We start from the raw sequence: 286,583 nt of genomic DNA, 5'->3' as shown, positions 1-286,583 counted from the left end.
ACCCTCTTCATAATCTTGGGGATTCTTCAGAGACTAGAAAAGAAAGAATTGGCAAGATAAAGAGCATGTTTTTAGTTATTTGCTTGATTTAGTCCAAGAAAACAATAAAAGGAATAAACTCCATAATTTCCATCTACAATTAGTGGTTGGCTTAGTTGCCTGACAGCAGATGAGAAGCTGAGTGATGGAATCTACACCATTGCACAACTTGTATCAGGTGTCCTTACATAAGAATATCAGGAAACTCCAGCTCCTTGAGGAGCTCCCTCCCCTGTCCTTCATTATCTCTTCTAGTCCAGGAAGGGGTGATGTGATCATGATGAGGAGAGAAAAGACTGAAAGGAAGAAATTAAAGGGGCAGGAAGGCTGGAGAGAAATAGGGAGTAGGACTGTGATAGATCAGGGTGGTAGAGAATTCTGTGAAATCTGTATTCAGGAAGGAAAAGGGCAGTAAAGCCACCCTTTATGGGGACCACCTAGTACCCTTGGGCTAGGACCACCCAGTACCCCTCAGCTATGAAGGATGCACAGACTAAAGGCAAGTTCGCTCCTCATTCTTTTCAGCTGAGTCACAAAGGCATCTCAGGCAAAAATTATTTTCCTCTTTGCTTTTTAAGAGGGAAACTAGCTGAATCATGAGTGAGTGACAGGGGTTAGCAGCAAGCGCATCAAGAGTCTTGAATACCCTGCTGTCTGGGCTTATTTCTCTCTAACCTTTTAGGACACCTGGATTTAAAAGGAGAAGCAGTGAGACTTGCTGAGCAGCAAGCAGCTGGGAATTTGGAATGCATCTCTGGAGATCCACACTGAGCCTGGCTCAGAACTTCCAAGAAAACTCAGTGGGAGGGGAGGAAAAACAGTGCAATGACATGACGCCTTGTAGGGCCCGCCTCGGCCTTGCTGAACTGCCCAGAGATTACATTCCAGCTGCACTGCAGTGACCCAATGTTCCAGTAAACAAGGAGGGGATGGGGTGGACAGACTTCAGATCAGGCTACCCTGGGGCTTTTAAAATAGAACACAAGAGGCCAGCTGGGCGGGGCTAGAGTTGGAGGAGTTGCCTTTTTATATTTCCTGGATCAGAGAGGCACACCCACACCTCCCACTGGACACACAATAGATACATCCTCACTTCCAGCAGAGCTTGGACAGATTCCAAAACCTCAAATGGTATCTTCTACAATGGTTAGAAACTGATAACCTCCTTTAGGACATTTCCCAAGGGAGGGAGTGCAAAGGAGACACTAAGCAATACTCCTGCCTTCCAGAAAGACAAACCCAGCTGCGGCAGACTAGCACAGTCATTCGGTCCATTTCCCCATTTGACTTTATGGAATCAGACAACTAACTAAGGATCCTGTGATTCCTTGGGCTTATCCTACGCCCTGCCTTACGCCACGCCCTCCTATGTTCTCATGTCTCCATTTCCACTTCACCAGCCAGAAGATGGGTCTACGTAACAGTCAGAGAGTCTTCGTGGAAATGCGAGGAAGAGTGCCTCCAACTCAGAGATCAAAGTTCTGGAAGTTCCTTTTCTGAGTGTCCATCTACCTGGGCTAAGTTGGGTTTTCTAAGTCAAATTGCATATATAGTTTCCCCTCCCCACCATATAAGTAAGTGAGTGACCATCTGACTAGGTGACCAAAGAATTTATCATCCACACTGGGACATCTCCGAGAATGAACGGGAGTACTATTGATAACAAGTCTGGGACAAGACAAAACACTCAGCAGGGCATGTCACCTGCTGCCTAGTGGTTCCGTTTTCCACCCTACATGGTGCTCCCACCTTTCACAGTCCTGCTCTGCTTAGCTTTTTTTTTTTTTTTTTTGCCATGATTGATTTGTCCTTTCCCTTTACTAGTTTTGGCCTATTTCTTTATTTTCTTGTAGAACAGTGATCCTTGGCAATAAATGCATCTCCATTCTGAAGTGGGGAAATTCCCCGTGTAATAAGCTGTATGACTCCTTCACTTATGTTCTGAGTGGTGTGTTCCAGAATTCTCCAGGAGCTAGTTTTCAATTTCAGGCACAAGCTCCATTCTGAATTTTAGTGCCCAGTGAGCATTGCCAGCTTTCACTCACCAAATTGTTACACCTCAATTTTTGGACAAGCAAAACAGCATGAAAAATGGTGACAACTGCTTGAGTACTCATGGTAGGAAAAAAAGCCTTCCTCACACCATTTCCTTAGTAATAATGAGAACAGGTCCTGCTTCCTTCCTATTTCTCCAGTGTGCTAAATGCATCATGTATATTTCTAACATTTACAGCCACCTTGCAGTTTCAGTCAACCTCACTTTATCGACTGGGGCTTTTAAGTCGAGGTCAGAAAGGAGAAGTACTAAGTATTACCCAAACCCAGTCTACCTGGGCCCAGAGCCCACGCGTGTGCTCCACCAGTCCCTGCACATGCCTTTGCAAAAGCGATTTGACCTCCTTCCCCAGGGGCTGTGGGACACTACACTCTATAAATGTCAGCCTTTATACCAAGCCGAGGCCCTCCCTCATGACTGGCCAGTCCTTCTCAGTCAGCTGGCCAGCTTAGAAAACCCTTAATGGGCCCTTGGTTAGTCTTCAGAGACCCATTTTTCTTTCCCACGATCTATGCTTTCTCATCATGGCCGGTGATGACTTCATGCTGCTGCAAGCCCTACCCACTACACACCAAGGGTCAGGCAGCCCCAGAAAAGTACTGGGCATCACAGGTCTTGAGCTGGGGGTCTGGCAGTTTAGGCTGAAGTTCGGAGAGTACAGAGAAGCATGGACCCAGTAAAAAGATGAGATAAAAAAAGCAATGAGACAAAAGGTCTAGTGACTCAGAGTCTAACTGGGTACCAAACCAGGCTTTCCCAGGCCAACCTCATGCCAGGGTGGCACTCCTGTGGAAGTAAAGACACATCTACCTAGAGTTGGGAGCAAAGTGGGGAGACTAGAACAAGGTTTTAGTTACCTGGCCTTCCAAGCACCCTTTCTTATCTCAACTGACTTACTTCTGATCTTTCTACCAGTTGTATACATTTCTCTAGCCTTAACTGATCACTTCTCATAGTGCCCGCCCTCCTTCCTTCTCCTTCCTTCCCCCAAAACATAGCGTGATGGACACATGAGCATGGGCATAGAAGTCAGATATCCCTGGGTTCGCTTCTTATTGGCCATGTGTCTTAGGGACATTTCTGAACTTCTCTGATCCTGTCTCTTCACCTATAAAATAGGGATAAGAAGAACATCATAGACTTGTTAGAAGGATGAAAATAAGTAAAATTATAATTTACCTCGTATCGTGTAGGCACTAAGTAAATATTACTGTTGTTGCTACTGTTTCAAGTTAGTGTAAGTTCTTCCTCCAGAATAAGCTAGTCCAAGAGCAATAGGAACAGAGAGAATACTAGAGATAAAGGGACCTTAGCAGTCATCTAGTCCACCGTCTTCATTTGTAAAGGTACCTGAGCTTCAGAGGAAGTTAATTGGCATGTCCAAGGTTATATGCCTGACTAGATCCAAACTTCAAATAAGGAAATTAATTAGATTGTGCAGTACAAAGAGTTTTGGCTTTGGAGTCAGATAAATGTATATTTGAATTCCACTTGCCAACTTGGAAGGCTTAGCTGAATTACTCGACCTGGTTCTGCCTCACATCCTCATCTGTGGCGTTGGGATGATACAGCCGGTCTCCCAGGAGAGCGAAGAGGACTAAGCAGGACAATGTACATAAGGTACTCAGTGGGCACCAGCTGCTTGGTTTCCCCTCACAACATTAGAATGTTCCAGGGCCTGTTAGAACAGGGCCCGCCCAGTAGAAGAAACTGAGGGCTGAGCGGAGCTTAAAAACACAAAGGGCTTATGCCTAAATGTGGAAATAGGGACATGTAGAAATAATTTATGCTTATTGTTCCTTAATTGCTAACTTTACAGCAGAGCCTGACACATCAATCAGGCAAAGATTCCTTCTGCCGAGGCTGAGAAGAGGGGGAAGAGTGGGAAGATTACCCATGGGCAGACCTAGAACCCTAAAGTGAGGGAGAGTGAAGAGAGCTGGGGGTAGGGTGGGGAGAGTAGTCAGGGAAGACGATCCTGAGGGTTTTAAACTGACCTTCTAGAATATCTTTCAAAACAATTTTGAAAGTACTCTGTTTTTTTAGATGCAATTCTACTTTGAATTGGCAACACAAAGTAGGAGGTGGCTTTGAGAGAATGCCATTTTTCAGATGCAGTGGTTTTGAAATAAGAAGCATAGGCAAGTTTTGCAATGAAAAGGGAGGCCTGGTGTGGGCTTGTTCCAAGATGAATGTGGACAAGGACACTGAGACACTTGACAGTGTGTTCAGCCCCTGAATGATCTAATTACAGGTTTCGAAATGGACCCAGGGGCAGAATTTAGACCCCTAAAATGGAAAGGCCGGGGAGAAGAAATTTGGCAACTCGACAAATGACTGACTCCAAAACATCCTCTGGGGAGAAGGGGGTTTGGAAAATGCTACGTGTGCAATTTGTAAACACCCCATGGGAGTTAGAATGAACTTTTCTAGGAATGATTAGAGTGAAGGGGGTTGGAGTCCAAGAGAGGACTATGGTATTGTGCTTGCGATTTACCTGGATAACTGAGTGACCTGACCTATGGAGTAGAAAGTACTGACAAGTACCAACAATAGAAGCAAAGTACGTGGCTCTATTTAACGAGCAAAACAGCCGAGAAATTTCTTCTGAACTATGAAATTCTTAAGTACTTGGCCTAGGTTTTGGTCACATCGTATTCTTAGTGCCAGACAGAGCAATGCATTAAAAAATATTTAATTGATGAATTAATGCCTTGGGTTGCCTTTTCAGGTAGGGAGTTGCTCAGTTTAGGAGGTACTCAAGCAGTAGATCTTCCCATCCATTCATCCTATTTCCAAAATATTTGCATTCTGTTAATTAGTAGGAAAGAATACCTTACTAAAAGTCTAACCTCAAACATCAACTACTATCAAAAACCTAGCCGAGAGTTATCACATTTATTAAACATTTGGTTAAGAGAGTCTGAGACGCATGAGATCTACCCGCACCTCTAAATATTCTTAACATCCCACAAAACTGCTTTTACTATATTTATGCTTATGGTTTGCTTTTGGTTTTTTAACAAAAATTGTTATGAGAACCATAAATTCCACTTCATTCATTGTGAAGTCAATAATGAGAACCTTGTATTATTTAATACCTACTCTTAAAAAAAGAATGATCACATTTTATTCATCACCTCCCCCATTTTTTCTTTCTTACTTTTTATTGATTTTTATCTTTCTTTTCTTTGCCTTTCACTATGGCTTCCAGAAAGTCTTGGTCCAGTTTTCTATTTAAACTCAGCCACTGCCTTATCTTTTCTAGTGTTTGGAAATTGAGCTCCTGTTTCTTAATTCTTCATCTCCATTTAATCTCCTTATTTTGGTAATCTGAATGTTTCTGTTTCACAAAAAATATATATATCTCATTTTTTTTTAAAAAAAGGAAGATATACATAAATCAATGAGGTATATTTTTCTTATCTTCCCAAGTACTTATCTGCTTTGGATGGTAAGCTAGGAGGACAGATCAGCCAATGGAAAGTTAGGATGGAGGACTTATTGGTGATTCAGAGTCACTTCTTATGAACCTACTCTGAATAAAGCAAGCAGTGTTTTCTCTTCTAACCAGATTTATCCTTAGGACAGGCAATGCTAAGAGCACAACAGAAAGAGTCAGTTTTCATGAATTCTGGTGTCTTGTGGTCTTTAACTAGCTATTAACCTTGTATAGGTCCCTATGCCTTCCTAGAACTCAGTTTTTTCATCTGTAGAAAAAGGCTGAACTAAAGAAACACCGAGTATACTTTCAGCTCTAATACCCTATGGCTCTCTAGCTTCTTCTATTAAAGGTATAGAAGAGCAGTTCCTGCCCTCAAGAAGTTTAGATTCTTTGAAGAAGGTAAAATACAAACCATATTGCATTTGTGAAGAATCACATATGTACAAATAGATCTGTACATTAGAAGTCTAAGTTTGCCAATATGACATCTGGTTGAGAGAGAAATATTTTGTCTTTTGTTTTCTTTCTTTAGGATAATAACCTAATATAATTTGAATAAAATTAGAATTTCATAATTAACCACCCTCAGCATTTTTACTTTCAGTTTAAAACAAACGAAAGAACCTCTATTGTTGTGTGTGAACATTCTTGTTAGGAGAAATATGTCCTATATATAGGATGAGAAAGGTCGGGACTTGGACAAATATTAATCTGAGTTCTAGTTGAGATATCTGTAAAAAAAGGAATGACTTAGAATGGAAATATGCAGATCAAAAAGTGTCTGGGAAAACATATTCTCCTATACTGATCATAGAAGCATAAATTTGTATGAACATTTTAAAGGAAAGATAAACAGTAAACAGCAAAAGCTTTAAAAATGTACAATACTTATGCTTTAGCAAGTTTACTTCTGGGAATTACGATGATCTTACAGAGCATCATAACTGTGGACAAAGATGGCGCATAAGGTTGTTTCTCACAACTTTATAAACATTTTCAAAAGTTTAAACCTAAAAGTTCTGGAAGAGGAGATGAGATCATTTTAAGTAGCAAAGGGGATAACTTTTTAATAGTTAAATACTTATTTTAACATGAATTTAAAAAACTAGTTTTCCATTTATGATAGTAATATAAAAATTTATTTTAAAATAAATTTAAGAAAAGTCATCTAGGTAGAACTTAAATGAATAAACTTTGGGAAAATCCTGTGGACCTGATCTTTAAGATCTCTAAAGTTCTTTAAACTTTAAAATGCTCTGATTCCATGACAATGGTTCTATATCAATGGTATTGGTTCCCTGCCCTCTAGAAATTAACCATGCGCATGGGAGACAGGAAATGCATCTGCAAAGATGCCCAGAGATGTAAGGTGGCATGCATTAATAGTTCCCTTGCTATTCCTGGCCCACCAAAGATCTTCCCTGTCTCAGAGACTTACAAGTTTGGTCCTTTGGTAAGGAAGGTTCTTCCCCCATATACTTGCATAGTACCTCCTCAGAAGGGTCTTCTCTGGCCCTCTAAAATAGCCCCTTCGCCACTCCTCTCTCTTACCCTACTTTATTGTTCATTTCTCATTTGTTTCTCTCCTCATAGAATGTAAGCTCCATTGGAAATAAAATTCGGTCTTATCTATCTCTGGACTCCTTGGGGATATCTGGAAGATATCTGATGCAAATAGCCCAAGGCAGAACTATGCTTAGTGTATTTAAGAAAAAGCAAAGAGGCCTGTGTGGCTAAAATAGATTTAAGCAAGGAGAACCTAGCAGGAAACCCAGAGGTTTGTTGTTTTGACACAGTTGCCTAAAACATAAGAGACCCTGCCAAGAGTTGTCAAGCCTGCTGACCCCTATCTGCTTCCACAGATCTTTAAGGAAAGGGAAAACGCAACACAAAGAAATCTGAGAGTGCATTTCGGATGACTGTGAAACCATGAACAGGAAATGGGCATGGGAAGCAGGGCACTGAGGATCATTTAGTCTCATATGCCAGTTGAAAGTAATGACCTCGGATGAGAACAAGAGATATTGGAAGGGAACTGCTAGCTTCATAAACAAGTTGAAAAACAGGTTTTATTTTCCTGGACCATGGCTTATAATAATACAGCAATGGACTCTTGGCAAGGAATAGAACAGGAAGAGAGAGTTTGGCAGGAAGTTCATAAATGGATGAAGAGAACTTTACCTTAACATTTAATGCAGAAAGAGAAAAAGATGTAGCTAAAAACTGATAACTAGATATGAAGGGAAGCTCAGGTGTTAAACAGAAAGAACAATAGTGGTAAAAGATCCTCAGCTGATTTCAGGAGAAAGCCAGAGGGGAAAAGTTTGGTGGCAAAATATATGGTCTCAGATGTGGGCTAAGCACAGATAATAAAAGTGAATGTGATCATTCATATAAAAAGGAAATCATATGTAAATATTTTTAAGGGCTTTTTAGAATGTGATTCAAGGCTGGAATGTATTCTGTGCCATTGTGTAGGGTGTGCATCACCTGATAAGAGCATCTACTGCCCCAAAGAAGCACAGTTAATTGAAGGTTGGAAAAATTGCAACATGCGATAGAATTATCTATATCTCTAGAGACTTTTGTAAAGCAGAGAATGGACACTTCGAGGTAAAGATTTTAAAATAGAGAAATGGAATGATAAAACTGTGGAAGCATTTAAGGATATGGAAGACATTTTGCAAATATAGATTAGAAAATTAACATAACTAGATACTTAATAGCAGTGAAGAAAGGAATCTGTCTAAATACCAGGAAAATAACACTCCAAAAGCAAAGAGCCTGTCCTCTTAACCACTTTTATACTAGTCTCCGTATCTTGCATGCCTAACCCAGCATGTGGCCACATCTATTCAATGAATGTTAGAGGAGTTTATTCATCATGGGTTTAAACAGAAAATTAAACCTAGAAAAACGGTCACTTTTTGGGTCTGACTCAAGTCAGGAAGGCAGAAGACCTCTGATGAAGAACATGGAGGAGGTGTGCCCACTTGTGTGGGATGAGGCAGAGCTGTGTGTGCAAGCCCAGCAGGGAACTGGGGCCAGAATACAGGGGGAAATGCCATCTGGTAGATTTGGGTGCGTGTCACCTTTTCCTGCTTCTGCAAGAGGATAGGAGGCTGCTGATATGGATGGGCCTAATGAGAAAGACTGACTGATTCACCCAAGAGATGTTTTCTATCTCTTTTTCCCCCCTTCTTTTTAAAATAGAAAATGAAATATGATCTAAGAGAACAAGCATACCCCTATGAATTCAAGCACTCTGGTGCCTGTGATAATGGCTTCCTAAGTATCCTGTCTCTGCTGATAACCACAGAGACTTGCCCTCTGCAGACACAGTTGGCATGCCACACATAACCAGGCAAACAGTGACTGTGCTGGTTTTTAAACACCTGCCATGAGAAGTGCTTTGCCCACTCTCTCTAGACAGTAAGTGCAGTCTTCATGGGTACCTGGTAAGTTTCGTCTCCTCACATAGATGCTGAGGGCAGAGGGAGGAGCCCAGGATCTAGACCTGCAAAGACGCAGTCATCACACAGGAGTGAACACACACACACACACACACACACACACTACACACCACAAATACACACACACATACAGGTGCACACAAACCACATACACATGCTTGTGCATGTGCACTACTCAAAAAGTGCTTCACCGTGGTATAACTATATTATAAAGGTTTAAAAATAATGGTTATATGGACTATGAAGAAGAAGGCATGTATACAGAACAGTAAAAGAAATGGGAAAAAGCAGAAAAAATGGTATATACAGAAAATAAAATATCTGAAGTACGTGCATGATATTTATAGGGACAGGAAGACAACGTAAGCGGCACAAAAACTGACATCTAATAATCTATGTCTTGTCCTGCATGCATGTACTTAGTGGGATGGTAAATGTTTTCTAGTGATTGCTCGTTAGCCCCAACACACTCCACTGGCTGACTTCCACAGGCAGCATCTGCTAGGCCTCCAGCTTGCCCACCCATTCTGTACCTATTGCAGGGAACAGCCTCACAGAGGCCCTGTGGCATCTGTTTGATGACAGAGCTTGCCACCCATTTGCTCTTATTCTTCCAAGATCCCTCCCTGCCCAACAGGAAAGCCCCACGTTCTCGCCTCAGAGCACACACAGAAAAGTTGAGGGATTTCACCCAGACCTTAGAGGGAGACCAGCTTCTCAGAGGCCTGGTTTCTTCCAGAGCTATAGTGGTTTACCTACGTGTGTCTAGAGGGCGCTCAGGCCCAGGAATTGAAAATGTCAGCATTTCCCACAGTATCCTAAGACCCAGAAAGGAAGAGCTGGAAATTGAAGTTAGGGAATCACAGGTGAGAATGATGGCTGGGGACTTTTCAAGAGAAGGAGAAGGGAGGGCATTGGGAATATATCTCCAAGACTCATTTCATTGAAGTTCAAAGCTAAAAGGGATCCTAATGCAGTATCCAAGGCCAAGAGAGTAGAGTGATATGTTTAAAGTTAAAACTAACTAGAAACAACCCTCTAATAACAAACAGAATTCATCGTTGATAGAGCAGTTTACCATTTCCTAGCTTCTTGTCTTTGACTCAATGTCTTTAGGAAATTATTCTGGACATGAGATAGTATCAGAGAACCTAATTAATTAAACATATTTTATTTAAGACTTTCCTTTTTATTAGATGAATATAAAAGAATACTATATAAAAAGTACAAATCAGTTGTTTAATAGGAGCATGACTTGCTTCAATAGAGTTCAAAATACAAAAACCCAAATTCAAAAATAAACTAACATGTGATTACTTTATTACAAAATGTATTATTCAATGGTTTTTGTTTTTTAATAGGAAGTTTCCACTATGTTTTTCAACAATGAAGTTTTCAGGAGAAAAAAAGGAGTAACTCAAGAAAAATAATAATGACTTTATGTGTAGTTTGGCACCCCGATCGTTCACCAATGTGGGTTTTTACTACATTTATAAAACAGTAAGAAGCAGGGAAGATGTATTAATTAGCAGTGGAAGACCAGAGGTCTGGTCTTACATTAGCAACTAATCCCAAGCCTTCCACTAGATGCTTAATCTCCGTGAGCTCCATGTCCTCTTTACAGAATAACGGAGTGAGACCAAATGACTCTATGGGATCTTCTAAGGTTGCAAAGCATTGTGGGAGTGTTGTCAGACATAAGTCAGACAAACTTAAGCTAGTTCATCTCCACCTTTAACTCTTTGAGGAAGTCACTTACATTCTCCAGGCTGAAGTTTCTCTTTAGATTAAAATGTATCCTATCCATCAAGCAGGGCTGTTTGAGTGATGAATCAACACACAAAGTGACTAGGCATTTCCCGCCAGACCAGGGATAATTTTAATTTTATCCCCACCTCCAACTTAGCTATTTTGTCATTTGATAATGTCATCTGTCATTCTTTACAATTTTATAAAGAATTCATGGCATCCATCTGGCTCAGGGTAACAACTTGGGGATGCTTCCACAAAATGCCTTTTGCTATCAGTGTGGGAGGGATGGAAGCCAGGTTGGATAGGAAGATGCTGCATCCATGCCCCTGCCACAGTTGGCAGCTTTTTGGAGCAGATTTTGGCCCCACTGTGGTTTGTCTTTATTTTGTTTTGCCTTCTCTTCATTGAATTTTGCCCATTTGCCCTTTAAAGATGGCTTCATTTTTTTTTTTTTTTTGAGATTCACTTTTTCACCTGCCTCTCCCTTCACTCATGCTATTATTTCCTGCTTAGATCATTTCCCCAACACCCCTCCTCTTCAACTAGCTAATCCTTCAGGGCTCAGTTTTCCTCCTGGAAATTTTTCTGACCCATCATTACCCCGGGTATTTGATTTCATAGCGTCCTGTGATTCTCCTTCCTAACTCTTATTGGAATTACAGTTACATAATTTATTTGTGTTATATTAGTCTATCTCCCTTACCAAGATACAAACTCCAAGAAGGCAGCATCATTTTCTATTTTGTTGACTCAACTATCCCTAACACGATAGTGCTTAGCCCATAGTAGGGGTTCCATGAATAGGTGTCGAGTGAGTGGATGGATAAATGAATGACAAGTGAATGAATCTCTGAAGCCAGCTGTTATCTGTAGGAACTGACTAGCTCATTAATAGAAGTTCTGCCCCTTTTCTCATTTGGTATTTAGTTTTATCTTCACTGCCTTTACAAGATTTCTCTGCAACTTCTTCTAAACGCTTAAAAACGAAATTGATTTACGAATACCACCAACACGCTCTTAAAAGATTATGACTCTAAGGAAATTTTAATCTTGCTCAACCTGTGGCTCAAACACTCATACACAATACCCTCCATGTCCTGTAGTAGGACATTTAAACCTACTTTGGGATATATATGTGGTTATCAAGAGACGCAGAATGGCTAAAGGATCTTACTGATGACAAAGCCCATTTTAGATTGCACTTTGTTCTTCCAGCCCAGCAATTCACTTCTGAAGACCCTGGATTCACCATCTTGGGCCCCTTTTTGCCTTTGGGGTTCCTTACCTTTGCTTGAAAGAAGGTGCATGTTTAAATCAAATCAACATTTTCTACTGATGACGAAGGCCTAGAAAGCTAAAAAGTGCTTGAGTCCTGGAGAGAGCGAGGGTTGTGCAGTGCATTTTTCCCTGAAGCATGGCTCACTCCACTGTTTCTGTTTTTCATTTTATTTCTCTCCTTAATGGAATAGCAACACACAGGCTTCTCTGGCCAGTGATAAGTAGTTTTCCTCTCCCAGTTTAGTCTGACTAAAGACTGGGTTGAATGACCACAGGTTGCTATGGATGAAACATTTTCCACAATAATTTTCTGGAGGTCTGCTGTGTTTGGGTCAGCCTTCAGGCTTCCTGACAATATAGCTTTGTTCTCATTTCCTCCTGGTACCTAATAGAGCCTTATGACAATTGTGCTGTGCAGTAGTCAGTGGCCTCTTCTCCAACTCCCAGAAGGATACTGTGATTGTGAAGGAAACAATAGGCCAAGCTTAGATGTGGAGGTTATGTATTCAAGGATGCTGTGTTTAATTTCCTCGCTTCCATGAATAGTCTTTAAGATGAATAGCTCCGAGATTCCTATAACTTCTGTATCTTTTTTTTTCTCTAAAGAGAATATCAGGGTCCCTCGGTTCAGCCTAAAGAGTGCCCATTTCAAGAATACAGGCCTATCTGGGGGTGTGTGACAGAAAGGTAGGCAAGAGTCCTTCTGGAAGAGTTATGTGGCAGGAATGGGACTGGGGGGTCTCAGAAATCAGCAGATCCCTGCCTTGGCCTTAAGGAAAAAGAAGCTGCCAACTGAAGCTACGGAAGTTTTCAAAGTTGAAAGAGATGCATAGACACAAATCTGATGCCAGGGTAACAAAGGATAACTGAAAATGGGAAGGAGGAACATTCCCTCTGCTTCTGTGCTAATGCTGTGGTGTTTTGGGTGTACTGAGGTCTTCTGAGACTGTAACAGTTCATTGGTCTATAGACCTTTGGGGACACTGAGTGGACAGCAGCATGGGCCTAGACATCAGCACAGTCACGGAGGTCGCTGGTAGCTGTGGAGGTGAGGGGTCCTCAAGTAGCTTCTCAGACAGTACATGGCAGAAGAGGAAACATATGGCAGGTGCCATGTGGAAGCATGTGAGTATATGCAAGAGACCCTTGGGGGTCCCAGGAAGTAAACTGGGGGGAAGGATCTCACAGAGGGGATGGAAGGAGGAGCCAATGAAATAGCAATTTCTACAGTAGTCTCCCTTATCCATGGCTTTGCTTTTCCATGGTTTTAGTTAACCCACAGTCAACCATGGTCCGAAAATATTAAAATAAAAATTCCAGAAACAAACGACTCATAAGCTTTAAATTATTTACCATTCTGAGTAGCGTGATGAAATCTTGCGCCAAGCCACTCCGTCCCTCCTGGACTGTGAATTATCCTCTCATCTAGTGTGTCCATCGCCCCTGCCCAGCCCATTAATCACTTAGCATCCATCTCAGTCATCACATCGACTCTCCTGTCATCACAGTCCTTGTGTTCAGATAACCCTATTTTACTTAATAATGGCCTCAAAATGCAAAACTAGTGACACTGGCAATTCAGATATGCCAAAGAGAAGCCCTAAAGTGCTTCCCACTAAGGGAAAAGTATAGGAAGAAAACAGTATACATAGGGTTCAGTACTATCTGTGGTTTCAGATGTCCACTGGAGGTTCCCCACAGATAAAAGGGGACTACATATTGTTGATATGACCCACAGTTGGGTGTAGCATGGGGAAAGCACAGGTTACGATAGAATTACAAGTGTCAGTGCTGGGAGGGATCTTAGAGGTCATCTAGTCAAAAATCCCTCTAACACAGGTGATAAAAGTGAGGCCCAGAGAGGTTAAACTACCCGCCTTCATTTCACAGCCAGTTAACAACAAAGCCAGGGTAGGGTATAGAACTCCTGAGAGCCAGTTCATGATACTTGGATTCCTGACATTTTCGAAATGTTCTTAGGGTACCGAGGATTTCTGCTGTCCACAGGAAAAATAGATCTTGGTGCCTATTACTTTGAGAAAAGTCCAGGAGGCCTTATGTCAAACATAACTTGTACTAGGGGAAACTGTGTAAGAGTACGCCTTTGAGAAGGGCCTGTCAGATGGCGATCCACTGGTATTTACTCCACAAAGGCACTGCCTCAACCATGGCTTGGTAAGGAAAAGGAAAAGCATAGCCTGACAGGAACAGAACATTAGCTGGATCTCAAGGCATTCAGTCTAGTCACCTAGTTATACCCATACCTTCGTTAACAGATGCTTTTCCTATTCAATACTAGATCTACTCGCAGAGTCTAGGTCCACTCACTAGGGCAATAAGACACAATTTTTTTCCATCAGTGAATTGTATCTTTTTAATCAAAATTCTCTCTGCTGCTATTTCAGTTCATTACTCTTGATTTGTCCTGAGTAAATCTGAAGCAATGTGTTATTATTATTTTATATTTCATAATATCTGGTCAGCCTTCAGTCTGCCCAAGGTGAAACACCCCCAACTTCTTTATCCACTGGCTCTCAAGGTTGTATCTTGTTATGGAATGTTCCAGAAGCTCAGGAGAGGACCCAACTTTACACACATCATAGCATTCATTTTCAGTTATTTACCTTTATTATAATATTAATAATGTCTGCTAAATTTAGTCTACTCTGGAACATTCAAGAGGTATCTTCTGACTTAGCAAAGGTGCATATTACTTTGCCGGGTAACTTAAACTTAATTTTAAAAACATATGCATGCATTTTTAACTTAAAAAGACACATACATTAAAAAATACACATAATGAAAGTGTAGCTCTCTCCTATGGAGGGTCACTGTATGTACAGGAAAATTTTGGTGTGGAACAAACCAATGGCTATCAGAGCCCATTTCGGGATCATGCAGACACCCCCATTTCTCTGCACCTTGCAGCATTCTTGTGAATGAGCCCAAATGCCCCCAGATATCTTGTCTATTCTTTTCCTTTCCCTCCCTCTTTGCAACCCCACCCATACTCCCTTTATCCCCTCATTTCCCTTCTCAGTGCCCCCAGGAGAATGAGCGCTTGTTTCTGGTGACTCCCTCAGTCCTGGCCTCGCGTGAAGACCCGCACGTGCCAAGCCACAGCAGTCTGCCATAAGAGGCCATATTGACCATACGTGAGACAGACTCTATGGAACCATCATTTTATTCTGCAGCGAGACAGGGGCTTTTGGGACAAGCTTTCACCCAGTTTCCGGCTGAGCTCCATCCCCCACCCAATGCAATCCATGACACTCTGGGGTCTGCCCACACACAAAGCATTCTCTTAGGCCTGTCCATTTACATTCCCAGACTCCTGCTTAATCTCCTATAAAAAGAGTCAATATGAAGAACTTCTACTTCTCCCAAAACTCTCATGAGAAAGTTTGCTAAAAAGAAGTACAAGACACTAATGGCTAGAACACACAGGGTGAGATGAAGCCAGCAAGATGAAATGTAATAGAGTTTGGGAGAGTTTCCAGAGATTAAATATGAAACATTTTTGATAAAGTCATCATCAAAAGATCAAAGTTCAAGTTGTCACAAAGACAAATGGGGTATCATCTGCCCGGTGGTCCCACAGCAAGTTTTAAGAGTTCTCACAACCATCCCATGTCCTTCTAAAGAGAGGCAGCAGAGCCTCGCATGGTCAAGTTCCATGAGGCTGAGATGACCCAAGGGACATGCCTCCTTACATATTTGCTAATTCAGGGAGATAGTGCATAACCTGGGGGAGAAACAGATTTATGGATCTTTTACCTTTGACCTTCCACTCAGATCCTAAAGAACAGATTTTGTCCTATAAGCAGTCATTTTGGTCAAAGATGTATTAATCAGTAAGAAGCTGATGAAATGGCTCTGTGCAGCTGGGGTCCCCAACCACCAGGCCACAGACAGATACTGGTCCGTGGCCTATTAGGAACCAGACTGCACAGCAGGAGGTAAGCGGCAGGCAAGTGAATGAAGCTACATCTGTATTTGCAGCTGCTCCCCAGAGCTAGCATCCCTGCCTCAGCTGCACCTGAGATCATCATGCATCAGATTCTTATAGGCGCTCCGGCCCCTGGTGCTTAAAAGGTTGAAGACCACTGCTCTGGAGGAAGAATGCCCAACTGTTAGAGGAGGAAGTTTCCAACTGCCAGAATAAGGGATACAAAATAAGTATAAGAAGCACCAAGATAAGAATAATGATATTTTTCTTACGCTTAGAAAAAAGAAAAAGTGAACTTCTTTGGAAAATTAATAAATCTCTCACATTTGTTTAATTTTTATTCAAAATTTTTTCACTTTGTCCTCACTCTTATTCTTCCATAAAGTTTTTTTTTTTTTTTTTTATCTTCCAGCCAAAATGGAATTGTAGCTGCCTGCTCTGAGAACATAGGGTACCATGTATAATGCTTTACTATGTCTGCCTTCTCCTCCAAAGTGAAAACTTCTATGTAACTGTCATGTGAGACTTTAGCCATTAGAAGGTGAGCAGTTAGTGGGCTGTAAGGACAAATAATTGAAGAAACTTTCCTGGGAATCGTCAGATAGGCCTTCTTCACCGTCATGCTCCTTCCTTTCTGTGCTCCACCCTTTGACTAATGTTGACACCCATGGTCAATGTTGACATCTATGGTCCCTGGAGTGTTTCAGGCCTAAAGTCTGAAGTCTGGCTCATATCTAAGAGCTGTGCAAGGGATGATGATACTATTGGGATGAGCACTCCCCTCTCATACATACTTCATCTCCCAGTAATCCATCGGTCATTTTTTTCCTGTTGATTCAAGCTGAGTAATAACCCTAATCAGCCTCACACCTACTTTCTCCTAGGAACCCCATGTTCTGTTAACTGTTCCCAAAAATCTCAATGGATCAGGTCTCCTTGGTTGTCACTCTGACCTCACCAGTCTTTTCAGTAATTACAGCCTTTTGACTTGGGCAGTGAAGGACTACCTCCTGGCCTTTAGTATTTCAGGGTCCTATCACCCCTATTTCTATAAGCAGGTCAGTTCTGTAATAGTTTCTGCTACTGTTCTTTGGGCATTCCTTTGAAATACAATGTTCAGTGGGTCATCCAGCCAGGCCTAGTATCTTCACTGCTGCATAATCATTCCCATAGCTTTTTGACCCCTCCCTCCACTCTCTACCACTGTAATTCTGCCATTTCGACTTCTCTCAGTGTGAACCATCACCTTTTTTATGCTTCTGGGAGCCATCCTAGAAGCAAGTTCACACTCTCTTCTGGGATCTTTGTCAGTGTGTTTCCAGGGTATTAAGTCTTCTACCTTAGGAGACTTCCCCTAATTCCATAAACTATTCCATATTCATGTATTTGTTTCAGATCTGTTGATCAAACACCCTCAGAATTTAATTATATGTGTGATCCATTTAAAAGTAACCTCTGCCACAAGGTCAGGGGTCTTATCAGCATGCCCAGTGGGAGAGTCAGGTGATAATCTTCAACCGACCACATGATAGGACCCCAGTCCTAGTCTCCTGACTGGCAGGCCTCATTCCAGGCTGTCATCCATTCAGATTCTGACACTATGCAGCTCTGCTCTTTATGTTCGGCCTGGGGAGGGGTCCCCTTCAGATAAGAGAAGTAGCAGAAGGAGTTTTTGAAATACTAGGCTCAATGGGTGATGGTAGTAGGTCTAGGGCCCACCTCTGGTCTCTGACCACATTTCGATCTGCTTCCCATCCTTCCTCCAATTAGGTTGATCTGCCAGTCTTGCTCAAAAAAGTCATCTGCTGAGTTCATTAGATACTTTCTCAAAGGTAGGGGCTATGCCTGGACTGGTGGTTTTTAGTGTTTGTGAGATAGAGCCAAACTCAGAATTTCCAGCTCTCGAGATGTGCACAAGAGGATGAGATGCAGCCCAAAATGAAAGGTGCTATAGTTGAGCACGAGCCTGGTTTAATTAAATTCGGTCAGGACATTCAGCCTTGGGGCCAGTCTTTCTGTATTGGACATTCAGCAAGCTCTGGCAGGGAAGCCCAGCCATTTGTAAGAATGGAGCTTGCTATATCAGAAAACAACACTTACCAAAGATTTCTTCCTTCCTTCCTTCCTTCCTTCCTTCCTTCCTTCCTTCCTTCCTTCCTTCCTTCCTTCCTTCCTTCCTTCTTTCCTTCCTCCCTTCCTCCCTCCCTCTCTCCCTCCCTTCCTCCCTACCCGCTGACCCTCCTTGCTCTCTCTGATGAAACTTTCAGAAGTCTGCTGGCTTGGGACAAGCTTCTTTATCATAGAGTTCACATTTATGTGTTCAGTTAGCTAAATTGTCCAGATGTGGACTAGAGTGATCATAAGGCCCCATCCTGAGACTCCCAGAGAAGCCAGCTCTAATCTATGACCCAGATGATCTTCTGTTCCTCCTAGAAGCAGCTACCTCATTGCCTCACAAAAACAGGCCATCATCCCTCCCCCACAGAACTCCACAGCACCGTCTTACTAGAAGCCAGCACATTATAGTGTTTGTAGACAAAGTCCTGCTTAAGGTCTTTTATGGCCAGTACTAACTGCCGCGCTCTCTGGGTGCTAAGAACTGTTGGAATCTCAATTTATAGCACCAGGGCCCCAGGCTGGAGTCTAACAGCTGCGCCCTGCGGTCATTTTGCCGGTTATGGGCGAACCTCAGACAGTTGAGAATTGGGACCCAGTTACCTCCCTAGCAACTTGGACGCTTCTCTTTACCTCAAGAGACTGCAGAGGCAGGCTGGCAAGCGTTCAAGAACAGACCGTCTCATGAGATTTCCTGTGCTTCCTGCTGTTGCTGTTGCTGCCGCAGCCCAGGCCACATGTCCCCCAGACGGCCTTTTTCATGACAGGTCAGCACTTCTGCTGCCAGTTGTGGCAGAAGCCACGCATGAGGAGGAACGCAAAAAGGCAAAATAATGAAGAAGAAATGTACCCTCTACTTTTTTTTGGGCGGGGGGGAGGGTATAGAAGAAAGATACGACTTATAAAATTTACATGTGGGTTCATATAAAGTTTGCAAAGAGAGTTTGCAGTGGATCGGAAGTGGCTCAAGTCATTGTAGAATTAGCCACGTACAGCTCACGCAATCATACATTTAAATGGCAGACTGTTGTACAGGTCAAGAACTAATATCCAAGTTCATTCCCAGCTTTCACTCAGCCTCTCCTTCATTAAGTCCTTTTACAATTTACTAAGAATGACTACCTTATATTCAAGAGGGAATCACCAAGTTCAGGGCAGTAGGAAACCTTGACAGGCTTGCAGTTACCACAGGCAGATGGCTCAGATCATCTTGGAGAGATAAGATGCTTATAATGTCAGCAGTGTATCTCTATGCCCAGAAAGGTGCCTGTACCTAACTGACACTCAAATATTTACAAGTAAGTGAATGAAGGCGTTTTGGCTCAGGTTACCATTATAATTAGAGAAATATAGTATTTTAAAGTAAAACAGATATGCTACTTTATGCTACTTTATTGCCTGGAGACCAATCTCTGGCTTTTATCTTTGTCCACTTTTCTGAAGAGAAACCATAATCAGAGAGAATCCCTGCCCCACCCCTAATCACACACCTACTCCAAGTGCTCACTTGTTTGTTCGTTTGTTTGTTTTAAAGATGATAGTATAGGCAGGGAGGGAGGAACAGAGTAGTCGCCACAATATGACAGGGTCCCTGGCCTGTGTATCTGCTCCTCAAAGCCTCCAGTCTGATTCAGCCAATGACTAGAGATGGCCAGGGGACTGTGGTCAGCCCGGGGTGGTTTTGCCACATTTGAAATCACAGCAGTTCAGAATAACTTTTGAGAGAAATTCCTGAGATCTCCAAGTTCTTTTTGCCACTACGCTCCAGAGAGCTTGTGGAATTAATTTACATTCCTCTACAATTCTTAAGACTCATCTGTGTCATCTTAGATATCTGGGATCCGGAGTACATTTCCCGTTTTTATTTGGACCAGTTTTATAACTCTCAAGGTGGCAGCAGGTACAAACTCCTGGTAGCAGTGCCCCAACCTTTTTCTTTTCCTTCCTAGAGAGGTGAATCACCATAGAATAGTTAACAACATCCTTTAGGTTCCATAAATATTTATTGAGCACTTATTCTGTGCAAAGTCTCCTTTAAGAATTATGAAGAGGATATTTTATGTCCCTTATAATGAGAACTAATGGTTAAAAAGTGTGTGTGTGTGTGTGTGTGTGTGTGTGTGTGTGTGTGTGTGTACTGAAAGAGAGAGAGAGAGAAATAATTAAGGTAAAACGAGCCATGTAAAGTTCCATTAGATGCAAAAGTAAAGTGCTGTTGGGGGTGGCAGGCAGAAAACTGCATCTATTTGGGGAGAATTAGAAAATGACATTAATTCTATTTTTAGTTTTCAATAATAAAGATAAAAAGAAGTTATATCTGGTAAGAACAAGATGAGTAATGGTGTGAGGTTGAAAATTTAGTTATGTTTTGAAAATAACAAGAAAGACAGTTCACCTAGAGTATATGAACACATATAAAAGAGATAGGATTGATAAGACTAGAGAAAGCATCTGACATCACTTTGGGGAGAACTATGAATGAATGTAGATAAGTTTGACGTCAAATGAGTTTTCGTTTAAATCAGTAGCTACAGAGAGTCACAGAAGGTTTTCGAGTAAGGGGTTATTTTAGGAAGAATTTGGCTTGAAGGGAATTGAGGCTATAGGTAGAGAAAAACATTAAGCATCTTTGCCTGTGCAAACTATGGCAATGGGTTTGGAGAGTATTAATAAAGGCATGGGGTAAGACAGTGTTCGTGGGCATAGAGCTGAGGTGCTATATGGCGTTCCCAAGCACAACAAGGCTGTCATGTGCCTTACAGAGAAAATACGTGTGTTAGACAAGCTTGGTTCAGGCATGAGTCATGGTGCCGTTGGGTGTGAGTTCGATGTTAATGAATCAACAGTATATACTAAATAAGGTGTCTTTAAGCAGAAACACACATAAAACAAGAGTACGTATTGATCGATTGACAAAAAAAGTTGTGAGCAGAGGTTCCAATCACCTAACCCTGTATCGTGGAACAATGGTTTCATATTCCTTGACTCCATGTTCATGACTTTATACGACATAACTACGGCAAATAATGAGAGTCAACTGTAGGCCTTTCCAACCCAATAGCCACATACTAAAGCCCAAGGAGCAGAAAGTCAGAGACAGAGGAGCCAGTCTCTGAGCTCAGCTGGACAGATAAAACTCTATCCTGCTCTGAAGACTCCATGAGGGAGATATCACTACCCCCATCCTTCCACCATTGTTTACGTGTTATGTGCCCACCTTCATTTGAAAAAAAAAAAAGATTTGAAGTGACTTATCTGAAAGATAACATGAATCAGAACTAGGTATGGTAAGAGGTGTTAAGAGAGAAAGAAAAAGAACATACAGAGTTGGGCACAAGATGGTACCAGGGATGAAGTTAATACAAAATGCAGGATCTTAGGCATTTACCAAAGGTCACAATGTGGCCATAAACTTTTGAGCAGTGGATGAGAAAGGGAAATAGGTTAAGATATCCAGTTCATGGGGTCAGTAAGATAAATATGACAGAGCAGCCCTGGCACATTTCTAAGCTCTAGCAGCTTTCCCCTCCACCTAGAAAACTTGCCGCAAAGGTCCTTCCATGCCCTTCAATCTCAGCGGCTAGCACCTCCCTGCTTCCTTGCCAAACTTCAGCACATGGGTCTCCTTCTTGTTCCTTGAACACAGCAAGGTCATTCCTGACTCGAGACCTTTGTACCATGAATTTCCTCTTCCCAGAATGCTTTTTCCTCAGGTCTTCACATGTCTAACTCATTCTCATTTTTCAGGTCTCAGCTCAAAGTCCCATACTCAGAGAAGCAGTTTCAGACTGCCTAATCGAAAATGCGCTCCCTTCCCCCAGTCCCAGTGTGGTAGTGCTTCGTCCTGCTTGTTTGTTTACAGCATTTAATCGCTATGAGGAAAAAAATTTAATTTATTTATTTGGTAATTTGTTTGTTGTGTATTTTTTCTCTCGTTATAGGAGGTCCATGAGTGCAAACCTGGTCTATACTTCTGGGGACAGAGTCTGGTGCTTAGAAGGAGCCTCAGTGAATATTTGTTGAATAACTGAAGAAAAACTGATCCTAAAACTAGGAAAAGCTTTTTCTGAAGGATCCACATCCAAGGGACATTGAATAATGTAATGAGTGTATCCTTATCAGCATCCTTACAGCAGACATGGCAAGAAGTCTCCAAAGACCCTTAAGCAGTGTCAGGTCAGCTCAGAGCAGGCACAAGGGGAGCCCACCATGAGTAGCTCTCTCTGTACTTTTATCCAGTCCACCTTTCTCTCTGACTATAATCTCTCTTGCTATAACCAAAGACCATTATACCATCCTTGACAGATTCAAATAATAGCTGGCTGCCATCATGTGACACCCCTCCCCCAAAAGATCATTTTGTAGGTGCGAAAAATTCCATCAATTTCTATTATTTGAAATAAGGTGTCATGGATTAATAAAAAGGTGGCATTTTTGAAAAAAACTATTTATTATTATTATTGAATAGACACATTGACACAATGGCTAATACAAGTGGATATCATCTAAATATATTCAAGTTATTCAAAATAAAACATAAAGAATTTACTCATAGACTATTATGTATAAATTTGCATTTGCTACAGCCTCTGACTATGGTGTACTCCAGCAAGTATTAATACCTATTCCATCAAGTCTAAGATAGCATTAATTGTCTCTAAGAAGGAAAAAAAAAGCCCGCTATTATCATTGTAAAACTTAGTTTCAGGATGTATCTTAGAATTTACAGAAAAAAGTGGTAAGAGCTAACATTTATTAAAGGTAAACTACAATTTAGGCTCTGCGATAAGCATTTTGATAAATGTTCTTTCTCTTTTATGTCCTACAAAATACAAGAGGGTAGATGCCTTTATGATCTTCATTTTCCAGATGATGAAGCTGAGACTAACTACCCCAATTTGCAAAGCTGGTACATGGCAGACAGCCAGAGTAATCCCTAGTCTGGCAAGTTTTAGCCCTTGTTTATTTTTTTTTCAGCTTCATTCTAGCTATAAGCCCCCTAGATATTTGCACCTCCCCACCACCACCACCACCACCACCACCACACACACTCACACACACACACACATACACACACAGACACATACACACAAACACACTCACATACACAACTTCTAGTGAAATTCTATCACTCATTTAACATAAAAACAAGTCCTTACTGTGACCTATATGACCAACTCCCCCTCCTGCTATCTTCCTGATTTCATCTCCTACCGATTTCTTTCTCCCTTTCTTGGCTCCAGCCACACTGGTTGCTTTGCTTTTTCTAGATCATGACAGGCTTACTCTTGCCTCAGGACTTTTGCACTTGCTGTTCTGTTAGCAATGCTCTTCTTTCCCAGACAACACATATCTCCGTCTCTCACTTCCTTCATCATTTTACTCAAAGTCTCCTCAGTGGGCACCCCCGCCCCCGGCCAAGTTATCTAAAATGTCAACCCCTACCTTGGCCTTTCACATACTTTTTTAACCTCCATCTTTTCTCTTTAGCCCTTATTCCTATCACCCTTCCAAGTCCATCTCAGAATATAGAAAGAGCAAAGATGCCTAAGACAACACTAAAAATAAAAACACAACAAAACATCCCATAGGATTTAGCATTCTGATCTATAACTAATAAGAGAGAATGGAATTTTGGGCAAAGTTATAGTAAATCTACCAAGAATGAGGAAGGAGGTGACAGAAAGGATATTCATTTAGGTAACGAGGGGTTTTCTACTACTATTTGAAGAATGAGGAGACAATCCTAGATAAAAGTACAAAACTGGATTCTGTGAAGGCTATTAGGAGTAGCAAAGAATGACCATAGAGCAGTGGTCTTCAATCTTTTTGGCACCAGGGAGCAGTGCTCCTATGAGAATCTAAAGCCTGATGATCTGAAATGGATCTGAGGCAGTGATGCTAGCGCTGAGGAGCAGCTGCAAATTCTGATGAAGCTTCGCTCACACACCCACCGCTCACCACCTGCTGTATGGCCTGGTTCCTAACAAGCCACAGGCAGTATCAGTCCATGGCCCCAGGTGCTGGGGAACTCTGTCATAGAGGAAAATGGCTAAGAAGAGGGCATAAATAATAGAGTTCAGTAGTAATATCAGAGTTTAAGTAACAAAATAAACTGGAAATCCCCATATAAGAATGCAAATACAATCTTAAAGATTTTCTAGAGACTTGGTGGACAGTGTCTGATGACTGCAACATGGCCGTAGAAGGATGTGCTTTTGAAGGTTTGCTAGAGATAGTGGACATGGTGAGTCTTAGATACCCATGAACTCAAGGACAGAAGCCCGAAGGAGACCATTGAGGGGAATTCTGAAGAACAGAAAAATCAATATGGGCAACATGACTAGACTAGGAATGATGCTATCCTAACACAGCATAGAAAATATGAATATGATGAAAAATTGTTTTCAGTTATCTGGAAATCTATTGCAACTCTCATTTTTTTCTAAAACCAGAACTTCTCTAAATTCCTTTTTTTGCACACAAAATTGAGGAAGCAATAAAGGAACTGCTATTCTAGACTTAATTTTGATCAACAAGTTAGAAGTCACTAGGAAAAAAAAAAATGACCATAGAGCAGCGGTCCCCAATCATAACAATAAAGAATATTTTTTTGGGGGGGGGGGGGGAATAAAACCATTATAGCCAAAACTCTCAACAGCCACACAAGTAAATGGTGAGTTGTGTACTCTCAACGTCTTGAGGGCAAATTAAAGTTCAGAGAAAAAAGACAAACTGGTCCCATGGTCAGAAGCTGATTCAACAATATGGACTGAGCACACACTATATGCTAGGCACTATTCTATGGCAATGAATACAGCACTGAATAAAGAAAAGTTCTTGTCCTTTTGGGACTTACGGTTTAGTTGGGGGAGAGAATAACAAAAAGCAAATATACAATTAAAGATATAAGTCAAATACTGGTAAGTGTTATTTAACAATAGAGCAAGCTCTTGAGAAGAGGCTTATTCTAGGACTAGGGCAGGAAACATACGAGATAAGCTTAAAATATCTCATGGTAACAAAAAGTAAGGAAGTGCTTGAAAACAAAACAATAACAAATAATCCGCACTAATGGGAGTCAAAGGGACACAGGGCCAAACTGAAAGAGTGCTCAATGACCAAAACTGGAATAATTTGAGCAAAAAAAAAGTAAAGTAGTATTAAATTGTAACCCAAGGTATAAAATAAGTATCTATGAATTTGTACTAACATAAATAAATGACTGAATAAATAAATGGAGAAGAGACAAGTATCCCAAGAAGATTCCAAATAATTGATATAGCTAATTCACCCTTTCAAGGAGGTGGAACCTAATTCCCATCCCTTTCAGTGTGGGCACAAAGCAGAATGGCACAGTGTGTTCTCTTGAGGTGGCCTGACCATGGCCTCACCCTGGCTCTTTCACATACTAGTCGTGTGACCTTGGGAAAGTCATTTAATTTCTCTCTTTCAGGAGTTTTTTATCTATAAGATACAGACCATACTAGAATCTGCCTCAGAGGGGTTTCGTGAGGATTAGATGAGTTAATACAGGCAAAGCACTAACCTTACTTGGTACATAATAAGTGCTGTGTAAGTATTTAGTTCTTATTATATGGAGAGCCACTGGAAGTGTTAAGCAGGAGAGTGCTAGTGGCTTTGATTATTTATTTAAGGCTCTCTCTATATTCTCTTGAGGGTGGCAAGAGTAGGACTGAGAGGTCAGTTAGGAGACCAGACATCTGTGGTTGAGGCCAGAGTGATGGTGGCTTAGACCAAGGTGATCTGAGTGGGAGTGATAAAAAAAAAATAGCTTCGGGATAAATTCGAAAGTAAAATCAACAGGATTTGCTAATGAATTAAATATAAGGGGCAGTAATGTCTCTAAGAATTTTAGATTCAGTGAGTGAATAATTTTACTGACATGAGGAACATTGAGGTGGGAAGGTTGGTTTTTTGTTGTTGTTTGTTTGTTTGTTTTTTATCAAAGGAGGTATTAAGAAATCTTAAGAGAGGAAGGTTCAAGTGAAATGAGAAGCTCTTAAAGATTCAACTCTGACAATATAATTATAAATGGCTCCAATATGGGGAAAAGGATGAATTGAAAGAAACTTATGTAGTTACAGGGTTTGTTTATTAAGTATGAACTCAATTTTTTTTTAAGTCAAAAAATAGATAGAATGACATGAAACTATACTCACAGATTGTACCATTGTCTGTTTTCTGGTTTTGCTATTATATTGTACTTAAATAAGATGTAACCATTGGGAGGAACTGGGGAAAGGGTATTTGAGAACTCTCCATACTAACTCTGCAGCATTCCAACAATCTACCATTATTTCCAAACAAAAAGTTTTAAAAATTATTTTTATTCAGGAGAGGGAAATAGCAGATAGTTTAGAGTTTTTAGCTGACTACAGTACTGTGATGTGGTTGACAAACTAATGCTGATGTGGCTAGGATTAATGAAAGTATAAAGTATCAAAGAAAGACTGCAGAAGTACCATTTTATTTTGCTTACATGAATTCATGTCTGAAGCAGTAAGTTCAACTTCCAGAGTGATAAACATACAGAATGACAACTAGACAAAACACGTAGAATTGGGCAACCCTGTCATATAGGAAATAGTCAAAGGAGGTGAAAGTACTTAGCCAAGAAAACTGCAGACTTCCAAGAGACATAACTGCTATCTTCTAAAACTGGATAGATTTTAATTTGGTAATCAAATTTAGGTGAGTCTTTGATATCCCTTTAGCTGCAAAAACTTAACTTTCTGTAAAATGCCAGAAGCGTTTTTAAAGAACACCGAGAAATCATTTTAGCTGCATTAAAATTTCTGATTACTAAAACAACTGAAGCAGAATAAACCTGGAACATCAAAATGTTCTTTCAACTGAAGCTTAACTGTCATTTCATTTGGTTTGAAACTGAGTCACTAATTTTAAGGTGTCTCCACTATATTACCACCATCTTCAATCATCTTTTCCTGCAACTATCTCATGAGCTATTAAGATATAAGATCTATGGCTACTTAGGGATTAAATGTCTGTCAGTCTTTCGGATGGAACCAATAAGTTTTACATTGAATATTTGTCTTAACTGGAAAGGAGAGGAGTACAACACCTTTCTTATTTTTCTACTCTCTGTGTGGATGGAATGAAAGATGTATTTAGTGCTGCAAGATTAATGCCGCTGTCTCTTAATATTAATTTACATTATACACTGCAGTGAAGGTTAGACAAAAATTTTGAAAAGAAAGAAATTATTTGGCACTTTGCTATAATAAAAGGTTATAAAAAGTGTGATTTAAAAAAAAAAACAATGAAAAGGATCTTGCAGATACTGATTTCCATATCCTGATTATAATGGAGGCCTTAATTGAGCAGTCTTCTTATTGTGAGCCTATTCAGTCAGCTGATGAATCTTTCTATTTATGTCCCAGCAAAGAACATGAGACGAAAGTACTTCTTTGGCCAAAAAAGGCAAACAAAATGTTGAACATCATCATGAATCAGAAATAAAACAGCATTATTCTTCCTTCAAATACAACCAAATTCTTACTGCACCTGGAATGAAAGTACATGTGTATTCTAGATGCTACCTGTCTGAAAAGACACACACAGGGAAGATGACACAAAAAAAGAAGGAAGCCAAGAAGTGGCTTTGTGCAACCAGGATGTGCAAGGCTTTATACTAAAGGGGACTCTGTTAAAGAGACTTCTTATGCATTATTTCACATAAGGCTCACAGCCACCTTACAAAGCAAAGTAACACTATTATTCTCATTTTACAGTTGAAGAAACTGGGGCTTAAAGAGATTAAGTAACTTGCCCAAGGATACCCAATTAGAAAGTGACAGAAGTGGATTCACCCACATCTGTTTTGATTCCAAAGACTATATCCTTTTAACCACCTCTTAATGATCACTGAACATGAAGTGTTAGCACTGTGTCCATTCTCCCCACCTTCATGTGGAGAATCAGAGGTTCAGAAAGTTGAGGAGCTTGCCCACAGCTGGTTTCCCACACCTGGCTTGAACCAAAGTCTCCTGACTCCCTGGCCAGGTCTTCCTGCCGTGCTATGGGACCACTTAGTCTGGAAAGCTAAAAGCTGAGAGGGGATCTCGCCAAACTCAGGAAAATCTCAAAGGATATGGAGAGAGTAAACTTAGAATCTTCCAAAACTCAATAGTGTAAAAACGCTAGAATTAGAAATCTTTCTGGAAGCTTGAGAGAGATCTGTATAGAACAAGAGAAGGAAGTGTAATTGTACACACATGGCAATGAATTTACAGAACTCGATGCCCCTAAAAAGTCGAGGTGGAGAATGGGGATCCAAACAAGACGTTAGAATTTATTTATTTATTTTACACACTTAAACACTGTTCTAGGTACTTGTGATGGGCTGAATTGTGCCTTCCCTCTCCCCACCCACCAAATTTACTTGTTGAAGCCCTAACCCCATAACCTCAGAATGTGACTGCATTTGGAGATAAGGCCTTTAAAGGAGTGGTTAATTTCGAATGGAACCTTTAGGGTGAGCCCTAATCCAGTCTGACTGGAGTCCTCATCAAAAGAGATTAAGACATAGAGAAAGACACCAGGGTGTGTGAATGTACAAAGGAAAGACCATGTGAAGACGAAACAACATAGTGGCCATCCACAAACCAAGGAAGAGGCCTGAAAAGAAACCAATTCTGCTGATACCTTGATCCTGGACTTCTACCCTCCAGAATGGTGAGAAATAAATTTCTGTTGTTTAAGCTACCCAGTCTGTGGTACTTTGTTATGATAGCCTTAGCAAAACAATATAGTACTTTACCAATATACATTCATTAATTCCTAATAGCAACCTCTTGATGTAGGAGCTATTATTATCTTCGTACTACAAATGAAGAATCTGAGGCTTAGAGAGGTTAAATAACTTTATCAGTGTCACTCACTAGTAAGTGGCACAGCTGGGTTGAATTCATGAGTGCCTTTTTGGATTATCAAAGAACCTGGGTCCTGCCTCCAACCTGAACAGGCAGACTTAAAGAAAGCCAAACTCAGTTTACAAGCTATTTTGCTTTTGCTTCTAGATAGAGGCCACAAGCTAGTGTGACAATTTGGGTGGGCTTATGAAATGTTGAGGAAGGCACCTTTGAATAACACATGGTGTAAAGGTCAGAGCACTGAATCAGGCACCACAACTCTTGGGCGCAAGTCCAATCCCCAGGGTTCTTCTAATCCCCATATTCTTGAGCAACTTAATCTCTAAATCTGTTCTCTAATCTGTGAAAAGAGAATAATATCTGCCTACTAGACTTTGTCAGTGCTTTAATTACATTAACATTTCATAGCACTCATCATGCTGTGTTAGAGCCATCTTAAATATCACTAACGCTTAGCAGTCTCCTTGCATATGATTGGCTCTCAAACAACGTATAAGGAAGTTCTCAGCACAACGTGCAAATGAAAGGTGCTCTGGTTAACATGGGGAACAACCACTCTAATGAGTCAAGAGGCAAAACCATGGGCGCAGGTGGCCCAAAGGAAGATTGCAGAGGAGAGAGCTGTGGTCTGCTCCTGAGGGATAGAGTTTAGGCCCTGACCTGACTGACAGCTTGCATCCTTCACCTTCTTTCTTCTGTCTCTTGAGTGACAGTTGTCTCATGTCACCTTCATCTATCATCTACTAACTTTGCCCAGTAGTCCTTAATGTCAATCAACTTATAAAAATAAGTGGGGTAAGAAGAGCTCTGTAAACTGGAACAGAAGCCTTTGGTCATGTCCTTCACTAGAGGCAGCCCCAAATCCCTTTCCCAAGAGCCATAAAGGGTCCCCAGGAGTAAAGAGTCAAGTACCTTGTCATCCTGACCCACCATTTTATCAAGGGAGGAGAGATGTGACACCCCACTCAACAAGCACTGCCTCATTGATTCAGAGGGTGTGTGATGAGCCTCTAGAAGCCTAGCCATTCTCCCATAAACAATAGCAGAGTCCATGCACCCACTTATTTGCTTACTCATCAATTTATTTATTCATCAAATATTTACTGAGTGCCTTCTAAGTACTAAACACTGTTCCAGGTGCCGGGGTACAGCAGAGTATAAAACAGACAAAATTCCCAGCCTTCGTGAAGCTTAACTCATCACTGGGAGGAGGCAATGAGTAAAATAAAGAGGTAGAAGATATAACTTGCTAGGTGGGATGCGTTATGGAGAAAAATAAACTAAGAAAGGAGATTATGAAATGCTGAGTTTATTAAAGACCTTAAACATGAAAGAGTAAGAGAAACAAAAAGCAGAGAGAAGAGCAATTCAAGAAAAGGCCTGGGAGTGTGCCTGGCACATTCTAAAAAGAGAAGCCAGTAACGCTGAAGAAGAGTTAACAGTGTGAGAAGTCAGAGAGCTAATAGGAAGGAGGCCATATTGCAAACAACCTAGTAAGCTGCTGTAAGAACTTCAGTTTCTACCCTAAGTGAGAAAGGAAGTGAGTCATTGGGGGTTTTGTGAGAGGCTAATCTACATTACAATTATACAGAATCCCTGCTGTCTCTGAGAATCTTCTGGGTGCAGGAGGGATAGAGAGGCATACAAGTGGAAGTAGAGCAGTCAGGAGGCTGCTTGCAATAATCTAGGTAAGAACTAATGATGGCTTAGAGTGGGAAGAAGTGATTGGGTTATGGGGTACATTTGGAAGTTAAGGTCAACAGGAGGTGTCAACAGTTTTGTTGTGAAGTGTGAATAAGAGATGAGTCAAAGAAGGATGAAGTTGTCATTAACTGAAATAAGGAAGATAGATAATGGAAGAGTAAGTTCAGAGGATGGAAGACATCAGATTCTCATTTTGGGATGCTTGGCCGGATTTGCCTTAAGATACCTGATTGGAGATGATAAGCGAGCAGTTGGATATATGAAGCTGGAACTCAAGGAGTTGGTCCATGCTAGAGATATAAATTGGGAATGGTCCTTATAGAAAGATCCTTAAATTAGATGGTAATTATAGTCATTAGATTAGATGAAAACACCAAGAGCGGCTGCAGGTAGATGAGAGACGAGGCCCACCGACTGGGTCCTGGAGTGTGCCAATCTGCGACATCAGAGAAAGAAAGAACAGGAGGAAGGTGAGAGGAAAACCAGGAGGATGTGGGTCCATCTTTCCCCTCACTGCTCTCTCTCTAACTTATTTTATTTTTTTCTCTAGCTCTAATTTTACCTCTCTTGGTGTCATTATTGGGTAAATAAAGAAGTTTTCTATCAAAGTGCATGAGCCAAAATAGATATTTACCAGGTAAACACTATTCTTTTAATTGGGTGATTCTTTTAAAAAGGCACACAGATCACTGTTCAGTGCATTAGTTACAATATGTGGATCAGCCAGAACATCCAGTTACCCGGCACCGTGGGCAGCCTGGGTCCGCCTGCCAAGTGGTGTTGGAGACATTTTCATTATTGTTGCTATTGCTATTGTTTGGGGAGGCTTCAGCCCCAGTCGCACCACTCCCTCCTTCCTTCCCCCACTCCCCACTCTCTGATTCAGAGGGCAATGAATGCTCACATCATTTCACTTTGGTCCAGCTGCCAGGCTGGGGAACAGATGTTGTATTGTTAACACAAAGAAGAAAACAAACAGCCCCCTCCTCTGTGTTCTCCCAACTCCCCTCCATCCCCCATTTTAGCCCCCTGGTGAAATGGGCAAACAACTTTGGGGAGAGGAGAGGATGGGGCTCCAGTGAGTAATGCCGTCCACCCCAGCCAAGGCCAAGTTCTGACCAGAGGCACACAGAACGTTCTCCCAGGTCCTGTTTACAGCAGACACGAGTTCTGTCAGCTGAGAAGCTGGCTCATGGGTGGTGACGTGAAGATGCTCACACTGAGTGGAGCATTGAGAGAAAGAAAATAATGACCCTCTTGTGCATGAGGCCCCGTTAACGAATCTACCTACATTTTGGGGGGCAAAAGCCATGACCAAAAGAAAACCCAGAGGCACAGGTAAATTTCTTGGCTGAGGTCTATCCCTGCATGTTTGATTATTTCTCCTTTGGAAGCTTTTAGGAGACAGGCTAGGGGGTTAATTTCTTTTCTGGAGACCATGGGTTTAGATTCTTTTGCCTTTTCTTTCACTTCTCTGGCAGACCCCTTCCTCAGGTGGAAGGATGTGGGACTGACAAGGGGTGGAGTAAGTCTGGGAAATCTAGAGTGAAGGCTAGAAGAGAAGTAATGCATGGAGAAGAGGAGGCCAAGTGAGAACAAGCGGGGCCTGCAGGGCCTTGTCAGCCAAGCTAAATTGCTGAAACTTCCCTTGAATTTACTAAATTGCAACTGAAAGATTTTAGGAAAGAGAATGACCTACAGGAAGCAGCTACACAGCTCTGTGAAGAATGCATGCGGAGAGCTAGTTGAGAGGCTGCACAGCAATCCTGGCAGCAGGCAGCAAAAGCCCTAAGATAGCATCAGAGTTGACTAAGTTGTTGTCAAAAAGGCAAAATCAACAGGCCTTAGGAACCAATTGGAGGTGGAGAGGGGTGGCTGAGGATGACCATGGCTGTAGTAAGAACTTACTTAGTTGTTCTAAGCCCTGAAAAAGGTAATGCCCACTCACATCTTGTATGCATCATTCAAAATAAAGGTAATATCTAGCTATGAAATAAATGTAAGAAATTGCGAAAGGGTTTGTTTTGTTTTTTTCTAGCATGGCTATTTTGATACATTTTTTTTCAGCTCTAAACTCTCTCAAAATGATTTTTTGACACCCCAGTTTTGTTTTTGTTTTGTTTTGTTTTGGTGTTTCGAGCAGTTGCCATTTTGTTCTTATTGGATAATCCTATACTGGAAGTGGCAAAATTCATGTGTGGGCCACTAGGTAATAGCATGCCTCTCACAAAGAACAGAGATGCAGGAAGAGGAGCAGCAGGAGACAGAGTGGGAATGATGAGCTCACACTTGGATGTGTGAGTTTGAAGTATCAATGGAGACAGACACTGCCAGAAGGCAGCTGATGAGACGAGTCTGGAACAGAGAGGGCAGAACCGAGAGCATCGTCAGCACTCATGGGGTGGAAGGGTGGGGTAGAGTCACGGGAGAAGATAAGGTCATCCCGCATGAATGTGGGGAGGGAGAGGGGAGAGGACCTGGAATGACACCTGCAGAAAATTGCCATATTTAGAGATTGGGCAGGAAAAGATGCCTAATGAAGAGTATCCAGGAAGACTGAAGAAAATGCAGGAGAGAACAGAGTCCCGAAGACTAAGGAACAAAGGAGTTTTAAGAAGGAGGGAATACCCAATAGCATCAAATGCTACAGAGAGATTCAAGTCAGATTAAGAGGAGGTGCAGGGTTGGTTAGCGTCACTGCACGTAACATTGAAGAGGTCACTGGTGGCCTTACTATTGACAGTGGTTTCTGAGGAGTCATATATGTGGAAGGATGAATAAGAAATAAATGAGATGATAGAAAAGAGGTAGCATATTTATTAGTGGCAGCTCTAGAGGAATAGAAGGTTAAGGGGAAATTTTATGTATAGAGAACACATTAATACCTCATTTACACCTGCTAGGTAAATGCATCAAGACCCACCAGATTTGGGGGCAAGGAGGAGGCATTATACATAAGTGAGTTTTAGTTTTAGGGGGAGGTTTCCCTTTGCACCACCTACAGAGAGTCCCCTGAAACAGTGATTTTGGTTGGCTTGGATGTCATGTTCCGGAAAGCTGGCCAAGTGTTTGTGAGGCATCTACTATGCATGCAGGTTAGTTCATGAGCTGCTGTGGGGAATTTGGAACAAAGAGCTCAAGAAGCTCATTACTTTATGGAAAGAGAAAACTGATGTCAGAGGCTGCCAACCTACAGTATGAAACATTTACTGTGTTTTCCCTACACTGCATTTTTGTAAAATTGAACCACCATTTTTTTTTTAATCACATAACAACCTAGATATCTGGCTTCTCTTGAAAACCTAGGAGATATATGACCCTTGACCTGCATTCCTGCCAGATAGCAGTGGATGAAGCAAAGGCGAGGCCGCCCATTACTGAAAGTGCCCACTCTCCAGTTCACTCCAGTCCCCAGAACTCTCAGTTAGCTGACTCACAGAGGAGACTTCATTTCATTATCTGCCTAGCCACTGGGAGGCATTTGTGTTTATGACTAAACCTGAGGAATCGAAGTCGCGAATTAACTACATGCTGGAATGTGTGATGCCAACAGCTATGCTGCAGGTATTCGGGGAAAGGAGAAACCAGTAGAATTAAGTAGTTGAGCAAAGCTTCTTAGACTTGGTCTTGACAAGTAGGTAGGATAAAGATAGGTGGCTGGATGAACAAATGAATGGATAGAAGAAAGAGAAAAACATTGCCTTTGGGTTCAGGGTATGAAATTGATGCATTTGCATAACAGGCCAGGGATGAAATTGAGGGAGCAGAAATCTGACACCTATCATTTAAAATTTGAAAACTCCTTGTTTTCAGAGCAAGGAGAAGACATTTTTACCTTATTTGCAAACATTGTTATCTATAATTTCTGTCTTCCCACATGACTGTCCTATTGCAGAGAGGTTCCTAATAACAGCAGTAATCATATAGTGATATTACAAGAAACTGCTCCCTTGAAAGCCAAAGATCACAGAGCTCAATTAGGATTTTATATCTGTATAGTAGTTTTCTTCTTGCTTGGCACAATTGTATCAATCATAATTCTATGAGTAGTCATATTATCCATATAATCTTTTTTAAATCTGTTTTTAACTGGTTATATCCATTCCCAAAGAGGTGGTCTTCAGGCTCAATGAGTCGAAGTTCCAACCTTGCAGCCAGTTTCAGACAGCATCTAAAATGACCTCAAAGGGGTAATTACTTATTAACCCCTTTGATGATTTCTAAAGTTCAAGAATGAAACAAACAAAAAATAAGTCACCCTAAATGAAAGAGGAAAAAGCATTGATCTTTTAGCATACTAATTCATTGACCCCTATTTCAATGACCTGGCCTTTACACTATATTTCCTATTTCCCCAATATGGCAAGCTGTGTGTAAAAAAACCCATTTGCCACCTGATGACCCTAAAATGTAGCTCACCAGTTGATAAAACTCCACTTTAAATAACAACAACTAGAAAGCATCAGATACTTAAGAAAACCCTCCAACATGAATGATTAAGATAATAACAGTGATAAAATGATCTGGAGGAAGTAGAGGCAATTCAGAAATCAGAGAACTACCATGATTATATAATTAGTATCATTACCATCTTCAGAGAGATAGGAGAAAGATTATATCCATGAAATAGAAATAGAATGCAAAAAGAACAGCAAAAGGAACTATGAGAATAAGAAAAAGTGCTTCATTATAAACATTAATTGAAAAACATCCAATAAACTCAGTGGAAGATGTAAAAAAATAAATATATTTGAGTATAAAACACGTGCAAAGTGATGGATAAGAATATTTAGAAAATCAGAGAATCAATCTAGAGAGTCATTTTTCTGACCAATAATAGTTTCAGAAAGAAAATAAATGATAGAGAGGGCATTATCAAAAAATAACAACAGCAACAACGAAAGCAATGACAAAAAACAAAAACAAGAAACTGAAGAACCCTGAAAGGGCCCATCAAGTGTACAACATAATGAATTTTAAAAGACTCACACAAAAGTACATAAACTAGGGATAAACAAAAGCGTCTAGGGATAAAAATAGATTCTGGACAAAGAAACAGGGAATAAGAAGAGCAGTAGACTTCTCAACATCACTAGAAGCCAGTAGGCAAAAAAAAAAAATTTTTTTTGAAGGAAAATAATTTTCATCTATTCCCAACTAGAAGGAAATTCCAATTAAATATGAGCATAGAATACAGACATTTTCATACAAGCAAGATTTCAAAATACTTACTGCCTATGTACCCTTTCTCAGGAATTCCTACAGAATGTACCTAACAAAATGATGTTTAAACCAAGAAAGGAGAAGGCATGAGATCCAGGAAATAGGACATGCACCATAAGAGAAAGATGTGGGAAATTCTCAGATAACTGTGTGGGGTGGTCCCATCTGGACAGCCTTGCAATGAACGAATCAGGAGAGCGAGCCAAAGAGTTGCTGGGGGACAGAGGCTTCTGGGGGAAGGTCTCTAGAATGAAATGGTGTTGAACACATAGCAGGCTTCAAGATGAATGCAAAGTTATCTCCATTCCCCACAGACACCTGGTTTGACAACATGGAAATTTGTATAGAGAAGATATTAAACAGTGTAGAGGAATTTAGCCATAGCTACAAAGGAGGAAGAAGAGGAGGAAGCAGGCAATCATGAACTACCTAAAAAAAAACCCAACAGGTTGAAATTATAGTCCACCACTTGGTTTAGGATGAACAATCTTTCAGTGGTCACAATAACCTAAACATTGAATATTGTTTTTAATTCTCCTTTGGAGGAGCTAAATGCATAAGAGAAAGAAAAGAGTATAAGAGATCTCAAATTTCATCCATGGTAAAATAAAAATAATGGCAAATTATTAATAAAGTAACAGAAGTATGAGAATATTATTTTAAAATATGGAAGTACATATCACAAGAAAGAGCTGAAAGACTTAAATGCAATTACCTCTGGGGAGCAGGATGCGGGGGAGGTGGTCAGGAGGCTACTGGATTGCTGTGTTGAGAAGTGTTTTTAGCACATTTGACTTGTTTCAACAGGGCTTATATCATTGTGATTAAAATTTTAATTAATTTGATATCAGAAATAAACAATATAGCCCCCAAACAGTTTTAGAATAACTATGCATCTACCAAGGTAAATACTTGGAAAAACAACAACTAACTTAGAGGCATCATTTGTGCATCTGACATCTTGTCAAGTAGTTACCAATACAGCTCCCTTATGCACAGTCACCCATGCAGACAAGCACTTGCCCTGTGCGCTCAGACAACAGCTGCTTCTGCCATTCTATGTTTCAGGAAGAAGGACAGAGGATGAATTAGACAAAAATAGGTGTCTGTTTGGGATGGAGATATTTTTACTTTCATCTCTAAGCCTGCTATGTATACATCTATTATGACAGAAATCTGAAGTTTGGACAGTGTTGAAACCAACAACTAGTTTTCAGCCTCATTCAGAGAGGCCTAGACAAAGCTATAGAAAAACAGAATAAAATTTGCCAAGTTGTTGAGATTTATGGTATTTCTCCCAGTAAAAAGTATCAGCTAGTTAGACTGAAAAAAACCCTCCTACCCAGAGGCACTAGAATGCTTCCGCCCAAAAAGTGTTAGAAAGAACCTCAGAAGTCATCCAATTCAACTATCACATGAAATCCAGAGAGGCAAAGGGACTTGCCTAAATTTACCCAACTGACTTGCATCAGAACCAGATCTAGAATCTCGGATGGGATGCCATACTGTCTACCTCAGAGTTGGACCTGTAGCTTTCAAATAGATAGATATAAATATTAGAACAAGGTTTAAATGCAGATGTATTCTGAAACTTAAGAGCTTTCCACCACTCCAAACTACCTCACAAAGCAACAACAATAAAAGACACCTGTAAAATCCAATCTCTGCCTGAGCTGCCAACCTTTAAGGTTTAGATAGTCCATGCATTCAACAGTGACTAACTAGCAGTCACTGTACCTTGAGGGACTTCCAAGTAGAGGTGTCTAGTGGACAGGTGGATACTGGATTCTGAGAAGAGAGTTTCAGAATCATCGACATATAGGTAGTGATCATTGTCATACTGAAGAATGAGATCACCTAGGGAGAATGAATACAATGAGATAAGAAGATACCCAAGACAAAATCCTAAGAAGCACCAGCCTTAAGACAAGAAGAGGAAAGAAGACGACAAGGAGCTCCTGGAAGCTATACCTGTCTCTGAAAAATTGTCTTGCACTCAGGTATGAGATCCCCATTGTTTGTTTTCCTCTTGAGTGTTAAACATGTGTTACAGGCATGTGCAGCCAATGCTTGAAGTGAGAGAAGAAAGAAACTAGGAGGATTTAAGGGTGAGCAAAGGCATTTGCGGCTCATCCTGGAGAAGTTGGTGGGACCATTTCTGGAACTTCCTGTGAAAAACTAGGTTGCTGCCCACTCTTCCCCCATCCTGGCACTTTGCCACTAGCACAGGCACCAGGGGAACCTTGGGAAGACAGGTGTTCCTGGAAGGGTCAGTAAAAGGCCACCCACCCCTCCACTAAGTGGACTTAGTCCAGATCAGAGCCTGTGCTGCTCAGAGCAATGTGGTATAAAGGTTGGGCAAACATGTACTTTCTCTGCACCTAGGGCAAAGAACAACGAGACTGGGACATAACCAGAAAGATTATCATATGCTGAAAGCGAAGAGAGAAAAAAAGGCAATGGCGCCCACATTTCACCCAGTTAAATGTACTTCTCAGAGAAATGTCATTTTGAAAAAAATTAAAATTCCAAGTAGGAAAGCATTGTGTTGGCTTAGAAGGGTGTTGGTCGATTGTTAGCTTTTGATTGGCCCAAGATCCAGGAGGTTTTATGAGCAAGAAGCTCTCAATTCTGCCCCCCTCCCCCAATGTCCTAATTACACTAAGCTCTCTCCCTGTCTGGGATTTCATACCCAAAAGGAGTAGAGAGAGCAGATAACACTAAAGTGGAGAAGAAAGAGCTCAAGCTTTGGAGCTAGGCAGCCTAAGTTCGACTGCTGGCTTTAGTAGTTATTATCAATATGACCTTGTAAGAGTATGTAAAGTCCACAAGTCTCGGTTCATCTATCTATATAATGAGGATGATACATATCCCAAAGGATTAAATGTAATAGTATTTACAAAGATACTGATGGATATCAATATGTGTCACTTCTTCCCGCTCTTCTTACCTGTGAGAGCCACCCATGAGGGACAAAATAACGCTTCATCTTGGCTTCCTCAAGCTCCTTGCAAGTTAAATAATATATTGTCTAGATTGACGATGATCTCAGCATTTTCTCTGTGGACCATCAGTAGTTGGGATTCTGCCATTATGTTCCCAAGCTATTGTACCTTTAATGATTGCATGCTCCAATCATTAAAAATGAGCTGATATAAACCAGCTGTTTATCTGGTTCTTTAAGAAAACATTACATTTCTAGAAGCCATTAGAGGTAGTGGAAGCTTGATGTGGTTCCTGGTCTTCTGTCATTCCTAAATCCCCAGGATGATTCTAGTGCCACAGTTAAAGACAACCTTTCCCTCTCCCCACCCCTATCCCACCCATACTGATATGGCTAAGCAGCTGCTACTGTCAGCTTTTGTGAGATTTCCCTTTTTGGTCATTGTGATTCAGCAGCCGTGGGTACTGTCTTTTCTGGTCTCTCTCCCTGGCATATAAGTAGTTCCTTATTGGCCTTTTTTTCCCTTAAGTTCATGCCCTCAAGCACCTCAGGCAACCTAGATATATTTAGCTCTTCTCAGAAATCTTTGCTGGCTTTGTTCCATGACTGTTAAAGGTTTGGCTGCTCCTCAGAAAGAGTTTGGGGCTGGCTCCCCTCCATTGGAGGTCTCATCTTGTTCAGGTGACTGCTGTGCCACTTGCATAATTGGGTATTTGAGTCACCTCATGCCAAGCTATTTGCTTTCAGAATCAATAAGTTTGTGCTCTCGAAAGCTGCAATCCTTCATTCCAGGTTCTGACCCCTTGAAACTCCTTTCCTATTTTTTTCTTGCCCTGAACAGCCTATGGCTGCTCTTAGCAATCATGGTCACTTCCCATTATGGCTAAGGAGAAAATAAGTGACCAATGACTGATAAAATGTTCTCAATTCTCCAGGAGCAGGGCCTTAGATCCAGTTAACAGGATCCAGCACAGTGAATTGCACTTAGCAGATGTGCATTTAATGTTTACTAATTTGAATTATTCTAACTCAACATAAGAAAGGCTAGAGTAAGACCCACTTGGTCAGCAACTAAATGAAAGAGAAATGCACACAAAGTTCATTATGTGTTTAGATGTGCTCTTTTCAAGCATCCAAAATAAAACTCGTACATCATGCTGAGACTTTTATCATTTTAGTGATTATTTACTTCTCTTTAATATAGACTACAGATAAATTAACCAATCAGCAAGTACTAATATCGATCCCCAGCTTTGTGCAATCAGCTATGGACATTTCAGAAGTGAATGACAAAAGGGAGATAGATTTCAGGAATAAGAGTTATTTTAGGTAATGTGGGCAAAACATGAAAAGAATTCAACTTGCCTCTGCCCTCCTGAAGGTCACAGACTCTACAGGGATACAAAACTGACCCAACAACATAAGGAGACAGGAACCAGGGCTAAATTGTGGGAAAGACAAGGGAACACTCTGGGGAAGCTGTATGGAGGACGACTTTGTGCTGGACCTTGAAGTATAGGAAGGATTGAATAGATACAGAGGAAAGGGAAGGACTCGTCAGGAGGAAAGGAGAACATGAACACAGGGCACAAAGACAGGCAAGAGCTGGCACAAGTGCGTATGTGTATGTGGCTTGGGCGGTGTGTGTGAAGAGCTAGTCTTACTCCAATGAAAGTAAGTATAAGGAAAGGAGGAAATAAGCTGAGGATGGTCAACATCTGATGGGCCTTGCGGGCGAGGCTCAACCCAGGAACCAGCTACAGATACCCCTGACCCCCAATAGCATGAGCAAGCACAGTTGGGAGGGGAAGATTTTGCCCTTGTTCTTTATAACTGCTAGGTATGGCCTCGTTCTAGTCCCATATTCGCCCCACCCCAATTTAGCTTCCCTTGCTTTATGGAAAACCAGGTTAAAGAGTGTCTGTAGAACCAAATTAATCTACTCTATGTCTACTCACGCCCCTCCAAAAGGGTCACTAGCAGTGTCTGCAGTGTGAGGACTCTACCACATGGTGGTGGTCAGGGCCACCAAAGGCTATGGCTCAAAGAGGCAGTGAGATGAATGAACAGCTGTGCCCTGGGTAGATGAGAGGCCCATACACTATTTGCCATTGTCCTGGCATGTGCGTGGGACCAATGGCCCAGGTGTCACTGTTACCATCCTAACTGATCTACGGAGAAAAGACTCAGGCCTATTTTAAGACTCTGACCGGTCGCAGGGAGAAATTGCTACACACGAAAAAAGCTATTTACCAAGAAAGTAAAGCTCCCTGTAAAACAAAAGGTTAGTAGACTCTTTAAACCAAAGCAAACATCCAGCAGGCTGTGTTTACTCTGCACAGTTCTTGCTTTCTGCCCTCGGTCACCTGATTCCCAAGGTTCCTGGTTGGTTTCTTCCCTAGGATAAAGCTGAGAAAGGGAGGCAAGTAACATCAAAGGATAAGGTTCTTTAGAAGGGAAGAGAATTAGGGGCACAAAACAGATTTCTGGGTAAACGATGAGACCTTTTTGTTGTTTGTTATCTCCTCTACTCGTATTCGAGGATTTTATATTAACAGATGGGAAGTACATCAAATATCGTCTATAGAGAAACTGCTCAAACTAGAGTTCCAAACTATCAAGGCAACTCCAACAGTATTAAAATCAACATTGGAGAGATTTCGAATGTGCTGATTATGGTCTCTGTGTGGTGGTGGCACTTACTACAAGATGTCACAACAGTACGATCCCAGCTTCTCCATAGGTCTCCCCAAGCTTTCTTTTTCTCTTAATGTCTAAGATATGCTACCACACTGAGCAATATCAAGTTAGGAAATCTTTATGTGACCTGTCCTATGAAATTTATGATCTTGCTGAGGGCACAGTGTGACACATGTACTCAACATATAAAATAATACAAGGCAATATATAAACACTAGAAAATAAGTGCCATTAAAAAATGCAGGGCGAGGGTAGGGACAGATCGGTGTGGATGTAGGGGACAGATCAGTGTGACTTAGAGCACACAATGGAAAAGACATTGCCTATAACAGAAATTGAAGCCCTAGCCTGTCTTCCAGTGGTTCCCATAATCAGCCTTCAACCTGCCTTACCTCCCAGGACCCCTCCTCCACAATCAAACCATTCTGCACCCTAAGCTCACCTTGCTCCAAGTGGTTTTTTACCACTTTTCATCTTTATCAATCTGCTTCTCCAAAAGCTAACCAGATTCAAGGTCTGGTTCACATTTCTCCTGTTTCTTGACAGCTTTCTAGCCCTGCCCCTGGCCCTCGGTGACCTCACCCTGCCCTGAGTTCACTAACACTTCACACGCAGTACTCATCGTCTGGATGCTCCTTTATTCATCAATTGTGGACAGCCTGTGATGGCTCCAGAACTGTTATCTTGGACTATGACCTTACCTGTGAATTATCTATTTTCCCTTGAAGTCCCAGACTCCTATGTCCATCTTCTTAGTCAAAAATGGCATATTAGCCTCAACTACCCTATTTGTCCTTGGGTCCCCTGTTATTATGGAGCCTCTGTATATACATGCATAATAAATTTGGCTATTGTCTCCTGTTAATCTGTCTCATGTCAATTTGATTAGACTAGCCAAAAGAACGTAAAAAAGTAAAAGGAAATATTTTCCCTCCCCTTCAGTGGTTCCCTTGTTTTCTGGATATGAAAGCATGATAATCAGCTTTTGGGGCAATCAAGCCCTGCTACTATTCATTCACCTTTACATTCGGTTTTCTTCTCACTTCTTTCCTACTCCCAGAGGTCTCAGTCCCTGAATAGTCTAGCCGCTAACCCTTGAAGCTGAGAAAATTTGCCCTCAGAGCCTTTCTTTGGGAACACTCTCTTGCAGTTTGTGTCAAGTTTCTTTGAGGTAGGGGTCACAGCTGCTACTGGCTGTCCTTTCCACCTACACTCCAATCTCCTTTCTTATACAAGCCCCAAAGAACCCCAAATATTCCCAAAAACTGTGCTAGGGGACTGGACACATAGGCTATGACAGTGGCCTTTGGGGCTGTGCTGGCTACCATCTCCACAGAAAGGGAGCATCAATCTGTTCTAGAGTATGTGCCAGATTAAAGGAAATTCAGGGAACCAGAAGAATAAGCCACGATGTGGGAGAATCATGCTGGCACTTCCAGGGAAACAGAAAAAAACTCCCTTGTCTGATCCTTTTTATTTTGGCAGAACTTGTTGAATCATTTTGCATGCTTGAGCATCAAAACATACACCCACGTAGTTTTGAGCCCTGAGTTCAACTGTCAAGTAACTGTTCACACTCTGTCCCTGAGGAGGAAGTTCTCTGGTCAAGGGGTGAGGGCTTCAAGAGGGGGAATGAGCAACTGTAAACAATTCCCCTATGCCCACCTCCTACCACCAGCCTTCCACCCCAGCCCAAGCTCACAAATCCCCACCTGGAGAGCCTAAGTGAGGGGTGTCTGACCTACCTGCCTTCCTGACAAACTTTCAGATAGGAGAAGTGGGTAGGGGGGAGGTAGTGTTAGTGGGGTTGTTAATGTCATCAATACTAATTTAAAACTAATTCCTGGATAAGAACACTGTCTTAGTTTTGGAAGGCATATATCTATTCCTTAAATGTTGATTATTGCTTTGGAAGAATTTTTAATGAGGGGAAATACTCAAAAATGAATGCCAATGGGAAAACAAAAGCAGGCTATCAAACGGTAGACAGCATGTGTTACTGGCAGAAACAGAGACAAAGATAGGAACTGAACAAAGAGAAAAAGGGAATATATAAAAATGCCAGGGGAAATTTTCTCTAGGTTGCAGAATTATAGGTGATCTTCACTTTCTTTTTTCCTGTTGGTTTCTGTGCCATCCAAGTTTATACCATGAGCAAATGTGACTCCAATAATGGTAGAGGGAAGGAAGAAATTTTTAAATTTGTTTTTCAGTTGTAGAACTCCTTGCCCCAACTCAGCCTCATCAAGAAACCTGATGAAAGCCAAGTGACCTGAGTACAAAAGCCTGTAGATCTTCCTACCCTGGGGTCTGGCCCTCATTCCTGTTGTCCAGCACAGTGTCCTGTAAAGGCCATTACCCTTATCTGAGGGCAGACGGTGAGTTGAAAGCCACAGCAAGAGGTAGGCCTAAAGGCCACCAATAGCTCCACAGCTGCACCCCCAGCCCACCCCCAGAGCTTACTCCAAAAAGATTCATTAGCAAAAAGGGAAAGGGAGGAGGTCATGAGCAGAAGAATGAAGTAAATGAGCCAAAAAAGGGATTTCTAAAACAGAACTGAAACTGCCCTGTTCAGGAGCTGGTAGATTTCCCAGGACCTCAGAGGGTGGGAAGAGAAGGGCTGGGAGAAAACCGAGGAGAAGAGGTGAGGCCAAGTCGGCTCAGGGACACCCTACCTCCCCTTCTGGCTCCAACCTAGTCTGCTCATTGTCAGATCTTTTAAATTCCCTCTTGTGTTTCTCTTATCTCCTTCACCCATACTTTAGCTCCCACCACCACCCCCAACTTGATTATATCACCCTTGAACAATCTGAGCTTGTTTCTCCAGGGCCTGTAGCTCCTACTGTAGAGGGTGACAGTCACACCACAGTTCTTGCGCAGGGAACTAGCTTGTAAGTCAGGGAGGAAGTAGAGGGTAGGACTGGGTGGGGGTGGAGGAGAAGAGCTTAGAGGAGACTTCACTTGGAGGAGACACTCAGAAGTGTAGAGAGTGCATCTGAGAGGGCCCAGCCCCATTATACTATCTCCGTTCTACTATTATTGTGGTCTGACCCTTGAGACCACAGAGTTGGGTCGAGAGTGCATGGGTGTCCAAGGAGGAGAAACTATGGAAGCAGAGGGGAGGAAAGAACAGGCACAGAAGTGCGGTGGGTGATTCCTAGAGAGGGAGCTGCCCTGTTATGCATTCACCTGGCAGGGTCCTCTGGAAGCAGCAACAAGTTGACATCCGTTCTCTAGATATTAATGCCACATAGATTGCTTGATATTGTTTAACATGAACACCTAAGAAGTATATGTGCACGTGTTTCACTGGATTGAATTGTGATCTGGGCTGCCCAGGATTAATCAGATAAACCCTGCGAATGAGTTCACTACCAGTTTTCACTCCTCCCTAACTTGAAGTTTGAGTCCTTTTCCATTTCCAGAAGCCCTTAAAAGGAGAGCTGGAAAAAAGTCACTAGGGCTTTTCCAACCCCCAGCTCTTTCCCTCCCTCCAATCTAATTTGACCCTCAAAATTCTGAATTCCCACCCCACATACAAGGAGAAGGATGTGTTTTTCAAACAGGCCAGTGAATGAGAATTCCCTCCCACCCCCACCCCAGCCTCTTGGCCTGCATGATAAGGGAGAATTGCACAAGGACTGGCTGAGACCAGGTTCCAGAGACCTTCTGCCTTGTTTATTTGATTTATTGCTTGTGTCAATATGGTTCTGGGAAAATTGCTTATGTCACCTCGTAGGCCTAAGGGAAGATCTCTAGTGGCTGAAACTGTCACTATCTCAGGTTACCTTCTGGCTCCCTAATCCCAGTTTGCCTACTGGGAGCTAGATAGCTCAGGGAACTTCTATTGATGTTATTGTTGTTTGTATTTAGTTTTGCTTTGTCTTTCTCCTAATTCAGAACAGATGAAACAAGGAAATGAAGAACAGTTGACAATTCTAGAAGCCACTTATCTTTGGGAAGTTTCAAAGGGAAAGTGAAAATAAACAATGGTTCAGTAAACAAGTATTTAATGCACATCGAGGAGAGTTCTGGCGGTCCAGATTAGTCCTGGCCAGTAGAAATATAATGTGGGCAATCTAAAATTTCTAGTAGCCACATTTTAAAAGTTGGTTTAAAAAACATAATACTAATTGTTATATTTTATTTAACCTAATATATCTGAAACATTATCATTTCAACATGTGATCAGTATAAGTTTATGAATATGATATATTCATCCCAAATTTTCAAAATCATGTGTGTATTTTACACTTAAAGCACATCTCAATTCAGATTAGCTACATTTAAAGTTCTCAATAGTCACATGTGGATCTAGTGGCTAGCAACCAAATAGCAGAGATCTAGACAGAAATGACTCTTGCCATCATATTAGTGGGAGAGTTAGAAAATAAATAAGAGATCAATAAAGAAGATGATTTTAGATGACGATAAATGCTAGAAGTGAAATAATGGTGATGAGATAGGAGCTGAGGGGTAGAGATGGGGAGTGTTACTGCTTTAGACAAGGAAGTCACCTGAGGCCTCTCATGGGAGGGAGCATTTGAGCGGTTACCTCCAACATGAAGGTGGATCCAGGTGAAGAAGTGAGATAGAGAATTCATGGCAGAGACAACTGTAAGAGCAAAGGCCCTGAGGCATCAAAATATTTGGCTTGGAATGTTCTCCTGTGTGGCTGGAGAACGATGACCATGGAGGGGAGGGGAGTGAGAAGACTTAGAAGAAGAGCAGGAACCACAGTAAGTGGGCTTATAAGACTTAGAAGAGAACTAGAATTAATTCTAGGAACAAGAAAAAACTGATAAAGGGATTTAAGCACAGATGAGATGTGATCTAATTTGTAATTGTAAAAGATTTCTCTATCTTCGAGCGAATTAGAAAGCAGGTAGAGAAAATGAAGAAAACCTAGTTGTAGGGCATCTGGTTTACTAGGTAAGAGGGGCAGAGGCTTGGCTAAGGTGATAGTAAAGGTAAGATGATAGTGAAGGTAAACAGATATGATTTCAGGACATGCTTTGGTGGGACTGACAGACTTGCTAATAGATTGGCTATGAGGGATAAGACAGAAAAATCAAGAATGTCACTTACAATTTTGACTTGCGCATGTGGCTTTCTTCACCTTTTTCCATCCCCAGCCCTGGCTTTGATATCCTCACATCCCAAGAATTTCCAGTCTCCCTGAAACTTTAGCCAGAAAACTAGCCTTCCTGGAGGAATTTATCTCCTGAGTTTCAAGCCAGCAGATACATCCTTTCTTTCTGTTTGCATGTAGTTATGCACTCCCGGAGAGGCTCTTTGGGGATGGGCTTCAAGTCATGGTATTCTGGCCTTAAATATGAGTTAGCTTTTGGAATTTCCTTTAGACAACATTGTCCTCCTCGCCCCCCAGTGAAGGCATGGAAAAGTGTCAGAAAAGGAAAAGAACCTGAACTGGAGAAAAAGGATTTCTTCCTTCCCAGAAAGTACTGCCTATTTCTGGAAAGCCAGGCCCTGGATCTACGCCCACTGCTGAGGTGCCCTGGCACAGACTGAAATACAATAGGTACTGTGTCCTCCCATCTCTCAAGTCCATTCAGCATTGGTCCCTGGGCTGGAGGGCAGTGGGGAGGGGGCTACCTTATATTAGGAGAGATTAAAAGCCAAACTGAATAGAGGACTCTTCCTTCACAGTTATTGTGACTCAGGCAATTTCAGGATTTCAGCTCAGACCTGTTAGGCCCAAGATTCGGTTCTCCTGGGAAATACCATCTGTTAGGAATACTTATTTCTTAACATTTCTTAATTCAAAAATGCTATTAGTTCTATTTTGGTGTCGTCGCTATGTGGCATGCCTCCTACCAAACTTGGCCCAGACATCAAGAGGAAGGGTAGGGGTCAGGCATTTGTCATCCTCCAATTTACCCTCTTTTTATATGTTCTGCCGGTTACCTGAGCTCACTGTCACACCCCTCACTCCCTTGACCCCACACATACACAACCAAAACCTCTCTTAGTTTTCAAGCCATGACACAATTTAAATGTTAATGTGAATTTTCATATACAGTCTAGTCTTTGATTCAGGTGTGCTATGGCTCAGCATTTACCTAGAGTAAACAAGGAAGTGCTATTAGGAAATTCATTCCTTAGAATCTTGATTGTGTCTTAAACTAGACCAGCACCCTTTGTTATTAGTTGTTTTTAGTGTGGTGCACATAGGCTTGCCTTTCTGACTTCTTATATTGAATGCATTGTTGGTTGACTCTCACCCCTAGGATAAATTTTTATTCTTTCTCCAATCAGTGGGACAAATTCACATGCCCTTTTAAGCTGGCTCATCTATTCAGTGCTGTGAGTGATTTGAATAGGGCCATCTTCTCAACACTTCTTTGGCCCCAATGCATAGGCACACTCTACTCAGGAATGGAGTCTCGGCTTAAAGCTCACAAATTCCTTACAGATTTTGGGGGATGTCACCTTTCCACCAGATCCAAGATATGAATGGCTGTTGGGGAGAAAAAGGAGGGGAAGATGTAGGTGGGAAGAAAAGTAATAGAAAGAGAAGCCATCTGCTGAATTCAAACTAATTTAGACTCCCTTTGAATAACCAGTAGGCCTTCAGATACTGGCCCAGTAAACTTAATTGTATCATCATCATTAACCTTTCATTTTTCACCCTCCAGGTGATATCCATGACCTTCCCCAATATCTTTTCTTTGTTTTACTTTCATTTACTTGTGTTTGTGTTGGCAATTCAAAGTGTTTCAACCATACATTCATGATTAATTGACAGTCTGGTTTTCTCTAAACCAGAATTGGCCTTTCTGTGGATGATGTGACACTTTCCCTAGAATTAGTAAGGACTGAAAATTTTAATTAACTGACCCCACAGCATTCTGATAACATTGTGTGTGCATGCATATGTAATCCAAACAAGCCCATTGGATCTAATCTAGTGCCTGGAGAACAGAGTTCCAGAAATCAGGTGTCCTAGATTCCAATTTCGACTTTGGCATTGAGTAGTAAGACTTTCAACAGGTCACCCCTTCTTTCTACTACCCACCCCTACAAGTAAATATAGAACAACACCAATTCAAAAATAGTAATAATTCTAGTTTGTCAAGGATTGGAAATGGAGAAGGGGGTGTAAATCACTTACATTTTTAAACAATAGGTATGCACATATGAAAAATCCACTTTTCAAGGAACAAAAACCTGATCTGAGATAAAATTCTGAACAATGTCCTCTTTACGAGAATCCACAGTTTTAAAAAATTCACCAGCCTTTCTTGGTGGTTTGTCTCTCTGTGGTTTTCATCATTTAGTCTTACACAAGTAGCAGCTGTAATCAACAGTGAGATTCTGCAAGAGGGAAAGTACATTGCTGATCCTGGACAAACAGACTTGCCTTTATTTCTAGAGATCAAGAATTATCCTGCCTGCTGGCAGTCAAGGAGGAAGGAAGGCTGTGAAAAATAACCCTATTAAAGTGAAGGAGGGTCAGAGGACTTAGGGACTTAACTACATACTTTCGAATTAGAACTGAAAAGTTAAACTGAGTCTCTTTCTAGAGGGGTTTAACTTTCTCAGGAGAAGAAAGCTCAGATAAAAAGTCCACAGAGAAATGCAAAGTTTAGTTAGATCAGTAGTTTTTTAACCTGTTTTTTTTTCTTTCAGGGTGTCATAAGGTGTTATTTCACGTGTCATTATTTGTTTGTCATTTGCTTCTCTCACTACTTTGTAAGTGCTATGAGGGCAGGGATCACATCTATTTTATTTTTACTATATCCTCTGGGCCTAGTAGAGTACCTAACATCCAGTAAGCACTTGAAAAATACTTGCTTAATGAATGAATTTCTTAGGCTTTTTTTTTAGGCCCTGGACTCTCTTTTAAAAATTGAATGAAAGTTATGACAACTCTCTCCATTAAAAAAACAAACAAACAAAAACCCAAAAAACAAAAAATCAAACAACAACAACAACAACAACAACAACAACAAATATCCAAAGGATATTCCTGCTTCACCTGTGACACTTGGTATCCCGCAAAAGCACATAAACAAAATTCCTACGCTCGTTGCATTCTCCAGAGGAGCAGTTCTGAAGAAGACCAAGATTGGGACTAGGATCTTCCAACTCCTGGGCTAAAATGTTTGAAATTGGCCCTTGGGGATGTCTGAAGGATTTTAGGTCACCTATGGACACAAGCCCAGTAAAAGGAGCTCCTCAGTAAAAGGGAACAGGAAAAAAAATCTAAATCTGTGACTCAGAAAACTTGAGTTGAAATCAGCCTTTGCCCCTTCCTAGCTGTGGCATTATAGCCAGGTAATGGGCCTCTCTGGGCCTCAGTTTTCTCATGCAAACCAAGAGGTCTGGCCTAGGCCCAATGTTCTATAAGATGACAACTTGACCAGGCCAGAGAAGCAGCTGGCATAACTTTAAATGCAACAAGATGTTGCTATGTAGTTCATGTATGCAGTCTGTCTCATACGGCTCCCTCACGGCTTATGCTGAAGCAAGAGAGATTTGAAGTAAGACATCAGGAAGAACTCTGAACTATGAAAGGATTATGAAACATGAGTAAGGAATCACGGCAGTGGTGGAATCTTCCCCTGAAGGTATATCAGGGTGATGGCTGATACTCAGTTTGCAGGTGATCTATTCATAGTATTATCTGGAAAGGAGTCATCAAGTCAGATCGCCTCCAAAATTCACTCACTCTCTCATTCATTCTTTTCATTCTAAGAAAAACTCTAGCTTTACCTTAGCCACAAATAAGATATTAAGTACAAAATTCCTGACAATTTATTCTAATGCTTTTAAACAGAATATTGGTTTCCTTAAAGTGTTTTATTCCTGGTCAGTTCTTTTAAGAAGTCTGGAAGAAAGCAACATTAATTGAGCACCTACCTGGCAGACCTTTCAATTTGCTATCTTGTATAATACTAGAGCAACACTGCAAGGCATGTTTTTTCATACCAATTGAATATTATAAAAACTGAGTCTTAGAGAAACAAAGTAACTTGCTACCACATAACTAGAAAATACTGTAGACTCTAAACCCAGGTCTATTTTACTTGAAAATTATTTCTCATAATATCTGGCTGCCAGTGGGAGGAACTAAGTGGTGGTTGGGGAACTGAGGGTTTTCTGGGTAGTGCTGTATACAAAGGACGGTTTACTTATTCTGCTAATGTACACTCGTATCTGGAGAGTTTTCTGCTTAATCTTTTCCCAAGTTACTATCTCTGAGTTGCTTTCTTAAAACAGTGGACTTTTATACCCCAGCACTACTTGGAATTCAAACAAACATCTGAAAAAACAAAGAGATAACAAATTTGGGAAGGGGTGCTTAACTTCATTAGATATCAGGGAAACACAAATTTAAATCCCAGTGAAAAAGCACTGTATGCCCACTACAAAGGCAAAATTTAAAATGTCTAATATCTATGCAAGGTGAGAATATTGAACAAAGGGAATTTGTGTACGCCAGTGGAAGAATAATATTCGTACCATCATTTTGGAAAATAATTGGCCTTATCTTGTAATGCTGAACGTGTTATAAACTCTGACTCAGCATCTGATAAATATAATATGTTATATGTATTATTCTGTATGTATCAATCATTTAATAATAAAAATATTTTAAGATAAATTAGAATATACTGTAGTCTATGACCTACATAGACACTGAGATTGTGGAACCGAGGGGATTCCCAGAAGCCTTAGATAAAGAGGTTCCAGTAGACAGGGGTTTGTCATAGAAAAAAGTATCACTAAATAGCCTGCAGAGAAACTAAAATCACCAAGTTGGTTTTGTTCACGATCAATGTGAATGCTAGCTAAGATATAAATGTCCGGTAAATCAGAATTTCAGATGAAACAAATAATGGATTTCTATTTAAGTTGATTCCATGCAATATTTGAGACATGTTTATACTATAAGTAGTTAAACTCAAAAATTATTTGTTATCTTTCTGGAATTCAAAAATGCTTGACACTCTCATTTTTTATTTGCTAAATCTAGCAACCTCAATAATGAACCTCTTATTACTTGTAAAGTAAATGTCTCTTGACACTTAAATCAAAACCATTTATCCATTATATAAAAGAGAATGATTTCATAATAGTAGGACTTTCTTGCCAGTGGGGAACAGAATAGTGCTGTTAAGAGTTTGACATGTGAAATCAGGCACACTTGAGTCTGAGCCCTAGCTCCGCCATTGGTTAACTGGTCTAGAATAAGTTATTCACTCTTTCTGTGTGTTGGTCTCCTGATCTATAAAATTAAGTGCCTACTTCATTAGGGATCTTGTGAGTGTTAAATGAGGTAAGGTACACTGCATGTTCCCAGCACCGTGTCTGACAATATCATATGTCATCAATAATGGGAATCATTCTTATCCATAAAATGGGGTTCCTTTAAAACTAAACACTGGAATAGATTTATAGCACCTTGGTGGCCAGGACATCATCATCACTTCAGGATATTTAGGAAAAAGCAGAGGCAGGAGCACCCTCCCTCCCAATTCACTCATTGCCTAAGAGCTAGAAGGCAGAATATAGGACTAAATGACCTCCGGAGTCCTCCCAACCCCAGCATTTGATAGTCTTTTTTGTCCTTAGCAATCTTACGGTCCTGATGACCGCTTCTCTTTGTGGCTGTAACTGAAGAATGTATCAAGTTGTGTTCTTTCCAGTCTGAGTCAGCAGAGTCATTGGGATTTACTTTAAGACTACAAACCGCAAATTCATACCCCTACTCTGGAAAATGCATTTTCCCATGCTTTCTAACTCTTACTCAGGTTATTACTTTGGACCCAGAGAAAACGATATACACGTTTAGATGCGGACTTGGCCAAGATTTTAGAAACCCCAACAGCAACACATTCTGTCCCCTGCAGAATTCTCCATCTCTACGTCCCTTTCCCTTCTCTTGCTTTTATCCTCCCTGCTCTATCATTCTATCTCTATATTCTACATTAAAGATTATGTTTAATTAGTGTAGTCACAGGTATAATTCACAATTCCTATCCTTACATATTAACTTTAAGAATGTGGTTAACAAATAATTGATACTTGATAATATTGTCCATCATTAAAAGTCCTTATAATAGAATGTCACGAGGATAAGGAATACGTTGTCTAGAATAGACATTGCCATGCACTTCATCGGTGGCTCCATAGCATCAAATGATATGACTACAAACAGGGAAATACCCCTTCAGGAAAAATGAGCTGAGTAGTTTTTGGTCCAGCTATGGGCCCTGAATTACATGGTGGCCACCTTTTGAAGGAAGCAACTTTTCGCAGCATGGCTGAGGCCCAGAATTTGAACTTGGCTGTCACCTCATGAAAGATTGAGTTACACAGTGCCTTTGAGTGATGTCAGGTTCCTGGTGGGTTTCCCTGAGCCTGGCATATTCCACACCTTGCTCAGTTTCCCTCTTTCTCCTTCATAGAAGCCTCAGATATTCTAATTTTGGCAAACTAATTTTGACTGAGTGTTCAGAAGGCATCCAACATGTTTTCAATACCTTCAGTTTTAGGTTAAGCAGCCAGCCTTTCTTTGCAGGCTGGTGGTCTCATCCCTTCTTCGACCCAGTCAGCCCCGGATATGACCAAGCAGGCAAACCAAGTCCTCAGCACCATCCAGAGGCTCCTCCAGTTGAAAGGTACCAGAAAGTATCATGTCACATCATGCTTCAGAAAGAGCTCCAGTGGAATTCGTGAAGTTACATCACAAATATTGCTTCTGCTTCCAGCCTGGAGTAGTAGAAAGAGGCAGTACTGTGATTAAGAATCCTGTGCAAAGGCTTAGCCTTTGGCCTTTCATCTTTTTTGAATGGGCGGGTCAGAACAATCCCTAAGGTCCCTTCTTATTTTGACATTCTATGATGCGTACTGTGTCATAGAAACAGAAGCTCTCCTCTTGCTCCCAGATGCAGATTCTGATGTCTTTCTAGTGTTACCTCTCTCGAAAATATAATGTTTTATTATCCTTTTTCACTGAAAAAAAAAAGGAAATGAGGAAGGAAAGAAGGGAGGGAGGGAGGAAGGAGAGAGGAAAAGCTTTTGGAAACAATAGAAAACCAAAGCCATGCTTTTCAGAGTTGGTCGGTTGCTGGGGGTAGGGAGTGAGATGGTTCTCTATGAGCTGTGACTATATAAACAGCATTCCTTCTTAGGGCCATGATGACCCTTTAACCTCACCTGGTTATCAGATCCAACTTATTTATTCAAAGTAAAATGTGGGACCCAGACAACTTGTTAGGTGGCACCAGAAGTCTTCAATAGGTTAGGAGACAAGATACCACATTCTTCCCTACTCCTCCCCCCCCGCCCCAAATTTGGGTCTCCTGGCCTCTGCTTCCTCATCTAAAAACACTACCTATAAAGTTACACTAGAATGACTAATGAAGACATCATTTGTTAATTCAAAATGGGATTTTTGTTAAAAGAATATAATAAGACCCTGAGAAGTGTTCGAAGGCAAAACGATCCTTTCAAATCCAGGAATGTTTTAGCATCCTTCTTCTTTCACCAACAGTCAGAAGTGGAAAGCAGGTTTCACTAAAGGGCTCAGGGAGGGACTTCCTCTTTGTTTCCACCACCCCACTTAGACAAACTGTCCCCGAACTGCAGTGACTACAGCAATGTTAATCATTACTGGAAAATGAAGATTAAGTCACTTAGCCATGGGATCTAGGCAACCAGAGGTGCAACATTCAAATCCACTTAGTTCAAAAGGACTTCCAGAGGAAAATTCCACTTGATGTTCCCTAGGCCAGCACTTTCCTGGCTGCCTATCACCTACTCCCAGAGCTTCCTCCTCCTCTCCCATCCACCCTAACTGCCCCATTGAAGTACAGTCCCCATACCCCACCCAGGCAGCAGCTAAGGTCATACCTCCTGGCAGTTTCACACCTGGAAGGGAAGAGAACTGGAGTGGTTTGGATACTTCCTCTCCTGCCTGTTTAGGATTGAGGCTGGAGGCTGCCTAGAGTGTGTGTGTGTGTGAATCAGATTGCTCTTATATGCCTGTATGAAGTTTCCACTCCAAAAAAAAAAAAAAAAAAAAAAAAAAAAATCCTCCCTTTGAAGAGAGAAGGTATCCAAAGGCAGTGAATCTCTAAATACATGCCGTAGAATCATGTTTTATAAGCAAAAATACTCTTTAGGCCTATTTACAAAGACTGAGTTTAGTCTTAAACTGATTTCTTGACTATAAGACTATACAGATGTGTTTTGTGAGTCTCCAGAAATGGGATATGGCTTTCAGGATCCTTTTATTTCATTTGACTACGGAACTCTTTTGTCATGGTGTGACTCTAATATTCTTCAGGATACACTTTGGGAAAAAACTGTGTTTGAAAGAATATAAGAATTTCTCTTTTTCTCACTTTTTAACCTCTGGTTTAGATTTTTAGGGATTGTTAAAGCCAGAATTGATTTAGACCATAGTTCGCCACTGCAGCACGTAAAGATGATGCATGTCCAGTTTGTGGGGTTCAGTTTAGCTCTGCTTATTCTGGCAGCCAAGGAGGGAAGATCTGTTTGTCCACCATGGCTTCCTCATCGGAAAAGCAGTCTTTTATCTCACCAAGCCCAAGATTTCTAAGTAGAAAGAGACCTTTGTTCTGGAGCCCTACCTTTTCCACAGTGCCATCGAGGTCTTGACTTCTCTTTCTAAACTTGATTCCTCCCATAAAGCTCCTCCCTGTGACTGGCCAACAGATGTACTTTAATGGGGTACAGATAAGGCTTAATCTTAAACAGTGTCCCTCAAACTATGGCCCCTGGACCAGCAGTATTAGCAGCACCTGGGCACTTGTTATTGATGTCCCTAAACACACATTCAGAATCAGGGATTCTGGGGGTGAAGATCAAACAATCTGAATGAAAAAGCCTTCCAGCCAATTCCCTTACATGCTGAAGTTAGAGAACTCCTCTCTTGAGGAATCCTCTTTTAAATTTTCATTCATTCATTCTACAAATATTTGCTGAAAGATGCGGCTAAAGTAGTATTCAACATAGACAAGGTCCTTACCTAGAAGGAACTTACGTTAATGCAGGAGCCAGCAATAAAAAAAATAAAAATAAACAAGACAATGAAAGATTATTTAAGTGTAGTGAAGGCAATAAATAGGGGGATAGGCAAACTAAATGAGGAGGATGCCTCAAAGAGGTCAGCAAGGGCTTCTCTGCGTTGGTGACATCTGAGCTGAGACCTGAAGAATGAGAACAAACCATGATTTCAAAGAGCCGGAAGAAGACTATCAGACACCAAGGACAGCAATGTCAAAGCCTTTGAGGAAAGAAAGAGGCTGAAGTGTCAGAGGACAAAAAAGAGGTTGGGAGGTAACTCTATGAGGTGGTTGGCTCCATCAGCAGCAGTTGGATTGTAGTGAGATTTACTCTGACAGCAATGGGAGTTCATGTAGCACCACTAGTTTCTCTGTGGGGTGCATTCAGCTATAAGTTTTGTTCCTAGCTCTGACTCTTAAAATGGACAAAATGCCCAAAATATAGCATGTAATTTCAGATTGGTTTCTTCTGGGGACAAAGTATTTCCCTTTGTGCTTGCTATGGTATGCCGATGGTAAACACACCTGTTTTAATACTCACTCAAGTCAAACATGCAATTTGATCATGAAGAAGGTAAATCTGTATGATGTGTTCTAAAGCCACATGAGAAAATTCACATGACACCCCACCCCGAACTTTCACCTCCAACACACACACACAAACACACATACCTTTTGCTCATGGCACCTGGCTTGCCTTTGAACTTATGTCTTCTAAACTTTTCTTTCAGGTAAAGAGCCTTAGACTCCTCCTTCACTCCTCTGGTTATCAGTTACAAACCCTCCCCCTGCCATGTAAGTCAGGTGTACACCTGTACTGTTCTCTGGGTGTGAGCACATGAAAATGGTTAAGAGGCCTAGGAGACACCCTCACCCTAAAGGAGATTTAGAAGTCCTAGATGCCATGTGACCAGAACCAGGCCACTTACACTCAATCTCAGAACTTTTGCAAAATGCTTGCAATGTATGGATTCATTCATTTACTTGACCAACCTTCATTAAGTGCCTCTTATGTTCCATGGACTATGATAGTCATTGGGAGACAAAACAAATAAGGCATGTCCCTACCATAGGCGAATTACATTTCAGTTAAGAGACATGCAATGCAATGTGCTGGAGCTGACCTGTACAGACAAAAGCTGTTCAAATATTGTTGTAAGAGCCCGTTGTTAAACACAGCCATTCATTTTAAAATTATGTAAACTTACAATTAAGTAAATCATATTACAAACAAAAGTAACACTTATTGTTTCCTAATTACTTATCACTTCATTTTACTATTCTACTATTTACTACATTTTACTATTATTTGTGCTCTTGTGATTACTTATATGTATTGTGTCTAAATGGTACAAAAACTATATACTACTAAGCTACTGTGTATTTTTTTTCGAACTCTTCATTCAGTGACTTCATGTTAAAACTGAATTTTCCATGATACAAGAATTTACACCATGGAAATCAGCAAACACTACCGATCAGTGCCCAATTTGCTGTTTTGTTGACTGTCAGGCTTAAATGATGGAAAATATGCTAATAATGCAGATAAAAAAACCTCAATGTGTCCTATTTGTAGCTACTGCATTGTAGATGGCACAGAAAATTGAGAAAATATTCTTCCATTACTCAAAAGCTGTTATCCATTTCAGCAAAGTCATGGCAAACAAATGAAGTTCCAATACGTCTTTACCATTTTACTTTTTCTTATTTATTAAGAAAGACTGGCTATGAATTCAAAATTTTGCAGAAAAAAATCAATGAAAACATTTCATGAGAATCATTTTAGCTATATAGAATAAGAGATTGTGTGTTTTATTATTATTTATAAATTATGTGCTATACATCCTTCATATCAGTAAAATTTATAATAAACTTAGATGAGATAGATAAATAGATGATAGATAGATCAATCGATCGATTGATCGATCTCTATCCTTTTCTTTCCCATCGAGAGCCGGTTAGTAACCATGTACCAGCATACCAATGGCTTAGACACACTGCCAATATCTGCAATATGGTGTGACAAGTGCTGTGATAGTCGGCCTGCAAAGGAAAGATATGTCGGGAATTGGGGAAGCAGTAACTTTACCTCGAGCCATTGGAGAAGACACGAAATAGGAAGTGGCTTAAGTTTTATCTTGAGAGAAAAATGGAAGTTCTTAAGTTAGGGAAAGAATCCACAAAGATTATAAAACAAAGTTTTCCAAATTTTACCCCCTGCTATTTGTTCTGTTTTGACCTTTAAATATATAAGGGGAATCATAACATACATGTTTTTCTAATTTTTTTCAATCAATATTGTATTATTGAGTTTCATCTATGTCGATGTGCAACTATAGTTCATTCATTCCCACTGCTATATAGTTTGACATTGTACCCGCTTAGTGATTTATTTATTCTTTTACCACTGACGCACATTTGGGTGGCTTGTTTCAGGTTTTTGTCTTATAAAATAATGCTGCCATGAACATTTTTATATATGTCTCTCGTTGTACATTTGCAAGAATTTTGATTAGCTCTCTAGAAGTGGAATTGCTGAGTCATAAAGCACACAGGCACATTTGCAACTTTGCTTGAGTATGCCCACTCTTTTTCCAAAGTGGTTGAACCACTAGCATTCTAATAGAGTTTTTATCATATCATATCCTTGCCAAGACTTGCTATTGTCAGACATTTTAATTTTTTCCCATCTGGTAGGTGTAAAATGGTTTTCCATTATCAACTTAATTTACTATTTCTTTGTTTTTTAATGAGATTTGTTATTTTGAAATTTTTCCAAATGGCCCAGCTATTCTGGCCCTAGTGTTTAAGGGAAAGAAAGGAAAATAAATTATCCCATCCTTTCCCACTACAATAGAAATTGTATGACTCACTTTATTATGCCCAGTTGTGTCACTGGATATTAAAAATACCTTGATGTCCTAAGCTAATTTGGTTTTCATACAATGCTGTTTCTATAAGAGGCAGTTTGAATCTGATATTTGGAGAAACATGGAATTCTTTCAGATATTGTCAGTCTACCTCAATGGGCTTTCAGACCTTCTCTCACCCAAGGGAGACAGAGAAGTAGGTGGTGTTATTACTTCGTTCGGCATTTTCAGTATGTATCAGGCCCTGCAAATAATTAGGAATACGACCCCTACTTTTCTGGAATTTGTATTCTAGTGACACAAACTAGTCAGTAACAGTTTACCCCAACTGCCCTCCCCATCTTTCCAAGTCACTAGGCAATTCATTCATTCAACTAGCATTAGTGAGCATGCTCTCTGGGCCCTGGCACTCCATGAAGTGTTGGAGCAACTGCTGAGGAGTGCTATCTCCAGAGCTCTGTTTGGCAGCCTGGCTACAAGGCTCAATGAAGAATCGATAGTCTTTTAAGGGAGAAATTAATTGAATCACCCTTTGGTAGTAACCAGTTTAAACAGCCATGTTTTCCAAACTGCAGTTTAAATACAATCAGAACCACTTTACAAAGCCCGTTAAAAATGCAGAGTCCTGCCCCTCTAACTCAATGAACTACTGATTCAGTGGGTCGGAGAATCTTTTCTTAGAGAATTCTTATGCTCACTGAAGCTTGAAAATCACTGTCACCCAAAAGTCACCCAGCTAGAGGGTGTGAGAGCCAAAAGAGCATAACTAATAGTTGCAAAACTGCAGATCAGACGCCACCCTTAAGGGCAGAAACACTAATGCTGTGGCTCTCTGTCCAGTGTTTATTGGCTCCAAGGAAACGTGCCCAGAGGGGATCTGAAGCAGTGAGCCCCCACTCTGCCCATCGCACTGAGTTTTACACAGTTTGTCAGTTGACGAACCATGCTGCTAGGGTCCCTTGAGAAAAATGGGCTGTGTTACCCCTCCCCCTGCCTCCGGATGTTTGTCCAGAGATAGAACACACCTACTGAAACATTCCAGCCCCTAGAGGGTCCCCTGGGTGATAAATCGCATCAATTTACAAACACAGCATGCTTGGAGCCCCACTGACTCCCCAAAGAGATCTAGCTGTAGAGCAAAATGATGACAAGCAAAATGCACTGTTGCCAACACAGACCCAAACATGGACAATCTGGGAAAGGTGGCCTTCGTGAGGCCTAAGACAAGAGGAAGGGATGTTACTTCCTGAGTTCCTGAGGGGAGGATCCCTGTCTCTTAGCAAGTGTTCCATAAATGCGAGATGAATGTTGAAAGTGTGGTAACAAAAAACTGAAGCATTTGGGGACACAGGCTGTGGAGGAGAAAGGTTGCTCTGTACAGATTGGACCTTCGTGTCCTCAAAGACAGCAGAACTTAGCCCATTCACCTTCTCACAACACCCTCCCACCAGAAGCCCCGGCGTTAGATTCGTATGTGACTTAAATTGTCCTGATGCTTTCCAGACACTAGCCCCTTGTGCCAACTCTAGGCTCTGATCAATGAATGTGGGGCCAAGCTGCAGGGAATAAAGGTGCTTTAACATATGTTAAATTTAATGCCTGTGTTGCACTTCATATTTTAAAAAGCATTTTTACTTTTGTTAGCCTATAACTCTGCCTAGAAAAACTCTTCTCTGGTTGACAGGGTTGGTTTCTTCTTAGCTTATAGGTGGAGGCTTTTAAATAAATATCATCTCCTCCAAGTTACTCTCTATTTCATCATTTTGCTTATCTCCTTCAGAGCACTTGTCAAATCAATATTATCTTATTTACCTGTTTCCATCTTCATTATCTCCTCACTCTAGAATGTAGGCTCCATTATTAGGGCAAGGATCGGAGCTGTCTTGTTTAGCACCATATTCCAACACTGGAAAGAGCCATACGGTTTTTATTAACGATCAGCAATTCTAAGGCAGGTGTCACTTAGATGAGTCCCTGGGTCACAGAAGGAAAAAGTGGCCTACTTAACCCTGGTTACTGACAAAACCTGTACTAGAATATAAGGCCTCTGGCTTTTAGTCTAATGGTTAGCAAGATGCCAACACCTGTCCCAGTCCTGGAAAGAAAACTCAATGACATGCCTACATGGAAGGAAAATGTGAGAGAGCCAGACACAAGACGAAAATCAGCCAAAGTCTGTCCTTTCTATAACCAGTGTTCCCAAACTGATTTCCTACCCCATGCTCGCTTGGGACCTGTCACAGAGGACAGAGAGTTTGGGTCCAGGTTGAGCCGCACCCGGAGTGCATCCTCCTGCACCAGCATCACTTCTTGCCTGAGTCTTGCTGCAACCCAGAGGTGAAGACTCAGGTCAGTGGAACTGACTTAGTCAGCTTGGGCTCCTATAACAAAACACCATAGACTTTGTGGCTTAAACAACAGAAATTAATTTTCTCATAGTTCTGGCGGCTAGAAGTCTGAGATCAGGGTGCCAGTATGGTAGGGTTCTGGTGAAAAACCTTTTCCTGGCTTGCAGATGGCTGCCTACTTGCTGTATCCCACACAGCAGAGAGAAAGAGGAGACTATAGACACTTCCTCTTCTTATAAGAGCACTCATCCCACCACAGAAGCTCTACTTTCTTGACCTCATCTAAACCTCACAAGGGCCCAACCTTCTAACACCATCACATTCAGGATTGAGGGATTAGAGCTTCACCAATTTAACTGGCAGGGAGGGGTGCTGGTACAGTGCCTGGCAAACATTCATGGCCCCAGGGCAAAGGAGGACCAAATGTAAACGTGTAATCCTCAGCCAAAGAGAAGAAGAGGAGGTAACAGAAAGTGAGAAGGGTGATGAATTCCACCCATGGGTTAGTTCACAACAGCCTTGGGTGGTTCTCATGGGCTTCCTGGCCTTAGCAGACACCATGGAGAACAAAGGCTGCTCAGCTGGACCCCATTAGCAGGCTTTGTTTTCCATTCCAGTTTGCCACTGACCTGGAGCTGGCTAGCATGCTGCCCCAAGCTGGGAAAGAGCAGGGCACTACCTCATGCTGGATCACCCAGCTCAGGGGCCAGGAAAATTACATAACAAGACAGATTCTGTATGTTTGTACAATGGGATCAAGCTCCAGGGACAGGAAAGAAAGAGGAGACGCCAAGGCAGGGGAGACTTTGGCAGATTTTCATCTGTGTCTGGCTCTCCCACATTTCCCTCCCATGTAGTCCTGGGGACCCTGGGTCTATCTGCGCCTGGAAGTCACTGTGGCCCTGGGAGACCATAAGAGGGCATACAATGTGGCAGAATTCCTACATACAATGTGTCAGGGTTACAGATCTAGATTAAAGAGAACAACAGCATGGAAGTCTAGCTTTCAATCAGCATGGCAGTTCTGCTGCAGCCTGTTCTCCACGACCGGAAATGTTGAGCCAGTCCAAAAAGAACACAGGTGGCAAATGAGGAACTTAATAAAAATGTGAACTCCTGAACCGTCCTCAGGGTATTGTTACAGCCACAAAAGAGAGCGCTGCCATGGCACAGGATGATGTTTGTTGGGTAGAGAAACAGCCTGTGGGCTAGAAAAATGCGAGTGGGCAGCTGTTTGAACTTCACTGCAAAGCTCCTTTTAATCACAACTCTTTACAGATGAAAATTAGAAGACCAGCTATGGTTGGGACATTCCTGAGAACTGGTGGAAAGAGGCCCTGGAAGACAGTAACCAGACTCCTCAGATATCAGAACACAAAATTGTGAACCTCTATCCAGAAAAATCCTTCAGAAGTGGGACTCGGTGTCCCTTTCTTCATCACTCTGTGTGCTTTCTCCACGCTCAGTGGCTCCACAAGAAAATAACAGCTCAATCTAGTAAGGCTAAGAGAAACAGAAGGCGTCTGGCTAAGGGTCTATGGGAGCAAATACTTCTGCTGCCTGTACGGCATTCATCATGAGGTTTTTCTTCAGGGAAGACTCAAGAGAGGCCTTTGTTGGCAAAGAACTGAGCTTCCTGCACTGACAAAGTGGTTCAACTGCTTCTGCTGAGAGCCAAATGTTTCCGTCATGATTTACTTTTCTAAGTCATGGCTTAAAAAGCATTTTGAAAATGTATGTGTTCTCATGTCTAAACAGCCCCTTAAACCATTACCTGACTCTCTGGGCCTCAGTTTCCTCCTCTGTAAGATGTGGTGGTCACTGTACTTAACCTCATGTGCTTTGCCAACATTATTGATTCAATTTCACCTATCAGATAAACTAGCAGGAAACAGGGGCTTAAGAAAATGGAACACAGAATAGGTATAAACTGGAAACAAACAAGCCATGGAATGCTATCCAGCAGGGATAATCTGGGTCAGGCTCTAGAGAGGTCTGGGGGTTTGAGTTGCAGATCTTGTGGCTTTTGATGATTTGTTTCTGTCCACTTTTATTTGGGGGTCTATAAGGATACCTTCTCATCTAGTTTCAAGCTAAATGTTTTTCAACAGTTTTTAGTTTTTATTCTAGTTTCTCTGCTTTCATGCGGAGATTCAGAGCTATCCAGAAACTACCACTGTCACTGCCACTGCCATTGTTCCAGAATAATTTTTTTGAACGATGTCAGATCATGCTACTTCTCAAAAATCCTGAAATGACTTTCCATTTTGCTCAAAGTAAAAGTCAAGGTTTTTACAGTGGCTCATGAGGATCAGTGTCTCCGCTCACACTCACGTCTCTGATCCCGTCTAACATTCTCCTCTTTGTTCCCTCGGCTCTAGCTACACTGACTTCCTTGCTGTCGCTGGAGCATGCCAGGCATCTTCCCATCTTTACACCTTTGCTCTAGCAGTTTCTTCTACTTTGATCACTCTTCCTTCAGGGACGAGCTAAGTTAACCTTTTCCTTCAAGTATGTGAATTTCTTTCTCAATGACATCTAATCTGACCACCTTGTCTAATAGTGCAACCTCCCCACCAGCACCCCTGATTCCCTTTACTCTGCTCTGCTGTTTCTTTTTTCCATAGCATTTAACATTTTCTAACATCAAACATTTTACATATTTATTATGCTTATTATTATCTACCTTCCCGTTGCTAGGCTATAAAGTTCATAAAAGCAGGAATGTTAAGTCTGTTTTGTTCTCTTAAATATATCAAGTGCCTGGAACAATGTCTGACAGATGTATCTGCTTAATAAAATGTATGAATGAATACATCAAGGGTGCAGTTTGCTCTGAGCCAGCCACTGGGGCGCACCTTGGTGCCAGGTCACCAACTGCATCACCCTCCTACCCTGGCCCCTCTGGATACCCTGGTCTGCAAGCCTCTTGTGTAAATGAGGACTGAGCACAGCCAGGCAGAGTTTGCCCCTAAGCCTCGTGGATTCTCAGAAGACAAGCATGTCTGAAACAGTCTTTCTAGGACTTCTGAGTTCAGCCCAAGCCAGAAATAGCACCCCAGCCATGTGCTTTCTAGCAGTTCAGTATATTTGCCCCTCGTCCCACTGGAAGAGCAGAGGAGCCTAGAGTGCTGAAAACAGAGAGACAACTCCAGGCCTTGAGAAGGGGCTCAAAGGTAGGGAAGAAGAGGACAGTGTGTAACAATCTCCGTGCCCCTGGGCACCAGCCCAGGCCCAGCTGTGTGCCAGGCTATTCCAAAAGCTTAAAACCTGAGTCAGCTGAGTCCTTGTCCTTTGGATGAAATTCATGACTATAATTTACTTGATGTTCTCAGCTTAGTCTCAGGGAACAGAAGTCACACTGCCTATCTTCTAGCTGTTCCGGCATAACTAACGAAGGCAGGACTGACCAAGCAAGCATAGGCTCAACAGTCTTACGAAGCAAGCTTGTAGGTCTCAGGTAAACAGGGCTCCCTCACTCCTTCCCTCAGGATGAGGAAGCCTAAGGTGGAGGCCATTTTAACAGGGAACCCTGAACCAAACAGTCTCTCCTAAACTCAAATTAATTTTTGAAAATGCTCCCTGAGCTTGGATGCCTAAAGGATCATTATCTAATCAGGAGATTACAAGTCTATTGCCAGAGATAATAAAGCAAGTAAAAGTTAAAAATTGAGGATTTATTTTTTCAGACGTAAGTTTAGGATCTCAGCTCCTTCCTTCAAATCTTTATGATTCTGGTGGAAACTGTAAACACAGCAACCGAGATTAGTTCTCATACTATCTCACATTGTCAAGGGGTAAGATGGTCTCAGTGCCTCCCCTCCAAGCTTTCACTGCCCCATCTCCAGGGCAGTGTAAGAAGCTGTTTCGAAGTCCTTTCTTCTCTTCTTTTTTCCCCTCCTCATTCCCAGCCAGTGGATGGATATTCCTTAATTAATAAAAATGAGTAGTCTTCATTTCCATCAACTAAGTGTGGGCCAAGACTCCTCAAGTCACAGGAACCTGAAACTCGGATCATCTCTCAGAGTCTCCAGCATTTCCCTGAACTTGGACCAAATTTCTAGTGGTACCCACAATCCCTACCAGCCAGCAGGGCTCCCAACCCAGCTTAGAAAGGGATTACTAGGCACCAGGCATAGCACACATACTATCTTATTTATTCTGCATAAGCGCATTGAGGTAAACACCATTGTGTCCACATGAGAAAGCTGAGTTCAGTGAACTTGAGTGGCTGAATCAAGGTCATGGCAACTTGGAAAAAGTCCATCAATTTTTACCGCCTTTTGAGGTTTCCCAGCCAGCCCATGCAGATGTGTTCACTGTCTTTACCAGGGTCAGGGACATTCACCTCTGGGTTTCTGAAATGTTATGGAAAGAGAACTTCCAAAACAGGAGACCATGCATTCTAATTTTTCCAGAAGAGTTCTGATATCCCATTGTAATTATTAAGTGTCCTCTTCTCAAAACTGTCTTAGTTTGAACAATTTACATAGTTGCCCTAGTCAAGAAAGGCCAGGAGCAAAAGAGTGAAAAAAAAAAAATACAAAAATACTTGCTTAAGGCCTTGTTAGGACTTTGATGTTTACAGGATTTGCCCCACCCCAACTACTCCTGCCGGGCTTTGCCTTAGACGCTCCCTTCCAAACTGCTCCTTGCACAATGCCAGAACTATGACCCACAGGACAGGAAGAATGAGGATGGAACATGCCAGAGGGTTCTTACTACAACAGATGACCTTTCAGTGGATCCCTGGATTACTATGAACAAAATTCTCCAGGCAGGAGACCCATGTCCTTCCAATCCTAACAAATAACAAACTCTCTCCTGTGGAGGAGAAATCTAAGAGACCACAAAGACTTTGAATGTCTTGTGAGAGAGGAAAATAAGAACATCTTTGGCAAAGCTTTTACTCCACATTTCAGTTTCCTCCAGAAACTCTTCTCCATTGTATAGTGGAATAACACAGTGGAACGAGCAGGTATTTAGAAATCAGAGATTTGAGTTTGTATTCTAGCTTGCCCATTCATTAGCTGAGTGACGTTTCTCAACTTCTCTGAGCTTCAGCTTTCTAACTCATCTGAAAAATGGGTATAAGAATGCCTACTTTGTAATGTTATTGCAAACCAGCAGATGAAATTATGTGTAAAATGTTTGGCACATGAAAGGCATTTATTAAGAGTGATAATGATGATGGAAATGAAAGTCATCTTTCACTGAATGTAACACAGTGGTGTTGCTCTCTGGGCACAGAAGAATATTCCAAAGTTATAAACTCCAAAAGCAGAAAGCAAAAAATATTCTTCAAGAAGACAGAAGGTTTGAGAAAAAAATAGTTCAAGTATAAGACCAATTCAAACTAAAATGAGATATATTTGGCAACTAGTATGAGCCAAGTAAGATATTGAATACCAGGGATTATTGCGACGTATAAATGAGTCCATACCCTTAAGGGTCTCACAGCCAAATGGAGGGACCAGGTTAAAGGAAGACATGTGTCCCTACTTCACCACGGTGTCAGGTAGACTTTTTAAATACTGTTGGAGCAGAAGATGAACAGACCAGTTTTGCTTAGCAAGTAAGTGCAGGAACTTCTTACAAGAGCAGGCAAATGAGCTGATCCTTGATAACTAGGCAGGATTTCTAGGCATCTGACAGCATGTTTAGATTATACTCTAGGCTGAAAGACTTAGTTCCATTCTTCTCTTCAGAGAAGACAAGCTGTTTCTCAAAAAGGAAGTAAAGGAGACTCCTTCAGGCACTCTTCCTCTCTCTTCTGAAGTCAGTGGCCAAATTCCAAAGTCAAACGTACATACTGAGAGCCACAGAGACTGAAACATAGAACTTTTGATGCAGAAATTAACCAAAATTTGGATAAAAATTCAAGTTACATAAAAAATGTTTCAATCTCATAGAGTTCACTTTGAGACATTTAGTGGAAAACAAGGCATTGTATCACAAAATAAATATATAAAATATGACTTATCAGAGGTGTAATAGTACTTGAGATATGTCACTGCTGAGAAATATCAACCAAGAAATACTGGCTAGACGGATGAATCAGCAAATTCATTCATTAGCCTTCTGCTTCTACTTCTATTCTCAAACCTTATTTGAACTAGTGAATTAAAGCTTCGTGGTTAAATAAACAAGTAATTGGCTCTGGATGGAAAATGAAACAGAAGCATAATTCAGTCTAATAGTTCTTCATGTTTGGATATGTTAGTAGACCACGTCTCTGCATCTGCTACTTGTCATCTTGTCCACTTCTCCTCCTTTTGCTATAAGTCAGAAGTAATAGTTATCAAGGTGGGGAGATTCCTCCCCAGGAAACATTTGGCAATTCCAGGAGATCTGATTGTCAAAATGAAGGTGGGAGTAGAGAAGGCTACTGCATCTAGTGGGTAGTGACCAGGAATGATGCTAAATGTCCTAGAATGCAAAGGACAACCCCCCAAAGCAAAAAAGTGTCCAGCCCAATATGGCAATAGAGTTGAGATTGAGAAACTCTAGAAGTCTGGGTAAGTTGAGAAAGGCCTTGCAAAAAAAGAGAAAGAAAAAACAGATTTCAGGAACTCTGTTGCTTTCTTAACCACCAACATGTGAGAAGAGTATTAATATAGGCAGGCTCTTAAAATCATATCTCCTAGATCAACTTGAGAAGAGAAAGAGAAAGAGGCTGTCCCTTGCTTCCCAGAGTGTAGCCTCCACAGTTACTGCTCAGGTCTTGCAGTGGTTGTATTTTATTAATCTCAAATTGAAACCATGGTCTGATAAAGGATTTCCTATTTTGATTAGTGAATTTCTTTTTATGAAGTTTTTAAATAGTAAAAAAATTACACCACTTATATGTGTAAATATGTGCATATATATGTATGTGTATATTTACATCTATAGATGCACATATAAAGCAATTCTCTTTTTGTGAAAAATAATTATGCTATGGAAATAATTTGAATATCCACCAATGGAAGACTTAAAATAAATTATGGTACATATCTTTATATCAGAGTGCCTGTATATTCATTAAAAATAATAAAAGAAAAATGTGTATGGAAACTTTGTGGCAGGGATTTGCTTTAAAATACTATGACAAAAATTTAAAACTTGAAAAATAAAGTGAAATTGGCAAATTATCAATAATGTTGAAGCTGGGTAGAGGTATGAGAAGTTAAATTTTCTATATACTAAGTTTTAAATTTTCCATAATAAGAAGAGTAAAAGTAATCATTGGGAAGCACTCTATGTTCTCATATGGAAATACTGTCAAGCTATAATGTAAATTAAAAGAAGTGAGGAACAGTGGAGATTGGGGGGCACATAGTGGAAAACATAAGAATTTTTACATATGTAAGTACTTTAATAATGAAATCATTGAATAATACCCAATAAATTAATTGAAGTGGTTCTCTGGAAGCATGGATAAAGGAGTCAGAAACTGAAAGGATGAGGGATAAGGGTGGGAGCAAGACATTTCAGTGTGTTTCTTTATGTACCTTTGAAGTTTTAAGTCATGTGAATGTATTACATATTCAAAAATGTGAATAATAAGACACAAGAGTTTATCAGATAGAAACTAATCTGTCCTAAAAAAATTTGGGACATATTGTTGCCATACTTACATTATAGCCTTGAAAAGAACTCATACTACTTTCCCAAGGATTATCTCATTTATCGTCACAAAAACCCTGAAAAATTAAAAATGGGTATGGTGTGGGAGGAAGCAGAAATTCCAGTCTGATACAAGCTGGGCACATCACATGAAACAGGAATTAAATTTTTTCTCCTAGTTCTAAGGGATATAAAAGGACCAAAGTGTAACAATAGAGAGAGACCTACTTAGACTTAGCAGAAAGAATTTCTTGACACAGAAAACAATCTAGGGAGTCCTCAGGATGTAGTAAACTCCCTGTGTAATCTCCATACAAAATCTTGGCGGGGAGAGGGACATGTAATTTAACATTCATCTAGCTTCAACTATGCTAAGCCCAAAGTAGACCTGAGTTAAAGATTAAAACAAACAAACAAACAACAACAACAACAAAACACCACATTTTTAGATATAGCTATCTGCAATTTTAAACACTCCTATAATAAAATCCAGAAATTGCACTTTATGGTAACTAAATGTGCAAAACAGGCATACATGTAAGAATAATCTTTACATGATCGTTTTGCAGTAGCCTAAGTTGAAAATGATCTATATGTCAATGAATAGAAATTAGCTAAGTAGATACATTATATAACCATATTAGGAAGTATTTGGAAGCAATTTGGGAAAAGACAAGACGACTTGGGAAAACTACATCTAATAAAAGAATAGATTGCCAAAATGTATAGTTGCATTGGGGAAAAAAAAAGAAAAGAAAAGAAAGTTGAAGGATGATCCATACAATATGATTCAAGTGAAAAAATTTTTTTAAACTTTCTATTTTCCATGAGCACATATACAAATTTGAAATGTGTGGGGAAAGATCAAAAGGAAAAACAAAAAATGATAACAATGTTCAGTTCCAGGGTCTGGGAAAAACGATGGTGATGAGGTGCAGTTGTCAAAGGGGCCTTTGGTAATGTTTTAAATTTTTACATGGCAAGTAAATTTATGGTTCATTTGTTTAGTTACAATAGTTGCTTTCATACCTAAAAGCAGTAGAAAAGTAGAAAAGTAAAAGCAGCATCTTTGCTCAACAGACTCACAATCTTTTAAGTGATGGGTTACAATATAATTCAGAATTGAACCATCATTCTGACTCCAGAGTCTAGATTCCTAACTCCTCTGCTATACTGTCCAAGTACAGAGTGAGCACAGATCACCTACAGTGGTAGAGCTGGAACTTGGAAATGTTTGTGAACTTGGTCGGGGTGCTGTGGGAGGAGTCCCACTTATAGCAGGCAGGGCTACCTACTTACAACATATCCATGTTCCCTTTTTTTCTCACTAAGAGAACCCAGACTTGGTGTTAAGTGTCAAAATCCCTCAGTTAAAACCCTCCTTTGCACATAGGGGTAGCCAAGTGACATGGTGCTGGCCGATGAGATGCAAGGAGAGGTTCTTTGCAAGAGACTTTGTAAAAGGGCACAGGCAGCTGGTAAGTGCCACTTTGGCCCTTTGCCCTTCACCATTCATCCCTTTTTCTTGCCTAGAATACAAAATAATGCTGGGAGATGCAAAATTCATCTTTAGAACATGAGAGGAGCCACTGACTAAGCATGGTAAAGCAAAAACATTTAAGGAGTTTGGTACATTATGCCCTGTAGCTACCTCTGACTTCTTGTTGTATGAGAAAAATAAACCGCTTTTGGGTTAAGCCCACAGTTGGGTCCCATGCTGACAAATGCAAACTAACAAACACAGGGGGCTCTAGAGAGGCTCATCTTTGGGAAAGAACAGAGATGCCCAAAGGCCTTAGCCTAGCCTGGCTTTGAAAACATAAAAGAATTATTACTCTACTCTAAGTTCCCCTGGGACCACCTGGCCCAGAGCATGTGCCAGCCAGAGTTGGCCGTCAGACAGAGCTCTCAAAGACACAAGAAAGATGGAATGGAATCAGAGGGTCCATAGAGCTTCAGATGCCCCTTAAGCAAAAAGTACAGGGCAGGACAGTCAGCCAGAGTTAAGTATCTGGAATTTGACTCCAGCGCTTGGGGATATAGATCCCATTCTACTTATAGCAGCAGCAAGTGTGGCCAGGGAGGGGTGGGGCTTTGGCAGCTGTTTGTTTTGAACCTGCCTTGGCAGCTCCCTAGACATTTGTTTCAAAAGCAGGCAAGGGAAGGGGACAGTTTGAGGATGGAAGAAGTAGTTTCAGAGAAAGTAAAAGAGTGGTATACTCCCTTGAAATGGAGTATTGATGTCTAAACTCTCTGAGGGTTATATTCCTCAAGGCATCTTGGTCTTTTCAAATGGACCCAAATCTCCACTGATGATATTTCCTGAGCCTGACCACCTCTTAGGCGTAGGCTTGGCCAAAAGGGTCAGCTAGACTAGAATTAGAGGCTACTTGGAAGTCGAAAGGAGACTGAAGAAGAGACAAAAGTGTCAGGCATTGACACTAATGGGAAGGAACATTTTGAGAAGGAGTCAACTGGGTCAGCTTCTCAGAGAGGCCAGGGAGAATGGGGATGAGGCCAGGTAGTACAGGTAGCTGGGATGGGCTGTTTTCCTAAACTGTGGCCACGAAAGGAAGGAACAAATAAAGTAATAACAACGTGGTGGAGTTGAGGAAAGGATGAAGGTAGGCCTATCTTTGCAAAAGAAGTAGCCGATGGGACTAAAGGGGCAAAATGAGTGGGAATTTTAAACTGTGGCAGGTTGCCGGCTTTCCCCTCCGCCACCGCACCTTCCTGCTGTTGCTTTTGTGTTGTCAGGATCCTTCGATCTTTTTTGCTTTTAGGATTTTCCAGAGAATTTGAACTTCAACTAGACGATCTTAAAATTCAAAACATTAGTAAGGTACAAAAAGTTATAACGGTAGACGCCGAGTGACAAAAGTTTTGTGATCATTTAAATGACACTCCATAGAGCCAGCCCTTGAGAGTAGTACTTCAGAGTATTTTACAATGATTAAAGAGGTCAAAAGCCTAGCAGTTGGAAGTCAAACCCCCTTACTTTATAAATGATAAAACTGGAAGTCAAAGAGAAGTGAGTTGCCCAAGTCACACAGTTAGCTTGGGGATTATAAAAGGAAACATAGAGTGTGTTTAGCAAGTTTATGTTTCACGTACATTAATTCTTTAAATTTTTACATCAATTCTACAAGGTAGATATTCTGACAGGCAAAGCAATTCACCTAAGCTCACACAGAAACAATAAAGGGCAGAGCTTGGATTTGAACCCACATCATCTAGCTCCAGAGAGTCTGTGCTCTTAACTACTATTTTTTATTTTTTTATTTTTGATTCCCTCAGCAGCTTTCTCTCTACTCTCCCAAGCTACCTTCTCCACCATTCCCAACCCCGCCCCCCCCCCCCCACAGTCTGCCACCTCTTTCAACATCAACAGGATGTTCTCACCTCACTCCCTGCTCTGATGGAGGTGGGCAAGAAGGATGGTCCCCTGGAGTGAAAAGAATGGCAGAGGAAGAATAAAGGGGAGATGCCCACCCTGGTGGCCAGAAAGAGGCAGAGGCATGAGCCAAAGAAAGTCAGGGCCTTCTGCCTCTGCTGAGTTCAAAGGGGGAACTGGTCTCTTCTTCCTGTTTCTTTGTTTGAAGTAGGAAGTTGTAATGTGGAATTCACGGAAACCTGGTGAGGTGGGGATGATGAGCCCCAGAAAATGGTATGAAAAATTTTTATCATAGGCATTTTTTTACATCCCAACCCCTCTACATAAAAGCTGATATAAAAGCTGATCTAGAATGAACCAAACTCAGTGTTGCCCAATCCAACATCTCCCAGGATTCCGAGACAGACGTGATGTAGAAGCAAGAACACTGGTGCTGCAGTTAGAAGACTAGGGTTCAAATCCTGGCTCTGCCTCTTAACTAGCTGTGTGTTCTTAAGCAAAAACACTAATTGCCTTCCTCTTCTTCTCATCAGAAGCAGGAGACATAGGTGCATGTATTATAAACACAATGGAGTGCAAAAACACAAACACAATATCCAAACCACACTGGCGACACAGCACACTGTAGAATTTGGTTATTTACCATTGCAATCGCATGGCTGACTGAGAGCAGCAGCACACTGCCGCTGTCCAGCATCACAAGCATTGAATCTCTTACTGAATAACTTTGCACCATTGTAAAATCAAAAAATTGTAAGTCAGCAACCATTTGTACATTACCTCTTGAAGACTCAGTATCTTCATTTGTTAAATGAGAGTAACCTACCTCCCATGCAGAGGAGTTGCAGGAATCGAATGAAAACTAGCTGCAAGCGAGCCCACCCAGCTCAAGCTCACATGTGGCTGGCCCTCAGACTGTTGGTCACATTTGGATCTGGGGTGACACACAACCCTCCTCTCAAAGAATACCCGAGCAACAGCAAGACTCCTAGATAGAGGGTCTTAGCGGCAGCACTTGGTTGAAAGAGAGTCCTGAGCTATCTGAGTTGAAGGTATATTTCCACAGCAAGCATACTTGTTTTTTGGCTTTCACTTTGAAATTTTATTTTGCTTAAAAATTATTTTTTATCATAACACAAACCTCCTCGTTAAGAAATTTATTTTAAATGTTGTTTATAAAATCTATTATCATTATTAAACATTTAGAAATGTTAGAAAAATCAACTATAGTTTCATCATTTAACTTTAACATTTAATGTATTTTTCCACTTTTTTCCAATGCATGCTTTTCTTTGTTTTGACTTTGGTAAAATATTGATAAAAAATTTATCAGGTTTTGCTCACTCATAGTACAAAATTATAAATACAAATTATACATATATGTATATATATGAACATATATGTACACACATATAAATGGGAGCAGGGGGGAGAGAGAGAGAGAGAGAGAGAGAGAGAGAGAGAGAGAGAGAGAGAGATTGATCGATTTTAAGGAATCGACTCACGTGATCGTAGAAGCTTGCTGAGTCTCAAATCTGATGCGGTATGTGGTAGGCTGGCAGACTGGAGACTGAGGGAGGAGTTGCACTTCGAGCCATAGCAGAATTCCTTCTTGCTCAGGGGAAGTCAATCTTTTAAGACCTTCAACAGATTGAATAAGGCCAACCTACATTATTAAGGGAAAAATGCTTTACTCAAAGTCCACCAATTTAAATATTAATCTCGTCCAAAAACACCTTCGCAAAAACATCCAGAATAATGTTTGACCAAATAACTGGGCACCATGGCCCAATCTAGCTGATACATAAAATTAACACTTTGTCAAAGTTTTTTTATAAATGAAAGCTATGAAGATCAGTTGGAGCTCTGTATGAGTTCCTTCTCATATATTAGCAGCATTTGTATAAAGCTTTTTGGAAACCATTTCAGGTGTTCATCCTTGAGCAAGTTTAGCTTAACTCCAGAAGGAGTTTTCTAGTAGTGTGTGTGGAGTGGGTTTACTCTCTGGGGTTAGAAAGCACATTGCTTTTGTTTAGATTATATGATGGGGATGGGGACAAGTAGAGCTGATGGAGATTATGGAATGGGGGTAAATCACATGACTTCCTTTGCTGGGGTCACTTGGCTTGACAAAACCAGGTGGAACAATGACATCCTGACTGTGTCTCTTAAGGAAATAATGAAATGTTGTATGTGTTTCTCTAGATCATGTCCTCTGAAAAGCCTGCCAGCCCAACTCTGATGCTCTGACAAAGTTCTATCTCCCTCAAGAGAGGGCTTGAAGGGGCCAAGGCAATGAAGGAAATTAGAAATCTGTTAACAGTAGAGAAAAACTTCAGGCCAAGGAGAGGATGGGAGTTGGAGCCATGAGCCCTGCTATTTCTGTCTTCTCAAAGATTAACAGTCTGGCTATCAGGCATCTCTATCAAGAGAAATTTGTAGAGCCTGAGAGCCAGTAGGTCATAAGGGTCTGACGAAGGCATGGCCCCACCCCTGCTCCACCTCCCAACACATGTCATCAGCAACCATAGTCATTCCCAGCCTAAGATAGAGGTGTCCTGGAGCCTTAGCAGGAAAGGTCAGTTGATTTAAATAGCTCTGGCATCTACAGCAACTTTCCTGGCCTAAGAAAGGAAACCCAAGCCATGAAGGGTGACGTGTTGATGGCACTACCTATGGTGGAGGGGACAGAAAGGGAGACTAACAAGCTTTTGTTAGACATCAACTGTGTTCCCTACTCATGTGCTTTGGCACGTCCACATAGTGGCCTTAGTTAGTCCTGAGGGCTGTACATCATTATAATCATGTTATAGGTGATGAAAAATCTCAAAAAGAGTAAGTGATTTGCCCCAAGGTAATAGGATTAGGCATCTCTCCTTCATAGACTCAGTGCTGTCATAGACGTAGTGCCATGGTGGAAAAAGTATGGGCCTTTTTTTTTTTCCTGAAAGGATCATAAATGCATGATTTTTTAAAAACACCAAACCATAGAGAAAAACAATCAAATAATTTTCTCCTACCCCTGTCTCCAGTAAGTCATTACCATCAGTACTTGTAAATATTTCCAGGAATAGTCTATGAAAATAATCGTGTACTTGAATCTGTGAGTGTGGGTGTGTGTGTGTGTGTATACATGTCTATATACACAAATGCAAATGGTAAAATATAATATGCTCTTTTGCACCTAAATAATATAGCTCTAATTTCCCTATCACTAGACATAGACCTCCTTCGTTATTCCTAACAGCTGCATAATGCATGTGGCTGGGCCATATTTATCTAACCAATTGGCTCCAAGAGTTTGCTAATATAAACAATGGGGCAATGATATTTCCCGTACATGTCTTTATGCAAATGTGTGATCATACACATTCCTAGAAGAACACTTACCAAGTCCAAAGGATTTGTGCATTGGAAATAGTGCTTTGTCAAATTGCCCTCCCTAAAGGATTCCCAATTTACACTTCCAATAACATTGTCTGAGAGGCTGCCAGTGATTCCAAACTGCCAGAAAGTTTCAGAATCTCTTTCTGTGCTATATCTGATAGAACCAGTGCCCAGACCCAGGACTTCTGTTTAAGTCCAGACTTTCTTTATTTTTCCTTTTATGCAAAAGTCACCCTCTACATAGATGTGGTCTAAAGGAGGTCAGACAAAGAATTTAAATAAAATAGAAAGGATACTGTCTCTACTTTTAGAACTTAGCTCCTAGGAATAAAGAAAGCAAAAGAAACTTTTGAACAAGCGACTAAACAACCAAAGCTCCAATGACCAACCTCGTTTCTAAGCCTCAAGTCCAGTGCTTGCACGGAGCTACTTTAAAATGCTACCTTTCTCCATCAGAAAATAATAGGGAGGGGGGCTTGATGGAATTCATGCTGGGTAATCAATCAATTCTAAATATGGTGCAGAATAGTCTGAATGCCTGAAGGAGACTAGGCTTTATAGAAACGAGCTCCTTTGCACAGCTCGAGGTATTATAATCCCCATTCTCCAAGTATAGAAAATTACTCTTGGTAAAAGTTTAAGTAAGTTGATGCCGGATGGGGAGTGAACCCAGGTCCTTAGAGAGCAACATCAGGGCTTTGCCCAGTACTCTGAAACCAATAGATATTTCCTGAACTTGGTTGAAAAAGAGTCATTTGAGATAGTTCTTAAAAACACATACTCCTCCTCTCCCTCCTCTGGAGATTATTATGTAGTTAGGTCTGGCTCTGAAAGTTTACAGTTTTCCTCCTTATTGCAGTTGTGGAAAGCTAGTGGTGCTAGGAACACAGAACCCTTTGCTTAGTTTGGAAATTTAGAGCACCCATCTTTTATATGGTTGCGATACTGGAGGAAATGGTGGAGGGGAGGTGAAAGGTTACTTCTAGCTTAGTCTAATATCTCCACCAATTAAAATCAAACGGCATACGACTAAGCCCTTTGCCTTTTGAAAATCAAGACTTACATGGCCAAGGAATACACTAGCTGACCCTCTGCTCTACCTGCCTTTTAGAGGTAACTTAAAGATGCAGGAGGTGGCCTTCCAGCTCCTGGTACTTAGATGTGAGAGGCCCAGGAAACAGAATCATAACGGAAACTGCAAGCTGTTTTTTCCCTTCTGAATTCAGCCCCCATTGCAGCACTTTCAGCATACTTTAGTCATCGTCCTTACACTAAAGTCTTTTCAGATCACAAAGGGAAGCTATATAGATATGACGTTGTCCCTTCAGGATCTTCCTCTCTCCTCCCCCACTCTCCACCCCTGCATAAAGGCACTTCCCAATCAGTTTTAATTAAAAATATAAACCGGGAGATTCCACTTTGTAAGGGAGAAGACTGAGGTGCCAAGAAGTCAAACAGCTGCCCTGATGAGGTAGAAAGAAGCTTCTTCCCAGGGATAGAAACACCTTCCCTGAGTGAGGCAGAAGAAACGGCTTCCCCGAGTGAAAACTTTCCCTCAGGGAGGTAGAAGAAATGGCTTCCCTGAGTGAGAAACACTTTCTATGAGGGAGGTAGAAGAAATGGCTTCCCTGAGTGAGAAATACTTTCGCTGAGAGAAAACACTTTCTCTGAGGTAAAAGAAATGGCTTTCCTGAGTGAGAGAAACACCTTCCCTGAGGGAGGGAGAAGAAATGGCTTCCCCGAGTGAGAAACACCTTCCCTGCCTGAGGCAGAAACAAACACTTTCATAAGGTACAAATCTGAGATGAAGACGAAGGAGCAGGCGGCAAAAACACAGGTTCTAGAATAAACCTGATGCCCTGTCGTAAAACAGTTAAAAGAAAGAGCTCTGTTCCACTTCTAACAAGTGTAGGAAAAGAAGAGACCCTATCACGTGAAAGTTTGCGAACCAGGCAAACGCAACCTCCCCCAAATTCTCCGAGCGCGCTCTACTGAGACAAATGGAGAGACTGCCTGTTACAAACTCCCTTCCCGCCCACGGTCCTAGTTGGTCCAATTTTATGCAAATACAGTTTCCAAATACAGTTCTGATTGGTCCGAATCAGCAGTTCTGATTGGTCGTTAAGGAGCAGTTAGCTCTGATTGGTTAGTATATATGCAAATGAGCATACAGTTATGCAGTTCTGATTGGACGGAGCCGGCAGCTGCCTGCAGCCATTCCCCCAGGGCCCATTGGTGTCCCTGTTGGAGGCTGATGGAAAAGACAAAACCAGGGCTTCCCCTTAATGTTTGACTCCGAGTAAACAGACAGGGCATAGTGTGGGGACCCCGATTTCAGTCTGAGGTTCTTCCCAGAAGTCCCTGTCAGCAAATGACACCCCCCCCCTTCCCAGACTCTTATTATTTATAAAATTTGGGCCCTTGGTTGACCCTGATGTTCATCTCAGCAGATAAATTCCTACACAGGATTCACGTCAAAAGAATCTTTCTTCTCTGGGTCCATACTTTTTGTAGGAGGAGGAACTCAGGAGAGTCAGTGTCCAACCAAGAGCCGATTTCCAGCTGCGAGCGCAAAAGTAAAAATCCTCTGTTGCTAGAACCCGTCGCTAGGGAACAAAGATGCCAGTGTTGCTTTGATGTAAGTGTGAAGTAAGTTGTGCCAGGATGTCATTATCCCACATCGCTGTTATGTAAGAATGGAGCAAGTCATGTCAGGACGTCATCATTCTACATCTGGTGTCAGTGATAAGCAGTCAGCAGCCCAGCTGCTGAGGGGGCCGCTGGGAACTTATCTATAAGAACAGATGGAGGAGAAGCAACTATGGCAAAGGGACATTTAGGCTATAAACACTGAAAATTTGTGAGGACTATTTGAGACTTTCACTTTGGGCGAGGCGACTCTTTCCTAACCTAAAAACTCTCCAAAAATCCTTGGGGCATACTCTCTTGTCTTGGTAAGACATTCTTCCTGGATAGTGGTGATAAATCACAGGTGAAACTCGTGAAAGAGATCAGCCCGCCGACCAACACTGGCATCTTTATTCCCTAGCAACGCTCTCTAACAACAGAGGACTTTTACTTTTGTGCTGGCAGCTGGAAATCAGCTCTTAGTTGGACACTGACTCTCCCGAGTGCCATCTTGCATAAAAAGGTACACATCGTATTAAATTTGGACTCTATTTCTTCACCTCCCCTTGCCTACAACAATAGTGTGATTAATCTGTCATTTGTTTGGAGTATGTTATTTCTTTATTTTGCTTATTAAGAAATATCATCCTGTGTCTAATTGGCTTGTAAAATCCCCACAGCAAACTCATGCTAAATAAATTACTGATGTCTATCCAACCTCCTGGAAGAGGGCTGCAGTGCGCTAACGTTTTCTGAAACACAAAAGAAGCAAACGGTGTCAGGGCTTTAGGATCCTTTTGGGTTTCCTCACTCACTAGCCCCCTGACTAATGTAGTCAGTGTGGCACTGTGATGGAGGCCTGATGAATGGAGACAATGTCATGCTTGTTTGTTTTCCACCAGGAACCCTTAGTGCTGTAAAATGCTAGGCTGCTGCAGCCTCCAACAGGGACACCAATAGGCCCTGGGGGAATGGCTGCAGGCAGCTGGTGCTCAGCAAGCTGCTCCACAGACTGTGAACTAAATGAGGCTTCCTGTTTAGGTAAAATAAGGGGAAGAAGGACTTTTCAGGTAGAATATTGTCACTGGAGACGAGAACACAGGCAATATAAATTAAATGGTCTCATTCTGTTTCTACTCTCCCCTCCATTTTTTCTCTCTTCTCCCTTCTTGACTTCTATCCTTTTTCTCTCTCCATTTCTTTAATTGTTCTTCCTCTCCCCTTCTGTTGTGACCTCTAAGTTGGCCCAGCATCACTGTTCAAGATCTTAGTTACATAATATGGCTTATGAAAGCAAAATAACTCTGCTGCCTGCCATGCCAGGCTGGGCGACACCCAGAGTGAAAAGAAAACACCTTGGTGCTTGGTGCTTCTTAGCTTTCTTGAACTTTGAAAGGCGAATCAGCAGGAGGTGGCTTACATATTCTGAGTGCACCAAACGTATCTTAGGTTCTCTTGAGACTAACTCAATCAGGTCTTGGAACTTTCCAGTGTGTTAAAAGGCACAGCAAGAATCAGGAACATGTCAGAGACAAGGGAGGGAGTGGTTGTTGGTAAAGAGAGACTCAGTGATTATGTAATAGAAGGACTGGAACAAGAATCTTCCATTCTTTCCACCCTCTGTTGTTACCTCTGGAATTTTCAGTCAGCATCTCTCCTAAAAACTTTGCACAGTTTCCATTGATTTAGTAGCCCCTGGAAGTGTTTATTGGTTTTTCAATAGTCGTGTAGACAAAAGGGTGGGCCATACCAATATTTTCAAGCTTCTAGAAATGACTTTTTTGTAACTTTGTCCCCCTAGTGATATCCCTGGCTCCCCAATCCTGATTATTTGGCCAGAAATATAAATTTGGCCTTCTTAGGGTCCCTCCTGGGAATGGTGAGGCAAGAACAGAGAAGTCTTTGGAGGTTTCTGAGTTTATGCTATGTCTGCTGAGGGATTACCTATCTTTCTTAAGTATCAGAAGAAGGAAGGATCCATAAAGCTTTTTTTTTTTCTTTAGAATTAGAGAACATTTAGCCTAGGATGAAGAGGGAATCATTTAGAATGCATAAATAGTCTTCTCCAAACATTGTCATACAGGTGAAGTGGTTACAAAGACTGTCAAGGGCATTTTGTTAAGAAGGAGATGTCTCTGATGGAAGGCCTGTAGGAGTCCAGTCTAGGAATTAACTTCATATGCATAAACACACATTTCGGGGCTTTCTTGGTTCCTGTAGACATCGTCTCTTCTTGCCTACTCTAGGCTCCATGGATGGATCCTAGAGCACACTCCTGCTTTGGGAGCTGGAGAAAGGGAAAGAAATAACCAACATTAATCATTAATATTCCTATTACTACTCATACTAAAATGTTGCCTCATAAATTTTTCACCCTCAAAGAAATGCTGCTTTAAGATATGACTTGTTCATTTCTTTCAGATTTCTCCAACATACCTGACTTTCTGAATTTAGCTGTGAATCTGAATGACAAATACGTAGTCATAAATTAGAACAGAACACTTATCTTCCCATAAAGCAAATTCAGCCCCGAACTACTTCCTTTCTGGTTCGCAGCACAGAATTCTAAATCTGGAAGGAGTGTCAAGGATGTCCATAGCTTATCTCAGGCAGATTCTGTAAGGGTGGTGTAAATTTCTGTAGAAATAAAAATCATTTAATGACAGCTAGTCTATGTATGTTCCCAACTGTTCCTCGCCCCTCCCCAACCCCCAAGGGAAAGGAGGAACCTGGAAGATCCAGCTGCTTCCAGGTTATAGCAATTGGGATGATCACATCCAAAAGCCCTGCATTTGGGATCTGGGAGAGGAGGCAGTTTTAGAACAGGGAATTTTAGATTAACTGCAGGTTTAGGGCAGCTCATACACTAACCGTTATTACCTATAATTAATGCTTGTGAATAAACTGCCTCCCACCCTAGAATTCTATCCATTCCCATTAGCTGTGATACTGGTAGTGACCTTTCTGTGACAATTAATTCAACAAACATTTACTGAAGCCTTACTTGGCTAATGCCTTAAGTGAGCGAGGCTATAATGTGTTTATATAAAAATGTTTATAGGCTGGCAGTTTCTGGATCCTAAGCCTACATAAAAATGAGTCTGGTGGTAGATTGTTTGAGAAGGAGAAACCTAGTATATTCATTTTATGATCCTCTCTCATAAAAGAAGCCCTGAGGAACTGGACTGTCTCTCAATTTAACTCTTGATGTACAGCAAATTCCTTCCCAGAGAAAGACCAAACAAGGGTTCACTTTTTCAAAAAAAAAAAAAAAAAATCTTCCCCCCTTCCTTCTACCAATACAGTATTATACTATTGCACTATTTGAGTAGAGTTACCAAAACGGCTCATAACATAATTTGAGGATAAGCTAGTACACATAGCAATAGGACTGGAAGTCCCATACTGACAAGTGATGCCAATGACACTCTTTCTGCTGTAGGGGGAGAGGCATGAAGAAAAAGAGAAGAATTTCCATTCACTTGTTCCCCTCATTCACATGCTTGCACCAAAACACCAAAATAGTACCTAGTTGGCACCTGTTTTATTTATTAAATTCTGGAGATATCTTGAATGCCTCTTTCATCTAATGTCAATAGAGAAGTATAATAATCACAAGGGAGCAGTTATTCTGAACCTTTACTAAAAGGCAAATGCAAAAAGGCTTCCACGGAGTTTAGATATAGTGAATGTGTACCCACTGGAGGTAAGTGAACAGATCTGCTGAGTATGCCCTATGGTGGAGGAGTTGAGAAAGCTGAGATGTTGCAACCTCAAGGCAATGCAAGTAACTCAAACTGAAATCTATAAGAGGACAATTTGCTGAGGTCTAAGGTCCTCAAAAAGCAACTCATCAAATGACAATATAGGAACTGCGTGGACACTTCCTCTGGAACATGGGACTAGGACACTACCCACCCCCTTATATCAGAAGTCCTCTGGGCAGTGAATCATAGACAAATAGTTGACAGTGCCCGAGAACCTTCTATTTATAAAGCACAGGAGAGGGCAGAATTAGAAAGAATTGGCAATAGAACAATGCTTTAAGAATAATAATAGATTTTATGCCCTGCCTCTCTGGTTACAGCGTCTCAGTCGAGTGAATTCTCTGAGTATTTACTGCCTTTAGAAGAGATATTCATAAGGTCCTCTCTTCTTTGTAAGATACTATGTCTTTGGCGAAAGGTTCAAGTAGGATACCTATATTGCATACCGAAAGTAAACAGATATGCACATGCTCAAATATAGTATATGTCTATATTGTGCATATGTGTATATATCTGGATATTGGAAAATCAAGTATGACATTTTTAAAAATGAGTGGTTGGTGACTGAGTTAAAAGCTATAAAGTGGCAGGGCTCTAATCAGGCCAGACCGTTTATAGTAGTAATTTACCTGAAGCCTCTGGAATTACATGATGAATTGCCACTTTCTATTAGTTATAACTCACAAAGCAACACAAGGCTCTTGGAAGCCTGACTGCAGCCAGAATTAACCAAGCCAGCAGAGTTGTCAAAAACTGAGTGAAACAGAGCTTCGCTTTAGTGCCACGACCAACCAGGGTTTAAACACAGCCAAACCACCAAGATTTCATGGCTTTGACATGACCCTATAAAGTTGTACTTTTAGAGCTCACAAAACTGATACTTTGAAGTAATTCATTCAGTACTTGTAGGCGCCATGACAGGCTTGGGGATATAGTCCCAAGAAAGAAAAACAAGATCCCTGCCTTCATGAAGCAGACAATCAGAAAGTTCTGTTGAGTGACAGGCTCTCTTTGTGATAGTTACTTTCCACCTTATTGGTATAAGAGCAGAGCAGTAGCTGGACTTATCTAAGCACACGCTTGGTGAGATAGTTGGAGTCCTAGCACCAAGTTTACTTAGAAAGTTCATTTATCTACTGGTGTCCCATCCCACCCAGCAGCACAAATCTGGCTTGTTAAATGGCCTCTGCAGTAAGCAACCAAGGAACTCCTTGGAATCCTTTTAACTCCCTGACTAGCTTGTGCTGTCATTTAGCTCTTATCCGGTAACTGGCAGGATGAAATTAAGAGACTTCCCTCATGTTTAAAATGGAGAACTCCCTTTGACTACTGGCCTCTGTCTCTTTAAGGCTCAAGGCTTGGCTGTCATTCTGTTTAATCTCTCATTGATAAAGTTCTCACGTAACCCAGTATCTGTTAAATGAGCTATAAAAAACACCTTAGAAATCCAAGGGGATTGCACTGTGACCTGTAGGTCAAAACTAATCCTAGGTAAGAGGGTAGAGGAGGAAATACAGTGGTTGTTTCCACCTAGATACTGATCGTATTTAGAATTCCTTTTCATGTAATCTTTGTCAGGGAATTGGTTATAATGAGCAAAAAGTGCTCAAGTTGCTGCCTCAATCTAGTGCTTGTGTTATGCAGAATACGCTCCACCATGAAACCGTAGGGCTGACCCAGGGAGAGTGAAGTGTTTCCATTGAAATAAGAACCATATAATTTATCAGCAAAACAAGGAAAATACTGATAGGAGGCACAATTAATAATCATGTTAAAACAACAGGTGCAAACCCATAGTTAAGATTATCCTACTCTGAAAATCAAATTTTCAGGAGCCAATTGACCAGAGCAAACTATGCACTTGCCCAAAGTAAACTATCACCTGTATGTTTGCTGTAATGGGCACAAACTACCTCCAAACCGATAGAGGACACTACCTTTCAATAACAGTATTACTATTGCCCACAATACCTGGCACCTTAGGTTAAAATGTTGGATGAGTGTTTTTGCTAGGTTATGTGCACAGCACCACAGAGCAGGAAGAAGATCCAGATTGGTATGGAAATGAACTAAAGTAGGAACAAGCCAGGATAGGGTGGACGAATTTTCAGGTAAAGGGACCAAGAGCCAGGGCACAGAGATGTCAACATGGAGCTCTTAGGGGAATCATGGTCTAGTGCAAGCAAGGGCATGTCCAGGGCACATCTGGGCCTCCTAGCCCCGGGCACATCCAGCCTTGGAGGACTTCAAACAGGGTAGCAACGTGATCAATGTTTGCTATTTAGATGAATCACGGGCAGCTGGGCAGAGAATTAAATTGAGACCAGTAGGGATTAGTGAGACCAGTTAATAACACAAATACTTCAGGCTGCTATAAAATTAAGCCAGAGGGGTGTTCAAAACAATATTATAGCATGGTAGGTCGAAACCAATTCCTGGAGCTCAGGAGTGGTGGGGTTTCTACCTTATTACAAAACTCTAGGGCAGGGATGCATCTTAATCCAGAGATCCCAAACACCCAAAGTACAGAGAAGAGATGGTCGGCAACATGACTCAAAATTTTTTTTTTTAATTCCAAGAACAGGTAAATCTGAGCTAACTTTGCCTCTTAAAAACAAAACAAAACAAAAAAACAAAAACAAAACAAAAACCTGTTTTGGGTAGGAAAGAAGGCAATGAAAGGGTACATAGGGATTAAAAAGAATCACAAAGAATCAAGTCAGAAGAGATCTTGTAAATGGTTGATTTAGAGCTGCTCTGGGCAGTTAACAGTTTGTTTACAATGAGGAGTTATCTAGCTGAACATACTGTACATGGCAATTAGAAGTCGTCATGGCAAAAACAGAAAAAACAAAAAAACCACCCCACAGCTGGCCTGCCACAGCCAACACAGAAACAGCCAAAAGCAGTAGGGAAAACGTCGGGATAAAGGTGGAGTTTGGTTTTTATCATAAAAGAAAAAAAAAAAAACAACAAAACTCCTGGGGAAACTTGAAAGGAACATTTCACTCAGAACAGACACCAGGATACAAAATTACAAGTGTTTTGACTCCATTCCTGTCCCCATCTCCTCAAAGAGCAGATGTGGGAGTGACAGTTGAAGCAAACAAGCAATTCTGTAAAAGACTACAAATATGATCAAAATCTAAACTTGTTTTAAAAAATTTTTAATATATCAAAAGGCCTGCTTTAGTAACATGCTAGTCTCACCAGAAAATAACCCCAATACCCCCTTGTCAGTAACATGCTCAAGTTGACCAGCCAACTCATATTTCTAAACCCGTGTGTACATGTGTACTTCTTAACCCAAAGCCACAGGGCTCAGATGACTGATTGCTGCTCCTCTAATGTGCTTTCACCGGTTAACTGACCAATGTCCATCCCCTCCAGAAGCGTGGGCAGGCAACAGGGAAACCTCTAAGTGGTAGTGAGGGAATCACATGCCACACGGCCAACTTTTCAAGCACCGCCACCCTCACCTCCACTGAGAAGGAGACATTTATTTCTAATCAGACTATGCCCCTCAAATTTGGCTCCAGGTGACCAGGATGGTTTTTATCCTTTAGAGAAAGCACACATATCTGTACTCCCATATATATAATTTTTTTGTTTTTGCATTTAAATATAAAAATACTACTCTGTGTTATAAATGGAGGATCAAGCAATGAGAACTTTTTCTTCTAAGGTAGGGCTACCCATCCCATCCCTTTATGCTGAGCTTGTCGAGCGAGGGCATTTAGTCCCAGACAAGGGAAGCACTGCCCCAGAGCAAGAGGCCATTTTCCTGCCCGATTTCTACCCTTTCCTCTCCCCTACTTCTCACTTTTATTAGAAAGTTGGTTATATAACCTTTTAAGAAATGGAACTTCCCATCACAAGGGGGAAATCTACCTTAACCACGGGATAAGCCCAGCTCCCCCACTCCTTCAGCTACCTCGGAGAAAAAGTCCTTCCCCTCCCTTCACAAACACTATGCGCACAGTCCAGATAGCTATGCCTATTGGACAAACACACCTGATTAAATGGAAGCAGTGGTTATGTATCCCCGCCCCATTCCCCAGTAATGCACTAGAAAGCTTCAGTGATAGGGGGGAAAAAAAGGGTGTGTGTGTGAAGAGATTAAGAACTTGACCTTGCCAGAGAAAAGCAAGAGATATTAACTGGGAATGAGGAATAAAAAAAGACCTTGATATTCCGCCCTTTGAGTTATATAGCTATTATGACAATTGAGAGGGGGGCGAGAGCGGGGGCAGGATGAAGAATTAGAAGGGGTTCCACGGCTGCAAGTCTAGTCCACTTAGTTTTTGTACTGGAAGGGCTCGTCGCCAGTTTCGTTGAGAAGACATGTGCGGATGAGGGCTTCTGTCACCGCAAAGGGGTCACAGTTGGCAGAGGGGCGACGGTCTTCGAAGTAGCCCTTCTTCTCCTGGCCGACAGTTCGGGGAATGCGGATGCTGGCGCTACGGTTGGCGACGCCAGCAGAAAAGTCGTTGATGTTGGAGGTTTCGTGGAATCCAGTTAGGCGCCGGGCATTGTCCAGGCCCCCCTTGGGATCGTAGGCTCGGATGTGATACTGGTGGCGCTTGCTCAGCTTCTCGATGGACTCCTCGATGTACCTAGACAAAACAGAAAAGACAACGGTCTGACCTGTCACCAGGAAATCTGCCCTTCGAGGGCAGAGGTGCAGGTATGGATGCAACAGAGTGACTTATCAGGCTTCCTCCAGTTTCCAATTCACCTCGACATGGCCCTGCTGAACAACGTTCCTTGTTACCTGGTGTCCCACTGCTCAGAATAGTGCCGGACATGCAAGAGATGACACTTAAATGAAAAAGACTTTCTAATCAAAGACTTTCTCCCACCCATAAGCATTAAATTCATTCACATGCTTGCATTGTTACTAGTTTAGTTCTTATTAAAGACTTTCGAATGCCATTAACCTATATCAATTCTTCCCCATCACCACCCTTTAATTCTATTCCTAAGGTATTTTTTGGCACTTTTCAAACAGGAACAAAACGATAGGATTAGAAGACAATTTTGGAAGCCAAGTAGCAAGAGCTAAGGTACAAATAGAGAAGTCTGGCTCCCTTCTCCCCAAAACATCAAATCCTTGGCAAGTATTCTCGCACAGAGCATAGGATGGCCCCAGCGGGAGAAGGCACTCACTTCAGACCATTTTCCTCTCGCATGGCCTTGGTGCTGAAGTTGGTGTGGCAGCCAGCACCATTCCAATTCCCAGGAATGGGCTTGGGATCAAAGGTTGCTATCACTCCAAAGTCTTCACACACTCGGTGCAAGATGAAACGGGCCACCCAGAGATGATCTCCCATGTCGATTCCTTCACAGGGTCCTATCTGGAATTCCCACTAGAGAGAACGAGAAGGTTGGCCTTTAAAATAAAGCCAACATGCTCGGAAGTTCCGAAACTGCTCCCTTCTCACAGCTTAGGTTTGGGGTTAAGGAGCAGAGCATCTGCAGCCCTTGAAAGCGTAAGTACCCTGCTTGCCTAGAGGTGGGGAAAGCAGTGGACTAGAGCCATTTACCTGGGCGGGCATGACCTCGGCATTTGTCCCCGCAATCTTGATGCCGGCGTACAGGCAGGCCCGGTAGTGAGCCTCCACGACATCCCTGCCATAGGCTCTGTCCGCTCCCACGCCACAGTAGTAGGGACCTGCAGAAGGATCAAGACGAAATGTCATGAGAGGAAATCCAGAACATCCCTTTCCACCTAAGATGCACGGCCCAACATCGGCAATCAGAAAGCTCCCAACACTGGCTCTCTGGAATCCACTGTCCCTGCCTTCACCTTGAGGAAGGGAGGTGGGGCCGGTGGCTCCTCTGAGCTCTAACTTCGGTGAAGCCAAAGGCTTCCCCTCAATGTCAGTGTCTACACATCCATGTCTGGATTTGGGTAATGGTGAGGGCCAGCATGATACCAGCCAGTCTCAGGGATATTCCTTTAGCTTTCTGATACACGAGGAGCCACTGCCATCTCTGGGGAGAGACTTTCCTTGCCACTTAAGCAGCTGGGGAGGAAGAACAGGTTCACCTCTCCCCAAGGGAACTTACCTTGAGGCCCAGGAAAGCCATTGGAAGGCCAACCAAAAGGGTGCCCATCTGTGCCCATGAGAGTGTATTCCTGCTCCATTCCAAACCAGGGGTGCTGATTGCTCACCATGTCCATTATCCGTTTACAGGTATGCCTTAAATTGGTCTCTAGAAAAAAAGAGTCAACATACCTTTTGAGATATGTGGACAAATATACTGACTCCCAGTACTGATGGGTGTTAAAGGTCTTCAGAGTCTATGCAGGCTAAGTGTTGATTATAAGCTGAACTGACCCAAGTATAAACCTTTCTGTGTCCCATCAGCATAAGAGGGGAAAATGGGAGAAGCTGTAATTAAACATATGCAGGGAGATTATTCAAAGACTAGAACTACAACCAAGTCACATGACAGTGGATCCAAAACAGACAAGCTTTCACCTTATCTGCATCCTGGACACGTCCCAAGTACCAAGTGTCAGACACTTAAACTCTCTATTCACAAGGCGCTTGCTTCTAGTTTTCAAGACTTATGCCTAGTTTCTTGGCCATTTTGAGGCAAAAATCTGTAATTTTTATTGAGAGAACTATGCGTGTATTAGGAGCCTTACATTCCAGGTGAGAAGATTAAGTGCTGAGTTATACAGTATTGGCTAGTGGAAAATAAAAATATTAAAATGAGATGAGCTCAACTGGAAACAATTTCTAAGCTAGAAGGGAACATTAAAATAAGTGCGGACTTACTGATGGTTTAGCTATATCCCAGGAACCATTTTAAGACTTTTATATTAAAGAAAACCCACAGCTGAGTCTTCGTAACCACCCTAAGGTGGGTACTATGAGTCTCCAGTTTTACTTGTGAGCAAATGAGGCTCATAGATGTTAGGTGGCCCACCCGGGTCACAGGGCAGGCAGCAGAGCAGCCAGCAAACCCGTGACTATCTTTGGCTTCGCAGCTCATGCTCTTTACTACAATATGATACTGCCTCTCAAAGCAAAGACAATTAAGGTCTAGAGTCACTAAGAGACTTGCCAAAAAGTCTCACTGGCAAAGTATAGCAAGAGACTTTCCAGAAGTGAGACCTCAGCTTTAAAAAGATGAATGGCTGAGAATTGGGAGCAACGGGCATGCCTGATATAACCCAAAGATGCAGGTCCAGCAAACCCTGAGACAAATACATGTTCCTGGTGAACCAAGGTGCTCATATTTTAGTCAATGGACGAACAGTGAAGGAAACAAGCTCTCTGGAATGAATTAGCAACCAGTGTTTTATGTAATATTACTCACTTATTTGCCCATATTAATTCCTTTAACTCTCTAAACAGCTTTATGAAATGGATTATTATATTCCTCATTTTAAAATCGGGGAAATGAGAGTACAGGGGATAAATAACTGGCCCAAGCTCACAGCCAGTAAGTGGCAGATCCAGAATTCAAACCCAACATTCTAACTTCAGAATCTATGTTCTTAAAATCTACAGGCAGGCAGGAGAGCTATGTCACAGGGGGCTCCACCAGCAGATAGATTTAGAATCCAATGTCATTTCATATAACCACTAGGAGACCATGGGAGAATGGCCCACATTACCTCTTTGAATGAGGAAGTTCAAGGTAGAGAGATGCACATCCAATTCCCCAGACTCCTGAAACAGTTCTAGTCTTCCCATTGCTGATTTGGGCACATCTTTTCCCTCTCCTTTACAGTGTTCATGGATTGGGGTGGGGCACCCATAGCTATCCCATACACACCTGCGGGCTTTCGGTTGTACTTGAAGACTTCGCAGAACACCAGCTTGTTGGGGTCCTTGCGGAAAGGGTCCCGAAACATGGCGGCAGGGATGAGATACATGTCACTGTTGGAGCCTTCGGACTGAAAAGTACTAGAGCCATCGAAATTCCACTCGGGCAACTCTGGGATAAAAAGAAGGGGGAAAATTAAGTTTCAATGCATAGGAGCTTTCCAGGCAAGCACACAGCCCCTCGCTCACCTTTCTATCTCTAAAGAGCTACACTTTCTTTTCCGGAAAGTCCGTGATACGTGACTGCCACTATTACTGAGCATACCCTGACATCTGCATGGAGCCCTAGAGTCCTTCCTGAATTTAATAAGACTGCCACTTTCTTCAAAGAAATAACAAGAACAACCGAAAAGTGATGTTACCTCCCTTAAAAAGTCTACTGGACACCAAGGAGACAAACAGAAATGTTCTGACATCAGCAGAGAGTCGGTCATCATTTAATATAGTGAAACAGGGGAAACGAAGAGTCTTGATTCCCCCACTAGGCCATCCGTGATGCGTCTTTCTCCAATTCGAGCTCCCACCATGTCTATGGACTGTCCTAGTTGAAGCTATGTCCTTATCTTACGAATGAGGAAACAGACAACTAGCAGGATGAATTATTCTAAGATGCTCCCAGATCATTTATCCACTTTCCTGCTATGTTTTAAAGGCCAGTTTCTTCCTCTCTTCAACTGACCACAAGTTCTTTGAAGGCAGAGACCAAACCCTTACTTTGTACCCCCAACGCCTGTCCGATTCCTGCCACGTAGCAATATATGCTTTGTATCATGGACATTCATTCATTCATTCAAATGTGAACATTTATCAGAGGAGGAAGCTATCCTAAAAGTAGGTATGAGGTGATAGTGTCATTGACTAAAAAAGCGAATGGCTAGTCCTATTTAGAAACCACTTTAGGATATGTGCTTCGCATCTAGAACCCCAGTGATACACGAGTATTCAAAGAGACTGTGAAGTGGGTGGTGCGGCCAACTCAGAGCAGTGGTTTTTCAAACTGACTTCCTGGGGGTGCCTTAGAGCCAAATAAGTAGGGATACTCAAGTCAGAAAAGTCTCCAGCTCCCCTCACCCTCCGAACCAGACTTTTAATCTTTTAATCTTTTGTCTTCTAAATACTGGCTTACACGCAAGATTCCATTTAGATAAAGGGGTCCATTGTTGCCATGCTCTGGGGCAGAGTAGGAGCTTAATGTTGACTGAATGAAGTCTGAAAAGCCCTGCCTTAGGAAAGCTTTACACACAGAAGAGACCTAATCTAGTGGCCTGCTCTCAGGCCGCTGCCCACCCCACACGGCTCCCACCCAGCCCGTACTCCCCGCTCTGCTCAATCTCACCTTCTACGCACTTGGGCTCACAGTCCAGGGTCCGGGTCTTACAGCGCAGCCCTTCTCCAGTACCATCAATCCAAATATACATAGCCTGGACTTTATCACCCTGAGGCAGGGACATGTACACCTGCTTGATGCCTTTGTTCAAGTGAGAACTCGCCGAGGTGGCCATGGTGGAAGATGTTCTGGAGAGAGAAAATAAAATTTTTTTCAAGAACATCAACCAGTTCCAAATTGATCGTCTGCAGGAATGACTCAATAAGGACAATGAAATTAAGAAGTCACACAGTGCAGGGGAGTGGTGACCCCTTCTTTTAGAAGTCACAGACTCAAAGCTGTATTTATTTGCTCTGCTTCCAAGAAGATTAGTTTTACATCAGACAAAAATCTCATTATAAGCTTCTTCAAGCTGGAGACTATGCCTGTGAGTACAAAGCTCTATTTTCTTAGTGTAGCAGAGGTAGGGGAATGGTTTTATTTTTTTATACTAAGATCGGTGGTAGTGGGGGGCGGGGGACAACAAAAAAGAAGATACAAAAGTTCAGAAAACACAAGTTTACAAAACAGATACAAGTAAAACCCAGCCACTGAAAGGCTTGGCTGCTGTGGTTTCTGGGCGAGTCTTCCCTTTGCCTTGCGGCTTAGCAGACATCTCAATAAAAAACTTTTTGAAGATTTCTTCACCCCTCTGAAAAAATCCACACACTTAGATGGCAGGCCGAAACAAGAGGGCTTGCTAAAAGACTGGAAAGGCTGGCGGCTTCCTAAAAACTGCAGTCATAATCACCAAGATGTAAAAGTGGCTGATCCGGGTTGTTTTCTAAGGTGCACACTGCCCTAACTTCCATCTGTCTGAGGCAAAGTTCTCACTTTGGAAGGTAAGTTTGAGAATGATATTCTGAGATTCCACTGGAGAACTTTCAAGGATTTAGGAAATTCCCACTTCTAAATCACATAGGGCTGGAGTTTCAAAAGCTGAGGCATGCTAGAAGCTGCAAGCCACCACCACAAAACCTCCGAAAGAACAGCAACTCTGAAGCCGCAAAACCAGCCTCAACCCAAGAGGAAACGGTTCTGCCCTTCCCTCCCATCTCAGTGGCCCAGGATGGCAGGAAAGGGAACACATTGTTCCCCTCCAGTGACTTGGGCAACTCTCTGAAGTACAGTGACAAAGTTTCTATGGGCAACCATCCATGTTTGCCCAGCTGAAAACATAGCTGCTTCTCCTTCCAACGGCCTCACCCTTCTCATGGGTGGGGGTGGCAGGGGCTAGGGGTGGCTTTTTCTGCCTGGTTATCTCATCAGAGGAGAACCAACACCTTTGCCTACAGCGACTAGAAGCCTCGGTGGGGTCAAATGCCACCCCCGCCCCTGCAGATTAAGGCCAGAAGGAACAATCCTTTAATCTCTCCAGCTCCTACTTAAAACCCACAACCCTGTCTCCGGCTTGAGTCCCCAACGTATTACACCTCCAACATCGGTTCCGGATCTTCAGCTCTTTTCTGTGTTACCTGGTCTCCAAAAGCCTGTTTACAGTATCAACTGGTGCCACCACTTGCCTAGTTGACACGACGGGAGAAAAATGGGATTCTGCAGTTTTGAGCTGTTTCTGCAGTTGCTGCCGGCTTGGGGTCCTCCCTGCCTCCTCACTCACCCTAGCCACATAAGGTCATTCGTATCGTTGGGGTTGCCCTCTTTGGCCCTTCTCTTTTTGGAGTGGCGTTCGAGCCTTTCATCCTTGTCCGGTTCTCGCTGGTCCACGCCCCGGGGCTTTCGGGGAGAGGGAGGTGGACATGGAGAGGGAGGTGGGCACGGAGAGGGAGGTGGGCACGGAGAGGGAATCGGAGAGCGATCGGGGTCGCAGCGGGGCATGCAGGAATACGCAGGCTGGTTGCTGAAGTTCTTAGTCTTGAGTCGATACTTCTCTCCCGCGTTCACGGAGTACGCAACGAAGCCATAGCAGTCGGAGGGGTCGGAGGACCGTGACTCCGGGTCGTCTTCACGTTCGTTTGTTGTCTTCTTCGAGTACTTGCGGCCGGGGGAGCATCCCCCCGAGCCGCCCCCGGGGTAGTTGGGATAATCCACTTTGAGAGCAGCCCTTTCCCACTAAAACGTCCCGAAAGTCGGTGCCCCTCCCCTCGGGCCCCCGTCCGGATCTTAGAGCCTGGCCAAGGGGGCCATACCCCTCCGAGGGCCGAGGCTGGGGGGCGGGGGGAGGGAGGGGGCGACACGGGGCGTCGGCCGGAGGGACTGCGCGCCGCCGCTGCCGCCGCCGCCTCTACCCAGCCCAGCCAGGCCTCTCCACGGGCCGCGCCCGCCGCCACGCCGCAGCCCCGGGTCCCCATTGTTCAGTCACAGTGGCAGGCCCCCGGGACGGCGGCCCGAGGAGATCGCACTAACACAGCCACTCGCCTCAACGGAGGTGTCTAAAAAGCCATCAAGAAGACCGCGACGATCGCCAAGGCCCGCCTGCCACGGCGGAGGCAGAGAGCGCTCTCCCAAAGGGGCCGCCAGCCACTCGGGGCACCACGCACGCCACACAGCCGAGCGACCTCCAGGGGCGGCGCTCGCAGCCGCCAGCAGCCAGCGGGAGAGCAAAACAAGTCCCCGCCCTCCGCCAAGCCTGGCGACCGGCGCGCCCCACCATCGCCAGCTCGGATCCGCCAGGAGCCCGGGCTTTGCAACCCCGCGGGGCGGCCCGCAGGCTGAGGCGCAGGCCAGGGACGGGGAGGTGGGAAGGGGCGGGACGCCGAGGCCGCGCGGCGCCGGGCGCGGCGCGCGTCACCTCGGAGCCCCCCCGGGCCGGCGGGTCGCTTACCTGCGGGCCGAGCAGGCGGCAGGGAAGGCAGGCCGCGAGAGCGAGGCGCGGAGAGGAGAGGAGGCCGGGGATTCTGCTCAGGCGCTCCACGCTTCTCCCATCCTCGACTCTGCAGGGTCGCCTGCCGCCCAGCACTCTTTATCCGCGGCCGGGGCCGCCCCCGGCGCCCTGATTGGCTCCCAGCGGCCGGGAGCCGGGGCGGATCGGCTGATGCGCGTCCGGGCACCGAGGCCATTGGGCGAGCCGCCGAGCGGGCGCCGCCGGGGAGGGGGCGAGCGGGCCGGGAAAGAAAGAAAGGGAAAGGGCCGGGCTGTGGGGGAGGGGCGCGGGGCGCGGGGAGGGGGCGCCGGGGGCGGGGTGGGGGGGAGAGCCCCCTGCGTGCGAAGGGCCGAGCTCCTGCCGGGAAAGACCCCGCCTGCCCGGGCTGCCTCTCGCTACCGCGGGGCGTCCCCGCAGCCCCCACCCGGCTCTGGAAGCTCCCAACAAACCGCCCTCGGCCCCCGCCCCTGCGGCCTTCAGGTTGGATCGTTTTGCCAAAATTCTTTTTTAGGAGGCCCTACTTGCAGACCCCAGAGCTCCCTGAGGAAATTCTGACCCACGGCAACATAAATTTTCCTTTTCTTGTTGGTGAACCCCTGTCCCCGACTCCCTCCTGCGCGTTCGTGTCAAGTTGAGAGGGGCGCGGGGCGCAGGGGCCGGGAAGCCCTGGGCCGGCCTGGGCGCTGGCGGGCCGCGGGTCCGCGAGGGGGGCAGCGCAGACGGGTGGGTGGGGTGGGGGGCTTCCCGGGTAGGCCTGGAAGAGCGCTTACGGTGCTTTTCGGGAAGTGACCAGACGTCTAAGTCTGCGACCTCACATTCATAATTAATGTGATGTGTTTATAGTGTCATCCGTAGAAAGGGTCCTGAGGGTGGTGTGAACAAAGTCAGAAGACCTGTCTGATTCCCACTCTGCCACACTTTCGACAAATCTCTCAGCCTCTGTGGGCCCCAATTTTTCTCGTCTACAAATAAAGGTCTTCAAGAGAGGAGGACCTTTAGAGTCCCGCAGGAGACTTGAAATTCTGTGTGCAAACTTCCCCAAGTGCAACTGAAAGGAAAAGGAGGTCTTTGCGTGTTCCGTTGGCAGCCCAGGGTACATTTAATTTAGAATTCCTTAAATCTCCCCAGCTTTGCTTCTCACGTAATTTATTATGCCTTCTTTTAATCTGGAAAATGAGAATCAGTACCCTTTCCTCTTTTCAGCCTTGCTGTGTTGGTTGTGAAATGTGTAAGCGAACATAATCTTGAAATGCATGCTTGTCAACAGATGTACAATAATTATATGTGTGTATGTATATATACATGCACACAAAACATTTTCATTATTATACCAGTTCGATAATTCTATTTTCATTTCCTGAAATCCACCTGATGGTGTCTAGCCTTTATTGCATCTTTCAGGGGCCCTCATATTTGAGACTTTGAGATTTTTCTATTTGAAGACCAGGAAGTCATGCTTCCAGTGCATTTGGAAGAGGAAGGGTGGGAGTTTGTTCCTCTGGTTATTTTGTGTACCACAAATATGGAAAAGAAATGTTGCCTGTGGCCACATACACATACTTGGCTTCTTTGGTCAACATCCCATTACGAGTGTGTCTAACACTCTAGTGCTTTAAAATGACAGATGCAGCGTTCATCTCAAGTGGGCTTTTGGTATGTTTCAGATAGGTGACATTCTGCACTGGATAAGGCACCTTGCAAGTGTAAGGGATTCCACATTTCGTTTCGGTGCTACATGTTGGACTGTGATGATTGGTTGTTAAAAGCTGGGTTTCAAATCTGGGCTTTACCTCTTTTCAGCTTTGTCTTGGCTTAGTTACTTAGCCACCTGAAACCTCAGTTTTCTTGCCTACAAAATATTGCGGGGATTAATTGCGACAGCATATACAAATGAGGTGAGGATGATACCTGGAACATAGTTAATGTCTAGAAAACAGTAATACGATTATTACAGGCTAAAATAATCTGAAGAGATTGGATTCTTTCTTTCCCCTTAACAACCAGTTATGTACAACTTTTTAACTCAGTGTAATGCTTCACAGTTAGTTTTATGACAGTGGGCTCAGGCCTGGTAACAGGGCTTAGACCTGGTAACGGGGTGGCCTGTATTCCATTTCTTTCTGTGAAGTCTTGAGGTTCAGAGGTTGAGGAGGGGGACTGGAGGAGGGGACGGGTGATGTTCTTGTTTAAAATGTTGGTGATTTCCAGATGCCAAACTGCCTAAGCATAAACCAGAGCCTCCTATTGCACTCATTGCCTCCAGCACCTGGGGGGGGGGGGGCGTGGCAAACATAAAAGAAATGGTACAGTAGACGCAAGAGCAGTTTTTTAAGCTTCCGGTGTCATAGTTCGCCCTGTGAGTTGCCTGCTTCCCTTGCTAGGTATCTTATCCTCTTTGGGCAGCTTCTTCATCTCGCATCTCCCAGTGGCATCCAGGGTAAATGTTCAGTTAGTGATGTTTGTTGACCACACCGAAATGACAGTGGCACCATCAAGAGAACGTGTGCTTTAAGCTGCTTTTCCAGGAATGGAAATGGATTTGCTTTGATCCGTTCATGTGACCGAGACATACTTTGTGAGAGTTAACAACGTCATACATGACTACGGAGTCTTGCAGGAGGAAACAAGAGGCCTTGTCCTACACTTACTTAAACCAATAGAAATAGGGCCCAGAAGAGGCCAAGGACTTGATCAGAGAAGCTTAAAATTATATAAGGGAAATAAAAAAGCAGGGAAAAAAAAAAAAATCCTGTAACTAACTGATTCGCCCCCAGAAACCCAGTCTGTACTTTTGGAGAAGTTAAAAGTTGAACAGCCTGTTTCATCCAGTTTGACTTTGCTGTGTCTGCTGCCCTTTGTTCTCCTTCCCTTTCTTCCCTAAATTGCCACCCACCCCCATTCCCCACCCCCTCCATGAAAAGAGCATTACAATGCTTGAACCCATGAACTCTTCTATCTCTTGGTACACTCTGATCTAAGCCATCAGGGATTCTATTACAGATACTTTGAAGTCAGGTTTTCTCTCTTAGGGTAGAGTAGCTGTGCCCAAGGGGTGGGTGGGGTGGGGGAGCAATATTACAGGTAAAGATTTTGTTCCAAAGCTAGGAAATGGCCAGGGACTAAAAGCATTTCTTCATTGTTGTTCTGTTGCCTAAAATAAAGGCCTTGTTTGGGGTGGGCTTCACTTTGAGTTTATCTCTGGATTTCTCTCTTTTTCGAAGGACCCATTCTCATTCTGCAGGTTGGAAGCCCTTAACCTGGCCATATGAGGTGCATTCCCAGGGCCTTTGTGGTTGCCTTGCACTCCTTCGAGACAAGATTTGGGGTTGGGCTCAAAAAGACCCAAACCTTCAGCTATAACATGCAGTTTGGGAAACTGCATGTTATATCCGAATGATTTCAGTAGGTGTTCAACAAAACCCTTTAATTGAGCTAAAGAGACGTAGCTGAGAACCAGGCTTGAGAAACACCCTGGAAACCCAAACCCAAATTGTAAACTATTTTTATTTTTAAATAAATCAACACCAGTTCTTTTCAAAAGAATAGACCATTGTATAATCTTAAAAACAAAATAAAAGTAAAAGAAGGAAAGAAACAGCCTTAAAGTTAATATCATTACTCTTATACCAGGTTTAGAGAAGAAGCTGCAGTTTGGCCAAGCTTTCAAATTTCACTACACAATTAAAGAGAAAAGAGCAGGTTTTACCTCAATTCAGTGCCTAACACTGAACACAGAAATTGTTCTTTATATGCTTTCTAATTGTTTGATATTCTTAAACTCAGGAAATTAGACTTTCAAGTCTCAGCTGTGTTTCATTAGCCCGATTTAAATTTTGTTGCAGTCCCCTCGAAATCATTCGAATACAAGGAATATTCCATTTCCCAAATTGCATGTTATGGCTGAAAATTTGGTTCTATTTGAGCCCTGCCCAAAATCTTGTCTCCGATCAGAAACTGCTTGAGGAGTAGGGAAGAATTAAGTTCATCTTCGCTAACAACATGGGAAAATAATAAGTCCTAGGAGAAAATTAAAGCCATACACTTCTAGAAGTAGATTTTCTCACCATTCTATCTATCTCAAAGACGAGGAAACCGAGGGTCAGATAACTTGTCGGAGCTTGCTGAAGTCGCCTCAGTGTAGCTGTTTCACAACCTAGTGAGCTTCTAAGGTGTAACTCCGGTGACAGCCTTATTTTCTTTCCCTTCCTTAGTGTCAGGCTGTGGATGAGGCTTTCCTGGGCCACCACCTCGAAAACCCTGAGATCCCTACGGTACCCACTGAGGAAAATACTGAGTGCAGGGATCGACCAGTTTATCTCTGAACCCTGTGTTGTAGCCTTACATAGAGTGGACATTCAGTATATTCTTTGTGAGCAACCAGGTTACCAGAAACAAAAATGCTGCATGGCAGGTTCTGTTTAAAGGAATCTTTGGAGATCATTTTTTGCATATTTAATAATCTGCCTGTAGTTTCATTGTTTTGTGAATCTGGGACTTTCATAAATTTTGTTCCTTCTTCTCAATGTATGTATGGATCTAGCTTTGTTCTCCAGATTGAGGGGAACATTGTTGATACTTACGAAAAAGTTTAGGAGATTTAGCATTGCGCTCAAAAAAGTGCTTGGATCGGTGTGTGTCCTTCAGTTCGTACTTTTCCCAAAGATACCCTCCGCTGGGTCCACAGCCTTTCTCTCTCACTCCCATCCCATTAGCTGATTTTAATCTGTGTATTTCACGTTCACATGCCAAATTATAACGGGAAACAAACAGCCCCGGGGTATGTTTTCTGGATGCTTGGGCAATACTTATTCTGCTTCTGTATTTTTCCTGACCTCCTTTCCCCTCCCCCCACCTTTAAACCGGTTCTTGAGAGAGTTGTTTACCGTTGGGAGAGCTCGAGGCTTGGCTACGGGTGGTGTAGACGTAGCGCCCTCTGGTGGCGTTCTTCGAGAATCACGTAATTCTCTCAAGTAAAAGTGGGAAGCTGTTTCTTGACCGGCCTTCAAAGGGAGGGCCTCTTTGTGCTATCTCCAATATAGTGAATGAACTACTAACATGCAAGTTTGTTACTTGTGCTGGCTATTTAAGAGGTGTTACGTAAGGGGCGCCAGTTGATTACCAGAGGCTTATCATTATGAAATTAGGCCTGTGATAACACAAGCGGATGGCTAGCCCCGTCTGTACTTTTCTGTCTTCCATCAGGACGCAGGAGAGGGGAAGAGAAAGGAAGTCACCCAAGAAAGGGAGTTGAAAAGTGTTTAGGACTCAAGAGTTAGGAGGAAATGGCAAGGGTCAGAAAACTTCGTCACAAACAAGTATTCTCCTCAGCCCTCACTCGGATCTGAGCCCAGAAATTTAAGACCCAGCCAGAAGTTGAGAGTCTGCCAAACTCTCACTCGCAAGGGAGTCTGGGGGGAGGGCTGGGTAGTGGGCAGAAAGTGTGACTAGGACACACTTTAGGGGGATCTAGAGTATTTACACTGTGCTGCTTGCTTTGGTCGAGACTTCTGGCCGACCCGTGTTTTTCCTTTTCTCTCTTTTTAATAATTTCATTTCGAGGATCACTCCCTTCTCCATTGCCATTAGAAAAATCACTGTGACCCAAAGGACATCGTCACTGGCTTGAGTCAGAACACCTGCACTTGAATTCCGATCTTGCCTGTCAGAGCTGTAAGCCTTAGGCAAATCAACCTGCTGAGTCTCAGTTTCCTGGAGGTTCCTTTAGAAATGCTCGTGAGGATTAAGAAACAGTTAGCAGAGTAAGCAGTTCAGAAACAGAGTAGTAGATTTTGTTATCCCAAGAATGAGAAAGGGAGCGGTGGCCCATGACTAACATGACTTTGGCTTCGGGATGGTTGGCGTCTTTCAGTTTCACAGAACCTTGGACCTGTCCAGCAACATATTTAGAAGCAGTAGGGGTAGGTGGAGATTGTGGAAGCAAATGAGTCTTTATTAAGCATCACCTACGCTGCATAGTTGGCACATACGTAGGAAATCATGTCACGTGGGTATGGCGAAGTCCTTCCCCTTTAGGAGCTGAGGCGAAGTCCTTCCCCTTTAGGAGGCGAGGTAGGGCCTCCGCAAGGGACATGATTTCAGAAGCAGAACAGAGCGAAGTGTGTCAGCTGTATGAGCAAATTAGCAAGATGGGTTTAGTTTAAGTGCCTCATTGTTCTAGAAGAAAGGCGTCAGTAAGAATTCTTGGACGAGGCTGCCTTGGGGGTGCTTGGTGGGGTGGGGGTAGAGGTGGGTTTTATGCTAGGTACCAAATAACATGATAAAATGTGATTTGGGACGTCTTCCTGTGAGATACAAGGAAGTGAAATGTACGCAGACTCATGGGTAGGATCTAGTAAGTGGCACGTGCCAAAGCCTGGGGGGGGGAGGGGAGTAATGAAGTACGAAGCTGGGGGAAGTCTTGAACATTGGGATTCCAGTCACAATTTCAGTTTTGCACATTTGACACGTGTTACCGTATTAAAGCACTAAGAAAGTCTCGCTTTATTATTTTGAATTTGAAACTGAGCCGATCCTTAAAAGTTGGGGGAGGAGAAAGAGCATCATTTCAACCTGTATAAATCAGAGATAAATTCTGTTTACGCTACTTCCACATGGTGGCACCACTTTGGTGAGCAAACAGAAGCACCCAATTTCCTTTATCAGCATGAGACTTGCATGATTCTAGTTTTGAATTGCGAGAGAGGTCATTATTCCTTCAGGTAAAAGGCAAACATTTGTGCCTAGAGAAGCAGCTGGTGACAGCATGGCTGGTGGACTCTGCTCCCCTCCCTTCACAGGCCTCCCCCGGATCGCAGTCTCTACCCCCCATGGCTTCCCTCGCACACTTAGCTATTCCGCTGCCTCTTCCCCTGCCACGCTAAGCCTCAGTGTCCCTTTCTCAGGCCCCCTCTCCTCTGTCCTCAGCGATCAGAAGCTCAGGGATGGGAGATGGACCAGCAGATGGACCAACTGTTCTCCTTCATGGCCATTACCTTTACTGGAAACCAAAGATGGCACAATGCACGTGTCTGAGAGGACCTACAGAGAGGAAGAAGGGGTGGACCATGCGCCAGGCATCTTAGGCTCTGTCTGAGAGTGAGCTCTCTGAAAGGAGAAGAGCCTGGTCACCTTTCTCTGACTCTTCCACTTCTGGCAGCAATTTGTAGACGGGTCCTTCAGTGTGCGTGTAATATGGATTTTCTTTGAACCTTGTCAGCTTCAAGCCAGGTCTATACCAACGATGCCAAATGGAAGAGACGCTGTAGATTCCCAACAGGCACAAAGCGTTGATCATCACGTGCCAGCAGAAGAAGGTGGTGATAAACATGATGTCGCTGATGTCATCGTCCTGCCACGGGTAGCCGGTGACTGGTCTGTAGAGAATAAAGCCTGCCTGCACCAGCCAGGAGCCCATCATCAGAAACAGAAAGTTCTCAATCAGTGAGAGGTGAAATGTGTCGGGAGCCCAGAGCTCTATGGTCAACACCAGCATGAGCAGGAACACCACCAGGATGAGCAGAGAGTGAATCTGCAGCTCGATGCCTGCCGAACCCTGAACATGTGACAGCAGCAGCATCAGGAGCACGTAGAAAGCCAGGACCAGAGTCCCTTTTTCTAGGAGCACACACCGCCGGGGCAGCAAGTTCTTGCTCGTGACATCTACGCAGCCGCTGAGGGTGAGGAGGATGAACATGGTGAGGTGCTGCCACTCTTTGGGGTGCATAAATCTTGGAGGCAGCTCCTTGTTCATCAGTCTCAACCCTCCTTTAATGCAGCTGATCTCATAAGCTATCAACGTGGAGCCAGTCACCATCTTCAATAAACCTCTGTAGGATATTTCCCAAAGCCTGGCCCATCTTCCCTTATTTTTGGGAGAGCATGAAGGATCCAAGAGGTTTTCATTGACTATCACAGCTTTGGAGACCACTATTGCCTGATACAGTCCATACGAGAGTAGAAAGAGCCCTGGGTACACATGGCCGATAAAGGTTCCCATTGAACTACAGAGCTGCCTAACGATGGAGACAACAGCAAAACTGGGGCACGTCCACACCTTCTGGGGCCACCTCAAGGTCTGGGCTTTAGAAAGATTTGCCTTCCACCAACTTTTATCATCTTACCCCACCCACTGCTCCCCCACAAAGAGGAAATGTCTCTCGAATCAAGCCTACACCTGGGATGGTGTAAAGTCTCACTGTTCCATTCCATTGTGGTACATTGGGAACTGGCTCCTGTCAAAGAAGAAACCGATGAATGTGCTTCTAGGGGCCACCCCTCAATGGCCCTTGAGGTGCTTCCGGTCATACTTTTCACTTGATCCCGAGGCTTCCTTCCCCTTGTACTGCCCAGCACTCAGAGAAGGAGAGAGGGGCATGGGACGGGGGCAGGGGTTGCCATGATCTCCAGGGGAAGCCTGGGCACTCACAAACCCTCAAGTACCCTCCAGTACCTCTCAGACATAACCTAGGTCCAATTGTAAAGCTTTCATTCTGGACACATATATTTACAAACATTTGGATATGTAACCATGTAATACACACATATTGTCTATTTGGCTTTTCTGTTTTATAGACATGTTGTGAAGATAACCAAGAAAGCTCCCTTCGCCTTCTCCCCTTACCTCTTCACGTCCTTGCCCCACCCCCTACCCCCACTTCAACACCTCTCCTGGCCAGTAAACGCATCCGAAAGCTACCTTTTGATATGATTTTAGGGACAGTGGCGGTTTTTTAGTATGTAAACCCGAGCTCGAGTCATGCTTCCCAGAATTCCCTTCCTTATATGGCTCCAGGCTGAATTGGCCGCATGAGAAATTTACCTGAGAATCTGAAGGTGGAGTGAGGCGCAACCTCAGCACACTCAGCAGGTGTAGGTGCCAGGCGCCGCTGTAGCTCACGTATTCTGTTACTGATCTGCCGGCTCACCTGGGCAGGGCCGGCAGCCACCAGGCCTACAGCTCTCTTAGCTGCTCTTCTTGTGAAGGGACAAACTTCTTTTGCAGGTCACCTGCCACTGAAGTATGAGGTGGTGAGAGGCAGACATGAGCTCTCTTTGGTCCTCAGAGGTTTCAGCTGGTCCTTGCTCTTCCCTACCTTAATGTCATATACTTCTGCCTGCCTGCCAACAGACTGATCTGAAATGACCTCAGGCCCAAAACAGCCTTCCCTAGGCTTCTTCACTACAAATCTATAAGGTGTAATATCCATATTCCGTATAACTCTGCTCCCATGATCCATCCCTAACTGATACAAGGGATTAAGATATGATCCTTAAAATGCAGATACTGTTGAGAGGAGTGACTCCAGGAGCTGGTTTGGGCCATTTGTGTTTTAATGTGAATTACCCATCGGCTGCATTTATCTACTAGTGTCTAATGTCCCTTGGAAGACAGAGTCTTAGGTAGAAGGGGTGACAGCCACCCATCATAAGGCAGAGGATGATGGGAAACAAAGTGCAAGGAACGTGAGGCATGCCCTGGGCCCACACATCGTTCTGGGTGTCTTACAGGAGGTACGTGGAAGAGGAGTTTTTCTGAGAGCGCTGAGGGAGGAGCAGTTCTACTCAACATGAGCTGTGCTAACGCCATAGTCTTTTGCAAAATCGTCTGCCCTCACAGCACAGGCAACGCCCTTGGGCAGGGAGGCAGGGCCAGCGTGCCGACAGCGCCCCTAGTGGAGAGGAGGATTCACACCCAGGGGACGGCACTGCCTCTGAGCCCTCGCTCCCATTCAGATACAAGCTCTTTTTTCAAGCCCACTTATTTCTGGAAAAAATAAATCTCTCTCTGTCCTTGAGGATGGCAACAATTCAGAGTGTGTCTTGCTATTGAGAGATTTGGTGGGGCAAGGGATTTGAGTACGAAGTTGAAACAACAAAGCTTAATTATGGCATCCTGAAGGAATTTGTATTGCTTATTTTAAATTTTAGTTCTAGGTGTTTTCAATTAATGTAGTCATTGTAGAAAAATCAAGCAAAATGTATAAGCAAAAAGAACATTACAAATCACCCGTAATCCCACAATGTGGAGGCGACCACTGTCGCCATTGAGGTATGGAAACACAGTTGAGGAAGGCAGCGTGAGCAGGTGGCAAATGCATTGAGTGGAAGTTGGAAATCTGGATTCTATTTACATTTTCCCCTGATTTGCTGGACTGCATACCCCTTATCTGAAAACAGTTGAGCGTTCAACTTTCTATTATGGTGAAAATAAAAGGGCATGAATATTGTTGCACGAAAGTGAGCATCTTTATCTCCTGTCTGTATTTCTCTTTCGGTGTATTTCTAAAACACTTGGAGAGCACGGTAGAGCTCAATGCTAAGAGGAAGGAGATTCAAAGTGACAGATTTTGTGCCAGAGAGAAGAGAACCCCAGGGATTCTCTTTGGTTCTAAAATTTGCTCTGGGAGAAGCACAGGATCCAGCAGTGCTGAGCCAGAGAGTAGTGGCCTGCAGGCCTCCAGAGGGGCTGCATTTGGTCTCCCTTAATGTTGCCTCTAGCACTTCAAGGCTGTGGTCCAGGTGAGGTGGGGGCAGCAGAGCTGACTCTGCTCCCACACTCATCTCCCAGTTGTCCCTGGCAGCCAGGGGAGGGGAGAGAACAGCAGCACTGATCCAAGAGCAGGGCCAGGTTGAAAGCGGCATGGATGAAGACAGGTAGCCAACTACGGTCCCCTGTGGGATGCTCAGACCCCCGCCTTGGCCAGGCACCAACGCTACATGTTGTTCATTGAAACATGAACATCCTGATCTTAACTTTGAAGATAGGGATCACGCATCCCAAACCAGACACTGCCCACGAGTAGCCGAGAAGGAAGCCAAGGGGGGTGAATGATTAGCAGAACTGGCAGGCGGCTCCTGTGTCTGTGGATACCGAGTGGACACCTGGAAAGCTGTTTCATGAGGAAAACTTGGCTTGACCCTAGGAGGCTTTGGAGGTCATTGCTCCACAGCCAAAGCCCCCTCGCCCCCAGATCTGCCTCCCCCATCTGCCACCCCACACTCCGGAGGGGCTTCACACACAGCTGCTGCCACTTGTCTGGCATGAAATTCCAGAATGAACGAGAAGGTCTTCAGGAATTCAGGAAATATGCATTTAGTAACTGCTGTGAATTCTACTGAGTGCCACAGGGCATGTAAAAAGTATACGATATAGTTCATGTCCTCAAAGAGCTTACAATTTAGTTGAAGGCACACAGCAGACATTAGAGAACTATGTAGACTATCTCTGTTCCACAGAGATAAAAAATGTCACATATGTAATTTCAAATTTTCAAATAGCAGCATTAAAAAATCTTAAAAGGGTGAAATTAATTTAAGTGAGATATATTTAATGTTTAATATATCCAACCTGTTATTTCAACATGATATTAATATGAAAATTATAAATGAAATATTTTAGATCTCTTATTTCATACTAAGTATTCAAACTCTCGCATGTATTTTACATTTAACAGCACCTCTCAGTTCAGACAAGCCACATCACAACTGCTCCATAGCTTCGCGTGGTTAGTGGCTGCTATGCTGGGCTATGCAGATTTAAACAGTATAGAATGACATGTCAATGGAGTTTTAAAGTTTTAGGGGAAAAGAACGGTTCATGGAGGAAGTAAAAGTTTGGTCAGAGATGGCATCCAGAGAGCCACACTATAAACTTCTCAGTGGCTGTGGGATTTTATATGGTACTGTCCAAAAGCATCTTTCAATTTCCCTCCTTTCTCTTTAGGAAGGCCATTGTCATTGTCATCATGATCACTTTCATCATCTCATCAACATCATTGTCATAAAAAAATGATTGCAACTCACCTTGCTGCAAGGCAGAAAAACACTACAGGAAGAGAGAAAGCCAGAGGCTGGAACCGCACAAGTGGCGTGTCCGTGGAAATCTGCACAAGGTCAGAGACGACCCATGTCCATGCGCCAACGTTCATCTTATTTCAAGTACGGGTTACTAAGCCTCGAGCTTGGTCACTGACTTACCAAAACCAGGCTCACAGGGGTTGGAAAACAACATTCTAATCTCTTAGTTTGAAAGGACATATGTGCTTTATTTTTTCTACTATACCAGCTCGTAATGTTCTCCTGAAATTTTCTGTAATGTGAACTTCATACTTCACTGCATAAGCATGGCTTAAATTTCACAGTTTCTGTAACTAATTTCAAGTACTTTTCAACGTTCACATTTCAATGGCTGCAAATTTCTTTTTCTTCTGGAAACTTTTGGTAAGGTGGAAGCACATACCTTACCTCTGTTATACCTATATCTTCTTTTATGACTGTGTTATTAAGTCATACTAATGGCTGAGGACAGAACGCAGAGACCATGGGTCTGCTTTTCCATAGATCATTTTGCTTCCAAACCAAAATATGCATGCCCAAATTAGGAGTTAAGTTTCACTGCCTCTTGTTTAGGACTCTTAATTCTGCAATTTGGGAACTCCACTATAAATTTCAAAATTCCTTGTAGGAGATACACCTGTCTGATCACATAATAATCTTTCTCCCTGTTTTAAATTGGTTAATTAACATATGTTGTCTACCAAGCCTCCAAGAGGCCTACTGGAAGCTCATGTAAATTTAAGTCCTGGCCCTCTGTTTGATATGACAGACTACCTGAAGGATTAAGTTGATTACTCTCGCCCAACTCTCTCTTCTGCCTTCAATGTCTCAAAGTCTGGAATTCTCTTGTGCCCTGTCCGAGCCACTGTTTATGGGGCCCAGGAAACTAGATTCACAAAAGCTGCCTTATGATTATAGACACAGAGCATAAGAACTTGATGGTCTTGAAGCTTCTCATTCTCATTAGGATGTCCGCTTCATTGGGGTACAATCTTCTAGTAAGAGGGCCACACACCTTAAAGAGCTACAGTGTTTCTCATCACTAACCAGCTCTGGATAAACCTTTACCCTAAACTAATAACGACCTCTATTGGTTTTATATTACTGCATAACAATTAACATAAATTTAAGAGCTTAAGCAACACAAATTTATTATCTCACAGTTTCTATGGGTCAGGAATCTAATATGAGTTAGCTGAGTCCTCTGCTCAGGATCTCACCAAGCTGAAATCAAGGTGTTGGCTGGGGCTTTGATTCTCATCTGAGGATCAGGATCCTCTTGCAAGCTCACTGCGTGCTGGCAGAATTCAGCTCCTTGCAGTTCTAGAACTGAAGCTCCTGTTTTCTTGCTGCCTGTGAGTCAGGGCCTGCTGTCAGCAACTAGAGGTTTCTTGCCATGTGCCCGCCCCCCTCCCCCCATAGGAAGTTCATAACATGGTCGGTTGCTTTCCTCCAGGTCATCAAGAGTACATCTCCTTAATGATTCACCTTCTTAGAAGGACCTCACCTTACTAGGCCAGACTCAGCCAGAATGATCTCCCTTTTCACTAATTCAAACTTAACTAATTAGTAACTAATTATACTCACTGGTTCCACTCACACTCAAGAGGAGGAGATTATACAGATCACACACCAGAGGCAGGAATCTTGGGGCTCACTTTATAATTCTGCTTACCACACCGTCCAGTTCTTTTTTCCATTCATTATTGTAAATTGCAGTATAATTGTGTATGTCTTTGTACCTCTCTCCTTTTTGCCTGCACAGTACCTGGAAAACAGTAGCTGTTTACAATTTTTGCATGAACTAATTAATCCTCTGGTCATCTTGATTTAATTGGGAAGATCGCCTTAATTTATTACCCACATGCTTACAAATTAGTCTTCTTTATCTTATGTGTACTTTTGTGAAATTCAGTCATAAAAGTTTTCCCCTTGTCGTTGTTCAAAATATCTGGGCGTGAATTCTGTTTAAAGCTTCTGGCCTCCTATATAATTACTAGTGTTTCAGAGACGATCCCAACAGGAAATAGATGGCAACCTAAGTTGGGATAGTTCGAGGAGGGATTAATAAAGGTCCTTCTTACACAGATGTGGGCAGAGCGTAAGGAGACCACAAGGATAGCTGAGTAATGGTTGGAGCTGTTGCCACCTCTTGGCCCCACAGGACGTGGAACAGAAGTTCCTGGTATGGCAAGGACAGTGTAGTGGGTTGAATGGCAGCCAGTGAAAAGATACCTCCAAGTCCAAACCCCCAGAAGCTGCGAATGTGCCTTTATTTGGCAGAAGGGTTGTAGGAGATATAATTAAGTTAAGGATCTCGAGATGGGATCATCTTGGATTTAGGGTGGCCTCTAAAGCTAATGACAGGTGACCCTGTAAGAGAAAGGCTGAGAGAGATCTGAGACAGAGAGGCACACAGAGGAGAAGACAAGGTGAAGATGGAGGCAGAGACTGGAGCGATGCATCTACTATCCTAGGAATGCCAAGGATTGTCAGCAGCCATCAGAAGCTGGGGAGGGGAAACATAGGGCAGGTTCTTCCTGAGAACCTCTAGAAGGAGCTAATACAGTCCACTGGCCTCCAGACCTGTGAGAATAAATTTCTGTTGTTTAAGGCACCGAGTTTGTAGTAACTTGTTATGGCAGCCTGGGAGGCTGATATTGATGGTGTCATGGTGCTGGGGTACTGCCAGCATGAGGTGGCCCTGGAGACAGGAGTTAAGAGAATAAAACCCCTAATCTCACTTTCTTCTCCATCCTCCTGCCGAGCCTCATCATTGGCTGAGCATTGTCTCGAAGCCAGAGGATAAGAGAACACGCTGATGTGCTACAGACCGGGGACAGTCTCCTGGGACCAAGAGCAGGAGGGAGACGAAAGATGGATTTTGGAGGCAAACTGAAGATATACAGCATGTCTCTTTAGGCTGTAGTTAGGGCAACCATAAGTCCCTATTTGTCTGGAGCTGTTTGGCTTTTACCTGTTGTCAAGGTGCAAGAATTAACTTTGCCTCTTTTCCCTTTCAAGTGTCCAGGTTTGAAAGATTAATTATATGATCACATTAGTTATAGGTTAAAGTCCAGCTGGATCATTATTCAGATGGAGATAGAGTTTGCCGTAGGGTGTGTTGAGTGAAGCAAGTCATCACGCTCATCAAGGTGACCTCTCTCCTGATTGTCCTATGGTCCTAACCATCCTTGGCAGGTGTAAGGAGAAAACTTAAGACCCTACGAAGTTAACAAGAACACACCTACCTCCCAAACCTGAATTGTATGCCCCATATTTTCTTACTTCATCTTGGAGATCTTTTCATGTCAGGACAGACATATCTCCCCTGTTCCTTTTAACTCTTGCATAGTATTCCATAATTTATTTAACCATTTCTCTGTTAGTAAACATTTATTATTTAAAGTTCTTTACGGAAACAACCCTTCAGTGACCATTATTATACATGTTCTTTGTCTAGATATGTGAGTATTTCTGGAATAGATGCCATATTAAGAGTTCTTAGCTACAGACAATAAGAATCCATTCTGACTAGTTTAAGAGAAAGGCCTTTATTAAAATATGTGGGTTATCTCACAAAATCATTAGAAGGGTTGGAGAAAGAGATTCCAGTTAAGTTTAAAGGACCAATGCCCAGAACTTCACTGTCAGAAGGGCTTAGGTCGCTGCTTCTGGCAGTGACCCCAGAACTGAAGGGCAAAGCAGCTCAGCGCTGATAAGCAAAGGCTGCCGTCTTTGCCGGCACTCCTGCTACAGACTAGGACCCCGGGCAGAGCCACTGTCTTTACTCTGCTCACTGCTGAGTCCAAGTCTGAAGTGGGTGTGTCTAATTGGTAACATGCCTGCCCCCTCGCCAGTTACAGGGAGGCCAGAGATTAAGAACAAAAATCTACCAGGAAGGCAGGCCTGACCATGTGGAAACTGATCAAAGTGTTGGGAGGCTGTTTCAAAGGTGTCCTTAGGCTCACGTGACAGCTGCCCACTGCAGGTAGCAAGCAGTGCAATTATTGGCTTGAAGGCTACCTGCATTTAAATTATGGCAGACTCAGCCCAACCGACTTCAAGAAAGTGTAGACCTATTTACATCGCCACTTACAGTGAGTGTATGATAATTCCCTTTTCCCTACATCTTCTCTGGTAATGGATAATATCATTTCTTTAATACTTTTAGCAATTTTTGACAACCTTGCAGTGAAAAAAAAAATCCTATTTAAGTCTGCTTTTTTCTCAAAATTGGTTAGGTTAGCATTTTTTTGTGTGTATTTATTAAATATTTGTTCTTATGAGACATTATATCTTCTGGCCATTTTTTAAATATTAGGTCACTTTTTTGTTTGTTCATCTGTTAACGTTTGAACATTTCTATATATTCTGGGTACTGATTTCTTTTTTTTTTTCTGTTACATATGTCAAAAATATTCTTCACAGTGTCCCTTTCATTTCTTTTTCTTCTGTCTTTTACTTATGGGAAATGTGAATAAAACGAGTAATCTTTTCAGAATTTTTTTCTTGCTCAAGAAGGTTTTTCATGTCTTTTATTAGAAAATATCTTCCTTTATTTCCTTCAAAACATTTTTAGTCTCGTTGCTCGTGTTTCACTTTTCTGTCCATCTGTAATCCTTTCCTTGTGTGTTGTATGAGGTGGAAACTAAGAGTCCCCGCCCCCCAAATGGAAAGTCCGTTATTTCTCATATTAATTGAGGACCCTTTCCTTAACATGTATTTAATTCATGCACTATATTTCTGTTTCTGGAGTCTCTATTGCATTACACTTTATTAACTTATGGATCAATGGTGCTTGCTTGCCCCTACACTATGATTTTAATTACTGACTATTTATAATATATTATGAAAGCTCGTTGATCAATTTATTCTTCATGCGCAGAGGACAACATTATATTCCTCTGGAACGTGCAGAGCAAATTAAATTAGGTGACTAAAATATGACAAGGGGATCACCTTTTAGTTGGCGAGACAAAACCTCCTCCATGAGAAACGATATGAGAAAAAGGACAAAGGATGAATCAGCAGCATGAGCAAAATAAGACAGCAGATGTAGATGAGATGCCGAGTCCCAGATTAAAAGAGTAAAAAGAGTATGTGAGAATGTTCTGGAGAAAGAATTGTTGATGATAGTAGTGTACGGAAATTTGATGTCAGGCATAAAATAACACAGTGTAGTAGACACGTGACTGATGATGGCTTTTTCCAAATTGTGCAGAGTGTCATTTGGCAAAGGCACAAGTGTAGGACAGAGTAAGTGAAGATCTAGTAAATTGCTTGTTGGTAGTTAAACAAGTAGCCGAGTCTTGCTTTGACTGGATTAGAAGTCAAGAATAAGAAATATGGCAGCATTTCATGAAAATTTTGTTTATAGGATCTTGTAAAACTGTGATATGAAAGTATTCTCACTTTATATACAAAATTTGAAGAATATCAATCTACCTAAATTAAAAAAATATATTTGAGATTCTTATTACTTCATCTGAGGTAAGTGAATTGTACTATGTCTGTTACCACATGGTGGTGTCAATTTAGTTGGCAAACAAACACCTTACCATTGCAGTTTTGAATTGTGAGAAAGAAGTCTTTATTCCTCAAGTAAAAGCCTGGAGAAGGAGCCGGTGACAGCATGGCTGGTGGACTCTGCTCCCCTCCCTTCACAGGCCTCCCCTGGATCGCAGTCTCTACCCCCCATGGCTTCCCTCACACACTTAGCTATTCCCCTGGTCCTCTTCCCCTGCCACGCTAAGCCTCAGTGTCCCTTTCTGAGGCCCTCTCTCCTCTGTCCTCAGCGATCAGAGGTTCAGGGATAGGAGATGGACCAATGGGTGGAGACAAACTGTTCTCCTTTGTGGCCATTACCTTTACTGAAAACCAAAGGTACATATGTCTGAGGGGACCCACAGGGAGGAAGAAGGGGTGGACCATGTGCCAGGCATCTTAGGCCCTGCCTGAGAGTGAGCTCTCTGAAGGGAGAAGAGCCTGGTCACCTTTCTCTGACTCTTCCACTTCCGGCAGCGATTTGTAGATGGGTCCTACAGCATCCATGTGATATGGAGCCTCTTCAGACCCTGTCAGCTTCAAACTGGGATTGTAACAATGATGCCAAATGGAGGAGATGCCATAGAGTCCCAACAGGCACAAAGCGTTGATCATCACGTGCCAGCAGAAGAAGGTGGTGACAAACATGATGTCGCTGATGTCATCGTCCTGCCACGGGTAGCCGGTGACTGGTCTGTAGAGAATAAAGCCTGCCTGCATCAGCCAGGAGCCCATCATCAGAAACAGAAAGTTCTCAATCAGTGAGAGGTGAAACGTGTCGGGAGCCCAGAGCTCTATGGTCAACACCAGCATTAGCAGGAACACCACCAGGATGAGCAGAGAGTGAGTCTGCAGCTCGATGCCTGCCGAACCCTGAACATGTGACACAAAGAGCATCAGGAGCACGTAGAAGATCAGGACCAGGGTCCCTTTTTCTAGGAGCACACACCGCCGGGGCAGCAAGTTCTTGCTCGTGACATCTACACAGCCATTGAGGGCGAGGAGGATGAACATGGTGAGGTGCTGCCACTCTTTGGGGTACATGAACCTCGGCGGCACCTTTTTGTTCATCAGCACCATCCCATCATCAAGACAGAAGACCACGTAAATTGTTAAAGTGGAGCCAGTCACCATCTTCATCAAACCTCCGTAGGCTATTGTCCATAGCCTGGCCCATCTTCCCTTATTCCTAGGAGAACATGGAGCATATAGGAGAGAGTCGCTGACTAGCATGGCCTTAAAGAGCACTGTTGCCTGGTACAGTCCATAAGAGAAAAGATACAGCCCTGGGTATAAATGACCATTGAACTTTCCCATGAAGGTCTTTATGACTCAGAACCTCTCTGCCCTCCTGTCTATCGAGGACCCCTTAAGTTTTGGGCTGCTTTGACAGTACTAACTTCTGCCTACTTTTATCATCTCCCTCTGCCCACTGCTCTGAGACAGAATGGAAAGTTCTGGACAGGAGCCTACACTACTAGGGTGGTGGGTCTCATTGTTACATTCCATTCTAGTACACTGGGAACTGACTGACTTCTGCCAAAGAAGGGAGATGAGTATTTCCTGGTATGTACCTGTGAGAATGTGTGCTCTCATGAGCTGTGTGTTTGGGTCTTTGAGATGTCTCTGGGCACACTTGTCCCTCTCTCGCATGGCTTGGTTTCTTATTCTCCAGCCCAGCACTTAGAGGATCAGTGGAGATATCTTACTCATATTTTTGGTCATATGGTGAAAGCAAATATATTCTTCCTGAACATAAAAGTTTATCAACATTTGGGTCAGGGAGCTTATATACATACTGACCCCTATCTGGCCTCTTTGTTTTTCCGTGACAGATTTCGGGGACCGCCAAGAAAGCCTCTCACCTGCCCCTAAATCTCTCTCTGCTGGACTGTAGATAAATCTGAAAATCCACCTTTTGAGATCAATTTTGAGATGTTAAGGTGCAATTTATTAAAATGCAGATAAGTTGAGACAAGTAGATTCAGTGAGCCACTTATATTTAATGTGAATTAGCTCAACTTGATTCGCTCCTTAATTATCTTTTGCTACGTAGGCAGAAAGTGTTCTAGGCACTAGGGGACAGCCAGTTGCATCTGAGGGGCTGTATCCAAGGCGACAGTTTTCAGTTAGAATGGATGGTAAAGAACAAGGTACAGGGAGGGCCAGGCAGGCTCTGGGCACACAAATGGTTCTGGGTGCATTCCAGGAGGCACAGGGAATAGGAGTTTCTCTGGAAGCGATAATCGTGCCGAGCGCAGAGGAGTCCATCGCTCAACACAAACCATACTGACATCACAGCCTTCAGCATAATCATCTGTCCTCAGGATACGAGCAGTGCTGTGGGGCAGAGAGACAGCCCCCATGTGGCGACAATGCCCCCGCTAGACTGGGGGAGATTTTACACCCGGGTCTCAGCACTGCCTCAGAGCCCTCAGACTCGTACACGCATCTCCCTTTCATACACCCATTTATGTCAGAAAAACCCAATCTGTTCATACGCTTGAATATGAAGGCCAGTTCTTACCAGTGGGAAAGTAGGAACTTGAGTGTGAAAATCAGTAAGAGAAAGAGCTTAAGATTGCTTTACAGAGGGACTTGCCTCATTTCATTTTAACTTCAACTTTCTTTTCTTTTTCATACACGAGTGTGGTATAGATTGGCTAGGAAGTCTCTGTATTCATTTCGTTTTCTTCCTCTGTATGCCGATAAACTACATTTCCCATCATGCCTTGCAGTTAGATACAGCGGGGCAACTGCATTCTAGCCAATGGAGTGTGAATGGAAGTGATATATAGTACTTTTTAGCTTCCCCCATAAAATTGTCCCTCACATACTATTTTCCTTTTTCCTGGTTTTATACAGAATATCACAGCTTATTTGAAAATCATATGTTGTTGAGGACAGAGGCACCCCAAGATGGAAGGAACAGGTTTCCTGGATTACCCCCTTTCAGGAGGCCTATATACTGTTCAGGAACACTCATTTTGGACTATATGTGGCCAAGAAATACACTTTTTTTTTTTTTGATTAGGAAATGGATATTTTTATATATGCTTATTATATCAGATAGTTTACCCAAGCTGATGCCAAATTAATACATGGCCTTTGGCAAAATTTTAAGGAAAATCCATAAGCAAAAAATGAGAGAAAAATAAGCGCCTGCAGTTCCAAACCTGACGATAACCATTATTGACGTTCTGTTGTAGAACCTCAGATTTATGAAGGCAGGTTATGAAATGGAAAAAAAAGATGAATGGTAATTGAAAAACCAGGATTCCAGTCTGAATTTCCTCCTAAGTAGCAGAGCTTCGATCCCTATTATAGAAAAGAAAGAGCTTTGACATCTACGTTCTCTAAAGAGAGAGGTGGGGGGCAGGAGAAAGGAGAAGGAGAAGGAGGAGAAGGAGAAGGAGAAAGAGGAGGGGAGGGGAAAAGGAGAAGGAGGAGGAGGAGGAAGAATGGGAAGAGGAAGGGAGGAAAACATGGGGGGTATTGCATAGAAGGGAGTGATTTTGTTTACCCTACAAATTTTTTTTTTTTAGCTAGTGGTCAAAACACCCAGAAAACTTCAAAGAGCTGAATGCTCAGGAGAAAGAGGTACAAAGGGAGGCTGTGATTACGACACCGTGATGGAGTGAACCATGGAGGAGAAATCTCTGGTACTCTCTTTGGTTCTTGCCTTTGTTCTGGGAAATCGCTGACCTGCTTAGACGGGAAGTGGCCCTCTATGCATTAAAGTCCATGTTTAGCTAAGTATTTACCATCACAAAGAACCAGTGCATGTTTCTGAGTAACCCGGTTCTACCCAGAATGGACTGCAGGTTCCAGAAGTGGCTATTTTGGATCACTAGTAACATTATCTCCAGCATATCAGCGCTATGGGTCTAAGGGACATAATGGACATTGATAGATAAACAGATACTATTTATCTCTTGACCACCACATTCTTCTCCACCTCTTGGCCATTCCTGGCGACTGTGAGTCAGTGTCCAGAAGAGGGAACAGCAGCACGTGGCACGGATGAGGACAAACAGCCCCACCCGAGCTCCCACGTGGGATGCTCAGACCCCGCCTCGGCCAGGCGCCAACGCTACATGTTGTTCATTGAAACATGAACATCCTGATCTCAACTTTGAAGATAGGGATCACGCATCCCAAACCAGACACTGCCCACGAGTAGCCGAGAAGGAAGCCAAGGGGGGTGAATGATTAGCAGAACTGGCAGGCGGCTCCTGCGTCTGTGGACACCGAGTGCCTGAAAAGCTGTTTTATGAGGAAAACTCAGCTTGACCTCGGCCTGGCTGCTCCACGGCGAGACCTCCCTCTCACCCTCCTCCCCCAGTTGCCACCTCACACTCTAGAGGGGCCCCAGGCCCAGCCACTGCCACTTGCCTAGCTCCATATGCCAGAGTGAGCAAGAAGGTCCTTAAGAATTTGATAAACATGAGTGCTATATGAGATAATCCTGCCCTCACAAAGCTAATAATGTAGTTAAAAGTGAGAGACACACACTCGTGAAATAGACACATACCCGGTGATTAGAGAATTATTTGGAATTAGAGGATGTCATTTTGAGTGATGTGTAGAGTGCATTTTAGAAGATTTCAGTGACCAGTTGTTCAGGGGGGAAGTTCAAGGTTAGTCAGAATCATCCCCACATATGTCCCAGAAAACTTCTAGTCACTCAGAAGTTTTAGTGATTGGTCCTTTCAAAAGCCTTTACACCAACCGTAAAGGAATTCTTCATTTCTTCTTGTTGTGGGACAGGCAGACATGGCTAAGAATTCAGAGCAGTATTGTACAGCTTATAATGTTATGGGCCAATTAAATGCTTGCCCCACCAGTCTCTAATGCTAAGACAAGGGTACTTGGGGGAGGTGTGGAACCCTGACAGGGATGCAGGTGGGGCTGAGAACTCCGAACTCTCTAATTCCATGGGACCACCCTTTCTGGTAGACAAAATGCCTCTTCCCACCTGGGAGAAAACGTCTTCCTCTGCAGAGACGCCTTTCAATGACTGCACCTGGAGTAATTCTGTCACCAGGGGATGCCAGTCTTTGTAGGACCCAGTCCCACCTCCCTTATTACCTCCATGTCCATAACAAGAGTAGATCCCAGTGTAGCCCAGACAAGGATGTATGAGACCTAGTCTGAGGCGAGAGAGGAAATCGAAGCATCAATAGAATGGCAAGACCTCACCAATCAGTATTGGCAAGAGTGTGGGGAGTGTAGATGTGAGTGAATTCTAAAGGTGTTTGACCGTGTAAAGTGAAATGGAAGGGTTGACCGAGCCACATTTATCAATATGAGTTTACTTTCCTGAGATTGTATGTTTAATATGTGGCTTGAACATCTGGGAATGGTGTGAATAGTCTGCTACGTTGGCCAGTTGAAACCTGGACTCGCTGGCAGCTTACAGTCAGTGAAGCCGACATATTGGAATTGCCCTAGCAAACTCTGGAGAAGCACTGCCAAAGAGAACTTTCTGCAAAGATGGGAATTTTCTGTAACCTGTGCTACTCAATAAAATAACTAACTTCTAGCCACCTGTGGCTTCTGAGCACTTCAGATGTGGCCAGTGCAAGTAGGGAACTGAAGTCTTTATTTTAATGAATTTTAAATTTAACTAGCTATGTAGATAGTAGACATGGTATTGAATTGTGCAGCTCTAGGGTAAGGAGACCGAAGGCTCATAAAATGATAAGAAGTCTTTTTCTTTCTGAGTTCGCTCTGGCTGCCTCCTGCTTTTGATACATGGAGTGCTCTCATTATCATTCACTTTGGAATAATTTTTCCATTTCTCTTTTTATTTTTTCTTTATCCCAGAAACTTTCTCTTTATCTAGAAGAACATCTTCTAATTTCCAAATAAATTGTCTCTTTTTTCTTTTATTATCTATTTTATGTTGACAATTTTTTTCTGCTTTTTAAAAATATGTTGTTTTTCTTCATAAATGTTTCATGAGACATATTCAAATATTCCATGTTCCTATGAATTTTGTATGATATGATTTCTGAGATGGGTGAGTTATGTTCTTTTAATATGATTCCGATTTGTTCATTTCTCTTTTTATTTCTATTAGTTTTTCTTCTAGGCATATAGATGCCACAATGTTGATGCATTAAAATTCACAATTATTATTTCTTCCTGGTAAATTGAATATAATAGAAAGAAGAAAATAAATGTGTCCCTGGCAATTGTTAATAATTCTCATCTTTAGTTTTCTTTCATCTGATATTAGCACTATAATATCTGTTTTCTTATATTCTGTTTCTATTACACTTTTACGCCTGCATTTTCATCCTTCTGTGTGCAGTCATTTGAGCATATGTCTTGTGATCAGCATACAGCTCGGCTTTGCTTTTTAACCTGTTTGTTCTGATTTGGCAGGGGAATTTAAGATGCTTAAATTTATTGGTATTGTTATATAGTTGGACTGCTTTTTAACATTTTATTTTATGCATCCATGTTCCTTTTTTTGTTCCTGACTCCAGTTCCTTCTTTAAGAATATTTCCATAGGAATGAGTAACGTACATTTGTGAGAATGAACGTTTCCCCTGGAACAAAGGAATGTCTGTTAGAATGGAAGGTTATGGGAACCTGAGGCTGCCGACACATTACTGTGTTTCTATGTTGCCCAACTCTCCTCACTTCTTGGCTTCAGCTTTATAAAACTTTACAAAAAATCCCGCTGAATCTTGGAACCTTGACACGTCATATAGGCACGCTAGGCCTTGGGTTCTCATAGCACCAAAGGTTTATGTGATAACCTATGCTCTTTTGTTCCTCAGATAAATGAATTTTTATATGTGGAATTGAACAAAAATTAAGGCCTTACCTCACTGATACCTCGTTCAGAGCAGCTCCATCTAATGCAGCAGTTAGTGGTCAGTGTGTTTTTTGCCTGCTAAGAAAGACTGGAACATTTTGAGATACCCTAAGAAACAACAGGGTGAGCTGGCTAAGGATTCCAGTCTCTAGGAATCCTCGACCATGGTTGGAATCAGCTTCGCACCTTCTCTCCCATTCAATAGTTATAAGATCTTGGTCCGGTAAGTTAACTTCTCTAAGCCCCATTTTCCTCATAGGTAATATACGGTCAATAATAATATCACCTCAGAGGGTGACTGTGAGGATTAGAAGAGATAACCCATGTGAAAACACTCGGTGCAGTCGTTGGCACACAGTGAGAACTCAGAAAATGGTAGCTGATATATATCGTTAGTGATTATCTTAGCCCACACCTAGGACCCCAGACAAGACTATTTTCACACAAACTGTTGTTTCCTGAATTCCCCTGGAGGGAGCATCGCGGAGCTCCCTGAAGACTCGTGATATCTCCAAGAAGAGGCACAACCTACTTCTTGATATTCTTGCCATGCCCAAGGCTGACTGCAGATATCAGTTCATGATCAGAGGGTCAAGGCCCGTGCTCTGTGTACTGGCCTTGTCCTGGCAACCCCTGCCCTATTTTTGTCTGCAGTTGCCGAATTAAGAAGGCCTGGCCTTACTGGAATATTCAGTCATGGACCTTTTCATGTTTCAAATTAACTTTAATGAGCAAACAAGGAAAGATCAAGAGGCCTGCGGCTGGGACTTAGGGGGAACTTTGAAGCCGAAGCCAGGATGGGGTAGATGCCCTCTGGTGACAGGCCGGCATTTGCTTTTGATGACAGTAACCCTTAGATCTTGTTCGTTTGAGCTGCAAACAGGGGCTCTGGTACCAGAATACCTGAGATGTCATCTTTTGCAATGTCTCTGTGTTCTGCATTCCACAAGCAGGTTGAATATCTACTGTGAGCAAGAAACCTGCTCTAATGCTTTTGTTGTATGCTTTGAGTAATACCACGGTGATTAAGGCATGTCAGGGCCCTCCAGGACTTTCCGTTTTGGTAGAGGAAATGAGATGTACACAAACAGCCAAATCAGGAGAGAGACTGAGACATGTTGTAAGAGAAGTACAAATTTCCTTCAGATCGAGGAGGAAGCAGTTGCTTCCACCTTGGAGAAAACCAAGATTGCTGTATGCAGGAAGTTAGATGGGAGCTGCCCTTTTAAAAATAGTCAGATTCGACAGGTAGAGGTGAGCAGTGATCTTTCAAGTGGAGTACACGGTATGAGCCCTGGCAGGGAAATCTGGGGCATGTTCTGGAAATAGCAAGTTGCACCTATCCTGTGTCTTCTACCTGTGTTTTCATGGGAAAATCTCTTAATTCGAGCTCAGTTTCCTCATGGGGCTGGTTCTATCGACTCCTTGGAATAATTGCAGATTCAATGATTTATATTGTAGTAGGCAAGTGTGTAGATTGTCGTATGTGCTTGAAGAATGGTCCTTGGTGACTGTCATGCCTGTTTCTGTTTCTTCCCTTTATTCCCATCCCTAAGCCGGCGAGAAGCAGATCTCTAGGAACTTCTACTGGAATCTGGGGTTCAAGGACAAAATAAAGGGAGCGACAGGTCAATACCGATATCTCAGTAAGGGAGTTGAGGGTTGCCGCAGGCAGGTCCCAGGGGTGGCGGTTCTCCCCCGTCACAGGGGCGCCCTCGTCCCGGATGGAACCAGTCCCGACTGGCTGTCCCACTGTTCCCGTCCTTGTTACAAGCTCCGGACGGCACGGTCGTCTTTTCCGAGTGTCCCGTCACATCCACGTCACCGGAGGTCTCTTCTTTCGAAGGCATTTCCTTCACTGCTTCCCCGGCCTTCTGGTTGATGACTCGGACCCAGCTGCCCCCTGAGTGCACTGATAGGATCTGTGAGAGTCACGGCGGTGAACTCAGCCCGACACCTGCAACCTAGGAGCTGCTAATGAACAATAACACCTTTAATAAAAGGCATACTCCGAAAAGCCTGAGAGTAGCATTCCAATGGCAGAGAAATGGGAAAGAAATTCCATTTTAGGACCCGAGGGCCTTTGTAGAGGGGCTCTGAGCTGGGGCAAATGGCATGGGTGGGGGAAAGGCATTTCATACAGGCAGAACTGCTAGAGGCGAGACAGGTATACAAGAATGCTTGGAGATCAAGATCACGTTGGCTGTGACTATGGCGGTGGGAATAAAAAACACAGTGTGTGTTAAAGTGGAGAAATGGGGGCAAGAGTCTGTTCCAAGTTGGCTCAAAAGAGCAGGCGAGGACAGGAACTGAGACAGGAGTATAAACATTTTTGAGAAGGTTTTCCATAAAGGGGAACAGAGCAATAGGGCGACATACAAAGCGCTTAGCACAGTGCCAAGCACATAGAAAGGGCTTGATAAATGTTGGCCAAAAGTTGGTCGAAGAAGGGCTCGACAGCTCACGGGGCTGCTCAGTAAATGTGGGTCTACGGAATGTGTGCCAATGAAAAGAAGTGTAGGCGTAGGGGCCCGTCAGGAATAGCTTCTTGGAGTCTTTTCCTTTGAGTGTGAAAAGAAATGGCGGAGTTGGAGGAGGGGCATTTGGCGGGAGGGTGTTCCAGGCATGAACCAAGGCACTAAGCTGGGGAGGACTGGGGAGGGGCAGCCGGGCTCGAACAGAGAGACCTGGAGACGAGGCCGATAGAAGACCTTGAGTGCCAGGCTGCGACATTTGTTTCGGGTCTGACGAATCAGTAGAGGTTGAGCCGTCGGGGACATAATGGGAATGTAGCGTTAATTGTGTTTTTCAGTCCATGTGCTGTGCTTCTATGCCAAGTGCCGAAGTTGGGCAGGTTTCAACTCCTGCTCCAGACGATCTAATGAGAAGCACGTGTTTTTATGCTAACTCCAGCCTTCAGTTTCTTCCCTGAGTTTGGACAATCCTGGGAATAAAATTTGGGGGATAAAGGTTCATGGGGAACCAGATTCACGTTAGGTTTTTAAGGAGGGGTAGGGAGAAGGGGGTCCTCCTGAATGTGTACATAGGATGCTCGCTTGAAAACGGACTGTTTTTGCTGAAAGCCGGGCACCAGTCAGCCGGCTGTTAGCAGCGGGCTCTGGCTTCTGAGGCAGGGGCCTTTAAGCCTTAACGATGCCTCTCCCATTTCCACAAGTCAGGGTGACAGAACAATGACCTGGCTGGGTATTTTAGAGCTCAGGTGATTCATCTTATCCCACAATGTTCTGACCGGGCATGGTCAGCCCAGTCTGGTTCCCCTGGGGAATGAGTGGCGAGGGTGGGTGGAGAGGGCCGGCCCCAGGCTTAGGCCCAGCTGGACCTGTGTTTGAATGTCAATCTTTCACCTTCTGGCTATGTGACCTTTGACAAGTCCCTGAACCTCCATTACTTATCTGTCACTAGGGATGAGGCTTATTGTGAGGAATCACCAGCCACAGAGTTTGTTGCACAGGAAGAATGTTTATTATTGTTTATTAGATTTTTTTTAAGTGCCATCTAGTTCTGGCTAGTCAGTAAACAATGGTGTGAATGGAGAACTACGGGAGAGAAGCAGCGGCCCTTCTTGGCCGGAATGTGACAGTTCTGCTAGTCACACTTAGCCCCGGATTGTAGTCCACCCCTCGGCTCGCCTGTTCTGGTCACATGGTCCAGGTTAGAAGGAAAGCCCTCACAGGAGATTTCAGTCATTTCCGAATTCTTTACGTTATTAGGTTATGACTCGTTATCCTTCTTAATCCTGAGGCTTTTCACACAGAGAGATCGGGCGGGTGCGCTGCTAGAGGTTATGAGCAGCAAAGATGTTTGTTAACTGGTGACTTTAGGCCCTGTCTGCACTCAGAGCTGTAGCTTTCTATTAGGTCATCAGCTGTGGGCCAGGATGATGGAGACACCAGATAGGTCTCCACGGGTGTTAGGGCCTTGCTTGCCCCACTCCACCGTGGGAAGTGTAGAGTGCCAGCCACAGACAGGCGGCCACCGCAATTCAGCGTGGCCCCAGGGGCGGAGGTGGGTCTGACCAGGAACGAAAGGTGTTGTCCTGACTGCACTGCCAGGCTGGCAAGTAGGCCTTTTGTTCCTGAAGGGTGGATCCTCCTCATCGTTCTGTCCTCTCTCTGTCCTAAAAACGCAGACCCTTCTGGGTGGTGCCCAAATTACTGAGGCAGCAGAGCTCAGGATGGATCCTTTCTTTAGGAAGTTAAGAAACTAGCACAGCCTGGCCTCGGAGGAACCCCGGGGATTGGGACGAGCAGGAAACATGGAGTTTGGCTGGGAGTAGGTGCAGTCACTCCCGAGCAGGACCCTGGCGGGGGGGGGGGGGGGGGGGGGCGGCAGGGACTGATAGGATTGAATAGGTGAGACAAGGTCCTGGGGCCCGGACAAGGAGCGCTGGTGCCTGGGGTTGCACAATGGACTGCGGCGGCTTGGAGTAGCCCTCCTCCTCGAGCCGCTGCTGGCTCCATCAGGGCCTGAGCGGGCTTGGCAGCCTCTTTACCTCACTGAGCTGCAGTGCCGGAGTCGGGAGCATTGTTTTCCCTGGAAGCTGGAGGGGAGGGACGTTGTTGCTGTATCCATGGCAAGAACTTTGTGTCCTGTCTCTCTCCTTTCTGGGAAAGGCTGTTTGACAGATCTTCCAGGGCTGTTATCCATGGGGTTCTTGGAGAAGAGGGGAGATGGCTCACGGTGGGTGGCGAAGAATCCATTTCCTGACAGTCTAGCTGATTGGGGCTGGAGTGAGTGACATTACTTCTGTCCAGAGAGTGTCAAACTGTCTACGTATAATTTTTTACATCTGCAGAAAACCAGGAAAAAGGGCTATGACCTCTCTTGTCTGATGTTCGCACCACCAAACCCATTGATTATTATGGCTATTCGAAGGAGATGAGTAATTTTGATGCCCCCGGGTCAGCGTTCGGAATGACCTGAAAAACTACAAATCGCTCTGAGATACACGGAAGCTCTCTCTTCTCTTGGCGGAGAATTCCGGGCCCAGATCTGATTTTCAGCGTGCTGCGGTAGAGCTTAGGCTAAGTAGCTGGCCGAAGCGTCAGGCGCCAAATCTCTTTGCTGCAGATGGGATTGCTAAAACCGCTTGGGGGAACGTCGGGATCTCAGCCAGCCTTAAAGCGACAGACCCTCTGCTGCTTCCCTCACAGAGAAACTGGGCTGCCTCTTAGGGGCGTTTGTATTTTTAGCTCATGATGGAAATGATGCTAATGAGAGTGGGCAGGTCCTCTTAATTAATTATGATCAATTAACACAGATTATGGGTCGAGTGGGATATTTCTGGTGGCTCTAACCCTGACTTAAGTAGTCAGGATTTTCTGTACTTGGCTGCCTTCTGCCTGGCCTCCCAAGGGGAGAAATTGAAATCCTTTTCAGGTGGTTTGGGACTCAGTGTCAGTCCAGCAGTGGAGACGAGGGTTACAGGTCTGTCGGAGCAACCTCGGCCCCGGGAGGAGGAGGCTCTTTCCACACTGTGGGACACCCTCCCCACCCACAGGCACACGACGGCTTGGCTGGCCCAGCGCCACCATGCCATGGGAAAAAAAAGCAGAGTACCTACCTAGATGTGGGACTGCTCCAACTCAAACACCCTGGCCCCCCTTTAGAAAACGAGTGTCCCTTTGATAACTGTTCCAAGGACTTCCATTTCTGGCAGCATAACAGGCTGATCGAATCTCCCCATCCCACCCCTCACAGGAAAAGATATGCTGGATAAAATAAATAAGATGGAGCAGAACAACATTATTGATTTTTAGCCAGGCTCTAAAGTAGAAAACCAAAAGCTAGCCGACACTTGGGTGACAAAATATGAACTGCAATTCAGCCACTGGCTGACAAGTTCATGAGTTGGTCCTGTGGCAGGCAGAGGCGGACGGGACCCAGAGAGAAGCCTACTTGTTGGGACAGGAGGAGCAGGCTTGGGCTCAGACATTGGGGGAACTGAAGCACAGATTTCAGTATAAGAGCTGGGTTTGCACGTGTGGTCCCCTTCCGTGAAAGGGAGATCAACTCCTCCCACAGCTCGGGCAGTAAGGAAGCTGCTCTCTGCAAAGAGCCCAGGGTAGAAAACAAAACAAGACACAAATGAGAATCTGTAGGCTCTCCACATTCACAATACTCAAGTTTAGGGGGTGCAAGAATGTGGAGCTGTGAAATTAATGTAAAATGTTTTTTAATGTAAAATGTTTTTAGTGCTGAACTATGGAAACTTGGCGGCGGGGGGGTGGGGGGGGGGTGAGCAGGTGCCAGAAGAAACAAATGAGAATCCCAAGGGAAAAAGAACCCCCACCGAAGTGCGTTCATAATCAGGTGTATAGCCCCTGCCCAAGGCGAGTGTATGAGTTTGCCAGAGCTGCTGTAACGAGGTACCCCAGAGCGGCTGGAACAGCGCTTGGTTGTCTCACAGATCTGAAGGTGGGGAGTCCAAGGTCGAGGGTCCGTAGAGTTGGTTCCTTCTGAGTCTGTAAAGGGCGTCTGTTCCACGTCTCTCCTCTCGTTGCCGACGGTTCGCTGGCAATCTTTGGCGTTGCGAGGCTTGCGGAAGCATCGCCCCAATCTCTGCCTCCATGAACACATGGCCTTCTCCCAGGGTGTCTGTGTCCAGAGTTCCTCTTTTTTTTTTTAATAAGGACATCAGTCATATTGGGTCAGGAACCCACCCTACTCCAGTGTGACCCCATCTCAGATAATTACATCTGCAATGCCTTATTTCAAATAAGGTCACCTTCTGAGGTCCTGGAGGTTAGGACTTTGGTGTATGATTGGGGTGGGGGGGGCAGTTCTACCCATAACGGAGATGATCCACAAGAAGGAAGGTCAGCTGACACACGTGGTGAGAGAACAGCACCCCAGGAATGTACCACAGAACGTACCAGAAGAATCCAAAAGAGACACGGCTCCTTTCCGCCCTCATTCTCAGTGTCCTCAGCTGTCACAGGGAGGAAACATCTTCCAGCCAACACGACTGTCATGCGGGTCAGACGAGGTACTATAGGGAAAGCTCTGCAATCTGTGAGCGCGTGAGTTTTCCTTTTTATTACGTTAATTAAGAACAGTAACTCCCATTCATCGAGGGTTCTACTGAAGTCTGTCTCATTCAATCTTACCGCAACCCTGTGTGGTGAATATCCTCATTTTATGAGCGAGGAGACTAAGGCTTAGTTAGATAGGTTCAGTCATGTGCCCAAAGTCACATGTCTCGTAAGTGGCGAAGCTCGACCTGACACACGTTGGCCTGTCAGGGTCCAAAGTCTGAGCCTTTACTTATTCTGAATAGTTCTCGGTGTTAGGGCTGAGTTCTGGGCAGTGGCGAGGCTGGGAAAGTGGCAAAAGAAAGGGGACCATGCTTTATACTGAGCGGGAAACGGCGGTCTGATGGGGACAGTAAGTAGCTGGAGATTCACGCTGAAAGCGAGTGAGCATGGTGTTGGAGGGTGGGGGGAGAAAGAGAAATGAAAAAAATGAATGAGACCTAGTCTGGGCCCTGGGGGCGTGGGAGACTGGGAGAGCAGAAGGAGCCTCTGACCCCAGCAAGAAGCTGCTGGGAGGGGGCGGTCAGGAAGGCAGGGAGGGCCGCAGGGGCGGGCGACTTCGACCTGACCTCGGCGGAGTGTGCCTGAGGGTTCGGGCTCTGTCTTGAATCCCAGCTCTGCTGCTTACACGTTGTGTGACCTGGTATATTCTTGAAACCTCCATTTCTGAAACTATAAAATGGAAATAATTATTCATTTGCCATCTTACCAGTCACCTGCCTCTTCTTTCTCTCTAAAGAACCCCAGTTTTTTTTTGTTTGTTTGTTTGTTTTGCTAGCTCCCCTCCGTCTCCTGTGTATCAGACGAGGTGAAACTGGGCTTCAGCCACGGCAGCAGAGACTTGAGAAGGCTGAGCCCATAGGGGATTCCCTTGCTGGTGATGGATGTAGTAGATGTGGGCTTGAAATCCAGGTCGTTGGGAAGATGTGAGGGACGCCCACTCCAGGGTTACCAGAAGGCCCTCCCCCATCCTAAAGAAATGTATATTTATAAAACAAAGCTCTTTCTGCCTCTGGACATTCTGCGAGGATGTGATATCTGGAAACATGGCAGCATCTTGAAACTCTGATGGTTGCTAATCTGAGGACATGACTGACGGGAAGGGCAGAGAGAAAAATCTAGAAATAACCTGGAGAAATAACCTGGATCCTTGGTGACTTCGGCCACTGTACTAACCAGCTCTGGGGCTGCAGGGCCTCGGAGGTTCCTGTTAAGTGAGAGAATAAATTTCTTTTTGCTTAAGCCAGTGGAATCAGTTTTCTCTGTGCAGCCAAAAACATCCTAAATGATTTACTACCTGATAGATTTGTGTGGAATAAATGAGGCAATTCCTATAATGTGTTTAGCACTGTGAAATGCTCATAATTATCATTTAATAAGATACTTTATTATGGAATTATACCTCTTTCTTCCTTACTGATATGTGTCATATTTCTCCAAATATATATGAGAACATTTTCGACCAGAGCGCAAACCTTCTGCTTCCTGGGTGCCCAACTCAGTTGTGAAGCAAATTGCATAGTAGATATTGAATATTTCATAATATATATGTTTTGTATAAAATTCCCTAAATGTAACCCTGATGGACAGTCTAACCAGATGCCCTTGTGAGTTGGGTGGAGACTCTGTCCCCAAGAAAAATCTTTTATTTTGCTACCGGAAAGTGAATTTCACGAGAATCTAATCTAAGGAGTTTGAAAAGAGGGGAAAATGGCAGACTTCTCTAAAACAGGAAGGTGCTGGAATCCTAGGCTATAGGGGCTGGAAACCGTCTGGTCCATCTTCTTTATTTCACGGCTGAGGCCTAGAGAGCCGTCAGAGTCACACGGCTAGAGGCCAGGCCAAGGACTAGAACGCAGCCTCCAGACTCCTGCCCGAGCCCTTTCCTTTATTTGCCATTACTTTCTTGACTTTCTCCAGAGTCCACTTCCCTTAAAACCTAAGGCTTCCCTTAAAGTCCTCTCTCCGGAGGCTGTGGGGGATCCATGAGAATCCATGGGAATCTGTGCACCCTCTCCCTACCAAGGTCGTCCTGCTGAGTCGCTGCCAGGGACCAGGTGGCCTGGCATGAGATCTGAGACTCGGCATCCTTTGTTGAATGAACGGGTCACTCAGGGCCAGGAGTTGGGAAGAGGCGTCTCCCTGCCCATGCGCCGATCAGCTCCTAGCGTGGAGGGCACATGACGGGGAATGGGAGACTCCCCGTTCAGGCCAGTACAAAGGACGGCGTGGCCCCTATGGGCTGCGTGGCTACGTCCATCCCAAGGTGAGATTTGGAAACTCTCGAAAGACTTTCGTTCCACTCTGCCCTCGTCTGGCCCTACACGTGGCCCACCCTCACCCGCCCCCTGCCCCCCACACCACGCACGGTCACGGCTTCGTTCATGCCGTTTCCCGCACCTGGATGCTCTTACCTGCCGTCTTCTGCTCCTCAGGCCCAAGGTGTTGGCCGGTGCGATTTAAACGTCAGTGCGAATGTGCACGCCTCCTTCGGAGCGAATCACACCCTCCTCTGTATTTCCACTGTGCTTGGTTTAGTCCATCATCATAAACTTTAATTCGGGATAGCATTAGTAGGGTCTTTTCTACCAGATCATAGTTCTCAAACTAAAATGCAGTCACTTCACCTGGAGATCTTGGTAAAACCAGACTCAGATTTGGTTGGTCTGACATGTGGCCCCGGAGTCTGCATTTCCAACAAGCTCCCGGATACTGGTGGCCTCAGGGCCATCCTTTGACTGGCAAGGTACTACGTTTGACAAGGTAGTTGCCATGTCTAATTCATCTTTTTAGTACCAGCTTTTAGCATAGTGTCAGGCTGATCATAGGTGGTGAATACACATTTGTTGAATTGAAAGGAAGTGGGTTGAGAGCCTGGTGTTTCTGGGGCGTCTCCTTTAAATGTAATTATGTATCTGGGCAGGATTAGAAAACCGTTGTGGCTGGAATGGCAGAAAGTAGGGTGGGGCACGACTTGGGGCTCACAGGGAGCTGAGTGGGACCGAGACTTAAGCTTTAGAGATCACAAAACCCAATGTTATCTGTCTGTTTAGGTTCTGAAGGACCAATTGACAATAATATATTAATATAATATAATTATGTATTGATATAACGTATTAATATAATAAGGCCAGTTTATTCCTTAACATGAGAGGATGCGTCTGTCTTTCCGGTGACTGACTTACTCGTGCCTGCTAATGAGGTCCCCCCACCAGCCACCCCTGCCCTCCGCACCAGGCTCCCCGCCATCCACCCTGGGGATGTACCTAGGGACAACTTAGCTCAGAACATGGACTCAGAACACATACAACTAAATGAACTTGTGGCAGAAATACAGCAGGCGAAGGAAAAGCTTGGCAAATTGTCCCTTTTCCAAACAAATTTCACTTCTATGGTAGACTGCTTACTTTCTCCCAAGTGTGGTCTCTCTCCGTGGGTGGCACCAGATAAGGACGGAAAACGTCTTGCTTCTGAGTGTCCGTGTTTCTGGGTTTCGTGTCGAACGGCCACTCCTCCTTCAGCCAACACATCCTTCTACCAGGAGGCCCAGCTTCGAAATAACTGATTCTCTCACAGCTCTGTCCAGCTGCACCTAGTCTTGCTCCTTCCAGGTGGGCGTTTTAATGGCGGGAGGGTGAGCGGCATCAGGTATTTCAAGGTGTGAGGCTTCTGCAGAGACGACTGAGTTTATTTGGTGCTGACTCCCTTTGTTTCCCAATTCTGGGGCCCTCACATTTGGCCTTTTTTCTTTACAATAGCACTGAGGGGGACAGATCAAGGTCCAGCCAGTGGGCCAGCTGGAGAGCTGGACCCCACTGTGGCCTGGGGGCCCCGTCAGCTGGGGAGCTGGCTGGGAAGGGGGGCTCACAGCCTTGACCCACTTACACATTCGCCTCATGCTGTGCTGGAGTTTTCTTGAACTTCTTGTGGACAGTCAGCTTGTGACTGAGTCTCTCAGCATGTACTTTACCAACTAAGCCACTAAGCATGTGACATCCCGTGAAGTCTCTTCTCTCCGGATTTCAGTTTCATCCTCTGAGAAAGGAAAGCTTTGGAAGAAATAGGCTCTAGGGTTTCATATAGCCCTAAGATTATCACCTTAAAGTAATTTATATTTATAGCCTGCTTTAAAATACAACATTTTACTGACTCCTCACAATTCCACATTTACCTAAGAGGTGAACGAGTCTTAGAGAAGATAAATACTTTGTCTTAAAACATCTACCTAGCAAACGGCCATACTAGGTCTCAAACACAGGTCATTTCCTTAATCACTGACTGATAGCGTCTGTTGGGGCCAGACAAGGAGGGTTTTCTACTTATCTGGCTCCTTGGCTTCCCCCTTTCCCTGCCTCTTCCTTTTCTGGGTCTGGGCTGCTTTTACCTTGTCATTTCTGCTGTGTTTTCCATGTTCTCTCTCAGCCTCTCGATCTCTTTCTCCTTCGCCTTTCCTTCCTTCACCCTCCCCTACCTTCTCTCCTCCCGCTGCGTGCCTACCCCTCTTGGTAAACATTTCCGGGCTCTGCTTTTGTAAAGATGCTGCTCCACTCCTGGGTGAATCTGTGGGTTGGCGAGGGAGATGGTGTCCCAGTGTGGCCCAATGATCAGGGTGGTGGTTCCTAGGCTAGTGAAGTGGTTTCCAATTATCAGGTGAAGGATGGCCTGCGTCGGAATCACAAGTGGTAGGGAACAGGTTTGAATCCAAATGCAGATTCCTGGGCCCCAACCCAGAGACTTTATTCAGTCGGGTCAAGGCAAAAACTTAATACTCTGTATTTTTGAAAAGCTCTCCTGAGATAATTACTACAAGTAGAAAGGTTCATACCTTGCTTTTGGGACCTGTGCCCACCAGGTCCTGTCCCTGGGGGTAAGCCAGGGAGTGGCCAAGTGTCCGCAGTGGTGACAGGAGGGTCGCCTCGGGTGGAGGCCTTGCTCGTAGGTCATGGGACATCGGTTAGTGAGTTTGGCGCCGGCTCCTTCCCCATCCTAGGTGGACGTCCCGTAGGTGGTATGTCTGGATCAACAGGGGATGCTCCTTGCTTCCACCACATTTGGGCAAGTGGTCTTCTGATGTGCAGTCCACCTATTATTTGCTATAAGTCCCCAAACCGGAAATAAGTTCATTCCTTTCATCCTTTTTGATGACACTTCCTTCTCTTATACAGTTGTCACTCAATTGCCTCTAATAGAACATGAGTTTCCTAATTAGTTTAATTAGTTTGCTAATCGAATACCAGGACTTTCCCCCCATGAGCTCTCTGGGTTCTGATGGCTACACATGAAGAATTGGGTAGAATCTTTGAGGCCATCTAATCTCTGCCACACCAATGAATCCTCCCAGCCTGTTGCTAAAAGGCACACGTGCCCTATCACCAAACTCTTTGTGGGGATCACTGTCTGCCCTTGGTTTATACCATGTGCCCTCAGTGGGGACAATATCGCCCCCAAGAGGGCAACGAATTATAATTTTAGATACTACAATGGTTTGTGACCCTCCGAAGGGCCACAGGACATAAAATATATAGAATATCTAGTATTAAATTTTCATAGGGGGAAGGTAATAAGGGAATACATGCTGAATAAGTTTCTTAGGGAGGACAAAAACTAGAAAAAGGTTAAGACACACTGGTTTATGTAAAGAAGTCTGTGTCTCTGACTGAGAAGTTATAATTAAACCAAACCATCCACACTCTAAAATACACTTGTTAGATATTGTCTCACTCACCCACACAGCACTTCTACTTAGTCTTCTTATTTCTTAAAACAGACACACACACACACACACACACACACACACACAATAAGGAGTAGATACAAAATGACATTATAGAAAGCATACAAACTGCAGGGTTGGGATACAGTCAACACTCTTGCCTTCATCCACAACTGTGAGAACAGAAAAACATTGTCATTATGCTCAATGCCTTGTGTGTCTCTCAAATCTATCCTATTCTTCCCCTCTCAGAGGTAATCATTTTCCTGAATTTTGATTATACTTCCACATACGTGTTCACGTTGTTCAGTTTTGTGCATTTTTGATTTGTCTATATATGGAAACATATAGTATATTATTATTTCGAGACATTCTATTTTCATTTAAAATTATATTTTTGAAGTTCTATGTACTAGAGTTCTTTGGAGAAACAGAACCTATTATTTATACACACACACACACATAAATACATACATACACACACACATATATGTGTATATATATATAAATTTATTATGAGGAAATGGCTCATGCGATTATGGAGACAGAGAAGTCCACCCTCTGCTGTCTCAAGCTAGAGATGGTGGTGTCGCTGCAGTCTGAGTCTCAAGACATGAGAACCAGGGGAGGCGATGGTATAAATCCCAGCGGAAGGGCAGGAGAAGACTATGTCCCAGTGCAGGAGACAGGCCAGAAGTACAAGGGACAGGTTCTTTCTTCTTCTGCATTTTGTTCTATTCAGGCCCTCAATAGATTAGATGAAAACCTACCCATTTTGGTGTGGGCAACCTACTTTTCTAAAGCTATTGATTCAGATGGCTCTTAAGACTGTTGAGACCCAGGGGAATACATTGGTACCTAGTGTTTGTCTGAGGTTATATGTGAGGAATCGTAAGGGACGTACCCCACATTGTGTGTTCTCCACGTGAGTTCTTCCTTATGTTCTGTGAATTTGGGAGGGAAGTGAGGAAGGTAGCACTGGTGTCAAGGACAAGTGAGAGGAGAGGCGAGGGGCATCTATAGCATAGTCTCTGCGAATGGCAAATGCCCAGGCATCGTGCTGGAGGAAATGCTTATTTCATTGTTTGGCAATGGTTCGTTAGTTATCAATGAACCAGAGCAGAAGAGCAGGACGGAAACCATGACACCCACCCCACCATAATGTGGGTTTCCTCCGAAACCATTTCCCTTCTGTATGTGGATGCAGTGAGCTGCGGAGAGGCTATAAGTCGACTTCAGGAAGCTCTCTCCACACTCTGGAGCCTGAGCTGGCCATTCCCGGGCCTCATGTCTCTGCCTCTGGCCAGACCTGCCTTCGCTTCCAGGGGAGGCTTTGAGGGTCACCTGTATCCAGGGTTGTCTTTCTTCTTCTATGGACTTTATCATGCACAACTCGTGTTCAGGGCCTCATTATGCAACTACCCAGTCCAGCACCTGCCATGCCGTCCCCGGAGCCAAGGAAGATGGGCCAGGCTGCAGCAAATACACTACATTGGGCTGGTGAAGATACTGAGCGCCTGCCTTTTAGTCGCCCAAGAGATGCACAACATTCAGGGACAGTTCGTACTCATCAGCAAGATATACCATCAGAGAAATTTTTTGTACCACAAGCAGTGGCAGCATCTCACTCTCTACGCGAGCGTCTTCCTGAGCGGGTGCGTAGACGCGGTGAGCCAGAACCTGCTGCCCCGGCGGTGCGCTGCTCTGGAGCTCGGGGCCCAAGCGCTGGGCACGTTCCTGTTTCTACCTCTGATGGTGTCTCACATGCAGGATTCAGAGGGAGTGGAGCTGCAGTGCCACCTCCTGCTCACCCAGGCCGTCTTCCTGCTGACCCTGGCCATCGCTGCCGAGGTGTGGGCTCCCGACAGGCCGCAGCTCGGCGTGACGAGGGCCTTTTTTTATATGATCACGGGCTCTTGGCTGATACAGATAGGCTTTATCCTGCACAGACCCGTCTCGGGCTACGAATGGACGGACGATGACAAAAATAACATCATATTTGTCACCACCTTCTTCTGCTGGCACGTGACTTCCGTCGCCGTTTTGATGATATGGATCTATGGCTTCTTCTTTTTATGGTATCGTTACATTTCTTGCTGTCCGAACGTGGGTGAGCCCGAAACGGTTCCTGTCACCTGCACATTCTGGAACACCTGGTTGAGAAACCGAGGGAAGTGGAGCTGTCAGAGGGGAGGACCGCGCATCCTTCCTTCAGGGGGCTCACCTGGGGCAGCAGACTCTGCGGGAACAGTCACGCCCCTCCTCTCCCCTTCTGGCCTCTCGCAGTCTCATTTGCTAAGCCACATGCAGAACGCAGGTGAATGAAACGCAGGAGGCTCGTAACTATGACCTTTGCTCTCAGCTCCCCGAGTATTTCCCCTGCCTGCCCTCATGCTCCTCAACTCCAGCCACCACAATCTGCTCACCCACCTCCTCTCTGCACTCCTGACCCCCTCCAGGAGAATGGTAAAATAAAGGCATTATATCCCGCCTTTGCGTCTTTGTGAAATACCCCTCACCCACCACATAGAATACACCAGCTAGTCGCATTTAGTCCATCACAGTAATTTACATACTTTAATACCTCATAATAATTTATCTATCATAATAACCACCTCCTCATCCTTTTTTCTTTCTAGATCTCTGTAATGCTCATACTAAACCCAAACTGCGATTTTGAATATATAGAACTCAAGACTGTTACTCTTTCTTTTGATTATTTTATGATTTATCGAAAGGAAAGTCCAATCCTTTTTTTTCATCTTTATTGAGGTATACTTAATATACAAAATATTGAGCATATTTATCGTACATATTTTGATGAGTTCAGACCTATGTGATACTGTGACGCCATCACCACAATCCTTACAGGCAGTTTCCTCTGCAGGGTCTTGTAGAACAGAATAACCCCCCGCACGTTGTGAGGCTCAAAAGGGTTCCTCTGCTTCCAGAATTCTTCTGTCTCCCTGAGTGTAGCCTGCCAGATCCTTCTCTTTGGGTAGATCAGCCCATTGCTCTGTACACACCTCAGTCAATTCCCGGGTAGTAGACTCACCTCAACCCACTCCTTCCCTGTTCACATGTGTCCCCAAATCCAATGGCTTGTTTACCTCACAGACTTTTCTTTCTAATCCTACAACTACCCTCCCAGGTCAGTGTATAGATGATAATCTAAAACTCAAAAGGGACAAGAAACTGGCTTAACATTTTGCTGTCACATAATGCTCTAGCTGGGTGTCAAGGGAGGGGGGTGGAATTCTGAAGAGTAGAGTTAAATTATTGGGGATTTGCAAAAGAATGTCTTCGTTACACACTCTGCTTCTCTCCTTGCTCTTCCCAGGAGATGGGGAATCCGTCGAACATCCCTTCCCGGTCATAGCTAAAATATCTCCAGGCTTAGGACAAAGTGAGTCTGAGGCAGGAATTCTAGGTCATCATCCTAGTTTCCCTTTTGCTCCTAGTTCCTAGGAGAACTAGATGGGTCCCTCTTCCTTTGGTGGTGGCCCTACTCTTGTTAATTTTCTGGTTCAAAAGTTAAGGTGTAGCAGGGGCGAATTGTTGTCTGGTTGTTAAGGGCTTCTACTCTCTGGTTTGGGGGGGCTGGGAAGCATTCTGAGTTATTGCAAAGGGAAGAGGTGCTTTCCAGTGTCATTGAGACGGGGCTGGGCAATGTCTCAGAATTCGGGATGGCAGGCGTGTGCAGGACGTCCAGCGTGTGACCAGCAGGCAGCCCCCACGGAAGGCTTACATCTTGCGCCAGTGGGGCCATCAGGTAACAATGCCGCTCTGCCCTGGAGATGAGCAGTGATCTCCGGAACGGAAATGAGATCTTCCTCAGGTCCCCGGCCATCCGCAGAGCCTCCAGGGACTTGCTGCCTGAGGGGGTCCCAGAGTTCTCCAGCAGTCATGGCTCCCAGTTGTCTCTTATTGGCCGGTACCCCGCCCTTGCCGAGTAGTTCAGGTTCCTCCAGCTCTGCCTCCAGTGGGAATATGCTCACTCGTGTGGGTTAGGGCTTGGAATTAGGCAGGTAGGTTCCTTCTACCCACAAGAGCCCGCTCCTGTGACCCAGCCTCCCAGACACTCGCCGGGTTCCAGGTCCCTCGCTACCCGGGGCTGCGCGGTCCTCGCATGCGCAGTACGGACCCTGTCTGCGGGCCGTGGGAAGCTGAGGATGCCAGATCTGTGAAGTTACAGCCCTTAGTCCAGCTTCTCTGCTTCTCCTTGATCTTGGTGACCAACGGAGCTCAGCAATTTCCTTTGCAGGCTCGGCCCTTTTCCTGGTTGTGGCTTCCGGGTCTCGTCGCCTCGTTTCTCCCCCACAGCTTTGGGAATCTTTCCAAGCTTCGCCCAGCCTCGCAGGTGTGCGTTCCTTCCTGGAGCCCGGAGGAAACTCCTCTAGTGCCCTGAAGTTGGGGAGGTAGGGAATCTGTTTTTCCTCTACATCCTTTTTTAGTGATATCGCAAAACTCTGTCTTCTATTTCACCCAGGCCTCCTCTTTTTGACTTAAGAGCATATTTTGGGGTTTTTAACCTAAAAAATGTTAGTTTTTTTGCTACTACGGTTGGACCTCATCTTGAGGCAATATCTTTCACTAAGTTATATAGAAGGGCAGGAAAATGAAGCAGGAATGTTAATATTTCAAGATATTATCTCTACAAAGGTGAAAGTTGAAGAGAGATACCAAAGCCACTTATTGACAAAACTGTCCTGTTTCTGAGTACTTTTCAGGTCCTGTTAGATACTGATGAACTCATTCTAGTAGTAGTGCCTCCAAATATCATTATGCCTCGCAGCATGTGTCTTTAGGCTGAATTAATAAATATTGGCAGGGGTCTATAATTAATAAGTATTACTGAGACCTATTATAATGGTGGAATGAACAGGCTTACTGTTTGGCCGATAAGGCCCATCACGTATTCCTACATCACAGTATGTATTTGCACTCTGATGGTCATCCTAAACTTTGAAATGTAAAACCAAATGAAGATAATTTTGGAGAAAAAAACAAAAAACCCCAATCGTTTTGGGGAGGTGTAATCTTCATCACTATCCACTAGAGGGCACCATCCTCACATGAGCGGGGAAAGGGCACTTGCTCCCCATTTGGAATTGAACTGTCAATTTAGCGGAAATGAAGGAGGGATGAAGAGGAGGGCAGAAAACGACAGAAGCGTTGTCCTCGCATCCAGTACACAATGTAGGTTTGTGTGTTTCCTGTTAAACTTAGAGGTATGGATATGAATAAGCATAGTATTTGATTGACAGACACATTATATTTATAGATCTATATGTATATAGACACATATAGATATATAGATATCTATATATACCTCTACATATATATCTCTATATGTCTATATGTATATCTATATCTAAATATATATCTATACATATAATAAGTAGATAGATAACTAATGTGTGTATCTCAAAAATACAAGTGTCAAAATCCCCCTTGAGCTAAAATGGCTGCTTTTTAGCAACTTTATGTAAGTCATCAAAATGTTCTTTTCAGCTCATCACATAATAAGCATGTAATAAATAGTTAGTGAATGAATAAATAATGAACCTAGTACAGGCGTAGCACAGCTGAAATGTCGGTTTAATTCTGATCTGATCCGTCTATGGACAGAAAGTTTTCTGCTCTTTTCCTTGAGCTGGTCATGATAGCACATTGAGTAGCCCTGGCCCCATATGTGGTTGAAAAACATTGTATTGTCTTGAGAAAACTCAACATGAAAGACAAATATAACATCTTCCCCACATTGCATCCTGCTTGCTTCTACTTTTTCTGGAGTGACTAGATCAGTGGAGGACTGATCAGGATTAGAAGAATTGGGGTCAAAACCCATCAAAGAAGATCTCCAGTTATTGTGTATGCTATGATTTGATGCAATAGTAAATGGTTTTGTTCCAATCTTCTGGTAAAATTCTTAGATATGTAGGATACCTTTTCTTAAAAAAAAATAGTTCCTTTCCATATAGATATTGTTTACTTCTTTCATAACATCTGCGGGAAAGTCTAATTGAACATATAAGGATACACACAAGAAGTGGTGAGAGGAATTATACAGAAAAATAGATTGTTGTGAGGAAGACCGTGGGGTTTCGTTTTAAGTCCATTAAAATACATTTTTTTTCATGTGAAAAGGAGGTTTGATTTATTGGCATATTTGAAATAGCATTGGCTCTTGAATTAAATAGGCAGAAGCAAATCTCAGTGTTGTACTTACTATCTTTCAATAGAAAGGAGGTGATAATAATCTCTATTTTGCAGGACTGTGAATTGAATGAGAACAGAGAATAAGCCACCCAGTCTAATTTCTTCATGGAAGGCATTCAGCTCATGTTTATTTTCTCCCTTGTCAAAGCCAGTGGCAAATGAAGTGACCCACAGCCAACCAGAGGGAACTATATGGGAAGGAAGAAAAGGGGTGAAAACAAAACTTGGGTAGTAGGTTGAATTTTCTAGCTTATCTGAGAGAAAAGTGAAGTTGTTAAACATTCATGAGATAGCTGTTACATTTCCAGGAAGATATTACATCCGAAAGACACAATAGAAATAAATAAAGAAATCTCTGCTTTCCCAAAGTATAAAGTCAAGTTAAATAGATAGAACTTAAAACTTAGGATCTATAATTGGACAACAATTTTAAAGAACCCGTCAATACATACAAAGTAGTATGAACTAAAAGCCTAGGTATAGGAAGAGTCTGGTACCTTCAAGGGCATCCATGAGATCGGGTAGCATAAAGACTGATAGAATCTGGAACCCCTTAGAGGAGGTGTCACTGCGTGTTCACAAGGAGCGGGGTTCTGTTGACGGGGGGGCTGATTCAGCCCCTAATCAATTCCAGTGGCAGGAAGAGGGTAGCAACATGAGCAATGCTGGTGAGTCTCTGAGAGGGAGCTCCGAGGCCTCGAGCCTCCCAAACGAGGCGGGCCACTCACCGTCCCCGTCACTAAGAAATCTGAGTCATTTAGGGAACCCGTATGTGGCTCCGATGTTATTCATGCCCTTTACTTTCCTTTCTCTTCTTCTCCCCACCCCCACCCACCACCTTATGCCACCAGGCCTCGTTCATAAGACAACTAAGACAACTAAGAGGCAGGAAGTAAAATGCAGATCGGGCCATCACGTGCCATACCTCCTCCAGGTGGAAGGCTAGCGCGAGGTTTGGAATAATCCAGTAACTTCTTTTGTTCACTCTTTGGTATTACTGTTGTGTGGAATGAGTGTTGAAAGCCTTCCCAACTTATTAGGAAGTCTGAAGGCGAACAGGTGAGAATGGAAAAATAGGAATAAAGACATAGTAGGATGAAGGGGAGGATATGAAGAGCCTTGTTCCTATACCCCGTTAAGACTGTCTTGTGAATGGAACGCCCTGTCATAGTTGAACCCCTTGTCACCAGCAGTGTGTGTAGCTATGGAACACAACCAATTGGAAAATTTCTGCCAAACCCTACTTTCCTATACTGAGAAACCCTACAGCTTGAAGATCTTCTCTTGAAAGAACAAGCCATTCAACATTTGTAGAACTTAGACGTTGCACAGACCCTTTTAGTACCTAGGGGAAGAAAGATGAAAGGCCAAGTCCCTCCTCTCATGGAATTCATTCTGGCGGGGAAGACAGATACATCAGTGGATGAAAACAATGACTTGTTCATTGTAATGGTGGGAGATGTGCAGGGGGTGGGCATCCATTTTACCGCTGTGGTAGATTCTACCATGCGCGGTTCACCACAAAGATCATACGTCAACCAGTTCTCAGTGGATGACTGGTAATTTGTGAAGCACGCTGAGGTCGAGAGGGCATTTCAGGCCATGGGAACGCAAGAGCAGAGATGTGGAGGTTGGAAGTGAGAGTACAGAACACGTGTAAGGAAGAGCAGTGTCTTGGCTGGTCAGCAGGAGGTGTCACGCTGCAGGACGGCGGGGGACGAGGCTGGGAGGAACGCAAAAGCCAGATCTGGCGAAGTCTCGGACGCTGTACGAAGGAGTTTGGACTCGACCTTGGAGGGCATTGAGGAGTCTTTGAACGTTTTAACAAAAATAGGATCAAAAGGTTATGGGGGCAGTACGGATGGTCCCTGGGAAGGAGAGAGACTCGAGGCCATTTTAAGAAACTGATGCAGTAATCTACGTGGGAGATGACAGAGGGCGTGACTTTGTGGATGAGGAGGAGAGGGCAGGTTCCAAAGCTATGTGTAGCAGGGGAAACCACAGAGCATGGTCCTCTGTTCCACATGGAGTATTTGGGGAGGTGGGGGGGGGGAGGGGGAGAGAGAGAGAGAGAGAGAAACAGAGAAACAGAGAGGAAGAGAGGAATCAAAGATGATTTTCTTTCTGGTTTAGACAATCAGATGAGTCGCGGCTGTAGTAACTGGGACTGGGAATACAGGAAAAGGAGCAGGTTGGAAAGAAAAAAAGTTCAGATCAACTTTGAAAATGTTGAGATGAAGGTGCTGGCGGACGGAAGTCCATGTAGAGATGTGTCATGGCTCCTGGGATATTTAGAACTTGAGCGAAGGAAAGAAGTCTGGACCAAAAAATGTAGATTTTGGAATCATCCATGTGGCATAGATTAAATAACTCAGGGGATGTTTATAAAAAGAAGAGTAGAGGGCTGAGGAGGGAGACAGAAGAAAAAAACAGAAAAATTTATAGCACTGGGTGGCAGAAAAGAAAAAGAACTGACATCAGCTCTGCTACTATAGAGTTTGATTGTCTAGGTTTCTATTTCTATTACACAAAAACAGTAACCACCAAGTGCCGTCGGGAAAAGTGATGGAGGATTGTTTAGTTATGTTATCATAACTACGCTCTAGTGATTGCGAGTGGCATTTACTATTCACATCAGACATTTGACCTGACCGAGGGATGAGACTAGCGTATGGTATTTAGGTCGCTCAGTTTGCAAGTCTTTCGTCATAAATTTGGGTTTGATGGGAAAATGCTGGGTTATTGCTCACTGGTTGAACACGGTGCTCTAAGGGCGTAGACAGGGAATTAGCGTTAACTGAGAGGAGTCACCCGCTCCACCTGTGGTCTCCATGCCTGGCTTTGTGACATTCAACATGTATCTCTTCGGATTAACTTGGGTGGCACAAGGATCGAGCTCGAGGAGAATAAAAAAAAAAAAAAAACGCTTTAGTGTGGCCAAATCAATATTCAGAAAAGCTGTTGTTAGTTAGGCTTTAATGTTGGTCCGAACCAGCAAGTTGTGCTTTGACTGGAGTCCCCACCCTGGGATTCTGCAAATTGAGTGCCAAAAATAAATAAAGTCTGATGGAGCTGACAGTGTAACGAGAGAGCGCGGACCCCATTCCTGGCCATACGAATACAGCGTACAGGCAATGAATGGTTTTCTGCGCCGTCTGTCCCCTGGGAAGCGTGCAGAGCGCCTGGGTTGTGGGTGCCACTCCAGCCAACAGGGGAGGAGCCACAGAGGGCAAGGAGGCCATGCGAGGAGTGGTCAAAGCATTTCTTAGTGACTAGCCAGAGGAGAGGGGCTGCAGGCCAGCAGAAGGTTGTGCTGTCCTTATAAATGTGGGAGTACTGTCCCACTGGAGAGGACGTGGGTGAATTCTGTCGAGCTTCAGAGCGCAGAATTTCTATAAATGGAAAGAAGATAAAGGAAGGCAGTCCATGGTATGAAAAATCTTTCTAAACATTTTCTCTCTGAATGGACAGCTCTACGGAGCAGTGAGCCCCCCACAGCTGCGGGGGCTGGGGGAGAAATTGAGATAAGTGACTGTGAAGGCCATTGTCATGCCGAGATTGGGCCCTGTGAAATGACTCATTCACCAGCTTCGTTTTCTCATCCTGAGGACAATCCTGGTTCATGACGGGATTGTTTTTTTTTCTCTCTCTCCCCATACAGAGATAATTTGTTCTACAAATCTCATAATTCTGCTAGAGGATGAAATCTTTGCCGATTTTTTCAACACATTTCTTTCTCTCCCGGTAAGCATTCTCAGACTTAAATTTACATGTTTCATCAACAGCTGAATAATGAATCTCGCTGAGCTCAGTGCCTTATTTTTTTTTTTAAATAAACTTCTTACCAAATCAAAACTATTTCAATTCGAGCAGATAAATATGAATCCGAATCTCCTCTAAAACCTCCAGGAACTTCCTGGATCTAACGAACCCCAAACCCCCGGCCTCCTAAATTGCCTTTGCCTGCACCTCACACCCTCCGCTGGTGCCCAGTGCAGTGCCTTGGCGAGCACCCCTGGCTTTCTCCCACCTCTGCACCTCTCCTTGGCTGTGTTCTTGGTTTCCATGGTTCCGTCTACCAAAAGTCTCAACCATTTTTCAAATCTCTCCCTAAGGAATTCCTAGGTCCTCCTAACAACCGGGTTTCTCCCTCCCTCCGCGTCCCTGGGCACTTCGCAGCTCTCTTGTGTTTTACACGTGCGTCTCCGTCACCGGGTGGTGAGGCTGTGGGTTCCTGCGGGACGAGGGCTGTGGGTTATTCACTGTGCTCGCCTCCCCTCGCCGGGTGTTTAGCATGTAACGATCAGTGGGTAATTCCCTGGAATCGACTGCATATATTTTCTCAATCTTTGCTGTTAAAACAAACCAAAAAAACATCAAAATATTCTTAAACCCAAACCTGGACTGACCTTGCATCTTTTTGGATTAAATCTTTGGTTACATCTTAACACTGGTGCCTTATAAATTGTGGCTCATTTCAGTGCACCCTTTCCCATGGAACGCCACCTGTTAAAAGTTGCAATTTCATGTAACTGAGGCGGGGGGAGGAAACACTGTATTATCCCACAAACACGTATGGGTAGTCACTTTGTGCAGCCCTCGGGCATAGCACTGGGACACAAATGTTAATGATAGCACCCCTGTCCTCAAGGAATTCCCAGTCGAGTAGGAGAGACTGATATTTAAGGTGAGTGCAGAAAGGGTTGCGAGTCTCTAAAAGGCAATGGAGTACAAGTGCATTGGAGGGAGAGGCCATGCTCCTCCCTGGAAGAGGCAGGAAAGGCCACAGGGAAGAGATGACTCAAGGCAAGGGTTGAACACAGACTAAGTATTTGGGAGAGCGTGGCGGTTAAAGAAGTAGGAGGCGAAGGCAGAGGGTGGGTAGCAAGAGAGGCAAAGGCATCGCAGACAGAACAGAGTCGAGGCAGCAAGGAATGCAACCCATGGCGCTTCGGGGGGAACCGCAGAACTCAGTGAGGCTGAAGATAACGTTGTGGGAGTCAGACACCATTGCGAGACCGGGAGGGACGGCCGTGGCTGAGCCGGGCCCTCTGAGAGCAGGCAGGCTGTGCTCAGGGGTTTGGACGTCATCCGGAAGGCGACAGCCATTGAAGTGTTTTAAGTAATGATGGGTCAGACTTTCATTTGAGAAAATCATTTCTACAGAAGGCTGGCAGTCGGTGGGGCTGTCCGGGGACCACGGTGGAGGCGGGGAGACCCGTTAGGAGATCGTCTCAGTAGTCCAGGCGGGAGGTGAGAGGGATCTAAAGGCAAAAGGGTGAAGAGGATGGGACGAATAGGAGAGATTTCTTTTTTATGAAGCAAAATACAGGGCCCTCGTCACTGTTTGAATGCTGAGGAGAGGCAGTGACGAGAAAGGAGGGGTGAGGGTAAGGCGTGGGTGCCTGGCCAGATGGTGGTGCCAGCTACATGGTTAAACAAACAAACAAACAAACAAACGAACGAATAAGTAAAGGCGGAGGAAGAGGCCTCTAAGAGCAGGTCTTTTGGGTGGTCCTGACTCATGCTATTGCCTCTGCCATTACCTAATGAAAGGCTTCAGAAGTAACCTTAAAACATCCATCAGCGCCATTTAAGCAGTTTATTCTAGAAATGGAGAGAGCGATATGGAAAGCGGAATCCTAGCCAAGAACGTTCGCCAGTCCTGGCCACGTAGCGGCCGTGGCCTAGTCGGAGGGGCAGCGGTGTTTCGTGTCAAACACTGCTGTCACTTTACACTTCGCTACCCCTCGCCCTGGGAAGCTGCATCATTTGCTTCTTACAGATGGGCCTCAGACGTTAAGTGACTTCCCTGAGACCAGCCGACCGGGTCTTACGGCTCCAGACCTCGGCCTTGTGCCCGCTCCGGTGCCAATGTCACATGATGAAACTGGTTCCATTCACGACTCCCACAAGACCTCATAACCTCCCAGTCCTACCCACATCCTGTCAAGGTCACGTCACCTGCCAGGCAGGGCGCGTCTCGTCACACACTGAGTGCAGGGCAGAGAGGCGCCACTGAGGACCGAATCTCCTTCAGAGAGTGGCTTCTGTAAAATGCAGGGGGCACCGGCACCTTCCTTTGACACCTCGCAGCCAAGGACAAAGGGGAGAGAACGAAAGGGCCACAGGCTGACAAAGGCATGGGACTGCGCATCTCGGGGAGATGGTCACGAATTGGGGTTTCGGGCTCTCCGGTTTTGCGCCAACGCTTTGGGGACTCTTTGAGACATTTCAGTGCCTATGGTGAGACTGCTAAGCTCAGACGCACATGAACACAGACGCCCCATTCCATCGGTCTCAGAGGCGGTTGCCTAAGTCGCAGGCCTTGCTCCATGACAAAGGAGAAGAGTAGCCTAGAATGATCTATCCATTTTGGACACTCTTAATGCCCCCCTAAGTAAGTTGTACCCTTACTCTTCATGTATTCAGTCCTCTCTACTTCCAGCTCAGGAGTTTAGGCAAATCCAAAGCTGCTTCTCTGTATGGAAGGGGTTTCAGCCTTTGCTTTAGCTCCTTGAGTCCACGGAGAAACGAATAACACAGTACACAGACACCTTTTAACATCATGGATTTTGGCCTTTGCACGTGGGCAGGATAACTCCAGGGCAGGGCAGAACGGAGGCAGAAGATAAACGAACCTTGCAATTTTTGTCTGTCTGGGGTGTTTTTGTACAAGGCAAGTCGATCCAGTGGCATACATTTAAGAATGAACGTCCCTTGAAATGGGAAAGCCGCGGAGCCTCCCTTCCCGTGCGGCTGCGACGGGCGTCACGCGGCGGAGACGGGAAGCTCTACCCCTGTCGCTGTTTCCTAGCTTTCTTTTGCAGGTTTTTGGTCAGACACCATTTTACACAGTTGACAATGCACAGTGGAGCCTGTGGCCAGAAATACCTCATGATTTGGTGAGTGAGATTCTGGAGTGGCAGAGGGTGTGGGATGGGGGAAGAGGGAGCCGAATTTGAAGTATGATTGGGAGAGGGCGAGGGAGAAGGAGAGGAAGGAGGCCCAGCGTGTGACTATGGAAGGAACTAGAAAGCAGGCGAGTAGAACAAACAGCATCTAGCCAGGCAGAGAGTTCCCCGTGTGGGATTTTTACCGCTCGGGCCAGCAATGTTGGTGAGTTCTGGTTAGCGGATGGGATTTATCTCTCAGGCCCACTGTGACTGTTGGAGTGCTGTGTTGAGAAGAACTCCGAGGCCACACCTAAGCCAGGAAAGAGTCTGGGAATTGATTGGCGGTGCCCGCCAAGGGTGTGGCACGGGAAGTGGCAGCCCCGGCCACGTAGCGATCGTTCACATTGTAAGGCGTAGCTCATGGTAAGAGGACTTCCTGCGCTTCCTCGTGGCTCCCTGACTGTTCTCCTCCGGAGACTGTCTTTCTCTTCACATCTTTTTCCTTGTCCACGTCTATTGTCTCTTCTCCTCCCCCTTCCCGTCTCCTTTTCCACTGTGTAGATTTTAGACTTGCTAATGGCTTCCGCATGCCCTACCTGCATCGTGTGGAGTCAGAAGGATCACTGTAAGCCCTGTTCCCAGCAAGGTTTCCTTTTCCTCTGGGATCTGGAAAGCCGAGAAGGGCATTCCACTCTGGTCCTTATATTTGGTTTCCCTAGAAGAACTCGGAAACGTCAAAGTTTTATTTTTTCGCCTCCCTTCTCGGGTGGCTCTGTCTCCATCCCGTACTCCCAAGGAGGTTGTGTGTGCATCTTTGTGTGTCTCCGTACATGTTGTATAGCTGATATGGGCCGGGAGCCTGGGCAGAATTAGAAGTGTGCTCACAAAGAAGCAAGTCGACTGGAGTTGTGACACGATGCCAGGCCAAAATTCGTTCCGCGTCTCTTCTATGAAGCGAACCGTAGATCTTTTCTTAAACAGCTTCACCCAGAAATAAGGAAGATTTTTTTGACAAAAGACCAACAACCTTTTTCTTTCCTACCAATCTGTTCACTGCTTTGGGGGCCTCAGCCCGAGTCTCCATTCCCCTTAGATACTGTTTTTAATCAACGTGCCTCTCCTCTGGGCCAGATACTGCAAGCGTGAGGTTATTTATTGCCTCTTGGTAAGCTGGATTTCTTAGCGTTCAGCTCAATTTCTCTTTTCTTTTTCTATTTTATTTGGACTCTAGACTGCAAAGTACAAAGGATTACTGACCTGGTTGGAAAAATATCGGTTACCTTTCTTCTGTAAAACCAACTTGTGTCTCCATTACATTCTCTGTCAGGAGCTCATCAGTTTCATTAATTCCCCAGAAGGAGGTAAGCATGGGGGTGAACGTGTGGAGAAGCGTGGGAAGCCGGGCTCTGTAGCAATCCTGTGCCTATCGGTCCTACACGAAGGTACGAATACTAGTCGCCTTTGTAGCGTTAGATATGCAGGTGGCTCGGCCTGTGTTGTGGCAGTAGATGAAATCTTAGGCTGAAAAATTCGTGCCTAGAGCAATAAGCAGGAGTCAGATGGGCTGGGCTATTTGTCTCACCACAGCCAGAAGTGAGAGAGCTAACGGTGGCCACAGAACGTGACAAGGTTACCTAAAATACATTCAGAATCGTACACATCCCTCCGCCTTCGTTGCCACCTTCCTGGTCTAAGCCACCATCGCTTCTCACCTGGCTACTGAAACCACCTCTTAATTAAACTCCTCGCTTCTGCTCTCGTCCTGCTGCTCATAGCAGCCAGAATGAGCCGCCGTTTTCCTGCCCCCCCCCCCGCCCCGCCCACCGAGCGAATGGGGCTCTGACCTCGCTGGAGGCCGAGAGAGGGGCCGGGGCGGGAGCTCGCTGTCTCTCTCTCATCACGAACTTCTCCTGGCAGCCAAGATGATGAGATGGGATACGGCAGACCAGTGGCTGCTCCAGAAGTGCATTGGCGGGGTCAGAGGGATGTGGCGCTTCTGCACCTACCTCAAGGGCAGCTCAGGTGGGTTCTTAAGAGTTGTCCCTGGGGCCTCTGCAGGTTCTCAGCTTCCAGAATGCTCCAGAGCACTTTGTGACAGTTATGTATGCTTGTGGTGAATATTTAAAAAAAAAAAAATCCTATAACGCATTTGGGATAAAGTCTTTGAAAACTGGGATCCATAGTCTAAGTCAGGGCAGAGCAGCCGCGTCCCTTTCTTTCACTCATTCATGCAGCGGTGTTTATCGAGCACCGCTCTTCGGCAGTGACCGTGCTGGGAGGTGGGAATACAGAGGTGAACAAGAGTGATAAGTTCCCACCTCCTAAAGCTGCCGCGATGGTGGGGAGACAGACAAGGAGCCGGCGAATAAGTAAGTCCCTGTGGCCGTAGCGCTGGGATGCACTGCTTTCCGTTCCGTTGGGTCCAGTCATTGATGAGCACCAGGAGGCCAGCAGCGGCACCGACTGCCACTCCAGGTCAGGAGCGTTCAGTTTTATCCAGGGACAAGCCCTAGTTTAAGGGTAAAATCCTGGATCCCCAGGGAGCAGGTAGGGAAGATCTAGATAGACTATCTTCCATTCTGTCACCAAGACATCACCCAAAGCTGTGTGTGAATGCAGCAGTCTTTGACACCTTTCGGCTCCAATGTCTTCCTACAGGCTCCTCCGGGTCCATGATTTAGGAAAACAATTTTTTTTTTCTCTGATCTTTCATTTTTGGACAAAACTCAGATGTCTCACGATCCATCCTGAGTCTTAAAGTTGTCCCTAAAGTGGTAGTTTTTCTAACAACAAAAATGTCACAAAAAAATTTCCTGTCCTTTAAGTCCCTTTTCCTCATGCTTCCCATCCACCCCCACATGAGGATATTTCATGGAGATGGTGCCTTAGCCCAGAGGAGTGACTAAGGGTGATGTGTGAGACAGTAGAGTGAGCTGGTCAGGTGGAGGCGTCAGCTGCTACGCCCAGATGCAGCTGTGGAAGGGGCGAGATTGGGGCACAGCTCTGTGCCTCCCCTGTCTGATCCGCAGGTGAACAGCTACTGGATTTCTGGATCCTCACTGAGGAGATCCTGAGCATCGATGAGATGAACCTGGAATTAAGGGACCACTACCTGTCCCTCCTCCTTGTGCTGAAGGCCACACATCTCCAGGAGGGGTCCCGGGTGGTCACGCTCTGCAACATGAACATCAGTAAGAACCATAAAGCGTATCTGGAATGGAATCTCTGGGAGATATCACCAAAAAGATCAACCCAGAGTCTGATAGCCCTCAGTCTCTTGCCTTGCACACTGACACCCTTCCCATCTTCTGTGTATCGGGGATGCCAGTGGGAGCCCCAACTCCTAACAGGAAGGGGATGAGAGAGACCAGTTGTCCTTAGGCTAGTGTGCGCCTCTTCCTGAGCTTTGACTTGTCAGTGACAGTTGGCTGGATGGAGGAATTGGGACAGGGTAATTCAACAGCTCTCCATCTTCTGAGCCCACAGGGCTTGTCTTTTGGGGATTCCCTAGAATAAACCACAATCTGCAGGCCAAACGAAGTACATGTGGCTTATGAGCTGGAATTTTAAAAATGGTTATAAAGGGTTAAAAAAGAAAACTGCAACAGAGACAATCTGTGGCTCATGAAGCCTAAAACATTGACTAGCTCTCCTTTTTCAGAAAAGACCTGCCCAGCTCTTCTCTAGAACATCAGATTCATCCAATTTATGTATGTATTTATTAAGCAAGGAGGCATTGCTAACCCGAACACAAATGGGTTCCGGAAGATTTACTTTTTTCTTTGGTATTAGTCACACTCTTCTCTATTCATAGAGATAACTTGAGAGTTGATGACATTAAATCGAGACTGGTAAGGACTCCCTTAAATTATCCAGCCCACCCCCCCCCCTTCCTCCCATCAGATCTGACCGTGAGAAATTCCATTCAGAGGTACATGTCTCTCGTTCTTAAACATATTTTCTTGTGCCTTTTGCTTTTCTTTATGATAACATTTAATAGTCCTCTATAAAATGACTTATTTCTATGGGGAAGAAGGAAGGTAATCAGAGAAAAGGGGTCACTCTGTGCTGAGCAAACCCTAAAAATGTGTCCACGGTATATTTGACCTGTTCACACACACACACACACACACACACACACACACACACACACACACACGGATGAATGTATGAGGGATGAATGAAATGCTATACACAAAAACATGAAAAAACTTTTAAAATCTCTCTATCCCCACAGCATTTTTATCTTCACGTCCGTCTGTTTTTTCCAGAGGCCCTCCTGAACCTCTCCATCTGGCATCCCAACCAGTCTACCACCAGGAGGGAGATCCTGAGCCACATGCAGAAAATGGCTTTGTTCAAGCTCCAGAGCTATTGGCTCCCCAACTTCTACACCCACGCCAAGACCATCATCGCTAGGGAGGAGTCGTGCCAGGGTCTGATGCAGGAGTACGATACTCGCACGTGCAGTGTTTGCTATACTCACGGAGGAGGGCTTCCTCTAAGCATGAACATCAAGAAGTGCTCCCGCCCCCTGAAGCGGTACTCGAGCAGGAAGACCAAGAGGAAGATGTGGGAGTTGATAGATCATGCCTCTTGGTCTCTAGAACTGGACACCCAGACAGACACCAACACTACGCTCCCCCAGGAGGTGTGTCCTCAGGAGAAGGTGGTTATACAGATGCCCTCTCTGAATGAGGCCTCTTCAAAGGAGAGAATAATCAGTTCCCCAGAAAAGGATGTTCTCTGTGCCAGGGAGTCCAGCGTGAAGAAGGCCAAGAGCCACCTCCACATAGAAGGCATCTTTGAGACAAAGTTCTCCACCCACCTGAGGACAGCCACCCCCTTCATCAGTCACTTCTCCCAGATAACAATGAAGAAGGCTGCCAAGCAAAGCCTCTGCTTGGACTACACCCACCGGGCCTTGTGTGCTGATACCTATGCAGGGCACCCCTTCAGGGACTACCTGAAGAGGCTGAACTTGAAGGTGCAGATCCAACTCCTGGACCTCTGGCAGGACCTGCACCATTTCCTCAGTGTCCTGATGAATAACAGGAAGACTGGGAATGCCATCATTCAGCACATGCTGGGCTCCCGGATCTGTGAGCTCTACTTGAATGAGCAGATTGGTCCACGCCTACCGCTCAGACCCCAAATCACCGAAGGTCTGAAGGAGCTGCTGCCTTTGGGGGATATGAGCCCCTGGATTCCCAGAGCCCAGAAGGAGATCTGCCAGGTAGGCCATGCCTCACAAAAATGGGTTAGTGTCTGGAAGGTTAGGTCAGGACTACCCCCAAATCCTCTCTGGTCATCTGTACTGAGCTAATGATATAATCATTCACATAACCCTTCACATATTGAAGATTTGGTTAATCCTTTAGAAGCAAACTCTACAAATTGCCAAGAACCAACTGAAACTCCAAAGCAGAATTCTCCTTTATGTGGATTCTCCCAAAACCTTGAACCTCAGAGCATTCTATTGAGGGAAGTTTCAATAAGAGCGTTCTAGACATTATGTATTGAAATGCGGTAGCTTCCTTTCCATGACCAGCCATCAAGGAAATTGTCAATTAAGAAGGGTTTATTCCCAAAACGTTAGATAAAAACATGAGGCACACAGCAGGCTAGTGCAAGAACCGGGGTCAGAACCCGGGGTGTCCTTGGCTCTAAGTCCAACACAATTTCCAGTACACCGTAACTCTCCAGGGTTGGACATCTGGGTAGTGTGGCACCAGATCAGTCCAGTAGAGCCACAGCCGAAGCTCTTCTTTGCACAGTATGTCAGTAATGAGAGCACAGAGGCCCCTGCCCCTGGGGGAGGCATTTGAGGTGAGAGGCTGAGGCGGAGGCTGTGCTTCCTGGGTGAGCAGATCCGCACGGCAAACCCCCCTGCCTGGTGTTCAGCAAGGTGTAGAAGGTATTTGCATAGAGATAAGTCTGGCCTATTACAGTTTTTCGGATATAAAATCTTGGTATCATCCATGACTTGCCTCTGTCTCACACTCATGTCTAGTCTATTGGTGAATCCTGTTGGTTCAACCTTCAAAATATATCCAGTATCTGGCATTCCTCCCTCCCTTTACAACCATTCTGGTCCAGACCCCATCTAATGTCACCAAGGTTGGCACCGTAGCCTCCTAGCTGATGCCTCTGGGTCTGCCCTTGGCCCCCACTAGGCTCATTTCCACACCAGCCTCGGGGACTCTGCCAAAATATAAATTGGGTAATTTAATTGAAAATAAGTACAAGGAAGCAGTTTGGACCTTGAAAACGGACGGCTTTCTGTCTTTGGTAAAATCCAAAGTCCGTGCTAAAACTGACAAAGCCTACGCAGTCTGTTCTGCACCTCCCCAGTCTGGCTTCATCTTCAGGATTTCCTGAACTCAACACAGCAATCGTTGTCCCCTCCTCTCTGCTCCCAGACAACCTGGCTCACACCTCTAAGGCAGCATGTGCCGTACTGCCGTTCCTCATGCTAGAAGGTGCACTCCTTGATAACCAGGCTGGTAACATATTGATCTGTGTCTTCCCAGCTATGAGCACAGTGTCTGGCATGTGGGAGGCACTCAGAAAATATTTGCCAGAAAATTAGTAAATGAATAAATGTGAGAGTACAGCTCTACACGCCTAGCCGAGCACTAACTCATAGGTTTCTGTCGTCGTTATTGTTTATTTGTTTGCTTTAATGTAATGAAATATTCTTCACAAGTAGGTGAAGCTATGAAGAGTAGACACACTAGAGGAGATGGTTGGTTTTCAGGACCAGTTGGAGAATCAAATCAGATAGTACTTTGGAAAGGAATAAAGAAATACGAGATGTCAAATAATTGTCCTTCAGTCAACCGTTGTGTCTCTTCTTAAGTAAATATCAATTATGAGTCTGTGGGATGCAGAGAGAGAGACTGCTTGAGGTGCCATATGCAGTAGGGCAGAAGAACACCCCCCAGGCTGGTCATGACTAACGTTTGCTGTGCCGCTATGTCTCCAAAGTAAAGGATCCAGAACCCGCAGCCTCCTCCTCTCCCATAGCCGGAGAGACACAGCAGGCCGAGCAGCGCCTCCTAACGCTCACGTCGTGTTTGCCTTTCAGATGCTCAGCCCTTGGTATGATGAGTTTCTGGATGAAGAGGACCACTGGTTTCTCATTTTTTCGGTAGGCAGGGCTTTGAGTTGGGAAGGAATCATGAGGTCGAGGGCAGAAAAGAGACTTAAATGCTCTTTTCGAAGCCTTATTTGTTAAAGTGAATGAACTTCTGATTTTTTTTCCCCCTAAAGGGAACAGGGGCGGGGGGGGGGGGGGTTGACATCCCGTTGTTCTAAACGTAAACCTCTCAAGGAAAAAGACTCAAGTTCATAAGCTGACTTTAAAGAAGTCACAGTCATATAGAATTCCCCCCTTACGGAAAATGGGTTTGGTTTGAAGAGGGAGAGGGATGGCGTGTCAAGGAGCGATTGGTTCTTGACGAACTGAAAACATTCAGGGGCGAGTCTGCATGGTGGGGGAGGACGTTATGAAAACCTTGCTTCTGGTCCAGTTCCTGTAGCAAATGTCACCTGCCCCCTTTTCCCACTTCTCCTAGACTCAGACTAAGTTCATCAGCACCAAGTGGCATAAAAGAGACTCTATAAGCAAAAAAGAGAATACTCTTCTTTATAAGAGGTTTGAGGAATCCCTGGCGCTGAGCCGGGGGCTGGCTAATATGGAGGAGATGGATTCGATGCAGTGGCCAAAGATAGCTACCGAGGACCTAAGACAAGGCGGGTCTCTGCGGGTGGAACTGAAGTCTCCGGTGTTTCTGACAGGTAAGGGCGGTCACCACACCCGTACACAGAGGCAACTGGGAAATATTACTGTTTAACGTTTAGTGGTCATTTATGGCGCGTCAGCAGTGTGCAGTGCAAAGGTTACCTCCTGCGATCTTCGAAATAACCTGTGGGGCGAGTACTGAGTAACCGAGGCCGAGAGGGCAAGCGGCATTCCCGAGGTCGCACAGGACGTGGCCGAGCCAGCGTCCGAGTCTAGCCGGCCGGCAGCAGAGGTGCCTCCTGGCTGTGAAGGGGGCCGGAGCAGTCCAGTGTGGCCACCAGGGCGTCGCCACAGGGGGACTGAGCACTGCGTTCTGGGCGTCTCATGAGCATGTTCTGCCTCTCCAGGCTCCCCACCACGACTGGGTCCAAAGCGTTCCCATGAATGTATTTTTAATGGCGGTATCCTCCTCCAACGTGACACACCAGCCCAGCCAGGCAGTGGAAGGGGCACAAGGCTCTGCCGTCCCGAAGGTCCGGGGGTCGAAATCCTGGCTCTGCGAGTGACTGTGTAAACTTGAGCAATTTAACCTCTCTTCAAGTGCCGGTTCTCTCTCCTGTAAATTGAGAATAATGACAGGCTTGTGGAGATGACCTGAGATCATCTGTGAAAGACACAAGCCCCATGTTCAGCAATCGTACAGATCCAACAAATGTCAGTCATTATTATTCCAAGTGAACGAGCTGCTTTAATGATCTGTGCTGAGGCAGTCAGAGAAATGCAGTATTTCTCAAACTTTAACACCCAGTAAATGTATTTGACTTCAGGGAACATGTACCTGTGTATGTGTGTGTGCATCTAGATGGAAAAATATTTTCACAAACCAATACTTGCCCTTATTACATGAGATGATGTACTCTAATATTCTCTGTTCTGTTCTTTGTTTTATAAATGCTGGCAATGATTCGATTTATTTTTTGACATTCTATTGAGTCGTGACCTACACTTTGAAAAACATGGGTGGAGTAGGAGTTAAGCAAAAGCTTTGAAATTTCAATGTCACCACTGCCTTGCTCTGTGATCCTGGGCAAGTTACCCCACCTCTCTGAGCCTCGTTTCCTCATCTTTAGGGCCTGGTTAATGGCCCCTGCTTTGCAGGGCCGTTGAGGGGATTGGTGGCACTTACCCAGCAAGCAGGTGCTCAGTAAGTAGTACTTGATAGATTACACTAAAGAAAGGCAACACTCAACTCTTAAAATTTCAATGTACGCTCCAAACACAGAACAAGATGACTTGGATGCTTGCCTCTCGGAGCCATGCTTGGGCAAGAGTTATTTAAATCTGTCATGAACCGGCCCTCTGTTTTACCTCAGGGATTTGCCTTCTCTCTAAGTCCTGACCATTCTAGAACCTCTCCAAGAAATCAAGAGCAAAGTGGAAGAAAAGGGTAGCCGGTAAAGTTCACCACACTGATACCGGGCAACAGGCATTCCTTTAGTGGCCCTGGAGTGTCAAGGTGGCCAGGAAGAGTGGGCGCCCCCTCCATGGAGACGCCCCCTCCCTCCACCAACACACAGCCTCACTTCCTCCACCACTGCTTGTTGGGAACACAAGTTGTACCAAATGAAGGGCCACCTGCACATCAGCCCAACCCGGGCCCCTGACTGCCAGGCAGGCTGATACCTCCACTCAGTCTGGACCATAAATTCACAGCACCAGAACTAGCATCTCTCAGCTTTCGTATGGGAAAAATTGGTCCCAGGGAGGAGAAAAGACTTGCACGAGGTTGCTCGGCAAGGGAGGACCAGAAACCTGGATCCGCTGCAGAAATGATCCATGGCTCTTACTACTCACAAAAAAACAATTCTCTCTCAAAGGACAATTATTTGCAAACGTTTATCATATTCGTATATGTGAGCTGTCAACTCTGAATGAATTCCGAAGACAAAGACAAGAAGAGAGAGAAAGGTCCTCCCTAGCATGTTATTTGTTACATATTATCCCGAAGTGAGTGCATCAGACTCTTTGAAGCAAAAGCAGAACGCTTGAAATGCATTTGCAACTCCTCCCTACAACAGATGGCTGCTTCAAAGGGGTCAATATTCATTTGGATTAATTACTTCATGTAAATGTGTTAATAATTAATGACTTTTTCAAAGTCATATTTCAGTTATCCTAGTATCCCTCAGGCTCAAAATCTCCATGGGTCAGGTGTCCCCAAGAAGGGCAGACTCTTCCCTTTGGGGTGGGGAGAGGCTGTATTTCCTGGCTTCTAATTTGGCCTGGGGAATTTGTATTCCTTGTGAACTTAAGTAGCATTTTAAAGGCAATACCTTCAACAAAAGTATAAGAATCTTTGAACCTAGAGTGGACAACTAGGCTCCACCTCTGTTTTTTCCTACTTAATAGACATAGAAAAAATGACCTTTGAGGAACTCTGCTGTAAGCATCCAAAGGTGGCCATCGAGATGATCAGCAATGACTACAAAATATATAGTGAAAAAGCACCTAAGACTGGTAAGTGTTGAAACTCACAGGTAGATTTGAGACAACCAGGTAAGAAAGACTTCAAACTCAGTGGGCTATAAGCCAAAAGAGGAACCGTGCTTTGTTTGAAATGAAGGATGCTCAGACCATGTCTGTTTTTTTTTTTTCTCCTATAAAACCATACACAGAAGAACATCATGAAAATGAGATTCAATTATAAATGAATGAAGAAGAGGATGAAAATTAATTCCTACCTTCTTTCTTAGTTGTTACTCCAGTGTTTTAAATAATGCACATTTGTCTTCTTTGAAGTTTCCTGGAGTCAGAGACTTATGGGAGGAAGTTTGCTGAGGCACATTCTTTGGAAGAGCACCTGTAAGGGATGGAGGAAAGCAGGACTGAGCACAGGGAGATGCTGAACTGCGAGGTAGTGACGGTAGACCCCAGCAGACTCCACAGGAAACTCTGAAGCCAGGATAGCCCTTGGGAGCTGTCTGTCATAGAGCGAAGGGACTTGGGTGCATCCACGTTGACTCGTGTGAGATGTAGCTGCCCCTAGGAAGGATCTAACCTTGGGTCAGGCAGTGTTCTTTGGTGGACGGAGTACCCAGAACGAATTTTCATATTTCTGCCTTGACGTACTTTGTCAGTTTTAGGAAAATTGAAGTTACTATCTCTTCAAATAGTTGTCTTGCACCATTCAATTTCTTCCCTCCTCCTGATAATCTTAATACAGATATTTTTGACATTTCAGTCATATGCCATATGTCTTGTGTGCTTTATTCTGTATTTTCTTTTTTTTCTCTTTTGATTTTATACCTACTTCAGCAATTCTCACTTCAGCTGTGTATACTTTGTCATTCTACCCATTTATTAATCCTTAATTTTTTATATTTCTGTCATTAAACTTTCTGTTTTTAGAATTTCTATTTTTCTTTTTTATGATAATTAGTCTTTGTTGATATTTTCCTTCTCTTTTTAATTCCTTAAAATTTTATTAATAATAGTATTTTTTAAAGCCCATATTTGGATTTCCTGTGTCTATTTCATATGTTATATTTTTTCCCCTTGGTTTTCGGTCAGGTCTTTTTAAATACATTGTTATTTCTGCTTTGTTTGTGAAGATTGTTGATAACAAATTTATAGAGATAGTGTGAGGCTCTGGGTGATGCTATTTTCCCTCCAGAAAGGGTTTCTTTTACTTCTGGCATGCACTGAACCTGCAGCATTCAGATAACCTTAAACCATTTTAAGGACTCAGTTGGTTCAAAGCTAGCTTTCATTCCCTTTAAGGAAAAGCTAGCTCTAGTTTTCCTTACTTTTGGGGAGTCCAAATTGAAAGCCTGGGGTGCTTATCGGGGCCTCTTCTCCTTTGCTGTTTTACAGATTTTTCCCTCTTCTGCCCTGATAGCGTGCTGAAAAGCTTTGCTAAATTCCTCACTAGCTACTGTCATGATTGTCAAATACCTTGAAAATAAAATCAGTGCCAAAAGATTTTTTCTACCCTGTTCTAAGGGCCCATGGTTTAGTCTCCTGTCCTATTGTGGCTTTAACGCTGCAAATGCCTCAAGGGCAGCAGTGGGTGGGTGTCGCTCACCTTCCTGGCTTCTAAAGTTTTCTTTGTTTCTAATCTCTGAGTATTTATTTTGTTTTGTATTAATTTCTTACAAGCTTGCTTATGAGTTTTAAAGTGTGTTATTTTTTTTATCCAGCATTTCTAGGTGGTTATGTTTTGTTTTGTGTTTTTAATCGGGAGTTCCTTGAGTTTCTTTTGGGTTTTTGATATTTAGTCTTCTATAGTCTAGATTTTATTTTTTTCACCGATTCAATTGCATTTCTTTAGATCCACTATTTATTGTTTACGATCCTTTTTGTATGCTTTCTGTCACCGAAAGTATTACCAAACCACACAAAAATTTCCTGTGGAAGTGCATTTTATTTAGTAAATACTTTAAAGCATTTGCTATATAACTGGGCCATTTTCTAATTTCTGGAGGGTGAGATGAAAAATATACCATCCCGTCCCTTAATGAGTTTATAATCTATATTTTCTCCCACAATATTAACCTCCAAAGGCTCTTTGAATACTAAAATCCTCAGACTCACTCATTCTTCAATAATAATGTTTTAATATGTTTTTTGAAATAATGGTTTTTAAACAGCGGTAGGGAGCCAGACGCCCACTCTGAATGAGTTGTGTGTGATACGCCAGAATAGCACTTAAGAAACCTGCAGTGGAAGCAGTGCCCTCAGGAAAGAGAATGGTTTTAGTGAAAGCAGGAAGGTGGAGGGAATGCTTAACAAAGAGGTCAGCATCTGGGAGAGTTTGCTGACTACGAAGAGGAAGCTCCAGACGGCAAGTGGAAGGGTTGAGGACGGAATAGCAGAGGCATCAGGGAAGACTGACTGCTATGTGACGTGTGGTCTAGAAAGAGTGGCTGATTGAGGGAGGGATGACACTTGGTGTTGAAATGATACGGAGAAGTATGATGGACTTGGTCTTCGCAGTCTTCTGAAAAAGGCGAGCCCTAAGCCTCATAGCCAACAGACTTAAATAACACGGCCTGGACTGATATTAGTATCAAGGTGAAAACCATCTCTAAGCCTCTTCTCAGCTCTCATAGCTGGAGGTGGCAGCCGTTGTCGGGACCGCGATTTTTCCACCTGCACTCAATGTCTGGTCAATGTCCTCGCTTCTTAGTCCCCTCTTATTCTCTGCAATGTTCTTTTAACATGATGTTGTCTAACTTTGTGATTTTTCATTAGATTTTACGGTGAAAATCTTCAGAGAACCAAGGGTGCACTTACCCTCACCTAGGAAAATGTCCTTTAAAAGACCTAGTTCGAGGAAGCCTTCGATACGACCCAGGTAAGACACGGGAGCTGGCTACAGCAACGTCTTCTGGCACAAGCTCTTTTTAATCTCCACATGTGCAATGCTGAACTTATTTTTCCGTGCGTGTATTTCCAGACTCTTCCTTATATCATACATGCATGCACAGGCATACTTTGTATGTTAAATCATTATTTTGTCAAATTGGTACCACGCAATATATATTATGCAGTAACTTTTTAATGTAACAAACTATCATGGACATCCTTTCATGTCAGTACGTATAGGTCTACTTCTTTCCATAGTATGGATGTAACATGATTTATTTAACTACATCTTTTTTATGGACGTTTACGTTATCTTTAATTTTTTTATTGCTATCGGTAGTGCCGCAACAATCATTTTTGTATATGTATTCTTTCCTATTTGTGTTTTTCTGGACTGTGTACTTTGCAGCAGCCTCCTAAGTAGTTTCCCTTACTTCACGTTTCTCCCTCTTATAATCAATCCTCTGGGAGGGTTACACCGCTAGACAAAGACTCTGTGGCCCTTTCTTTCAGGAGTGCCCGCTCACCTTTCTTTCCACTTCACTTAGCACAAGTGCCACCTCTGCAAGAAAAGTTCTGCAAATGTATGTCTGCTATGACTTTCCTCTCTTCTTAAACACTAAATCCCTAAAAACACGACACCAAGCACTTACCGTGTACTAGTTTTCACTGCTTCTTATTTTTAGGCATGTCTTCTACCTTCCTAACTATAATTTTCTTGTAAGCCATGCCGTTCATTTAGCCATTCTTTTTTTTTAAATTCAGCAATTATCTACTAAAGACTAGCTATATGGAAGTTGTTTTAGAGGGGATATAGATATATTAGTACATACAAATTTGGTAGTCAAAGTCACTGGCAGAATATTTCTATAAAGAAATCTCCTGGAAGTATGTTTTCAGTTACTGTTAACATTGATTGGGGGAGATAAGTCCTCTCTCTCTCTTTTAAATCTTCTAGAAAAATCTTCTTCCTATTAAAGGAACTGAAATTAATTCCTGATATTCAATCATTTATTCCTTTTGCTGTTCTAATTTGTACTACTGATCACTTTCCACTATGTCTACAGAAATACCTATTTTGCAATTTAGTTGAGAACAAATATCACAGAAGTCTTTTCATAATCATATAGTCACAAGATCATTAAATTCTAGAGAGACTCTGTGGGGTTATATAGTCCAGCTTCATGTCTTCAGTTAATACCACGGCAGAATGGCCCAGGAATACCACAGTTGCAATTCACTTAAACCTTGTTCCTAACCTTCAATCAATATAGTAAACAATTATTGATCATATACTGTGTCCCAGACAAAAACTAGGACATAGTCCATGTCCTTAATGTAATAGCTCAATAAACTACAGGGCTCACCTTAAAATGCTATGATGCAATATTGACTAGTTACTATTGTAGTTGAAGGAGGAAATTTTGAGTAAGAATTAGGAAAAGTTAAGAGTGTCAGAAGAGGCCCTGATCTGTATGTAGGAATTCAGTTGCAAAGAAATGGGAGTATTTTGTGGGCGGAGCTAACCCTTCCAAGCTGAAGAAATAAACTCAGAAATATGAAAGTGGTATTCAAAGACTCGAAAATAGTTCAGTGGTATTAAGCATAGCATGGATGTATTGAGAGAAGGGACATGTGACATTAGAAAGCTGGATTGAGACCAAAATAACCAGAAAAAGGTCTCGAGTGAATGATTAAGGAATTTGAATTGATTAAATGGCAATAAAGATTCATGGGGTTCATTGGAACAGAAGTAGAAAAAATACCATTACATGGATTTTAAAAATATTACTTTGGCAGAAATAGCAAGATAATATGAGGAATCAGAGACTCAGAGACTGGAGATAGAAATAATAGTTGGAAAGTTGTTGTAGATTTTTAGACAAGTGATATTAAAGGCCTAAAGTAAACAGTGGAAGTAGTGATATAAGGGAAGATACAGATTTAAAAAACACTGAAGATAAGGAATTAGACTTCTAGAACAGTGGCGTAAGAACCTCACAAATTGTCTCCCCATAAAAGCAATGAGAAAACTAGACAAACTTGTCTCAAAAATTTAAAACTCTATAAATTATATTATCCGAATTTTCAGCTTAAAAAAATATGCTACATTACTTTCCCCCTCAGTCCCGCTGGCTCCCCCCGAAAAAAAAGAAAAAACACAGAAAAGTATAGCCCATACACAGCAGGAAAAAAGCAGTCATTACAAACGGTCTCTGATGTGATTCAGATATTGGACTCACCAAGGACTTCCAAGCAATATGTTCGAGAAACTAAAGGAAATCATGTTTAGAAAATTAAAGTATGAAAATAATGACTCATTAAAAGAAAATACCTATAATGAGATAGAAGTTGTAAAATAGAACCAAAATCTGGAGTTTAAAAGTATGATAACTGAAATAAAAAATTTACTAAAATCAATAGCAGATTTGAGTTGGTAAAAGAATTAGTGAATCTGAAAATAACTTGATAGATATTATTCAGTCTGAAAGAAAAAAAGATGAAACATCAACAGAACCTCAGAGACCTCAGAGACACCATCAAGTATGCCAAGAAATAAATGGAAGCCTCAGGAGAGGAAAGAAAGATAAAGGGGTGAAAAAAAAATTGAGTACGTAATGGTTGACTGCTTCCCAAATTTGATTAAAACCAGTGATCAAAACATATAAGAAGCTTAGTGAATTCCAAGTAGGATAAACTTAAAGAGATCCACACCTAGATACACCATAGTTAAACTGTTGAATGACAAAGAGAAAAATCTTAATGCTGCAAGAGAAAAATGACTGATTATGTTGAAGAGAACTACAACAAGATTAAAATTTACGTCAGAAATAATGGAGACTAAAAGTGGTAGAATGATATATTTAAACTAAACACAAGAGAAGTTAAAGGAAATATTAAATATTAGGGTGGAAATCAATAAAAGGGAAAGAAAAATAGAGAAAATCCAAGTTTCATGTAAAGTTCAACAAAATTGATGAACCATTAACTATCCTGACCCATGAGGATAAATGAGACGACACAGATCAGTCATATCTGGATTGAAAGGGAGAACAGATAAGATTGTGAGTAAATGCAAGGAACAAATTAGATGACTTAGGTAAAATAGGTAAATTTCTAGAAATAGCCATATTTCTGAAGCTGACTCAAAAAGTAGATAATACGAATAAATCTATCACAAGAGAAGAAATTGAATTAGCAATTTAAAATCATCTCACAGAGAAAAGTCGAGACACAGATGGCTTCACTGGAGAAATCTATGGAATATTTAAAAGATAAATAAATAGTCCATGAACTCTTTGAGGAAATAGAAGAAAAATGAATACTTGCTCACTCATTCTATGAGGCCAGCCAGTGTTACCCTGGTCCCAAAGCCAAACAAAGATGTTATAAGAAAACTACAGGTCAATATTCCTTTCAAATCAAGACATAAAATCCTCAATGAAATATTAGCAAACTAAATCTAGCAACATATAAAAAAGGATTATAGAGCATGTCCAAGTAGGATTTATCCCAGGAGTGTAAGATTGATTTAATATCCAAAAATTAATGAATATAATATGCCATATTAATGAAGTAAGGGGGGGAAACTTCAATTATCTCAATACGAAATTTAGCTGCCATTTAGGATTAACAAATTCTTAATAAAATTAGAGTAGAAGGGAACTATTTCTTACTGGTTACAGACCTCTATATAAAAAAAAAACCTGTAGCTAGTATCATACTGAATGAAATCGATATGTAAAGGAGGAAGAATGAGTTGTACAACTTGTAGGTGTGCATGGAGAGGTTTAAATCATAACTATGACATCAAAATAAGGTTCAGTGGGCAGTTGAAATTTTGAGGTGGAGCTCATGGGAACTAGAAAGGTAGTTTCACCATATCAATGAAAATTGGAACCACAGAGGAGACAGAGATTACTCAGGGGAAGAAAAGTCATAAGACAAAAGTAAAGAGGATTGAGGGTGAACCATTTGGGGCACCTGTATTTAGAGAACAGTGAAAGAAGAAATCAGTAAAGGAAATTTAGAAATATTGATCAATAATTGCTGATCACGTACATTCTGCCTCCCTGAAAGACTGGGGTTGTTTTGAATCCATAATATAAAAAGAGTTTCCTTGGGGAAAAGCTCCCCTTTAAATACCTCTCCTCTTCTTCCATTGCGGTTGTCAAATGATTGGACCAAGGTTGTGATGGATATATAAAAGTTTATCTTCAAGGAAATAGAGCAACCAGTTTATTCACCCTGATCTTCACACAGCCTAGGAGAAGCCCTTCCCCATTCCTTAATAGGAGCAGAATCCAGGGATCACCATCCCATTCTCTCCACCAACGATGCTTTCTTGTTTTCCAGAAACTTGACAGACATCCTCCTAAATACACAACACTTGGAGTTCTTCAAGGAGTTCCTCAGAGAACGGAAGGCTGATAGCCCATTGCAATTCCTGATAGCCTTACAGCAGATTAGCATGGAGACAAATGATAAGATTTACAAGTCTCTCCTTGAAAATATAATCAAGACTTTTTTCCATAGCAAAGTCCCCCCTGGTATGCATCCTCTTCTCCTGATACTCTTTGCTTCTCCCTTTAATATATTAGAAGAGTCTGGGAAAGAGCCCCGCTGAGAGAGCAGAACAATGGCCACATGGGGCAGTATTGAGACAACAATTTAGAAGGAGTGAAAGCAGAGAACAGTAATGAATCCAAAGTACATTACTAGTAAAAGAAGCCAAGTGCAAGACACTTGCACTTATATGTGAAATGTGTCCTCTCAATTAACTTTGTTCAACTCTGAAAACAGGATTTTATTTACTCTCTATAAGGCACAGATAAATAGCTCTATTTTACTGATGAGGAAGGTAAACCAGAGAGGCTAACTAACTTATCCAGTTGATGGAACTTGAATTCACACTCAAGTCATTTGACCTTCAAATCAAATAGACTGGAGTTAGATCAAAGGCAAGAGTTAGCTGTATGCAACATTGGAGTGTCTACCACCTATAGGTTATAAAGAGCATCATACCAGGGAGGAGAGCTGTCTCCTGCAAATCCTCATCGATTTTGTCTTTTTTTTTTTTTTTTTTTTTTGCCTAAGGCGGGAGGGTAAATCTGACCTATGTAAGTTCATCTTGACCAGAAGCAGAAGTTGTAAGTGAAGTGTCGACCTATAAGTCTAAAGGAAAACAAAAGGGGGTGAGCGTGACCTCATCCTAGAAGTAAACAAATCTATAGCAAAGTAATGAAGACATGGCCCCCTGTTTTGGGACAGAGAAACAGATGGATTTGTTTTTTGTTTGTGGTAAACCAAGATAAGATTATAGATTTCAGAAAAATTTTAAAAAGAGTATAATTGGCAAAACTTTACTTGTAAGAAATATTTATTAAGTCTCAGGATATCAAGTGGTGTACATTGTTTTGAATCAGCTAGAAGACAAAGAATAGTATGCAGATCCTGTCATTGAAAAGTTTTCAAGTCTTATTAATGAACACAATAGTCTTTGAACACCTGGAGAGTCATATTGTCTTTATAATACTTATTTGTAATCTCAGATTCCTCATCTGCCCCAGCAATTTAACTTCAGTTCTTTATTCTTCTGCTCCCTTCCTACACCAAAAACTTCAAACTAGCAGCAGAAATGAGTCTCTTAAACATTTCTGCCCCTGACACACTTATCTTTGAAATTTGAGAGGAACTAAACCAGGATGTATTTGCTCTACAAATAAAAATAACATTCCAAAGATGCTTTCAAGGTTTTCGAACAGTTTGTGGAGAGCTCAGAGACTAACCGGATTGAGAATAAGGAACCGTAAGATTCTAAAGTGGGAAAAAGGACACCGGTTGCTTCCTGGACAAGGAAATGATGGCTTTTTTTTTCTTTCTCTTGCATTTCTTAGAAGAACTGCTGCAGTGCGATGACCCCTTCGTCAAAGAAATCCGCCACATGAGTCATGTCAACACAACCTCCTTACTTATTCTTCAGAGCTGTGTCACGAAATCTCTGGAGGAAAAGTGGCGAGTATTGCCCAGCGAAGGCAGCGGGCCCTTCTGGAGCTTCTCATTGTCCCTTGAAAGCCACAATGTGCAAGGAGGCTCACAATCCTTCCACAGAGTCCATGGCCAGAGCCGCCCTACAAAGAAAAGCCTTATCCTGAACCCTCTTACCTACCTACCTATGTAACTACCTACCTACCCACGGGCACACACACACACCCTGTTCGTTTGCCTGAAAAAGGAACAATACAGTATTGATCCAGGAAGGATAGGCTGACATCAGCAGAGGACTGAAATGGGAAAAGTATTCTTGAGTATCTCACCATCCCCCAATTCCCACTCTGACTTCCTCCAAATGCTGAGATAGATAGGTTTGCCTTGACTTTGGCCTTTCACGTTCCAAGCTTTTTCCTTCTTTGATATTCTTGTTGTCCCTCTGGCAGGTTTAAGGATTACCAAGAGCTGTTCCCACCTTTTTCTCAGGAGGTGCAACCTGAAGTACAAGCCGTGCGGAGGAAGCCCTCGAAGATGCCAACGACCTACCTACAGGAATCCCAGGTCAGTGAGGAAAACAGTGAAGACTGGACGTTGGTTGGAGACAAGAAAACCTCTGCCTAGGCATTGTCAGCCACGCAAAAGAGTTTCGCCGTTTGCTTATTTAATCACGAAAACAATTACCCTTCGGGGTAGGTTTTTCAAACCCTGTTTTGCAAAGGAGGAATCTGAGTCTCAGAGAAATCATTACAGTAGGAATTTAAGGAAGTCGCTCTCTTCACTATCTGTGTGGCACAGGGACTCATGGAGAGCAAAATGTCAGTGTTTTTTCCTGCTGAAAGTTAGTTTGGAGGACATCCAATGGCCACGAAGCCAAATAGTTTTGATAATCCTTATCGCTCCTAAACTGGCTAGTCACAGGCAAATGGGACACTTTAGTCCTCCACTTACCCAGCTTAGCCCCTTACCAAATGTCAAAGGGCAGGCCTGGACAAGCGTTCTGCAGACCAGCAGCTCCCAGAGAGAACGGGCAAAGGGCTGAGAGCAGACCATGCCTGTTTCCTTCTTCCAAACTCACCCGCCAATTATCTAAGTCATTCTTTCTCACATGATAGGAGAGAAAAGGGAAGAAAGAGAAAACAGGTGTTATTATTCAGTAAAGTCTTTTCATATGGCTTGAGAAAAAAAGAATACATGCTTCTCTTAAACAATTACTTGCATATCGTATAGTTAGTTTGTACCAGAAAAATTTGAGCCCAGCTGAGTCCAAAAATCACACCAAGATATTTCTGAAAATAATGCCTGTGCCCACTGATTCGTTACTCCAGAAATGAAATGGGCTACTTCATCTTTTCTCCTTTTTATTTCCTCCACACACAAATCAACTCCATGTCAGGGTACTTACCAGTGATCATGTAGGGTATTTAGAAGAATACCGTACCCAGAACCAGGACACTTTGTTTTAATGTCAGGTCTTTCTGTTGTTCTTGGATAAGAAAGGATTAAAAAAAAAAAAAAAAAGTGCATAATGCCTACTCGGTGCCCAGCACTGCATTAGGGTTTTCGTATATCATCACCAACTCTCGCCACGGCCCTGAAGGTTGTCGTCTCTGCCTTACACGTGAAGACACTGAGACACAGGTGAAGTTGACCCAAATAACACCATTACGGTGAAGCTAGGCTGCAGACTCAAAGTTTCTGATCCTAAATCTGGTGCTTTTTTGTACGTCGGCCCTGGATCTCTCAAACCATGCTTACGTTGAGATTCCCTCTCTGTAGGATGAGGCAACTAAACTAGTTGATCAACAAGGTTCTTTCTGGTTCTCAATGTCAACTTTTCAAAGGGTAAATGAACTAGAGAATGGTCACTGGTATCTAGGAAGAAATGAAGAAACTTACAAAATGCATGTGTGTGTGTGCGTGCACGCGCACACACATGTCCATATAATTATACATTTCTTTTTCTAATACTTAGAAATGGTTTTTACTAGTTTTCTTATTTCTTCGACATTTCAAAATCTGCCTGAGCCATTTTTCCCTTCTTGTGAGTCGTGCTCACCTCTGCTCTGTTTCTACCTGTTTTTAGCTCTCACGTTTCCTCTCCCAATCACAGCATCTCAAATCTTCACTATCGAAAGACTGCTAGAAGGATCTTTGCCAATGGCCCCAGACATGCCTGGTCGAAGCTTGAATCTTCCACGCCCCCCACCCTCATACACAGCTGCTTGAGCTGGGGAAGGTTATACACGTCCTCTGACCTGAGTCTACTCACCTTTAAATTGGAGCTCAAAATGATTCCTTGTGCAGGAATCCTTACATTGTGAGGATTCAATGTAACACATGTCAAATTTCAGGCATGTAGTAGATGCTCGGTGGACAGTGGTTATACTAATGACTATGTCATGTCCTTATCTCTTCCTCCAGAAGAGATGCTGGCTGAAAATGATCAGCTTTATCAGGAGCTTTTGCAAGTATCGAAGATTTATATCTGATATCAATAAGCGCCAGGAATTTGAAGAATATCTTCACCGAGAAGTACAGAGCAAGGAAAGTGAGTCACTCCTCTGTTTACTCCCCTTCCCTGTTGATATTTCAGTCACGGGGATTAGCCCAGATATGAAGCCGCAGAGCTATTGCTTTGTGTCATGCCTGTGTTAGCCTGGGGTCTAGCAAGAACCTGAGATCCTGGGTGTAAAGCCAAGCCCAGGCCCACCCAGAGGGGATACGGCCTCAGTGGCTTCCGCTCAGGGAGCCAGGAAGGGTAGAGAATGACTAATCCAGAGCATGATGAGATCTCACATTGTACAAAACTATCGCCTTATGTTGTTTGTTCATAATAGAGATTCATTCATTCATTCATTCATTCATTCAACACGCCTTTCGAGAATGTGGCAGGCCCTTCGCAGGGTGCTAGGGGTACAGTAGTGAACCTGCAGCATAGGGTCTGCCCTCAAGGCACCTACAGTTTTGAGGGCAAGATGGAAAATAAGAGCCGTAAATGTTGGAGCCAGATTGCCGGAGTTTCGAATCTGCCACTTCTAACAGAAGAACCCTGTGAAAGTGACTTCGTACCTCAGTTTCCTCATCTACAGAATGGAAATAATAATTATGCCTATCCCACAGGGTCGTTGTGAGGATTAAGCGAGTTTATAAAGCACCTTAGAGCTATTCTCGGTAATAGTGAGTGCTGTAAAAGGATTAGCCAGTATTTTTTAACTGTTAGATAATCATGAAGCATGATCCCAATGATAATTGTAGGGAGACCCTAATTAGTCAAGGGGGAAGATCAGAGAAGACTTCTCCTAGAAAATGACATAAAGCTCATTTGCTCAGGAATGAGCAAATTAGGCAGGCAAAATAGTAGGGGAGCAATTTCTGGGTCTGCATAGAATCCTAAAATAAAGACAGTGTAGGGTCAGGTGGTCTAGAGCTTACTGAGATGGGGCAAGTGTCTGAGATAAGCCTGGACTGATTGATAGTGACAAATCTCATCTCTCTTGATAACTTTTGAGTTGTTCCAACTCTCATTTTATCAAACAACGCTGCAAAACATAACGTATTTTGCAATTGTGTCCTTCTATGAAATAAATTTCTTAAAATGGAAGTAGTGGGTAAATGATTAAAAGCAGTTCAATATCGACCCTCTAAAAACATGGCACTAATTAAAACTCTTACCAATGGTGTAGATGAGTGCTACATTGTCACCGACATGGATATAAATACATTTTTTAAAAACTGTGAATCTGGTAGATGAAAAATAATGTACCACTTTTATGTACACTTCTTTAGTAATTGAGTACGTTTATTCGTTGGTCATTTCTAATCTTTTATGAACTGTTTATGTCCTATTTTTCTATTACAGTTTTAAGATTAGTATTTCATTTTCTACTTTGCAAACAGGTTTTTTGTGCATGTTTTATGAATTGCTTTACAAGCAAACATTTTAAGAATAATTCTAGCTCTTTGGCTTTTCCTTTTAAATAAAACCAGCTCGAACTTTTATGTCCAGGATGTAGGAAGTCCAATTTTACCTTCCTCTGACTTCCTGCATCCCCAGCTTTACATGTGTGCCCTTTCCTGCAAGCTCAGAGGGAGAGGTACCTGACCAGTGGTCTGCTTTCTATCACGGTAGGCTAGCCTTTTCCAGGATTGTTATTGTCCTCCAAGTAATTGACTCGTCTATTGTTATGAAAAGACTCTCTTTTTCCTTGGCAATATTCGTTCCTCTGCAGTCTGCTTGGCCTGATATTAAAATAGCCACTCCGGCTTTCTTTTTATTACTGTTAGCATGCGCATCTTTTTCCATTTCTTTTACTATAACCTATTTATGCCTTACATTTAAAGTGCTTTTTGTCTATGGTTATACCCCCCTAAACGCACCTGAGCTCATCTACAGTGCTTTTCCATCATATAGTCGGGTCTTATTTTTTGGGGAAAAAAATATCTAATCCGATGACCTCCTTAGCCCAATTGAAAGCCAATTGTTAAACATTCAGGTATTTTCTGAACCAGTTGACAAACCATCAGTAGTTTGAAATCATCCATGGTGGGAGTATTTACTACAAAAACTGGCAAATAATACAAATCGGGTCTTTCCATCTCCTACCAGAGGAGGTTCATAAATACACCACTGCCGACAGATCTCTTGGGTGGATTCAGCACCCTCTTTTCCTAAAATCTCTGACTATCATATCAACTTCCACTGCAATTCACACATTTTTTTCCCTTCAAACTCAATCTCAGAGATAAAGAGAGACTGTAAGATAGTCGGGAGAGACCTCATGTTTTGTTCAGTGCTGGAACCCTGGGACTAGCTCAGTGTCTGGGACACAATGGGTGTGAGGTGTTTATTGAATGCTGTAGTTACCCTGCCATCGAAAGGGATCCCACTTCTACCATAGGGAGTACCACGCCCACATCAGTTATCCCTGAACACACATCCAGGATAGAGGGTTAGTAGAAGGAATGGTAAACTCTCGAGCTGGATTAGGCAATTTTCTTAAACCCAGCCAGGCAATACGCTAGGGTCGACTGGTCAGACCCAGACCCCAACTGCTCCTTCTCAGCCCTGAATCCCTATGAGTGCACTTCTTTGAGCATATCCTAGTCAAGAAACTTTCTGAAATTACTGTCTTAGTTTTCTGAGACACAATCTAAACCTTCTGGAAACGTCAATGCTCTCTTTTACTCATTCCTGTCTTTTTTCTGCTCCAGCTTCCTACTTTCTGTTTCTTAATAAGCTTCTTTTTCACTCTTTATGTTTTGGCTTTTCCTTCCTGCTGTTTTCCCAGTTTACTTCTCAATTACTTCCCTAATCGGCCTTGAATACGCATCATCAAAACCACACCCACCTTCTCGAAGGTCACCCCTGCATAGTTAGTTCCTGCGGAAATGTCGGGGATTAGCTTATATTAGTTTATACGGCATGCTTATATTTCTACAAGCACCAGGAAAACACCTTTTAATACTCATCTTTTGTTGTTGTTGTTGTTGTTGTTATGTATGTTATCATACCGCCTGAGAAGATGTCTTCTTCAGCAGTCCTTTAAGTCCGAATGAAAGGTTGGGTCCAGTGGTGGGGAATCAGTATTCCAATAGGCCCAAAGGTGGGTTCAGAGTTTCTTTTCTTCATTTTAGTTAGGCCTGGGTCAGAGGCTTCAGGCTGAAGAGTGACTTGGCCAGGCTAGATGTTAATTTCTTTTCTCTTCTCTTTCAGATTACTCTGTATCACCAAACGTATCAGGACGCCCAACCCCATGCCACTCAAACGTCCGGAGTGGAGATCAGGAGAATGGAGAAATAACCTTTGCAAAGCGACGTATATTTGGCCACAGGGTTATCATTGTCAACTTTGCTATCAACGATATGTATTTCTTTTCTGAAATGGAGAAGTAAGTTCCCATCTCTCCTTCCCCTCGTTGCCATGCATGCCTTGTACCTCGGCAAACACTGGAGTGGCCCGGAAGTGGCACAGTGATTTCTGAAAAATCTCACTGTATCAATTCCTGCCATTCTTTCCTCTGGGTCCTAAAGGCTCTTAAGTATTCTATAGTTCCCAATATTGGAATGCACTTACTTATCCCCAGAAAGCAGAGTCCTTTTTCTTTCTATTTTTCATTAACGTTATAGAAGTTCCCTTTAGGAGCACCCCTGGACTAATAGTTCTTTAGTTAAAGCAAGGAATTATAATGATAAAGTGTGCATGTGTGTGTGTGTGTGTGTGTGCGCGCGCGCGTGTGTGCGCATGTGTGTGCGTGCACGTGTGTGTGAGAGAGAGATATTAAACAGATATTTTAAAGTTAAAACATATTAATATAGGTTCGTTCACATGTCAAACTTTTGATGAAAAGCCAAAGCCATTCCACTAATTGGAGGTCCACATATTTTTCTTGTATATACTATTCCCAAAATGCTATCTACTAATTCTAATTTTTCTCTTTTTAAAGTGAAGTGAGAATTTAAAGTTTACTGCAAAGCAACTTAATTCTTCTGGTTTTTTTTCAATGTTTTAAATTGCCTTGCCACACCTAACTCAATAGCTATTTTTTTAAAAAAAAAAAAAAAAGAAACTTGCTTTTATTGGAAAGTTTCAAAGCATTCCAATTAGTTTTCACAGAAATAACAAATACCTTTTCATATTTGCATTTTGTTGATTTTTATAAATTGCGAATGATAGTAACAAGTACAACAGGCAAAAATATTTGGGAAGAAACATGAATAACTCTCAGTAAATGTCTGCCTCACCTAGCTGAAGAAAATGTGAGCATGTGCTAGAGAAGGTACCCCCAGTGTATAGTCAGCTGCCACAGGCATCAGTCAGTGTATTTTTCAGAGGTGCCGAGCACCTGGTAACTCAGCATATCAGTCAGGGACAGACAGTTGGTCAAGAGCTCAATGAAAGAGTTAGCTCAGTTCCACGAACACTTGTGGATTGCTTGATCATTCTTGGGCGTTGGATTTGCTTTTGGAGATTGGAAAACCACTAACGCCTATCCTCCAAGATCCCGCAGAAATGGGAATGGCCAAAGAGACACAGATAAAATTAGGACACAGGGTGCTAGGTGCTAAGGTTGCATCTGGTCCAGGGAGTGCATTTAGGTGACTGAGTCCTCAGGTGTGGTTTCTTGGGAGACAGGTCACCTAAACTGAGTTTTGAAGGATGAGTAGCACTTAGTGAGATTTTTTTTTTTTAAGTGTGCAAGAGGGAGGCAAGCTGCGGGCAGCACAAAGCAGTACCCGGCGGAGCGAGCGGCCTCCCTGGCTGCTGCTGAGGTTCCCTTGCCACCATCTCTGCACCATTCTCTGTTGCCCTCTGCAAACCATCCTCTGCGCGGTAGCCAGAGAGCCTTTCTACAGCGTGACCAGATAATAGCACTCTCCTGCCTAAAACGTTCCAGCTCTTTTCCATTTCCACTGGTATCAAGTCCAGATGTTCTCCCATTTGCCTAACTAGCTCTGCGGGAGCAGGACCTACCCGCGTCTCAGAGCTCGCCTCCGGCTACAGCTACGGGCCGCTCGCCCCGGGCTCCGTCTGTGGGGCTCTGCACTGTGCGCTGCCTGTGCCCGCGGAGCTGGGACCCGCTCCGGTGCCTTTGCACTTGCTTGCTCCGTTAGTGGGATGGGGCTCTTGGCCCCAGGTCTTCAAGTGACTGTCTTTATCTTTCTCATTGTTCCGAGTCTCAGCGCCCGCTCCCTTCCCAGTTACAGTATGCCCTTCCGTTGTCTCCACAGCTCTCTACTAGATATTTAATTATTCACCTGTTTACTTAGATGTCTTTTTCCCCTCACTGATCGCGAGCTCCTGGAAAGCAGGACTTCATTTACTTTGTTCACTGCTGAATTCCTGCTGCTGGCACCGCAAGGGGCACAGAGTAAACCCTTAATAAACAACGTTCACTGATTGAATCAACGAATGGACATGCAAAACAGGCTTATAAGGAGATTTTAAATGGTTAAGATTTAAAATAGCCCGAGGGAAGTAACCTGTGTATTTAAATCAAGATAAGGTATAACCGACAGATAATTGACCCTTAGCAAAAGAATACGTTGCTAGGAGACTGAAAGTCGAATGGCGGTTGCCAGGGACTGGGGGACATGGGGGACGGGAGTCAGTGTTTACCGGGTATGGAGTTTTAGTTTGGGAAGATGACGGAAGTTCCGGAGATGGATGGTGGTGGCGATCACACAGTAACGTGGCCGTACTTAACGCCACTGAGCGGTACACTTAAAAATGGTTAAAGTGGCACATTTTATGTGATGTATATTTTACCACAGTGAAAAAAAAATTAAGAAAAGGAGTAAATCGCTTCATGGAGTGGTAGTTGTGAGGGGGTCAGCACCGAAAGGGAGAGGACGAGCAAGGTGGCCCTCAGCCACCGAGGCAGCCAGAGGACACTGGCCCGGGCCCGAGATGGGAAGAGGAAGGAGGGTGGGGGTTTGTGGTGAGGGACACACCTCACCGAGCACTAGGCATGTTATCTCAATGCGGTGGGCGCTCAATCAGCATTTTCCCATAGGTGAATTATGATTGAATGAATGAAGTCACGACCCGGCCCGGGATTTGGCCCTGTCCCTTTTAGGGCCAGAAATAGGTCTGGGCTGGCTGCCCCATTTTAGTCTCTGCTTTCAACTTTGCTGATTTCCTACTTACTGCCTCTTTTTAGATTTAACAATTTAGTGAGTTCAGCTCATGTGCTTGCAGTCAACCGGGCCTACAACGAGAACGATGTGATCCTAATGAAATCCAAACTTAACATCATCCAGAAGCTGTACCTGCAGTCAGAAATCCCTCCAAAGCTGAGGGTAAGGGGGACTGCCACCCCTCTCTGACCTTGTGCAAAGAAGCATTTCCCCCACAAGAATCCCGAAAGCTAGCCGTCAGGCACCCCCTAAGACCTGGGTCAGCCAGATGTCCTTTACCTAGCAGCCCCACAAACAGCTTCTGCCTTCTGGGGAGGGTGGTCTTAAAGGTCCTGGGGGCCAGGAGAGGTTTTCACTGACAGGCTCCCACTCTGTGGGTAGGTGAACATCTCCGAGGCCCAGAAGGACTCCATCATTAGTGCCATTGCTGACGGCCACCTGGACCGGAACATCTTCCACGGGACGATCATGTCTCTCTTCCCCGTCATCATGTACTTCTGGAAAAGGTAACTCTCTCCCCTCATCCGAGGGCCGTGAGGTCAGGAGAACAGGTTTGGCTTTCTAGAGAGTTTTCTGTCTCCCTGGCCCCCTCCAATCCACCGTTTCCAGGTTCATGGGAACGAAAATGGTGTATCCTTCTCCTACCCACTATCCTCCATCGCTCACACTCTCACACCGAACGCTGAGTCAGAGGACGGAAGGCCCAGTGAGACCGGGGACCAGAGTGCCTGGCTCCCACCTCTCCCTGTGCTTGCTTGGAAGAAAGGTGTTGAGTTTTCTCAGATGCAGGTTCCTCACCGAAGGGCGATGATGGACCACAGCTACTTGGGAGAAATTCTGTTCAGGTCACACAAGTGTGCTTGTGCTTCAGGAGCCTCATGGGGACAGTAAGCCGGGAGTCTTTTGCTCTGTTATGTCTGAAGCCCATCACTACCAGTAGGGGCGCAGTTGCTAGATATTTCAATTTTCAAGGGGAACTAGAAAGATTCTGATTTTTATGTCCTGTCTCCCAAGGTTAAAAGTAGCAAATATGGCAAGTAACTCAAATAATTAAAGCATGGTGAGGAAACCGTGAAGGCCCAAACAAACAAACAAACAAACAAAAACAAAAATGAAATGCACAAAATTTCTGCAGGACAAGTGCGGCTAACCTGTCCTGTCAAAGTTTGGGCTGAGACACTGGCCTAGGTTCTCTCAAGTGGCTATTCATTCCCATGGTCCACTGTGGCCCCAGCTCAGACCTTCCACATGATACCTGGCAGTGCCCTGGGTGACAGAGACCACAGGACAACTGGCCGAAATGGTCCCAGACCAAGCTGATTGGGATATTGAGATGATAAGTGTGATTCCAGCCCTTAGGGGTTTCCCTCTACCATACAAACACACACAGAAGTTACTTGATTAAAACAGAAGTATAAAGATTGCTTATCAGTCACCAACCTTTATCTCTCTTAAAAAAATTTTATTTATTTAGATTAGCTTTAAGTATATAGTACATTGGTTAGGCATCTATACAGTGCATAAAATGATCCCCCCAATTGCTCCCTCCCTCCCCTGGCCCTCCACCTGGCCATCATATTAATGCTGACTGCATGCCCTCTGCCGTGTTCCCCGTCCCGTGACCAACTATCAACTACTAATTTGTACTTCTTTAACCTTTCACCCCATTCTCCCAGCCCCCAAACCCCCTCCCCTCTGTCCATCACCAAATTGTCTACTATGTTTGTGAATCTGTTTTCGATAACTTTTTTCTTTTTGTTGCTTAGAGTCCACATATAAGTGAAATCATATAGTATTTATCTTTCTCTTTCTGACTTATTTCACTCAGCATAATAACCTCTAGGTCCATCCATGTTGTTGCAAATGGTAGGATTTCATTTTTTTTTAATGGCTGAGTAATATTCCACTGTATATATGAACCATAATTTCTTTATCCAGTCATCTGTGGATGGGCGTTTAGGTTGCCGCTGTATCTTGGCTATTGTAAACTGTGCTGCCGTGAATACTGGGGTGCATAGATCTTTACGAATTATTGTTTTGGTTTTCTTTGGATAGATACCCAGGAGTGCAATTGCCGGGTCAAAAGGTGTATCCATTTCTAATTTTTTGAGAAACCTCCAGACTGTTTTCCATAGCGGCTGTAGCACTTTGCAGGCCCACCAGCAGTGTACAAGGGTTCCCTTTTCTCCGCATCCTCACCAACACTTGTCGTTTTTCCATTTATTGATGATAGCCATTCCGACAGGTGTGATGTGATAGCTCATTGTGGCTTTAATTTGCATTTCTCTCGACCTTGAACATCTTCTCGTATCTTTAAATCCCTACGATAATAAGTTATTTAATACAGGACTGAAAGAAATATTTTTAAAAACCTAAGTTCAAGATAACCAGTTTAGTCTTTTGAACACCAGTTGTTATCTAGCACTAAATTCAAGACTTGATTCTAGTTCTGCTAACCAGGACTAAATCGAATTTCATCCTGAAACTTTCTGGAGGATGAGAACCCCCTGCTGGCGTGAGTGAGTTTGGAAAGAGTAGGGGTGCTTTGGGAAGGCTTCGAATTCTAATCCTCATACTGCTGGGTTTTTACCTGCTCTGCTTAGAAAGAGTTTTATATTCTGCAAACTGTGTTCACATCTATTATCTCGAGTGAACCTCTCAACAACCCTATGAGGTGGGCAGCACAGAGGATTATTACCCTACTTACTAGATGAGGAAACTGAGGTTCAGAGTGTTTAAGGAACTTACCTAGGTAGGTGGTAAAACCAGGGTTAGAAACCAGGTCTCTCAGTCTCGTAAGCACTACGAAGAATGCAGCCGTGACATATTAGGAGGTCCGTGACGGGAGGGAGACCTGGTTCAGCGTGTGGGGTGGGAGAGACCAACTGTGATGAGACACGATGCCCCTCGGAGAGGAGGAAGGAGAGCAGCAGCCAGGACCACCAGAGCCAAGGCAGGATAGAAAATGAATCCAGTCTTAGCCAAGACCAGCCTCCGAGGGGTCCGAGCCCCGGGCAGGCTGAGGAAGCAAGAGGCTGGGGGCCAGGGAGGAAGAGATGGCGAGGGTCGTGTGGGCTTCCGGGGAGCAGTGGGTCTCACGTTGGAGTGAGCGGGCGAGTCTGAGACCATGTGAGGGGCCAGGGTCCACTCCAGGGAAAGGGCTGATGTGAATGAGGGAGGGGTCAAGGCCCTCAGTAAGGGACAGGATGGAAACCAGCGATAGGGCCCTGAGGGGGCCAGTTGGACACTCTGGCTGCACCAAGTGCGGTTAGATAAGGAGAGCTCAGGGCCTGATGCTCAGACAAGCACCTCAGGGTGGGGTACAGCAGATTCTTGACAGACTCCATTCACTGGTGGTTCCAGAAGGAAGTCCCAACAACGTACTGCCCATGCCAGGCCCTCACTGGAACCAGGCCTGGGCAAAGAGGAGGCCTCGGGAGAAGGGGCTCTGACAGGCGGCCCTCTGAGGCCAGGTGCTCTCCTCATCCCTATTGGACACCCCGCCCCCGGTGAGGACTGGCCCCCGAGCCCAGCGTTCCAGCCCCCTCGACTGGCATTTTCTCCCTGTGACCAGGAGCTGTTCTTCTCACAGGTTTTGTAACTGGAAGACAAACCACTCTTACTTCCAGTACAGTGGGAAGAAGTTCAAGCACAGAAAATCTCCTAAACTGGTAAGCAAGTTCCCTCCTGGGAGCGGAGGCAAGCTGCACCATGACACTCGTTCTCTAGCAAACGAGAGCCGCGAAGGAAAAGCAAGGGACCGAAGGGCCGAAGGTAAGACTTCCCGTGAGGAGGCCGTTGGCCGGAGGGGTGGGCGTCTAACTCGCTTGGCCCTCAGAGAAGCATTAAGGTATATTTTATCTGCAGCTGTCAGTGCTGGCAAAAGGGTGCCCCACCCACGGATGCCTCCCCAGGAGTACCTCCCAGAATGCCTCTGGCATGGAGGCCATCATCTCTGTGTTTAAAAGCCCCTGCTCCAACTAGCTCCATAAACCCTACCATCTGAACGACATCTATGTTACATAAGTGAGAAAATTAAAAAGTGGATGTAGAATATGATATTAATGTGGTTATATATATATATGCATGTATATCTTTATGCATATGGATAATTTTTTTTCAAAGCATGGGGAAAGAATTAGAAATAAAGATAAAGTATTAATAAGACTATCCCTGAGTGGTGTGATTGTGAGAGATTTATGTACTATTAATATGTTATTTATATTATGTTAATACATGTTATTTATATTAACATTATTCACATATTTATAAATATATGTGTATGTTTGAAAGGTCACACATATGTTTCCTTGGCATATTCAGAGCAGTTTCCCAACACCTGCGCTGAGAACAGTACTTGAGTGAAAGGGAATTTTACAGACAAGGGAGGAGGGTGCACAGGGCCATGTCTGGTAAGGGTACGGCTGGGTGTCTCCGACGTGGAAACTTCTGGGAACCAAAGAGCTCAGTCAGGTCTGTGAACCTGGGAACGGTACCAGTATCAAAACGAACTATAGAGACAGGACAGGAGTCTTAAAAACAGCAGCCAACTGTCCCACGATGGAGCTGAGCCCAATTCTCACATCCATTTCTCCAGATGCTCCCCGCTGCCCCCACTCCAGGCCTCACAAACAAGCATGCCACCTCCTTCTTGGAGGTGGGCCCTGAAGACCTAAATCCATCTCTGGCTCCTGATCCCTTGAGAGCGTCCTCATCTCAGTAGGAAACAGATCACTCATGTCCCTGGTTGCAGCCGACCCGAGGCCCAAGGAACATGGCTGGTTATCTTTGTCTCTGCCTTGTGAAGTGTCACTTCAGCAGACAGAAATCAGCAGTCTTTTCAGTGTGTGGGCCGCGGGTGCAAGCGCTTATTTAGGATGAAGTTGGGGGTAGGAAGCAAGGAGGGGAACAATAAGAGGAAAAAGAGAGGGAGGCGAGCCAGCAGGGCAGGCAAATGGAACCCCCCTCTGTGGAGCCCCCTGTGGTAGCCAGAGAGCCCCCAGCCTTTGGCTCATTTCCTACACTGAGCTCTAGGGAAGCACATCCCCAAATCTCTCCTGGTGTCAGGAGTTCCAAGGGAGCAGCAGGACTCCCTGAACTAAGAGGTCAGGCCACTTGAGTTCTAGGCTTGTAGGGTCTTGTGTGTGAGCTGAGGGACCTTGAGCATCTTGCTTCCCCTCTCATGACCTCAGACCCCAGATCTCAGATGCAGAGGTTTGGATTTAGATAATGTTCTATCGGTAACAGGAGATTTCTTGCTTACTTAGAAAGACATATTTTGTCTGGTGTTGTTGTAAGGGTTTTTAACGCTCCCCCTTTTCCCTTCCCCAGGAGACCACACCACCTTAAGATTCTCCTTGCTCAAAGGTATTGAATGGTTATGGCCTCAACAGCGGGATGTAGTAGCGAGTTCACTCCAGAATTGTGAGTAAGAGTTGGTAACCCCGCTGATATCAAAAGTCCACTACTCAATTAGAGTGTGACCCTGAAGCCAGCTTGGCCAGTCTCCTCATTGATCAGGAGGAAACTGAGACCCCCAAATGTGAAGTGACTTGCTCAAAATCACACAGCTTGCGAGTGGCAGAGCTGGGGCATGTAGCGGGTCTCCTGACTGTCCTCGCAGGGGTCAGTGCCCAGCTCTCCTTAGCATAATTGTATCTTCTTGATGCTTTTATAGCCCCTCGAAGGTGGGGACCTTAAACTTCTCTACTTCTCTGCCACCTCCTCTGCCCATTTCCAGGCGTGGTGTGCGATCTTTACTAAGGGACAATCAGAACATCCCGGTTGTCACCTGCTGGCTTGAACAGGACCTCCATCCCATACCTCCTGCTTCCTGGAGGCTCCTGCTACTGATCTCATCCCTGTCATGAACACTCCGGTCCTAGCCTCCCCTACTGGGGCCATGTTAATATCCTCCTTCTTCCCCATTTTCGGCCTCTAGGAGACAAGCCCACACCCAGACACTAAAGCTGCCTCGTTTCTGCACAGTCTCTCTTTACAAGCCTATCCTTTCTGTTCCGTCGTCAGTTTCTATTTCCACAGTAGGGATACTGCTTCTCCGAAATGCCAGCGTGCCCGGGCTGCCCATTGCCTAAGTCCCCTCATTGCTTAATGAGGAGGCTGTGATGGAACGTTGCCCACGATCCTTAGGGTCCTAACAGCCCTAAAGTCTGGCGATTTGAGGGCTCATCCAACCCAGTCCCCTTATTTTACTCCCCTGGGTCAGTGAGGTTGGCATCATGACCTTTGCAACCAGACGAAATGTTTTCTAGGACAAAAAAATGTCGCAGCATGAAAACCAGCGTAGTGACTGTCCCTGGAGCATCGTTGCTTCACCTTCACGTTCCTGATTAAGGAATTGGGCAAGCTGTCCTGGCACGGCACCCCCCGGGGCTGGATGTCCTCCAGCGAGTGTCTGTGCCCTGAGTTCTGATGCAGTTTTTCTCTCTATCTGTCTTTAGCTTCATCGGAAAACCTGACCCAGCCAGGACAGTCCCTCTCCGCTATGCAGCTGTACCCTGTCCCAGGGTAGGCATGAGCCAGGGGGGGTCTCTTCTTCAGCCGAGGGTACCATGGAAGATGGGGGAGAAACTCCGCAGAGACCTAGCTCCACCTCCCGATACGGCTTGGCATATAGACCCAAGAAGTTGAACTCGCTGCTAACAGAGAAGCCGGTAGTGGGAGTGGTTTCTCTGTGGGCGTCCTCGCCTACCTCTATCAGGACAAGCATTTTTAGGAAGTTGAAGCCCCTGGCCCACCTTCCAGTAGAACACCATTGCTGAAGGGAGGGCGTCCCAGATGGTCTTTCGTTGCTTGCTTCTCTGACCTTCCAGCCCTTCAGGGTCAGGTGCAGATAGGATGGGAAGAAAGAAGAGGTGTCCTTCCATTTGGCAGGATATTGACAATAAGAACAGAAGATTTGAGCCTGTCAAAATCTGATTCAGCCTAACTCACTTCTATACAAGCCTCAAAGTGGGACTGATGCTAAGTTACGGCTCTAGGAGAATCCCAAGGGGGTCATGGAAGCCACAACTGAGCAGTGCTGAAGAGCTGCTTGAAGGTCAAGGTTATCGACAGCAAGCTCTGTGAATGGTGGGCCTGGTTTCCTCACCAACTATCCCACCTTCTCAGACCTGCTGCAAGTCCACCAGGAGCTTGGAACTTTCCAGGTATCGCTGGCCAGTGCTGGCACCTGGTAGACGAGCCAGGTACTTTGGAGCTCTTGGAAGGGAAAGGCAATGCATAACTTCAGAGGATGCGAGCCCTACCCTGAAGGCGAAGGGTTTTGGTTTTGGCTGTTGCCATTTCTAAAGTGAATGACAGCAACGGGCCAGCAGAGAGCACCCCGGTTACGTCATCGCCACTGCGATAACTGGTCCTCTCCCCTCTTCCTTCAGACAAAAATCATCCTGCACCAAAAAGGAGAAGAAGTAACCTGGTCAGGCTCCTCACAGAGGCGCATCATCTCCCAGAAGCCTCCAGACACTGCCAGCAGCGTTTCTGGCCATCGGCCCTGGAAAGACCAGTGAGTGACAGCCCAGACACGGTAGGACCAGACTGCCGTGGGTAAGATGTGGCGGAGAGCACGAGAGGAAACACCTCTGCCCGCCCCGATCCCGGGGCCCTGTCGGGCATGGCCTGTCCACAGTCGGCGGGTAACAGAACACCCCTCTCTTGGGGTCAGGAGACCTGATTCTAGTCTCACTCCGTAGCTGCATGGCCTTGAGAATCCCTGACTCAGGACTGTTGAAGAGTTGTAAAACAATGCATGTGGATGGCATTGCACATACTAGGAAGCAAGGTGCTCTTTCTATCCGCGGATGGGGTCTTTGAATGCTAGGCTCTCCCACTGGGACAATAACTCACATCCATCGTCTCAGCAAATTCTCAGAACCCTGTGAGTAAGCATGTCGGAAATCATTTATTTTTAAACAGCTGAAGAAACTGACATGCACAGAGGGTAAGTGACTTTCCCGAGATCATTAGATAGTAAATGGCGGAGTCCGGACTAGAACACACGCCGCCTCTGAATCTCTGGCTACTTCTCGTTTTGCGGTCACCGTCTATGCAACTTTTTATGCACAAAAGAAATCGTTCTTCCCTGGATTCTACTCATTTGCCAATTAATAGATGAAGAGACTCTTTGGAAAATTTTCGGCCTAAAGGCCTAAATTATTGTCATAGTTTAGCATGACCGACCCCATTTCCTGTCCTCTGAAGAAAATCAGGAGTAAAATGAAAGTCAGAATGTCCTAACGAGCCCTCCGCCTGGGAAAATTGAGGAGAGCTTAGCTCGTTGACTCTCTGAGTTGCATACAGACCAAGGAAAAACAAAAAGCTTATTGAAGAATCCTTTCAAATTCTCAGTCATTGCTTTCTGTTATGCCGATGTCCTTTATTTCTTAGACTTTTCTCAAGGATGAAAAATGTTGCGATGTCACGACAGGGCTCACAAACGAGGACTTTGAGATCATCTGTGAGGGGCCGTGATTGTGACCGATCCATCAGCGCCATAGGCGGACTTGACAGGAGGAGGTCTGGGTGCGGGCAGGGTGTGGAGAGCCTGTCAGGCCACTGGGAGGAGGCCCAGTGAGGCTAGAGCTCCAGAACTGGACTTTAATTAACTGCAAGTAGAGAGGGCCTGAGACAGAATCCCAGTTCCTAACGAGATGCCAGACAAAGAACGGGGAAGAGCCCTATTACTAGAACCAAGGCACCAGGGACGTGCTTGGTCAAAAAGGAACGGGTCAGGAGCCCACACTTGGAACCGGAGAGGATGTTAGGCCGGCAGCAAGGTGGTGGTTGAGTGAAATACTGACTGAGTCTCGCACCGGGCTGAGGCAAGCCTGAGCCTAGGTTGGCAGCAGGTCACCCTCCCCTGGTGGAGAAGAGAGATTGTTCAGTAGACTGTGCCCGTTTCCATTTCCGAGTTCTCTCTCTCCGCAGGATCACTCCTGGGTAGACTCACGGCGCAGGTATGCGAGCACATACAACATGGTATTTACATGGCCTCAAGGCACTTGGTCGGATCACCCTGAATAGAGGAAAGTTCCACTTCTTTACTCAGTCTTGCTGATTGCTTCCTTTGGTTTCTTATACCGTCACACCTCAGAGATCTCAGATCTAGCACGTTCTAACACCATATCTAGGCCAGTGTCACAAAGTGACCTATAAAATGCAGGAAGGTAACGTAAGTGAGCTGAACAACCCGAGAGGGAGAAGAGGGAGCGGCAGTGACTGGCGCACTGGAGAACACATCCCAGAGGGGACGGGGACAGCCCCGGCCGGCCAGCCACCCCGGAGTTACCAGACCTGCTTACTTAGGCAAAAAAGAAAGAAAAGGAAGAAAAGAGGGAGGGAAAAGAGAAAAAGGATGAGAAATTTAAAGTTTTCGTAATACTATTATGCAGGTCAAACAAAACTTGCAGTTAGCCAGAATAAAGAGTGGCCGTATTCATGCTCTGGGAGCCTCCCGTCCTCTTCTTAAAGGAAGGGTTCAGAGAAGCAATATGTTGCTCCCCAGAAGGCTCCTGAGGTCATTTCTAATTCAAGAGATGAGCAGAAATATTGCTTAGCATCATGGATCAAGACCAACGGGCCAGTTGGTCTCATTCAGAGACTCTGACACATGGGCCGTCCCCGGACCCAGAGTCCAGGCCAGCAGGCGCTGCTGCCGTTCCTTCGGAGCCCGGGTTTTCCTCGAGGCGGCCTGGTTTTAAATCCCTCCTCCACTCCTTAGTAACGCTGTGATCATCAGCAAATTACCTGACCTTGCCGAGTCCCAGCACCCTGTGTGTGAAGTGGGGATGACGGTGTCCACCTCCCAGGGTTGTTTGGAGACTGACTCGAGATGATGTAGGCCAAGCGCACAGCACGGGGCCAGGCACAGAGTCGGGGTGGGGTGAGGACGTTAAGTGCTGCCCCTCTTTCCATCTTTCCTCTAAACTTCCCAAAACATGAAGGACGTGCTTAATCAGGAGTGGGATAGCTGAAGAGTTCATTCCCAAGGAAATTCTGAATGAAGTTCTTCCAACAAGATAGATGATCCAGGGAAGGGAGCGGGGGGCGGGGGAGGGGGTGAGGGGGGCAGGGCTCGAGTGGCCATCCACATATCTATTTAATTCCTAACGTACACATAGGCATTTGGAGGATTTCTATATGGTCTATATTTACAATTAATAGGAGGTAAACAGATTTTGTCCTGTGCTCATCACATGCACTCCCCGAGCTCCTAACAGCCACTTTAAAATTTTTGCGACCCCTTATCGAGCACTTGCTATGTGACAGCAGGGATAGGAATTGTAAGACTTGTTTTACAGGTGAGCTAAGGGAGGTATAGAGAGGTCAGGTCTCTTCCTGCCTCTTGCTTGCATGGTTTCTCAGAAGTCGAATGCAACTTTTATCTTTGTTCCTCTGTAGATAAAGTGTTTTATTCCTCTGGCTTCTTTCAGAAACCTTTATCTTTGATATTCAGCACTTCGAATAGGATACGTGAGTTATTCTTGGTGTTCTCTCAGCTCCCTGGGTCTGCGGTTGGGTGTGTCTAACATTAATTTGGAGAAATTTTCAGTCGATATTGCTTCACATATTTCTTTTGTTCCTTTTTTTCTCTTTCTGGTTTTCTCAATAATGAATAACCTTCCAAACCAGAAATTATCAGACCCAGACAGGTTTACTGTTGAATCTACGAAATGTTTAGGGAGGAAATTATGAAAGTTCTCTACAATGTCTTTTAGAGGATGAAAGCGAGGGAATGCTTCTTAACTCCTTCTGTGAGACCAGATTTACCCTAATGCCAAAACCAGACAAAGATATTACAAGAAAAGAAAACCACATTCCTTACATGTTTGGTAGAATTCAACAGTAAATTCATCTGGGCCTTATGATTTTTGTTTTGAAAGTTTATTAATCATTAATTCAATTATTTTTTAGTAGTTATAGGCCTGTTTAGATAGTCTATTTTCTCTTGTGTGAATACTGGCAGATTGTCTTTCAAGGAATTGGTCCATTTCATCTAGGTTATCAAATTTGTGGCAAGAGTCATTCATAATATTCCTTTATTATTCTTTTAATGTCCATGGGACCAGGGTAATGTGAGCATATACTTTTTTTGTTGTTGTTGTAAATACATGGGAAATGCTGGGCATGGTGCCACGAACTGCCACCTTGGTTATGCAGCTCATCCCTCACAGGCGACCAGATTAGATAAGGGGCCCGAAGAGTTCTGACTTGCTCAGGATTACGTACTAACAAAGACCTCCCCGATCTCAGAAGGCTCGGTTATCACTCAGAGCCGGCTAGCCTTCTGGCCACTGCTGTCCCCGTCACACCAAGCCTTGTTCGTGTTGTGCCTCTTGGGGAAATGTTTTCTGTATTCTGTGTCTCGTAGTTTCAAGTAGACAAAGAGGACCAGATCAGGGAATGTCTTCTGAAAGTACTGGGCAGGGTCTCCAATTATTGACTTCATCCTGAAATGAAATGGAAATAATTATGGCGTGCCTGCCCCTAAATTCTTCCTCTTTGACAGCCTATGGCCCAGAGGCGGCCTTACTTCCTTGATCTCTACAGCAGAATGAATAAGGACTCGGGACTCTGACAGAGCAAGAGTCTCCTCCTGTCTCTTCCACTAACTTGTGAACTTTGGCGATGTGGTCTTTGTAAATCTCAGCTTTATCATCCATAAAACAAACATAATATGATTCCACAGTCCCTCCTCTACGTTTCCAAAATCCAAAAGACCTAATGTTTTTGGCAGCAAAAGCTGATTTAACTAACATGGGGCTAGTTTTTAGACTCTTCTAATGTTACATTCTTTTTCTCAGCTGCCTGGTCCCTTGTTTCTTCACACAAGGGAGTCACTAGCCTTCTGTACAGTGAGACTCAGCAAAAGCTAAAAAGAAAGATTAGAGCTGGGCATACGCCCCCATCGTTCACTGTAAGACCCTTGCGATGGCCCTTTTCTGAGCAGAGGGGAGGAATGACTTTTTTTTCATCAACATATTTTTTTCTGTTTCCCAGCAAATAGCAGATTTAAATTCAGAATTGGATTTTTAAGTCATCTTTATTTCATATATGACTTACAGGAATGAAAACAATACTTACTCTACATTAGTTTCTTCACCAATGTGTTCTCCCAAATTTCGGATGAATTTCAGCAGTTCACCCACAGTGTTCTGATAGAATTTATGTTTCTTTTTGTAATGCCCATTCATTTTTTTCATAACGTACTCGTCAATCTAAACAACAAAACGTACCACACAAATGTGATAGAAGTGCAAAATAAATCCCTGTGGAATACATAAAGGCAAAATACAAATTTGAATATATGTTAAAATTACTAATAATTAAAAAAGGGAATTAATGGAAAAGAACGGAAGAAAATACTGCACACCAAAATGCTAACTATAGTTGTGTTTTGATATAGGATTACAAGTAACTTTAAATTTGATATACAAGTGAATTACTTTTCTAAGAAATTCAGTATATTAAAACATGGTTTAGAAAATCTTTGGCTATTCTGCTAGGAAATTTGTTCATTATGCTTTACAGTATTTTGATCCTCGTGGCCACCCTTCCAAATTCGTACTTGATTACATTTCCCCCAGACTGAAAGCAAGCCTGGCAGCCATTGCCAAAGTGTGTGTGGGTGTCTTTTCTTCTCTTATCTTTCTTTTTCATCATATTTCCAAAGTTAAATTTTGTCCTCGCCTCTAGGCGTCCCCTGGGAACTTCTGTGATTAGTGCCTTCCTCTTTGCGCTGGCCCTTTTGTCGATGGCTTTCACGTTTAGAGTTCGGAGTAAGAGCACGGGATGCAACAGCCGTAAAGCCTGAGAGTCCCTCAGGAAGAGTGACTGGTGACTGGGCGAGGACGGCGAACACCCCTCCAGTGTGTACTGTGTGGGAGCGAGCGCATGTGAGAAGTGCTGAGGAAGGCGGGAGTGGCAGAGGGGACAGCCGTGGACAGAAGACGGTAGCACACACTGGGAAACTTGGCTCTGGAGCGCCCCAAACGGATCGTACGGCCGTGAAAACGGGCAAGTCACGGAAATCCACAGAAAGACAAGGTCTAAAATGGGACTCAAAAGATAGGACTTGAAGTCGGTCAAAATTCGATATAAGTCAATGATGTTTAAGGGGGGAAAAAAGCAACAACAACGAATTGGGAAACAAAAGAATGGGATTCTCTTCCCAACGCGGCCAATCTCTGACTTTCCAGTTCTGTGTATTTTGGGTTCTGCCTCGGAGCCTCAATTTCCTCAGCATTAAACGAATTAGTAGATTGTTATGGCGTCATAGCTTGTGCAGCGTGTGGCTTTAGCACATGGTCTCCGTAGCCAGACTGTGAGCTTCGAATCTTGCTGCACCCCTTACTGGCCCTGTGCCTTTTGGAAAAATTATTTGTCTGTGCCTCAGTTTGCCCACCTGAAAAATGGAGATAATTGCCTCAGAGGTTGTTATAAAGATTCACTGTGGTGACTCGTGTTAGGTCCTGAGAAATACAGCTACCAGATGGTCAACACTACGTCATCATCATGTCATCAGCTCTGGTTTCAAATTTCTCTGTTTCTACAAGTTTAAGTTTTAGCTGAAGGTTTATAAACATTCATTTGGCAAAGAGCTATGGCATACCTACTCCTTCCATGGCAGGAATAGAACAACAGACAAGGCAACGGACGGTCTCTGCCCTCAAGCAGGAAAGGTGGACATTAAGCCAGCAATTATGGGTGTGACATGTAGTCTAGAGAAAAGCCATGGAAAGAAAGTAAAACAAGACCCAGAAACAACGAGGTATGGGAGGAGAAGAATCCCAGATCAGGCCTAAGATAGGGAAGCTGTCGGTCTCTGTTGAAGACCTGAGGGTTATGGATTTTCCCATAGTGCTTTGCACCTGCCTCTGGGCACCCCACACGTATTACACAGCCATCATTTCTGTGGGTCTCCTGGCCCCACATGGCCATGCTGTACTCTGCTTTGTATACCTGTGGCCTCACACGGGCTTGGCACATACCTGGCACTTGACCGATGTCTGCTAATTAATAATAATGAAAGTTTATATAGTATGACTGGACCAAGATGGTGACTAATTTATTATGCTTCGCTACAGTTAGTTCGGGTTAGGTGGATCTTTTCTTAAAGAGGAGGCATTTGAAAGTCATCTCGTCCTCGTTGTCTATTTTCTCAGGTAGAACGTGCGTATGTTATGTGGATGCTCAAAACTGGACCATTCATGGGCAGCAGAGGCCCTGGACAGAGACGCCTCGTAGTGGCTCTCCTGTGGGCTGAGCTCTGTTTAGGCAGCTGCTCTTGTGACAGTGTAATAGTAGGCCCTTCTCAGAGAACACGTCTCGAGGGAAAGAGCCACAGAGAAGGATACGGGTCATGCAGGCATGGCTGGGACAAGGCCATCCTAAAGATGAGCCTAGAGGAGAGTGTATCAGGCAGGCTTGGCCTCTGAAAGAGGGAGCAGAGCTCTCAAAGGGTGGTGGGAGGGGGCAGACTAGGCTGGGGAGGAAGAGAGGGGAAATCCCCTTTCTCACTTCTTGGTTGGGCCCAGCCAATAATATTTCAAAAATTAGAAAAACTATCAAAAAAACACGGCTTCTTATTCCTGTAATAACTCTCAGACTATAGGAATTGTTCATACCTTAGAAGTCCACAGGTCAAAACTGAACTGTTGTGTTGTTCCAGGTTGCAGTAATTGGAGGATCCTGCTTCCTTCTTCCCGCTTTTTGATGTCAGATTCATTTCCTACATCCCTAAGGATCCTGAAGCGGCTGAGGATGGAAGAATTGTCATGGCATTCCATCCCTCTCACCCCAGAAAGAGAAAACTGTTAGACCCCAGGTTTTAATAAAGTAGTAAAACCACATCTTTAAAAATTCTGCATGATGGGAGAAATCTCTCTCTCTCTCTCTCTCTCTCTCTCTCCCTCTCTCTCTCTCCCTCTTTCTCTCTCTCTCTTCTCCTTTCGAGTTCTTCAGGAGACAGAACTAGAACGCAGAGAGGTTAAGTTACCACTCCAAGAACACACTGCCAGGAAATGCCCAGCTGAGGGGAAAGCTGGGTCTGCTGATTCCCAGTCTGACCCCTGCCCATGCTACCTCACTGTGATGGGTAATTTTACATGTTATCTTGACTGACCACAGGGTACCCAGATTAAACATTATTCTGGGTGCCTGTGAGGGTGTTTCCAGGTGATACTGGCATTTGATCAGTGGACTCAGTACATCGGATTGCACTCTCCAGTGTTTTATATGGAGATACACACACACACACACACACACACACACACACACACACACACACACTGTTTCTCTACAGAACCCTGACTAATGCACTCACTCTCTCCATTCTGGAAGCCTGTGACATACACTCATTTTACTTACGTCTCCCACTTCCAAAAAAAAGGATGATCAAGCAGATCACTCAGACGGTTCTTCACATTTTCCCCAGGGTGGAAGAGGGAATGAATGAGATCCCGAATTTCTTCATTTGGAGAAAATCGAATCATTTCTTCATAACTTTGAGTCTTCAGTGTGTCAAAAGGGATGTCTCCCCTCCTTACGACATATAAGACCAGCCGTCCAAGGGCCTGCACAAAAGCCATTAATCAAGCTAAAGGTGCTTAGGAATTATCACTCTATTTGGGTTACGTTGGAATGTGTGGTAAAGGCTAGGGGCAAATGGAAAACGGCAGGAATCTCAAGGAGCCCACAGGCTGGTTAGGGAGAGAAGACACAGGTGTGTGCATAGAGAAATCTTCAAGGCAGTATATGGTCACCATGATTTAGGTTTCTATGGAGCGAAAGATAATCCTGGGCCAGAGTTGTCAGGGAAGACTGCTTTGAGGCAGAAATATTTGAGCTGGACCTCAAAGCATGGATGGTAATTAGATAAACAGGAGAAAAGAAGAATATTTTAAATAAGGAGGCTGCCAGGGGCCTAGCGGAGAACTGGGACTTTGGGCCAAGGCTACGTTAGGCAGCAGGTAAAGGAGCTGGTCCAGGTCTAGTGGGACACAGTGACAGCTCCAGTAATTACGCCCTGGCAGGGAAGAAAGACCTGGGAGGCCAGCATAGGAGAACAACGCCTGCACTGGGCAAGACGACAGTCGGGGAAGGAGCTAAAATCCAGAGTCACCGAACCATGAAGGCTGGGCCAGGGGATGGAGCGCCCTTGCAGGTTCAAGGCTCTGGAGAATAATCCAGGAGGAATCTGCCCTTGAGCGGCAGAGACCAGGCTCTGTCTTTTCCTAGGAGAACCAGTTATTTCAGGATCTTCACTTTTTTGGCCAGTGTAGTAGTCTCTTTCTAGCTATGGATCAACCTTATCCTACCCAGGTATTTCAGAGGGCTTTCATCTCTGGCCCTTTTTGGAATTTGAATAGGGTGAAAAGAGAAATCTTATTTACTTTGTCCTGAGACAGCAAATTTTTCCTGCAGAAATTTTGGAGCTGTTTTGGAGATACTTCTGGAGATAATTTGAGAAAAGGTGTGCTCAAATTATTTACTTACTAGCTAATGGAGAGAGAGCTCCAAAGAGACTCGAAAAGAAACCACAGCAACAACAAACTCCACACCAATCCAGGGACAAGCTGTTGTTTGCAAGGGAGTGAGGGCTCGGAGCTCAAGGAAACAGCTTGAAAGTTCTTTCCTTTCTGGTTATGATAGTAACATCCTCTAATTGGCCATAGGAAATAAGGTAATAAGTGAAAAAAGGAAGCAGAAAGATAGAAAAGTAAACCAACTGTAGAAATTACCTCTAGATCATCCCTGATTTCCTGTGGCTCTCCAGCTCGCTTGATGCTTTTGTCAAAGTCTGCCAGGCGAACAGCATTCTTGTTATCTAAGGGATAGTTTGTAGAGGTGCATTGAAAATCCTCATTCTCCATGTTGTGAGTTATTCATTTAAATAAATACACAACACAATATGCAATCCATCATCACCAAAGAATGTGGTATAGAGCTTATATCCACATTGCTGCTTACTCCTCAAAACACTGTCCTGTGCGCTGTGTCATTTGACCTATTAGGTACCTGCCAATGGCAAGTCTTACATTTTCTTTTTTTCCAAGCCAGGGGGTGGGGAAAAATTTAACCAGCACCTCATTCATGTAATTCCTGGGGTCAAAGAGCACTGATTTGTAAAGTAGCCATTGGCAGAGCTACGGCGGCATCCCACGGCTACGGAACAACTAAAACTACAGTGTGATGTCATCCAACACCTGTTAGAATAGCTATGATCCAAAAGACAAGCAATAGCCAGTGTTGGTGAGGATGTGCATGTGAATTGGTACAGCAACTATGGAAAACAGTAGGAAATCTCAAAAAATTAAAAGTAGAACTATAGCAACCCCACTTCTAGATATATATCTGAAGGAACTGAAATCACTATCTCGAAGAGATATCTGCACCCCCAGATTTATTGCAGCATTGTAATACTCAAGATGTGAAACAAGCTAAGTGTCTGTCGATAGATGAAGAGATAAAGAAAATGTGAGATATATATATCCATTAGATATAGATATAGATATAAAAAGAGAGTCATAAAAAGAAGAAAATCCTGCCATTTATGACAATGTGGGCGAACCCGATGGCATTATGCTAAGTATAATAAGTCAGATGGAGAAAGATGACTGCTATATGATCTCACATGTGTGGACAGTAAGAAAACTGAACTCATAGAAACAAAGAGTACATTGGTGGTTGCCGGTGGCGGGGTGTCGGGGAAATGGCTGACAGAGGTCAAAGGGTACAAACTTCCAGTTACAAGTAAATAAGTTCTGGGAATCTAATGTGCAGCATTAGATTGTGACTCTGATTAACAATACGGTATTGTACACCTGAAAGTTGCTAAGAGACTAGAACTGCAAAGTCCTCACCACACACACACATACACACAATGGTAGCTATGTGAGGTGACAGAGACGTCAAATAACCATATTGTGGTAATTGTTTCGCAATATATAAGAAAATTCAATAATCACATCGCACACCTTAAGCTTACACAATATTATTGTCAATTTTACTGCAATAAAGCTGGAGAAAATGTATTTCTGATTGTGAAAAAAAAGGCACTAATCCCATTCATGAGGGTTCCACCCTCTTGACCTGATCCCTTCCCAGAGATCACATCTCCAAATGCCGTCACATTGGGATTAGAGTTTCAACATATACATTTCAGGGGAAACACAAAAATTCATTCCATTGCCGCTGTTAAATAGGTTCTTTGTCTTCAACTATTGCTTTTTTGCATCTAGGTTGCTAATGAGAAAAGTCTTGTGCCAATATAAATCTGTTTCCTATGCAGGTAATTCGTTGTTGTTTTTTTTTTTCCTGGTACTTTTTGAGTTTTTCTTTTTTCCCTTGATATTTTGAAATTCCTTTAAGCTGTGACTCAGTGGGGATTTTCTCATTATTTATCCTCAGCTCTTGGCAAGTCTTTTTGACATGAGAGCAGTATCTATCTTTAGTTCTGGGACAGTCTCAGCTCCTTTTCTTTTTTTTAATATTGCTTCAACCTCATTCTCTGTCTTCTCTCCTTTTAAATGCCCATTAGAACTTCCGGTTCTAATTTATGACTCTAATTTTTCTTTAAGGCTTTCCATCCCTTTATGCTTTTCTGTTATCTTCTCAGGCAAGTCTTCTTGTTTGTTAGTTTAATCTTCAATCCCGTGTCGAGTTTTTAAATTGTTTTGTTTTCCAAATTCTCTTTGGTTCTTGACACAGCGCTTATCCTTGCTGCTTGGACGAAATAACTTATCTTTGTTCTCTGGTTTCATTAATTATATATTTATTTTAGAGCTGTGTTATCATTACTCAGTATGACAGACTAAATCAATCCGCTTGCCCTAATCCTGAAATCTGTGAACATTACTTTAGAGACGCAAAAGGGGTTTTGCAGACGTGATTAAGAATCTCGAGATGGGAGAGATCATCTTGGGTTATCGGGATGTGTCCTAAATGCAGCCACATGTATCCTTATATGAGGGAGGCAGAAGGAGATCTGACAACAGAAGAGAAACCCATATGACTGCAGAGGCAGAGATTAGAGTTCCACAAGCCAAGGAGTGCTAGCAGCCACCAGAAGCTGGAAGAGGAAAGGAGCAGAGTCTCCCCATCGTGTGCCATAGGGAATTTGGCCCTGCCGACACCTGATTTGGGGCCAGAGGAACTGATTTCATACTTCCAGCCTCCACAACTGTGGGAGAATAACCATCTGTTGCTTTAATTCACCAAGTCTGGGATCATTTGTTTCAGCAGCCATAGGAGACGATCATGCTCGGTTACCTATATTTCTTTGGGTGTAAATCCTTCTGTTTCATGCATCTCTTCCATGGTACTGGCACTCTTTAAATATCTCAAGTGGTTTTTTCACTCTAAGCCCTGCTCTGCAGCTGAGAATCCCTGATGCCCTGTGAGCTGCTTCTGTTAATGCCACCCAACAGAGGACGGGGTCAGGGGGAGGTATCAGAGCATCTGCTTTGCATTTTATTCAGTGAAGCTCGGGGGTAAGTAGAACACGCCACTTAGCGGGGTGCTTTGTTTCTCTTGAGAACACCAACCACCCGGAGCCTCAGGTAGTACCCCTTTCTCCAGACAGATAGGCCTGTCATAGATTCTTGGTCCCTGGGGAGGAGGAGGTGAACAGGGTTTGATCTTCTCAGTTTCGACTGATACATTAATCTGCCTGTTAGCTGGCCCTTTGCCCTCTCCTGCTTCTGGCTTCCATTACTCTCGAGGGGTGCTGCTTTGCACTGTTCCCACTTTCTTGAATAATATTTAGCTGTGGCTTCCTGAATTTGTTCTGGGCTCCCGTGATCTTCCTAACCCCATCCTATCCGTGTTCGATCTGTGATTCTTCAAAGATTCTGTTCTGCAGAATCTTTTTTCTTTTGATCTTGGCTATGAATTCATTAAAAAATCTCTATCATTTTGGGGGTTTAATATAAGGAATAGTCTGCAGTATATATTAGGTTCATCTTGAGGCAGAAATACAATCAATTCTTCATTATTCAAGCTTAAGAATGGAAGACGCAGTCTAAAAAAATCCAAAGAATAGGTAGTCACAAGTTACTTTACTTTAGGACGTGATATATGACCCTTTTGCCTCAAAATCAGTGGTTAGAACTGGGAAGGACCCACCCTTGGCTGATCTCGAAGATTCTGACTCACTTGTTAGACCTGCACATACTTCTGGCCCTCATCGGTCTTCCAGCAACGTTGCTTAAAGCCAGGAAGGAGTCTCACTAGCACCTGCCTTCAAATTAAAACCCAGATCACAGTTGTATTCCTATGTGTACCTACTTCTATCCTCCAGAACCCTAAATACTGTTCTCTGCCTCTCCATCCCTGAACCCTCCTTTTGCCCTGTTCCTTTACTCTGAGCTTAAATCTCAACGCATATCTGTAGGTTAGGTGTCTGCTTCTGCTTAGCCCTCTAGACCAGTACTTGACCTTTGTACTCACCTGTAAATATAGGTGACTTGTTTATTTAACACGCTGCATTTAGATCTCGTAACAGCCAGCGACAACCACACGGAGGAGGTCTTATCAGGCTCACATGAGGAAATGAAGGCTCACAGAATTAAGTGACTGGACTGAGGTTACAAAGCTACAAAGTAGCAGCGCTAGGCCTCGAATCTCCCTAAAAATGGCTAAAGCCGATGTACTTTCTACAGCACCGCATTGCCTCCTGAGACGTGACACTGAGCTCTGCTTATTCCCTCTGGTGTGGCTTTTATGTATTTCGTTTTTCATTTGGACAGGGAGATGCTGACTTGTTCGGCCTGCGTGGAGCCTGTTTCACTGGGTCATATCTTGTCCTGGCATTCCCAATTTTCACCTCAATTTCGCCATTAAGTTTCACAGTAACCGCCACCTTGTCTGAAGGGACACCCCTTCAAGTTTCTGCAGTTGAAGACTACTCTAGGAATCCAAATTTCCGGAACTGGCTCCATGCAAGACGCACTTTCATATTTGTATCTGCCAAGGTCGACATAAGATTAGCTGGTATTCCGTTAGCGGAGAGACTGCCTAGTGGTTATGAATTTGTCGCATTAATCATCAAACTGAATAATTCGTGTTTACTCTAGTCCTTCACTATCTGCACTGAAAATTATTTCCTGTTGTAACTAAAGACCCCGCGATTTCTTAGAGACTATCGGGACTCACCTATTAAGATGTTTTGTGGCTGCAAGTCCTGGTGAACATATCCACAAAGCAGGTGTAGCTCTTCAACAGCCGTAAATATAGATAAGAGGATGTTTCGAGCAAACACATCTTCCTCATTTTCCACAGCCTCTCCTCTGTGCTCGGCCAGGTGCTCCTCCAGTGTCTGCTCACAGAGGGAGATGCACACATACAGGCAGCCATTGTGGTCCTCAGTCCCATAGAATGTCACCAAGTCACTGTTCGCCCGGATGCTCTGCAGACAGGAGACTTCCTGTTGTCCACGTGAGCTGCCCTCCCAGAATCGCTTCACCGCCACTTCTTGCTCTTCATAGAACCCCAGGTAGATGCCCCCTTCCACAGTGTCAGCAACTTTATATTCTTCATAAATAAAGATCTTGAGTTTGCCAATCATAGGGCGGTATATCCTGTGGAGATGTTTCAGGGCCGGCCCCCAGCGTGAACTCTGAGGTCTCCAGTCTTCAGTAGGAGGGTGAAAATCTTCTCTGGCTCCACACTTGAGAAGGAGCTTTACGAGGGAATGGTTGTAATTGCGCCTGGCCATCTTAACAAGATCCCCACAATCCGGGCTGGCTCCGTGTTCACACAGCAGCTGGGCAATTTCCTTCAGATTGAGTTCAACAGCCAACCGCAGTGCCGTTTTGCCCTCTCTGTCTGTGTCATTAACCTCAATATGTTCTTGTTGTAGAAGCATCTTTACCAGATTGGAATTCCCCTTTTCCACTGCCAGAATCAGGGGTGTCTTCCCTTTCTCTCCCCTCACATTGACATCAACCCCGTAGTCTAGCAGAAGGCGAGCGATGGCCTCCAATGTCCTCTCATTGGAGTTCATAAAAGCATGGATCAAAGCATTTCTGCCCATGTTGTCACAGACTTTGACATCCGCCCCCATCTCATCAAGGAGGATCTTCAAGGCATCTACATGTCCATTTTTAGCCGCATCCATGAGAGCCGTGGCCCCTCCTTTCCTAACCTTCATTTGATCCTCCTTTGTCTTTCGACCCAAATTTACCTCCGCTCCATTCTCATACAGGAATCTTAAAGCGTCGACCTTACCATACCAAGCGGCTTCCATGAAAGCTGTAAAGCCATTATGATCATGCTCATTGATCTCGGAACCTTTAGAAAGGAAAAGTTTGAGCAGTTCCACGTTTCCCACGATCCCAGCGATGATGAAGGGAGTGGCCCCATTATTCTTCCTCAGACAAGGGTCAGCGCCATGATGCAGCAAAAGGTCCACAATGTCCTCTGTGGAGTTGTTCACCGCGTTATGCAGCGGTGTCCAGCCCCCGTCCTCGTCCTGGAAATTGACATCAGCCCCCATATCCAGCAGTTGCTGGACCCGCTCAATGTCTTCATCTTTAACAGCTTTTATCAACAAATGATTGTTGTCCTCAGAAGTCTCCCCACTGCTGGAGGGTGTGGGTCTCTCCTGGGGGTTGTTGTGGCTCTTGGTCTCCATGATGGCAAACACCAGTGGTTACAACTTTTTGTCTTTCTTTGAGAAAATGAAAACTTATCTTCTTGGCACTTGATCAGAGAAACATGAAGCTCCAAGAAACTCTTGTCACGGTAAACAAGGATGATTCTCTCACTTCCAGTCAGTGGTATGAGAAAGGACAATATTCTTGGTGTCTTCTGATAGTTCACCTCGAGGCAAAAGGGGTGCGTTGTAAGTATTTTATAATAGTGAGAAAACATTTTAATTAGAGAAACTAAGTTTACTACCAACTTTTTCAAAATACACCTACTTATTATAGAACTTTTAAATTACAGAATATTATGAATATATGTACATTAAAAATAAGAAAATTATTCCCCTATAATTCCATTGCCCAGAAACACACATCGTTAATATTTTAATCTATTTCTATAGGTTTTAAAATTAGTTGGGATCATGCTGTATAAGTAACTTTGCACCCTTCCTTTCATGCAACACCATGCTATAATTTCCCATTTATACGAAACCTTTTAAAACATTTTAATGGCTGTGTAATATGCCATCGTATGTAGTTGTTTCATTTCCCTAAGGTAAGCAGTTTTTAAAAATAATGTTTAAACAAGCTTTTTTAAATAAGATTTTTTAAACAATTCTAAATAACGTTGCAGCAGATTTATCTTATTTAGCCTGTTTTCTCATGCGAGATCTTATTATAGATTTATGAAGAACCGAACGACTGGTCAGAGGATATGATTCTTTTTAAGATTCTCAATGTATATGAATACATTTCTTTCGATGTCATATAAATACATTCTGACTAGAAGTAGCCTCTTAAAACAAACAAACAAACAAAAAACCAGAACCCTCATTGAGTAAGAAAAAAAGGTAGCTCTATCAGTTTGCTTTCCTTAGACCACAGGAAGTCCGGTCACTCTCAGTGTGTTCACCGGCCCTGTGTGCGTCTCCTGTGTGCATCGTCTGCTCCCACTCGAAGGAGTCGACAGTAGTGACAGAGCGTAGACTTGGCCTCAGCCAAGATAAGTGAGGGCCCCTCGCCGTGTTCACTTTAGACTGTTACCTCCTAATTGTGTGGTTTTAGCCTGTGGAGTCTCAATTTTCTCTTCCCACAAATGGGGGCAATAAACACGGTCACCTGCATAAAGTGCATTGAAGTTGGTAGCTGTGGCAAATATTAGGCATTCAATAAATGGTGGAGCTAATTATGTCCCTTACTGAAAAAAAACAAAAAGTTCACGAATCCTATTCTCTGCATGAATGTGCATAGACATACGACACGAACAGAAAACCTGGGAGCGTCGGTTTAGTCCAACTGTCCTCCATCAATTCTCAGCAATTCGGATCCAATTCAAGCTTCAGACAGCAGCAAACTGTTACCTGAATATTCATTTCACAGAAACTGCTACAAAATTCACAGAGCGACCCCTTTTGGGCGATCTCCCCACTCTGTCTCAAAGCCCCCACTCTCTGAGGTCTAATCAATTGTGCTGCCTAAGCGCAGTCACCCGGCAGTGAAATCTCTGAAACGGATGTTGGTAAAGACAGTTCCTGTTGGAATGGCTGGGAGGCAAGCCGGTCTACATAAAGGAGCAGAGCGGCAAAGAGAATCAAAGAAACGATGAGAGAAAATATCCGAGTAGAGAATAAAGACATTCCCGCTAAAGCGCAGCAAGGGAAGAGCCTGCTTTCAGTTTCTGCTTTCAGTTTCGTTTTCCTCATATCACCGCAGGTGCCTGATAAACAGAGGTGGATGAATAATGTGCGGCAGAACCTCGGCGATCCTGGGACATCTCAGGCTGAAAGGCCACCGGAGGCAGCTCTGCCCCTCTTTCCAGCCCCCATGTTCCACGCCCCTTTTCACCTCCAGTCCCCAAAGCCCAAAGAACCCTTTGAAGAAATCGAGCTTTTCCAGCTCTCCTCTTCCTGCCCGTCTTACCTTCTGAACTCAGACGCCTCCTCTTATGTTGCCGTCAGAGCCTCGTCTTCAAATACTGTGGCAAGCAGGGAAATATTTCCTTCTAGGGAAGTCAGGGAGCCAGCAGGGTGGAGCCAAGAAAAAAGAATAACAGGCGCTAAGGGCCGGTGAAGTGGCCCACGCCCACACTCAGGGTGGGGCAGCCTGTGCAGAGTGTGTGTTCAGGCTCTCCAGAGAAAAGTGGTGGTTTTCCGACTGCTGGCGACCGATTTGCTGTCCAAGGTCATGCTGCTCACCCTTCAGGCTCTCAGGTCACACAGCAGCAGACTAACAATAGGGGAGAAATAAAAGTCAATATAAGATCCATATATAAACAGATCATTTAATATAGACAAGAATTTTTTAAAATAGTGGTAATCAGGGAAAAAAATAAGAACGATTAATAAGAAAGAAGAACGGGTAGGCGGTAGGCAGAGGAGAATGGATTTTGATCCTCGCAAACCTACCCCCAAATTTTTCAAACCCAGCACACCCCTCTTACCCCCTCGGCCCAGGGAACGGAGCAGCCTCCCACACACAGGGGCTTCCCAAAGCTCATCTCAGAGATATCTATGAAATTTTTAAAGACTATTAACTTGAGCTGAAATGAAATGATAAAATACTGATGCAAATTGAAAATGAGTAAGAGTGACGATGTCACAGTGGTCACCACCTACCCGATAATGTCTGGCTACTTGACCAAGGGGGACCGCCCCGTGTGCTGTTACAGGCGGAACCGGGGATGGCTTATGCTGAGTCTCCACTGGGTGGACAAAGGATGTGGGTGGCTCTGAAGTGACAGCAGGCTGAGCCAGGTCCAGTCAGCACCACGGCCCAACACAAGTTGTCATCAGCTGAAGGAAGTCAGTCACCAATCGTGGCGCCCAGCTGTCAGAGCCTACGCCCCTCTCTTCGCTTCTGCCAGGCATGGGTCTTTTGTCACTTGTGGCCCTGCCTATGACAGGGAAGCTCAGCCACCCGTCCTGTGGAATTTCCAGAGGCCTGCTCGTCCACGAGGCCCCCCAGAGCGCTCCCCTCTCCCTTACCCCCCACCCCCAAGCACACAGCCCTGGGAGACAGGATCTCATACGTGGGTTTTATTTTTATTTTACAAGAATATAACATGCTGTCATAGGAAAGTGGGGATCGAGTACATCATTCATATCTTGGAAACCAGCTCCAGTTGTCAACAAAAAAATAAATATTTAAACAGTGAGGAGCTCCTGCTGGGCGCTGAGAGGAGGCAGAGGCTGGCGGGGAGAGGGGGACAGGTGGCCCGCTCCTGTGGAGAGTCTCCGGTCAGTGGGTCAGACTAAAATTACAATAATAAATAACAATAGCAATAACACCGACAACAGTAACAAAAATAATATGTTATGACGGTCGTCACAAAACCAACAATACATTATACTTAAATAATTTTCTCCTGGAGGAGCTCACAGTGCAGCGAGAACAGGGTTGGTGTTCCGGGGACACAAGAGGGCTGGCTGGTTCATTCACCTCCCCAGCCTGGGCTCGAGGACTAGTCCCACCTCAGAAGGTTTGTTCAGTGATGCCCTGAGGTGACAGGCAGGTTCTGATCTCCCCCAGTCCTGCTCTTCCAAGCAGCCTCTCTTCCGGACTTCACTCCCGGCCTCTGTGATCCACACAAGGCTCATCGTGGTCCCGCCCCATCCCTCCCAGCAGGCCAGTGAGCGCACCTCACTTCCACAGGAAGGAAACGTGAGGTTCCCCTTTGGCCCTGGGGTGTCTTTTTCCCTGTTCTCATACTCATACACACGAAAATATTGGCTTGATTTAAACAGGACTTTCAGGAACTGCCAAAAGTTTTGTTTCTTATGATCGTTTTCTCCCTCTGTCCACACCGCTGGGCATGGGAGCCGATGAGCCACTGAGGGAGTGGCCCCACGCCGTCCCTCCTGGGCTCAGAGAGGGCGCATCCCAGCAGGTGGCCCTCGGCGGGCCCTGCTCACAGGCAGGCCACGACGTGCAAGGTCACCAAGAGCACCAAGATTAATTCACATGAGCCACAGGGCTCCTTTCTGGGGCTCTCTACTGACTTGGAAAGGGGCTCAACGGCCAGTTTTGAGGTATAAAAATCTCACTGCAGCAAGCATCACATTGGTTTCCTGGCCTTGACACAGGAGTGTTAAGTACAAGCTAAGGGACCCTCGGGCAGCCCAGAGGCAGGCGAGGTGGCAGGACGGGAAGGGTCCACATCCATGTCTCCCTCCTGTGCCCAGGACAGTCTGGGATCAGGGTGCCGCCCGTCAACAGGCAGAATGGCCGATCTGGTTGTCCTCCCCTCTCCCGTTTTCAAGTTTCCCTTTAGTCACGTATTTCCCAAACCACCCTGGAACATTTCTTGTCCCTTTGCGAATGACAAGAGCTAATGACAACTCTCACACCGCCACTCTTCTCCCCAGAGAGCCCCACGCAACCGTCATCTTCGGCCCTTATCCGTAAGTCCTGGACGTGGGGGACCGTCTCACGCATGAAATTCAGTCCCACGGTATCTGGAGGAGAGGAATCGGCTTCTTCCGTCACTGTCCTCTCTCGCTCGCTTTGCAGAACCTGCCTCCCACACGCGGGCGGCTGCCTCGGGGCGGGGTGACTCCACCTCTCTTCCCGGCTGGCTCCTCACTGCCATGAGGCTCAGGTGTGCGAGGGCTCTGCTGGGCTGCCCTGGGATGGAGAGGCGTTGGTGGCAGAGGCTTGGGTTGCCAGGTCCCGGTACGCGGGCGACTTCAGGAAGCGCGGGTAGGAGTCCTTCTCCATGAGTGTGCGCGTCTTGCCCTGAGCCACATCGAAGCACGTGGCCGTGGCGGCCTGCAGGTTCGTCCTGGTCAGCTCCCTGGTCTCGTGGTCTATGTTAACCTGCGAAGAAGTACAAGCGCGTGGGTGAGCGGGGCTGGGGGGAGGGGGCAAGGCGGGGGGTGCAGCAGGCAGAGGGAGGAACAACCGGCTGGGGGCCCTGGATTTTTAACCAGGAACTCAGGGTGTCCTGAGTCCATCCAGAGTCTTTCACCTCTGGGCCTGTCCCCACATGGGATCCAGTGTCTGTCCTCTGCTCTCTCGAAATTCTCAAGGATATATCAAAGTCTGCCTACAAATCTGACCCCTCTCGCCCCATCCCCTGTAATAACCCTGTCGCAGTCACCTAGATTAGTGCCGGAGCCTGCTCACGGGTCTCTGCCATCTCCCCTCGCCCCCCTGGTCTGGCCTCCACCCAGCAGCCAGACGGGACCTTTCAAACCCCAGATCAGTTTGGTAGCAGCTCTCTTGTCCTCCCATGTCACTCAGAGGAAAAGCCACAGTGCATGCTGGGCCTGCCCCTGGCCATCTGCCACCTGCCTGACCTCATCTCTTCCTCTCCCCCTCGCTCCCCCTACCCCACACAGGCCTGCTTGCTGGTCTGTGACAATGACAGGTGCTCTCTGACCTTTGCATGTTCCTTTTCCTGTGTGAGAACATTCTTTCCTCCCATAACTCATGGTTCTGTTAATGTATGTCACCTTATGGGTCAACTCATCTCTCATTTCCCTTTTATAAAATGGAAAGATCTCACCTCCTTTCCCCTGTACTCTGGGACTCTCGTTTCCTGTTTTATGTTTATTAGAGAATAGGTCATCCCCTGGTACATATTTATTTGCTTAATCGATTTCTGTCATCTTCTCCCATTAGGGAAGAGGCTTTGTTTTGTTCACTGCTCTATTCCAGATGACTATAACCATGCCTGGCATGGACCTGGCACTCAACAAATACTTATGGAATAATGTGGAATAAATAAAAGTACTCAGAAAATAAAATAGAAAATAATATACAAAAGCAAGGTACTACTACCATCTCTCCACTAGGTGGCCCCATGTTCTTTATCGAATGGGGTGCCAGGCAGTGGCGGCCAGAGGGAAGGTTGAAAAGTTCACAGACCTGCGGGACTAGGGCAGGTCAACCCAGGGAACTGAGGCAGGTTACACAAGGTCCCTACGATGACCTTTGCCCCGAGTTGTGTAAATGTTTTGAGCTTCTAAAAAGGGCTTAGTCTATATGAGTGGGTATGAACAGATGCCAAAACACCTGCCAACCCCTCTGACCCCTTTGCTGAGTCTAAGGGTAACATCACCCCGGGGTGGCATGATGCCTGATTTTCCTGGGCTCCAGCCACAGAAGCCAGCTCACTCCCGTTCCAAATCAGGCAACTCTTCTTCTAAACTCAGCCCTTCATCTGCCGACCTCCCACAGCCCCAGCTTCAGGGAGGAAGGACCAGGCGGGGCCTGGAGGATCCAGGGGACAGATCTGGGCTCTCACCTCTTTCGGGGCTTCTCTGCGGATGAACTCCTCAAAGATCCTGTGAGCCCGGGAGGCCAGCTTGGTAGCCGAGCGGATCTTCTTGAACTCCTCGCAGGCCAGCCAGAACTCCAGGTTCTCCTCGCTGAACTCCGTCTTCAGGAAAGCGTGGAAGGCAGCCACTCCATCTGGGGTGGGAGGGAGAGAAGGAGAGACAGGTCAGACAGAGGGACAAAAGGGAATAAAAGAAGAAAAGACAGCAATTGTAGTTAATGGCTCTATTTTTGGGATGCAATTTTCCCGAACAAGGACCTGCCTTTGTATTCTGAATAGAGGCTGGCACACTAGGGGATCATTATTATTATTACTATTACTGTTATGTTGCCCACGCTTCAGCCCCCCTCAGGCTGGCCCCCAAGCACATGAGTGCACACGTGCCATCCACAGACACACACGACAGGGTCCAACTCACTTTTACTGCCCAGCAGCAAGTCGAACGACTCTCTCCATCCCAGCACATCTTCTGAGAAGTTTCTGCTATATTAAAAAAAAAAAAAAAAAAAGGCCAAGATTTTAATTTTTTAAAAAAAAGAACAACAAACTAGTGCATAGCGCAATTCCCAACCATAACTCCGATTGGGGTTTGCAAAATTCACACAAAGACGTGCTTGGTAATTATGGGAGTTGACTCCTCAAACCCTTCGTTGGGGTTAAGGGAAACAGCGGTGTTTTCTAGAGGACAATTCAGTAACCAAAAACCAAAGCCAGGGACCTTTAGGTCCTCAGAAAATATCTCTGAGACTGTTTCTTCACTGTCCAAAATTGTTTCTAGTCCTCTGACTCTCAGAGCATTGTTCTGCACACTTCCTCAAGGACATGAGGGCTTTGTGAATACAGATTACGTCCACCCATAACCTAGAGCAGCACCTGGCATGGTTGACGTTCAATGTGAAAGAGCTTCTAGGCAAGGTGCTTACCAATGGAAGTAGAGTCATTGATTAAAAACTTTGAGTGGTCTGGGACCCTGTCCTAGCCCTGATTGCATTGCGATGACAACTCCAGGTGAGAGAGTCTGATAACTAGACATTCAGGTCCTAAGTACACACATGCGTTGATGGACTTGGAACCCTGGAGCTACCCACCCTGTCACCCATGAGCCAAGCAGCCATGGAGACCAGCAGGAGGCCCCACTAAAATCTCCAGGAAGGGGTCAGCGAGCTCCAGCCCAGCTACCATGTCCTAGTTTCTCCCGGTTACTTTCCTTCTCATGGCTCCTTCCCTAATAGGGCTCCGCCTCCCCTAGAAGCCCTAGGCTGTCCGCAGGACTCACCCCTCTTTGTTGTGTTTGCTGCTCCACTCGAACTTGCCAACACTCCCCGCCTCAGAGCCCAGGTCTGATTTATGAAGAAAGATCCCCAGCCGTGTCTTGAACTCTTTGGCTCTGGAGGACAAAGCATGAGCATGTAAGGATTCTCCCCACTTGCTTAGCGAAGGCAAAGAGCTTTATGGGGTGTCAGAAGAGGTCAGGCTGATGCCACTCGAATTCCAGCCTCAAGGGCTCCTGGGAATTCTTGCCTGTTCCCAGGGCCTAACCTTTGCTTCTGTCCTTCGTGCCAGGAACCCAGAAACAATGAAAGCAACGTTTGAGCTGGGCCTTGTAGGTCTTACACTTTCTGAGTTTACAGAACTTCAGACATGGGTTTGTTTCCACTTAAGCCACACTGCTCTTTGTGCTTGTTGATTAGTGTTCCGCACCCTTCAGGCTCGCCACGAGTATTCGTGGAACTGCAGGGAAACTGATTCCTCATCTTTATGTTTTCCTTCCCGGCCTCCAGCAAGAACTGGAGGCAGCTGGGTAGCTCCCTGGGAAGTGGGTACATCCCTCCCTCACCTGTGGGCTTGAAAAACACCTCCCCATCTTCCCAGGGCTAGAGGAGGCCATTCCCCTAGATCTGGGCTGTGGAATGAAAACCAAGTTTTAAGAAACTAGGAAAGACAGTTCTGCCTGGCGACGCCAAGGGGTCTTTCTGCAGCAAAGGCTTCGGCAGGTCACCTGAGAAGGACGGCCATTTGTCAGAGGACAGGGGATGACAGTAAGCAGAGATCCCTTTGCTTTCCCTTCTCCCTTCTCATGGCCCGGCACTTCTAAGACGCTAAGGGAAGCATCTGGGCATGTGGCATCAGCTTTCTCCTGCCTCTCCACTCAAGTCATCGGCATCCCATCGTCCCACCCACCCAGGTCCCGAGCCTGCCGTTTCACGTTCTAAGGGTTCATGGGACTTGAACTTCTTCCTCCGGGCGGCGGGACAAGCTCCTCTTACCTCTCCAGGCAGGTGGTGGGGAAGGCGGCCAGGGTCCGGCACATGACTGCGGGCGCAGGGCAACACGTCGTGGGGATGGTGGCGGGCTCCAGCGGGCCGCTGCGAGCGTGAGGAGGCAGAGGACCGGCGGCGACAGACGACACCCCCGCGCGGGCCGGGTTTATCCAGCTGCTGGAGCGGCGCTGGCGGGCCCGCGGATTTTATTCCCTCGGAGGGGGCGGGGCGGGCTGCGCGCCGCCGACCAATCGGAGGGCGGGGCTGAGCGCGGCCGAGGCGGAGGCGGGGCCCGGGGCCCGCGGGGGCTGAGCGCGCGGCCCACCGCCCGCGTGCGGCGCTCCCGCCGCGGGGCGCACGGGGCTGTCCTCCTCCGGGCGGACGCCGGCACGCGGACGGAGACGCGGCGGCCAGGTCACATGGAGACGAGGCGCGCGCACCCGGTGTAGGAGAAAAAATAAAATCTCCCCGGCCTCTGGTAAAAGCAGAAAACCGACGTAGAGGTTACCAGAGGCTTTGCGCCGTGGTGGGGGGTGGGGGGGGGGGTGGGGGGCGGCGGGTCTGGGGGGCACAAACGGCGATCCAGAGCCTGTTCGGCCTCGAAGGACAGGAGCTCGGGGTGCTGCTACCCGAGCAAGACAGCACCGTGATTATACTGCTCACTACCATTTGCCGTGCGCCTGCCCGATGGCCGTGGGCCCAAATAAACCCTTTGTCGTCATCTCAGCATCGCCTCCAGTTCCTAGGTGAAGAAACCGAGTCAAAAAGTTAGAGCCTTGCCGGAGATCACGGAGTTGGAAAATAGCGGACACGTGGAGGGAGTTGGGGATTTAAATGAGCATCTATCATTTACCAGGTACTTTTACTAAGATTTAGGTTAAATAATCTCCTCTAAGTTACATGTTGCACCGGAATTGAAATAGGAATTTACCATGCTTTTTCGACTGTCTCCTCCCCCTATCCCACTCCCTAAAAAAATTGGAATCCCACCGTCTCCGTAACTCATGAATGATCCTGGGTATAGGCAGCTGCTAGTTCAGTGTCCTCATCTCTGAGATAAGGGTGATAAGTGCCCTTCCTGCCTCTCTCCCCATGGTCCCTTGGTTCCCTCTGGAATTGCTGGTGAGGTTACCGCTGTGGAGTCCGGAGCCAGATCCTGGTTTCAGATCGTGGCTCTACCGCTTACTTGTCCCGGGGCGAGCTTCCTAACCCTTCCATGCCTCGTTTTCCTGGTCTCTAAGGTGAGAACATGATACATTTATTTCATAAGGTCGTTGTGAGGTCTAACGAAGCAAATTCTTAGTTTTAGTTTCCCAGGAAACTCACTTTCTCTGAGGCAGAGACGTACTGGGGAAAGTTCTCAGAACTGAGTGGGAGGGAGGGAAGCTGGGTTGGGCTGAAGGAGGATGTGAATGTCATAAGTGGGATAGCCCTTGGAGCTATGTCCTATTGAAGCAAGGGGCAGACCTCTGTCCCCCACATCAGCCCAGCCACCACAACAGTAACAGTGATTATGCAGGGACAACAGCCCCCACTCCCGACCCCCGCAAACCTTCCTGCCCTTTCTGCTTCCCTGCGACTAGGCCAGAGGAGGTTTCTTCTCCTTTCTGTTCTGCAGACAACAGAGCGGCAGTGCCTAAGGTGCCCTCAGCTGCGTGCTCCGGAACGGAAAGCAGCTGAGACCTGGGCCCTGGATCTCCAGATTCCCGAGCCAGCGCTTTCTCCCATTCGACAGAGAAAGCAAAAGAGATAAAGGGAAGGATGCTCGGGGTGCAGCCCGACAAATCCAATCCGTGAGCAGAAGCTCCCTGATCAGGATGAACAGTCCTCTCTGAGTTCAACCTCTCTCCCGGTTGCCATGGTTACCTCTTCAGTTTCCTGGCAGAAACTTTTTGAAGTTCATAATTTATCCTAAATTCTCTTCCCAGCAGATAGGTCAGTTTATAGCTGCAGTTTCAGGAATGACTCGACAGTGGCTGTAAATCCAGCAACTTGTGCTCACCTGTGACTTTGCACTGGCTTTGGCAGAACCTGACCTCCTTTCACACCGGCTGGCCTTCCCGGCACAGCTGCAGCTGCGCTCTCTTTAATGGAGGGTGTGGGCCGGGTCATCTGGGATCAGAATTGAACACCCCACAATGACCCTGCCACACTGCAGTCCATCTCCTTCTGCCCCTGTGACCCCAGGTAAGCATCAGCCTTTCCACAAAGGCAGACGTCTAGATGGCACCTTTGCTGAAAATGGTTACAAAAAAACATGAAAACGCTTCCTCGATTTCTGATTTGACACAGACAATCCCCGTAGTGGTCTGGATCCTCTCAATTCAATCATCAACCTACCGATAAATATTTATTAAGAATTTATTATGTTCCCCCCTTGGTAGGGAAACGCTAGTCTTTGAAGCTCTTCTTTGCCTTTATTGACCTTATAATCGAGCTGAGGAAACAGAAGTCACGGGGCGGGGGACCATCCATCACCTGGCAGGGCAGCAGGTGTCCGAGGGAAAAGAGATATCAGCAGGGTTTGGAGGTGTTAAAAAAGGAAGGGGAGGGTTTAAATGCCATGGAAGACAGCTGGACTCTGCTGGACCCATCGGAGGGAGCATGCTTCAAGGGGGAGAAACAGCTAGGAAGAGCCTGCTTTAATTTGGGGGTCCGGCAAAGGCGCAACGGGATTTAGGAATTCCTGACACACAGGCAGAGGTACTTAGGCTTGTGGGGTACCAACCGGATGCCACTTCAAGATTTAGAAACATCAAAACGGCAAGGGCAGCACGTATCCTGAGAGGGCCGAAAGAGGAAGGAGCGATTACCGCCTGCAGACATGAAGGAGACAGTCCCTGGGGGCCACTTCCCTGTTGAGTCGTGACCAAACTCTGGGTGCCCTCCCTCCCAGGCAGGAGAAGTTGGCTGAGTTCAGCCTGGGTGTAGGAAATGACTGTTTTCCCTGGTTAGCCTTTAGGGCACTGAGTGCAGCTGGCTTTGATAAGCACACTATTCCTGTCTGGTTCCTCCTCCTCTTCTCTCTCTCCCTCCCTCCCTCTCTCCCCTCTCCCTCCTTCACCCCTGAGCAGAGTGTTGAGGGATGGCAGTATGGGAGGCCTGCTTCTTTCTACTCAACCAGGGTGATGGACCCCTAGCCTCCAAGGCAGGACAGTCTTGGCCACCGGGAGGAGGCTGAAACTCTTCAGTAGTGCCCATGTCTGGATCCTGTCTGGACGACTCTGTAGGTCACATAAGGCTCTAACCACCTGATGTTACATCTTTCATCTCATACCCTAAAACGCAGCCAAACTCAGCAGTTAGCAGTTTACCACAGGCGCCACGGTGCCTGTGCCTACAAAGCCCTGAAGGCCCCTCCCCTTTTTCAATAGACTCGTTTTATTTATAGATATTGAGATATAATTTACATGTCATGAAATGCACAGATCTCAAGTTTCGAGAAATGGATACACCCATGCAACCAATACCCAACGACCTACAGAATGCCGCCTTCACTCTGGAAACCTCCACGATACCACCTATCAAAGGCGCCACTCTCTGAGTCCTAGAGCCACAGGACTGGTGCAGATTCTTCTCGCCTTTGATGCTTATTTTCGAGGCCTAGGTCAAGTGCTTTCTCACCCCCGATCCCAGTCTGTTTCCTCCCTGAGCTCCTGGAGGGCTGGGGCCATTGCCTTGGCCATCTCTTTATCTTCAGCCCTTGGCACCATGCCCAGCTCAGTGGATAGTCTATAAATGTTGGCTGGCTGGACGGCTTCTGTTTCCACACAAATCATTAAGAGCTAACATTTACTAAACACTTACCATGTGCCAGACTCTGTCCTGTAGGCTTTAAATTATCTTTAAATTTTCACAATTACCCCGTAAGGTGGGCCCTTGCTCATTCTCATTTTACATTTGACTAAAATGGCACAGATGGATCAAGTAGCTAGCCTATGGCCACACAACTAGTAGTTGGTCGAGTTGAATTTCGATCTCAGATGGTCCAACTCCAAGAGCCTGTGTTTCTAAGCATACATCCTGTCAGCATTTTCTAGAACTCAGAGTTTGCTCACAATGAGAAGGACGAAGCGCAGGCTGGGAAATGTTGGTGGGATGCTCATCCTTCTGTCCTCGCTGATTCTCCTTCCCGTGTCCCCTCCCTAACCTCCTCCTGTCCTCTCCTCATTCCTCTCGCGCCATTCACATTTTCCACTTTCTGTCTTGGCCCTTAGCCGTATTGTCATTACAGACTCTGGACTTTTCTGCCTCTTCGGTCCCTTGTGGATACAGTTCCCGAGCGTGGCTGCCGGGAGTCCCCTTGTCTGCAGAATCCCCTCGGTTAGGCTTCCATTTCTCTTGACAGGAACACTCAGAGGTCAGCTGCCCTGCCGCCCTGTCGCCCTGTGCTTTCCCGTCCCCCTTCACTCGTGGAGGAGCCTGGCTCCCACCTGGTCTTCCGTGGAGAGAGCCCAGGGGCAGGTGCCCAGGAAGGCAGGCTGCAGCTCCCAGAGTCTTTGGAATGTGCCGGGCCCTGGGGACTTTGCTCCCTGACATCCTCCTGGGGGGCCTGGGAGCCTCTGGCGTTCGTGCTCTCCTGGCTGGCTGCGGCCCTCCACAGGCCCTGCGCTTGGTTATTGTGTTCTGTTGCGCACACGTGGGCTCGCTTTACCCCTCACCCCAACCGGACCGTCTGCCTGTCTCGGTCTCCTGAATTCTCCCTGACTGCCAGTGCCCGGGGTCCCCGCAGCATGCCTGACCTGGTCCTCTCCCCACCCCTGCCCTGCGATGCCCCAGCTTGCACCTGCAAACACTCCTGCCATCGTATTGATTCGGTCCCTAATATACCAATTAAGTCGATGACCGTAAATGAGCCCCTAACTCTGCCAATCCCAAAATAGGAGAATTACCTAAGCACCCGGGCTTCTAAATGTCTTCCTCTTTCTCGCCTTCCCTCTCCGTCCCTTTCTTTGCTTTGTCATAAATGTCATTTCGCTGGGAGTGTCTCATCTCCAGCTCGCTAAGATTTATAACAAAATTTATCGAAATCTGGATTTTTTTCTCATTGAATCATTGAGAAAGGCCCTGAAAAACCAGTTCGAATGAAAGATGAGAGGAAAACAGGCGAGGCCTGGGATTTGCAAATGACTGAAAGGTGATGTTTGTAATTCCAATTTCCTGTCATTTACCAGGCTGAGTTAGCACCTTGAGAGTCCGGAACCAGCAACTCAGCAGCTACTGCACACCAAATGTGCACCCTTTCTGCGGGAAGGGACACTGGGGGAACCTAATGGAGGCCACAAAGTGGGGGGGGGGGGGAGGTGGGGCCTGAAACTCAAGCTGTTTCTCAGCAGCTGTCGGCAGATGTCAGTGGTTGCAGAGCCCCAGCTCGAGTTGGAAACGGCATCAAACGCACAGACCCTGTGGCGCCTCGTCCCTGCCTCTGAACCTCTCACTGAGGAAAGCCCCTGCCCCTCTCCTGGGGACTCCACAGACACCCGTGCTAAGAAGCAGCTGAGGGCCAGACGCCAGGCCGCTGCAGCCGGCTGACACGTGGCCCTGCTCTAGACTCAGCCTCAGCGGAAGGGAAACTGCCGTCCGCGGGGCCTGCCATGGTCCCACACTGGGCGGGCTGCCTTCCAGACACCGGCTCGGCAGACGGGGACCGGACGGCACTGTGGTAACCGATCTACCCACAGTGACACACCCGGTACCTGGAGGCGCCAGGACTGGAACCCGGTTCTGCCTAGCAGGTCTGAACCCAGGGCTACTCAGTGCCCCCTCTCTCGCTGGGCCCTGGCTGTACTTCAGGCCCTCTCCCCACGTTGTCTCAGTTAGGGATGGTTCGGTGCCTATCCCGGCCGCGGCTGAGACCCGAGGACGGCAGGAGCAGCAAGCCCCAGTGGGCCGGCATCGCCTGCAGGCGTGGAGATGTCGGGCAGGGGCTACAGGAGGGGCTGTTGCCATCTCCTGGGAGTTGGGGACCCGCCCTCAGGGTGGCCCTCACCCCACCCTTAAGTCACTGTCCGTGAACTCTCACGTCAATAGGGCGAGTGGGGTTGGGAGTGGGGAGGGCTGCCACAGGCACAGAGGAAAGGCGGTTTCGTAGGAAAACGGGAGGCTCTACAAAGCCCCGACACCAGCTGCGTGCGCCCCGCGACAAGTTGCGAGGAAACGTGCCTCTCTCAGTGAGCCCGCGACGCCTGAGCAGAGGGAGAAACGTGGTTCGATGTGTGAGCAGCTGGAGGCTGGGGCCGGCGGAGCTGGGTGGGAGGGAGGAGGGCAGGGGGCAGCGATGGGAACAGGTGGTCCTTTCGCGGGCCATCAGCCCCCGACACAGCAGCTGTCCTAGAAACAGGCCCAGGTGGACAGAGGGAGGGGCACAGCGGGGGATGCACGATGTTTTGCAGAGAAAGAAACACACTCTCCCTAATGGGCCCCACGCAGGGAGACACGCGGTGAGCTGTGTGACCGAGCCCCAGTGAGCCACTCCTTCTCCACCAGCTGTCTGGCTCTGCAGCTCCAAGTGCGGTCACAGAGGGACCTGCAGGTTCCAATTCCCCAGGCTTGCCGAGCCCTGGCTGCCGCAATTGCAATGTTCCATTTCGTGAGCGTTTCTGTGTTCTCCATGTATGGTTATTACAGTTCTCATCCCGTTTAATCCCCAGACTAACCTCCGGAGAAGGTAATCTTACTGTTGCTGTTTTACAGGTGGGGAAACTGAGGCATAGAGAAGTTAATCAAGGTAGGGACAGAAGGCGGAGGAGCAGTGTGCAGTGAGCCACTCACTCTGCAGACTGCCCCAGGCCCTTGCCCCGTCCAGACCCGCAGAAAGCTCTTTCCTGCCTCAGGTTCCAAAACACTCACATCCCCAGCTCCAAGAGGATTCGAGATGAAGGTTTACCTTCTCTTACAGTTCAACCTGGTCTTCGCTTCCTGGGAAGAGGCAGAGGGATCACAGGACAAGGATTATAAGCTTCCAAGGTGCAGTTTATGGAGGGCCAGCCCTGTCTCTCTCAGCAGCTGTTGACCCTGGGGCCCACAGTGGTCATGAGGAAATGTCCCTCCACCCTGAGAATGGTGCTTTCACTTAGCCGGCAACTACCGAGCCCTAGCCTGGAGTGTGGATTCCATGCGTGTGAGCTCATTCGGTGCTCACCGTGAACCTGCCAGGCGGGCCCACCACACTCTGGCTCTCCTCCCACCTCCGCTGCTGCTCCTCTTGGCTTTCCGTCTGTCCATTTGATATAGTGCTGCCCAGGGCTGTGGCCTTGACCTCCCTCTCTTCACTACCAGTGTCAGATGCTACTGCCTCGGCCACTGTCTGCATGCTGATGACTCCCCAAATCTATCGCTCTGGCCCCTGCTAGAGTTCAAGACCCATCTTTCCACTATTACGTGTTTTCATACTTGGCCAAAATGAATTCAGTATCTTGTCTGCGCCGCCGCACTTAACAAGATCAATGGCATTAGTTAATGGCAGCAAAGCATCTATTCGGTTGCTTTTGGAAGAAATCTCGCTCACCACCAACGATTCCTCACTTCCATTCCTCCTAGTTCCAAACAGCCTCCAAGTTCGATCGACTCTAATCTGCTCCCTGGAGTCTTCCCCCTCCATCCTCACAGCCATCGTCCTCACCTCTCACGCCCTAGCCCGTCTCCTCTGTCACCTCCTTCTTTTCCATCATATTCTGATGCCAGATAGAGAGAAATCAGAGCACGCCATCTCCCTCTGAAAGCCTTCGGTCTCACTTCTCCCGTGGTCACACCAAAACTACTTATGTGGGCGTTCCTTTTCCTTACAGTCTACTTCCAATCAGTTGCTCCCCAACCCCTTAGCTCTGGTATGCTCATCAGCCTTCCCCCAAGATACTCTGTGTTGTTCACCCATTTGCTTTGGCCTACATCGTCCCTGTCATTAAGCAGAATGGCATTCCTCTTTTGTCCAACGAACTCCCATTCATCTGACAAGACCCAATTCAAAATTCACCTCACCGAAGTGCCTTATTTGTTGAAATGCACTCTGAAATGTTTAGGAGTGAATGTCATGACGTCCCTCACTCAAGTGATTCAGCTGTCTGTCCACATAAGTGTATATGTATCTATACATTGACATCCAGCTGTCTATGTATCAAGAGAGAGAAAGATAATATAGCAATGGTTGAATCTAGGTGGTGGTTGTAATTATCTTTCATCTCTTCTCTGCTTGAAAAGTTTTTACAGTTAAAAGTTGGGGAGTGGGGAGGTGGAATCACCTCATCTGTCATAGTTTCCTCCTTGCCCCTGACAAAGTGGATTACCCCTCCCCAACGACACAGCACTTTACTAAGTTTTACTGTAATTTTGTGTCTACCAACTCTCTCTCTCACACGTGGTCAACCTGTAAAAGCACATTAGCTGCACACAGTAGGCACTCAATAACCGTTTATTTACATGAATGAATGAATGTCCTCTTATGAAGTTGAACTTGAGAAACAAGAAGCCATAGGAGCAGGAAGTCTCGGGAGTCACCAAACACTGGCCACTGCGCTTCATTCTCCCTAAGACATGCGCAGGAACGCAGGAAAGGCATCCAGGGAACGCGGGAAAGGTATTAAGTGGCTGCGTGCTGAACGACAGAACATAGTTTAAAACTCAGGTCTAGCCTCTGTGACCGATTCTATGACCATCCAGCTGTGTGATCATGGGCAATCACCAACCTCTCTGCCTCAGTTTCCTCACTTGCAAACAAGAAGGAATACAATCTGTCTTACCCAACAAATGGAGGGAAAGTGTGTGAGTAAGCTCTGAGAAGGCTAAGATTTATACAAACAATGTATGCTAGCCTCATTTTTATTTCAAAAAATGAGCAAGACTGTCCATGACCAGTGAGGAATTCTGAGTCACTGGGTTCAGAGCTGGGGGGCGGTACTCACCCCTCCTCCACAAAGGGTGGGAATTTCCACCCATCTGGAAGTAATGAGCTCCTGCTGCTCAGGCCTCATTTTCTCCCACCCCGCCCCTCTCCCCCTCTTTCCCTTCCTTCTGACCAAGTGACAACTGCTGGGAAACAGCACCGGGAATCTTAAAATAGAGCAGCCAACGTCTGGACTCACAGCCCCAGGCCTGGTTGCACCATCAGTTGGCTACGACATCACAGAAACCACTGACTCACGTGGCCCCCCAGCCGGCTGCACCAGGAGAGCCCAGGCGGCAGAAGCAGCAGCACGTCGATTGCAAAGAGAAGCGGCCGTCCAGGAATGTGGTGTTTTGGCTGGCCGCCCGCTCCGGCCCCATCCGGGTGAGATGCTACATCCTGAGGTCCGTCTCCGCTCCAAGGCCCGGCGCTCCCCGAAGGAGCAGCTCTTCCTGGAAGCAGTGGCGGGCCCAGTGACCCCGGCGGGCCCACTGACCCCGGCGGGCCCGCTGACCCCAGCGGGCCGGGAAACACTGGAAGAGGCCTTGGGGTGGGGGATGGTGTTCCATGACTCAGTGGTTTCAGAGAAGCTTGACTTCCCAGGCTCCAAGCGCTGAGTTTGGAGTGCTTATGTAACGACACATGGGCGACATCAAGCGCTCTGAAGTGGAGAGCCACCTTGAAGACTGGGTCCTTGGTTCTGTGCCCGGCAGACCCCAAATTCCAGTGTGGCAAATGCTCAGCCTTACCCTAACGACAGGGTCCTCCCGGAGCCTGACGCCTGAGGTAATGGGACGAAGATCATAAAATCCTGAAAAGAGGAGGGACGATGATGACCAAGTACCAAATTGGTAAAATAGTTGCCCAAAGTGATTAATGCAAAGCAGGAAATAGAAAGTCCAAGGGGAACTACTTTCAGTGAGGTGGTTGGAAAGGTTCCTGTCGCCAAGCACAGAAACAGACTTTCTCTGACCGAAAGAGAAAAAATATATATATTGTCGGGAGCTTTCGGTGCCCCACAGAACTTTCAGGAAGTCTCAGAATACAGAAAAGAACAAAGGGAAGCTCGGCAGCCGAAAATCCCTCCGCAAAACCGCTGTGAGGAGGCGCCGACAGGTGCCAGGGCTGAAGCCAGCTCCACCGCCGGCGCGGGAACTCCCCAGACACCCCTGCGGCTCTGCTGCCCTGGAAACCGGATGCCGCCGCCACCGCGAACCCCGAGGTGGATTCTCCACCACCTCATGGCTTTGCATCACCAGCTTCTGACTCAAAGTCCCAGATGGGTGCACCTAATTGGCGCCCCGCTGCTTCTGATGCAAAGTCCCAAGCTGTGCTGGGCAGGCAGGGGCAGCTGCTGGCCCTGGTCCCGGCACTGATGAATATGGAGACGTGCAGACCTGAGCTTAAGGCAGGGTGAGGCGGGGTGAGGGGCAGTGACTATCCAGCTACTCTTTATTGAAGTGCCCACTCCAGCCCCCCACCCCCAACCCAGTTTGGCTGATGCAGCCTTTCTCTTTCCCTCGATGAGATTTCAGCCTCTTTTTCAATAAAAATAATAGTTGCTAATTCTGAATGCCTATTACACACAGATCCTTCACAGAAACCATCTCTAAGGCTTTCTACCTCCTTGCAAGGTAGTTAATTACTCTCTCCATTTTCAGATGCAGAATTTCAAAAGCTTAGATTACAGATCTCTCCCAAGGCCCTCCAAAATAGAGAATTACTCAGCTCGAATTTGAACGCAAGTTTGTGATGTCCTGAGGCACACACGCTGCCTCCTAAGGGAGTTGACATTCAGACAAGCTTTCAGCACCACAGTGACCCCCACTCCCAAATCCCAGCCATGATACCAGGGAGTAAGGGAGAGACAGTAAACTCCATCTGGATTTAGGGCCAAAGACCTTTACCTGCCAACACTACAGCCCCTATCAATATCCCGGGACCACAGCTGTCCCAGCCTCCACAGTAGCTCTATGAGGCCGTTTGGTAGGGTTCTCTGGTTCCTGTTCGTCAAGGCAGACCCCTCCACCCCACTGAGCTTAGCCCACCAGGCCTCTGGAAAAGCCCCTCTGTGGTTCTAGACTTCTGAGTTTACTCTGCCATGGGCAGGGCTCGCTTTCATAAAATGCATATGGCTCCCGAAGCTGCATGGGAGTTGCATTTCTGTGAATCGATTTTTTTATACTCATTGACTTACACCATCATTTCAGAAATCGTGTTACTCTCCAACGGCACTTCAAAGCTCATTGACAAAGTGGTACTTCAGCTCAGTGCTGCACCACCCCCTGCCTTCCCCACTTTTCCTAGCAAGCAAAGATCCATACGCCAATATTTGAAAGTGCCAGGGACTCTCGCCATTAATGGACTCCCCTAGAGGAATGATAAAGTGAAAAATTGCCGCTTGACAAGAAGGATCATCACCTAAGACACTCGTATTGTAAATTGGATTTTTTTCTTCTTGTTTTTCTTTTTCCCTCAGATTACATGTCTGTGTTTAGCGGTCTAGTAATAAATCAGCACTTTTAAATGGGTCATTTGGTCAAAGGGAATCGACAGATAAAGAGAGAGGGAGGCGGTGAGAATGAATATGGATTTCTGGGCCTTTCTGTTACTGATTAATTATGGGCCACCCAGCCAGCCATTTAGGACTCAGTTTCTCTTTTCAAAATACAGAGCGTAGTCTCTTGTGTATATTTCGTGAGGCTTTGATGAGATTTTAATGAGGATCTCTGGTTAAGTCTCTTTGGGATGAGCACGTAGTGTTATTAGGATGCAGCCCACATGCCTCTATTAGGAGAGCAGCACCTCACCTCTGGGTATGATGAAAAGGTTGCTTCCACTGCTTGCTGAGTGCCCTTTCTCGGGCCAGGTTTCTGTTTTCTCAGTGTCGGTGCCCGAGTCATTCCTAGCGAGGAGGGTTGGCACTGCATCATTCACACTTCCCCTAGGGCAACAAGATAAGCAAAATGGCTACAAGACTCAGTGGCTGCTGCTGAAGTATCTCCCCTTGCCTCACACGGCTGCCGTGTTAGGTGTGACTCAAACATGCAAACCTCTAGAGATTTGTCTTTCACTTTTCTGAGACACTACTTAGCAGAATTGCTGAAAATATGGTGACACATTGCCTCAGCACCAGGGAGACGGAGGAAGGGAAGGAGAACGGCTTCTCGCCAGTGCTCAGCAGGGAATCCAGGCCCTATGGCCGCCTTCCTGTGTGCCTTCATGCCCCGACACCGTCTCTCCTCTCCACCCTGCCTTTCTGGAACTAATAGACTGTCAGAAGCAGAACTGGCTCCCAGCTGCCCCAGGCACCTGTTTGGGACTGTAGGACCATGGAGACCCCTGGGCCAGACTTAGTCTGGTTATGAACTTGGTTCTCCCATCTCTCCCCATTTCTCTGCTGGTTACTTGAGTTAGGAAACCAGTCCACACGTGCATGCACACGTACGTGGGTGCACACACACATGTGATCTCTGAGCTGAGGGACTGAATTCTCTCCAGAAATGTCAGCAGTTTCAGCTGCATTTACCTGACGTCCTCATTGGAGGGTCAGTGACCCCCGATGATGTCTGAGTGGGATGATATAAGACAGGATCATTCTTCAGCCTCCCCTAATGCAGGCTAGACTTACAACGCAGAGACTGAAAACAGCCCAGGAGCCTACAAAACCTCTCCACAACTCCTGCATTTGGGGCCCAGTAATTGATTTTATGTCATTATTATTTGGTCAACCTGGTATTAGTTTAAATGAGAAAAATACACATACCAGCTATGAATTCCAGTTCAAATTTCTGAAATGTTTCTTTATTTCCTGTAGCTTAACCTAATTTCTTAATTCGAGCAACCATTCTTTAGACTGCTGGAGAGGCAAAACACAAAACGAAAACGTGAAATCAGACCTTCCCAAGGTACCTCTCCATGAGAGTATGCTAGGGTAATGAGGCTTTATACAAAGCCAAGACACTGAGTAATGGGGGTGAGTGAGCCCCTGGTCTTTGGTCCTCTGTCCACTCAGGTTTCCATTGGGACAGCCACAATCCCTATCTATAACACCCTCAAGTCCAGCCCTTGTAGGAAAGCCTTAAACATGAAAGAGACTAAAACAAATAATAAAAAACAGAAACAATGTAAGGGACAGAAAAGTAAATAACGACAACAACAACCACAAAAAACCACTCATCATTATCTCAGAGAAATAGAAGAAAAAATTGCATCTGTGAAACAAGAACAAACTTTCATTTTCTAAAGAATAATCAAAAAAGAACAAGCTCTAATAAATTAAAAATATGAGAGCAAAACAGAAACAAAAACACCAACAGAAGGATTCGAAAGATAATGTTGAGGAAATCTCCCAAAAAGTAGAAAATAAATTTTTTTAAAGAAACAGCCATAGGAAAAATAAAGGAGAAAATTTGAGGATAAAGGAGTCTCTTTTCTAATAGGATTGCCAGAAGGAAAAAAAAAAAAAAAACAGAACAGAGAAGACAGTAGAGAAGAAATTATCAAAGGAATATAAACAAATCATCTCCAGAATAAAGCATCAGTCTCAACACTGACAAGGCCTGCCAAGCACTCACACTGCATGTAAAAAGCCCATATCATTGTAATTTCAGAACCTGGAACAGAAAGGAGATCCTAAAAGATTAGAGACCAGGGCGAGGGAAAATGGGGGACAGACCACAAACCATGAACAGGAATCAGAATGATATTACTCTCTTTTAGAGCAACCTTGAAAACAGAAAACAGTAGCAATGCCTCCAAAGTTCTTAGTGGGAAATATTTTCGACCTGGAATTCCATACCACCTAAATCAAGAGTGAGTGGAGCACAAGATTTTTGGTCAGAAAAATCTAAAAAAAATAAACAAAAAAAAGATCTTCCATGTACCTAGCATAGAAAGCTATTACTGGAATATATTCTCTGTTGAAATAAAAAAAAGAAAGAAAGAAAAGGAAGAAAGGAAGGAGGGAGGGAAGGAAGGGAGGAGGAGAGAAGGAGAAGAGGGAGAGAGAGAGTAAGAGAGAGAAGAGTCGAACAGACGAGAAAGGGAGAAGAAAGAGAGAGAGAGATAGAGAGAGAAGAAAGAAGAAGCAAGACATAGAGTCTCGCGCCTCTCGCTCTAGCTCTCTCTCAAGCCCCCGCAATAAGATCCACATACCGCCAATCAGACAGAACAAAAAGAAAGAAATAAAAAGGCAGGCATTCCGTCTTCATTCTTCCTGCCTACTCCCTCCTCCCTCCCTCCTCCCTCCCTCCCTCCCTCCCTCCCTCCCGCCCGCCCCCCTCCTCAACCCTCCCTCCCTCCCCTCCCTCCCTCCCTCCAGCCCTCCCAACACTCCCCCTCCCTCCCTACCCTCCCATCCCTCCCCTCCCTCCTCCCTCCCCCTCCTAAATCCCTGAAAGAACAGAAAAGAAAGACAGAAACCGAACAGATGAGGGTGAAAGAAATTCTCAGGAGGTTGGCAGACAGAGAGAGAGTCCCTAATGAGGGGTTCGGAGGGCTCCAGGAGGCATCTGGGGTGGTGGGGCTGGGGCACGGGGCTGACCAGCCCACAGGCTTGCCAGCGTGGAAATGTAACTTCCAGGTTTTACAGCGCTGTGGGAGCATGTGGGAGGACTTTAGTCAGGTGTTGATAGAAAACTAAAGAAATGAAAATTAGAGGCAATTATGAACCCCAGGAAAAACAAACAAAAGTGCAAGAATGCATATGTAATTCAAATACATTAATTGGCTTAATAGTCAACAATATATTATACAATAATGATAACAAAAGCATCGCTAACCAGAAACTGGGGAGGATTCGAAGAGACCAGGGGAAAGTACCTGAGTTTAAAATCCTTATTACCATAAAGGAAGTCGATTACGAACATCTAAAATTGAATCAAGAGCAAGCAGCACACTTGGTGAGTTTGAAATATAGGGGAAATACTGAATGAATAACTTAACACTGAGTCAACAGTGGTTTTCTCTGTGGAAGGGGAGTTAGACCAGAGGGGAAGAGAATACGAGCTAATTTTGATCGTATCTCTTCTACATATATAACTTACAACTAATTTCCCAGCAATAATTTTATTTAAAATAAATGTATATCAAGTAAATATTAAACACAAACCCCACTGGTCATGTCTGTGAAACAGACACATAAAGAGGTCAGTATAGGAAAGAGTTACAGGTGCTACCTGTGCACAGGTAAGAAAGGAAAGCCAATTCTGCCTAAGAAAGGAGAGCCAAGATCCCTGACTTCTACTCCTTATTCAGGGACACTGCAGCACGTTCAGATGTGGCTCACTTGGAAACCCTGAGAAGTAAGGTAGAAACTCACCAAATACCCTCAGGGACGTGGTAGGTCTGCTGGTTAGAAGTCACGCCTTGGGCACCATCCTGCCTGAGTTCGATTCCTGGCTCCACCAGCTGTGTCATTTGGTACAAGGTGACTGCCATCCTGGTCTCCTCAACTTTCCTACCTGACACGGTTATTTCAAGGATTAAATGAGTTAATGTGTAAAGAACAGTTCTTGGTACATGTATTATAGCCCTCCAGCAGCCAGCAGGCAAATCTGCTGAATGCAAGCCCTGGATAAGCAGTGGGGGGAACAAAGAATTTAAGCCTGTCCCTGTCCTCTAGAAGCTGAAGGATAGGGTAGGGAGTGGGGAAAAGACTCATTCATAAATAAGTATTTGACCAGCAATGGTGTCCCCATGGCTGGATACAGAATGGGGGGACAGTTTCTTAGAGGGAGTGGCTTTCAATATGTGCTCTGTGGGAGAGTCTGGGAGACACCTTTCTGCCTGCAGCCTCAATACCTTCTTCTCCGGGAGTTTCTCTTCCCCTCCACACAGTTGCAAGAGAAGCCGCCGTGTTCTGCTGTGCCTTTGACCCTGGGAGCACAACTGCACCAAGCTGGGTGGTAGGTCTGCTACCTGGGAACTTTGGACCTAAGACTGAGAGATAGAGAAGCTCGCTCTCAAGTCATTGCATTAGGATTCATATGTAAACATGGGAGCTACTGACCTTTTCTTGCTATGGGAACTGGGAAACAGGAAAACAGTCTGTAAGAAGAGGGGAGGGTACAGCAGGTGCAGAGAGGAACCGAGAGGAGGGGAGATGGGGCTCCTGGGTTCTGTAGGGCTCTGCTCACTGTTTCTGTTCCCGTCTGTGGCATATCTCAGTCCTCTGGCCAACCCTTCCCCTCCTTTAATTCATGCTGGTTTGAGTCGAACTTATGATGCACACCAAAATTTCTTTAGTAATAGAGGGGAGCACCCCAATCCTCACTCTGATACAGGCAGCAAAAAAAAAGATGTGACCATATTCCCCGGTCTGGAGACATTTGGTAAGTCAGAAGCTGGAAGAACCCAGAGAAGTCCCCGGGGTTGCACTGATATGTAATCTGGATCCGGGCCCAGGACGGAGCTCTGGCTTCCTGGGACAGAGGCCGACTGTGGGATGGGGCGAAAGGTTGGACGGATGAGGCTGCGGTTGCGGGCTGTGGGGGGCCCTGTGGCTGGGGCTCATTCAAGCTTGCATTGCAGAGACTGCAGCGGGCGGATGTCAGAGGGGAAGGTGGAGAGGACCAGTAGCCATAGCAACAGGAAGGTGACGAAGGAGTGGCAGCCGCCACCAAGGCAAAGGTGAGATGGAGGAGGGGCTGGTCAAGGACGATACAAGGCAGGCCAACCAGGGGTGGCCTTTGGCAGCCATCGACTATGTCCTTTCCTGCCATTGTTCGCCAGGTAGAACAGTTTGAGGGGGAAAGAACAAAAGACGAGCTTTTGGGGACCCTGCCGTGGAAGTGAGTCATGGAATTATGGGATGTGTCCCTTGTGTTCCCCTGGTTAGGTATGGCTGAAGAGTCACCCATCAGCAGGTAGAAGTGCCATTCAATGCTACAATTCAAATACTCCATAGAGGCAACGATCAGAGATCACAGCTGACCATGGGGCCCAGGACCAGAGCCCTTGTTCTGAGTAGACAGTAGCATGTTGAGAGACCTTGGACAGGTCCAGTAACCCTTCTGTCAGTTAGAGAGGGAATAATAGAGTCTGCACAGATTCATTGATAGAGGAAATAATGCATAAGTATTTCCACTGTGTATGATATCAGAACACGTATGATGCACGTGCAAGTGTAAGTAGCTAGATGATATTTGGCCATGTTAACCTGGGTTTTTTCCCCTCCTACCTAAAATTTCCTCTTTTCCTTCCTCCTTTCAGGCAAATAACTGACTCTGTACCTTCTTTTGTCAGGGAAGTGTGGTACAGAGCAGGGAAACAGAAGCAGCCTGCAGATCTTCTTGGTTTTGGATTTCTCAGACCCTAAGCCTTGAAAAGGGTTCAGGATTGCAGAAAAGTAGGAGGAGAAGGAGTCCGTGGGTTCATAGTGGTGGCGTCTTAGGGAAGTAGCGGAGAGGACTAAGCGAAGCCTTCCTGGCAGGCTGTCACACAGTCCTCTACTCAAGCACCTCCCCACCCCAACCTTCCTGCCGGCTCCTCTAGTGCCTGAGCCTTTCTGGGACTCTGCAGGCAAATGAACTTACCCCTTGTCAATCAACCAGCCCCCTACCCCTTCACCTCCACTCCCCTGGGCTCAGGTCAGGCTTTCGTCTCCGTTGAGTCACGTGTCATTCCTCCACCTGCTCCCTGTCTCCGTGTACGCTTGTGGGTTGCAGATGCTACCCAGCTTCATCGAGGTAATGCTTATTTGCTGTTTCTTGTTCCCCCACTGGTTTGTGGGTTGTTCTTAAGAGATGGGTACAGAAAAGTCTTTACGCTGCCTTCTTGAACTTGGAAATTTGTGATTTCTTTACCTAACATTTTTTTTTATTGAGATATAATTTACAAACAGCAAAATACACAGATCTCAACTGTTTTAGTTCAAGGAGTTTTGACTCAGCAATGTGACCCACATCACCATTAAGATCTGGAATATTCTCGTCACCCCGGATAGTTCTCTTGTGTCTCTCCCCAGCTTCCTGCTACCATTCCATCCCATCTCCAACCAGCTGCACGCTGTTCTAAGTCTTTTTTTAAAAAGCATAGATTAGTCCGTCTGTGGCAGAGCTTCACATAAATGGAATCATACGGAATGTGGTACTTCGTGTCTGGCTTCTTTAACTTGGCTTCTTTGTCAGTAGTGCATTCCACTTCCTTTCTGAGTAGTATTCTCCATGGAATCAGTTCCCCATGATTTCCTTATCCATTGTCCTACTTTCTTGAGCTTTTTAAAGTTTTTGTCTATTGTGGATACATCTGTTATAAGCATCTGTGTACGGGTCTTCTTGTGGATGCGTTTTAAGGCCTATGAGTGGAGTAGCTGGACCACAGGGCAGATATATATATTTAGCTTTATAAGAAACCGTCGAAGTGCTTTGCAAAGTGCTTTGTTCCATTTGCTTTCACACCAGTGCCGCGTAAGAATTCCAGTCATTCCACATGCTTGCCAACCCTTGTCGTAATCAGGGTTTTCATTTCGCATTCTGGTGAGTGTGTAGTGGAGCCTCTCTGTGGGTTTTGGGATAATTTTTCCAAATGTACCCTATCTCTAGAAGAGCCTCTTAGAGCTCTCAACAGGGGTCTCTTAGCACTCCTTTGGGTTGTCCTTTGTACTTCACAAGTGCGCTATTTGTGGTCAGGAGAGAATCATTTTAATGCTTTGCTAATAGTACTGTGGGTTTGCATGTTTCCAGAGGGTGCTGACTGCAGCCTACCCAGAGGTGGCTCCCTGGTGAAGAGAAATATCAGTATGTCATTTGCGAACTTAGAAAAGAGGCCTCAGAGGCCACAAGTGAAGAGTTATATAACCATGACATCTATGGGTAATCTTGCTGCATCTTCATAGCTTTTGTGCTGTGGATAAAAAAAAAAAAAATTTTTTTTTGAGACAGAGAAGGGATATAAGAGAATGTTTTATAACTAAAATTTTAAAATAAGCACTTGGCCACCCATGGAACGGTTAAGGACACAAGGCTATTTCAAATGCTGGTACCACTATTTACAAAAGAAACTGTCATCGAACTATTTGATCTGCATTTCTCTAATGATGGATATAGTCCTGACCAGTTTTTTAACTTAGTTTATTAACCACTAAAGTATATTCTTTTGTGAAGTGTCTGTGTAAGTCTTTTGACCATTAAAAAAAATTTTTTTAATTGCATTGTGGGAGTTCCTTACATGTTCTGGGTACAAATTTATTGTCAGATCTATGTACTGAAATATCTTCTCCCAGTCTGGCTTCCCTATTTATTTCAACAATGTCATTTGATGAGCAGAAGTTTTACATTTTGATATAGTCTAATTTAATTTTTTCCTTGGAGGCTTAGTGCTTTTTGTGTCCTAAGAAATCTCTGCCTATCTCCAAGCCATGAAAGTATTCTCCGGTTTTCTTCTCGAAGCCTTATGGAAATTGTCGCTTTTGGAACCAGCCTCTGCGAACCCTTGCAGAAGCTCCAGGGGAAAAGGTGAGGTCCAGGCAACGTGACCCCTGACCATCCACCCCCTTGGCCTCCCTCCATCTCCACCTCAATCAGAGAAGCCCCTTCATTTTATGCATTGGGGTTTCAACTAAAATTTCATTTAACGAACAATTGTCCACTTTTTTTTTTTTAAAGCCGCTCCACTGAACCGTAAATTCCTTGCATACAGAAACCACTTATGTATTCTTCTTCTTTATATCCTCGGCTGCACACAGTGCCTGGGCACCTTGTGAATACTTAATGAGAATTTTTAATTGAGATTAATCTAAGCAAATTCGAACTGTGAAGAGGGGCTCTATGTAATTTGGCCAAATCTTACATAAGATGTATTTCTGGGCTCCAAATCTGGGTCAGGCACCTATGAAAGGAGAAAGGCTCCCAGTGGGAGTGAGATCAGAGGCCTCTGCCTGCTGCAGCCTCCATAGGAAGCAGCAAGAAAAGCATCACCTTACACTTATGTAACGTTTTACTATTTATAAAACACTTTCATATACCTTATCGCCAAAAGGGAAAAAAAGCGCCCTTTAATGTAAAAAGGCCTTTCCCTACCGACAAAGACAAGCACATACCCTAGAATTTCAAATACTTGGGAGGGTGTTGGGGGAGTGAGGAGGCTGTGAGATTTTCAAATAGGACAGGACTCTGACTCTTTAGAGGGATGAGAAGGACAACCGAAGGGCCCTTTTTAAGCCCTCCCGCCCCCCAGATTCCAAGTGATGCTCAAAACCTCATCAAGATGGATCCCTTCAGCCCTTTTTCCCAGTTAAGTGTAAATGTGGCTGGGATGACAGGTCAGCATTAGTCACACTTCATTTTCCACATGGTGCGGCAGGATCCGCCGTGTGTGTCGGGAGATAGTTCCCACTGGGAAGCTGAGGGCCTCCAGGGCTTTCCTCTCAAGTCTTATTACTGTGTTCTGGCCAAAATCTGCAGACACCGCCCCCACCTCTGAGTTAGACATGCAGATGTGACCTAAGACACAGGATGCCCGCACTTCCTGCCTGTGGCAGCCACCTCCACTCTGACTCCTGGTATCTGCCCCCACGTTTTCACTATTTATCGCGGGGTAACCCCATTCGATCTTAGAAACTGTCCCAAGTCACTTTCACACCTAGAGAAATGAATATTTGGAGACATTGCAATGGTTAGATATTACTTTTTTTTTTTAATATACATAAAGCTTAGCGCCATGCCAGTACATAATGGATGTTGAGTATACCTCTGTTTTGAAAATAAGTAACAGAGTTCCCCCAGGCTCCCAGTCCGTCTCACAGACCGAGACCTAATTTTGAACTGGACTGGGCTAAGTCACTGTTCTGAGGAAAAAAGGAGGTAACTTTCTCAGGCCAAGCCTAACCATTTTTAAAAGGCCATAGGTTATAAAGTCATCTCCACCCTCAAAGCTTCCTCCCAGCTTCGCTCGCCGTTAATCAGGGTTCTCCCAATCTGCTTTTCAGGGACTTCTTTTCCCTTCCGAGCCTGTTCTGGTGGTTTCCTTCCCTTGGTTCTAGTGACAGACAAGTCGACAGAAGAGGGACCAGTACCTGTGACTTGTCACATCTTTTCCAGGCATCCTGCTCCAATGGATGCGGGTCTCAGAACAGCTTGCAACCCCCTGACAAATGTCACGCATCCAGACCATCAATTTATCAGCATTGAAACTCAAAAGGATGCTTTCTTGTCAAATATGGATTAAGCCACTGCCTCTTTAGTTGGAATGAGTATACCAATCCCCAGTGAGAAACCTCAAGTCTAGAGAGGATATAGGATTCAGGTTCAGCAAACGGTCTTTGAATGTTTACTATATGTCAGGCAGGCATTGCATTGGTTCTCTGTGTGTATGTGTGTGTACGTGAGTGTGTGTGTGTGTGTGTGATTTACTTTCCGAGTTGTACTGTATAGATGAGGAAAGCAGAGTTCCGTGAGGCTGAGTACTTGCCCACCTACAGCCCATGAGTGAGAAGGTCAGGATTCTACTGTAGGTTTCATAGCTTCAAGTCCAAGACTAGGGTTCTTTCCACTAGGCCGCAGATGCCATTCCAGGTGCAAGCCCAGACCGCCTCCTCCAGCATCCCCCCAGAATATTACAGATCCCATCAGACTCTCTTCCCACACCAACGGCACGGCCCTGCGTCTGTTTCCTCTGAGACGCTGCCCAGACTCAGGAGTTCTGTCTTACTCTTTTCATCCACCAATAGAGTGCAGGCAAGGCACTTAATAATCTCAAAACCTTCTCGTATTGACGGTCCCCGTAGCTCTGTGACACCAGATAGATAAGCTTTATTTGCTCTAAGGAGGGAGAGGAGAGTAGAGGGAGAGAGAAAGGAAGTAGAAAGAAATTAATGAGTGATTTAGAATTCAGCCTTAAAGAATCAAAGCACTAGGAATCCTGATTTATAGGGAACAAGATAAGGCCCACGGCCGGCTGGGAGAATAGAGAGATTAACTTTATTTATTGAATACCTACTGGATGCCAAATAGTACATTATTAGGTTGCGATGAACATTATCTCATTTAATGCAATCTTCCAATCTCTGCAATCGTATTTTTTAATGGACTTCAGTGCACAAAATTGAATTAATCTTTATAATCCTCCATTTATTTCATGCTACCCTTATTGGTCCATGTTCGGGTCTTACTTATTTTTCTTTCAATCATTATTTTAGTGATACGACGGACACCTTTGAACCTAAATCCAACCGAAGAACCAGAACACCGAAGGTAACTTACACCCACTCCCATGCTCCTCCCTTCCCCTCCCCTTACCCACGGCGACCCCGCCCCCTCTCATTTCCTTGCTCTTTTTTAGTTTTATTGCATATATATGGAAATCCCAAAATATATCCTTTACTTTGATTATACTTACATTTGAATAAAAGAACTTTTTTCTGAGCCCCACATAATTTTGCTAAGATGCATTCGTAGGGTTACTACGGTATCACTGTGGCCCACACCTTTTCACAGCTGTGTGCTAGTCCCTTGAGTGAACATGCCACAGTTTATTCATCCTTCCTTCGAGGGCCTTTCATGTGGAGTTTGGTCTTTGCTGTATATATATGTACATATATATACACATACATACATACATACATATATGTCTAGAAGTGGAAATGTTGGGCCAATGTTACAGAGGAGCAAACCGGGGCCCAGAGAGGTTTAGGTCACTATTCGAGATCACACAGCCAGTAAATAACCAGATCCAGGGTTTGAATCCAGACCGCTAGGAAGAACAGGAAGTGAGGGGAAGGTGAGGAGTAGGGGGAGGGAGGAGTGATCAGAGTAACGAGGAACCTTCGTGTTTTACCATCTCATCTTGCCACGAGGACGTCCATCCACCGAAGGTGCCTGAGCGCTTTCTGCATCTGTCCTCTGTGCTTTGGCTTGCTCTGGGTCTGGCATGCGCCAGGCGTTGGGGGGTAGGGGTGGGACTCTGGCCCTGGTTCTGGATGAAGCGTCACTCGGACCCTCAATCCCCAGGGCTGACCACTCTGTTGCAGGAGTGGCAAACCTTTCTGGGCTTCCCAGGGCACCCCAGCCCCCTACCAGATGAGATTCCCCCAGACTCTGCCTCCGCCTGGCCCCACCTTCCCCACACACAGTGCCAGAGCCTCCCCTGTTGTTTCTGGTCTCGCCTGCCCCCCACCCCCCCCCCAGGCACACACACTACAGGGTGAGGCCACCCACAGAGCCATTTAATCATCCTGAGTGCACAGCCAGCCACAGGCGCAGGCAGCAGGAAGGGAAAACAAGCCGCGCAGCTGCGCGGGGCTGTCAGTGACGGGGCAGATGGGCATTCAGATAAAACCAGAACTGCCAGGCAAACATGCCCTCGGCAGGCCAGCTGTCCCCTGGCCTTAGGCTCGCAGGACTCACAGATCTGTGTATGTTTAAGGAATGGCCAGGCCCTGTAAAACCCCTTTCCAGAGGCCCCTGGGCACAGACCCTGCTCCTCTGATCAGAGGCCTCCCTTTTTCCCAAGGCCACAGACCTGCCTCACTCAGGCCTTCACCTTTGCTGAAGGTTTTAAGGGCAACTGGTGGGAAAGAGTGTGGGCCCCAGCGGGAAAAGCCATCTAATGTTAGAGCCCTGCAGACAGAGGGGCAGGGCCGTCGTGTCACACAGGAAGGACAGCCCAGCGTTACCTGAGAGCATCATGAAGCGCTCAGGTGTTGTGTATCATCCCAGCGCCTGGCAGCAGGGGGCTGCCTGCCAAGGACCATCAGACCTGCTCTTGCCCTCCAAGAGTTTATGTTCCAGGTAAAAAGGGAGAAAATGAACAACAGATGAAAAGTTAAATGAACAGCTTAGCTCTTTCATAGAATGGGTGGTCCAGAGAGGTCTTTTTCTTTCGGAAGGCAAAGCGCGGACCCAGGAGAAGTGGAAGGCCGGGGCTAGGGGCACAGCTGCTGGAGTCCGCAATCCTGCCCTGCCGCTCGCCTGGGGAGATGGCACGTAGCCCTTCAGAACCTCACGCGCCTCTATTAAGCGGGATAACGATGCTTACTTTGCGTGGCTGCGGTGAGGACTACCAGGAAAACGCTGGTGAGCACGGGCGTCCAGTGTCTCAGGGAAGGCAGCCGTCCCTACATCAGGGACTAGGTGCCCCCGCCAAGTTCTCTGTGACTATAAAACGTGTCCTTTCTCACCGCGAGTCTGCTTCTTTCCTCTCTTTCCTGATCGGTGGTGGATGTGTACACAGGGGGTTTCTGTAGCTTTAGAGAGAGTACCTTCCTGCTTCTCCATCCCTGCCCAGCCCCCCATACATAAGCACAAACACTCCAAAGGCGGCCGGCTCTGGTCTGAGCCTGCAGGGTAGGCTGCACGTGTCCTAGTAGAAGGACAAGGGCCGCAGCCCGCGATCTCTGCAGCAGCCTGGCGCGGCCAGCCGCTAGTCTGTCTGGCTCTGAGACAGACACTTCCCTTTGGGGCAGGGAAGTAGGAGCAGGGGCAGGTGCTCCTCAGACAAAAAGACAGGACAGCTGCCAGCTGCCGAGGGGGCCCGTGCATGGGACTTTAGGTGGGGCGGGCGTCTGGGCCACCGCACCCATTCAAGGCTCACCTCCAGAAGCTAATGGCCTGGGCAGGCAGCACTGAACGCCTTTATTCCGAGAGGCCAGGCTCCCCCGCTTCTGCTCAAAAGAGAGGGTTTAACCCAGGCTGGTGAGCAGGTGGCTGACAGCTGCTCCCTCCACAGAGCAAGATTGTCTCTGTGGCTTCAGAGCGGGCCCAGATGCCACCCTCTGCGTGAGAATGCTTCCTCCTGGCTGAGACAAGTCCCTCCGCAGAGCTGCCAGCAAAGGGCCATTTGCCGGCAGGAGGGGCAAGGCTCCCCCATCTCCCCTCGCTGCCCGCAGGCTCTATCCTGTCTCTCCTCTTAGAAGTCCCTTTATCGTGGCAGCTGCCACCCCTGAGTCAGGAAAGCAAAACTGTTCTCCCTCCCACCCTAACTGTCCCATCTCATCTCAGGAGTCAACGCCACCTCTCCCTAGGATGCAGGGACCTTTGCGCTGACCCAGAAGGCTACTGTGTCCAAGGCTTTTGTGACTGGAATGTGATTATGACACATAAAGTCCTAGAAGCCCCTTCCCAGCTCCCAGCTCACCTCTTCCTTGCCATTGCCTGGGACGGGCTGCCAGGTGGCCCTGCGGAGTTGCTGATTTAAATCATCCTTGTTTATCGCTTACAACTGACCTGACAAAGCGTTAACTGGAAAACCCTGACGTTTTCATTTTTAAAATATGTGATAAAAATCATTTTCCTTAATACCCCAGCAAGCCTCCACACAGCTATTCTGCGCTCAAGGCCGGCTCTATTTTAATCTATTGCAGAACCACCGACATACTCTGTGCCTTAAATGACAATGTCCACGTATCTGTTTCCGGGTTTCTGCAAAGGCCATAAAAGTCAAAAGTATAATCCTCGTCCTGGGATCAATTACAAAAGGGCACGCTGAAGGTGCCTGATCAGTTGATTTGGTTTTGAAAGACCCTGGGATATTTTTCTTTTTATTGCCATTTCAAAGTCCAGCTAATTTGTTTGCATTTTGAGTGTTGCATGGAAAAGCCTGTGTGACAAGTGAGTGATCTCAGTTATTTTTATCTCATAGGGCACCATGGAGTGACCCTGGCAGGGCGGAGCACCCTCCTGAAGGAAAGGCACCTCGTTTTGCCTCTAGCTGACAGAGGTCCCGGTGTTCTGCAAGCACACGTCACGTTCACCTCCCCCCACAGACTGTCTGCTGCCAGCCGCCCTACTGACCCCCAGAAGAGGTGCGGAGACTGAGCCCTGCGTTGTCTGCAAACCAGGGCCTGAGTCTCTGATACGCGCAGCCGCTACTTTCGAGCACCTATGTACCAGCTCCTGCCCCGGGTACTTTACACACATCCTCTCTAATCCTGGCAGCCGCCCTGCCTGGAAACAGAGGGATCATTATCCCCCTTGGGCTAGTAAGTAAACAGGCTAAGAGAGGCTCAGTTCCTCCCCCAGGGTCACACGCGGAGCAGGCAACCGTGTCGGGATTCGGTCTCAGGCCGACACCGACCAGATCCCTTGTTCTTCTCTGCGGTGTGGCCGCCCCCTTTGGTGCCTGCGAAGCCGGTCTGCGTGCCTGGGCAGATGGGGCCATTTCTTCCTCCTTTGGAAGGGCTTTGCTGGAGGCTGCACCGCATGGATGTGCTCACCCCCTGGCAGATGCAGGTGACGAGGACCGGGTTGGGGGAGGAGGCCACGACTCAGCCTCCCCAGGAAAAACGACAGGCTCAGAGGGTGATGGCTGAGCCGTGCTGTGAGAGAAGGCAGAGAACTGGTCGGACCGATCGTCCTAGTGGAGAGCGAGTCCCAGGTCAGGGCAGGGCGGACACAAAACAAACCCACAACACCATGGCTGGGGAGCATCTCGGGCAGATAATTGGCTAATCCAATTTCTTCCAGCAGGCTTTGCAGTGTGTCTTTCAGCCACGATCATTTTCCACCAGACCTCCAACTAACTTCTCAAGGAGCCCAGATTTTCTGAGAGAGCAAAAGGCAGGAAATCGACCCACACTTCCCCCTCCCCTCCCCTCTCCTTCGCCTGCATCGCTGTGAAAATGCACCCCCAGCAGCGTAGCCCCAGCACTCGCTCCCTCCCTGCTGGGCTCCCTCACAGCAGGGGGCGAAAGCAGCAGATGTAGATTTACAGCACCAGGGCTCATCGCAGGGGGTATGACCTCGGCTGTGGGAAAGCTTCAGTTTCTCCATCTGTAAATGGAGATAGTAAGATAACAGCATCTACCTGTTGAAACGGGTTGAATTGTGTCCTGCACCCTCCTGAGGTTCATACGTGGAACTCCTAACCCCTGGTACCTCAGGATGTGACTGTATTCGGAGACAGGCCTTTAGAGAGGCGACTAAGTTAAAACGAGGCGGTTAGGGCGGGCCCTCAGTCAACCCCACTGGAGTCCTCATCAGAAGACGGACAGACACCGCCGAAGGCGCGGGCACGGAGGGGAGACCACGCGACAGTGCAGGGTGGAGGTGGCCGGCCATCTGCACGCCGCCGAGGAGAGAGGCCTCAGAAGAAACGAAGCTCGACTCCACCTGGATCTTGGGCTTCCAGCCTCCGGAACTGCGAGAAAATAAATGTCTGTGGTGTAGGCGCCTTCCCCCCTGCCCCCAGGGTGTGACGTTTGCTGCTGCGGAGGCCCTAGCAAACCAGTACACTGCCCTGCAGAGTGGCCGGCCCGCCACCAGCCGAAGGAGCTTCTGAATTGCTCTGCGAAGTTCCTGTCTCCCGAGTCTTTCCTTTCCGAGTTGCCACTTCCGAGGGAGCGGCCCCTCACCGTCTTCGCCACTCGCTTGGTGAGTCCTTCGGCATCTGAGATCTGTCTCCCGGTCCCTTGTGAAGGGCCGCGAAGCGCTACGTTCCTGTAAGAGGTAATTTCTTCAAGGTGTTCTTGCCTCCATCTCCATCCAACCCAAGTGCCTCCTTTATAATGTTCTTTTAATAAATTTTTAGGGGCTAGAGCAGGGAGCTAGATGGACACTAGTCTCTGCCCTTGGAGTTTATGGTTTAGCAGGGTAAGAAGAGACCTTCGTCCTGTCTCGGCATTTGCCTTCACCCAAGAACGGAGGTGCCGGCTTGAATCCCGGAGATCTCGGTGTGCGAGAAGGTACCAGCCCCACACACTGTGCGCTTGCCGCGTCCTCGGTCATGCCACGTGTCTTCCATGTTGACTTCATGTTCACAAAAGCCCCCAAGCGGTCGGCTCTGTTATTATTTTAGTCTAACAGGGAGATCACTTGTCCTAGGATCACACAACCTCTAAGAGTTAAAGCTGGACTTCAGACTCGACACTCCCAGCCTCGGAGGCCAAGTAATAAAGAAGGTGCCAATGAAACCCCGGTCGAAGGCGGTTCTCTGAGGCTTGCGGCTTTCCGTCTCCGCGGCTGGACGTGCAGCCACTGTGACGTGAGGAGGTGGGCTCAGACTCCCCTCCGTGCTGTGGAATGAGGCCCGGACGGGGAGGCGGCACCCGTGACAAACCCCGCCTTCTCCCTCCAGCCTTCAAGAGAGCTTGGTCTGTACCTACTGGACAGGGACTAGGGCAGACCCCAACGAAAATGTTCCCACAGGAGGGGGTTATCACGATGAACTCACTTTTGTCTCCCTCTGACATGGCTCTCGCTTTGTTGATGTAGATAACAGGACCACGAGGAACTTTGCTGGGTTTTCCTACATTTACTACATTAATGAAGTGTCCCCCATAATGTCAATCAAGTGTTTTCTATCTCTAAGAGGCTTCTGTCAAGGCCCAGGGGATAGAGCTCAGGTACCAAGGGGTTCCAGACCAAGCAAACACTGCAGAGAGGAAGCAGAGAACCAGTGAGAGGGACCTGAAGCCTGTTCCACAGAGGAAAAGTTCAGGGGTTGAGGAAAATGCGGGGCGGTTTGTGGAGAGAGCTGTTAGTGGCTGTTAAGTTCCACCCCAGCGGAAGGGGAAGGGCTGGGGTGCCTGCCTCTCCCCTCGCTTCCAGGGAGAGCAGGTATGGTGGTCCCTTGGAGAGCCCGACATGCGCCCCCTGATGCGTGGGGACCCGGTAGACTGGTGTCTAATTCCAGCCTGGAAAATGAAAAACGTGAGCGGTGGGCTGGCCTGGGGCTCCGTCTGCAGAGCTCAGGCAGAGCAGCTGCTGCCTGGAAATTAATTCTCTGGGCAAATAAGGCCCAAATGCTTCCGCGGGGCCAGCTACGGGCCTCGTGAGACAAAGAGACTGGCATCCCAGGAGCTGTCCAAGGGGCACCTTGGCGGGGCAAACAGACCATAGCAGAGAGAAGCTGGGGTGCTACCTAGGAAGGAGCCAGACACCAGCCAGCGTGAGAAAGCATTCCTCCTTGCTGGGAGAGCTGGAAGGAGGAAGGAATCCCCGGAGACTGGGCCTCCTCCCAGGCCCAGAGAGCCCGAGGCCTGTCCCAGGAGGCGTGTGCATCCCGTAGGAATCCCCTCCTCCCTCACGGCTCCTCCTTCCCTGCTCTTCTTGGCCCAGAGGAGCCAGAACCCCCGGGGTAAAGCTGGAAAGAGAGGAACCAACCACAGCCCCTCCCCAGTGGCGTGTCTCCCCTCTGCAGCAGCCCAGGTCGCCACAGTGCCTTGCCCAGTCCACAAAACTAGAATTTGGGGGTGATCATTTCCATTACAAAGAGCTTTTTCATTTATACTAAAGCATTCGCCTCAGAAGCAATGTCAGCTTTCCTTTAAAGACAGACTTCCTCTGGTGTGTTCTAATTATCTGGGTTATTAAGATTGTGTATATCTCTATCTTAATGAGCTTTCGCAAGCAGATGCTACCCCTCCTTCTTCTCCTGTCCCGTCCCCGGGACCCGATCACTAGAGATACTCAACGATTCAACGAGAAACGCGCACTTGTCAGGGACACGCTGAGGGTGTAAAGTGAGTTCAGGCATTAGTGAGACCAGCACTCCACTCTCAGGAAGCCCCGGCGGAATCAACATGCAAACCTTCCCTCCGCCTTTCCTCTCCCTGCATTTTCCAGCAGTAGGTGGTACTCATAAAAATACCACCTCGTATTTGTGTAGCACTTTACAGTTTCAAAGCCTCTCTCATACCCCAAAGTCACTCTCCACCCACACATTCATCCCAAACCATGCCCACCCCATTTCCGCCCACACCAGGGCCACTTGCTTTTCCTGGTGGCCGGCCCCGTGCCAGCCGCTGCCGGGTGAGGCTGTGTGCCCCACCACCCCCCGCCCGCAAGGAAGCCCATGTGTCATGTGAAGCGTTTGCTCATAAAGAGTCAGCCGGCCAGAAATGTGGGCAGAGAGCAGAGGGTGGCGTGTTCAGGTTCTGTTTATTATGTCTCACAGCCTTGTTTATAGTCAAGGTGAATGACATTATTCCACTTTGCACATTAATGAAACAACTCAGTGAGGACTCCATCGGCCAAGCGGTTTCTATGGCAGATGAGCTGCTACGACTCTGTCGTGCACGTCGCGCGACTCGGCTAACGCTACCGCGGTTGGAGAGCGCGCCAAGACCAGCCACCTTTTCTGTACCTGGTAGAGGGCAGGGGGCAGAAGGGGCAAAAGGGGGTCGAAATCAAAAAGGGAACAGTTTACTGACAGCACCCGGCTCCCGAACCTGGGAGAGCCAGTGGCCCCATCCTGCCATCTGCATTTGGGCCACAGCATCTTCAGGAGTCCTGAGAGGCCCCGGGGACAGGAAGACATCTCTGCTCTTGGGTTCTTCCTCCACAGTCTCAGGCCGAGAGGCACAGTGGCACAGGCTCTCGATCACGGGTGTGACTCTGACGCATCTCTTGCTTCTAACCCAGAGGGACACGGGTTTAAAGACTGAAGGACCATGAAGGACAGCCTCGGGTAGAACGTCATAGTTCCCCTGCCTTGCTTGCAGGTGGGCACGGACAGGGTCAGGAGGGGTCTGGCACTCTCACAGGTGGGAGACCATCCTGCCTCTGACCACGCCTCCCATCGCCTCTCCCTTCTGGTTCGTGGAGGAGCAGACCCCACGCTCGCTGCTCATCATTCCCTCCTGCTCTTTCCTCTTCAGTCTTCCCCAGTCTCACCCTCCCCAAGCTCTCAGCACAGTGGGTTCAAGCCCTTTCCGCACAGCCCGGGGCCTGGAGGACCCGGACACCCTCCCTGCATAGGAGATGCCCCAGGGTTTGCACCCTGAAGCCGGAAGCCCGCGGCCCGGGCAGGGCACCCCGTCACAGCTTCAGCTGATCCAGAGCAGCAAGTTCTGGGGAGAGCACTAGAGAGTAAAGTCAACTAGGAGCTGTCCAGCTGCCCGTCCCGCCCGAGAACAGAGAGGGAATGGTCAGGGCTTAGAGCAGGCACCGAAACCCACGGTGACCTTGGAAGAGAAAGCCCCTAAGAGCGCACTATCCCCAGGCTGCGACGCCCTCCTCTGAGGAATTTGGAAGTTATTGTGGTACCGCTATTGTTACGGTCAGACACCTTCACCCACTACCCGAGTTCCAACTTCCATGTCTCGTGGCCTTGGGGACAGAGACACAGCCTAACACAAAAGAGCCGAACACAAGAGTGCGTGAAAACAAACAAATGGTGGGGAGGGCCCGGGAGCCCCTCTCGGAGGAAGCACGGTGACCCAGTCGGGGAGGCGTGGCAACACCTCTCTCAGTCAAGACCCTCTCAGCCCCTACCGCCGGCACGCCTGCTGCCCAACACCGCACGTGGCTGGGGCAGAAACACGTGACATCCCTATCTCCAAGCAGCAAGCCAGACCGAAGGGGCAGAGAGGCGGCCGCCCCTGCCGCCGAATTCAGGGCCGGCAGGATCCCAGCCCCGGCGCTTGCTGGCGCTGGGCGCGTTCCAGCCGTCTGGGCCCAGATGTCAGTGCTTTTCACTCAGCCACGTTTCTCCTGACGCCTCAGACCCATAACTTCGTCCTGCACATTAGAGTCACCCATGGAGCGAATCCTCGGGTCCCAAACTCAAGCTGTTCTGGGGTGAGACCTGGACGTTGGGGTCATTAAAGCTCCCTAGGTGGTTGTAATGAGCAGTCAAGGCAGACAACGACTGCCACCGCCTTAGACCACGGTCTTAGACAGTCTTTGTTCAAAGTATGGTCCATGACACCCCCAGGAGCCTCTTAAAAATGCAGACTTCTGGGATCCACCCCGGGCCCGTGGGATTGGCATCTCTGGGTGGGGAACTTGGGAACTGGCACTCGAACAGGCTTTCCGGAGTGGGGGTGGGGGAGTCCCAGATGCTCAAGTTTAATAATCAATACTGCTCAGAGGACCCTTTCCCGCCCCGGAGGTGCCCGGGGCTGTGCACGGGTTGTCACTGAAGGTGTTCGATTTGGTTTGCTGAGGGCAACAGGAAATCCCACCCCAGCCCCCAAACGACTTAACGCTCACGTGGGGCTGAAAGGCCACACAGATGGAGAAGAGTCCTCAAGGTCACAGCTCTGCCTGGCCTACTGCCCGGGCGTGGAGCAAGAAGAAGCCTCAAGCCCAGCAGGCAGTCCACAGCAGGAGCGGCAGGAGGAGCAGAGGCAGACGGACGGCACATGGAAGAAGTGGCGCCTGCGCAGGCCGCCCCGCGGGGCGACAGCGCTTGTGGGCGGGGACAGGGGAGAGCGGGCAGGACTGGGGGAGGGGCAAGGTCGGGGATGAGGTATGCGCGGATATTGCTCTAGATGTTGTAAACATTTCTCTTTGTTTTGTCACAGACCAAAATCTGGATTGGCATGGACCAAAGTGCCTGAAAGTCGGCGCGAGAGCGGAGAGCTCTCTGTGCCTTTCGTGGGAAGCAGGACGTAAAGGTGTGAAGACAGCTCCACCCCGCGGGAAGATCGTCTCGGTGGTTACTAGTCTAATGCTCACAGTTGTCACACACACACACACACACACACACGCAGAGACACACACTCCATGGGAGTACCATAAACATGGCTATCACATGCCTCTACACATGGACACACGCCCACATACCCTCGCTTAGCGGCCAAATGCAGGATACCCAAGCTTGGTCCTTCACACCTTCCTGTCTGGGAGGAAGTCATCAGGCGCCACGACACCACCATCTGCAGCCTTCATCGCACCGAGAACTGGCAAGAACTCTAGGCCCCACATGAGGCCATCGCACGACACTCGTTCGGACTTTTCTTCCCGGGAGCGTGGAAGCGGTGAAAAGGCCCCTCTCAGGACGTCTCGTATTTCCATAAATCCGTGCTGTTCCAATTGATACGCACCTCGTACTCGACAGCAGAGTTGGCAGCAGATGCACATTTCATATGTAAACAGTGTTTAAAATACCCTGTTCGAGAATTTGATCATTAAATTAACTCTGGCAGCTTTAGCTAAGGATGGATTTTTATCAGTAGGAGCAGGGGAAGACTACTTGATCTGACTGGGGATACCCACTGGAGGCTCCCGAGTTCTCGAACGTGAAATTCCATGCGTCTCTTCAGCGTCAGAGCTAGGAGGCGCGCGCTCTCTTTCTCCTTGGTGGTTCATACAGACACCCAACCCTGACTCATATACACGACGTGCCGTGGCAGGGCAGCGAACCCAACACAGGTGAGACTCGAGACCCTTCTTGGCCTTGTCACGCTGTAGCCAAGGAAGGAAGAGACTCACAAAGTTACTGGACAGGAATGCAAACACCTGAACGCCCGCATACCTAAAAAGGCCCATCGCCTCACAAAGAGGGGAATGCCTCGGCCCGGGTCTCGGTCGCTTGCGCCGAGTTTATGCTTGATCAGGTGCTGTTCCGTTTAGTCAACTGGAAGTTTTGAAGATCGGTCGTGAATCCAAACCCATCGGCTATCAATTATGCCAATAATATTTCCTCCACCACGCTCTCTGTGGACACCAGCCTTTGCCAGGGTCCTCTTCCACTTTCTGGTCTCTTTGCTGAGGATTCCTCTCCTTGGCATTGCAGTCTTGTGCCAAAACCAGCGTTTTCCTGGGCAATTCGAGTAGGTTCCATGCACCTCACTCATTCTCCAAGAAAAGTTTCCTGACACATTTTCAAGAGCAGCCCCAGGGTAAGGACGTCTCTCCACAACCAGATGTGCACAGTGATCTTCTTAGCCTCAAGTCCAATCCCAAAAGGTCAGAGATCAAGAAGGAAGCTGCAGAATAGCCTAGGCGGCCCTCGTGAGAAGGACCTCTCTAAGAAAGCATGATCCCAGTAAGCAAGCTGGAAAGAGAGTTATGGCCTAAGTTCCCATTCTCCCCCATCATAATTACATGACCTGCATGGAAGGGGGGACGGAGAGAGACAGGGAAAGTATCAGGCACCGTAAGAGCCGTCCATGCTATGGGAATGCACCTCCCTTTGTCCATCACTCGTAAGAGATCGGTGGTGTAAGATGCCACAGGGAAGCATGGGCAGAGACTACATTAAGCGGCAGAAAGATTATATGGTGCCCCATCGCACAAGTCTACTGATGCTACGTGTCTTGGTCATTCGATTTCTGGGAAACTCCTTGGTAGAATTGAGGAAGATTTGCAAGTCGTATCTTTCTTAATAGAAGCTCCACTTCAGGAGTTGTGGAGGACATCTCCCAAGACCCGTTCTGGAAGGGCCTTGCAAGGGTGGTGGTGGTTGTGTGTGTGTGTGTGTGGGGGGGCTTGTGAATTTCTTAGACTAAGGAGGGCAGTGAGCACAGCTCTTCACACTGGTCCTACGAAAATGGAAGAAACAGCCAACTCCATGGAGTCTGCCCCTTCTCCTAGGGGCCACCCGTCAATGACAGCGCTAGAAACCCAGGATTCCACAGAGACCTCTCTCCTAAACTGGGAGGTCCCAGCACCCAGAACTGGCCATGACACTGTGATAGCATATCACAAATGTGAGCCAGGGGAATGGGATGTTAGAGAGTCAGGAATTCTGGCTGAGGAAGGTATGGAAGGGGTAGGAATTTCGTTGGCATTATTTACAGATTAGCCCGGCCTAGAATCTGCCTTCTCAGTGGAGAGGGCCCAAGGCATTATGGAGGACGAGTTGCTGACCCAGAGAAGGGTGTCAGTACCCAGGTGCTACCACTAACCAAAACACAAACATGGGCAAATGGAGCAGAGTCCCAGCTCTGGTGGCTGGGTCATGCCTCAGAACGGCCCTTCATCCCCTCCTCGCCCCTGGCCTCCCAACCTAATCACCACTGCTTTTGAACACCTATGACATTTCACATTAGAAGATGGTCTTGGTCGCGAGGGGAGGGGAAAGCCGGTGATCTCCCAGAGTCCCCATCTGAGGTCTAACTGAGCCTCCTCTGGCTTTGCGACAGCAAATCTAAGTACATTTTGGACCTCAGGAACCTGGGGTAAGAGTCTTTCTCCATGAGGCTGTGTACTTTCCCCTGGGCTTGGTCGAAGCAGGTCAGGGATGGCTCTTGCATGTTCTTCCTCGTGGCTTCTCGAGTCTGGAAGTCTATGTTCACCTGGAGACACAAACAGAGAGCATGGTCACAGGCTCTCAAGGGCCAAGGTGCCTGGCGGCTGGTCCTAGCTATGTAATAACCAGTGACAGCATCTTGTATATGTATGGTTATTGTTGCTTTTCAAACTGCTTTCATGGAGGTATTCCCTTTCGATCTTAGAAAGAATCCCATGAGGTCTGAAGACCAGATATTCCTCATCCCAATTTATAGGCAAGGACAGTGAAGAAAAAAGATACTAGAAAGCTGCTCTGAAGTAATATGGAAAGTTAGTAACAGCGCCAAGGCAAAACTCCAATTCACTTAACTCTTAATCCAGAGGCCTTTACGATGTCAATTAAGGAGTTAAACTCGAAACAGGTATTAACACAGGTGCCCTGAAGCTAGCTTGCCTTCTTGCCCTTTCTTAAATACTAAGAAAACAAATGCTCCGGGCGAGACGCTGTGGTTAGAATGCACATCTATGCTCCAAGCAGCGTTAAAAGAAGCCCACAGCGCCCTGGCTGCTGGCCAAAGACCTCCTGTGGCCTAAGTCAAAGCATCATTGAAGAGTTCTAGGTATGAAATGCACCTAAACTCGCAGATAGCCAATATTTTATAGCCGATACTTTTCTTCTGTGAAACCGTCCCAAGTAAGATTTTTGTTTTATATCTCAGAACAGCGGTACATAAAAATGTATTTTCTTATCATAAGTAAGTATAAGTTATCATAAAATAATGTAAATGATAATAATTATTCATTAATAAGCAGTGACAAATATTCCATAGGTGCTTTATCCCTAATACTCAGAGTAGTCTTGAAGGGTAATGTTATACCCTTCTACATCCGGGAAAATGTGATTCGGAGAAGTCGAGTAACTTGACCAAGATCACACAGCTGGTAAGTGGTAGAGCCGAGACTGGAACAAGAGTCCAAAGTGGGTGCTCGTTCCGTTAAGCCATGTCGCCTCCCACTAGGAAACTAACGTGGATTCGGTGGTGTGTACCCTTGCAGGATCTCTATAGAAACAGAGCTCCCGCAGGCATCTGTTCAATGGACAGACAGCTAAAACACTCCTAATAGAGCTCTTTTTGTACCGGCCTTTGGCTCTGCCTCTTCAAACAATCCCTTTTTCATCAAGAGCCGCCAGAGCAGGGAGGCTCAGTTCAGAAGCAAGTCCCCATGGAGCCTGGCTCAAACCCCCACCAGGAGGGAGATGTGAGCCGGGAGCCAAGGGTAAGGGTGGGGCAAGACGCCCGCCACCGCCAACACACCTCCCTCGGAGCCTGCACATCCACAAACTCCTCAAAGATCCTATGAGCCTTGGAGACCAGTTTTGCAGTTGACCTGGTCTTCTTGAACTCCTCGCAGGCCAACCAGAATTCCAGGTTCTCCTCGCTGAACTCCGTCTTCAAGAAGGCGCGGAATGCAGCCACCCCATCTGTGGATGTGGAGGGAGGTGGGGAAGAAGAGAGATAGGAAGAAGCTTAAGCTCAGGAACTGCAGAAGAAAGAGAGGAAGGGAGTCGTCGCGGGAAAGGAGCCCTGACGGTCCAGCTCCGAGTGCTCCTCCATATCCTCCTCGGGACTTTTTTCTTGGACACACAGGTGGTCTCAGAGGTAAGCCCTGCTTCTCCTCCAAGGATCGCAGTGATAGGAAGGAGAAATGTTTAGGAAACCACAGTAATAATGAGTATGGGAAGGCCTGGTCACTTCTAATCAGCCTTCAGTGGTCACCGCCTGGCCCCTAATGCAGAGTTGGCTGTCCCTTGGTGAGTCTGTGTTTCTAATTAGACTGAAGTAATGCATAATTCAAGCCAACCACCCTGAAAACAATCTAGTCTGTTATAAGACAAACTAGAGAAAGGTGTGAATTCCTCAGGGCAAATTCTCCACTAGGACCAGAATAATGTCTAAAAGTAAACACCTACTGAAATGCAGCTCAAAACACCATTCTCGCACATGGGTGCAATTCCCAGGCTCTTTTAAAACACCTTCGAGGCCCCATATTTTGATGGTTAATTCCATCAATAATTTATTTTAAAAGATCTTGCCTACCAAATTATATGTTTTAATTAAGATTAATTATAACTTGGTACTAAATGACTTAATAATTAATCCACCATTTCATTTGTATTAATCACGCATATCGCCAAACAAAGCCTCCAAACAGAGTAAGATGAGCAGGGTTACCACCTGGACATAACATTCATTGATGACCTATGCATTCGATGAGAGGTTGGGGGAGGTGGCCGGTTCAGCAAGGTGGCCCCTGAGTGGTGGCCAGTCCACACGTGACAAGAGCCATGGATACTATCAGTGGACACAGGAAGGACCTGAGGACTACAAGCCAGAGGCCCTCCCTTGCTGCCTTTCCTGTAGTCAGGGGGTGTAAAGGAAAGAGGGGTGGGAGGACCCAAGGCACTGTGCATTTATCTAAAAGAGAAAATGCAAAGTGACTTAGAGCAGGAGTCCCCACCCCTGGGCTGCAGACCAGTATCAGTCAGTGGCCTGTTAGGAACCGGGCTGCACAGCAGGAGGTTATCAGCAGGTTAGCGAGTGAAGCTTCACCTGTATTTGCAGCCGCTCCCCAGCACTAGCATCACCTCAGATCATCGGGCATTTGATTCTCATGGGAGTACCAGTCCCTGGTGCCAAAAAGGTTGGGGACCGCTGACTTAGAAGAGTCACTTGAAGAGCCTGCTGTTTCTAAACCAGCAGAGATTTAATTCCTTGAATGGGAGAATTTGTTTGTTGTTTGTGTTAGATTTTGTTTTGCTTTTCATCAAGCAAAAACAGGTGCTTGTGAGCAAGCTGAATCTACTTCCAGATAAAGAAAGAAAATCACCTTTCTGCCTCCCTCAGTGGTATAGGTGAAGTCACCCAGCTAAGGAAACTGGCCTCACGCTGCATCGGGTCCAGGCATTATCTCTTTTCATCTAAGTCCCAGCTTTGTTGGGTCTTCGTGTGATTAAAGAGATAACACCTGCGAAACAATCTGAGCGACATTGCTTTACTTCTCCCATTTTGTAGAAAACAGATGCTTAGAGAAGTGGCTTGACTGAGTGCGCACGAGTATAAACATGCAGCATTACAAACATATCAGGGGTGCCAACTCCCAATCCGACGCAGCAATACTGCCTGCCATTCTCTGTTCACTCTTTCATTCATTCACCCATCACGCGGCCCAGGCATTCTGCTAGGCACAATTATTCTCACAGAACTTGCAGTGAAAGGGCAATTTGAGGCAAGAAAACATAAAAACATAATTACGTAATCATGGTATATGTGATTAGCGACATGATGGGGGAGCGGAGGTTGTCGCGGAAGTGCCCCGAGGGGCACCTGAGCTGGACCGGAAGCGGAAGGGGAGGACTTGCGGGAGGAGGAAGCTCCTGAGCAGGGCTGCGAAGCCGGGGAAGGAAGTGAAGTGGAAGCAGGAAGGGAAGACAGGGAAGAGCATTGCAGGGAGGGGGAACCACGTGAGCAAAGGCCTAGAATGCAGAAACTTTGTTTAAGGAACCAGAAACTCAATGACGAGCAGGAAGACAGGTATTTATGAATAACAAGAAGAACAAGGCTAGAAATTGCTGAGCCTACTTATAGGATAAACATACACCAAGAGGCCTACGGAAAAGCCAGAGAGGGAGACAGATGCCACGGCACTCAGAAAGGCCAGGGGAGCGAATATTTCAAGGTGAAGGAAGTGGCCGCCATGTTCCAGTGCCACTCACAGGTCCCGCAAGACACAGCGTGAGAAGTGGTCATTAGTCAGTGACAAGATTCGGCAACCCCCAGCAGGAACAGGCTTAGTGGTAGGATGCGGGCCGTAGCCACACTGTGGTAAATGCAGTGGAGGGTTAGAGGGGAGGAAGTAGAAAGAGTTCATTCAGGTGTCTCTTGCAAAAAGGGAGGAAAAAGATCAGACAGCACAGCTGGAAGGAAGTTGCAGGTGAGGAAAGAGGGTTGTTTTATTCTTTTGGGTTGTTTGGATTTGGATTTCTTTTTCTTTCTTTCTTTCTTTCTTTCTTTCTTTCTTTCTTTCTTTCTTTCTTTCTTTCTTTCTTTCTTTCTTTCCCTTCCTTCCTTCCTTCCTTCCTTCCTTCCTTCCTTCCTTCCTTCCTTCCTTCCTTTTTTGTAAGACAGCCTCGAGTATGCTTACATGTTGATCTAGTCAGAAAAGACCTGTGGAGCAGCAGTTGACGTTAAAGGAAAGTGTTTAATTGATAAAATGTTGGCCCTAGGAAGACAGAACAGAATGATGATGGAGGGGAAGAGGCGAGGCTGCATGTGAATGCAGGGAATTTTCTAGTCAAGGTGCATGAAAAAGGAGTTCCTATCCCATCTCAGCTGGAGGGGGTGTAGGACCAAGGGGGAGCAGGGCTTTAGTTTTATTGATTTATTTAGGATCTGGGGCAGGGAGGTTTTTTATTAATTTACCATATGCCATGCTTTCTCCTGGGAATTTTACAGACACCAGCTCAATTTATTTTCACAATGCTGATCCGTAGATAGTATCACTCTCATTTTCCACAGGAAGAAACAAAAGCTTACAGAAGTTGGAGAAATTTCCCAGGCGCGCAGCTGGCAGGAAGAGCCAAGTTTCCCTACCAGGTCCATCTGATGCCGAAGCAAGAAATTTCCAGATATGTTTGCAGGGAAAGAGCAAAGGAAGAGAGAGAGTAAAGATGCAAAAAATAGTTATCTAGAAAAGGCAAATTCTAGAGAAGGAGAGGGATTAAGGAGTGGAGGAACTTGTCTTCCTTAAAATCAAAAGGAGGGATAAAGAAAGAGGGGTGGATACAGATAGAGAGAGATGGTCAGGGAAGGGATGTATCGAAGGTGAACAGCAAGTCGAACAGCCTTGACCTTCTTTATAAATTTGGGGCGTAGGTGGTCTGCCTCCACGTGCTAGGTTTTGGGGATATGGTATGAGTAAACCAGATGAAGTCACCACCTCACAGAACTAGCAAGGTAGTCTAGTGTAACAGACAGTAGCAATAATTTAAAATACTTTATCAAATAATCACATGTGCAGTGTGCCCTGTAGTGGGGACACATTTAAGAATGGAAAGAGTTTGGAACAGCTACTTTGGAAAAATTAATAAGAAGGTGAGAAAAGGGCAAACAATTACAAGGTTGTAGATTTTAGTTCCTGGAGACGGTTATGACACACCAGGAAGGGAGCAAGAACTTTTAGTTTTGGGGTACACCCATCATTCAAAGAGAGGAGCTCTAGTTCCAGGCTTGTAAATATACCTTGAACTTGGAGAAGAGTCAGGATTTAGGACCTGGCAGATTTAGGACAAAGAAGAAGGGGAGAAGGATAAACAGGAGGTTAAAAAAAAAAGTTGAAGTGAGAAATTTTAAAAACAACCACCACAGGCATTTAGTGACCACTTACTTTGGGCCAGGCACCGCACCAAACGCTTTCTGAAACTTATTGCATTTGCTCCTCATAGCGAAGTTATAGCATTGGTCCTGATATTTTTGCCATTTTGTGGAGAGAAAAATGGAGCCCAGAGAAGTGAAGTAACGTGCCCAAGGTCACACAGGTAGTAAGTAGCAAGGACGCCAAACTACAAAGCCAACATTCTTATGTGAGATGGCGGTCCAGTCTCTGCACGGTGGCCAGGCCCACTCGATGCACACTGGGGTGGAGGGAGCGATTGCCTACATAGCGCCAGACAGGGAGGCCATGAGTAGCACCACGGAGGGTGATGTTTCTAGGAATGAGGACAACAGATGAGGTGAGGAGAAAGTGAAAAGTCACTGAGGAAGGTGGAGGGGGATCTGAGAATAGAAAAACAACGTTGAGGCAAGGCGGGCATGGGCAGCAGAACTCAACCCGATTATTCTGCAAGCAACTGGGACTGTCTCAGAGGGGACAGGGACTGTCTCAGCAAGGCTGAGGACTTGGAGCAAAAAGTCTGGTGCACTCATAGCCAGCTCGTGATTATCAGGCAGTTCTTCTGAGGCAGCCTACCGAGCCCTGCCCGTCCCACCCGGCGCGGAAAAGCCACTGTCTCGGCCGGGACCACCAGTTCGGATCAGAGGCAGCCTCATAATTATCTCTATGACCTTGGACTGCACGTTCAGCATGACTGAGTCTCACCTGTGAAATGAGAGGGTTGGATCTTGCATCAGACGAGCTTGCATCAGACACAACTCTCAGCCCACTGATATCCTTCTCCTCGACAACATCATTACATCATACATCGGTCAAGGACTTGTCCCAGGCCAAGTTCTATGCTGTCCAATCGACATACATCAGCCCACTTAATCCTCATGCCAACGCTATTATCAAGGCAGAGGTTCTGGCGTCGGATAGCCTGGGTTGGAATCCTGCGCAACCTTGGAAAAGTGCCTTAACATCTCAGAGCCCAGGTCTTCTTGTCTTGGAAAGTTTAAGCTAAATGTCTATGGTCTCGTGGCCAGTAGGGGTAGAAAGTGGATTTAAGCACATCTAGGTGACTTCAGAGTCACTTAGCCTGTCTTTCCTCTGGGGACTGTTGGTGGGCCCCACGTTATCATTTCTCCTAAAGAAGGATGGACGGTGACCCCAAATCAGACAACCATGCTGAAAGAGGACCACAGCAGAACAAACGTGTCATTCAGCTCACAGAGCTGGGGATTCTCTCATAGGAGGACACCTTTGCCATCACCTTCTCTGAGGCCACTAGGTACCACGGAAAGCCTGGAATCTGCCTAAACTCTCTTACTTCCCACAGCACTGAGACCCACTCTAAGCATCATTCTCCAGATGCTGTGTCTTGTCACAGAGCAGACAGGCACATGTGCTAACTGTGGCCTGGGGATGCTGTAAAAGCATGGCTGAATGACCTCGTGGAGCAGGCAGCCTCCTCCCAAAATATGGCCACCGCGTTGTCAGGGCAGACTCTGGAAGGAGTGGGAGGGGAACCAAAGCAAATATGACATTTGCCATTTGCCTGGGATTTCAAGGGAAGAGCTCGAGGCAACCTGGGGACCGAGGGGAGGATGGCATGGGAGGGTCTGGACCGGAGCCACAGCAGCATCTGGGTAAAGATCGCGGCGAAGATTCCGAAAAGCATACCAAGCCTCGCACAGACTGGCCTGCCGCAGCCCTACTCCTCCCCTTGCCCACCCCTCCCAGCCCCAACCTCCCCGCTCCCTTTCATATTCCCAGGGCGGGCTCTGAGCAAGGCAGGCGTGGAGGACTCTGTGCAAAGAGAATCTTCACCAGGGAACAATGGAAGTGAGAAGGGGGTAGAAAGCCCCCTACTGCCGCAGGACCCCTGCCCCTTCCTCAGAGCAGACGGCCTCAGGGGGCTTCTGTATGCAGACCACTGGTCCCCCACCTGACCCGCCTTTCCTGCTTATGTGACCTAGCAAAGGAATCCTATGGGGCCAGAGCCGGCAGGATCTCTCCCCGTCTGTGTTTTTTCCTTGCATCAGCTTCTACCTCTGCTCAGCACGATTTTCATCTGGTCCTTTCCCTGACCCCTCAGCATCTTTCCCTGGCTCTCCCCCTTTCCTTCTGTCCTCTGTCCATTTTCACCTCCTTTTCCACCTTTCCACTTCTTTCCACCAGGACCCGCCCCTTTTGCTTATTCTTAAATTGGAGTTGGTTCAAAATGCAGGATGCTGGTTTATCCCTGAAAGGCTCATCTGCTTTGCTTAGCTGTACTTGCTTTGCCAGGGCCCTGATGCAGTCCCTCCATGTACCTCAGATGCCCCTCTGTCCCCTCTACCCAGGGAACCGAGGTCCCCCCTCTACCATCCCCACAGACAGGGAGACAGAGTGACTTCTCTCTGATGCCTGAAGCTATTCTGCCTGGGATTGTGTCCTGACACACGCTAGCTAAGTGTGGCCTTGGGCAAGATGCTAGCCTCTCTGTGATTCGGTTCTCTATCAGTGAAGCGTGGGCCCTAACAGCTCCTGCTCCATGGGGCTGTGGGGACGATCCTGTTTATATAACCCCCGTAAACAGGGCACGCAGCCTGACACTCAGACAGTGAGTGTTCCATACGTGTTGGTGACCATTACGCCTGTACTTCAGTGGTTTAAGGAGTTGTCACACAGAACATGACATGCATTACACCAAAAACACAATCCTGGTCACTTAAAGGTGGTGAACAGTTCATGAAATTGGAAGAGAAACAGGAGGATCTGCCTTTTTTTTTTTCATTTTACTTTGGTTTTCTTTGTAGGACCCTCTAAGAAGCCCAGGCTCTAAAAACATCACCACGTTTTTTGAGATTAGCATCCATCTAGTCGCAGAAGGGAAAGGCTTGTGTCCAGAATTCCTGGAACACTGGGCAGACTATTGGCGTCCTACTGAGCATGCGCACAACCTCCAAGAACACATCCCGTGGCCGCGCACGCTGCCTGCCGCCGGCATTCTCCCTATGGTTCTTTGATGCAGGGTGCTTACATAAGGAAGGAAACTGGGTCACTATGAATGAGCAGTGCAGCTGGTGCAGCAGGGAGGGCGGCTTAGGTAACAGTTCAAGGTCCAGGAGCCCTGATTTAGCTGGCATCGGGGGTGGGCTTAAGCCTAGCTCAGTTCCTAGCTTTGGAAAAATACAAGATCATGAGAATAATTTTTTTTTTTGAGCTCGCTGTTTACCAAAGTACAGTCCCAATGACCAGAGTCCTCTCGCATCCCTGATCAACTGGAAAAAATAAACTGGTGAATGGGTTTCAAGGTCAGACAGAGAACAGGAGAAGAAAATACATGTATAAAATCCAGGATATACGTTCCAATTGTGAAGTCAAAACCATTTTCATTCAGAACCATGTTCACTAATTTAAAACTTATGAGGAGAATAGTGTCAGGATCAAAGCTTTTCTTTTGAGTTATTGATAAAATAAATAAATAAGTAAATGTTTGTTTTGAAATAGACCCGGGGCTAAGGACGATTTAGGTAGAGAGATTATCTAGAGAACAAACTATTTCCAGTTACTGGCACTTATTGGCAAGCAATTGGTATGCTAATTAGACTTCTGTCTTGTAGTAACATAATTTTCTTCAATGATCTCTCCTTCATTGGTTTATATATATAGCAAGATGATATATTATAATAGTAGTAGAATGTGATGGCTGATTATTGGAGCCTTTGAGCCAGAAAGGACACGGGAGGTCTCAGGACCAAGGAAATGGCGCAGCTCGGAGGTCTCGTGGGTTCTTATTCCTGAACCATGGTAGCAGAAGAGTAAGAATGGCCTGGGTCTTACAACTACTATTCCCAAATTCCTTCCTATTTTATCAACCGGAAGCTGCGTCAAGCCACGGAAAGAGCAAGCTAGAGCCTGCATCTGCAACTGCTACAGGACGTTAGCAAGGACGGTGCCTATTAAACGGAAGGCAAACGTGCATCCCTAACAAGTCAAAGGTTGGCATTCAGAAGTAACGTTTTTAACGCCAGGGAAGTATTATAAAACTCCATGTCCACCCCTCCACAGTCTGAGTGATTTCATAAATTAAGTGTCCAGTAATATTTGTCTCATTGGTTTGAACAAGAAGACCACAGAGAGTCTCAAGGAGGGGACACATCGGATTCACCCACTGGGCTTTAAAAAACTACCTCCCAGAGGGGTTCACGTACGTTGAGGGCGAACTGGGAAGGGGTGAGGCAGGGCTGCCAAAACTTCATGAGGCAAAGCGGGTGAGGTATTAGTGGATGCGAATAAGCCCTCCCGCGATTCTAACCCGGCCACACCGGCCCTCAGCGTTCCACCCCCAGCCGGCTGGGGGCACGAGAAACTGACCCCGTCTCTAGCGCATAGGAGGCACGAAAGGCCCGCGTTCTCAATGAATTTAATGTTGTGTTACAACAAAAATAATACAATAGTTATCTCTCATGGAGCCTCTCTGGGTATAAATGAATCGTCATGCTCAGCCTTTCACAACTATCGTCGCGTTTAATGCTCACAACGACTCTAGAAGCTAAGTCTCATCGCTCTCCTTTTACAGATAAAGAAAGGGAGGTTTACAGAGTTTGTGTCATTTGCCAGAGGTCATGTAGCTGGGCAGGGACAAGATGGGTATTGGCGGCCTGTCCGATTGCTTTCATTCGACAAGCTTTTAATAGTTGCCTTTTATAGTCCAGGCTCTCCTATAAAGGGTAAAAGGACCCACGTTCCTAGGTGTAGGTAAAAATTACAACAGTGTAGAGAGGATGATGAGGAGAAAGAGAAGTTCCTTTTCCACCTACCTCTACATCGCATATTTCTAATGCTTATCTTCAATTTATCTAGAAAGCGCACCTACCATATTTATTTCCACTGCAAACACCCTCCCCCATACCTGCTACATATGTGGGATCTGCGATACGCAGATGACCTACTGTCAAAGGGAGGTGCTGCCTGAGAACTCTGGGAAGCTGCGATGCAGTCTTTAGTGTGTTTTTTGGAAGTTACAGACCACCTGCCCCACCGAGCACTAAACCGAGATGCTCTAGGTTCATGCTTGTCCATGCCTGTGTTTCAGAGCAGTGCTTTCCAAACTTCAGTGGGCAGAAACATTACTGGGGAGCTTGAGGAAAACCAGAGAGCCGGTTCCCATCTTCAGAAATTCCGATTCAGTAGGTCTGAAGAAGAACCCAAGAATTTTCATTTCTCACCAGCTCTCTGCGGGGTCCAAGGAATCCTTCCTTGGATCGCACTTAGAGTTACACTCTTCTAGAGCTTTTGGCTTAGAGAGGGATGTGGGGTGGGCTGAGCAATAAATGGAAACCTGATTTCTAAACTGTATATTCTAAAGCTAAAGACCACTTGGATGAATCATTAAGGAATTTCACAAGATGGTAATTATAGTGTTCGTTTGTTGATTTTGGGTTTCTGCTTGGTGGCTATGTGACCAGGTCAAGTGATTATATTTTTCTATATCTCAACTGTTATCCCCAAAAAAGGCTAATTTTTAAAAATTAAAAGCTTTTTTATCGGTCTCATTTTCTCAGGGACAGATGCCAACTCTGAAAATGCAAAAGAGCTTTCAACTGTACTATTCAGCTAACCGAGCCTTCTCTGGGTCAGGCGGGGACAGGTCAGTGTAGATCAGCCGTGCTCCATGCAAAAATAACGAAACAAAGCCAAGGACCGAAGAGATGCCTGGGCCAAGGTGCCCTGTCTTCCAGGTGTGGGGTCAGGCCGAAAGGGGTGAGAGGAAAGGGGAAGGACCCTGTCTACACCTGCACCTTAAAACTGGAGTGAATTCAATTTTTATGTCTAAAAAACAAAGAAAGGAGAGAGAGAGAATGAGAGAGAGAGAGAGAGAGAGAGAGAAAGAGAGAGAGAGAGAGAGGAAGGGAGAATTGATTCAGTTAAGGACTGAATGTCCCACCAAAAGCTGGACGAATAGCAAGCATATGCCTGAACAGCGTGAGGAATGAAACCAGAGACACACAATTCAGGGCCTTCACTCTCCCGGGTATGAGCTGTAGAGACAGAAAGGCTTCTGGGTACACACACACACGCACACGCACAGGTGCACATACACAGCCTGGGGGGCAGACTATGTGCACAACTCAGACACCAACCCTAATTGCCACTGGATGAACAGGAAAATGACGCCAAATTAACGCACGTTAGAAATCCTTCCCTATCTAATGAAGCCATCAGCAATTTTAATTTCATTTTTCATTTGTTAGTTAAAAAAGAGAGAGCACTCAGCAGGTGATTAGCTCCCAGACCTCCGCGGTGCTTCTTCAGCTTCTTGCTGGCACTTGTCAGCAAATGGGATCAGAAATAAAGCTGCTCCAAATATTTGCCCTCCGGATCTTTTTTTCAGCGTTAAAAAATAGCGAAGTTACTTTGTTTTTCTTTTTTCCCCCTGAGATTGAAATCTGTGAGGTGCTCCCTGTACTGTGGGACCCTACCAAGGAGAGGAAAAGATGTCATAACACAGGTTCCCCGGATGCTCCAGCCATCTCGGCTTGAAAGCAGTTTTATATAACCCTGCAGGCAGCGCTGACTCAAACCACCTGCCCTACGGTGACTAGTTACTGCCAAGCCTTGCCACAGACGGCCTTCGCGAACAGGAGGGCAGAATCGGATCCTGCCTCCGAGATGTCGTACTCCAGGTCCTTCACAGTAAAGACGAGGGCTTCCGTCAAGGCCGCCCAGCTACTGAGCAGCAGAGCTGGGTCAAAACCTTACTACCAGTCCAGTTTCTTCTTCATTGGGCAGAAATACGTTCTCTGTTTAAATGGAAACAATGCTCTAAACCGAAAAGCAGCCTTTCTGCCTCCCGAAGTGAGGATTTCTAACACTGCCAGATAGAATTTAAGAGGAGCACGGATGCTATCGGAAATCTTAAGGGTCCCTCGCCTGCGGTCAGCACACTGCATGATCTCTTGTGATGTTTGTATGCAGGTCCTTTTCCTCAGAAAGTTGCACCGTCCCACTGGGGAGGGACCATCCAGTCATCAGCCAACCAAATGCTAAGCATAGACTTTGTACATAACGAACTTTCGATACCCCTCTTTAAAAATAGATGAGTGCCCCAAACACCCAACAAAGCAAGGATGGCAAGTATACCCTGTGGATTGAAAAATAATTATCTAAATTTTCTGAAATAGAAAACTCAGGGAGGACAACTTGCCTAAGTATGGAGAATTACCAGGGAGTAAGTTCCAAACTAATGCACATTTTCCCGGAGCCCAGTCATTCAGTGATTCTCCTTTCTTTACTTTTTAGGACAATTTGTTGTCTTAATTGAAAGCCCTGCACACCTCTGATCAACCACTGTCCCTCCTAAGGGACCAGCACACACGCAATCCCTGTGGAGAAGCTTCATCAGCCCTAATTGAGTCACAATACTAACCTAAATTAATTAGACTTTAGAAAGTTGTCAATGCTCTTGAAGGTAACCTGAGCTCTGACTCCTCCACGGCCTTCACGGGGAGTAAGTGTTCAAGTTCTAAAACCTTGAGATCCTGCCGGTGACCCCTGAACAAAGACCCCTGTCTTCTCAAAGACATTCACTCCATTGGCTCTTTATTTCCATGCTGCACAGAAATAAAAACGGAATGTCAGACTCCAAGAAGAATCACAGAACTTCAAAGTACCAAAAGCCTATTTCTGTAGTAGTTTTCCAAAGCAGCAATCTGGCGTCAGCCGCTCATCCCTTAGTGGAATCTCCTGCTCAGCAGAGTGCTACAGAGTTCCTGGAAACCAGAGCATCCCTGACAGAAGCAGAACTGTGTGTCTTCGGGTCTAAAAGTCACTGAATCAGACAAATAAAATTAAACCTCTTAAACCTCCAGATCTTGCCACTGCAGTAACCCAAACATATTCGAAGCATCCATCCATCCATTTGACCACCCAAAACTGCCTCTAACAGCTTAACGTTAATACTTGGCAGTAAGATTTGCAACTTTATTCTCAAGGCATCTTTATTTTGCCTTTGATAAGTAAAAGCATCGCTTAAAAAAGAGATCTTCTTATAAAACACCTTTGAATAGAGAACCCAAACTAATCCAAAGGTGTCCTCCTATAAAGATCCTCATATCCGGCTGACAGGTGGCACCCAGGTATTTCTATCCCCGTTTTAGAATGAGGAAACAGCCTCAGGGACTTGGCCTAAGTGAGTCAGTCATGAGCCTGAAATAGAAATGAAACTTCAAGATGACCTTGAATCGAATCCAGCCAGAAAAGGTGTAAACTGCTAGTGATACTTGTTTCGCTTAACCAGACTCCAGAAAATAAGTCAGAATAGCCTCATAAAAAAAAAAAAAAACAACAAACAAACAAACAAACAAACGAAACAGGCATTACTGTCAATCTCTAAGTATTATCGTACATATGCCATTACTTTGGCAAATGAGCAGCTTCAGCTTCTGTTTGGGGGTACAGCCATATGCTATATATGCCGTCTCTACGCAGCCTCCTTTTCCTTCCTAAATGTAATCCATAGACACTGAAATGACTACTCGTCTCACGAAATTACTTGCTACAATATGTGCTCATCCTTGGTTTTACATTTCATCGTAAAATCTAATGAAGAGTTTTTCTTAATTGGTGTGAGGATCAGAGGCATGGTCACAGGAGACTGCCCATACAGTTGAAAGCAAAGTCACTTCTAAAGACATCTTCTGAAGACCGAGGGACTCTGTCAAGGGCCACTCAACTATCTAGGAGCGGAGCCAGGTCAAAATGGAGAACGCGGGTCTGACTACGAACAAACGCCATTCACTTCGTCCGTCCCCAGTTCAGTGGACACAAATCTCGAAACTAGAAGCAACCCTGTTGCTCCCAGATCAATCAGGAATTCAAGAGGAGCACCAAACATCTGTGCGAAACCTTCTCGTCTCTTCGAAAGCCCCTTCTCCGCCCCGCTTCCCCGCTCCCATATATCTGACGCCCCTCCAGTGACTTTGGACTTGCTTGTGATGAGAAAAAAGACGGGGCTGGAAAGTCTGGCCACCATCGAAGTGCCCTTCCCACACCGAAACATGCACGACTGTCTCTGCTCTGTGGGAGACAAAAGGCAGAAAAGAGGAGAAGAAAGAACGAAAAACGGAAGAGGAGGGATGGCAGAAGCGAGTCCTAGCAAAACCCGCACCTGTTACAAATTGAGGGGTGTAATACAGCGGGGTCAGGAAACTCCCCAAATAAAAAGCAACGAGAAAATCAAAACTCTGCCAACTCAAGCGAATAACAAAATTCGCAGACTATTCATTTCACTGAGAGTAATCCGAGGCTCTCTCCAGTGGCTCGTGGGGAGGTCATTCATTTCGTAAATAAGATTTGGGATGGACCTGGATTCTCTCCTTCCTTTTGAACACATCATTCCAACTCCCTAAGCTAAATTCTTTCTTGCTAAAACCTCTGAGAACACGAAGGCTCTTCGGGACCACGCCTCCAACACAGAAAACAGAAAAGAAGCCCCCCTTTCCATTCCGCGTAAATTACGTTTTGTTATCTAAATGCCTGTCTAGACAGGAGGGGACTGGGGGAATGATCCCCGGTGCCTGGATCATGGTGGGCATTTGGCGCGCCTCTTACTAAGTGGAGGATTTGCCGTGCCGAGATGAAACCTGAATTCTACTTACACTTATGAGAGAGAAGCACGTCGAAGGAATCTGCCCACCTCGTGGCTTCTTCCGTGGATAGCCTCCTAGAAAAGAAGAAATGTCCCTCTTGAATATTTCTGAAATACCCTCTCCTTTAACCAGCACCGAGGTTTGCTCAGGAGAACAAATCGGAATAACCGGGGTCAACCGAAGACCATACCCGGATCCCCGAACTTCTGTCACTGTAAATTTGTATATTCTGAAGTAACTGATAGAAAAAAAAACCCAGGATTGGAATTCAGTGAGTTTAGTATATTGGCTTTCAGCCTGAAAAACAAAGCTAAGTAAATCCGGGATTTAAAAAGGTCGCGATAACAACGGAAAGAAACCGATCTTGGAGCCAGAAAAGTTAGGCTGAACTCATGACTCTGACTGTCACCTTAATTTCTTTACCTCTGTAATGGGGACGAGCACACCCATCATGGAACCCGTGAGGGCTAAACGAGGTAACTTCGGTGACATCCTGTAACCCAGTGCCAGCACCGTGGAGGCACTGAATCCAGGTTATCTGGAGCCAAGCAGATCTTGACAGTAGATGGGAGCGTTCGATTCCAAATCAAGAGCTCAGATTGACAACTAAGTAGAATAAAAAAACGTCCTTCGCCGCAGCTCTGTAAGAGTGGTGGCTGATATGGTTTTCTTAAAAGTGAAAGGCGTGAAAACGTATTCTGCCTTATAAGTCATGTGTTTTGAAAAGGAAAATAAACGTTCTCTCACTCGTGTCCAGGGATATAAAAAAAAGAAGCTGCCAAGAGGCAGGGGGTCCAAACCTCACTAGAGAAGACTGGGTCCCATGGCCCTATGGTGGGCACCACACAGCGGGCACCCAGGGCTGCCAAGCGCCCATGCTGCTCACTACTCACTTCAGAGCACGGTTGGGTTTGTCGGGAAGAATCGCTGTGAAATCACTACACGAGTCTGACTTGTGCGACAGGCATCCCAGTCGAGTCCTCATCCCTTTGTTCCTGCAGCAAGCACAGGGGCAGAAGGACGGGGACTGTCACGACAATAGCTGTCAGCTCCACAAAGGGCCCCCGGAGCTGCTGCCTCCCGCCACCCCGCCCTTCCCCGGGCGGCCCCTGAAGATTTCATGAGCAAGAGGAGAAACACCTAGAAGGTCAGGGGACACACTCACTCCCTGTCTTGACTACAGGAACAGTAATAGGTCCCCTGCCCCTAGAGGCCTAATGCTTTTTAAAGCTGACATGCAAGTTGATGGTAAGTCAATGAAGGTCGTTAGCTCGGAAGAATTTCTAAATTAGGATTCTCTGTGGGGAAAGGAAATACAGCGATGACAAAATAAAATCCACATTTTGTTCTCCCGTTAGGAGAGCAGCGGCAGCAGCTCCTGCCTGCGAAGCCCCCGAGGCCAGTAGAGGCTGCTCGGATGGGACATGAGTGCGGATCACAGGGTCTCAGAGCACTGAGCACGGGGCTTCGAACGGGCCGCTTCCGACGCACGTTCTTCCCACTCAGCCCACAAACCTGGGGATGCACACGAATGGCTACGGGCCGGCAAGGACCGATGCCTGCAGGTGAGGACGAGGGTCCCTGGCACACGCGGCCGTGAAGAGCCCGCGCGCCTTTGTCCGTTCTTCTGTTCACTTAACTAAGCTCTCGCGTTCCTGTTTGTATCTCGGGTTCTCGCAGTCGGCATGTTTGAAAGTTTAACATGCATGTCGAAAACTCTCACACCTTTTATTTTCCCAAGGGCCAGACACTTAAATAGTTATCTGCTGTAGAGAATCCAGTGAGAACTTATACTGATGTCTCTTTCCGATTCCCAATATTAGCCCTCTTTCACTTTTAAGCAGAGATTGGCAAACTACAGCCTGTAAGATGCCTGTTTGTGCAAATAAAGTTTTATGAGAACACAACAACCCCCATCTGTGCACACGTTGTCTGAAGCTACTTTCAAGCACATGGGAAAAATCGGGTGGTTGCAACACAGACCATATGACCCTAAAAGCCAATAATATTTACTTTCCGGCCCTGGACAAAATAAGTTTGGTGACCTCTGACCCTTAGCCATGGCAAACCCTCGCGTGGAGGGCGAAGGTTAGTGGGAGGAATTTGGTATAATAAGATCAGGACTTAAGAATGACTTACAAAAGGGGACTGCCAGGCCACAGTGGGAATAACTTTCTGTGGAAATAGTCCTAGGAGGTGTCACACCCCATGTTAAGTGGGAGTCCTTCTAGCCTGGCTTCCCATTTCTCTTTTTCACAAATCCTAAGCAGAGACACTAGAGGGTCATCCATTTCTGTCTCTTCCTTTTACCTGAAATAGGTTTTTATCCCCAGGGTAATTGTCCACAGAAATCTAACAAATGACTTGCTGGGTTGGTATTATATTCGGCGAGGACAGACGTCTGTATTCCATAGCCCTTCTCCGAGGAAGGAGACTTTTAAGACTGGAACTCTCAAGCTCCCAGAAATACCGCCTCTCCTGCAGAAAACTGGGCCCGCGTGCCCTGAGCTACCACCCCTCATCCCAGCCAGGCGCGTCGCGGAGCCACCGACTTCGCGGCAGTGCAAAACATTGACCGTAGCCATCCTCTCTCCTGCGGCAGTGAGCATCTGGTGTCCATTCACTCTTACAAATCACAGGGTGCTCTGACGCCGAGGCCGTGCAAGTAACCGCTCAAGGGCCCTCCAGTCATCCCACTCCGTGAACTCAAGTAAAGGTGGTGCTCGGGCTGTACCGCAGGCCGAAACCTCGGTGCCTCGAAACCATCCTTCATCGAACAGGCAGGTCAGTCCTCCTGAATTAAGAGGATTTCCAAAAACGGGCAGGTCCATGCAAGCCACCTAACAAGGCTTTCAGCAGGGGCCAGGAGCAAGGGTGCTGCTTGTTACCAAGACAACAATGATTCTCCCAAATAGTTTGCAAAAACCTTCCACAAAATATTCTTTTGGACAAAATGGTTTTGATTTTCCATCTTATCTAGCTGAGACTTGAGTTATATAGCCTTTTAGTTAGGTCTGAAATAACGGAAGCAGGAACAAGAATCAGAGGTTAAGGTTACTTCAAAAAAAAAGAAAATGGCTGACCCTCACCTTCCGTCCTTGCCCGAGTAGCTCACAGAGGTCCCTAGACAGTTCAGTAGACGCTCATGCACTGAGCCCCGCCGGTCGGCGGGAGCGCCGGGCGCTAAGGTAGGTTTTGCTTGCAAGGCCATAACTTTGCAAGAAGCACCCAGGGAAGGACAGCGCAGTGCACGCAAAAAGCCTGGGGGATGGATGCAAGTGGCCCAGCCCTGGAGGCTCCGACGGCAGGGGAGGTGGGAAGGCGGAGAGAGCGGAGGCGCAGGCGCAAGAAGACAGGTGGGCATCAGTTACCTGCGTGGCATCAGTAAGGCGGCCATACAGGCACCGGCTTACGGTTAACCCTCCGGCAGGTGTGTAGGCACGTCAGGGCGGGAGATAAGACTGCGGGGGCACCGGGGTTTACCCTTTCACGTCCTCTCACCTAAAATCAAAGAACCTGCTGTAAGAGGGGGCCGGCCTCCCTTAGCCTACTGTGCTACGAATCCCGGTCAATGGTTTTCTGCCAGTGGCATACCTCCCGCCACTACCCCAGTCCCCAAAAACGTCTGCTCGTCCTGAGCCAGGGCAACCAACCGAAGATGGACAAGGACAAATTATTGGGTGGGTTCACATTGTTGCCTGTTGGTCAGGAGTTTCTACTTCCCCAACTACTGGCCACCAACCATAAAGTGGGACACGTGCCCCAGGGGAGCAAGGCATGGGCCAGGCGAGCCCAAAACGACTGTTCTCTTTGTCGTACTCGTGTGGGGCCCAAGCGACCAGCCAGCCAGGGGTGAGGCTGGGTGGGTGGGGGCAGCGCGTGCTCCAGAACCATTTGATCGGCTGCTGTTCTGATTCTCGCCTCCCTCCAAGGTGGGAACCTGTCTCACAGGTGGGAGGTGCGTCAGCCTCGGGAGGGCATGACGGGAGGAAGCTGGGATCACTCCCAGGCAGGCTTGCCAGGCGCCGACCCCACACCGGCCCACTCCTCTGCAGGGATCGCTGACAGGGGCTGAAGACATGAGCATGCGAGTCACTCTTTCTTGCCCACGGGGAAGCTGCCTGGCCTTCCTCAGAGGGCACTGGCCCGTTTCTGACCTGAGGCGGGAAGGACATCGGGGCAAGGACTGAGCCACTGATCATCCCTCGCTCCCGAGGGCCCATTCTCTGGGCTACGAACCCTTTGTTCCCACAGAAGAGAACCGATAGGAAGAAACTCGTGGAGACGGCAGCCTATCCATAACGGGATCCCCTGGGGAACCCTGACACCAAACACAGAATCCATTTGAAAAGAAACCTAATTTAGATAGATAAGGCCCCTCCAAGATGCATTGAAATTATTTTGATACTACCTGGAATGTTTCACAAAGACTTTTTAAAATACCTTCTCTAATATTGCCATGATTATTAAATTAAAAGATTGCTTGGTTAAAACTAAAAAAAAAAAAAAAAAAAAAAAGAGGTAGACTTCACCGAAGGCTCACCCCCAGGCCACCGACATGGGCTGTGCCCCCTGATGGCAGGGCCGTTTCCTTCTGCTCCTAACCCTGCGTATACCTGCTCGCTCAGAAGTCAGGAAATCCAAGCTCCTTACGGCTTTACGGGTCTCTAGAAATCATGACTTGGGGCATCTACGCCTCGTTTTCTCTGCCTTCTGGAATATAGCCCCAGATGAGGGGCATGCCCATGCCGGATGCCTTCATTGTCCCGGAGCTGAGCGGAACAGGGGCCTCCCACCCACGGGGAGACGGCAGGCAAGGTCGTTTGGGGCAGGTATCGCCACCAGGCCTCCTGTCACTGCCTCGTCACCCTTCCCATCCCCGCCGCTAGCCCACACTGGCTTGCCGGAGACGCTTAGATGCCTGCTTCTCTCCTACATCCGGCACTGCCCACCAGTGCCCCTCAGGCGCTCCGCCACCCCTTGGATTAGTTCGGCCTCGGAGCCCATGGAAAAAGAGTCTGCAGGGTTCTCTGACCCCGGCTTCCTCATTCATCCCAGTACCCTGGGGGCTCTTATTCCATTTGGCCCTTGACTTTTGGGGGACAGAGTTTAGGGTTACCCAGAGCCCAGGAAGGCCAAGGGTGTGATTGCGCCCACAGTACGTGTGCCCTCCTTGGTGGACATCAAGTTACAGGTGACTCTACAGGATGGGACATAATGGAAACAGGATACTCAAGGAAAAATGAAAGGCTAAAAGCATAGAGCAGTGATTTATGAAGAAGGGAAGAGAGACTAAGAGCCTCAGTAAGCGGAAAGCAATCAATATGGAGAGGCAGGTTAATTAAATATGGATAATGCAATCAGCTCACACGGGCACCCGGAGAGGAAAGAGAAAAGCAAAAGCAATACTCACTGTCTTTGACCAGTCCTCATGGCCTGCGGGTCTTTGCCAACGGGAGAGTCAGAGAGGCTGCGGGGTAAGGAGCTCTGGGGAAAGAGCAGAGCTTTCTTTTAGCAGTCAAATCCTTGGCGGGTGAAGGGCATGTGTGCATGAACACGCAGGCACACGCGCGCACGCACACACATCTACACGCGCATGCATGCACAATACACCTCCCACCACTGGAGCCGGGCGGCAGGCGCCCGATGGCAGCTCCTCTCCCTGCTTGTTACAGCCAGTAAATGCGGAAGCAGTCCACACCCAGCGGGCGGCGGCTCCGCTGCGGGGCACGGTCTGCACACCCATCCTCACTGGCAGGATGCGGGAGGTGCCCCTGAGCAGAACTCGCCTGGCACTCCTCCCGCACCTTCTTCCTCGGCTTCACTGAGCCGCTTCCCTGGTCCTTCGGCTGCAGCTCAGGGAGAAGTCCCCGCAGCCCAGAGCTGCCTCCCTCTGCACCCAGAGGCTGTGCGGGGGGCCGCGAGGCTGTAGGTATTAACTCTTTCCGGCCACCAATGTGCTGACAATTGAGTGTCCAGAGGTCCGTCTTCTAATGAGCTCTTCTGCTGGCCGAAGGCTGGATGCTGCTTAGGGAGCGGGGAGCGTAAAGACCTTGCCCCAGACAGCTGCTGACGGCAGGAGCCAAACTGAATCAAATCTCCTAATGAGCCAGGAGGAGGGGGGCTGTCGTGCTGGGTGTGATGTGATGTGATAAATGCAGAGAGCAAGAAAGCTACCGGGCAGGCCACACATCTAAATTCCACCCCCTTCCTCCCAGTTTCCATTGTGCTGCACTACCAAGCCAAACCACACAGCCCTGAAATTAATTACCCCCACCCCCCACCACGGCCCGTCGCATCTCAGCTCTCCCCCTTACTCTACAGAGGCATTTCTCCACTCCTGCCCCTCAGCACCAGCCACACCACTCCTCACTTCTTCATGAGAAATTTCCACCTCCCCAAACATGTATATTTCCGACTCTGTGCTCCTGCCCCTCACCTGGTTTTTCCTACAGTGGAAATTCACCTCTCTCCCTCATCCATCACCTAGCAACTTCCCCCTCCTTGCATTTGTTACAGAGTGAGACTTTTCCCTTTGTTCTGCCCAATCTGCACATTATCCCTATTTTTCTGTCTGCTACGTTTTTTCTTCCAAACCGCCTTACCCCCACGGAATTTCACACTGCCCGTTCATGTCAGAAGGAGGACTCCCTCTTCCTGCTTCCCCCAGCGCAGTAATTCTCTGAGTGTGGTCCCTGGACCGGTAGCGTCAGAATCACCTGGGTATGCCTTAGAAACGCAAATGCGCAGGCCCCACACCCGGACCTACAGACTCAGAAAGTCTGGAGATGGGGCCCTGCCTTCTAGGTGATTCTGATACACACACGTTCAAGTTTGCAAACTACTGTCCTGGGATAAAGCTTAGCTTCTCCTTATTCCGCTCTAGGCCTCTAAGGCTGGAACTAGTTCCAAATGCACCCAGCCTTTGCTGCGGGTCATTTCTGAAACCCAGAACACAATATTTGCTAGAGGCGGCAGACATCTCTGTGGCAACCGATGGCTTTTTCATAAAGGTCTTAGATGCCATCCGGTAAACCTTTTACAACGTAGAAAGCGTGTTCTTGTATCGTCACTCCAGAGCCCCAAGCCACGGTCAGAGACAGAGACAGTGTTATCATCCCTGTTAACAGATGAGAAAGCTGAGGCTAGAAAAGGTGGCCTTCCTAAGTGACACGATTCCTAAGAGGCAGCCCGAAGCCCAGACCTCGTTTCCCTGTGACACGCAGCAGAGCTTTTGCTACCACGTCACGCCGGGTCCCAGGCTTTCCTGGCAGAGCTATTGGTGCAGAACCTGAATTCTCGCAGTGAAATGATTCTGCCACCACCACACGTCGCCTGATGATAGGATGAGTCAAGATTCTGATGCTGCCTCCACAGTGACTCATTGTCTCTCTCTGAAAATGTCCACGGTGCCCCTCCGCTAGGTGAAGGGAGCTCCGGGTTATAAAATGAGATGCAGAAGGAGTGTTTTCCATTCCTCTAACCCCTGTCTTTAACCTCGACGCAAGCTAGGTTTAGAATTCGGATATAAAGAGAATCCTTCCCTTCCGGATATTTCTCTGGCACACGACACCGTAAGAAACAGGCATACAGGTAAACTGGCGAAAAAAAGAGAAAAAAAGCCCATTGGGCAGCACTCCCCTAACCTACGATAAATTTACACCATGAGGCGGACCCATCCCGGATTCCATTCACGAAGCTAACGTTTAACGAGCATTTAGTATGTGCCGGACACCGCGCTAAACACTGCACTTGCATTATTGTCTTTAACTCTCACAACGAAGTTTCGAGACCTGTATATCTTTATCATCCCTGTTTTACAGCGGAGAGACAGAGACGAGCCATTTATAAGGGGCGGAGCTGGTGCCTGATGCCACACACAGCGGCCTCGGCTCTGCCCTGCGCTCTAACACAAAGGTAGTGTCGTCAGTGACGCATCCGACAGTGCTAAAGTGGTGGGTAAAGGTGTCCTGCGAGTCTCGTGCTTCCCGGTCCGGCACCCAGGGTTTAAAGGCCCTGAGGAGACAAGGGTGGGGCTGCAGAGGGGCCCAAGTCTCAGGTGGAGGCCGATGGACCTGAGCCAGGCATCAGCATCTTCAATTAGCCTTTGGAGCAATAATAGAGCCACGGGAAGTCAATAAGCCAAGCAAAATATTTAAAGAATAATATGACAAGAAAGTTTTAAAAGAAAGAACAGGTATATAAAGAATAGAAGGACAAGAGTGTGTGGACGTGCGTCTAGCATGAATAAAAAGAGAAAACTAAAACTGGTCCAGACATTTTTTTTTAAACCGAAACACTCCTAGACACCAAGGAGTAACCACACAGCACCCCAGTTTGAGAAGCACAGACCTAGTACAGGCCCCCGTCAGGGGAGGACTCTACCTTAATCTCCTTTCCTATAGAGCCAGGTGCATAAAGAATTCCAGGGGGGAAATTAAGCTGCACCGAGGGGGTAGGCATCTAGCATGGTCTCCCTTCCTGAAGGAGAAGGACAGGAAAAGGCAAGCAGGTTAGAGCGCTAATGAGAAAGGCACTCACCTACTTGGACTTGGAGCCCATCCTGGGGATACAGAGCTCTGACCCTTTGCTGGTTACTGCTCCTGACCTGCTGGCTGCAGATGGGAACCAGGGTGTCTCCACTGGCTGCGGTGCATGATTTCTCCCAGGTCAAAGAGGCATCACAAGCCTTGCTCTGGCTTCACAAGCTGCCCTGCCCCTCTCTGCTCTTCCCGGTCTGCACTCACCCTCCTGGGAAACCCACTCCTTCAGGCACCAGCCACTGCTTCTCTTTAGAATCAGTGTTTTGGTCCTGCCTGTCTCGAGCGCTAGATAGCTGTTCTAGAGGTCTGACAGCTCCAGCCCTCTCGGACCCTGCAGACGCCACTGCCTCTGCGTCCTGTGTATAATAAGCATCTTTAATGGATTCCATTGCAGCGCCTTGTCCTGCCTGACAGTCCAATAATTTGGTCCCATTTACCTGTCCAACTGTGCGTGCGTGTGTGTGTGTGTGTGTGTGTGTGTGGACTTGCAGCTCCTTCTCAAAACCCAATACCTCCAAGGTAAAAATGCTCCTTTTCAAAGCTTTTTCGGAACTTCCTCCATCAGAAGGAATATCTCCATCCCAACACCACCACACTGCCGTCTGTAGTTTGCCCTCGTGGCGTGTTTCCTGATCCTCCCAAATGACTACGTGCCCCAGAAAGTTTCCATGACTTACTCCCCTTGCTATCAATGCCCATTGCCTGATTCTGAGTTCATAAAAAAACATTCTGGAAAACTACCAAAGATTCTTTATGGCAGAAACACATTAGAACTCCGCAGCCTCCAGGTCAAGGCTAAGGTCAGCCTCCTACACTACTGTCACTCAAAGGCACGGGCACCTAAGGTGTTTGCAAACTATTGTTCCCAATAGCCCAGTCAGGGCAACGTGGAATTAATCAAGAGCAAAAGGAGCACCTGGTGTCATCACACAGGCCACAAAAATGTAATTAAATTGAAGATAAAAGGAATTAAAGTCTGCGATATAATATTTTTAAAAGCCATGATAATAGTGGAGGAGGTTTATTGCCAAATGCCCCCTGTGTGTTTATTTAATCAACGTACCACCTAGGATAATACCACATTAAAAAAGCTTTTAATAAAACAGTCATTCAGGTATTAGATCTGAATTCTGGTCAGTACGCTAAAGCTCTCCGCAAATCTTTTAAAAGCAATTTCCACTCTGTAGCTTCCTAATAACAGTAGAAACATGAATCAACATATGCTGCATTGATTTGGGGTTTCCATGGAGACTGGAAGGACACAGGGAAGGGAAGGACAGAAAGAGGCCACTTGGCCCAAAATTCTACTAAAAAAAAAAAAAAAGCATCTTGGTTTCATTCCTCTGAGCATTAGCAGCCTCATTTCCTGTTCATCAGTTCGAGCATCGGATATTTAATTTCTAATAAGCCTGCTCGACTTCTCACAAGGAATATCAGAGGGGACATGGAAAAAAGTCAGCAGATGGAGTTACGGGCCCATGAGGTTTGCAGAGAGAATCCAGGAGAAAAGGACTCTAGTCCTTACGCTGCTGTTAACTAGTCCTTTGACACCAACTACCCTCTCTAGTTACACGATCAATAACTATCACACAAGACCTTTGAATTTCAATTTCCTCATTTGTAAAACACAAATCCACACACCTGCCCTGTCTATTTTTCAAGGTGACTTTAAGAAAGAAATGAGAGACGCTGTGAGGGAGAAAAATGCTCTGTAAATTCTGGTACACTGTACGCCATTATCTGGTGATGCTCTGAGTTTCCCTTTAAAGGGAATTTTTCCAGGGTGTGAGTACTTGGAGGGTGCAGGGGGGAAAGAGATGGCTTATTTAGGGGAGAGTAGACTGACCTGGAAAAAAGAAGGGTGGGGTTTGACAGCCCTGAGCTTCAATCCTTGCTCCCTAATTTCCCAGAGCTGTAAATGTGGGCAAGTTTCTCTCTCTCTCTCTGAGTATCATTTTCATGATGGGGAAAAATGAATATCACAATATCCTTGTTAAAAGGATTAAAGGAGATCACGTAATTGAGTTTTAGCACAGTGCTTGAGTAACGGCAAATGACTTTTTAGTGTGAGCCACTATTATTAGGCTTATCAACTGTTTCGTCATCTGTAAAATGGGAATTAGAATTCTTGCTATTTCTCTGCTTTGCCTAGAGGATTACTTGGAGGATGTCTGCTCAGCTCATTGCTAATGCATTTGGGAAAATGCATTAAATAAATCAAACGTTATTATTCAAAGACTCATCTTTACCACTTGCTAACCACGGTGATACAAAAATGTATGAAACACGTAAGGATTTTCAAGCTTCTTGGTGGATGGGAAGGTTGCGTAATCTCCGTTACCTTTTTCATTTTTCTTTTCTCCCTCCTGAGGCCTCATTTGTCCCCTTACCACTCGCTGGAGGTTTTTCTTCTTTCTATCCTCTTCCCTTTATTCACTGTCTTTATACTTCTAAATGTGTTCTAGAGGGATTTTTAAATATAGGAGGCTTTAGTGTCTACACTGCAACTGTCCCTTAGGTCTCTTAAAATTAAATTATACAAAACTGGGGGAAACGACATAAAATCTGTAGACACGATAGGATTACAGGACCGTCTCTCCAACTACAGTCATGAGTGTTAAAAAAAATCTTAAGAAACACATCAACCAAATACAAGATATGATATTTCCTTGGGATCCTGATTCAAATTTAAAACCATAAAAAAATATTATGAGACAATTGGGGAAATTTGAGCAAGGATTAGACATCGATACTGGGGTGAAGTTGATATCGAGGTTATTTTTTTTCTTAAGCATCCATATATTTAGAGATACACTCTGATATACTCAGAGTTGAAGTGATATGCTATTTGGGAATTGCTTTAAAGTCACCTAAGGTGGGAAGTTTGGGGCGTCGAAGTGGGCTATAGTACATAAGGGCTCTTGTGTATATTTGAAGTTATGCATAAAATTCTTTTAAACAGTGTGACCAGTGACAACATGGGCTTCAGGAGAATGATCACACGAAGTCTAAACTATTAGTGCAAAGAACCTGGAATACAGAAGAAGCGGGCGATCCCATGGAAGACGAAATCCGTTATATTCTGCTGTCAGTTTTCTTCCCCATGTCTAAATCAATTTTCAGGAAAAAAAACTTATTATTTGTCTCCAAGAGAGAAAGTGCTAAAGTTCATAGACGTTTAGAGCAGGTATGATTCCTGGATACCACCTGCAGGAACTAAACTAATAATTTCCCCCAAGGTCATATTTTTTCTAGGCACAGCCAGGACTCAAGCCCAGAGCTCCTGGGGGCAGAATCCAACTAAATCCTTTCTTCCGAATGCTGAGAAGCCGGTCCGTGCATCCAGAATCCAGGACCATAAGTCAAGCTGGATGAGGATACAAACGATGTCCTTTTTGCTTACCCCCCGAACCTCTCCATTTCGATTGTAACCTCCGCCTTCAACAGTGAACTCAGTTTTTACAAATTAGCTGCCCAGTGGCCAGATGGTTTCTGTGAAGGCAGGTGACGGGCGGGAAGCCAGAGTACAGAGAAAGCAAAGGGCGCGTGCGACACACACAGTCCTCCCCACACCCACAGCCTGATCTCCTCTTTCCTCAAGATCATCGAGGTCTCAGGTACGGAATATCTCAACTCCCTTCCCATCATTCCACGTTTACACCCATCTCTACTTCCTTCCCGCCACTCTCAGATGCGTCTTCTCAAGGTGACTCCTTCCCCGGGGGGCCATGGCCCATCCTTCCCTACTTACCCTGCCTTACCTGCCCTCTCCTCTGTCTTTATTCTTTCTTTCTCCCATGTAGAATAACACAAATGAAGCTCAATTTTTCAAAAAAAGATTCTCTTCTCCATTCCTCCCTATGCCAGCAAAGTCACCGGAAAGAATCTTCTCTTTCCCCACTTCCTAGCCCCTCCTCGATCCTTCACAACTTGGCTTCCGTCCGTCCCACGCCCCTGACAGGGCGCCCTCCATGTTGTGAGGTCCAGAGCCGCGTTGGCCCTGTCCTCAGGGACCTCTCTGTTGCGTTTGCCCCGGTGACCACTCACTCCGGCATCTCTGCTCGCTTGACCCCCTCGGCCTCACACTCTCCCACCTGCCCTTCCCCTCTGTCTGCTTCACCGGCCACTTCTCCCCTGCCCACCCCATAAGTGCTGGTATTTTCCTCTAATTCTGGCCCCTCTCCCAATTGTATAGATTCTTATAGCTCATGGGTGGCCCGAACAGACCCCTCGGATACCCTATAGGTGCAACAAATGCAAATATATCTAAAAATCGAGTGCGTCGCATCCCCCTCTTTCCCTGACCCACTTCATTCCCCCACCCCGCCCCACCCCCGCCACACATACACACTAGTCTTGGCTTGCCCTGGAATTCCCGGTCTCAGTTTCTGCCATCACCATCCACTGAAAAACTCAAGCCAGGAGAAAGAGGGAAGTGCTGAGAGATGACTCCTTTTCTCTCATCTCCTATAGTCAACCAATTACCAATGTTACTGATTAAGTTTCCTTCATGGCTTCCACATTCGTCTTTTCCTCTCCATCCTCGATCCTACCACTGAACCACGGTCTCTGGTTTACGTCCTTATGGTCTTTGGTCTCTGTGACCCAGCCTACCTCCGTTCTGTAGCCAGAATCACCCGTTTAAACCACAAATGCGACTACGTTCTCTCTCTCAGAGGTTATCAGCCCCTCCAAGCCCAAGGAAGAAGTTCAAGCTTTAGTTAAAAATCCCGAGACATAAATTCCCCAAGACCTGGATCCTGTCTACCGTGAGAGTCTTCCTCCACTCTCCCTGGTGTGTGCATCCTGCTCCAACAACTCCACGTTGTTCACAATCTTGCACACATGACATGGGCTCCATGTCTCTGGGCCCCGTTTCTGCCTTTCTCCATGCCCAGTCACCCTTTGAGCCTTTCAGGACCGCTTCCTCCAGGCAGCCTCCCCTGCACACCCAGGTTCCGCACACACTTCTCTACCGCTACACCTGGCATGGTTAGCCATCTGCAACTCTCTTTTCCTAATCAGACTCTGAGTCCATCGAGGGCAGGAAAGCGTATCTATTCATTTATTCATTCATTATTCAACTAACATTTAAGTATATCCTATGTGCCAAACATGGGTACATTGCATTACGTAAGTAAAGGACATATTTTTCATCTCTCCATCTCCAACACCAACACCTAGCATAGTACCTGGCCCCAAGAAGGTGCTCAGTAAATGTTTGCTGAACTTAACTGAACCAGTCATGTTCAGGTGAGCGAGACCACATTTGGTGCAGGATGCTGGCCAGAAAAGGCAGTGTGGAGTCAAAGAGATGGCATAGCATCCATGGTCGGGTGACAAGGGTTCAAGTTCTGCCCTGACGTGGCTAGGTTATGTTGGTTTAAGACCTTGCTTCCTTATCTCTAAAATCAGAATGACTTAGGCGATGCCGACTTTCTGTATTACTGTGAGAACTCAATGAGATGTATAAGCCCACATGGATCGTAAGGTACTCAGCCTTATGAGAACATGAAGTCACATTGATAGCATCAGAGTCGCAGAAGGCAGAGGCCCGGCACCCAATGGAGATGGGGACAGAGGCCGCAGAGGCGGAGGCAACAGGGCAGAGACAGAGAAGCAGGGGGACCCAGTTTTCAAGGCCCTGGGGCCGAGGCGTAAGTGCGAGGCACTGCCGCAGTGGGAATGGGCTCTCTCCTCCCGTCACGCAGTGCCAGGCGCTGGTTATCCCTCTCTGCCCCTTGCTAGGCGGTAACAAAAGCTTTACCGTTTGCCGTCAGGGTCCACAGCTGTGGACAGAAAGCAGCCTCAGCACGCTCCCGCTCCTCTGAATGTAAAATAAGCTTTTTCTAATCCTCCATTTTTAATGACTCCAGCCAATGGCTTTGACGTCCTCCCTCCCAGCCCCATTCTATCCAGTCACCTAGAGTCATGAGAACAGGAAACTCCACAGCCATCGGACCCAGGGACTGGCCCGGCTGCAGCAACAGCAGCAGGAAACTGTGGAGTGGAGACTCGGCCTCCAGGGACCAGCTGTCCCCTTGGGATCTGCTCCTACCTCACAGAGCCCTCTGGGAAACGAGACGCCTTGCCTTTGGGCTCTGCCGGGTTCACGTTAATGCTTAATGCCTGCACCGGGGGTGGGAGGAGGGACCAGAGCTGTGTGGGTGCACTCTGATGCACAAAGATGCTGAGCAAATTCTGACACTTTTCCTTGAGAGATAAGGCCCTTGTTGGAATCTTCCTTAAGCCATTCGGCTTTTCAGAGACCCGTCTCCTTTCTAGGACCTTTTATTGAAGAATTCAAAAGCCTTCTGGTAATTCCATACACAGCACACTGATAAAGGTCCTGATGAGAATGCCGATGCTTCTTCAACGGTGAAAAATATCCTAATCCCCAAGACACAGAGGGGAAGTGAGGAGCATTCCGGCGTCTTTGGAGATATAGGTGTTTGGACAAAGTAGAAATAAGAAAGCACAAAACAGAGAGCCTGGGATAAGATCGGCACGAAAAAAATTCTAAGCCATGAAGTCATTATACACAACGGAACCGGCATTTGTATGGCATAGTCACAACCTAAAAATGCTTTCACTTCTTTAGCTGAACTTGATCAGGTTTCTCAACCTCTTTGGGCCTCAGTTTGTTCTCAGGAGTTGGGAGGATTAAAGAGCATAACATAGGGAGAATGCCTAGCAAGGTTGCCTGGCGCTTCTAGGTAACTGGGAGCTATCATTACGCCTCATAAAAATCTTTGCAGGTAAGCTGGGCACTTATCGTGCACATTTTATAGATTACAAAGCCAAAATTGTTCAGTAGTCCTGAGTGATGGGCCCAGAGTTATTCAATTAATGGCCCAAAGGAGACTGGAACCCGGGACCACCTGGGGCTTTTCCACACTACTCAACACCTAAGCATATTCAGCTGTTACTGCTGCTGCTAACCCATCCCTGAGACCCATAGCTGGAGGTTTTATTAACGGAAATATGCTGGGTCTTGCTCAGTCCCCTGGGAGTACCTGGCATGTGCGAAATGGCTATTGTGGCTAATGAACCCTGTTCTTCGGGTCAGAGTTCACTGACCCCTGGGAGAAAGGCCTTGGCTTCCTTAGCCAGTTTCATTCACCTGGGAAAAAGACTACGAGGAAGTTTTCATGTTAGGCACCGTGCGAAATTGTTTTGTTTTGTTTTAGTTCCCGGGAGCTGCTTACACTTTCCAGGGCCACAGGGCACACGCTACGCGATCTAATCCTCACCCCCCTTCCCCGCCCTCCTGCCGCCCCCAACTCCTGTTGACCTTCTTCCGGGAAACAAACCCACTCTAAGGATGGAGCAGACAGCGAACGGTTAATAAAAACCAGTTTACAGTATTGACTGAGTGCTCATGGAGCTATCACTCCCGAAATACGCATAACGGCCATCATCCGCCTAATACCACGTTGCATGGTTAGAGCTTTGAACTTTCCCCCTGCACCTGTCTGCTCTGTGGTACAGTTATCTCCCTCCTCCCCTTGCCAGCACCTCCCCATTGTCCAAGAAACCATGAGGTTTTCCAAATCTGCAGGAGCAAATTGCCCAAAAATAACCCAAGGGGCAGAATAGGGTAGGCTTTCCTTCTTAGGTCATTAGATTAAAAGCACCTCAAAATCGGGATCTCTGAGGATCTACGAGGACCCGAAAGCCAGATCCTCAGGATGTAGTCCAGCGATGGGCCATACTAAGTGGATCTAATGCAGAAAGAGAAAAGCTGCCCTTTTCCTCTACACCCCTCAAAGTCTCTACCTAGATGGCTCTGAGAAGGACTCGTTTAGCTGATGCCAGGGACTCGTCACCTCCCCTAAGCAGCAACTGTGCCTTTAACTCACTGCTTAGAAATTGGTGACCTGCCCCACCCCCTAAAAAATGTTAACTCTGTGTCGTGATGGATGTTAATTAGACTTATTGTGGCGATCATTTTGTAATATACACATATATGAAATCATAATGTTATATACCCGAAACTAACAAAATTTTAACTATGATCTTATATCAGACTTGCATGATATAATAAATTATAAAAATTTGGAAAAAAATTTTAAAAAATAAGAATTGGTGACCTGCTGATGGACCTGTTAATTAATTCGATGGCAGAAGTCCCTTCACAATGGATACGTACACCGAATCATCACGTTGCACGCTTTGAACATATTACAATTTTATCTGACAATTCTACCCCGAGAAGGCTGGGGGAAGACGGAAATCGGTGACCTGCAGGGTGTTTTATTCTCCCTCCAGCTCACTGTGGCTGTGAATCCTTCTGCATGGGAATGTGTCGCCCGTACGCCAGAGACTTCCACGCTGGCTGGAAACAAAACAGACGCTGTGCGAACCCCAACTGCTGTGCAGGCGACTCGCTTAAGACAACAGCAGAAAAAAGATCTGAATGAAACTAAAAGAGACAGTGTCATCGTCTAGAGACCAGCCTCCGGTGTGTTCAGAAGCGCTGAAAGCATCCAGAGGAAGAAACGGCATCCCTTTGGACCAGAAAGCAGGTTCCAGGGGAACCTGGGGAGGTAGGATCAAGGAAGAGGGAGAACAAAACAGGATGTGGGCGGCTTGGCGCCCACTAAATGGTGCCCACTGAAGAACGGACATGTCCATTCTTGGCAAGGGCGACAGGCTCAACCAGCTCTGAGGAGCTCTGTCAGACAACAAAAGGGGATCGGGACAGCAGGACATGCCCTGAGGTGCCCTGTACCTCCCAGCAGGAATCGAGGCTCTGGACAAGTCAGTTCAGGGACCCCCTCGGGCCCCGCAGGAAGGAGCTGCTCTCTCTTACCTGTCTGGTGGTGGGCAGTTCAGCTGGGAAGGTGTGGCTGGCACAGGGCCCAGCCGGGCATGGCTCAGTGAAGTCCTGAGTGACAGAGTCAGCCACCTCCCGGTACATGAGAGAGGCTGGCGGAGGAGCAGCCACCTCACCTCGAGCCCCGAGCAGAGCAGCTGCGATTTGCTGCTCCCTCTGGCACCTCTCTTCTCAGGCTCTGCATCTCCAGAACAGGGAAAGAGTGAGTGGCAGGGGAGGGGGTGGGGAGACGGAGGGAGGGGAGGGGGCACCCTGGCAGATGATGCGCACTGCCAGGCAGAGTTCGGGGGAGGACCGCAGACTTCCGCAGGATGGCACTGCCTGTGTGGCTGTCCCGGCTGCCTCGGAGGGCCCGGCCACTCTGGAGGATTCAAGGAGAGGCAGAGCGCACAGGGGGTGCAGAGGGCGGGGGTGGGGGCGGGAGGAGATCCTCAGGGTTGCGCTGGGGGAAGGAGGTGAAGCAGGTACTGGCATGAGGAGGAAGGATGCCCCGCTTTGGCTCAAAAGCAGAACAGGCCGGAAGCATCTGCTTTGTGAGGTGGTTTGAGTGAAGGACAAAGCCACATACTCTGGCCTGCCTTCAAGGTTATCTCTCTCTCCTTCCACAACCAGCAGGCAAGGCCATAGGAATTTGGAACGGCTAGCTAATTTAGATCGAGCACAGCTCCAACTTTCTCAAACAGGAGAAAAAAAAAAATAGGCATGAACGAGTATAATGCACAAAATGTTTAGTGTTATTCGTCACTCTACGCTGCAGGCAAAAGCCTGAGTGCCCTCTCTGCCATCTGCCCAACATGAAATCGGGGCGGGGGGGGGGGGTGGGCAGCAACAACACAAGCAAGAGGGCAGCCCCGGGAGGGGATGGAGAGAGTGTGCCATGTGACGCTTCTGTCTGTAAAGTTCCATGTGGACGGTCAGCGGGGGCAAACCCTTCTGGACAGGTCGGGCTGGTGCCTGGAGCAGCTTCCGAGAGAGCGAGGGGTCGCCCTTCGCCTCTGATTCCAGAGTCTCCTCGCCCTGCCACTCACACGCAACGGGTTCACTGCACAGGCCCCGAAGCTGACAGTCATCAGCTCTATTTACAACCGCAGCCGGGGAAAGAGGCTGACAGAGAAATAAACAAACAGTAGAAGCTGGAAAAGACCAAAGGAAGCCACAGCTGGGGAACACTCAACAAGCGCAGTTAATGACGGAAAAGAGATCTCAAATAAGGGCCCTCTCGGGAGGGAGAGGACAGGATGCAGAGGGACGAAGAACCAGACTGCGACAGATTTCTAGGGAATTGTCCTGCCCAGCTGCGAGCGGGTTCTCTTCCTTCAGGCCGGTCTCCTGAGGTCCTGACAACCACGGACCCAGATGGCCCCTCGGGGGATGACTGCTATGCTTAGGACACTGGCCCTGTAGACTGCTCATAATCACCATGTCGCTGCTGCGTAGAACATGTGCACCAATTCAACAAAATCAGGTCAATTCAGCAAACAATCGTCGGCGTCCACTGAGTGCTGTGGGAGATGCTGAGATGACTAAGACATCTTTGTCATGTCTCAGGTGATCCAGAGGAGGACAAAGAGATTAAATAAGTGACTCTAATGCATGAATAAGGGAGCTAAGAAGGCAAACAGTGCCCCAGAAACGCTGCGGGGAGGGGAGAGTCAGTCCACCTGTGAAATCAGAAAAGCCGTTTCCGGGGAGGCTCAGCTGACCTGCACACTGAAGGTTACCTGTGGATTTCGACAAGCGGAGTTTAGGGGAGGGGAGAATTCAAGGTTGAGAAACAGCCTCGGCGAAGGCACAGAGTGACGCGGTGTGTGGTATATTTGGGGAACAGTGAGTGTTCTTTCTAGAGAGATGGGAGCAGACCGTAAACAGTGACGGGAGGCGACAGTGGAGGAGATAATTTAAGGGGTACGCGGTGATCGGATGGCAAAAAATTTTAAATAAAGGAATGTTGGTCAAATCATTTCATTATCAGAACTGTGTTTTGAGAAGGTACTGAATGAAGAGAGATTGGAGGAAAAAGAATCAAGGTTACTGTAAATCTCAAGGTGAGAGAGGATAAGAGCTAAAATAAGGCAACAAACTTGAGAAGAACAGAGTACAGTATTTGGAAAGGCTGAGTCAGCAAAACTTGGTTCGATGTTCAGAGCGTGGGAAGGATGGAAAGACGTAGAGAATCACTCTATAACCTCACCTTTGAAAACTGGCTTTACAGGCTAGAGGACCTAGGAGGTAGAATAGGCGGAGGCTGGTAAAAGAAAAACTGTAGTGTTTTTGGTTTGAGATTGGCCGAATTCTGTTGATGTCACAGGGAAGAAGATGAGGAGATGGAAATACAGTGTTGGATCTTAGCAAAGAAACGGAAATCTGGGAGCTGCCTCCTTGACGATGGGAGGTGGCAGGCGTGTATGGAATCACCCAAGGATAACGAGAGAGGGGCTAAGGGCAGGTCCTTGAGAAGTGACTACATTTAAACGAGGAGTTGAGAAAGAGGAGCCAACCAAAGATGATCAGAGTCCGAGAGTAGGACAACCAGGGGAAAGAAACGTCCCAGGAGCCTTTGGGAAGGAAGGGTCGAACACCATGGAGGAGTCCATGTTGGTGATGACTCAGACGGAGATGGCAGACTCTGAACCGGGAAATAGACAATAGAGAAGCAAATGAAAGAACAGCGGAGTTCCTGCCTAAACAGGAAGGGCCATCTCCTCAACCACACACAGTCCTCAGACATGACGGACTGGAAGTAGTGAGCAGAACACACCACCGTTTGATGTACACATGCACGCGCTAGACATAAATGTTCAGTAGATGGTGTATACACATCCTGTGTCCAGTAGACGTGGAATTTCAAAACGCCCATAAAATCGTGCACCTACGTCCACTTATGAGCATCAACACCCATAGAGAGCGCTCGATATGAAACATGTTGACAGGGTGAATGAACAAATGAACCTTCTACTAAAGAGATGAGTTACGTATTAATTTAATCAAGTTATATTGATTCAGCGCCTCCTATGGACCAGAAACTGTGCTAAGGACACCAGTGGTAGAGATACTCCCGACAAACAAAACACCTTTGGTTTCTTTCATTGCATTCTCCCTACTCTGCCTCTGCCCCTCCGTCAGAATCCATCGGCTGTTCATGAAGGTCAAGTCACAGACATCCCAAAGCCTTTCTCCACAATGACTGGCTGGGCCCCTCTTGGTTTCCAGCTGTTAATGTTTGAAACCCTTAGTCTCTGTTTTAACCTCAACCCTTAGGAGGTCTGAATTCGTTTCTCGAGTTTAAATCCCTCTAGTTTTCATGGTGATCTCAACCCTGGCCCGGCTCTCTGACTTTTCCAACCCTTGTGCCTTAGGTAAGAATCTCCACTCAATTTTTAGTCCATTGGGGCGGGGAGGTGGGGGGGTTGTGGAGGAGGGGGCGCGGCGCGGGCAGGGCCGTCCCTGAAGCCAGCCTCTTCCTAACAAGAAAGAAGCTCAGATCCCCTTCCTGGAGTCAGTTCCGGTATTCTTAAGTAATCCTTCTCTTGTCTTGAAAAAAAAAAAAAAAAAAAAAACCCTTCAGCTATTGTTAAAAATAGATATCTGATCCAAGCTGAAATCCAGCTGACAACTGTAATCAAAATTCTGATACCCAGGGAGGGCAGACCACATAAGAAGAGCCCTTACGAAAATGCTACCTCGACAAGGCTTACTCCTTGTTGAAAAAGAAATAAAATACGATAGTCAATTAATTTGAAAACACCTTTTTTCCCTCACATTTTGACATTTCTATAGCCAAGATGTCGTACGATCAGCACGTACCCATAATGCGGTAAGGTGACCATGCCCTCCTTCGATGCCCCTCAAAAAATAAAGCTGTTTTTAATACAATCTTGTAATTGATGGAATCTTATAACTGAGAAAATATTGCAGTGGGCCATGACTCTTCACTGCCAAGTGCCAGATGAGTGCTTATTAAAATGGTTCAAACTGAAGTAGAAGAAAAGTAAGTTCATGAGAACTAGCGAAGTTTTCAAATCTTGAATGTGTTAACGGCTCTAATTCAGGGAATTAGAGGTAATGTTGGGAAGGATGGCGCACACAGTTGATTGTTTTCCCTGACTGGCATTTAATAGAGCAGCTGATGATGACTGAAAGCGACTGAATTTGAGTTCGCTCCCCTCTCTTCCCTGTCTCCTGCTACCCTCTGGCACAGGGGCTCCTGGACAACAGAATGAAGAATAGTATAAAATCAGAGAGAAAGAAGAAATCAGTGAGGCAAAATCTACAAACTAGTAGATTTGATAGCGTTTGAATGAGGAGCTGGCATCATCTGGTCGCGGTATGATTTGTTTCTTTTTTGGTTCTTTTTTATTTCTATTTTTTTTTGGTTTATTGTGTCCATCATAAAAGCTAAGAGGGCAGGCTCCAGAACCAGACTGCTTGTTTGAATCCCAGCTCCGCCACTTAAAAGCTACGTGACTTTAGGCAAGTGATTTAACCTTGCTGTGCTTTAGTTTTCACATCCACAAAATAGGGATCAGAGATGAGCTGACGCCTGTACACGTACAGTAATGTCTGCCACATAGAAACAGGCAATAAAGTTATTTATTTATTATTACCTCCTACTTGAAATTTCCTTGAAGAAAAATAATTCCTTCTCTCTGGAAAGCCCAAAAGTAATCCCCTAAAGTCCTGGAATAAACATCCCTCCCTGATGCATAATTATTTCCTCCCTAAGATTAAAGCTACATACACATTTCCTCTAGACTGTCCCTTTTTGTGGGTGAAAAAATCAGCATCATTATCTTGGTGAGCGTGAATTTCCTACTGAGCAAACTCCTGTTTAAAATTTCACCGGTCCCGAATAAAAAGTGGGTAGAGTCATCCCAGCTGCTTGTCATATTTTGTTTGACCCTCAAACAACCCTTATTTCAAAAGCATAGAATTTACTGCAGAAGACAGGGTATTGCATCCAGGGAGTGATGATTTGCACATCTGGATTCATCTTTTCACATTAAAAGCAGCCTCTCCTCCTGCTGTCCTTTCCTCCCCCTGCGCTCCATCCCCTGGCTCCATCCCCTGGCTCCATCCCCTGGCCCGGAGGCTGTTCCCGGCACAATAGAGACGGACCCTCGTCCACTTTATTTATTCCATCACACATTAAAGATATGGAAGGAGATGCGCCGGCTGAAGGGGTAATTCTAGGCAAGGCTCTGTATTTAGAAATCAAAGGAGGAGTTTTTTCACAGTGTGTGTGGCAAGGGACGGAGTGGGGGGAGGAGGCGGACTTCTCATCCCGTCTCCCACAGAGCCAGACTAGCTTGGATGCCCTGGTTGGAGGCCCTGGGGATGGTGCAGCAAGGGAAACAGGCCTGAGAATCTTCCCACCGCTCGGACTCAGGGGACAGGCGCTGGCCACAGGGAAAACGAATATATTTTACAAAACGGGAGAGACAATGCGCCATATGGCTGTGTCCTCAGAAACTTCCATGCCGATCCCTGGTGGAGGCGCTTCTCCCTGTGCGGCAGCGCCGCCAAGTAGCTGCAGGGGCCTGAGGAATCCGAGGGGACGCGCAGAACCCTGGGGATTGCAGCGGGGACGCAGGGGAAGTCCCCGGAGTGGCCTGCAACGCGCTGCAGGCTTGCAGCCTTCCTGGCAGGACGGATGTCTCTATTCCAGGAGCCAAAAGGTCTGGGAGCTGCAGAAAGGGGTCCCCGGGGGCTGTAATGAATGTGCTCGAGCAGTGCCGGTGCGGTTCAGCTGCCTGACTAATGACACATGAGAAGACTCGGAGGCAAATTTAATAAGAGAGCAAACCCGACAGGATGCCTGCCCCGGATAAGATCCGGCCTCTCGCACCCCACAGAGGAGTCTGCCCTGGCCTCAGCTTCTGAGTCCCGAGTGCAGAACAATGTGCCTGAGAGGCAGCAGAGGGGAGAAAGGCCTCCATCTGCTCCTTCCCAATTCTCTGCTCCAGCTAGGGGAGGCGGGGTCCCCAGGGCTGTGAGGCGGGTCCTGCCTGGCTATTGGCTGACACATTTTCAAAGCTACTCTCAAAGGCTTTGATGACCCGGCTGCTTCTGGGCAGCAGCTGAAGCCATTTGCCCTGGAAAATGGAATGAAAGTGGTGTACCCACTCACCCTAACCTGACTCCCCGAGAACCCCTCCACACACTCTACAGCCGACGGGGTTGCTCCATTCCTGTATATCCTAATGAGCGCACCCATCTCCGACCCCTTAGCATCCCTCCCCTAAAATGTAACCAGAGCATAGACCTCCCTGGCTTCTGTTTCAGGAGAAAGGGAGTGCCAGTCCTCACGGGATGGACCTTCCACCGCCTAATTTCCATCTCCTTCGTGAAAGTCATAGGCATCTTTGCTGGAAGTCATAGGCGTCTTAGCAAGACTGCACACTTGTCATTAGAGTGCTCATTTTGCTAAGTACCAAAAAAAAAAAAAAAAGATTTTTTTTTAAGCATTGCTTAAAAATTAATTCCATCTCAAATTTTCATTAACCGATGAAATTTTGTATTTGAAAGTGCTCTGAATTTAAAATTTAGTATTTGAAAGGACTCTTTCGCCATCATCTAATCTGATCACCACAACCATCCAGTGGACTAAGTTACCTTTGAGGAAATTGAGACGCCGGAAGAAAAGTAAAGTACCTAAGGATTTGTTGTGAGTGACGTAACAAAACTGCTATTCACATTCAAGTTTCCTGAGCCCAGTCAAATAGTCTTTCCAAGCTTCCTCATTTTATGACATAAATTACGTATACTGTGAATCATTATAAAAATTTGTCATATAAATTTACCCAATGTGTTTGTCTTGTTTTCTTGCAAACCTGTTAAATGTGTCCTCCAAGCCATTTAGGCCTCTTCTTCCCCTTCCTGGCACAGAGTGGAACGATGGGAGTTTTAGTTGACAGACAATAGACAAGCTTTGGGTGTCTTTAGGGAGAATTTTGACATTATAACAGTAGCATTTTAGGAAACTCCATCTGGCTGCAAGGTGTCAGAATCAGAAGAAAAGGCAGATTTGAGTTATTACTTCTCTTGGGCCATATTCACATCCAATCTTCCTTTGGGACAAACGCAACGTTTTGTCACGTACCATACAGGAGATTCCTGCAACTCGGACTTCAGTGGTAGTTGCTGCTCCCGGGAGGAGCCTAAGTGACAGGGATGACCTTAAGATTCCTCTTCAGATGCAGCCGTCATATCCAGTAGCCTGGAAAACTGAACGCTGCTTACAAAGGATCTTGAATTTCATCTAGGGATGGAGCAACATCTGGATGAAATTGAGAAACAGGACCCTCTATCTAAATAGGCAGAGCCGTCTCCCCTCCACGGTCCAGTCAGCCTCGGAGCTCAGATCCCTGCCAACTACCCTTTCCTCCGACGCTGCTGGATTCTCTGCTTTTAAAGCATTTGCCTTATATTTCACATACCTGTTAACAAAGGGCTCAACCAGCCAAGCCGGGAGAGGGCTAAAGGTCCAACCCCACGTAAAATTCTTACAATATCTGTGACTTCCTAAGGAAATTAATGTTACATTTTTCCCATGATTTTCTAAAGAAATTCAATTTTTCAACTTTGCTATCTGTCCCTTCAGAGATAATAGTGATGGGAATTTTAGACCAGGTCAAAAACATGGGTCGCCAGGAGATGACTCAGTATTTTGAGGGAGATAAAAACTTTTGTTCCTTGATTTATACCAACTAAGTGCCTTCCTAACATACTTAAATCACAGTCCACCAACAGCAAGTACACAGGCCAGGGAGTCACCCCCTTTACAGGGAAGTGCAATGGGTCATTGAAATGTGCAAGCTGATGACAAAAGGGCAGGAACACTCCGTTTCCAGCAAGTTCATTCATTCACTCACCCATTCATGCATTCATTTTGAGTCCCTACTATGTGCCATGCACTCTGCAATGCTGGACAAGATAAAGGGGTTCCAAACGGTCCAGGCTGCCTTTGCCACTCCAAGTCAGAGCCCTGACCTAAATTTTGCAAAGATTCCTTACCCTCCAGGGTTCGACCTCTCCAAGTTCCCTGCTCCTGCCCTCTGAAGGACAAGGAGCACTTTCTCCCACAACCTCAATTTTTGGGAGGGATTCTTGGGTGGTAGAAAAGGCTGTAAACCGGAACTGATCCCTGGGGGCAAGGAGAGTTGTGTCTTCTCCAGAGGAGATTCTGAATATCTGGTCTGGTCTCACAATCCACAGACCCTACCTACCACCCACACCCTCCTGGACCTTGATGAGAGAGCAAACGGAATCTTGCGGAGGGGCGGCCTAACGGTAAATTTGCATGGACTTCAGCTAAGGAAAACATTATCCCTTTTGTTTTTGTGTCTTCAACTCGAAGCAGCTCCAGGGTTTTTATAACTTTATTTCTCCTGATCCAAGCTCACGGCATCCTCCCACCTTTCTCCTCTGTTCTAGGGTGGAAATACAGAACCAATATCACCATCATCTGATTACCTGTAAAAACTGGGCCAGCCCAGGGTCACGGATAATAACCAGAGATAATTCTGAAAAAATCATTTAGATTTGCCTTTTGGCCTACATTTGTTTATGTGTGTGCATTTTTTTTTTTTCCAAAGTAGATTTACCTTCTTAATTATGTTTTGTTTGCATTCCCTCAGCGCACAATGTCTGGGAAGTCAGGGATGGGTACATGGAGTGGGCTGAGTGTTGAGAGAAGCTGGTTTGAGATAAAAAATTGTAGGAGTTAAAGCACAGGTTGTAACCTTCGTTTAACAAATATTTATCAAACACCTGGAGATGGTGGAGCATGTGGCACTGGGTGTTTCGGGAGACATAAAGAAGAATGAGATACAGTCTCGGCCCTAGAGAAGTTTGCCATCTTCCTAGGAAGAATACATAAAGACTTCACATTTATACAATTGAGATTTCACTATAGCTTAAAATGTGAGCCTAAGTAGCATTGTTTATAACTCAAATATCCGCAGGGCCCAGGTGGCTTTGGATCCAGTAGGACTCAGAAAAATAGTGATTCCTCCAGTAACCATATAACAGTTTTCTGTGTTTCTCTGCTTGTATAAAATACCAGATTGTCAGCTTGCATAAAATAGCAGAGGAATCACTTTTCAGGGCACACAAGCGTTCAGGATAAAGTGTTGGAGAGGTTCCCTCTTGAGACTGCATGTCTGGATTTACTGACGAGTTAATCGCCGAGGAAGCATGTACTCAGTGTCGCACGCGGTCCCCAGTTAACCCGTTCCCAGGCGAGCCCTGTCACAGCCTTCCTTTTGCTTGGAATCGGTACCCTACTGACCCTCACAGGGTGGAAGCTGAGGTGGTCACTCACAGAAGCAACGGGTGCCAACCTGGGAAAGCAGATAAGGGCGTGAGAGGCCTCTTAGACCCATGTGCTAAGTGGGACCAGGCGTAGCCCCATACCCTAACCCTTCACCCGGATTCGCCCCACAAAATCTGGATCCTTTCCATTCTCTGTCACTCCCATTATGACAGAAGAGCTGATGGTGTGGATTACGTGTGTGTCTCTTGCTGGGTATGAATCCCAGACCCATGCTCATTGCCCCACTGCTGGAAGGCCGTGTTGGACCCAAGATGTCCTTGGGATATTGCTGGGAGAGAGGGTGACCTCATGCTATGGGTGAGTGAAGAATTTACAAAAAGCACCTCCAGCCAGGCTTCCCAAGGGTCAACAGAGTCATTATCAGCACCATCATCAAAGGCGCTCACACCACACGTGCCATTTGTGCATGTGCGAGCCAGGGACAAACAAGAGTCCTGGCCTCCTAACTGCAAGTGACCTATGAAATCAATAAACTCAATTTCATGGGTCAAACAACACTTTTTACATAGAGTAAGGGTATTGTGTGAAACGACAATATGTATATTCTCACTGCGTATCACACTCTCAAAGTAAAGGCTACTCTACCTAAAACATGCAGCATCGATGGGCGCAAACATCAAGTAGAAAGCCTTAGAAATGACCCTGTAATACTGACCGAATCAATTCTAAGGTAAGAGTAAATGCTTGCATCTTTACAAGCAAATAACATAAAGAAAAAGGACGCGAAGGGTGAAGTTCCTTTTAAAACAAGGCTGCGTGTGCAGGACCCTCCCAATTCTTGCAACACACTCGAGTTCCCCCAAATGCCTCTCACCCCCGCTGCCTCAGCCAGAGAGAAGCAGCTGCCTGCTTTAGTAGTTTCTCCTATAACTGACGAGTTTCAGGAGCAAGTCGGAGAGATTCAGTGCCCCGGTCTCACTGAGAAACTTTTCAGAAATACACCTTCTAAACCAAGACTAAGTTGGTTCCCTGTTCCACGGAAACTGAGCATGGCGCCTGCTAGAGCTGAGCTCGGGGCGAGAGGATTAACCATTTCAGCAGGGAGACCGGATGCCCCCAGAATGCCTTCCCTACTCTTACAATTAACGCAGGACTACATGGTTTCAAATCAAAATCCAAACTCCCCTGAAGAGGTCACACTTTAAACTGTCAGTCATTTGCCTCTCTGGGCGAATTTGTTTCAGACCTTTTTCTAAAACCAGGTATTAATAGGAACAAGAAAAGACCGTGAGGACCCCATGGCGGGGGGGGGGGGTGGTCCTTGGAGGACATGACTGTTGTAAAAGGGGCCTCAAGGGAGGAGGCGGGAGAGACGAAGCAAACTTTTTTGCTTTGCTTTGCCGAGAGCTGGTCATGGCCTCCTGCCCACTGAGAACACTGGAACCACTGTGGCTTGAGCCAGCTTTCTAAGAACACTGGCCACTTGAGCTTGGCTCTGAACCTACGAGTCCGAATCCAAGTCTGAAGCTGGGCAGAGCATGCCCAGAAGCATCAAGAATTTTGATTCTACTATTTCTCAAGCCATCCTTATCCCTTTTCCTGCCCCACCAGGAAAATCATCCTGATAACCCCCAAACTGGGGACCAGAAGATCTTCATGCGTGGCCAGGAGAAGTCCAAGGGCGGAGGCACCTAAGACGACTATCCAGTCATCATCATCGTCAATAAATAACATGTATTAAATAATTTCCCTTTGCCACCTCAGTGCTAGCTTTTCATGCACATTGTTTCTTTTGACCATCCCAACAACCTATGAGGTGAGCTTGTCATTTATGATCGTACAACTAAGGCTTAGAGAGGTTAGGCCAAGGTCACGTGGCTCGTAAGCAGTACAGCTGGAATTCAGCCAAGGCAGTCGAACTCCAAACTCTTAACCAGTAGTTTAGCAGCAGCAACCCTTGGGAAGAAGAGCTCATCAGCGGAGTGACCAGCCATGAAAGGTCTGCTTCCTCCGCGTGTGACCTGACGGAGGAATGTCGAAAGGAAACCCTGGCTGGGCCCTACGGTTCCGAGACAGCTTCAAGGAGACGCGGGAAGGAGAGACAGACCAGGCTCGCAGCCGCTGGCAGCCCGGGGCCTGGGCTCCCACCCCAGATGAAATAATGGCTCAGACAAGGGGTTTGAAGCCATCAGGGGCCTGACAGTAAAATACCCATGACTTTCACAGTACGTGTCTTCCAGCTGCAGAAATAAGGGCAGGGTAATTTTAGCTCTGCGTGTCTTAGCACGAATCCGTCTCTACTACCACCAGGCTGGCTCCAGACAGAGACTGGTTGCACCTTCGGCACCAAGGCCGTCAGGCCCTGCTCTGAACCATAGACTGCAGCGTCTGGGGAGAAAGTTTGGGCCCAGTGGGGAGCAGGGCTCAGGGCTCCGGCCCATACTGCAGAGCCGCGTGTCCGCAGGAAACCATGTGCCCGCTGCCCACAGGACTGAGGTAGTGCCCTCCGAACATCCAAGGAGACACTGCTGCTCCTGGCATCTGCTCGGTGACACGCAGTGACCCTAAGCGGACAAATGACAGAGGAAGGAAAGAATCGCCTGTGCGAGACCTGATATTTTTTGCCCTAGAAAGAGGGACCTAAGGGAAGTGCCTTTTCCCGTTTTCCGCACACCTTCTTCTCTTCCCTCCTTTTCTGGTTTTGGCTGCTCAGCTTTGCCCCTATTTTCCTCCTGCTTCTGCGGATGTGCTTTTATGTATGTGCAGGGACTTTTATCCTTTCTAGGGCATCGTCCACCTCTCTCTCGCTTTCCCGATTTCATGAGTCTTATTCCTTAGTGGGAAAACCTAGGGCCTCATCACTTTCGCCTAAGAGTTCAGCTCTTCTCTGCTCATTAAAGGCCAGGCATGAGTACTTAAGGAGGGAAAAGACTCAAAAATCTGATCTGTGAAGTACGCACACACGCACACGCATACACACACGCGCACACACACCCCCTTCTCACTTGGGCCAGAACATGCTTGGCTCAGACTCGTCAAAGCCATTTGAAAACAATGATCTTTCTCTAACGATGGCCCCCGCGTGTGTGTGGCTTCTCACACCTAATCGCCTTTACAACCCAGGGACTGAGTGTCCTTGACTCTTGGCAAGCTACTCCATAGAGCCAAAGACTGGGTGAGCACAGCCGGGGGTGTGTGGGGGGGGTGGCACCCTATTTCATAGGCGCTCCCCTGACTGGTTGGGATTTAAAGTTCTGATAAGCTATCTGTTCCATGTCTTGAAGAAAGAGATACCTATTGGCTAACTGTTGTCCAAGATAATTCTTATTTTTTTCAAATGTCACCTCTATCCCTTACTTGCTTTGTGAACTCAGGAAACCTTAACATCTCTTTGCCTCAGTTTCCTCATCTGTAAAATAGGGGTAATAAAAATCACCCACCCCTTAGGGTCCTTGTGTCAGATAAATGTGAAACGCCTCCAGCTCTTGGTTGCATGTAGCAGAACCCAACTCTGGACAACATAACCAACAGCAGAGCTCCAAAACTCAAGAGAGAAAAGCGAATGCTCAGGTCCCCGGAAAGGCAGGGGCCGGGGAGGCACCGAGATTCCAGGTGACAGATCTGAACCATTTCCTCAGGGCAGCCCTGCGGGGCTAATCAGTTCCATTCATTTTTTTCCCCACCTCGTTTCATTCAACTCAACTTTCGCATCTCCAAGACAGAGGAGCTTGACTGGTCCAGCACAGATCACACACGCATCCTCATTCTCGGTGGCGCCCTCGGAGTCGTGACTCACCGGTGTGAGACAGGCCTAAAGTTAAGATCCAATGTCATGTGTGGCTTGACATCTGGGGAAAACAGGGAGGGCCTAACCCGCAAACTCCCCACTCCTCTGCTCCTGCACGCAAGCCCACACTCCTCGCCAAACAGACCCAGCGCGACCCCTGCTTCCCTCTGAGTAGCTGGCCTCAGTTCCCCGCCAGCCTGTGGAATTATTCGCACAACCCAATCACATCCTCGCATGGGAACCAGGGGGCACCCCGCCCTCCCGGCACCACAAAGTCAGCCTCCCGCAGCCCCTGCTCGTTTGCTCTGTTCCCGAGCACAACCCCGGTGGCTCCGTGTGGTGTCCGCTTCCTCCTCCCCAACCTGTGCGTAGATGTGACTGACAACCTGCGTCCATCCCACCTGTCCAGTGTCGCGTGTCCTGTGCCCAGACGTCCCCATAACCCTGTGGAGGGAATTCCTCCCTCACCCACGGGGCGAAGTGGAGGCAAGTAAAAGAGATCCCCAAAGATTACACGCACCAGGGGGAAATTAGGGTGCCGTCACCGGAAGACAAGGAGGGACTCAGGACGGGCAACAAACAACGGGCGTCCAGCATGTCATGGAAAGTGCCTAACACAGGGCCCCCCAAACCAGAAAGGGATCCCAAAATGCGGGCGGCAGTGACATTATGTCCTCATTGCCACAGAAACCAACAAAGGCTCTGGCGAGAAACCTCCGGGTGCAGCATTTCCCACGTTACAGCGCCCCTTTCTGCCCACCTTCCCCGGCACCTAACCTCAGCGCCTTGGCTCAGCACAGAACGAGCAGCAGGAAACCGAAGGCGCCTTTGAGGCCACCACAGGTGCGGTGGGATTCCCGAGCTGAGCAGGTGGAGGAAGCCTCAGACAAGGTCCTCGCTGTGCGAATGCAGTCACTGTCAGCCCCCAGTGCACCAGGCTGGAAGTGACTAGGTGATGAGCCGGCGCTCCCTTGCACGAGGCCACTCCCCTCATTATTTAGTTCCTCCAGGTAAGAGTAAAAAATACTATTTCTGGAGAGGATTGGCCTTCTGAGCAGAAAGTATGGCCACGGTATCGTGATGTAGTTCAATCACAAATGCCAGACAGAGACCCCTGACCCCAAACGTCAGCCTGTTGTCTATCATTCTGCCATTAAAACGTCATTCTTCCAGTTTCTGAGAGTCCTTTTCAAAATGACACGGGTCCCACCTTGTTAGCAAACACTTTACCTTTGCAGGGGTTTGCTCTCCTTAGGCTGAGAACCGAAATAGGACACAGTCTGGGCACCTGACTGGAAGCAGAACACCTGACTAGGACAAGACCCAGGAGGGACAAAAGGAGGGCTGAGAAGTGGCTGGGGACACATCTCAGTGACAAATACTGAGACAGCTACTCACTCGGGGGACAGGGGTCAGACAGCATTGGCCCCACCCTGAGCTGGGGGACTGTCCGGCTTAGCGGTGTGACCGCAGCCTGGCATCGCCCTAACCTCTGTCTGCTGAGCGCTCGGCTTCTGCACTGACGGCCAGAAATACGCTGGGCCCAGATGCTGGCTCGGTTCCAAAGATCCCCAGATGCTGCACGGGGCCTGGGAACTCAGCTCCTTGATCACCAGGTAACCCTAACTTGGGCTTCCCAGTGTCAACCCCCATTTTCCTCCTTTGCTTTCTACTGCCTTCGCACTTCTAATTTGCGTTATTTTTAGAAATCAAAACTCTTGTGTAGCTAGCTACATGCATAGCTAGCTCTCAAGCGCAGTTGAACAGTATGCATCATAGCACCAGTGAGGGCAACAATTAAATCGAAGAGCTTATTTAATGCCAGGCACTTTATAAACGTTATCTTATTTATTCCCCTACAATAACCCTGCTGGGTGGGCTTTCTTTTTTACATTTAACAGGTGAGGAAATCTAAGTATGCGGTGTTAAGGGACTTATCCAAGGTCATGCAGCTGTATTTCGAGCCCAACTGCAAAGCCTCAAACACACCCATTACCTCTTGGAAAAGGATGCGGACATCAGTTATGTCCTAGTTAGGCTAGGGAGGCTAGCCATACATCCGTGAAGGACCCATGAAATGCCACGGCTTTTCTGAGTTTTTACTCAGGAGTTCGGAACGTAAACTCATACAACTACGTGGACGTCAATCCACGGCCACGCTTGACCTTAGTATTTAGGTCGCAGAGAGCCCAGACCCGACCCAAGAAGGTAAATAAATGAACGAATGTATCTCGTCGTATCTGAATTCTACCTTGAAATCTAGCTGTCTCGTTAGTCTGTTTCTAGAGTTCTTATTGATACATCTTTCGAATGTGTTTGCATATCACCCACGGCTAGAACATAAAAATGTCCCTGGCTTGGAACACCATACGAACAGCATTGACACCTTTTTAAAATGTGGGCATCCTTTAAAATATCCACATTTTACAGTAAACAATACCATCTAGGATGTTCCAACACAGAAGCATTTTTTTTTTTTCCTTCTGTTCTTCTATTGTAGTCATGGAGACCTCAGATTTGGTTGAAATGAACAGACAAAATTAAAACCTGCAAAAAAAGTTGGTATCAGAGCAAATAATAATGATAGGTTAGATTTCAGTGGTACTTGTGTCTGAGGACGTCAATCAATCATTCTCTGCAGACGTTACCACATCCTAATCACTCACTAAAGTAGACGAGGACAGGTGGTCTCCTCCGCTTCACGTCCACACACGGCCCGCGGTGAAGACCATCATAAAAGGACAATGAGTCTGCAGTGCACGGAAACCTGTACGGCAGAAATGTAAAGAATTTCACGAGCACAGTTATTCGGCATCGGGCTGACCAAATTAATCATCTGAAGCTAGTACTCTAATCAGTCGACTCAGCCACATGGATGTGTCCAGGTAAGAATCGCCAATTGGAGAAAAGCTGAGAATAAATCTCAGGCCACTGCATGAAATGTGCTGCGTTAAAATAACGTCCCCTGGCCCCGCCTGACATTGCTTACCTTGACGACTGCAGCTGTCCCACATACCTCCCCACCGCCACCAGGGGCGCGTTCCTAAAAACAGAGCTGATCACTTCGTTCCCCATTGACGACAGGATGGACTTGAAACTCTTCCTGATGGCACCGGGTCCCTCCTGACCTGACCTCTCGCCTACTTCCCTGCCTCCTCTCCCACGCCCCGCTGCACTGCCATGCTGTAGCTGTGAGAAGTTACTCTATAACTAGCAGTGACTGAAATGTTCCAGGCCACGCCACCTCTTCCAGCCCCACGTGCACACCCCAACCTCGACCTCAGCGTTGCCTGCGTGAAGGCACCCATATATCCCTCTTTCTTCTAATGATTACTTTTTAAAGTAACTTTTTTATTACAAAAAAAGTGCTCAGAAAATACAGTAAAGAAAAATGGAAACAAGAAAATTAAAGATATACATAATCCCATTCCCTAAAGATAATATCCTGTTAGCATTTTTGCATACACCTGACCCTTCGACAATGCAGGGGGCGCAGTGGAAAATCTGCGTACAACTTTTAACTCTCCCCGAACTTAACTATTCATAGCCTACTGTTGACCAAAAACCTTAAAGATAACATGAGCAGTCAATTAACAGGTTATTTTTTTT

General features: G+C 45.8%; 8 protein-coding genes and 1 long non-coding RNA gene across 19 annotated transcripts; 2 read left to right on the top strand and 7 right to left on the bottom strand.

Moving 5' to 3' along the window:
* Nucleotides 1-84,385: 84,385 nt before the first annotated feature.
* On the bottom strand, nucleotides 84,386-93,805 carry GLUL (glutamate-ammonia ligase). The gene is made up of 7 exons (XM_016145544.2): nucleotides 93,655-93,805; nucleotides 90,843-91,021; nucleotides 89,457-89,618; nucleotides 87,732-87,878; nucleotides 87,206-87,333; nucleotides 86,829-87,028; nucleotides 84,386-86,275 (listed from the first exon to the last, which is right to left on the bottom strand). The coding sequence occupies exons 2-7, from the start codon at nucleotides 91,006-91,008 to the stop codon at nucleotides 85,957-85,959; spliced, it is 1,122 nt and encodes a 373-aa protein (XP_016001030.1). The 5' UTR covers nucleotides 91,009-91,021; nucleotides 93,655-93,805; the 3' UTR covers nucleotides 84,386-85,956.
* A 216-nt stretch (nucleotides 93,806-94,021) lies between these two features.
* RGSL1 (regulator of G protein signaling like 1) lies at nucleotides 94,022-186,334 on the top strand. Its single transcript, XM_036234536.1, has 25 exons — nucleotides 94,022-94,173; nucleotides 105,416-105,584; nucleotides 134,941-135,094; nucleotides 140,560-143,803; nucleotides 145,026-145,155; nucleotides 145,712-145,816; nucleotides 146,824-146,985; nucleotides 148,066-149,030; nucleotides 150,885-150,947; nucleotides 151,375-151,597; nucleotides 153,951-154,058; nucleotides 156,795-156,897; nucleotides 161,265-161,458; nucleotides 162,806-162,923; nucleotides 163,346-163,460; nucleotides 165,321-165,447; nucleotides 168,422-168,502; nucleotides 168,613-168,787; nucleotides 171,560-171,698; nucleotides 171,918-172,042; nucleotides 175,129-175,310; nucleotides 176,868-176,960; nucleotides 177,998-178,064; nucleotides 178,934-179,061; nucleotides 186,226-186,334. Exons 4-24 carry the CDS (start codon nucleotides 143,624-143,626, stop codon nucleotides 178,968-178,970), a joined length of 3,492 nt encoding a protein of 1,163 aa, XP_036090429.1. The 5' UTR covers nucleotides 94,022-94,173; nucleotides 105,416-105,584; nucleotides 134,941-135,094; nucleotides 140,560-143,623; the 3' UTR covers nucleotides 178,971-179,061; nucleotides 186,226-186,334.
* LOC107512304 (transmembrane epididymal protein 1A) lies at nucleotides 100,772-101,689 on the bottom strand. Its single transcript, XM_016147708.2, has one exon. The coding sequence runs from the start codon at nucleotides 101,687-101,689 to the stop codon at nucleotides 100,772-100,774; it is 918 nt and encodes a 305-aa protein (XP_016003194.2).
* On the bottom strand, nucleotides 111,475-112,323 carry LOC107511286 (transmembrane epididymal protein 1-like). The gene has a single exon (XM_016145554.2). The coding sequence runs from the start codon at nucleotides 112,306-112,308 to the stop codon at nucleotides 111,475-111,477; it is 834 nt and encodes a 277-aa protein (XP_016001040.2). The 5' UTR covers nucleotides 112,309-112,323.
* LOC107511284 (transmembrane epididymal protein 1-like) lies at nucleotides 124,187-135,688 on the top strand. The gene is made up of 2 exons (XM_016145552.2): nucleotides 124,187-125,315; nucleotides 125,742-135,688. Exon 2 carries the CDS (start codon nucleotides 131,838-131,840, stop codon nucleotides 132,999-133,001), a length of 1,164 nt encoding a protein of 387 aa, XP_016001038.2. The 5' UTR covers nucleotides 124,187-125,315; nucleotides 125,742-131,837; the 3' UTR covers nucleotides 133,002-135,688.
* Nucleotides 182,576-196,403, bottom strand: RNASEL (ribonuclease L). Of its 9 annotated transcripts, none has more exons than XM_036234541.1 (7): nucleotides 196,124-196,400; nucleotides 192,711-194,378; nucleotides 188,297-188,382; nucleotides 186,933-187,129; nucleotides 186,182-186,311; nucleotides 183,639-183,772; nucleotides 182,576-183,004 (listed from the first exon to the last, which is right to left on the bottom strand). In XM_036234541.1, the coding sequence occupies exons 2-7, from the start codon at nucleotides 194,188-194,190 to the stop codon at nucleotides 182,824-182,826; spliced, it is 2,208 nt and encodes a 735-aa protein (XP_036090434.1). In that variant the 5' UTR covers nucleotides 194,191-194,378; nucleotides 196,124-196,400; the 3' UTR covers nucleotides 182,576-182,823. The 9 variants fall into 9 exon arrangements, with proteins under 9 accessions (XP_036090434.1, XP_016001033.2, XP_036090433.1 ...); XM_016145547.2 differs by having other exon boundaries at nucleotides 186,924-187,129; nucleotides 196,124-196,396; XM_036234540.1 differs by having other exon boundaries at nucleotides 186,924-187,129; nucleotides 192,711-194,366; nucleotides 196,124-196,396.
* On the bottom strand, nucleotides 189,540-192,704 carry LOC118612849. Its single transcript, XR_004955138.1, has 2 exons — nucleotides 192,006-192,704; nucleotides 189,540-191,577 (listed from the first exon to the last, which is right to left on the bottom strand). It is a non-coding gene; the product is annotated as an uncharacterized LOC118612849 (long non-coding RNA).
* Nucleotides 196,404-197,225: 822 nt separating the features above from the next.
* RGS16 (regulator of G protein signaling 16) lies at nucleotides 197,226-202,908 on the bottom strand. Its single transcript, XM_016145557.2, has 5 exons — nucleotides 202,751-202,908; nucleotides 201,760-201,870; nucleotides 200,902-200,966; nucleotides 200,451-200,617; nucleotides 197,226-199,018 (listed from the first exon to the last, which is right to left on the bottom strand). Exons 1-5 carry the CDS (start codon nucleotides 202,792-202,794, stop codon nucleotides 198,797-198,799), a joined length of 609 nt encoding a protein of 202 aa, XP_016001043.2. The 5' UTR covers nucleotides 202,795-202,908; the 3' UTR covers nucleotides 197,226-198,796.
* Nucleotides 202,909-232,419: 29,511 nt separating this feature from the next.
* Nucleotides 232,420-285,658, bottom strand: RGS8 (regulator of G protein signaling 8). Of its 3 annotated transcripts, none has more exons than XM_016145561.2 (7): nucleotides 285,641-285,658; nucleotides 257,945-258,018; nucleotides 255,903-256,032; nucleotides 253,425-253,526; nucleotides 252,541-252,605; nucleotides 238,777-238,943; nucleotides 232,420-237,525 (listed from the first exon to the last, which is right to left on the bottom strand). In XM_016145561.2, exons 3-7 carry the CDS (start codon nucleotides 255,926-255,928, stop codon nucleotides 237,343-237,345), a joined length of 543 nt encoding a protein of 180 aa, XP_016001047.1. In that variant the 5' UTR covers nucleotides 255,929-256,032; nucleotides 257,945-258,018; nucleotides 285,641-285,658; the 3' UTR covers nucleotides 232,420-237,342. The 3 variants fall into 3 exon arrangements, with proteins under 3 accessions (XP_016001047.1, XP_016001046.1, XP_016001045.2); XM_016145560.2 differs by lacking the exon at nucleotides 285,641-285,658 and adding an exon at nucleotides 269,890-269,930; XM_016145559.2 differs by lacking the exons at nucleotides 255,903-256,032; nucleotides 285,641-285,658 and adding an exon at nucleotides 269,890-270,071.
* Between the last annotated feature and the right edge of the window lie 925 nt (nucleotides 285,659-286,583).

The sequence above is a fragment of the Rousettus aegyptiacus genome, unplaced genomic scaffold, assembly GCF_014176215.1.
Source record: "Rousettus aegyptiacus isolate mRouAeg1 unplaced genomic scaffold, mRouAeg1.p scaffold_m13_p_17, whole genome shotgun sequence".
Lineage (NCBI taxonomy): Eukaryota > Metazoa > Chordata > Mammalia > Chiroptera > Pteropodidae > Rousettus > Rousettus aegyptiacus.
This window is presented reverse-complemented; position numbering and strand designations above follow the sequence as displayed.

What these genes read in the sequence shown, in the direction of transcription:
- GLUL (XM_016145544.2), bottom strand. Translation starts at nt 91,008, where the DNA reads ATGGCCACCTCGGCGAGTTCTCACTTGAACAAAGGCATCAAGCAGGTG. An exon ending in GTACAACCGAAAGCCCGCAG is followed by an intron (nt 87,879 to 89,456) that starts GTGTGTATGGGA and finishes CTTTTTTTCTAG; the next exon opens with AGACCAATTTAAGGCATACC. An exon ending in CGAGAGGAAAATGGTCTGAA is followed by an intron (nt 86,276 to 86,828) that starts GTGAGTGCCTTC and finishes TGTTTTGTCTAG; the next exon opens with GTACATCGAGGAGTCCATCG.
- LOC107512304 (XM_016147708.2), bottom strand. Translation starts at nt 101,689, where the DNA reads ATGGGAACCTTTATCGGCCATGTGTACCCAGGGCTCTTTCTACTCTCG.
- LOC107511286 (XM_016145554.2), bottom strand. Translation starts at nt 112,308, where the DNA reads ATGCTAGTCAGCGACTCTCTCCTATATGCTCCATGTTCTCCTAGGAAT.
- LOC107511284 (XM_016145552.2), top strand. Translation starts at nt 131,838, where the DNA reads ATGTGGGTTTCCTCCGAAACCATTTCCCTTCTGTATGTGGATGCAGTG.
- RGSL1 (XM_036234536.1), top strand. Translation starts at nt 143,624, where the DNA reads ATGGGAAAGCCGCGGAGCCTCCCTTCCCGTGCGGCTGCGACGGGCGTC. An exon ending in GTCTCCGGTGTTTCTGACAG is followed by an intron (nt 151,598 to 153,950) that starts GTAAGGGCGGTC and finishes CCTACTTAATAG; the next exon opens with ACATAGAAAAAATGACCTTT. An exon ending in CCATAGCAAAGTCCCCCCTG is followed by an intron (nt 161,459 to 162,805) that starts GTATGCATCCTC and finishes TGCATTTCTTAG; the next exon opens with AAGAACTGCTGCAGTGCGAT.
- RNASEL (XM_016145547.2), bottom strand. Translation starts at nt 194,190, where the DNA reads ATGGAGACCAAGAGCCACAACAACCCCCAGGAGAGACCCACACCCTCC. An exon ending in GCCACAAAACATCTTAATAG is followed by an intron (nt 188,383 to 192,710) that starts GTGAGTCCCGAT and finishes ACTATCCCTTAG; the next exon opens with ATAACAAGAATGCTGTTCGC. An exon ending in TTGACCTGTGGACTTCTAAG is followed by an intron (nt 183,773 to 186,181) that starts GTATGAACAATT and finishes TTTGTTGTTTAG; the next exon opens with ATTGACGAGTACGTTATGAA.
- RGS16 (XM_016145557.2), bottom strand. Translation starts at nt 202,794, where the DNA reads ATGTGCCGGACCCTGGCCGCCTTCCCCACCACCTGCCTGGAGAG. An exon ending in CCCACCACCTGCCTGGAGAG is followed by an intron (nt 201,871 to 202,750) that starts GTAAGAGGAGCT and finishes TTTGTCCTCCAG; the next exon opens with AGCCAAAGAGTTCAAGACAC. An exon ending in AGCAAACACAACAAAGAGGG is followed by an intron (nt 200,967 to 201,759) that starts GTGAGTCCTGCG and finishes TTTTTAATATAG; the next exon opens with CAGAAACTTCTCAGAAGATG.
- RGS8 (XM_016145559.2), bottom strand. Translation starts at nt 269,997, where the DNA reads ATGTACCGGGAGGTGGCTGACTCTGTCACTCAGGACTTCACTGAGCCA. An exon ending in AACTGCCCACCACCAGACAG is followed by an intron (nt 258,019 to 269,889) that starts GTAAGAGAGAGC and finishes CTCTTTCCCCAG; the next exon opens with AGCTCCTTACCCCGCAGCCT. An exon ending in AAACCCAACCGTGCTCTGAA is followed by an intron (nt 252,606 to 253,424) that starts GTGAGTAGTGAG and finishes CTTCTTTTCTAG; the next exon opens with GAGGCTATCCACGGAAGAAG.